At 43.0% G+C, this 221,491-nt stretch overlaps 2 protein-coding genes and 1 pseudogene across 2 annotated transcripts in view; 2 read left to right on the forward strand and 1 right to left on the reverse strand.

Annotated features, from left to right (window-relative positions):
- Positions 1-5,805: 5,805 nt before the first annotated feature.
- On the reverse strand, positions 5,806-150,828 carry IKZF2 (IKAROS family zinc finger 2). The gene is made up of 8 exons (XM_066636778.1): positions 150,802-150,828; positions 149,393-149,441; positions 148,512-148,616; positions 77,057-77,326; positions 60,606-60,773; positions 33,063-33,200; positions 11,631-11,774; positions 5,806-6,530 (listed from the first exon to the last, which is right to left on the reverse strand). The coding sequence occupies exons 1-8, from the start codon at positions 150,802-150,804 to the stop codon at positions 5,806-5,808; spliced, it is 1,602 nt and encodes a 533-aa protein (XP_066492875.1). The 5' UTR covers positions 150,805-150,828.
- LOC136637749 (5S ribosomal RNA) lies at positions 58,810-58,926 on the forward strand (annotated as a pseudogene).
- A 38,229-nt stretch (positions 150,829-189,057) lies between the features above and the next one.
- Positions 189,058-221,491, forward strand: part of SPAG16 (sperm associated antigen 16) — a 521,477-nt gene continuing 489,043 nt past the window's right edge. Inside the window, exon 1 of the mRNA XM_066622076.1 lies at positions 189,058-189,271. Coding sequence (XP_066478173.1) covers positions 189,058-189,271 — 214 coding nt within the window. The remainder of the gene's footprint in view (positions 189,272-221,491) is intronic.

A 221,491-nucleotide genomic window follows, 5' to 3' on the forward strand; every position in this document is an offset into this window, starting at 1 on the left:
GGTGGCTGACAACATACTGAAATTTTTCTATGTAGTGAAGGTGTCAGGGTGCTTCTATTTTACAGGATTGTAATCTGAAAATTTTAAACCCTTCCCACGCACAATGCAAAATAATAATTGGGGTGAGATGGGCTGGCAGAATTGTGGCTACATCAACACTGACATGGAGCCAAGACAAATGGAGCCAAATGAGGAATTATAAGGATGTCTTTAGCCCAGAGGAAGGACTCCTATATCACAGGCCTCTCCAGGTCACAAGAGATTTATCTGCCTGAGTTCTTACATACATTAAGGGTTTTCTTTCACAGGCCACTATCCCAGGAAGACCACAATTAGAAATACTGCATTTTAAGCACATAATTTTGCATACTGAAAACTGAATCTTACAGAAACCTATGCTTCCCTAGAGAAATTATTTTTTCCAGCATAATTTTGTTTTCTTCTCTTGCTATCTGCAGAGCTACTTTAGCAGATATACAAATGGCAAGGTTGCCATTTTTCTGTCTCACAGAAGCCATTTTGAAATCCAAACAATTACATGAGCAGGAATTTCTGCAAACTTATGCCAAAATATGTATCATTCAAGATCCAAGATTCTGCTTTTTGAAACCCTCCTAAATTTGGATCTATGAATTTCCATGGGAAGCTAAAAGAACACAATTGTGTTGGATTTGGGCCTCTCAAGGAATTGTTCCACTCTACAAGCTTGTTGCTTTCGGGACAGCAAAGGATCAGGTATTATGTCGTACAATGCAAAAGCATAGCTTGTCCAGTTTGGCAGATTCTACATTTAACAGAATCTGCAGTGAACATTTTTTGATAACTCCTTTCAGTCATGACAGCAATTCAGCAGTCATCAGTAGGAAGGGGTTAGCCATCTAGAATGTGAATGATACAAAAGAAAGCAAGAAGGAACATAGACAGATGCAGAAAGGCTTGTGTGAACTTTGCTGGTACCATCATTGGAAACTACAAGGACAATGGGAAGTGATGAAAGTCCTTGATGAACAAGATGGGGGCTGGGATCTAGATGGTGCTTGTGCATGTTTCATGCTGACTCAGGTTTTGCTGAACTCAGGTTTTTCTGGCCCTCCCAGGTGGTGCTCTTAGAACCAGCTCCCAACTTGAATTCAAAAAGCAGATAAGTGACAGAGTGTGAATCGTTCAAAAGTGAAACAGGAAGAAGAGTTGCATGCACCGGTGACTTCCTTCCTGTGAAATGCTTTTGTGCCTAATTGCCAAACTGCTTTTTTTAATTTAGTGTATTCAAAGAGCAATTGATATGTGTGTACATGTGTATCTTCTCTAAAGGTAGCTCAGAAAAAGTGGAATATAGGTTCAAAGCTTGTCTACACAAGGGCTTGTTTACACAATTACAATTTCAAAGCCACCACTCCTGAAGTCACTTCACTCTCCCACCTCAAACAGTATGAATGGTTTAATCAGAAGTTGATGTGACTTGCCAGTCAAGAAAAGTGCCCTTAATTCAGGATTCTCGAATGAGTTCTGTTTCATCTTGGAAGAAGTGATCATGTAAACAATAAGTAGCCATTATCTTGGGTGTGCAAATTCAAGCAGAATTTACAACATAAATTTGTTGGAGGGCAGGAGGTCTGGTCTAGAGGGTAGAGCCTCCGTTAGCCCGGAGATAACATTAGAAGGTCGCCAGTTCGAGGACACCAGCAACTCCCTGAACGGCTGAGAATGAGACCTTGAAGCAGCTGACAAGCTGAGCTGAGTGATTCCACCTGCTCTTGGTGTGAGCAAGAAGCACCTTGGCTGCCCTCCATGTGAGAGATGGAGCTGCTTGCCAGCCTGCATGGGAAAACTGGAGGCCAGAAGTGAGACCAAACCAGGAAGATCCATTCTGAAATGTTGTGGTTCTTGAAAGAGAGAACCTCTATGTTTGTAAAAATCCCCTTGAGGGATTTAGAAATGCCTGCCTATGTAAACCGCCTTGAATAAAGTCAGAGGAGTAATCCAATGACCAGAAAGGCGGTATATAAATACCTAGTAGTAGTAGTAGTAGTAGTAGTAGTAGTAGTAGTTATTATTATTATTATTATTATTATTATTATTATTATTATTATTATTATTATTATTATTATTATTATTAACGTAAACCTAAGTTTCCCCATCATGAAATCCATACACTACATCACTATTTCTACCTATACCTAATTTCGGACAAGCTTATTAATTAAGCCTTTTGTAGCTTCTGCTTAAGAGCATCGTAAGCAGTTTCAAATACTGGAAAACAAATGCAGAATAATCCCACTTCAGCATTTTTGGGCACAATCCTAAGCAGGTTTACTCAGAAGTAAGTCCTATTGTGTTCAATGGGACTTACTCCCAGGAAAGTGAGGTTAGGATTGCAGACATTATCTTTCAAACATAGTTTGTACCAGCCAATCTTGTTTCCAGAAAGAAATGCCACTTGGCCACGACCTACTACCAGGGCAGATGTGGAAAGGTTAGAAAACAACATTATGGACAATATGGTCAAGACCTCCTGCATGGACTTATATATGGATTAAATATACGCATTGAATTCAGTCACCCTTTTGATTTTAGTCAGATGGCTCTACAGACACTTGTTCAAACCCATCTTCAAATGGAATCACTCCCGTTCAAACAAGAAATGGCAGGAGATTGTGGTGGATTTGAATGGATGCTTTTGTGGAACAGTAGGGCAAACCTGAGGGATCATTGCCTGGCCTCCCTATTTCACACTGAGAAGAGATCATGACAGCCTGCCTTGTTCTTCTGAGACATTTTTGAGCCCAAAGAAATATTTGCTTTGGGCAACACCCAAAGTGCATCACCTGTGCAACAGGAACCACTGCAAAGTACCTTCCCTACACCCTCCTTTCCACTGAATCTCCTTGAAAAATGGCTACTGAAGTCAAGGGACCTCTAGCAACAGCAGAGGATGCAGAGGGGCCACCAGAAAACGCAAGGACCTGGGGAAGCACTGCTCTGCACACAGTTGCCAGATATTCCCCCTTCCCCTACAGCCAGTTATGTTGCATCACATGTGGCTGCTGAAGGTCCTATGCAATGGCTTTTTCATTGTTTCAGTAGAAAAGGGGTAAGAGAAGTGCCTTGCACTGCTGCACTTTGTGCCTCTAGTTCACTTATGTTCATTCCAGGTGAGATAACAAAAAATGCACGTAGCCAAGGTTTTGTTCAAGATCTCAGGAACAACTTTTTAACTCAGTCTAATTCAATAGGATGCACTTTCTTCAAACTCTTACACAAAGATGTGCAAACATCTCAATCCAAAAGCTGGGAAAAGTACTCAACATAAAGAAAAATGTGAGGTAGCCACCAATATATATAACCAGAAATCAGGTTTCTGATTTCTTCTTTTATTTTTTGCATAATCATATATACACAGGGTGACCCAAAAGTAGGTGCACAGTAAATGATAACATTTATTCCACCTACTGTCCACCTACTTTTGGGTCACCCTGTATATATATGATTATGCAAAAAATAAAAGAAGAAATCAGAAACCAGAACCACAGCTCACTTCAATTTGTACAGTCAACAGTGGGCTTGCTTGCACAATGACAACCTCAAAATAGTAACCTCTTTCTTCACTTTAATCACTCATTTGCTAACATGATCAAGAGATTAACTAGAAGCTGCAGCTAGTTTGTCAGTAAAAAAAAAAAAAGCCCTTGGATAATTGGGGCTCTTAACTTAATTCAGTTTCTTCTGGGAATAAATGATACTGTAAACTATAAGAGGTCATTAATTCTGGTATACAAATGTCAGCAGAATTCAACATTCAGTGTGAACTTCAACCACAAAGCAACAGATACAAGACCCAAGATTGCAAATATGGTATATGTGTGGGGTGTGTGGGTGGATGGAGAAGGTGTGTGTATGACTAGAGGATACTTTGCACATCATAGTTTTCCTGTGTGCTGTAGAGAAACTGTTTAGGTACTGGATCCCAAGTACCACATGCGGAAGGATGTTCTCAAAAGGGAACTTCTCCTTCCCAGAGGAGACCCCCGTGTACCCTGAAAAGCTTCTCCAAGGGGCTAGGGAATGGAGTGGATTGGAACACAGAGGATGCAGAAGAAAGGAAAAACCAACCCAGATCAGCTGAAGACATCTTATGGGAATGGGAGCAGAAGTGGTGTAGAAAAGGTATCATCTGAAGTGGCTGTAAAATTCTCTGGAAATATTCATACGTGTATAAAAGCTCTTGGTTCAGAATAACCCTGGATCAAACAGGTATAAGCAAATCCAAAGAGTGCCCCAACAGAAAACCTCAAACTCTAATGTTCCTAGCTTTAAGCCTCATTTAGAAATCTGCTGCACAGTTAACACTGTAGAAAATTAAATGGGGGAAAAAAAGTATTTTGTAATTTAAAAATGCATTTGAAATTGAGATATCTGAGATACTAAAGCAAATTTTATAGCCGCAGAATCTGTGGCATAAACATTAATATTTGTACTTCTAAAAATTGCATTTCTAAGCATGCTTACAAGGAAGCAAATTCCTGCCGAACTCAAAATGGAGCTTACTTCTAAGTAAATATGCCTAGAACCCAATTGTTAGTCACCTAATAAATTGAACTGGAATACATCTACCTCGAAAACACAGGACCCAACAGCAGTGGACCTCCCCAGCCTCGCTCCCAGGGCAAAGGACTGCAATGGCGCCCCCCGCAGGCTGTCACTGCCCCCCTCGCTCAAAAAGCCACCTCCCCCCACTCACCTGAGGCTCATGGAGCCTCGCACAACCTCCAGGTGCATTGGGAAAACCTCTGTGAGGTTCCCCGACGCTTTAAACTGTGCTTCCGGAAAACTGGAAGCACAGTTTCCGCCCCTGCCAGGAGCCTCAGAGAGGCTTCTACAGAGTCCTAGCAGCCGGCGCCTGGAGCTTTTGCCTCATCTCAGTCTATGGCAGGTCCGCTGCTGGGGCCCAACTAATTAAGGTTCATGGAGTGCCTGTATGAAGAAGCTGGGGTATTAACATTAATGACGTAAGAGCATATCAGCATTTTTTTAAAAGTGCACATTAGGGTAGGCAAAACAACATTATTGATTTTTAAACCTCCTGCAGGATGTCATCCCATAAGTAAAATTGGGCTCATATGGTTATTATAACACAAACATTTCATTTATATTCCAGATAAACAACACAGAGCCCAAGGAAAGTAGCTCAACTCAAGAAGTAACTTCTAAATGAATAGTGATATTGGCTTGTGCTCCTAAATCTCGCTTCATATTAACCTTTTCCTCATGCTGTAAAACTTGGCAGAACAAGAATTTTTTTCCTCCCTACGTATTGTTCCCGACTCCCAAATGTATCTACATATTTGAAAGGGCTTTCCTCTGAAATGTATCTACCTTTTACCTGAAATTATTAATCTACTCAAAGCTGACAATTTAGTAAGATGTTAGAGCACCTAGTGGAGTTCAGCAGTACCCACAGTATTACACAACATGTACAGGAAAAAAAGAAACTATGACAGAAATGGCCTGCCTTTCAAATTCCCACAAAAAAATTAACACCAGTTTTTGGAGCAAAAACAACAGCAAACATAACTGCTTTCTGGTCCCTTCCCTTCCCTTCCCACCTCACCACTGGTGCCAAGTGAGGCTGGGTCCGCAAAATAAGGTTAATAACAAAAAACAATAATAATTAAAAATAGCAACAAAAACAACAACAAAAGGTGTGTCAATGTTTGAGGAAAAGTGGGATTGTAAGTGCAGTATTTCTTCATGTGCAGTGTTTAGTTTTTTCTTTTCTACTTCAGAGTCCCCTTTGGAAGAGAAGGCCTAATGGAACGTGTGCTCCCCTCGAACAATGTGCGATGAAAACTCGTAGCGGTCCTGGCTCCGGTAGCCACAGATGTTGCATTCTAATGGGTCCCGGTAGCCATGACACCCCATGTGGATGGTGTACATGACATGGTCTAGGAAAAGAACTCGACAGTGCTCACATTTAAAGGCCCTTAACTGCTCTCCTTCTCCATTGAAGACCTTGTAGATATCCTTTAAAGAGCCCTTAGCTGCTTTAGCGACATCCAAAGCCTTGGAGTTCTCCTTCATGTAAGCTGGGCTTTGCTTCCGTTTGGGATTTAAGGCAGGGTTTCCTTGGTAGGATTGGTGGTCTTCGTGGCTGCTTTCTGAGTCACTGGAATCCAGGCAGCTGTTGCTGGGAGAAGCCTCTCTTTCCTGGGGCTGACTCTTTGGTCTGATGAGGGAGATTGGGCCATCCATGTTGTTTTCGTTGCTGTCAGCTGTCTCTCTGCTCATAGGCCTTTCTATCCTGCTGGGGTTGTAGACCTGAGCATAAGCTGAACTGATGACAGGTGCCACATCAGCCATGGTGCTTGGTGTGTGCTGTATCAAGGGATGAAGTGCCTCTGCTCCAAGGTAAGAAATTGCATTGTTAATCGCTTGGTCCATCATGTGAGTCTGCATCAGTTCAGCATCTCTCTCGTAGGGTAAGTTCGTTTCAAAATGAATATCTGGGTAGCCGTACCTCATGAGCTTCTCACCTACATTGAGAATGAGAGCAAGGGGGAAAAAAACCATCAGTTACCAGGATAAAAATTATGAAGGTGCTTTGCATACCTATTTTGAATAGAGTGGCTCACATAACACTAGTTTGCCACTTAGGACTGTTTAAACCAGGAGAAAAAGTGCAAGTCTATGCATATCTGCTCAGAAGTAAGTTCCATCATGTTCAATGGGGCTTACTCCCAGGAAAGTGTGTATCAGATTGCAGTTTAAGGGCCCAAAACTTTCCAACTTTCCAGCACTGATGCAGCTGTGCCAAGGAGCTGTGCATGGAATCCTGCTAGGAGCGGGCATCAGGGAGGCCTCCTCAAGACAAGGGAAATTTTTTTCTCTTATCTCTGGGCTGCATTGTGGCTGCCTCTGCACTGAAAAGTTAAATAGGATTGGGCCCCAAGTTTACTAAGAGCCCAATCCTATGCATGTCAACTCAGAAGTAAGTCCCATTATAATTACAGCCTTACAGCCCAATCCTATCCACACTTTCCGGGGAGCAAGCCCCATTGACTCTAATGGGACTTACTTCTGAGGATGGACTCACCCTCAAGCAGGATGCAGTGAATCAGCAGCAGCGAAATTTGATCTTCAAAAACGTATTTCTGTAATGCCACTGCGGGCCCCAGAGGATGGTGAGTTATGCCGGCTGAGCTCAGTCAGTGCAGGGGTCTGGGGGGGCAAGGGGAGCATCCCAGGGTGGGGAGAAGGTAGGCAGCAGGCATTCCCAGGGGGGAGTGGGCGGGAAGTGGGAGGCAGGGCCAGGACCTGGCGGTAATGCTGGATCCTGACCCCTGTTCCCGGGCGGCACAGAGCAGCCTCTGGCTGCTCCATTTTGCATCACCTCCTGAGGTAGTTCAGATATAAATAGACCCATTGGGGTTGCTGCAGCGTGACATGGGGTAAGGGGAAGCAATTCCCTTGCCTCAAACAGCACTGCTTTTGGCCCCAAACGTGCCCTGGACACAAGGCAGGCAGGCCAGCCTGCCTGTTTCCAGTGCAAGTTAGGATTGGGCTGTTAGTGTGCTAATACTTTATATTTACGTATATGTACCTGTATGTACACAAACTAGATATTCCTCCTGTCAAAACTGAAGGGACATGCTGTAAAATTTAGCATCTATTCTTGGCAACTATGCAAAAACAATGACTGAGGAAATGGATCTCTGCTTTCTACTACTACTTTATGTGTGCATACCCATCAGAGGCAACAGACTTTACTGAAATTACTTGGCTCTTTCAGCCAAATCAGAGGACAATGTGCAAGATATATGTGGCTAACTCATCACTCTGTTCCCTGCTAATGTGAATGAGTCACATCCACCACCTCTGAGTGTTTGTTTCTGAAACAAACTCTGGTGTCTGCGATCATGACAGACCACAGCCTTTGCTGTGGATATATATCAAAATGGCTTGAGTATCTGAATGTATTCAAGGCTTAGCAGGTTAGTATGTTTCAGAAGGCCAGACGTGATAAATAATTGTATACCGCACACACCATGCAAATCTGAAAATTCTTGAACGGATTATTTTTTAAAATGGAACTGCTGTGTTACATGTGTATAACAACAATAATGGGTCCCAAACAATCCAGCAGTTTGAACAGCATTATTCTTGGCAGATCTTTAGAAGTGCCAGTGAAGACCTGAGATGCTGTCTAATGAAAAAAAAATTAGTTATAGGGAAAACTGTATGCTTAATAATCTATGGTGCCATTATACCAGGAGTATTCAACCAGATCCTTAGCTAAATGTTGGAATCCAATTTGCAACATCATGTGATGCTGTCTAAGCCATGGTATGCCCTTCTCTCCATTCCCTCTCCTCCAAAGTGTGATGAACCATAATTCAGAGTGGTGCTCCGACACAGCCTCTAGACAAAAGGATATTCATGAATGTATCCTGCTCAGAAAGATGCTGATTTAGGGAAACTGCTGAAATGTTCAGCCAACTGCTGAACTGCTGGCACAGAAGAATTAAGATAATTATTAATCTTTATTTTGTTTTTAATTATCTGCATATACTGTATCTAAAATGAGTGCTCCCTTCTGGAAGGTGTATAAACATGAAACTACTGGAAAGATGTCTATTGATAAGACAGTAGCTAATTTTAATATCGCATCAGAACAAATTTATAAGCGTACACATATACACAACCCATTTACTATACAGGAAGTAACTTTTGTACTATGTACAATGACTTTCGTATGATGAAGATGCTGCTTTGCTTCATTCAGATTTCTGAGAACTGTATACTGAATACCAGGAGGTCTTATTTAGGAGGTTTCAATGTCTCCTTGCTTTGAGAGTATAACACACTTCTTCCTTTCTTCTGAAATTTCAGCCATAACATGGAGATGGCTCAGGTCACCCATACCACCTGGAGCGTCACCTGAGAGTGAAAGGTCAACCTACAGACTAGAAGGACCCAGGCTTCTAGCCGTATCCATGCCAGTGCATGACACTTTTGCTGAAATTCTAAACCAACTGTATACTGTGCTAGACCATTTCGCTCTCATACTGCTAGCAGGCCAATTTGAATTCAGATTTTCACCAACACCATGCACACCCAAGTAGACGCTCCAATGAAGGTTGTAATCTCATTTTCTCATCTGGACAAAAAAGGAATCAGGTAGGATGCTTTGGGGATAGGCTGTTAGTTTACAGATACAGGATAGAATAATGAGTTATGAAAAATATGTATAGATTGCTGTCAACAAAAAGTAGTTCAGAAAGCGGTTACGCAGCAAAACTAAGTTCTCATGGTACCTTGGCAGTGTGGGAGCTGCAATTCTGCTGCTCCTGCAAGCACTACAAAGTACAAAGGACAGCGGGGAAGAGTCTCAAGTTGCTTCTTCCCCACTCTGGCTTTAACATTGGAAAATTAGGTTAATACTAGTATGAGGATTATTCATAATATGGACTTTCACCCATGCGTGAAAAGACTTCTGCGGTTCTGGCCTTTCCATGCTACCCTGGTGGTATACTGGTGGTGTGCCTATGGCTCCACACCACCGACCTTAAGAAACATAGAGATGGGGAGGCAAACACTTTACAAAATAATGTAAGAGACTAATCATAATTTGAATGCTCTCTTAAAGGAAAATTAGATTTTGGAAAACATGGAGGAATGCAAAAGGCAACACACATGACATGGGTATCACTGCCTATATATGTTATCACATGCCACTGACATCAGAATATAACAAACTGCATTATTATCTTTCAAAAATCTGGAATCACACGACATACTACACTTCTTATGGATAAGGTTGAAATAGACATTCTAAAGTTTCAGTCACTGTACAGTGTACTAAATTGCCCTTTCATGAAGGTAGAGTTTTGTTTTTTTTTTTGTCAAAAACATAAGCAATCAATAGGAAGTATTAAAGTTTATTAAATGCTGTTTTGTGTTTTGGCAACTTATTTTCTTTTGTGATCACTGGAGGACTGCAAAGTTCTTTCAGGCAAGACTGGAGAACTATACATGCTTGGTCCTTCTGCTCCAAGCAACTGTGATTAAGAAAATGTGCTTTATGGCTTTTTTAGCAATTGGTTTTAGCCCTTCCATACTGGTAATTGTAACAAGCAAGAAGCGGTGGCATGGCCCAAACCTATATGCAGTAGGCAAGAAGAAGGTAAAGAAGCAGAGAACAGTGCTAGGTGATAAAAATACACATGGCAACCTCAAGCGGAGAGGGGACTTTGCTCTGCAAGCCTAAAGAGGAGATCACGCCCTTTGGATGACTGATTGGGACCTGCTATGTCCTTTACATTACCTAAAGTCTACCCAGGATTCTTGGCAAGGGCCAATGTTTGGCAAGCCCCAATCTTTGGAACATTTAGGGAGAATTTTGCAGCTGCTGAAAGAGCAGACGTCTGATTATCAGAGGCATTCCTCCAACAGCCCACCCTCCAATATTTTCCCTGATTTTCTTTGGTCTTTAATATATATTCAGGCTATTTTACAAATCTGTCTTTGTCTCTCCTGAAACCACACAACTTGAGGATGGTGGTTTTGACTTCTCAAGTGGAAACATTCTCCTGTATCTCTGAATTACTCAAGGCATCATTCAATAATTGTGTACGATTGCTGTAATAGCCACTTGAATAATCCACACACCCCATTAGTATCCTACCACCCCTCCACACTGCAGTTTATTCAGTCCACTCAAATGAGTTTCCCTCTGGTCGCTGTCCATCTTAGTCATCTTAGTCCTTTTTATGTAGTAATAGAAAGACCAGTCAAAGATCTGTAGTCTCATATTTTTGTCCCATCTCTTACAGTCAGACACTTTCTTCTGCCCACACCTCGAATGTACTGCACTGCTCTTTAGGAATCCCAGTGCTTTTAGTAATAGAAACTAAAATTAATGATACAGTGCAATCCTATTGTGTTACAACACAATCCTATGTCTGTCTATGTGGAACTAAGTCTGTCCCACTGACTTCAATGGGACTTACTTCTGGGTAAACACATATAGGCTTGTAGTCTCACAGAATAGAGTGACTAGTCCATTTTTTATACCACTGACAGCTCTGGGAAAATATGAGAAAATGTAATTTGACACTTAGAAAATGCCAATCGTAGTTCAGGTGAAACAAAAGAAACAGTATTCTTTTAATACACTCTTTTGTAGCTAGACAGTCCTAAACAACTGCCACATAATACTAGAGAAATACTCTTAAATATTGTCTAGAGAGAAATACTCTGGAGAAATACTCTTAAATATTGGCTGTGTTAATCTTTTTTTTACTTTAAATCCCCTCTATTACCTATGGAGTTCCAAACCATCAGATATAGTGCTGTCTGCGAATTTGCAAGCTTGTTTGTACTCATGAGGTACAGAATCTTGCTTTTCATTTTTTAAAAATGCACCTCCAGCTTTCAGCATTTACCAGATTCCATACTGCATGGCACATGTGTGACAACCATGCATTGGATCCCTTGGTTTTACCTCAGCTTTTTCCCCTCCCAGGATGCCCCATTCTAAAAGTGCCAGTTCTACATTTGAACATTTTTTTTAGGATTTAACAATAAGCTATCCTTTTTGCTACAAATATCAAAAGTGCTCATCTGAAGCTTACCCACAAACTTCTGTGGGGTGGAGCTTTTACGCTTTCCCATGTTGCTTGTCAGCTTCTCTATAACAGCAGGTCTTTCAAAAGGCACCAGAGTAACATTGTTGTCCATCACAGGTTCTTGTTCCTTACAATCTTCCATAGTAGATACTACACAAAACCAAAAAGCCAAATCAGATAGATCTACCTACACTTCCAAGAGAAATAATAAATAAATAAAATGAGGTTTTGAGTTTTGCAAATAGTAATAAGTCAATGTGTGCCTATGAAAGCACTAGTAAGTTTTGGAAGTTATTCAAGGAGATCTCCACCTGTTGCGGGTAACAGTACTGCCTGTGACACTCCTTGCAGCTGAAATCAGGTCTGAGAAAAATGGTAGGAAATGAGGAAACAATTGTATAGTCTCTCATAGTGGGGAGGGATAAAATCCTAGGCCTGTCTGTCTACTCAGAAGTAAGCCTTAATGAGTTCAATGGGACTTACTAGGAGGTAAGACTGTATAGGGTTGCAGCCTTATAAATGAAAAAACAGAATGAATGATTTCAGCACATGACAAATTAAACCACTATGTAAAGAAAATACTCTACATGGTTTCTAGTTTATGCATTCAGCTCACCAATCAAGCAGAATTGATGCTTGAGGTTAAGGAATGCACATACAAATGATAAGCAGCTCCATCTCCGATAATAAAGTTAGCAGTATTTTGTTAAGAAACTAACAGTGCAACCCTATGCATTGCATTCTGTGTCAACCCTATGACACAGAAGTAAGTCTCATTGCATTCAATGGGGCTTGAATTCCTGAACTTCCAGGAAAGTGTGGATAGGATTGTAGCCTAAACCAGTTTTACTTAATGAACAAATTTGAGTTCTGACTGCTTTCTATCTAGATGCTTTCCAAAGTGATTCCATCACACAACATTGCCCTAAAGGGTTGCGTGTTCCCTTCTTGCAATGAAGAAATAGTGGAGAGAGGACTGACAACCTATGACTGCCAGAGAAGACCTGGAATCCTGAAATATCAAAGGAGCAAGGAAATCTAATCAAAGCACAGCATATCAAGGCATGATGGGAGCAGAGGAAAGGTTAGAGGAAAAGAGGCTGCCCATTTGTAATTTTTTCTTTCTGCAGAAAAAAAGACCAAATATCATGTCTCTGTTAAACAGGAAGCCATTAAGCACAAGTACATATTCATTTCTCCTTGTTAAATTCAACAAGCATATTTATTTGGTAAGGAAAGAGAATTCCCCCTCCCCAACACTTCTTAGTTAAAAACAGGGTACTTGTCATCCTCTGATTGTCAGCCCTGAATTGTCTTTGGAAGCGAGGGGCATTAATAAACTAGGGATAGTGTTTACTTTTTAAAAAGATATTGTTTAACAGAGTGTTTTCTCTCTTACAAAAGATCTGGGTGCACTTATCACAAAATGGCTACAACTCAGATACATTCTGTGTGCACGTGCATTCGCTTACATGTATGTGAACCACTGAACAGATTTAAGAACCCAAGAAAAGACCTGCTGGATCAGGCCCAGGGCCCATTTAGTCCAGTTTCCTGTATCTCACAGTGGCCCACCAGATGCCTCAGAGAGCACACAGCCAAGATATTTACATCTTGCTGCCACTCCCCTGCACCTGGCATTTGAATTTACCTTATACCTCACACACCCCAACGAAGACACCAGACTGCAGCCTAGGTTCAACTTGGGTAATCTTATTAAACACAAACGAGCAATTTTTAAAACATGAAACATACCGAACACACCATCCTTCCCTCACCAGTCTGGGGCAGATGGAAAAACTGCCATCCACAGCCAATTCGTATGACAGAAAAAAAATTCCTATCCAGCCCTCATGATGAGTGACCAGCTGCAAATACACATCATGGCTAGTAACCTGAAGGTGTTACTGTACTTACCTCCAGAAATTTCCTTCAGAAATCTGTTCAATCCCCTTTAAAAGGCATCTAGGCCAGATGCCATACCATATCCTGTGGCAGGGAGTTCCACAGACTAATTACATGCTGCAAAAATAAATATTTTCTTTTGTCTGTTCTAACTCTCCCAGCACTCAATTGTAGTGGATGTCCCCTTGTTCTGGTGTTGTGTGAGTGGAAAAGGGCACCCATATATCCACCCTATCAATCCCCTACATAATTTTGTATGTCTCAATCATGCTCCCCCTTAGGCACCTATTTTCTGAAGAATGAAGAGCCTCAAACGCTGCAGCCTTTCCTCTTAAGGGAAGTGCACCAACCCAGTAATCATTTTGGTCACTCTCTTCTGCACCTTTTTCAAGTTCCACTATGTCATTTTTGAGATGTGGTGACCAGAACTGAACTCAATATTCCAGATCTGGTTTTACCATTGATTTGTACAATGGCATCGTAATATTGGCTGTCTATTCTCAATACCCTTTTTAATAATCCCGAGCATGGAATTGGCGTTGTTCACCGCTACAGCACATTGGGTTGATATTTTCATTGAGCTGTCCACCAGCACCAAGATCTCTCTCCTGATCTGTCACAGACAGCTCAGAACCTGTTAGCCCAGAGTTTCTCAACCAGCAGTATGGGTACAAATAATAGTACTTGAGGTGTCAGGTGGTACTCACAGAACCCCTGGACACCTGCCAGTAAGCCTGTTTTTCTGCGCTCAAGAAAGCCCTGCTGCCATCCTGAGCCTCTTACTGGTGTTTGTTGCAACATATCTGGCCTCCTTCCCCTGGGGGCTGGGGATAAGAATAGGCCCTCCGTTTGGCTGTACTTGTCGTAAGAGGCGACTAAACAGCCACCGGGTAGATGGGACTCGTCAGCTTGGGAAGGCAGCTCATCTGAGAGAAGGAAAACTCTGATCCCAAACCTCCACTGCCTTGTGGCTACATCCAGTTATGGAAAAGGCTTCAGGAGTCAACCTCGAGGCAAAATCCGGAGCCGGAGTCCCTGAGGCAGTTCATGGCTGAACACAGTCACGTTCTGGCAACTCCTGCGATGCCGCTGGAACCAACCGTATTGGCCTTTGCCTTTCCATTGGACCATTTCAGCGACGTGGAGAGGGGGGATTTGCTGCATGGGTAACAACCTATCCTCCATACCTACTTTACCCAGGCTTCGCGCACTGGAGAGGACACTCTGTTCCAGAAACACCATTCAGAGCGTGACACCATAGTCTTCCAAGACTGAAGGATGCCAACAATACATCTGGCCTCCCAACCCAGAAGTCATCACCAGTTATTTCAAGTGGTATTATAAATAGGTGGACCATGTGAAGTTGTATGGTGGAGGAGAAACATTGAGAAACACTGCATTAGCCTGTATGTGAAGTTTTGAATTTTGCCCCATTACTTTTCACTTACATTGAAACACATCTGCCATTTTACTGCCCATTCTCCCAGTTTGGAGAGATATTTCTGGAGCCTGGGGAAGCCTTATAAGGCATTAACAATGTTAGTTCAGGTTTCACAGAGAAACTGGAAGTGGCATTTTTTTACACTGTTGGGTTCAGTTGGAGCCCAGCAGAGACCTTGCCTGTGGAGGGGGCGAGTGTGGGGGGACACGGGGGGGGGCTGCACAGCGGGCGTGCAGACTCAATCTGCAGATAAGTGAACCTGCGGATATATACTATGATCTTTGGATATGGGGGCTCCCTGTACTGGGGAAGCACCGAGGGGGAGCTCTTGCTTGTTGAGGCACCTCCCCACGGGCCACCAGAGAGGATGGAGAATGGACCAGCTGTAGCTGTGGCCGGCTCTTCCAGCATCTTGTCAAGAGCTCCCCCATAGACTATTTAATTTTGTGTGTGCAGGGGTTGGGGGAGTTACATGTGGTCCACAATGATTCCAATTTTTACCTCAGTAGTTATGGGCTCCTAAAAGTTGGAAACGACTGCAAAAGGCAGATCACTCAGGAGTGGGAAGACTCGACCCATCTCAACACCCTAATCTTCCCTGGAATGCCATTTAAGAAACTCAGATGTAAACACAAGATTTGTACCTGGCGCACCAAAAAAAACAAACAAAAAAAAACTCCTGGTAAATTTTTCATACTTTTCTTGATTTGAAAGAATTATGATTTATAATTTTTTTTAAAAAAGAAGTTTGTAGTCACTTCCATTAGGTATCGTCAGAGTCTTTTTCAGACATTCAGTCTTAATACTACTGATGAGATGGCAGGAGCACAAGAGGCAACCCCAACACTGACTGGGGAATTCAGGTCTCTGTATATGGACAAGCCCAAATGAGCAGAGTTTGCCCATGCAGAGGATCTGCTCTGATAGTATGCTGAATGGACACAGATTAGGAGCTGGGGTTTGCTTTTGTGATCATGGTCATCTCATGCATATTCAGTGTGGAATGGAGGGGCTACAGCTCAGCAGGAAAGCACATGTTTTGCATGCAGAATGTGCCCAGTTTCAACCCCTGGCTAGGCCTAGGAAAGACCCCTGTCTGAAGTCCTAAAGTGTCTCTTCCAGTTCACGTAGGCAATACTGACCTAGGTGGTCCCTGGTCTCACTCTGTACAAGGCAGCCCTGCATGATCTGATGCATGCCGCTTGAATATTTGGAAATGGTTTAGGACAGTACTGAGTGCAAATATAGTACTGATTGTTCTATAAGATACATACAGTAATAATTTTGGAAACCAACCTAGAGGCTACAATGAAAAATGCAGATTTCATTCATTTTCTTTTCCCGTATATTTGGTTGTTTATACTCCCCACTGTAGGTTAGAATAAGTGATTCTAATGAGAAATTTTTTTTTATTTTTTTCTACCCAGAAAAGCAATACTGTATGTACAACCCAACTTTTGGGGGGAAACCCAATATCAAATATCTGACAAAATTTAACATAACATAAAACCCAGGAGAAACTGGACATATACATCCAAAATAAGAGTACCACTTCTGACTTCATGTTCTTTTGTTCCTTCAACAGAATGCAAAACAGGCCTGCTCATCTTGTTACTCACCAAACTGAATCTGCCCACCATATTGTGGTCTGTCAGGGGCTGGAATGTTCTCATCCTCCCTTCACCATTTCTTTCTTAAATAGCTCCAAAAGGGAGTTAAAACAGGTGGCTTATCATGTCCCCAGTGGCTTATTATATCCTTGTTTGATATATGGCACCCTTCTTTCATGGCAGCCTCTTCTTCCCAACTCTCCCAGGCACTGCCATCTTGGATTGTGAAAGATCTCACAAAAATTGTGCAAAATCTTGTGTTATCCAAGATTGCTGTGCCTGGGAGAGATCGGAAGAAGAGGCCACTGCGAGCATCCTGTGAGTTTGCCACAGTGCCCTCAGTATCCAGTTTGTGAACCACTGGATAGAAAGAATTTAATAACTCATGGTACTAGCAACTCTTAACTGGTGTTCGTTATACCACAGATTAAGAACCCAATCCTAAAGCCCGTAGCATCAGTGGTACACCCATACTACTGGCACCGGGTGTCACAAACGTGCCATAAAGCACATTTATGGCACCTGGAGAGGAGAGCGTGCCGGAGCTGGCCCTTAGCACCAGAAGAAAGACGACAAGAAGCCACCACTGGTAAGTAGCAGGTGACGGAGCAGCTTTTTTGGGTGCGGGAGATGTTCCAGGGGACAGGGAGGGCGGGCTGGGATGGGCCCAGGAGAGGGGCAGGACTGGTGGATCCTATCCCCTGCGTCAGGCTGCAAAGCCCAACATGGCACTTCTCTTGCCTGCACTGGGAAAATAGCTGGCACAGACAGAAGTAGCCCCATTGCTGGATGCTGCGGTCGCCATTTTGGCACCGCTGCACCTGGCGGCGGCGGGGAGCTTATGATTGGGCTGTAAGAGACACAAAAAGGTAAATGGTTTAGTATAATTTACAACATAGTTCTCTACAATTCTTGATACATTTCATCATCACTTCTGTGAGGTACAGACATTCTCAATTTAAAGATGGAAAAATTAAATTGAGAATGTGTGCATTTACCAGCACCAATCAATGAGTTCACATCTGAGGGGGGTCACTAGAAGTTTGACAGCCCAATTGCCAATGTAGTTGCAACAATGCCCCTAAGGTAAGGGAACAAATGTTCCCTTAGCTTAAGGAGGCCTTTGTGACAGCCCTTCCTCCAGCCCAGAATGAAGTGTGTGACCTGTTGACACAGCTGCATGGCACTGAAAGGTAGATTAGAATTGGCCTATAAGAGAACCTGCATTGACATTACACAGAAGATGAAGCATCTTCCAACAGATTTCTTTTTAATGAGCGGGAGCAGAGTGGAGCTAGAGTGTGTAAACCACTCGTTTTTCCACTTAACACTGCCTGCCCCCACAGTTGAGAGAACAGATATGGGTACCATGTATTATCTTCCCAATGGTAGAAAAGCATCTTGAGGGAGTTGATCTGCAGGGAAAAATGCCAGAGGAGAAAGTGTTAAGTAGCCCACTCACCTCCACTATTTCTCTGCTCAAACCGAAGCCCTTCTCCTGGTAGTTTTTCACTTTAGAACACTGGTCAGGAGTCTGTCCCTGTATGTCTCCTGAGTAACATCTAGTTTGGCCATAATAGACTACCCACTGCAATATTCTTCTCAGCCAATCCACAATCCAAACTAGATTTAAGCCAGTCAAATCCTATTGAACTTAAGGTGAAATACCGAAAATGGTTAGATGCAAGCATCAGAGCTAGATTAGTGTAGTAAATAGGTTCTTTGACATCCAAAGCTGGCTTCCCTGCATACTTTTATATTAAGGTTATGTAGCTGACATAAAGCTAAAATAGTCTAAAGTCCCCATATCTTTTGCATCGCAATCCAATCTTGGAGGCCTGTGCTGTAACTACTGCAAGATTGAGGTCTGATGTGGCTCAGCCAGAGGCAAGGGGAAACTCTTCCTCTTACCCCCAGGTAAGCCACCACAGCCCCAATGGGTCTCCTCAGACTTGCGCCACCTCCGGAGGTCGTATAAGTCAGAGGAGAGCGGAACGGCTTGCAGCCACTCTGCACTGCTCAGGGAATGGGGTTGGGATCTGACCCAGCCTCGCTCCCCACCCCTGGGAGAGAGAGAACAACTCTCTGCCCACCTTCCTCCTGCCCTGGAATGCCTCCCTCCCACCTCCTCCAGACCCCTGCATCGGCCAAGGTCGGCTGATGGAAGCCTCCCTGCCCGAGTTGGCGCAGAGGCTGGATGCAGTCTCCACGGGCTGGCACAAATCTCTGCACCAGCCCAGCCAACTCTCAAAGAGGTGCAAACGTTCTTTACAGCACACTTGCAACACTCCTGGGCCAGCGCAAGGGACTTGCACCAGCCCAAAGCACACTCAGGATTGCGTCCTTATTATTTTATTTATATTTATGACAATAGTTCCATATTTTTGTTATTCTGCAGTATGTACCTGGTTCTGCTCTACTCAGAGAAAGCGGTTTTTACTAAACATGTTCAGCCAAGGATGCTTTAGAACTAATTAGATGGTAGCAGCATGATGATGATGATGATGAAGGAAAGAAACTTGGCACATTAAGAAATGGATTTCTAGGAAGGACCTATAAAATAATCTCTATAATTTGCATGCCCTGCAGCATTTTTCTAATTTATTAGAAAAACCTATTTTGGTTCCCATCTCAGCTGTATCAGGGAGAATTAGGAAGGTATCCCTAATGTCATTGAGGATTAGGAAGATGATGATACCCTCCTAAGACAATACCCTCCTTTCTCTCTTGTTTTCTCTTTCGCCTTCTGACAAATAGGAACAGTCTTTTAAATGTACACATAGGCTTTCAGCCACCAAAAGTTCTCGTGCTCCCTCAAATAACTTGAACTTTTCTTGCTGCTCCTCATGCCTGGAACAGCAGCTGCAAACAGCTTTCTAGAAGCGCGCAGAATGGGACGATCCTGCATGCGGTGGTGACGAGCAAACCTGCTGACTTGGATTGGGGCAGAATTGGGGAGGGCTGGGGAGTGCTGGAGGTGGCACTGGATGCCATCCCCTCTGGAGCCAGCTAATACACGCTCTTCGTCTCCTTGAACTTACACCAGCTAAAGAGCTGGCACAGGTCTGAGGAGACCCACTGGTGATCAAAGAGCTTACAGAGGGGTTAGGCTTGCCTCCCAAACCTCCCAATTGTCCCCCTCTCCCACAGCATGGCCTGTTTTAGTGTGGCTGCATGCTACGGTGGGGAAAAGCATCGGATTTGACTGTTAGTCTTTATCCCTTACTGAAACTAAGCTTAAATACTCATATTCTTTCCCAGTTTATCCTCCAAGCTGCTAGTCTTGCTGCTGCTCTCACTCCCTTGCTGCTCCTGCTCTATAAAGAGCCTATAAAGAGTTGCTTTAAATCTTCCTGGAAAGACAAGTCTGTTCAGGGAGAGTACTTGACTGACAATTCATTCTGTTCATTTTATTTATGATGGGGTTGCCAAGGAAAGCCAAAAGTTTCAAATCTCAGAAGCCAGCATATTCTGCAAACTGATTTCTTTTTTTATTATTATTTGTACAGGATGCTCTTGCTGAGATAGGCAATGATCACTCATTTACCATGGGAATCTAACTGCCAGCAGAGGAAGGAAACGGAAGACAGGAAAGCACAAACACAAAAACAGAATTCATGTTTACTTTCAAAATGACTCTGATAGGCAGGTGTTCAGATTATGAGTAACAAAAGTCTGCACTGGTGTTTCCCCTGATTGTGAGAGATTTAAGTCAAAACCAAGTTAAGGTTGCAGAGCTCCCTTATTAATAAGCTCTTTATCGCCTGATTATACATGCCTGTTTGGCCATTCAGCAGGACTTACTCTCTGTGAAGTTGGTGTAATCAGGATTGCAGTCATAGAATTTTAATTTAAACCAACTATTTGGGCAATGCTCAACAGGCAATTATATTTATTGTGGAAACACACATATGGTAGAAAAAACGAAACAAGGACAATCCTAACAGCATAATCAATCAAAAATCGTAACAGTATCTGTTGAGGATATAATGAATAGGCTGTCACTCTCCTTGCTATCTAACATCTATTCAGCCCACCTTTGAATTCTGAAATAAGATTTCTCTAGATTTTTGACCCTGGGGATGGAGAATATTAACTGGAGTGTACCCGAGCAATGTTCCAGAGCACAAGTGTGTCTGCAAGTGCATGTGCTCACAGGCTTGACCCCTGTTGATCCCTAGAACAAGAAAGAGAACATGCCAAGGAATAGGTTTTTATTGGATCCAGTAGTGTGCAAAATGTTAGAAGCAATTTAAAAATTATTCTTAATAATGTAACACCATCTAGGTACATGGCACTTTACAAAGGTCTCTGCCCCAAAGGGTTCAAAATCTAGATGTTGACACAAGAACAACAAAGGAGGGGAGAACCACTGGAGCAGGAAAGTCTATGCAATTGCTTTGGTTCTTCGTACTTAAACTGAGTTACAGTATGAAACAGGAACTAAGGGCCCAATCCAAACTTTGCACGCCAACTCGCTGCTGGCACGCTCTGTCGCAAACGTGTCATAAGGCATGTCTGCAGGCCCTAGTGCCAGTGCTCCACCAGTGCTAGCCCAGCACAGGCCGCCGCTCGGCAGTCATGTGGAACGCAAAGCGGCGGAGGAAGGCTAGGAGGAGGCATTCTGGGGTGGGGGAGGCGGAGGGAGGATGCGGAGGAGGCATGCCCGGGAAGCGGGAAGAGAGGGAGGTTGGACCAGTGGAGCTTTGCTGGTCGCCTGACAAGAAGGCTCTTCATTCTAGGCTGACCTTTGGGTTACCGTAGAATTGAGTAGCCTCATGGCAGAGCTATTTGCTTTACCTGGGGGAAGGGGACAAAAGTCGCCAGCAGCTGCCTAGAGAGCACAGGATGCAGTGGCAGCCATGCTATCTTGACTAAGCCAATGGTGCTCACTTAGCACACTGAGACGTCTGGAACTTAGTGGCTTTGGGGAAGACGACTTGCATTTAGGATAAAACAGTGGCGTCACTAGAATTTGCGTCACCCAGTGCGGGAGGCCTGCGCATCACCCCATGTAGTGGGCAGGGCAATGCCCCAGGTGGCGTGGTGATGTACCATCGCCCCGCCCCCACCGGTTTTTTGGCTGTACCTTTCGTTAGAACACAGATATTTCAATGTGGTTTGTTTCATTGCATTCTGCATGAAATGACGCATTGATTGATATATGATGGTATTATTCCTCCAAATTCTGATTTTAGTGATTTTGAAAACTTGTAGTCTCTCTCTCTCTCACACACACACACCCGTGTCAACTTACTAACAACTTATTGCAGCAGTTCTCAAACTTTTAGCACTGGGACCCACTTTTTAGATTGACAATCTGTCCAGGACCCACTGGAAATGATGTCATGGCCAGAAGTGACATCATCAAGCAATTAAAATAAATAATTATAAATAATTAAATTAAAAGAAAAGAAATAATTAAATAAGGGGGAGCCAGTCCTGTTCCACCAAGTGAATCTACTCTGAAGTAAGTCCTAGTGTGGTCAATGGGGCTTACTCTCAGAAAAGTGTGGATAGGATTGCAGCCTGTGAGCCCAATCCTATGCATGTCTACTCTGAAGTAAGTCCCATAGTGGTAAATGGGGCTTACTCTCAGGAAAGTGTGGAAAGGATTGCAGCCTGTGAGCCCAATCCTATGCATGTCGACTCTGAAGTAAGTCCCATAGTGGTCAATGGGGCTTACTCGGTAGTCTGCCTGCAATAACAACCCCCAAAAAGAATCAGTGAGTTTTCCAGCCCTCCCCAGTGCCCAGTTTAAAGTTCTTCTATTTCAGGCATATCCAGATAAAGACCCATCTGGCTTTGCAAGTGCAAAAGTGCAAGTGCAAAAGGGTAACTTTCCCCTTACCATTCCAGCCTATTTTTTGTTCTTTTTAGGGGGGGGGGCTGCCTTATGTTGCACTCCAGCTCCATTGGATCAGGACCCTTCTGGTGTCCTCACATTCCCCTTGCCTGGCCTGACCACCACCCAAGGTACATCTGCCTACTCGTGAGTAAACGCGACTGAGAGGCTGCTTTGCTTTCCATAAGGTTCCATAGACTGGGAGGGAGGCAGCTGGGAGGGAGGAACCTCCTTCTCGGGTGTTTTGGGGGGGGCTGCATTCATTAGATTGGGACCGTTCTGGTGTCGTTGGATTCCTCTCAGCCTGCCGTTTCCAATGGACTATGGCAAGTACGCCTAATCATGAGTAAACTTGTGATACAGCCCACTTAAACTTTCCATAGGGCTCCATGCATTTTTTCCTTCCGGCATGGCATGGTGCTGTAGCTCCTAACCCCGTGATGTTAGCACATCCTCCCCCAGGGCGCGTCACCCCCCCGACTCGTCACCTGGTGCAGCTCGCACCCCCTGCACCCTCCTAGCGACGCCAGTGGTATAAAATACTCATTTGTGACAAGTTCAGAATATGCACAAATTGATCTAGCCATAACCAGTGTGGCAGAGAGATAATATTGGTCATAGTGTCTGTTGAAACCCACAAATTTTGGAAAATAACTATGTGATGAATACCCTGTTTTTTCCTCCACTATTTCTCAAACTGTAGGTTACAACCCACTTGGTGGGTTGTGACACAATCTCTGGTGGGTTGTGATAGGCTGGTGGCGCCATCTTGGAAATGAGCAAGCCTGGACGCCATCATTTTGAAAGTTTCCAGTCAGGCCTAAGCTTCAGGACTGAAGAGCTGCTGGGATGAATGCAGGAGTATGTGTAATGGGACGTGTGAAATGGGGGGAGTGAATTAAGCAAGGTGATTTGCAGGTGTATGTGAAATGGGCTCTGATAAGCTGAGATGCTGGCATTCTTCCAAGCTGACCTTTGTATAATATTTGCTCTGGCAACCCAGCAGTCCATGACATTATTTTGTGGTGTCAAGGCAGTAAATAGGCTTTTCTTTCTTACACTTTGCTATTGGAAAAAGGGTGAAAAATAACCCCATAAGAGCTAATAAAATGCCATGAGATACTCTACCTTTAATACAGTTTAAAACACCTGGTGTTGACTGTATTAGAGATGTAACATTCTGCTTGAAGACATCACTCCTGGCTCTGGCATCACAATGAGGATACTTCCTGTTTGATGATGTCACTTCCAGCCATGACATCACTTCCTGGTTGATGACCACTTCTGGTGGGTTAAGGCAGATTGTCATTCTCAAAAGTGGGTCCAGTGCTAAAAAGTTTGAGAACCACTGCTCTACCTTTTGCCTATCCTTTTTGTATTTTTGGACACATTTCACTCTCCAGAAGCCCCTGTGCAAATTCAGCCAAAGCTGCTTGGGCAACTTTTGCAAGCAGACTTTGTCCTTTGTAACTCCATTATCTAGCGCCCACATGCATTTGTAGAAATTCTTACATCTGGAGTCCTGGGATTGGCATTTGCTAAGCAACAGGACAGTCAAGCTTATTCATATAGGCCAAGGGGAGGAGATGGAGTGATCAGGAAGGTTCCACACCTCCGATCAGGTAACTTGATGACACAATCAAATCAAAGTTATATAAGCAGTACTCCACAGGAAGGTTTTGTTGTTCTCTGCCAGTTGCTGAGTAACTCATTTGTTGGGAGCTCTGAGAGGTTCCCCTCAAGTGCAAGGAATAGAGTTCCTTGAGTAATGCATGTAGCTTAACCCATTTTTGCCCAGCCCATAGGTGTACACATTTGGTTCTTGTTGCATATATGCAACATTGGGCAGAAATGGTTTAAGCCAGGAAAAGTCTAGATTGCACTAAGGAATTATTTTATTTTCCTAATTGCTAAATGGCTCCTGCCAGTGCAAACTTATCTAGGTTTAATGTAGTGGTGCACTGGGGGAGGGGCATGTCTGTGGGCTGAGTTCTTTGAATAACATCCCAGCTTCATCAGCAGGGTATTAATGGTTACTGCATCCATTCCATCAAGCCTACCCTTTTTGCATTTGGATTGTCATGTCTCTTCACCCTGCAGACATTACTGTGGGCTTGATTTTTAATAAGAAACCTCTGGGGGTTCATTACTCTCCTAAAACTGTTTCCCCCCCCCCCTTTCTGGTTTCTCTAGCCTGAAATAGTTGCAGTGGATACAAACAATCAAGGCTTTTTCCTCATTCAGCTGCTGGTCCAGTAAAGGGAGAATGGGGAGCAAGAAAGGGTGCAGGTATACTAACCACTAGATACTACTCTCCTTGGTCAGGCTGTCTTCTCTCAGGACTTTCCTTGACAAAAAAGGTTAACATTAGTACAGAAACATACTATAACTTTCCATAATTTCCTTTTGCTTTGAAGGGCTCTGCACAAAATTCTTTTCCTTCTTCTTGTTAACCTTTTAAGGCCTGAACAAGGTTGTTTCATCTGTCTTTTGGAAATCAAGAACAGATTACTGTTTTGCACTTGTCTGATATTATTTCTCCTGATTTCGCTATTGCTTGTCATTTGTTCTATTTTCTTTTTATTGTATTATTCTTATTTTTTGCTGTGAAATGATATGGTTTATTTATTTATTTTAGAATACTGGTATTAATCATAACCAGTTTATTTATTATAATAAACAAACAAATAAATAATGTGCAGAATTTTAAATATTTGTGGTTTGAATAAAAGGAATCTTCTTACACTGCAATTCTATGCAGATTTACTCAGATTTACCCATTGTGTTCAGGGGGGTAATTCGCAGGTAAATTGAGCATCAGCTACAAAGTGTCACTGGCTTTGTATTTATAAGATCAGAGCATCAATCTGGGCTTGCTCCATCTGAGTAAAATATTCATATTTCTGAATTTCCTGAAAGATTGACTTGTTATACAACATTTTTCTAATTTTTAGAACAGCTTCATATTTAAGACTGCCCTTGCACACACCCCTGTCTCATGCAAATAGTGCCAGGATTCTAGCTGGATCTGTATTGAATTGTATTAAAGAAAGCAAGCCAAGAAGTTTGAAACCTGCCATGTGCTATTTGACCATCAATACAAGGATGAAGACAAATTATAAGGTGAAAAATCTCAGGAATTCCAAAGTAAATTATCTGATGAATTCAAGGGTTGAATACAAACCAGAGCTAAAGAGGAGAAACATTTCCAAAGTGGATTGTACACATTCGCCCTGGAAGCCACAGAAAAATGTACAGTACATGGGTTGTCACAGTCAAATTCACCAGATGTTCAGTTGGGAATCTAGGTCTGGTGAAGTTTTTTTTTGTTTTTTTGCAACAAAGTTTATTTATTTATTACAGATACAGGTAAGGAAAATGGGTTAGACATAGGGCTGGTACTGCATAGGTTACACATGAGGATATTGGCCATCGATTACAACATGCATTAATCCAAAAAAGAAATCAATAATGACTAAAAAGAAAATTATTAATCAATACAAAATTATCATTTGTTAATCTGATAATTAATGATTTAACTAAACAATCAATATTATTTAAGTAAAATTATCTGTCCAGTCATAAAAAGGCTTCAAATTTTACTCATACAATATTCGTGCCACTAAACTAATATTTACAATAAAATATTTCTTAACTTGGTTCTTAATTTCTGATGTCATATTTAAGAGGAATATTTCCAGTTTGAATGGTAATACACAATTCAATATATCTTGTAACAGTTTATACATCATTTTCCAATATTTCTTTGCTTTTTTGCATATCCACCACATAAAATAAAAAGTTCCCTCAATCTCTTTACATATTCAACATTTATTTGATGACCCAGGGTACATTTTAGCTATTTTCTCTGAAATTAAATACCATCTATAAAACATTTTATATAATTTCTCTTTAAAAAAAGTACCACTTTAGTTATCTTAATACCACTTTAGTTATCGCAATATTTGTGTTCCAAATTTGTTTTCATTTACATCTGCTTTGATTTGATATAATTAATGGAATACTCTTCGCTTCTAAAGAGAATTCAGCCCATTAATATCTACAAAGAAAATTTCTTCTTGTTCTTCAGCCATTTTCACTTTCTGTCTTAGTACTTTCTTTGTTCTCTGTCTTGTTGGTGTTTTCCTTCTTGCTCCTCCCACTGCTCCTTCCACTTCTTTTTCTTCTTAACTCTCCTGTATTTCTTGATTCCTCTCTTTTCTTCTTTCTTTTTCTCGAGTCTGTTCTTTTTGGATTTAATCCAAAGATGATTCTTCTTCTTGAAACGACATGCTCTCTTTCTCTGAAAGTTCCCTCTTTTTTCTTCCTTAAAATTCTTAATTCTCATAACTGTTGCTTTTTCCATCTCCCGTCTCATTTCAAAAATCTCCACTTCTTTAGTTTCATCCGACATTTGATCCATTCTTTTTTCTTGTCTGTTATTTGTAATCTGTTCCTGCATGTTTGTCAGGGAGGAGTATTTGCTTCATTTGTTCAGATAATTTTCTGACCTCTTGCTTCATTTTGCTTCTAAAATCTCACAAAATATCCATTAATAAAGACTGGCTTTTATTAACATTCATTAAATTTTTGGATGCCATTCTTATCGATATCAAATCAAGACAATATACTCTGGCTATAAAAAACAGAGATAAAATGGTCCAGCAATTAAAAAATCAACCAACTCTCATTATCTTGCTTCACCTTCTTGTAAGGCTAATTTCCAAGTTTTATATCCAAAAGGGGTAAGTCAATATTCCACTTCAAGTCAATAACAATGTCAAATCAGTCCAACCATAAGAGTCATCCAAGTCTTATTATCTTGCATTCCTTCTTGTCCAAGGTAGTCCTTAATTTTTAATATCCAAAAGTTGGATCAGTGGATCAGTAGTGTGAATCCAATTGGATCAGTAATCCAATTCAGGTCAATAACAATGTCAAATTAAGTTAATATGTCTTTAAATGGTCAGGCCTAAATCCAGCTTTATCCTGTCTTCTTGCTAGGAAAGCAAAAGTGAATTCCAGCCGTTAAAAGTTAGTTATTTATTCCTTTTCCATGCATACCATTTCAGCAGGGTGATCTTTTATCTTCCCTTATTTATCTTATCTTGTCTCTTGCCTTTTCTTCCAGTCACTGTTATTACAAAAAAAAAAAACCCTACCCCAGCAGGGGCTTCTTTAAATCCAGGTTTGCTCTTTTCCCCTCTGGGTGGCTACAAGCCAACGTAAATAATCTTAAAGTTATCTTTCCCTCCTTCCAACCTCTTGATTGTTCTTTTAATGAACTGGTTATTCACAGTTTAAAGTTTTTTTCACTGTCATGTTGTTGTATCTAGGCCATGGGGGGGGGTACCCAGCTATCCAAATCGGTCTTCTCCGAATCTTCTCTGAAGATGGCGTCCGGTATATGATGTGATCCAGCATAGAGCAATATCTGGGGGTTTCCTCTGCGATCGCCGTCCCTAGAGACTCCCCTCCCCCCCCTGAGTTCAAGCTCTCAGCCTTCATGTCTTCGACAATGAAGAGTCCCTCATTGCTGAGGTCCTCTGGAAACACATCTATTTAGCAGCGCCCCCCCCCCCCAGAGTCCTCCAAGGTTCTCTGCTACTGCACATAGTGTTCCTGAATTTCACTTAAAGTGACAATTCAGATTTGGAAATTCCTCCATAGGAAAAACATCCAAGACATTTTTGGGGAAGAAAACAGAGTTTCAATACCACCAGAAAATTTTCTGAGAAATGGGTTCCATACTTTCCTATACACAACCAATAAGGAACATTTTCAATACATCCTTGCCTATTCTCAATTTTAAAAAAAACCTGTACAAATTATGTAAATACTGTGCATGTTTTTGTCCTTATGGCTTATTTATAGCGTTCATAACTGTGTGCATGGGGTGCGGGTGATAGACATGCTGATAGTTTGTTTGCAGATATATAAAAGGTTGCCAAAGGAAAGAGCATGATCCACAATGATGTATGCAACTCACTATTGCCAGTCCATGTGTAGTCTCTGTGAATATTTAATGGAATGTCTATAAAATTGAAGTAAGCCCTTTTCTTCTTCTTGTTTTTCTATCCAGCAACTGTATCCCCAAGCCAACTTTCACTTTAAATTTATGTGATCATGTACTATACATGGGTTCCTGTGAAAAACGTCAGTGTGAGATTAAATGCATGCAAAATTGTGTGGCTCTCCCACCTGGGAAAAAGTTCAGGCCAGTATAGAAGAGTGCCAGGAAAAGAAAGCCTGCCCTTGCTTTGCAGGAACAATTCAGTTACTTAAACAATACTCCATGCAAATTTGGTAGTAAAGAGAAAGTCAATATGCTAACAGCAATCCAAGTTAAGAACTACATACACTCTGGGAAACCAAGTCTAAATTGTACGAAGACAGATTTAGGTTAAACACTGGGGCAGGGGGAGCTACCTGACTCAAAATATTCAATAACAGAACCATATGCTTTGGAAGCTTGTAAAATCGTATTTCTTGAAGATGTTCAAGGAAAAGATAGCATATATTGGGATACTCAGATTGAATCTTGCTCACCTGAATCCCTCTTATATAGAAAGCACAATATTCCAGGCACCAGCATGCTGGTCTCAAAAAACCAAAGTAGGGCTTACTTTGTGCCAGGTTTTCTCACAGAACCTGCTTTCTGTTCCAGGACTATGAAGTAACAATCACAAAAATTAATCTCTCTGAATATATGCAGAATGGATTTTTGTTAATTTTAAGAATGTCGACAGACTATTTCTGTAATCTGACCTATAGTGACTCAAGCCCTAAATCATACTTGGATACCATCCGTACATAATGAAGGTAAAGGAAAGCCTGATTTTCAGAGGACTTGCCTTGCCAACACTGAAAATTACATCTGAACGGAGCCACTGTGTGGTGGCATACACTATACAAGCATTTAAAGTAACATCAACATGTTGTTTTTTTAAAAGAGAGACAAAGCAGGACGTGTGTCATGAGGTGCTGGAGATGCACAAACTGTTCAGACAAAAAGACTAAAAACTAAGACAATGTTCTTGAAATAGAGAGACACAGCTGTTGGGAAATAGGTAGCCTTGCACTGTTTCAAAGAGCTGCATGAGTGCTTTCGTATATAAGCACTAATTCTTTCACATACTACAGAAATAATCGCCTTGAAACCAATTCTGAAATTGTTCTGGGAAAGGGCAGGTAAGAAAACATCATGTGCACTATCCACTAGCTGCATACAATAATAATAATAATAATAATAATAATAATAATAATAATAATAATAATAATAATAATAATAATAATTATTATTATTATTATTATTATACCCACCCTTCAGAGCTGACTATGTCTGTTCACAGCCTCTGACTGACTCTTAGAATCATAAAAATGTGGATTTCAGTTTAAAAAGAAGAAGTAGTGATGTTTTTAATGCCGTATAAGGCATTGGGAAGCCTGGCGAAGCCCTCCAGAGGGTTTTGCCCACTGGAGGGTCTTCTAAGCCTAGCAGAGGCCATGTGAATCCATCCCTCTGGGGCTTTCCAAGTCTCCCAGTGCCTTATAAAGCATTAAAAATGGCACTTCTGGGGTTTTTTTTTGGGGGGGGGGGTTTCATAAAAACATTTCTTTTTTACTCTAAGACTCAGTCTGACCCTGGTAAGGCCACGAACAAATGTGCACAGCCCCCGATCTTTGGATAAGTGAATCCGCAGATATGGGTGCCACCCTGTAATAATATTTATATGCTGGTTTTCAATAAAAAATTCACCAAGTAGCTTACAGGCAAAGTAAAAAATTAAATGACTCCGTATTCCAAAAGGGCTCACAATCTAAAAAGATGTAGGCCTCTGAGATGAATTTTATCAAAGGGAAGTTTTATTTGGGCCATTTCCCTTCTAAGGAAGGAATGGGGGAAAGGCAGAACAGAGTGAAATAGGATGGGGGAGGGTGGCAACATGGATAGATTGGGCCACCTCCTTTGGCTTCTGGGTCCTCTTTTTGACCTCAGGCTCAGGGGCTATGATATAGTCCCTGCACTCCCCTCTCAAGGGCCCTGCAAAAGAACACCAGCAAACAGTCACTAGAAAAGACACTGCGCTGCAGTGATGAGGGGCAGTTACTCTCCCCCCTGCTATATATAAGAGGAATACCACCTGAAAAAGTGCCTGTTGCCCAGTTAGCATGGTTAGACCAGAAACTGTAGCCCTCATTTGGCATTATATATCCCTGGACACTATAACCAGGTACAAGCTCCACAGACACATGCATTGAAGCATTGTCTCCACACTAATATGTTGGGTTAAGTCCCATCCATGTCCTCTCCATGACCAGCATCTGTCCGCAGTGACAAATGTTGAACACGGGGAGAGGCCCTCCCCGTGACTGTCACCCCACAGGCAAATGCTGATCAACCAGCATGGGATGTGGCTTCAATGCACACATAAATGAATGCCTCTCTTTTTATGAATTATGTACTGAAGCAAACCCAAACCCAAATGGGCCTCAAGGCCCAGAGAAAGGGAAAAGAGGCAACAATCATGAAATAGGTTTTCTTATTCTGGTAGTCACAGCAGTGCTCAAATTACACAGGAAGGATGAGTGACAAACTGGCCCTTTGGTCTTTTGCGGTAGTCTCCTTAGCTACTGTCATTAGAAATGTAATGAGGGAGCATGATTTTGCTAAATGGCCAAAAGCGTCAGGGGTTAGGGTTGTAGATTTTATTAGAGCCTCCCTACACCTTTCCCCCCATAATTTAAGCACTGAATACAGACTTATTCATCAAAGTGGAAATAATACCATGTGACTCGCTAACTTGACTCACTTGCAGTTTCCAGTTCCTGACCTACATTTGGTTCCTATGCTTTTAATGGTGCTTATGGAAAAATATGTTCCAAACAGGTGGTTTTTTTGTTTTTTCCTATCCAGGTGCTGCAGCTGCCTGACTGTCTCAGCTGTTCACTGTCCACAGAAATCCTGCTCAGTGACATGGGTGAGGAAGAATGAGTGGACTGGCATGGCTGACTCAAAGTAGCTGCTACAGTGACCCAATGAGATATAAAAGCAAACCAATTGGCCTCCAACCCAGAATCTGAAATTGTAGATTGAAGTGGGTTTGTAAAACCATGGTTTAGACTAGAGCCTAGGTATTAACCACAGCCTGCCAATTTGAACAATGATGGCACACTATGATTAGTAGCAATCAGGAAGTGAAGAAGACAACCTGTGAGCAAGATGAAAAGAGATGGTGGGGGAGGAGAGAGTGCATGAGCCAATGAGTGCACTTTGAACATCAAAACATGCTTCTGCAATATGTCTTGACCCAGACTGTGGTGGTTGGAGCTATACAAGAACACTGATATCATGAGATACTGCCCTATGTGGAATATCTCCTTGACCCTCAAAAACCTAAATGTATTATGCCCAGTAGTGAGAAAATTTGCAGCTAGAGGAAATCCATGTATGAAATGGAAGGATCTGAATATAGCAGAGTTTCTTCCAATGTTTCTTTTAAAGATCCTCTCAAATTTCACCAGCATCTCAGATACATTCATTGCTACCCAAATACCAGACAAAGAATATTTCCCAAATGCAGTTACAGTAATTGCCTCCCTTTTCAGCAGTTGCATATTATGCAGTAGCACAGCAGTCTGTACCCACACTTTGCTGTGGCAATATATACTGAGAAAGTGCTACAGAACAACGCTGAATATGATTGGTTGAAATTTGTTAAAAGAAGCAAGATCAACTTTTGAAAAGTTGAACATCTGATATCTCAAGAAATATTGCTACATTCGTTAGGATGCCCCATTGCCTCAAAAATCAGCTATGAGTTTCAGCTATCAATCAAGTCCTATGAGCACCATAGGACCTATCCTACTGCAAATTGACAGCCCATTCATTTCAAATAAATGGTTATAGCAATCCTTTAAGGTGGAAAAAGTCTACGGTGTATCCTTGGAGAGCCCTGCCCATGGCAAATAGCTGGGTAAATACATTTACGTTCTGCTTTTGTCCTAGTTGGTTCTTCTTTTTAATGTTACAGTATTTTTTTTTTCTATACCTATCTATTTCCATAAGCTAAGGCATGGGTCTCTAAACTTTTTGGCCAAAGGGCTGCATGAAATATCTGGCACAGTGTCAAGGGCCGGCTAAAAAATTAAATATAAAATTTAAATAAATACTTTAGAGATAGATCTTAGATGGAAAGAATGAATGAATGGGCTCAAATGTCCAGGATTTCTCCAAGCACCAGCACAGCCCAAGAAATAAAGCACACACTTAAATGGACCCCCTTTCCTCCACCCCACAAGCACAACTCTGGTTGTGTTTGGTCAACTGGGCCAGAAGCTCTCAGGGGATCAGAGGCTGGCCGCGGGCTGGACAGAGGCTCTCCGCGGGTCGCATCTGGCCCCTGGGCCAGGGTTTGGAGACCCCCTTGAGCTAAGGCTAAGTACAAATTGTCTTTGTAATACCAATTTTGTAGGCCTTAGATTTAATGTTTGGATTGCCACAGGCACATGACCCAACATATGCATACGCTTCCATGTCAATAATATTACAATTATCTAAACAGAAATAGAAGAAAAAAGCAGAACAAATAGGTAAAAAATAAGCACTGCAACAAAAGAGAAAGGCTTCCACTCACCATGGTGGCCCATGACTTGCCCAGCAGCCTCAATGCTGACATTCTGAAGGTAGTTGTGGCAGCGTTCCTTGTGCTCCTCCAAAGAACTGCGTTGCTTGTAACTGCGTCCACAGTAGTTACATTTGTGAGGTTTACCCACTGTGGAAAGAACAGAGGCTTTACATTAACTCAGTGTTCCCAGTATGGCTACCAATGGCATCTCGATACTACAAAAATAGAAGAGGAAAACACCCACAGAAGGTTATTCCGTCCTCTAACCTTTGCTCATTTTTCCTTTTGCCACCCTCACTGCAACACTACCTACTACATATTCACCCACACTACGAATATACATTCACCCAATATTACAAAACGTATCACAAGTATACAGACAGGCCCACAATGCTTGAAAACCAAGCGCAGGTGGAACTGCAGGCAAAATTTTCCTTTGCATCAAAAGAGCAATGAGGCAGAGATTCCAAAACCACACAGAGGCAAGTAGGCAAAAAAATCAGAATAGGCAAAAGGGTCTCCAGGAAACTTTTACACCTGTGAATACAAATACTAAAGTATTTATGGGCATGAAACACTTGAGCAGATAGGTTGAGAGTAGAAAGGTTGAGTTCTGATAGTTTTACAAAACCAAACCAAAAGCAGGCAAGGCAGATGCAAGGGCCACTGCAGAAGTGCAATATTACAAGCTATAGTGTTTGAGGACTAGTGAACACCTGATATATCTCATTGGTGCAGAAACGTTGGATGGGGCAAGTGACCCATAAGAACTAGAGGGAAGTAACGGCTGACGGGGCAGTTGAATTGGTGAAACTCCTGCCGGTTCCGTGTAGGAAAGGGAATTCTCAACCTTCAAATTCCAGAGGGTGGTGGCAGAGGGAACTAGTGCTGCAGCCAGTGTCACGCAAGTACCCCATTTCTGACTGCAGAGTTGTCCCTGATGACATTATACCTGCATCCGTGCTGGAAAAACTCTTCCATCAGAATCTATGCACTCATACTATGTTGCCTGCTGCCTCTTAGACATAGAGACTGATGCTAAGGGCAGAAATTCCCTTCCTCTCATGCTTGTCACACATTGGTGTCATCTAGTAAATCACCTGCCCTGGCGGGTGGGCCTCTGTTTCTGTGCTTGGTGGTAGATTATTTCTTTGTGTGTCTCTTTGTTCAGCATGATCTTCACTCCCTATTCTTTCCTATTCCTTTCCCCTTGTGGTGTATACCATAGCATTGCCATTCATATGTACACATCTGTGGTCTATAGAAGGACAACAGGCCTTGGTAGCACTTACTAATGTTTCTTAATTAAGAAGAAAAATGATCCAAATTTCTCAATCATTTCAATTCAGAAATGAAAAGGAAATATTGAGAAGAAAGAATCATTCAGTTCAAGGACACTGTTTAGCATAAAACAGGTAGAACAAAAAGCAAATCACCAAGCCCAAGACAGAGCATAAAACTGACATGGGACAAAAATGCTTTGTATCTAGAATTCCAGTTGGTAAACTTTGAAAGAGGGAGCATCTTACAAAGCACAAGTGAGACCAAGGTCAATGCTAAACAGAGCATGAGCAAAAGAGGAAACATAACTGGAACAATTCTTAATGCCTCTTCTGTCATTCCTTTAAGAAAGATTTAGTGCAAGTCATGCTTCCTCTACTTGCCACTTCTAGGAGTACTGGGAGGAAGTATATGTCTCTCACAGAGTGATGTGCATTCTGAACTTGCATTATTTATTCCATTTAGAGCCTGCCTCTCTCTTATCACAGAACTCAAGATGGCATGTCTGGGGTTCATGCTTGTCCAACCAGAGCGAGAACTGGTCAACTTAACTTTGTGGCCTTTATCAGGTTAACCTGTTCCAGGTGTGATAGCAAGCACGACATCATCTGGTACGTGCTGCGTAGCCAAGAAGTGCCAGAAGAACACATTCAATGGGTGAAGCTCTTGTACAAGGATCCGAAGAGTTGTGTGCAAGCCGTCACTGGAATGTTGAAAGACTTCCGCATTACTGTCAGCATCCACCAGGGCTCAGCGCTCTCTCTGCTGCTGTTCATCACATTGATGGACGTCATCACCTGAGATCTTCAAAAGTCGGTGCCATGGCTTCTCTATGCAGATGACGTTCTTCTCGTATCCAACAACCAGGTGGACCTCGAGCAGGAAGTACAAGCTTGGAGCGACCGTCTCGTGCTGTTTGGCCTTCGCCTCAATGCCAAGAAGACGGAGTACATGACAACAGACCCCAATGAGCTTGAGACAATCCGTGTAAACGGCATCGACCTGCCACATGCTGAGATGTTCTGATACCTCAGCTTGACGATCATGGCTGACAGCAGCCTGCGTTACAAAACTATTGCACAAGTAAATGCAGCTTGGAGAAAGCAGTGCACGATGACCAGTGTCCTTTGCAGTAAGAAGATCAGTGACCATCTTAAACTGAAGATCATCAGGCCTATTGCATTCTACTGAGCTGAATGCTGTCTGGCAACAAGAGAAGCTGAATGTCGCCTCAGCGTCATGGAGACAAAGATGCTGCATTGAATCAGTCGTATCACTTGTTTGGACCACGTCTGCAATGAAGACATCCAATAGTGGTATGGTGTTGCTCCAAATGCCGACAGGTTGAGAGAAGCCCGGCTTCAATTGTACGGCCATGTTCTGCACGCCAATGGCGATACACTGGTGCCGAAGGACCTTCGGTTGGAGGTCAACGGCAAACAACCAAAGGGCTAACCAATGTCTTGACATGCTGCATGGCAACATGAAAATCACCCGCTTAAACCCAGACCAAGCCCATGACCATGAGAAATGGTGACTCTGATCCAAAATAGCAGACCCCGCCACCACATGGGACAAATGCTAAAGAAGGAGGAGGAGGAGGAGTGATAGCAAACAGGCTGGCGATCTGTTCGAGGCAGAAGCTCATCTGGAGGTAGATCCTACATGGTCAGGATCTCAGACAGGTCTAAGGGGAAGCAAAGATATACAGCTGGATATTGTGATCTGAAAGATTCAGATGTTGCTCCTGCAAGGATCTGGAACTCCCTGAAAACCTTGTGTCAGCTACTTAGGGAGTTTGGCTCTGCCCCTTCCTTCTAAGGAAACTTCGATCTTAAAGGCTGACTTTGTAAGCTCCAGTGGCACAGGTGGGATGCTGGCTTGCATGCAGGGTGCTCAAGGGAGGCCTCAGAATCTGGGGAGGGGGTAGATCAGAAGCGGTGGAACTAGCTCCAGGGGTTGGAACAGGCTGGGGGAGATTGGGGTCTGCTTTCTGAGAATTTCCCCCCCCCCAATCTTCTCCCCAGACCCTTCACCTTGTCGTCCGTTTCAGAGCATTCTAGTCCTGTGGTCACAACACAGGTATCCTAGTCTGGACTATGGCCTGGGATGAGGAAAATGCACAACTGGCCACATGGGATGCAGATATCTTCTCCTACAAACAAAATCCATAAGAGGGGACAGAAGATGGACAAATCTCAAATGCACTCAGAGATCATACAAAGCAACCCCAAGACTGCTTTTTAATGTAGAATATATTGCTTCTGTCAATGCAGCATAAGGAAACAGATGGGGCAGTGTTTAAAATTTGGTGTACATTCAAATAACTTTAACTTTTAAATTTGGCTTTTAGACACAGAAAACAGGAAAAACAATTAAGGGTGCAATCCTAACCCCTTATGTCAGTGCTTTCCAGCACTGGCATAGCAGTACCAATGGGACATGTACTGCACCCTGCAGTTGGGTGTCACTCATGGAGGCCTCCTCAAAGTCAGGGAATGTTTGTTCCCTTACCTCAGAGCTGCATTGCCCTTAAGTCAGTGCTGGAAGGTACTGACATAAGGGGTTAGGACTGCGCCCTAACAGTGTTTCTCCTATCTTTGGGAATAGACTATGACCGAATGGACATTTCAATCAGTTGCAGCAGAGATGTTTCTTATACGTTTTCCATATATGACTATATTTTACTTATCTTGATGCGAGTTTGTAATGTTTACTTCTATATGTTATAATAAAAAATTGAATATTCTTTTTAAAAGGCTGGACTGAATTGTCCTCAAAATCTCAAAGCCAATGTTCTCTCCACCATTTCACAGTCAAAAACATGAGAAACCCAGGGGTACATGAGACATTACTCTCACACCATGGACCACTATTACCTCCACTATTACCTACCAGTACTAATAGCCTCCACTATTACCAGTTCACAAAGCGGGAGGGGAAAAAGACTGAGGAGTGGTTTTGTTTTATGTTAGGCTAGATTCAAGTACATTTCCTGAAAAGAAGTGGGAGGGCATCCCACCCCATTTCAAGCACAAACTATTACACATCACCAAAAAGTTCTTCTCTGCCTGCCCCCCCCTACTACTCATGCCATAGCATAGCTCATCCTGCAGTGTCTTCTGAAGGGGGTGTGTAAACTGAATGTAAAGGGTTTATTTCTAAAAACAGAAACACACATTTTTAACTTAACATTTAATGTTGTATTGTATCAGATTGTCTTGCACTCCTGCAATTCAAACACATTCAGCAATGTTTTTACTGTTGAGATAAAGCCGCCCTGGGGACCAGCGGATGGAAGGAAAGTTAGTTCACTCTGACTCAAGCACGTGTGTACATGCACATACTTTTAAAAAGTCTCCCCCCAAACTTCCCAGATCGCCAGCCAGCTTGCTATCACAGCTGGAACAGGTTAACCTGACACTGGGACATCCTCAAAGTCCCCCCAAAATGCAAAAGAACAGAGTCAAAACTGGGCTAGCCATTTACCAGGGACATGCAGCAGAAAGCAGGAACAGTTAGAACATATGCTTTGTTACTACCATTATGTTTGATTATAATTATTCAGCAATAAATAAGAGCAATAAAAACCATTCTGCTAGCTGCCTTCATACTACATGGATGAGGCAGGATATGCACCTCTAAAATGAATGAATAAATGTGAAACTTCTGCTTTTGTGGCAAAAATCAGATGCAATCCAGAGTCAGAGCAAAGGTTGATACGCACATTAGTGTCATTTGTCTACATGAGCTTGTTTGTGTTAAGTGCTGTAGATGGAATATGCCTAGATTTTATATAGAAGTAGGTGAATCTTACTGACTACACTCAGGATGTGTGTTTTTAAACCCTTTCCTCTGCCATATGGATTAAGTTTACTCATACTGTACAGAGCAACGTATAATTAGCAACTTGGAAACACCTTTGAGGGTAAAGGAAAACAGGTGAAGGGACAGAATTCAGGCTGCTCAGTGCCAGGACATCAATAATTTGTTTACATGTTTCACAAGAAATTAAATGTGTCAGTGTGAAGGGAATACGAAAAAATTGGTGAAAGACCTTGAAAGAAGCTGATCGTTTCAGCTTTCAAATGTGCTTTTGAAAAACAACTCACTTCCATCCCAAATCCCCATCTTTCTCCTTTGTTTGCTTCAATATACAGTGTCAGCAGCTTTTTTCATGCAACAAAAGCTTGTAGAGTGAATGAATTTGTGTGCCAGGGTGGGATTGGGCGGGGGGCTCATAGCAGCAAACTCCATCCCTAGATGCATACACTTTTGTGAGGAAGGCTAGAGTTGCACAGCATTTTGGAAGCTTTTGAATGCAATTAGTGCAAAGAAAGCACTCTAACTTCTTTTAATCAGTTGTATATAGAATAAGATTCTCTAATTCTTGGCTGGACTCAAACTTGTCCAGTTCACATTTTTGTGCAGTCGTCCACCAGCACGCTGCTTTGCCTAAGTGCTGTTGAGGCTCCCCCTGTGACTTGTTCCAGTCCCTCCCCTGCATAAGTGTTCCTAGATGTCCCCACACAGAATCAAACCTTTGTAATGGAGAACCTTCGGTGTGTACTGTGAAGGTGTATGGGGTTTTAAGGGGAATTGGAATCACAAGGGATTATTTAATATATAATAGGGGGTGGGACAAGTTAGGATAAATTAACTGAGGGAGAGTACTTGACATAGAGGGTAAACGCGGGAAAGGAAGCTATGCCTTTGAAGTTAGAACTGCATAGTCAGGCAGAGTGATGGAGTGGAAAAGGTGTGAAGGGAGAGGAAGAGTTAACTTTGAAGTGGAAAGCAGAAGAAATTCAGAAGGCCAGATGGCCAGAAGGCCACAAAAAAAGGCAGAACCAGGGCCCAGAGACAACACACAGGTGCAATCGATGAGATCACGCTATGGAAGAGAAGTACATGCAGGGGTTCTGACTGGACTGCTGGCAAAAGCGGACCCAAGTGTATGATTGGTTGAACAGCTTAAGTGGGATAAGCATGACTCAGCAAGATTAGGAAATGATGATTGGTGGGGGGTGACATAAAGCTGCGCTGAGGCTTAGCTCTTGGTCCCTTTTGGGGCTGGCGAATGCCAAGGGGAGTTTCTGCTTCTCTGAACATCCAGAAGGAAAGGCAATGGAAGTAGATATAGGCATATGTGTAGAGTAGAACTAGTGAGGTTTATTATTTTCTCTGTAATTATGTATGTACTGACATTTCCAGCTGCTCTTGAGGAGCCCGCTATATTGGGTGGCAGCTGCTTAAGTTACCAACCTCAGTTACAATAAAGAACTTTTTAGCTGGATTCTGGTGAATGTGTGCTCAAGGGGGGATTGGATGGTTCAGAAGAACCCAGGGGCTTGCGCGGGCAAGCTACAAACGGTGGCCCAAGCTCTTCACATGTAGTTCATGTAGCTGCCCTTTTCCCAAAGAGCTACCTTTCTACTCTTGCTCTGCTCAAAAATATATTCCTTGGATCTGTGTGTTTGTGTGAGCAGGTTGAGGGGGCTTGAATTCTGGCTGTAAGTTGCTCCTAGCAGTTCTTTGCTTTTTCTCCTTTATTGCAGATGCCACTGTAAGAGCCCAATCCTATGCATGTCTACTCAGAAGTAAGCCCCACTGTAGTCAATGGGGCTTACTCCCAGGTAAGTGCAGATAGGATTGCAGCCTAACTCTTTTCGGAGGTGGAGATCATATAGCTTTGTAGTATTGTAGTGCATGCATGTGTGTAGTATCTCTGGGGCATCTCCCCCTGGTTGTGTGTGGTGCCTGTTGCTGTGCTGCTCCTTCCTAGTGGCTGGCAGGGGTGTCCCCCAACATTGGCCACTCAATCACCCTGCACCTGCCCCTTGCTCACATTACTCTGGTGGAGCTTCTCTGGCTGCCAGGGTTGGGGCTGATAGAATGTGTAGGCTTCATGGACATCACACCTACGCCGCACAGATGTCAGATGGATGAAACACTGATTTCATGACAATGTCATATGGGTATCACAGCAATGACAGATGGACTTCGTACCAATATCACAGTGATGGTACAACTCTGTGGATAACAGGCGATGTCGGTGTTTCTATGGACACTGGGGGTGTTACTGGGAAGGCTTGGGGTGCACCAGTGTTGCTTTGCAAGCACAGGCTTGGCATTTGGCCTTCTTCTGCTGACACTGGTGCACCATTGGTATGGCAATGCCAGGATAGGTTTAGGATATGATGAATGTTGCACTGGCATCTGTGTGCCTTTGGCCCTATGTCCAAATATGATTGGGCCTTTAATGTATTTGCAAGACGATCGTTCTAACATAACATATGAACATGTTTTGCACTACTTGAATACGTAGCCATTTAATTCTTCCATTTAATTTATAGTTTGTTTCCAGGTAACAATACTAATTATAAAGGTCAAATACTGATCCTGCAATCAGTATGCAATCTTTACACATAAATGTTATGAACCTAAATATTCCAATTCAAATAACTCTGAGATAAATCCTGAGTTAAAATAATATTAAACTGATCTTTTCTGGATATATGACAAAAGGTTGTACAAGCAATACATAGATTTGAGCAATAGTTCGTTAGGTCTCTTTTTCAGGCGAGAAGCAGCTTCAATACCACATCCTGAATGGCTTGTTCAGGGTGAACTTTAATTTAGACATGAAACTCTTGACACTTCATGTTAGGTTTGCAGGTGCTGTATTTATCACCACCATCAAAGCGTTAAATGAACATTTGCAGAAAAAGATGCTAGTAGCAAAGCTTAAAGTAAAATAGGGCCATATTTGCCTCAAGAAGGATAAAGCTCTGGATTTTATTCTCTTTGTTTTCCTACACTCACAGAGGTATTCAAGGTGAAAAAGCTAGGGAGACTCCTGTAAACTCCCACCTCATATTCATAGATGAAGCCAGCTAAATGGCAAAATCTTTCAAGCCAAGCAGAATTTCAGGACAAATCATGAGACTTAGGAGTCCTAGCCATAGAGATACTCTAGTATGTTGTTTCAGTATGTATCTATTTTTTTTTCAACAGAATAGAGATAAAGGAATTCTACCTAATTATGATTCCCTTTTGTAATCTGGAATCCAGAATATAACAGGGATTTTTGTGTTTTTTTAAAATTCAGCTTTCAATGTTGACGAGGTAAATTTAAAAACTTCTGCAAAAATGAAATACTGGTCTCAAGGCTTGTGCTTTATACACTGCTAGCTGGGAGCTGGCTAGAGGTCTCCTCGGCGTAAGAGGATATTTTAACCTGTACCCTGAGTAACATCCCAGCCAGCCCTATGGAGCTGAGATATCCACCAGCTATTTAGCTGGTGGAAGTTCAAACAACCCGTGTAAGTCTGCCTGGCCTTGGAAGGGAGTTAGGATATGGTGGAGGAGGCTTCCACCACTCCTGTCCCCTCCTAGACTGGATCCACCCCTGGTATGCCCTCCACCGCACACAGACATAACCCCCCTCTCCACCTCTCCACCACCCTTCCTACGTACTTGCATCACTTGGCGCCTTATCTGTCTACGCTGGCAGCCGCGTGCTTTGAAAGCAGTGCAGGCTTCCCTCCCAGCATATTCTTCGGGTGCCATGAATGTGCTTTACGGCACATTCGCAACAACCTTAGCAGGTGCAGCAGCTGCTGTGCTGGCCAAGCGAACACTTAGGATTGCACACTGAGCATATAATAATATAATAATATACAGTATTTATATACCGCCTTTCTTGGTCTTTATTCAAGACTTTATTCAAGGCGGTTTACATAGGCAGGCTTATTAAATCCACGCAGGGATTTTTACAAATTGAAAGAAGGTTCTTTCTTTCAAGAACCACTACATTCAAGGTGTTACACTCCGATCTGGTTTAACATTCTGGCCTCCATCCTCCCACGCTCCGAGCAGATGGAACAGCTCAGCTGCAGCTTGCCAGCTGCTTCAAGGTCGCACAGTGCCAGTGGCCTCGAACTGGCGACCTTGTGGATGTTAATCTTCAGGCAAATGGAGGCTCTACCCTCTAGACCAGACCTCCTGCCCAGAAATATTCTGAATTTTCTTTGTGCATAGCTAATCTTTTTTATTCTGAACAGTTCTGTTAATGACTAATTTAATCCGCTGCCATTGCCAGCTACCTCCAGCATTGAAAGTAAGTCACAAGGGTGGGGAGTGGCGGGGGTAGGTTGAAAGGGATGTGGTGGGGAAGAACAGGGGAGGTTCTAGGCAGGAAGGGGGGAAGGCAGGAGGCAAAACTGTAGGGGGGATGGATCCCAGCGGCACCAGTGTGTGCCAGATCCTAAACCCGTTCCTTGTTTCCTTTCCTTTCCCTTACTTTCCTTTCCCTTACTAAATAAATTAAAAAATGATAAATGAAAAAATAAATACAGGTACAGCCTATTTATCCACGTTAGTTCTGTTCGGTGACTCGGCGTGATTAACAAAAAATGTGTTGTGCTAAATCCCATAGAGTTATGCAAACAGGCTGCAGCCTGACACTTCCGGATGGAAGGAAACTAAGGCAGCTGTTCTCAATCCCCTCCCCTTCCCCCCTCCTTCCCTTTTCACAGGTGGGATCCTAAGCTTGCTTGGGAGTCCTCTGTGTCCCAGGCAGTCTCCCAACAGCACTGCAGGTTCTCCTCCACTGCTGCCTCTCCTGCAGCCCTCCCTGGTTGCAGCCATCATGGAAACTCCTCTGCCCCACAGCATTCTGGGACTTGTAGTCCAGCTCTCTGCTCACCCTCACCTGTCTCTCCAAGGCTCGGCAAACACTCCCGGGGTTTTTAAAAGCAATCCCCTCTGTTGCTACTGCACCTGCCCGTGTGTGTGTGTGTGTGTGTGTGTGTGTGTGTGTGTGTGTGTGTGTGTGTGTGTGTGTGTGTGTGTGAGAGAGAGAGAGAGAGAGAGAGAGAGAGAGAGAGAGAGCGCTCCACCTTGCTGTACGTGTTCTGGCTACAGAGGTTTTTGGTCCCCACTTCCCCTCTTCAGCCTTGGTCGGCTCAGGGGCTCCAGGAATGTTACTGTTCCTTTGAAAGGGGAACCTCTTCCAGGGCTCAAGGGCTGGTCGAGGCAGAGCCTTTTTGCAGTGTTTTGGGCTGCCTGGAAATGGATTGAGAGGCCAGCGCAGGGAAAAGGAGACAAAGGTGTGTGTGACATTCAGTACCCCATCCCATTTGTGTTGAGACAAATCCGCAGATAAAAAATCCGTGGATCAATAGGCTGCACCTGTAAAGTTAACACAAGAACACCAGATGGTGTGGAATAATCAGTTAGCAAAAGCATCAGGAATGCTGAAGTCATTGAGTATAGCTTCCGGCAGAGATGGTTTCAGAGGACATCCAACTGGACACAGGTCAAGAGTCTATGAGCAGCAGAGTGCTCGTAGGACTGGGACAACTCCTGAACTATTGAAGTGCCAGTAGTAGCACCCAATGCACCATCAGGCGGTTGGTCAGGGGGTGCCAAGTTCAGGGCTTTGCCTCAGGGTCTTCAGCAACCTGGTACTGGCAATGCTGACAAGAACATTAGCTGGTGTAATAACAATATTTGCTGCTCCAAACTTGCGCACAGGAGGGATGACCCCACTACTCACCAAAAATTTTAAAATCTATGTATTTTTGAATAATACCAGCATGTTATATATCAACTGAGATACTGAAGCTCAAATGAGAAGAGAGGATTCTTTAGAAAAGACGCTGATGCTAGGAAAAATTGAAGGCAAAAGGAGAAGGGGAAGGCAGAGGATGAGATGGTTAGATAGTGTCACGGAGGTAATGAACATGAATTTGGACAAACTCCAGTAGTTAGTGGAAGACAGGGGGGCCTGGCATGCTATGGTCTATGCAGTCACGAAGAGTCAGACATGACTTAACAACTGAACAAAGAAACACATCGATCGATGTGCAATTTCATGCAGAATGCAAAGAAACAAACCACACTGAAATATCTCTATTCTATTAAAAATTATAGCCAAAAACCCAGTGGGAGCGGGGCAATGGTGCATTACCTCGCCCACCAGCCAGGGTATTGTCCCGCCCACTGCACAGGAGGAGGTATATCATAGGGGTGACACGCTGGCCTCCCGCACTGGGTGACGCAAGCCCAGTGACGCCACTGATGCTGCGCAACTCTTTTTACAACTGATCTAGAAATGGCTGATTCCTCAGAATTCAATTCTCTACTGGTGATTCAGAAAAGTGCTTCCCTCTATGTATCTACTCACAGAACACTCGTATTCTTACTATCATTATATTTGGAATATAAGAAAGCTAGTGAAGCCAGCAAGGGAGACTTCTCCCTCTTCTCTAGGGAGGGCCCCAGAGTGCTATTAAAAGCCATTTCTGCCCAACGTTGCATATACGCAACAGGGACCAAATATGTACACCTGTGTGTCAGTCAAAAATGGGTTAAACAAACAAAAATTGTTCCAAACTGCACAGTTAGCAGATGATCCATCCCATTGTGTATTTCTGTCTCACAGGCATCAAGAAAGAAGCCAGCAAAAAGATAAATAAGTTCTTCTTTTTCAGCGCACACTCTCCCTCTATATTTGGCTATCGCCTTGATTTATGCAATTAAATTCTTTACAGAAAAGATAACTTCCAATTCACATCATAAATTTGAAACTTTAAAAAGTGCATTGAGTAGACTTTGAGTGACTACTGTAGTTGTATCAGAGTCCCAGTGCAAGAAAGTTGGTTAGGATTGCGCCCGAAGCCAATTTAGGTCGACATGAGAGATACTGCACAAGTGTACTTAATCTTTAGAATGACTTGGGGGGGGGGGAGAGAAGGATTTATTGGTATAACGAAGAACTTTTATTTATTCAACAAGAAGCTTTCATTCATCTGTAGGAAATGCAGCAATTCCTGTTGGGCATAATACCCTTCCCAATTCTACTGGAGAATTTCCTGCCATTCCTTAAAAGATCATAGGTTTGTCTGGGTTGTTTCTTTAATTGGGATCAGTTGTGAAATCCAGAGACTGAAGGAATTCAAGCAGTGAAGCTATATAGAGCAAGTGGAAACAGCACACAGGTGTTATGAAACCCAGGTTGAATAGCAAAAACACCTCAAACTGAAGGATCAGACAGAGGAGTTTAAGAAAACAGTTTAAGAAAAAATTCAGCCACATAAGTTGCTGTTATGGTAGGTAAAACAGCCAGTTGCTGTCCTCACTACACCCCAGTGCAACTCAAACCTATATTTTATTAAACCACCATTCAAGTCACACTGGGGAGTTTTGCATTGGTGCAGTAAAGACAGGTTGAACTCCAATCTGGACTGGCATGCAATTGCACAACCATGTGCTATACTCTACACCAGCCATTTTTCAACCACTGTGCCACGGCATACCGGTGTGCCGCGAATGGTCCCCAGGTGTGCTGTGAGAATTTGGGAGAGGGTCATTTATCAATAGGACCATTGGGGGATGTGAGCCCCTATTGACAGCACAGTGTGCCTTGTCAATTGTCAAAAAGCTGATGGTGCGCCTTGACCATTTTAGTGCCTTCCCAGTGTAGTGCAAGATGAAAAAGGTTGAAAATCACTGCTCTACACAGATGAATCCAGAACCCATGTTCTCAAATCCTCTTCCTCCCTACAGGTGGTATGTGTCATCAACTGGAGGTAAATAAGTTATAGATATACTGGTGTGAAGATAAATACTGGTATACTGGTAAAGATACACTGGTAAAGATACAGATAAAGATATACTGGTGTGGAGGGAACATAAATACATTCCATGAAAATGATGGTCATTCTACCTTAAGGAGCTCAAAAACCACCTCAGGGATAGCAGCTGTGTGCATTTGGCTTCTGAAGCGCTAAGCAGCAGTGTGTTGGCAACCTTCAGTCTCGGAAGACTATGGTATCATGCTCTGGATGGTGGTTCTGGCACAGCGTCTAGTGTGGCTGAAAAGGCGAATTCGGGAGTGACAATCCTTTCCACACTGGGAGCAAGTGTAGTGTGTCCCTGGTCTGTCTCCCTGGCTGTGGGCCTTCCTTTTTTGCCTCTTTGCCTCAGACTGTTGGCCAAGTGTCTCTTCAAACAGCAGTAGTAAGCAGCAGTACCAGTTGCATTTCAAACATATTTTTACAACCACTGAGGCTAGAAAGATGCTTAAAGTCTGAGTAGAGCCAGCATCTAAGTTTGCAATTTTGGGCTGGGGACATGTCAAGGCCTCAAGTGCCCTGAAAGGGATCACTGCCGCCTGAATCCCTGCTATACACCACCACCACCACTTGCTAACTCACCAGGAGGGCAGAGGGACAAGTGGTGATGAGGAGCAGAGGCAGGCACCTGTCTTCTCCCTCTCCCAGAGAAGCCAAAGATTTTTCTCTACCGCCCACTGGTTCTCTGGGAGTCTAAGTAGATGGAGGTGACAACAACAAGGAATCTTCCTGCAGGAGTCAAGCACTAAGTCAGCAGCCCTTCAAAAGCTGGAGCTGGCAAAGAACCTTTGGTTGTCAAGGACTCATATATCTATAATTCCATAATATTTCCAAGAAAGGAACTGCAGAAGACAGAGAGGTTTGCTCACTTATGCAGATGCTTATGGTTACATCATTTCACTTCCTTATGTCAATGCGAGGTATTTTTTAACATCAAGGAATACACAGGCAATTTGCCCAGGGCTTGAGGGCCACAATTAATTTAAATATAAATCTTCATTTATCTGAGGCACCCTGCCAAGACATTTGCTTGAACTTGTATTTTCCTTGAGAGTATAAGAGTGCCTTCTTCATTATATCCCTAAACAATGAGATAGGGCACTGAATGTGGAACATGCCGCTGTGAGTAAGGATGTTACTACACAAGACTGGGAAAGCTATTATTAGACAAAGATCCTGAAGCGTTAAAAAATGGCTAGATGTACTAGCTGCATCAAAGGAAATGGGAGAATGTGGCCAAAGCATGTTTTTATGGTTGCTTAATTAAGAACATAGCAATGTTATGCCAGCATAGAGAAGTGATTCTCAAACATTTTGGTCTCTGGAGCCCTGTACACTCCCAAACGGAGTCTAAGAGCCCCACTGGATCAGGCCATAGGCCCATCTAGTTCAGCTAGGAGTACTGCCAGTGCCTGCACTGAGCCTTGTGGAGCCCCAGAGAACCAGCACATGCAAGCAAATAGCAGTCACTTGTGCTGTGCTCAAGGATCTCCTAAAGGGGTCTCAGAGACCTAAGGCTCCTAGGAGCTCACTTTGAAAAATTCTGGCTTAGAGAGTAGCCTGCCTAAGTTCAGCATCACTTTTGTTAAATTAAATAATTAATTAAATTATTTTTATATTGCCCTTCAACAACAGTCAACAATTAAAACCATCAAACAAGACATTACAGTATATGACAACATGAAAACACCAGTCAGAACACATATTAAAAACGAGGAAGTAAAAGCAGTAAAATATATTTAAAAATCATTGGATGTTAAAATTCAGACATTCGAAGTCTGAGAGCATAAAAAGGTCTTTACCTTCTCAAGGCCAGCCAGAAAATAGAGGCCACCCTGATGCTTTCAGGAAGCCCACATAAGGCAAACATCCTTTCTGTTTGCCCTCAGTAACTGCTGTACAGAGGTATATTGCTTCTGACCTCTCCCCCATGAATAATTCCCCTTTAAAGCCATTCAAGTCAATGGTCACGGCCACTTCCTATGGCAGCAAGTCCCTAAATTAACTATGCCTTGGGCAAAAAACTATTATATATGCCTACTCATTGATTTCATTGGTTGACCCTGAGTTCATCTCCCCAAGATTATACAGTAGGTACCCTAGACCTGCAGTCACTTTCAGCCTCTTGGACAGCTCTTTCCACATGGATTTGTAACACTGCAGTTTACACACAGTGGATTTTCACATGAAGCTTACATTACATTTTAGGGTCTAAATCATTTTGGTTAGGGGCAATTTTGAGCTGGAATGTTAGCATACCATCTCTAAAAGCAAGCAAAATGGAATTTAGCATAGAGATACAGGATAACAAGGAATGGAGAATGAAGTAAACTTTGAGGAATTTTGTAGACTAGGTTCTAAGAAAGGAAAAATTAGACATCAGGATTGATTCAAGAGCATAAGACAGAACTTGAGAAGAATAGATATGCTTGGCTTGACAAAATCTGCATCTTAATTGCAATTAATTCTTTGATTAACCATGACAGCTTCACAAAGTCTGAATAATTTTTTCCATATTTGACAGAAGCATCACTTAATACATTTTCTTTAAGATTTGGTATAATTAAGATTAACCTTCTCTTCTACATTTATCAATGGGCTTTAAGATCAATCTCCCTAATTTGACCATAAGACCTACAGAGGAAACAATGAACAAATGTCAGCTTTGTTTACTAAACTCCATGGGACCTTTACTGTGTATTTATGAAATACATACCTTCAGAGTGCACATTGTATATGCCCACAAGCTCCATTTGACATCTTATTTTGATAATCAAGCATCTACAAGAACCAGGAACGATGCTTGGCAAGAAGGAACAGGTTTGTGGAAAAGCAGGTTTTTCTGACTCACCTACACGGATCAATTGGAAAAAATAAAAAAGGTAGAGGGCGGAGATTACAAACAAGTGAGAAATCACAGGATAAAGGGTGACTAATGAAACTGGCACGGAACTTGCTATTCTGCCACTGAGCTCCGAGCATGCCAGTCCCAAAGGCTCGGCTCTTTGGGAGGAAGAGAATAGGAGGAAATACAAGAAAGGCCAAAAGCGTTATATGCAGTTTAGTTAGCTTTGAAAAAAAAGTGGGGATGACATACTGGACTAGAGGTTAAATGAACCTCCTATGATGGGTGAGGCCAGAGGTTCACCTACTAGGGCAGGGGTATCAAACATGGGCCATGTATCCCCATGGGCCAGATGTGGCCCCCTGAAGCTCTTTATGTAGTCCATGTGATAATTGGGTTCTCCCAGCACCACCCCTTCTGCTGAAGGTCTGGGAGGGAGGGAGGAAGCCTCAGAAGGCAAGGAATGCTATGAGGGAAGAGGCAGACCAAGAGAGGTGAGAGAGGGAGGCACTGCAGTGGTGCTGGGACAGCCCAATTAACACATGGGCTGCCCTTTCAGCAGTGCCACTTCTGCCAAGGCATCATTTCACAGACTGCATCTCAGCAGCTGAGTGACACTGTGGTAGAAGTGGCATGACTGAAAAGGCAGCCCATGTGATAACTGGGGTCACTCGTATCTTGAAAATATGATCAAGATTTGCACATTCTGTCATTTGCAACTACTGAGTTTATAGTGAGAAAAAGTGCTTATTCTTAGCCATCATCTGCTTAATGACATCACTTCCTGCTTAATGATGTCACTCCAGTCCTGTATTAGGGTGTCCTGCTTCCTAGAGTGCCCAAACTGGATGCAAAAACGGAGTTTATAACACCAAAGGATACTAGTGGGGTCCTCCACTTTCTCACTGTCTGACCTCTACCTTCTAATAGCTTACAGTTAATCCTAGATATATTCTTATCATGAATTTTCTTTCTGTTTATTGTTGAAGTCTGCTGTGTTGAGAATCAGTTTTAGAAGTTTTAAACCTCCTGCTGCTGCATGCTCAGTTCTTTAACTGGAACAAATTCCATTCCTGTCAGATAATAAGTGGCCTCCACTGAGCCTAAACTTTACAAAGTTGGTGCCATCCTCATTCGGCGGGGTAAGTCTCTGGGAATGAAAGCTAACAGTTCAGATCTCCAATAGCATTATGTTCTAAAATGGTGAACAAGTGAGCAAAAAGAAATGCATTCTAATGTACAAAATAACAAGAGTTCAGAGCAGCTGAAAATGCTTCAAGAGGAGATGATGGGTAAATTCCAAGGACCCAAACTGAGTGGTATGAGGTCGAAAGTAGGGACCAGAATCTCCTGAGTCTGCAAAGTGGCAGGAACTAGTGAGATCTAGCCAATCCCCTCTTTGGGTTCTGCTGACCAAGGTTCTCCCCATGTCCTTCCATGCTGTTCCATGACAACTCAGTAGGTATGTGAGATGCCTACTGTACAAAATGGATATACACACCACAAATGGGAACTAAAGTCAGGTGACTTGAGTACGATTTGCAAAAACACATGTTTTTGCTGACTCATTTAATAATAATAATAATAATAATAATAATAATAAAATTTATTTATATGCCGCCCTTCTCCCCGAAGGGACCCAGGTCGGCTCACAACATATTAAAAACAGATTAAAAACATAATATAACCACAGATAAAAACATATTAAAAACACATTAACGTATACCCATAAAAACCATAGGCAGGTGACTCATTTACACCCTAAGGGGGTTCTTACCATAGAACTGGATGGAGAAGCCCAGGGAGGAAGATGTGGTTTGTAGTGATCACACTTTCCAAACACAAGACTCCTTTTGGCTCCATTGTTACTTGGGAGGAGGAAGCCTTATTGAATAACTGGCACAAATGGGATTATTTCTGAGTAGAGCTGCAAATGATTTGGCTATTCCAGTACTTCTCAAACTTTGAGGGAGCTTTACTCCCTCAGTAAATCTTCATGGGGGAGGGGCAAGGGCAGAGATATGATTCCCAGAATCACATCTCCTAAAGAGGGCAAAAGGGGGTACTTTCACATACTTGTAGTCAGTGAGGGCTGCTGGAGGCTACCAGTGTAGCTCTCCACAGGGCTCCCCGAGCCTTGGAATTTTGAAACGGAGCAATTGCAAGACACCTCCTGCAAACAGGAAGTACTCTGCATTAGCTCTGTTTCAAGATTCCAAGTCCTCACACCTCCTGCAGTCTCCATTAGCTCTCACTAATTACAAGTAAGAGAAAGCACCCCCCCTTTGCCCCCCCTTAGGAAAGTGATCCTGGGGATCACTTCCCTGACTCTCCTCTTTCCCCACCCCTTAAAGGGACAGGGGGAGTGTTACACAAACTGGTGGGTCATGACCCACCAGTTTGAGAACCACTGAGTTATACTGGTAAGCCTCCCAATGGCTGCACATAAATCGTTTCCCTTTTGCCACTTCTGTCCTCACTCTCACAAAGTATGTCCCATCCGCTCCTGCCTTGTTTACAGATGGTATGGGACACAAGAGGAGGGTTTAAAGAGAACTGTGACATACACACACACACCAGCAGCAGCCCTGTTTTTTTTTCTACAGAACCATGTCTGGCTATTTAAAAGGAAAAACTCATGAGTTGAGTCTTTTTGAGACATCAAAACTCCCTGGATGACTTGAAAAGTCCATCCATTAGGACTCTTTTTTGAGTCAATGTGCAGGGACGGAGACTCGTGACTCAAGTCAAGCCCACTGGACTTTGCTGATCCCTGATACACACCAGTGCAAATAAACTATTCCCAGGTATGTTATCTTTAACTCCCTATATCACTAGTTTATAGTGCCTTCTGATAGTCCAGCATACTGTATAATCTCACATCACTTAGGGCACAAGCCTAACCAGGTCTACTCAGAAGTAAGTCCTATTTTGTTCAATGGAGCTTACTCTCAGGAATGTGTGGTTAGTATTATAGCCTTACAGCCCAATCCTATCCACACTTTCCTGGGAGTAAGCCCCATTGACTCTAATGGGACTTACTTCTGAGTAGACATGCACAGGATTGGGCTGTGAGTCCTCAAAGGTGCTAGATTTTTGGAAGTCTACTGCAAACTGGTTTAGAGATTGGGTACAAGAGCCAGAAAGAAAGTGTGCATGTACGACAGACAAAAGACTACAGTTGCACTAATCTGGATGTGATACTCCTACGAGTGTAGTTTTCTTCCATAGTGTGAATGAGTAGCTAAGGACTTAAGAAACTTTAATAGTCCTTAATGACTGAGTGATGTTTCTCCTGATGACCAGGAATGGTGAAACTGAGTAGAACTCAAGAACACTGCTCAACAACAGTTGAAACTGCTCAATAATAATAATAACTCGGTATTTATACACCAACTTACTGGTCATCGGCTTACTCCTCTAACTTTATTCAAGGCAGTTTACTTAGGCAGGCGTTTCTAAATCCCTCAAGGGGATTTTTACAATCATAAACGGTTCTCTCTTTTAAGAACCGCAACATTTCAGATGGATCTTCTGGGTCTGATCTCACTTCTGGCCTCCAGTGCCTCCCACGCAGGCTGACAAGCAGCTCCTTCATCTCTCACATGCAGGGCAGCCAAGACACTTCTTTGCTCACACAATGAAGAGCAGATGGAATAACTCGGCTTGGTGTGCCCCAAGGATCTGTCCTGGGACCGGTGCTTTTCAACCTCTTCATAAATGACCTGGAGACAGGAGTGAGCCGTGAGGTGGCTAAGTTTGCAGACGACACCAAACTTTTCCGAGTGGTGAAGACCAGAAGTGATTGTGAGGAGCTCCAGAAAGATCTCTCCAGACTGGCAGAATGGGCAGCAAAATGGCAGATGCGCTTCAATGTCAGTAAGTGTAAAGTCATGCACATTGGGGCAAAAAATCAAAACTTTAGATATCGGCTGATGGGTTCTGAGCTGTCTGTGACAGATCAGGAGAGAGATCTTGGGGTGGTGGTGGACAGGTCGATGAAAGTGTCGACCCAATGTGCGGCGGCAGTGAAGAAGGCCAATTCTATGCTTGGGATCATTAGGAAGGGTATTGAGAACAAAACGGCTAATATTAGAATGCCGTTGTACAAATCTATGGTAAGGCCACACCTGGAGTATTGCGTCCAGTTCTGGTCGCCGCATCTCAAAAAAGACATAGTGGAAATGGAAAAGGTGCAAAAGATGATTACTGGGCTGGGGCACCTTCCTTATAAGGAAAGCTACGGCGTTTGGGCCTCTTCAGCCTAGAAAAGAGACGCCTGAGGGGGGACATGATTGAGACATACAAAATTATGCAGGGGATGGACAGAGTGGATAGGGAGATGCTCTTTACACTCTCACATAACACCAGAACCAGGGGACATCCACTAAAATTGAGTGTTGGGCGGGTTAGGACAGACAAAAGAAAACATTTCTTTACTCAGCGTGTGGTCGGTCTGTGGAACTCCTTGCCACAGGATGTGGTGCTGGCGTCTAGCCTAGACGCCTTTAAAAGGGGATTGGACAAGTTTCTGGAGGAAAAATCCATTACGGGGTACAAGCCATGATGTGTATGCGCAACCTCCTGATTTTAGAAATGGGTTATGTCAGAATGCCAGATGCAAGGGAGGGCACTAGGATGAGGTCTCTTGTTATCTGGTGTGCTCCCTGGGGCATTTGGTGGGCCGCTGTGAGATACAGGAAGCTGGACTAGATGGGCCTATGGCCTGATCCAGTGGGGCTGTTCTTATGTTCTTGGCTTGTCAGCTGCTTCAAGGTCTCGCCATTCAAGGAGCTGCCAGTGTTCTTGAACCGGCGACCTTCTGATGTTATCTTCAGGCTAACAGAGGCTCTATCCTCTAGACTAGACCTCCTGCCCAACAATAGTGAAACCCTTAGAGGGAGGGGCAGAGGCAAATTTGGAGTCTGAACTTGGCAGAGACAGGAAGAAAATGGAGAGTTATAACTGGAGTTTAGGTCACAGTGGGGAGCAACCATGGGTGGTTGGAATAATTCCTCTCTTTGAAACAGCTGGGTGTGCTACCTCTCTTTGGCAGAGATGAGGCAACCTGCCCACAGCCTCATATGTGAGCTTTTCTAATTCTGCTGCAGGAAACAGATTTGCCATTAATAAGCAAATAAAATGAGTGCTTATTAATAATGAGCACTTTGAGTGCTCAATAAAATGAGTTTTTATTAATAAGAGTGCCTGAAGTTCCATGTTCATATATTTTTAAACCAGCAAAAATAAAAATCCTTTTTCTACAGATACAGGAGCCTGTCCTTCTTTGCATCTGAGTACCCTAGATGTAAATATGACCTCAGATTCTTAAGAAGACACCATGAAGAAACAATGTGAATAGTGCAGACTTCCTGAGGGAGTTTGAATAATGCTCCCTAAATTTGGAAGATGACAATTGTTCACACTGAGAATTCCTTCACACACTGGCCAAGTTCAAACTATAGTCAAAACCAAAATTTAGACCTTTGGGATTGTGTGATCCCACCTCTCCTCCTTTTTTTACATAAAAGAGGAAGAGACAGAAAAGCTCCATGATTGCTTTTCAACTGAAATCACTTCTGAACCATTTCATTCTAAGTTATTAACAAACCTCAGTTTCCTGGTTTGGGGCATACCAAAAGAACTATGGCTAGTCCAGAAGCATAAATGAAAGTTGTGATCTTCTGCTTTCACATTTAAAGGCTGAAGAGAGGTGAGGGAAGAGTGCACAAGCCTGAGGCTCCAGCAGGCTCATTCAGTCATATTAACCATGACTTATATGATCATCTGAACTGAGCCAATGCCTCAAACTTTTTGGCTCCATTCACAATAATATCTATGTGCCTTGAGGAAGAGTGCTTTCTCTTTTCAATTTTATTTTCTATTTGCATTTTTTTCTTGTTTCTTCTTTATTCTGTTTTTATTCATACCACCCTGAAGCAGACCCAGGCAACTGCCCGCTAATGCTTCCCATGCCCTCCTTGCAGTGTAGGAATTGCAGTTTTTCTTTTACATAGAAAGATAAAAAATATCTTCCTTTATTACATCCAAAGCAAAGAGGCTTGTATGCCTACGACTGAAGTCAGCAGTGCACAGTGTAAATGACACTGTGTGTATAAATGTGTGTAAATGACAAGTATGTGTAAATGACAAGTCTTGTGTAATCCACTGTGCACTCTGCCTGTATTAGCCACTACAGGAAGGAATAAGGGGTACAGGTTGGGGAAAGGTCACACTTCGATCAAATAGAGAAATGGGAAAATGGCCAGATAGCTGCAATCAAGTTAAAAGTTGATCCCTAAGATGGGAGCCTATAGAATAAAACTACACTGCCTTGACTTACAAGAAAAGGTAGGAGTGCTGGGAGTGCCAATCAAGGTCCATGACAGGTTCAGGATCAAGACCTGGCTTTCAGCTGGATTTCCCTTAAGAAGCTCAACTTATCAATATCACAGCCTGGGTTATTGCATAAAGCCACAGCAGATCCTCTGTGGCATGACATGACACCAATTAGATAATTTCAGATAAAAGTAGACAGGATGGAAGAAATGCATCTTCATTGGATCAAAGCCAATTTGGCCTTTAAAAACTGTGAATCTGCTTCATTGCAATAGTCAGTTCTACCCTAAAAATAATTACTGACATGCACTGAAGCCAGCGGGACTAATTTCCAAGATGAAGGATCAGGGGTCAAAGGAAGAGAATGAAATTTAAATTTAAACATTTTACTGGTTTACAGATCGATCTGGAAGTTCCCTCCTCTCTTTCTCCCTTATCTCCCTGTCACTGTTCTGCATTTTGTGGTGTTCCGGACCCAATCACTTTACAATCTGCATTTTCTCTGATTATCCTGGTTCTAGGCAATGAAGAAGGAAAATATTACAATTTCAAAGGAGGTTGCAATTCTATCAGCACTTACCTGGTAGTAAGCTCCATTAACTATAATGGAACTTCCTTCTAAGTAAACATGCATAGAATTGGACTCTAAAGTCCTGAACCTTCTTCAGTTACTTTTTCTTTATGCATCCCATTTTTGCAAGTTACTTCATTCCTATTTCCTGAATACAGTACACAAATTCCAATTATTTTACTCAGGTGTTCTAATGCTAGAAGTCACCATGAATCTCTTATAAATTCCCAGTCTAACCACCAGTGGAGTAAGAGCCAATGAAATAGAGACTCCTTTATATGGCTATACAGAAATCGAAAGCAAACTTAGCTTCTCTTAGCAGTCAAGACGCAGCTAATCTGTGTTAAGTGATCCAGGGTATATGTTTCATTTTATCATCATAGGAGTAACTTGTTAGATCAGAACAAAATACACTTTGTCCAGCACTCTTTGCAAGAATACAAAAAACAAGTACATGCTAGGGCCTAGTGCAGTGATTTTCAACCACTGTGTTGTGGCACACTGGTGTGCCACGAATGGTTCACAGGTGTGCCACAGGAGTTTGGGGAGGATCATTTATTAGCATGGTCATTGGGGGATTTGAGCCCCCTACCAGCAGCATGGTGTGCCTTGGCAATTCTAGCACCTTGTCAGTGTGCCATGAGATGAAAAAGGTTGAAAATTGCTGGCCTAGTGACTAGTTAGCCCACAAAACTGGCCAGTGATTCACTGGTTGACTATATACCATCTTCTGCTCAGCTTCTCCTAAGACACAAGATTTGGAATAAGACTCCTTAGCATTCTGTGGCCTGCTTCACACATAGGAAAAGGCCAAAAAGACCAACTCAGAGCATTATGAGGAGGAGTCATTAGCCGTGGTTAGAAAATATTGAACCTACTCTAATGCCTACTCACAACATTAGATGTGAAAAGAAGCAAACTTTTACTGCAAAGGCAGTAAGTGAGCAATGCTCATCCGTTGTTCAACTTTAGACACAAGATAAAGTACATTTTCTTTGTAAGTTTAGGTTGAAAGACCAAAATCAAAAGCCCAGTCAACTGTTTTGTTATGATGATGTTATCCACTATGTACTGGGGTATACACCTGCACACAAGTAGGTCTTTTGCTTAGAAGACATATTTCTTCCTGCACAGCTTGATAGTATTTTTTTCTAAGATGAAAACTCCTTGTTTTCTTATCTTCAAACTGCTCTTTAGCATTTTCTGTGAAGGAGTAATCTGTTAGACCAAAGCAGAGTGCCCAACCTACATTTGCAGAGCCCTTCTTCAATGCATTGTCTATCTTATCACTAGGAAACAGATCTTTGGGGTTTAACAGCTAAGGACTGGTTTATCACTTTACACAGCTAGTGGGAGTGCTTTAAAACGTTGCCTCTTCAAAACATCATGAAAACTCACGAATGTCTACATCTAATTCCTTTTACAATATTTTGAAATATCTAAGCAAGTTCTCCAAATTAGCACATAAAACGTGCTCCCAATAGTGGACCTAGAGGGGTAGGAGGTTCAAATGCCCAGAGTGCAGGAATTTAGGCGCTGGGGGGGAGGCAGTACGGCAACTCACACACACACACACCCGCTGCCAGTGGCTTCTGAAGTGGCTGGGAACCATGCTGACAGTGGCTATGCTCTCAAAGTCACTGTCGGCAGTTTCATGCCAATTTGAGGGCTGCCCTCAGATTGGCATGAAAGTTGCACCAACAGTGGCTGCGAGAGCTCTCCGATCAGTGATAAACCAAGCCTAGAGTGGCTATGCTCCTGCAGCCCCTCCCGACATAATTCCCAACCATGTCTGAGAGCTTGCCCTCCTCTCCTCCCCTTAAAGAAAGGGGAGAGGAGGAGAACAGCCCTCAGAACGGACAAGGAGCACGCCTGGCAGAAAGCAGCAAGTGCCTCTTCCGATTTCAGAGGAGGTGCACACTGCTTCAAGCCCCGAAGGAGCCATTTGTGCCGCTTCTAGGGGCGCAGATGGTTCCTTCAAAGCTTTTTCGTGCCACTTTCAAAGGGGGAACGGAGGAGGTGAAGTGCTGGAGGTAACTGTGGTGGTGATGACTCATCACAATGACGTCCGGGTCAAGGGAAGTGGGTGGGATAGTGGCCCCTGGCGCAAAAACCGCCAGGATCACCACTGCTTGCTCCTTATGAATAGCCAGCATGCCTCATACATACAACAGATCAGAATTAATGCCCAATCCTAACCAAGGTGGACTCTGGTGCAACATGGACTGAGCTGGCACTGACTGCTTTATGGCAATTGCAAAGCATCCTCTGCTGGTTCAGCACTGCTGGGCTGCTGGCAGGGATGCCAGAACAGCCTCCCATGTACCAGTGGTCAGCTGAAGTCCCACCAGAATAGGTAAGGCTGTGCAGGGGGTGGAATGTGGCAGAGGAAGGTGGGGGTGGATGGAACGGGGCAGTAATGAGGAAAGGAAGAGGGCAAATCATGCCTAGGAGGGAGTGGGTTTGGCAGCAATGCCAAATGCTTATCCCCTTCCCAAGCCTGATCTGGCTTCATAGATCAGCTTGGACTTGGGCCAGGTATTAAGCAATTGACAACTGCAGGTCTGAGTTGACCCACCCATGCTGATGCTTCTGCGTCGCCATGCAGGGAGTCAGGGCCTCTGAGAAGAATTTTATCAGGGGGTACAAAGTTTCTTTTGGGCCCCTTCCCAAAGGGGGAGGGGGCAATGGGGGCAGGCAGAACAGGGAGCAAAATAGGGCAGGGGGCGTTCTGACAGCCTGAATAGTCTTTGGAGCCCAGGTCTACCAGGCTTCTTGATGTGGAGCTCAGGTCTACCTGACCATGTGGCAGTGGCAGCTAGATGCATAATATGGAAAACCAAACACGCTTCTAACTCTTTCAAAAATCTTTGAAATATAGAAAATCTATTGCAGAAAATTAGCATCATCGTGTTTAGGCTCACACTAGAATGGACCTGTGTGCACCAAAACATATTTCTGCAGCAACTGTAGCCCTGCAGCTGTGACCCTGAGCTCTATACACTCTTTCACGTTTACTGGATCCACAAGTCAAAGAGCTATGGTAGCAGGCCAGTTTCCTTCCAGATCTGACACTGTGTTAGCAACTGTTACCCTGCACATGCCCAATCTTGTCTGATCTTGGAAGCTAAGCAGAGTCAGGCCTGGTTAGTACTTGGATGGGAGACCGCCTGGGAATACCGGGTGCTGTAGGCTTATACCATAGTCTTTCCAGACTGAAGGTTGCCAACCATTTAGGGAGGGTCATGGCTGCATTTCTGGGCGTATGCAGTTGCCACTGCATGTCTGCGGTTGTGTCACCAGCATCAAGGCAGGCAGTGAGTTTGGGTGAGATAGGAAAATGTAAGATCCCAGGAACTTTCTGGGCCCCCTCTTTGACTCCTGGGTCCACTTTCTGACCCTGGGCCTGGGTACAAATTACCCCCTTTACTCCCCTTTCCTAGGCCCTGCAGGAAGTTACAGTGGATTGGGAAGCCTGTTTGTGTTTTTAAAAGATTTTTAACTTCAACTTAATTTGATGTTATAGCTGTACAGGGTGGAACTTAATTTCCTTGTCTGGTAGCATGGGGTAAAACAGAAACTCTGCCCCAGTATTCACAAAGGTCAATGCTGGCTTAAAGTTATGATTCTACTTTCAAGTACCTACTGTGTTAAAAATATTTTAAAATTATTAAAGGAACAAAAAATAAGAACACACATAAAATATTGTAAAAAAAATTACATTCCATAGATCATTTGTAAATTTTGGAAACTGTGGATTCCGTTCAACACAGAAATTTGATGTGGAACTAGGATAAAGCCAATGAAATTTATAAATAAAAAATAAAAATAAGCATCATTCTGGGTATTATTTCATTAATATGCAAACAGAGAAAAATTAAAGAAAAGAGCAGCTCTTTCAGACATGAGTAAAAAAGTAACATGTAGAATTGCCACAAATTCTTAATCTGAAATTGTTATTCTTCACCCTTTTCCCTAAGATGAGCCACAGTGCTGTTCTAAATGTCATCTCCCCACCCTAACCTTGGTCTTCGAGAAGTCCATTCCTTGAAAATGATGGGATGACGAAAACCTCCTCTGGAATTTTGAATCCATCCCACAATTTGCTGAACCCATTACTGTGACTGCCCATTGCATGTATTGCAGCACAGAAGCTGATTTCCATAGGCTTTGACTAATTGGACATGCTTGCTTGATCAAAATGTCAACAATGACAGAACAAATGATCACAGTGCGGATGAGATTACTAGAGATCATTTGGCATGGAAATATTATTATACTGTGAAAATGCCAATACAAGAACACTTGTTGATGTACAGTATAAAAACAAAAAAAAATTCCTATATGACTATAGGAAATGACTTTAGATTAAATTTGCTGAAAGTGTCCAGAATTTCAGAAAGACTGCTAGAATTGTCTGGGTAATATTCTGAATTTTTCAGAATAATTCTTGAATCCAAGTTCTGCTTTTACCTTTATTTGAGAGGCAGCAGGGGGGGATTTCTGACAGGGAGATTGATTGATTTAAAATTCTTATATCCTGCCTTTCTGTTGCATGCAGTATAGCTGATGCCAAGAAGTTAATGATCTCTCAATGCAACAGATAACTCAGCAGTACAGCACATGTCTTGCATGCAGACAGCAGCATGTTGAATTCTTGACATCTTGGTCTTGAAAGAATCTCATGTTGCAAGGCTGGGAAAGCCAGGACACTGCCAGAGACCCTGGATAACTAACATCAGTGCCCAAATAGACAATACTGGGCTCAAGCACCACTACGTGTAATTTAAAATAAAATAAAACCCACGACCTACAATGGCAGAAGACATTTTAGATGATCAGTAGAATAGAAAGAAGAGACATGGGAGACTCACCGGAGTGCGTCCTGAGGTGTCCTGTGAGGGCATCCCTCCTCCGGCAAGCATAGCTACAGAAGGGACATTTGAAAGGTTTCTCCCCAGAGTGTAGTTTGATGTGTCTCAGTAGATTCCCCTTTTGTGTGAAGGAAGCTCCACATTGGTTACAGTGAAAGGGACGCTCACCTACAGCACAGAAGACAATGGAGATTGTGACTAAGAAACTGTGACAAACAAATACACAAATCCATTAGGCCAATATTTGAAGCAGGGTGCACAGATATACATATCTTGAAAGGGTGCATATCTTTTCCCCCTAAAATACATTATATCACACTTTACAGTTACAGTTTCACTGGTAGCAAACTGTTTTACTAGTAGTAGGGACTTAAGTTTATGTAGCCCTTAGAAGTCCTAGTGTTTAGCACACATCATCTGGAAATCAAAACCCTTGTAGATTTATAATAATAATACTTAACATTTATATAGCAATTCCTGAGTGTGCACAGCACTTCACATGTCTCACCTTGATAAAATCTTTAAAACATCCTTGTAAAGTAAGTATTATAATCCCATATTGCAGCTGGGAAACTGAGGCGGAGAGTGAGCTGCTTGCCTAAGCTCACCAGGTGAGTTCATGGCAGAGGTGAGATCTGAACTAGGCAAGCCCCAATTCACAGCCCAATTCTCCTACTCAGAAACAAATTTTATTGAGTTAAATGGGACTTACTTCCAGTTAAGTCTGCACAGGATTGTAGCCTCACCATTATGCTGTTCTAGCTCTTGGCAATCAGGAGCATCTAAAATTAACCTTTACCCAACGTTATTATACCTGACAGCAATAGTTTTAAGAGGGGGTATTTTCAGTAGCAGAGCATAAACTTTGCAGGCAGGAACTGCCAGCTTCCATCTTGGCCATCATCAGTTTCAAGGGTCTTAGAAAGCAGAACATCTGTTTACAACCTTGATAGCTACCATGAGCCTAGAAGGGCTAGGTGGATGGGTATGAGACAGCATCACACATTCACATGACTTTTGGATTTATGACTTTTGGACTGACAGAAGCATCTTTAAAGGAAGTGTCTCCAATCAGTCACTGCAAATGTTGGGCATTCTACACAAAGGACTGAGTATCGACTAAGAAAAGCACCCTGCATAGAGCCTCACTTGTTGCTTTCTGCTCATACAAGCCATGTACCTTCATTTAGACCAATAGTTCCCTCACTACTAATGCAAAGCTGCTTGGGCTTTCTACCAATGTTCCCTCTAATTTCACTCCCAAGTGTGCAGAGCCCTGCCATGGCTGAGTGGGGGAGAGGGGGGGCACTGTGGAACACTCAGTGACGAAGCTATTGAAATCACTGAGCTTTGGAACATGAGAGGGTCTGTGAAACTTTTAGGGAAGGCTGCCTTGTGGCACTCCAGAGCACTCTCCCTCTTTATACTCTGTTGCTTTCTCTCCCTTTGCTCTTGCAAGAGAAGCTAACAGAGCCCCATGAAGGAGAGCAAAGGAAGAGTAGCTAACAGAGCACTGAAAGGGCGTGTACTCTGGAGCACAGGGAGGGAGAGCAAAGGAGCTGCCACTTCCTACAGCCAAACCAAGCCCAAGTGCGTGGCAGCCTTTTGCAGCTGCATGGGGCTTCTGATGCAGCCATGTGGCTGCAGAGCTTATAGGGAAGGCTGCTTACTATCTCCATATGATCTGTAAGTGGTTTGGGACATATCTGCAGACGTCTGGCAAATAACCACACTTCTAGATACATCCATCAAGCCATAAGAAGGCATCTGCCTGGTCATTCCCCTGACCAAACCACACACTGCTATTTTCCTAATGGAAACCTGCATTTAGGAACCTAAACCGAGGATGTGGTTAGAGTGGATGAGAAGAGACAGGAAGCAGAGGGAGCAGAAGCAAGGCAGAAGAGGAGAAACACTGAGAGGGGGCACAAGTTGCAACCTTTCCATTAACATCTGGAGCAAAGTGCAAGGGAGTTCTCCACTTATCAGATGCTGTGATGGTAGCCCCAGCCTCTCCATCACAGAAGTCAACAGAACAGTAATCCACTGACTGAGAACAGGCCTGCAGTTACCATTTAGGCTCCGTAGCCTCAGCTGCACCACCAGCGAAACGGATAGTGGACAATCAGGGCTTCAGTAGTGCCTAGTTTCTAGATTACACAAAGACTTTGGTACACTCCTGGTTGTAGCTACCCATTCTGAAATTGAATGCACTTCTGATGTATTTCTGATGCCTTTTTAATACAGGTATTTATATTCCGCCTTTCTTGGTCGTCAGATTTCTCCTCAGACTTGAAGACGCAAGCCCAAGCCCAGGCAGGCCATGTGACAGAACTCAGAGAGGTGCGTGGTTTCAATTTCCTCAGTCATCTGTTTAAATGATTCAGCCCTCAGGGATTTGAAGAGAAGGTCCTGAGAGAAGTTATATGTGCTATTGACAATTTTAAGTTTCTCTGCTCTGGGTCATTCCAATGAGTTATTACAGTGTTTCTCAATCTGTGGGTCAGGACCCATTACGTGGGTTGCGAGCCAATTTTAGGTGGTTCGTATAGCACCTAACTCAGACTCCACTGAAAACACAGAGCTGAAAATGCATAAGAACATAAGAACAGTGCCACTGGATCAGGCCATAGGCCCATCTAGTCCAGCCTCCTGTGTCTCACAGCGGCCCACCAAATGCCCCAGGGAGCACACCTGAGACCTGCATCCTGGTGCCCTCCCTTGCACCTGACATAGCCCATTTCTAAAATCAGGAGGTTGCACATACGCATCATGGCTTGTAACCCATAATGGATTTTTTCTCCAGAAACCTGTCCAATTCCCTTTTAAAGGCGTCCAGGCCAGATGCCATCACCACATCCTGCGGCAAGGAGTTCCACAGACCAACCACACGCCGAGTAAAGAAATATTTTCTTTTCTCTGTCTTAACCCTCCCAACACTCAATTTTAGTGGATGTTCCCTGGTTCTGGTGTTACGTGAGAGTGTAAAGAGCATCTCTCTATCCACTTTATCCTTCCCATGCATAATTTTGTATATCTCAACCATGTCCCCCCTCAGGTGTCTCTTTTCTAGGCTGAAGAGGCCCAAACGCCATAGCCCTTCCTCATAAGGAAGGTGCCCCAGCCCAGTAATCATCTTAGTTGCTCTCTTTTGCACCTTTTCCATTTCCACTATATCCTTTATGAGATGCGGTGACCAGAACTGGACAATACTGCAGGTGTGGCCTTACCATCGATTTGTACAATGGCCTTATAATATTAGCCGTTTTGTTTTCAATACCTTTTCTAATGATCCCAAGCATAGAATTGGCCTTCTTCACTGCCGCGGCACATTGGGTCAACACTTGCTGGACAGGGCAGAAAGGGTCCAAGTCTATGTTCTGCTTTGACTTCCAAGCTCGAATATTTGAATTCTGAAGCTATGCAAAACAACAGCATGAACATGCTGCGTAATGGGACATTTGGGTGATCGCAGCTTAGGTTTGAAGCTTAAATTGATGATGTCACTTCCAGCCATGACATCACTTCCAGGCTAATGACTTTACTTCTGGTGGGTCCCAACATTGTCATTGTAAAAAGTGGGTCCCAATGTTTGAGAACTACTGAGTTATTAGAAGAGAGCAGATGTGTGCCACAATTCTTGCATGTTCAAAAGCACCCTTGCTGGAGCCCCTTTCTGAGAACCAGGCTTTTCAGTAAACACAGGTACAACACAATGTCTAAAGTGTAGCATGGGTGGTTTCATCCTTGACTGCTACACACATCCACTGCCTGAGCCACACACTTGCACTACACTTTAGACACTGTGGCTCTCATGCCTTTTCTTATAAAGTACAAAGATTGTGTGAGAAAAATGTCAGGTATAATGCATCATCCTTACAATCCTTTTTAATTAGGAGAATCCCCAAATCAAAAGTGCCAAAACAGAGCTTGTTGACAAACCAGCAGAAGGGTTAAGACTGCTGGGAAAGAAGGTAATTGCTCTTTATTTATTTGCTACACTGAAAGCAGCTGAGTAGCTGAGGCAGGCAGAATATTGCTGATGCAACTCAGAGTCTGAGGAGTGCCTTTAGCAGGTTGGTCTTGGTTAGTGATTGATTAACACCACTAAGACAAAACTAGAATACATGACAGAATTAGTTCGAAAATACTAAAACTAAACTGTAGATTTAGATCTTAGAAACAGAGATTTCTGATCTAGCTGGTTTCTGAGCTGCCTATCTGGCCACTAGTTACCTTTAGTCTAACACTTTTGCTATCCCTGAGGTGTGACTCCTGTAGCAGATTAGTCACTGAACTTGAATGAATAGTCCTTACATTACAAAGCTTCTCCACACCCTTTCTAGAAGCCAGGCTCTTATTAATCTCAATAATCACAAGAGGTGATAAAATGGCTGGAGTGGGAGCCATTCACAGATTCAAATTTAGAGGTTTTTATGAGAACCCCTTGAAACTGAGACCATTCACTGGCCCCACAATGCTAATTTGTGCTGACAAGCTATTGGGGGAATGCTGTGAATGTTTGGCTTTATGGAGAAGGGGCTAGGGGATGGAGCTACAAGTAAAGGGTAGTGGAGGTTGAGTAGGCCAGGGTAGCATCCTACTGCTTCTGGGGGCAGGTGTGGGTGCAGCCAGATCCTTCTCCTCCCTGTACAGAGCCTCAGACAGCAGGAGGATGTAGGCAAACAGTAGATATTAGAGTGATGGGCTAGACTGTCTACCATCCCCATCAGTAAGGAGAGTGGGGCAGAAGCAGAGAGTATGGAGAGAGAAAGAGGAGATGCAAATGCAAATGCATGAAGCTTATTCATACTGCAATGTAATTGACATGACTCTCTTCCTTCTATCATGTATCATTACCTACCATTTTAAAACAGTTAAAAAACAAGAGATGCTTGGGATTTAAGTTGAAATCTTCTGCATGTACTTCATTGACCTTGGGCAAGCTATCAGTCTGCAGGCTATTATGAGACAGATTTCAGGCCATGAATTTTGAGGAAGGGGCACAGGTAAAAGTCCTGTCTCCACATTTACCAGTAAATAACATGCCTTGGGACTATACATGTATCAAATTTCAGCCGTCTGCATCTTGTATGTTACACATATTTCTTCATTTGATGAGGTAGACTCTAAAAGTTTAGGTTGAAATAAATGTGCTACAGTTCAATTGTATCCCCCATTTATTGCAGTGGATCTCACAATCCACTGATGTAAATCCATTTATGATGGCATGAAAGATACATTGCCATCAGGCACTCCACAGCCAGTGATGCAACTGGCCTGAGGCTCCACGCACCCGCCACCATGGAACCCAGCCTGCACCAACTCAGTAAGTCAGTGGCAAAGGCAGGTTGGGGGCATGGCGGAAGAGGTTCCTGGAAGCTTCAGGGTGGGGAGGGGGCCAGAGAGGTGGGTCTTGGCAGCAAAAGTGCACAAATGATCCTATCTCTCATATTCCAGCCTGTCCACTGTCTTCCTTTCCTTGGACATACACAGGCTACCTAGCTGTTGCGGGTCTGAGAAGACACACAGATGGCCAGAATGCCTTCTTGTTACTGCCCGCAATCACAGCACGCATCACATACTCTGTTGATGCTGGGGGCAGGGGGTAGGATTGGGCTCTTAGGGCCCAATCCTATCCAACTCTCCAGCACTGGTGGAGCTGCAATGCAGCCCCGAGGTAAAGGAACAAATGTTCCCATATCCTGAGGAGAACTCTGTGACTACCCCCACCCCCACAGGATGCAGCACATGCCCCATTGGCACAGCTGTACTGGCACTGGAAATTTGGGTAAGATTGGGCCCTCAGTCTTTAAAGGTGCTACAAGACTCTTGTTTTTGCTGCATCAGATCAAGGCTGCAATCCAAACATTCTTACTTGGGAATAAGTCCTACTGTACTCAGTGGGACTTACTTCTGAGTAGATGCGCTTAGCATTTGTACTGTAATGCAGCTATCACTCTGCAGGTCACTGAGAGGCTCAAATGTCTTCATCATATCCCTCTCTGCAGCTTCTATCATGTGTCAAAAACACTTGCACGCAGGAGGATCTTTTTAAAAGAAATGGGAGCTTACCAGTCTAACTCCCAACAATGTACAGCACACAGAGAGTGTTTACACTCTAACAACAGTCTACTAGGACTATTTCAGCAACCATAAAGGCTCTTCAAGTTTCAGAACAAATTCCATATTTTATTTTATTTTATTTCACAGATTTATATCCCACCTCATTTTTATAAGATCCAAGGTAACTCACAGCATAGTTTTTTAATACACACACACACACACACACACACACACACACACACACACACACATTTTGACTATGGTAAGCCACTTTGGACAGTCATTTTGTTGACAAATTGGGATGATTAACTATAATGAGTTAATACATTTCAATACATTGCTTCCGATTTTTTTAAAAAGTTAATTACTCATGATAAACTTGAACTAGTATCATCCTTACAATTGTCATCTGTAGAACAGCTTTCCCAAATGCCCTCACAGGAAGATTAATGAACTAACAGTGTGACGGAGCCTCTCTTATTTGATTAATACTTTCAGATCAAATAAGTGGTCTCATTCAGGTCACAATAATCATATCCTGCTGAGGTGAATCTGTCTGCACAGGGAGATCTTATTCTCCTGAATCCAAAATGAAGAAGCATTTGAGTAGCATCATTCTGTGTTTAGATGGCACATTAAGAAGATCTAAAGAATCAACGGCCATGTGTCTAATAATTATAAAAATAATAATAATTATTATTAATAATTATAATTGACTCTTCACCCTCTAATAAACCTTTTGTTCAGCATGGATGGAAGGGTTCTTGTGGCTAAGTGGTGGTGAAGTAAAGGAATTCTGTACATGCTCAGATTCAGCTCCCTTTACAATTGCTTCATATTGGTCTAGCTCTGCTACTGGTCTAAAGCCCTGGTTCTTGGGCTGAGCCCTGGTTCCTCCTGCTGACCAAGAAGACTCAAATTGACATAGACACTGACATAGACACTGGCTTACAAGTTGCCTGTGTCGGTACTGCATGCTGTTTATACAGCTGTTGTACTACTGACCCTGAGTAGTACCTTCTGACCAGGTGGAGGCCCTACTGAAGGTAGTGGCACTATTTATAAGCTATTACTCAGATAATTACCTCCCCAAAGCAACCCCAAAGTTAGGGTTGAACCCCTAACCCCAAAGTTAGGGTTGAAATTCCACAGATAAATGGGTGTGTATACTCCTATGCTTTGTTACCTCTGTCAAAACTTCCATAGCAAAAAGTTCTTAGAGGTAAACTTGCACCTGGGCTCTGCCATTTCAGACTACATGTATGGGACCTCCCACGATAGGCACTCTTTTTGTATGGAACAACTTTCCATCATAGGAGGTCCCACCTACCTCTGTGATACAGAGAAAACAAAAACTTTCAGGTAAAAGCTAGACTCTAACCCAGCCATTTTCAATCACTGTGCTGTGGCACACTGGTGCGTCATGAATGGTCTGCATGTGTGCCGTGAGAGTTTGGGGGAGGGTCATTTGTTGATAGGGCCAATGGGGTTGTGAGTTCCCCACCAACAGCCTGGTGTGCCTTGTCAATTGTCAAAAAACTGATGGTGTTCCTTGACAATTTTAGTATCTTGTCAGTGCGCCGTGAGACAAAAAAGGTTGAAAATCACTGATCTAACCCTTCATCCTGACATACTAGTCTTCCGTTTGGTGGGATTTGTTTTATACATTTGCATGGAGAAACATTCAGTAAAGTGCACACGCACCTGCAACCTGAAGTGACAGGAGTAAGACATAAGCACGTTCCTAATTGAGTGAGAAGTAGGCCGCGGGATACTTGCATGGTAATGGCACTGTTTCCTGAATATCTGACTAATGTAATAACAACAAACTCTGCAAAAAAGGCTGCCACCAGCACACTGTTTAACAGAAGTCTTCAAGTCAGCAAAAAGTTAGAACAAAAAGAAAGGTGAAAGATCAGTTTTGGTGTTCCTGAGAAAAGAACTGTAGCACCACAGCTTTGCATATTGCCTCCTGTTTCACATACTCCTTCTAAGTAAAATATCTGTAATGAATTGACAGTCCACAGGAAGCTTGTGTGTACAAATCAATTACCATAAGTAAGGGGTACACCAAAGGGATGCTTCAAGATAAATCCAAGCCAGCCCTGCCCACACATGATTAAGGGCATGTACATCCTGCTCCCATTCCATATGTCTCATTCTAGTTTTCACAACTGCATGGAAAGGGGTCATCCAAGCTCCTCCACAATTTAAGTACTTTAATATAATTCACAATTATAAAAATTGGAATGGCACGCAGGGAGGAAAGAGTAGCAAGTGAACACGCACGTCCTTAATTAAGTTTAGGAGTATACCCTTAGACCCAATCCTATTCAATTTTCCAGTGCCGGTGTAGCCATGCCAATGGGGCGCGCAATGCATCCTGTGGTGGGGAGGTAGTCACAGAGGTCTCCTCAAGGTATGGGAATATTTGTTCCTTTACCTTAGGGCTGCATTGAGGCTGCACCGGAGCTGGAAAGTTGGATAGGATTGGGCCCCCAGTTACCTAACAGTGGGTGGGTTGGAGGAAGAATGGAAATGCCAAATTGTGCCCCCTACAGAAGCATAAAATTCACTGAACTGAGTCTCTTGTATTTAATGGCAGCCTAAGACACCTGAGAGGAAAGGGGGTGAAAAAAGTCAAGATCTCATATGGAGACATGTACTTTGCTGATCCCAATGGGTTACAATTAAGCAACCAGATTACAATTTGCAAAACATCCACGAAACAGCTGACATGAGAATAATAAATAAGCAGTTCAGGGACATAATGAGTCCTGACCCTCTTCCTTAAAATATCTGTTGCTACTTGCTAAGTAGGGAGTCTTTTCTTCTACGGAAGAACATTCAAACATGCAATGTCCTCCTGCCCCAGGATGAACTGTTACAGTCCAGGAAAAGTCTTATCTCTCAAATCTGTGGATTGTATAACTGCTTACTTAAAAAAAAAAAAGTGTGTGTGCGCAAGTGCGTGATAGCTTACTTTTGGCAGCTATAGGGCCACACCTGTCCCTGCATATATTCTCAAACATTTTTGTATAAAACAAACACACTCAAGCCAGTTTCCCCGACATTCCCCGTAAGAGTGTGAAGGCCACTGACTGTTCGCAAGACCTTCAATGAACAGCCCTTTGTGCAAGGCCTTTTATAGGCCTTGAACTACTGCAAAACCTTCATTCATTTAAGTTCCATCTCAAATATATTCATTTATGTAAATTTATTCAAATTTTAAATGTAAATTAATTTTTCCCCCCGGCCTCTGACACTGTCAGAGAGATGATGTGGCCCTCCAGTGAAAATGTTTGGACACCCCTGCTCTATAGCAATTCTCAAACTTTTTAGCACTGGGACCCACTTTTTAGAATGACAATCTGTTGGGATTCACCATTAAGTGATGTAATTAATCTGGAAAGTGATGTCATAGCCGGAATTGACATCATCAAGCGGGAAAATTTTTTGACAATCCGAGGCTGCAATCCTATCCAAACTTACGCAGGAGTAAGCCCCAATGACTATCATTGTTAAAAGTATATACACAGTAGCCTGTTAAAAGTACAGATCTGTAAAATTTACCCAAATGCAGTCACATTCCATGGTAGCATCAAGTCTAATATATTAAAAATAAAATGTGAAATGAATGGGGACCCACCTAAATCGGTTTGTGACCCATCTAGTGGGTCCTGACCCACAGTTTGAGAAACACTGCTCTAAAGTCTTGCAATTCCAGGTTCCTCACCTCGGCATAATCTCATTTGCAAGCAAAGGTCTTCCTAATAAATGAAGCTTAACTACCCAGTTGCCAGGCCACCTGGATAGTGTTTTCAAACTCCTTGTCTGAAATGTTTCTCTCCCACCTATGACCTAATCATGGGTGCAGCCTGAACCCTGCCATACTTTTTGTCTCTTCAACTGGGGTGCAGTTAAGCATTTGTGTTCTCCTGGAAGGTCACAACTCAATCAACTCTGGGAAACTCCAAATTGCACACCCAGGAGATGCTCCCAATAGCATTACTTGTCCAGGAATTTCTTTTTATTCTTTGTTCTGATGCCTCTAACTACCCCTGCTCTGGAAGCAGAGTTTTGGTGTTTTCTTCCCCACTGAAAATGTCCACACTGTCCATTTTGGTACTCTGTCCTTCCAATAAACACCCTGTCTGTTTTTAAGAAGTTTTTCCTGCTAGGAAAGCCTACATCCAGAATAGTTGCCCTCATCTCTGGAGCAACTGCCTTCCTTGTCCAGTCAGGGACATCTGTTTGGCTGTGTTTTTCCATTTTTCCCCAGGATCCAGAGCCAAACAGCCTGGCCTTGTTTTGTACAGCCCTAGTCTACCCAGCACATTAAGGATGAAGTAATTTTCCTTCTCTATCTCTTCAGTCTCTCCTAACTTTTCTTCCCTCCTTAAAACCTCCATTCCCCAGTGCCTGTTTTAAACCTCCAGCTAATCTTCTTCCCACCCATTAGGTCATCTCAGCAGAAGAAACTCAGCCCCAGCTGGCATTCTGCCTTGCTCTCCTCAGTGTGTGTGTAGAAAGAAGAATACATCAGGTAAAGAGACAGAGACAGGGGGGCACACTGCATGGCTTGTATAATTCACACACGAGAGAGAGAGAGAGAGAGAGAGAGAGAGAGAGAGAGAGAGAGAGAGAGCCCTCCCAGTAGAGTGCCAGGGACTGCTCACCTCCAACCACCCACTTGTCCTCACTCCTCCTCCCCTCTCTGATTCGACTGGAAAAAGCACTATGGTGCTGCGGTCCACTACTCTCATCTCCTCTACATTCCCCCTCTTCCTTTTCCAATCTTGGGAGGGGGGAGAGTAGAGGCTGGCATACCATCACATAAGAAGTACAGCATTTGGTATGCACCTCAGCTGGCCAAGTGCATGTGTCAACACAATGACCACATAGAGCTGCTTACTGTTGGTCCATCTAGCTCAGTTTTGCTACACTGGCTGGCAGCATCTCCAGAGTCTCAGATAGGATCCCCCCCCCACTCCACCTGGAGATGCCAGGGATTACACCTAGAACCTTCAACATGCCAAGCAGGTGCTCTCTCACTAACCAATAATAGCCCCTCCCTTGAAGTAGCAATCACAGCCAGTCTCTTCCCCAACCCCCTCTTCTCCTCTAGTTTGGCATTATAGTTTCCACCCCCATACTGCAAAGCTTCCACCCATTGTTGGCAACCTTCAGTCTTGAGAGACTATGGTATCGCGCTCTGAATGGTGGTTCTGGAACAGCGTCTAGTGTGGCTGAAAAGGCTGATTTGGGAGTGGCACCCAGATCTTCCACCCAGATCTTCCAGGTACTACCTCTTAATTACTATTCAGTCTCCTGGATCTCCAGATCTTCCGGAGACTTGGTAAGTCCACACAGTTGTGAGGGGTTGACCTAAGAGGGGCAGTCTGTTGGGCAATGCTTCTCCCAAACACTTCTGATTAAATCCAACATTTAGATATGCATCAACAGACATCTGTTTGACAAGGTTTTCATCTATTTTGTAGGTTTTGGAAATGACGATTTGTGCAATTAAGCAATTGCACAAACAGCAAAAAACTAATGCATGGTGCACACTAATATTATCCCAGAGAAGATAGCTAACTAATTATACTTCAGAGCCACAATTACTCTTTCCTTATTTGCTTACTCTGCTCCTGTTACATCACCATGAGTAAGAACTGCCTCCAGGCAACCAGCCAGGGCAGTTTGAACAAAGTGGAAGAGTTAGATTTTTTTTCCTTTGGCTTGGGTTGTTGATCCGCCACAGATGCGTAAAAAGGTATATGCGGGGAGCTGGGCCAGTGAACATTCATGTGGGCTACTAACTCTCGAGAACTTATTTGCAAGGGGATTTCAACACAGCAAAATAACTAAACTTCATCCCAGTGAATAATAATATTCAGCATTTATATAGTGCTATTAAAGTATATACTCAGCCAAGAAGCTTCCTGGGTGACCTTGGGCCATCCACTCTCAGTCTCAACTGCCTCACAGGGTTATTATGACAAGGACAAAAGGAGTGGAGGAACTATGTACACCACCCTCAGCTCCGGGGAGGAAGGGTGGTATAAAAACGTGAAAAAAGAATGAATGAATATTCAAAGCACTTTATGAACAAAGCCCTGGTCCCTACACATTCAAGCTTATATGTGGGCAGTGCCACATAAGAACATAAGAACAGCCCCACTGGATCAAGCCATAGGCCCATCTAGTCCAGCTTCCTGTATCTCACAGTGGCCCACCAAATGCCCCAGGGAACACACCAGATAACAAGAGACCTCATCCTGGTGTCCTCCCTTGCATCTGGCATTCTGACATAGCCCATTTCTAAAATCAGGAGGTTGCACATACGCAACATGACTTGTAACCCGTAATGGATTTTTCCTCCAGAAACTTGTCCAATCCCCTTTTAAAGGCAACCAGGCCAGACGCCATCACCACATCCCGTGGCAAGGAGTTCCACAGACCAACCACACGCTGAGTAAAGAAGTATTTTCTTTTGTCTGTCCTAACTTTCCCAACACTCAATTTTAGTGGATGTCCCCTGGTTCTGGTGTTATGTGAGAGTGTAAAGAGCATCTCTCTATCCACTCTATCCTTCCCGTGCATAATTCTGTATGTCTCAATCATGTCCCCCCTCAGGTGCCTCTTTTCTAGGCTGAAGAGGCCCAAACGCCGTAGCCTTTCCTCATAAGGAAGGTGCCCCAGCCCAGTAATCATCCACAATGATCCTTGGAACATTCCTGAAATAAGTATCGGTACAGGCATGCCACAGGCATACCATCTATGGTGGTTCTGTTACGAACCCCCTGCAGTTAACTGAAACCACAGATAGCCCAGCGACCACCCATGGCCAAAGCAGGCCTCAGAATGGCTTGAAAGGTAAAAAAACAACAAAAAACTGTATTTAAGGTTTCACAATAAAACCAGAAGTGATGTTTTTAATGCCTCATAAGCCATAGGGAGGCCTAGGGAAGCTCTCAGTAGCAGTTTGTTGTTGTTTTTTGCATTTCAGGCCATTCTGAAGCCTGTAGTGGCCATTGGCGGGCTTTTGTGAGCCTCAGAAGACCTTCTGGAGTTGAGGGGAGCCCAGCTCCCCTCACTTCTGGAGGGGGCATGCAAGGGGGGGTGCGGCGTCCCCACAAACCTGATCCACGGTTAAGTGAAACTGCAGACATGGGATCAGCATATATAGGGCCCCCTTGTACTCCTTTGTACACCTTATGAGATGAATTCCACCTTTAATGCAGAACAGCAATCATATGTGAAGATATGAGGCCAACTTGTACCAACAGTCAGACTATGGATTAAGCCAGCTCAGTGTTGTCTATGCTCACTGGCAGCTTCTCAGCTGGAATTAGGCAAGAGCCTCTCCCAGACTTGTTGAAGTTACTGGTGATTGAATGTATGGAAGGCAGATGCATCAGCACTGGGCTACAGCCCCTCCTATAAATCTAAATAAGGGAGCTGAACTTGCACAGGAAAACTGTCTTCTCAAAAAATGTAAAGCTTCCTATAACAAAATAGCGAAGCAAATTCTAGGGTCAGCAAAAGTAGAAAACAAAGCTACCCATCAAAAGAGACATCATTTTTATATGGTTGAGAACATCTGAATAGTCAATGCATCACTGCCTTTTTCGCTGAGGGAACTAGTGCTATTCCTCAATATAGGAACTCTAATGGCTTGAACAAAAGGGTCATATCTTATGTAATCTCTGTTCTGTGGGCACATCACTACCCTAGGAAAAAGGGGCTGAAGTGCCTAAAATGCAACATGTCCAAAATATTGGTATATTGTGCCACCTACAACCTAACATTTGAAAGGGCACCTCTTTTCCTTTTTTATCTCAGAATGAGTTCCTATTATTTTCTTCCATGCTGAGTTCAGGGGCATTTATTGTGTGCCATTCACCCACAATCACGCACACCAAGTATTCAATCAAATGCTTCTCATGAACACATGAAGCTGCCTTCCACGATATCAGCCCATTGGACAATCTAGCCTAGTAGTGTCTGCTCTGAACAGCAACAACCCCCCCTCCCCCCAAGGTCTCAGGAATAAAAGCTGCAACCCTAGACCTTTTTTTTAACCTGGAGATGCCAGGACACTAAACTTCACTCCTATGTTTTTTCTCTCCATATCTAATCCTTCTTTCTATTTTCTTTTAGGTTTTTTTGGTAATACTTTTCTCCCTATCACCTCTTTATTCTGTATTTCTGCATCCTAAATACCAATGCACCAAAGGCCTTGGTAGGCATGACACTAATCATGTTGCTTGTCCATCTTTTGTTTGTTTTTTGGGGAAGTCTGGTTAGCATCAATACTGTGGCAGGGTGCAGCGAGGCTTTCACCTTTACCATTGTCATGGTTCCAATTTGGATCAGGCCCCTTCTCCCCTGGACTGATATTTGTCCTGGGTGGGAAACTCCCAATGGCACTAAGAAAGGAGCTAAAGGCCCCCTAAATCTCTCCGCAGTCTCAATCCTGATACCCCCTGAATGTGGCTGATACTTTACAAGAGAAAATGAAAAGGCAAAGGCAAACCATATCCCATCTGCTTTGGTCCTGACTGCACGTTTATGAACAGATTCTGACAAGTTTTTTGCCAGGTCATGTACAAGCTGCATACAATCCTCTGTAGTGCACTGGTTCCAACTTACATGACCAATATGCCATCAATCTCAAGTGCCATTTTTGTGCATGCTATGGTGCATATGCAACCCTCAGCCAATGGTGGCTTTACTTAGCCTACTGAATGAGGGAAAGGTAGGCAGAAATCCAGATCTAACTCTGTCCTATAGCCAGATTCCCAACTTTGCTCTTGCTCCTGTGTGGGTATGCCATAATCTTCTGCTCTTGCTACTCAGCACAGTTCTTGCTTTTTATTAAACAATTAAACAATTTATTAAACAATTTGCTCCCTGAAAAATACAACTTTCTAATCAACTATCCGAATTCATTCCCCCTTCCCAAGAAATCAGTTCCTTCCAGTTTGGAAGATCTATTGGATAATATTAAATTATGTAACTTCCACTGGATTCTTAGGGGAGCAGAGTGAAAGCAGCACTCTTTCTTTCTGTTGTCTATCTATTTCTACACTTATCTGTAAAGGTCTGAATTGCAGTTGCTATTCTAAACACAAATACCTCTAAGGGAAGTTCATCAATATGAGTAAAATAGGCCTCGATGGAAACGTGTTCTGGATTGAGTCAAAATGCAGCTCTCTCACTCCACAGATACACCCAAAAACAAGTGAAACCAACACTTTAATCAAGTAACCTGAAAGAGTTATAGCAGCTTGCCTTTACTTAAATCAAGATCTCATTGCACGCAAAAAAAATTAAGAGTTCTCCTGAATCAAACCAAAGATAAACCCCTAGGGCTAAGGAGTGAACTGGTGGGATTGCCTTATACCTACTCTATCCTTGTCTCACCACATGACCCTCACTACTGCCACCTCAGCCAACTATGACCACTCACTCTGCCCAACTGGTCAGTCACTCTCTTTTATGTCCAAGGCCAGGCCTTGCCATCTTGGCCTCACATTTCAGACACAATGCTACACCACTCCACCATATTCCACACAGACTTCCTCTTTTGCTCACTCCCCAATGTCTGCCCACCAAATCTTTTTGAAAGGAGAGCAAGTGGGAAGAAGATAGTAGTGTTAGCTCCTGCCTTGTGGACAGAGGGGGAAGTGTACAAGGAAAGTAGGGAACCAGGGTTAGCATTCCTACATGAGAGACAGCAAAGTGACTCACTGCCTCAGGCACAGTGGGGGCATGGAGGGGCTATCCAACATCTCTTTTCCAACAGTGACAGGTCAGGTGCACCCAGGAAGACTTAAAGCACAGGGCAGGAAAACAACATTCCCTCATTTTGCTTGTCTCCCTGCCTTAGGAATTCAGAGATATTTCATCTCCAAAATGTGGAGGCTCCATTTACTGTCATGGTTGACAGTCAATCCGCCAAGATAGGTTTATCGCTGCGGCCATATTTCTAAGGTGCCCTGCATTGTGAGGGATCTTGTGACTTTTGCAAAGTATCCCTCTTTCTCCGGGAAGCTAAGGAACTTGAGAGGCAGCAGAATTTGCGAAGTCAATTTCAAAAGGCAAATCAGTTATAAGGGGGTAGGTTTGGAACATCTCTTCACAGTGAAGAACTCTAGACAGGGAAATTATGATTTCTAAAATGCCTTCAGAACTGTGCCTGGAAAGCCTGGGAAGTCATGCTGATAAACACTTTTGCTGATTAAGAGGCTAATATTTTGAAAGGCAAAGCCATTCCTAACTACACTTGGTTATCACTGGTGAATCAAGACAGGCAAGAGAAGAGATGTCAGGTAATATCAACATCAGATGCCAAAGGCAATCTTTCAGCTGCTTACCAGTGTGACTCCTTTTATGTACCATAAGCACATTGGGCCCAATGCAAACCATGCCACAGACGTCACATTTCAGTTTACCATTCGGAAGCCGGATTCCTCCCTCGCCTGACAGCTCCTGCATTTTTCTGTTCTCCACCATCTCATGGTTCTCAGTGAGAGGTTCTTCCAAGCTGCTCCCTTCATCGTGACCCCTGATCCCATCTTCCCTCCTCAGGGGCTTCCTGTCAGAATCCTCATCATCACTTTGCATTTCTAGCTTTATGGAATTTGCTGTAAATTTAAAAAAAAGTATGTTAAAATTATTTGTTGTTTTACAAGGTATCTATTAGCTGTGAGAATAATGAACAAGAGTACTAGCGTGCAAGTCCAAAAATGGTTCATGAGAGACCTCACAATTTTTGAACCAACTGAAACCTTGCTGATATGCCCGATGTGATGTCCAATCTGAAAGGGAAGAGGAATAAGGGCCTGTTATGTGTAACACACTGCCTATTCAGTTGCAAAAGCATGCCAAGGAAGGATATGGTTGTATGCTGGAACAAGGAAGCAGCGGTGCTCAGCAAGCCAGTGCTGACTATGCAAGGGTGTACCCAAGCTGCAAGTGACACCGCTTTGTAAGGCCTTTGGCTCTACAGTGAGTGATGGCACTCCAGAAACTGGCATAATTCTTTTCTGGTCCTTGCTCCCCTATCCTGCCCACCCAGCTGGTTTCCACCATTGTTGGCATCTCCTGCTAGAGGGCTGTACTATCATGGAGCTCTAGGTTGTTGAGCACAAGCTTCTCCTCCTCTTACATACTATCTTTTGGCTACATTCTTTTAATTTATTTAAAGGATTTTAAGCTGCCCTTCAAAGAAACCTTCCAGGGCAGTATAAGGTCAAAACCCAGCTAATAAATAGTCCCCTAACATCTTGGGACTCTAATGAAACCTTAGGGATCCATTAATCCCCAGGACCAGCCTTTCTTTGTCCCTTAAAGGACCCATATAAGTTCTCATAGGATTTAAGCTTGTTACAAACCTACAGCCCTTTCTTAAGGCTCAGACTAATATTCATAACTCCCATGAGTGAGAGCCAAGGCCTACAACATGGACTATTCCCCTCTCCATCTTACAACCAATAAGATTGATTTGCAGTGCAATCATAGTGAATGTCTACCCAGACATAAGCTCCATTAAGTAAGCTTCACTGACTCCCAAGTAAGTGAGCTTATGATTGCAGCCTTGAGCAGATATAATCATCCAATTACAGAGATGCAAGACTGATAATATGTTATTTCAAAAGAGAACTCCTGTAAATTTGATATAGCCCTTTCAACACACATGAACTCATATGAGGATCATTTTGAACTATAGTAAAAAAAAAAGCCACTTTTTAAAAAAAAAATCACAGTACTGCTTACTAATCCTACCTAGTTGCCTTATATACTGTGTCAGACCACTGGTCCATTCAGCTCAGCATTGTCAGCACAGACTGACAGCGTCTCTCCACCTTTTCAGGGAGATTTCTTTTCCAGCCCTTCCTGTAGATGCCAGGACTCAACTTGGAATTTTCTGAATGAAAAGCAAGTGCTTGAGCCCTGGACTATACCAGAACCCCAAGGCCAGAGTTCCTTAATGGAAAATTAAAGAAGAACAGTCTCCAAGCAGAAGTAGTCAGTGGCAAAAGTGTTAAAATGTAGAACTTAATCCAAATTCTGGCTCAGACCTGGGTGGAACAGCTCACAGGCCGAGCTCCTTTCTCTTTAAAACGGGATGAGCAACCATCTTGCCTTAGAAGATTGTTATTGGGACAAAAGATTTAAGGAAGCATGAAAATTGGCCCGGTTTACCTATGTGAAAAGATTGGTGACAATCAGTATGAATTCAATGAAGCAATTTTCTGAGAACTTCCCTGTGCCATACAGAGACATATAAAGCTGCCTTATCTTGAGTCATACCATTGGTATGTTCACCCTAGTACTGCCTCTGACTGATATCTTTCCCAACCCCACTCATTCAGGTCCCTTTAAATAAAGAGGCCAAGAGATTTGAATCTGGGACCTTCCCCAAACAATGCATGGGTTGAATCACTCAGACTGGGCCCCTGCCACAGGAAAGCTGTAGTGGAATCAAAAGATGAACTTTCTTTCAGTGCTGGTCCCAAACTGCCAAAGCAATGTTTACTCCACAAACTGAAACCCCTGCTAACTGGGTAAGAGGCACTTTTTAAGTGGGTGCTCTTTTTTTATTTAGCGGGGGGGGGGGGTGAATGGCCCTCTTCACCCCAGCACTGTCTTTTCTAATGGCTATCTGCTGGTGTTCTTTTGCATCCTTTTAGATTGTGAGCCCTTTTGAGACAGGGAACCATTAGTTGTTTGTTTGATTTTCTCTGTAAACCGCTTTGTGAACTTTCCTTTGAAAAGTGGTATATAAATACTGTTAATAATAATAATAATAATAATAATAATAATAATAATACAATCAGATGCATGTAGCAGAAGAGGAACAGTAATCAAAAATGTTTTTGCCTCAAGTTTACAAATTTAGTTTTGCCTGAAGTTTATTTCATTTAGTTAAGTATGGACACATGCACCTAGCGAGAAGATATATTTTAATCTGGGTCATATATTTTCTGTTTTGGGGTTTCTACACAACTCCTTTGATTGTTTCTTAAATAAGAAAAAGCAGGATTTTCAAAAGCGCCACACACTTTCAGTCCCCATCCTTTTGTATGGGGAGTCCAAGCCCATGCTGACCAGAAAGGATTATAACAGTACCTTGCTTCATCTGTGATACTAAATGTTTCCTGCTAAACTCTGGCTACAACCCAGGTAGAAATAACCAGCAACAAAAACAAAAGAAAGCAAGTCATCTCTGAAGTACAACCTTCCTGACACACCGATTTGTCCAAACACCGCTGATGACTGGACACTCATGTTTCCCAGAAGAGCTGCCAAGACTTTCCTGCAACTCACCTTGTCCCACAAGCACAGTGGTGCATGCAACCCCCTTTCTCTGTCCTTACCATTGTCAGGAAGCTGCCATTAGAGCTTGTTGCTGAGTGAAGATTTCCTCAGCATCTGGGACTAAGAGGAGAATTGCAGGTCTCCAAGGAAGGGAATGCTGCTACAGTAGGGATCTCCTCAGCTCTTTACAGAGCGTTTGCTTCTTAGGCAATTCCCACAGCCTTTGCATTACTTCATTCACATACATGTCCACAAGTGTTTATATAATTGATGCAATGCAGCCAAAAATTAAGCACTTTGGCAATCCATTGATTGTAATGGGAAGCTACCATTCAAGTAAGTGAGACTTCAAAGTGCTTCATCTTGCCTAGATCTTGCCCACAGGTTTTTAAAAATTTATTTTAACTTGAAAAGTGATTTACAGTCTTGCGGTAACAAACGTATTTGGCTGACCTTTTAAAAACTTTTATTAAACAGTGGGTGCTGTGAGATAGTGACACGCCACACAAAGAGTTTGCAGTAAAGTGGAACTTGAACCACAACTTCCAGTTACATCTAGCTCTGTACTTGGGATTTTTTGAGCTCTAATTTCAGTTTATCTAACTTAAGTAATAAATATTGTTATGTAAAGACATATTTTAATTTAGGTACATACATACACCTAATACTGAAAGGAGATATGTAAAAATATGCTATCAAATTCTGCTCTACTCAGTTCCCAAGATGAGAAGATTTATGGACTCATTTCATTTAAAAAAACAAAAACTAAGATTCCCATTTTAATTTTTGTCCTTTCAGTTTTTGCTAAAACTTTAATTATACCATCATTTTGAATGAGCATATTGTCATAAATATAAAACCGTCATAGGATGTAAATTGCATTCCTCTTAACTTCTATCCCATTTACTCAAGCGAAAGCACTTTAGAATAAATTAATTTCACCTTGTATATAATAGCTAGGGTAATGATTATTCCATTTACATAGATTTTTCACAGCCTGAAACCACTCCTAGTTTACAACTATGTATATTATAAAAAGAAACTATAGTGTAATATTGACTCTACTGAAGAAGAAGAAAAAGACACACTGGCTTTGGTGAATTTTGGAGCATGCTCAAAGTATGTGGGCAAGAGTTAACATCCCCAACCTGATTATGCATGGATTTTTATAGCAACCTCACTATTTATCATGATCTATCTGGAACCAAGATGCATATTTATTTATTCTCTTGGAGCCTGATCTAGAGCACAACACGCTGGCTTACCAAGGGCATGCATTGTTGCAAACATGCCTTAAGGCATGTTTGCAAGCCTTACCTTGGGCCCAGTGCCGGAGCTAGTCGAGTACGAATCTGCGCTGGGCCAGCTCTGGCACTGGTCCCATGTTCTGCTGCCTGGCAGCTCGCCCAAACCACCAGATGGTGGAGAGGTGAGTAGGGGCGAGGGGAGAGACATGGGGCAGGTGTTCTGGGTCGGGGGAGGTGGGTGCGGGGGAGAAGCTGTGGCAGGGGGAGGGGTGGCAGGAGGGGGCAAGACCAGCAGAGCTCAGCTCCACCAAATCCTGAGACCCATGTTAGACTGCAAAATCAAATAGTCCCATTGCAAGGCTACTTCCCTTACCTGGGGGAAGGGGATAAATGTCCCCTTCCCCTGAGAAGCCACTGCAGGCTAACTGTTGCATGTTGGATGCTGCGGCAGCCAGGATTGGGCTGCCTATCAGTATTTCTCAAGCTGCAGGTCAAGACCTAATAGGTGGGTTGCAAGCCAATTTCAGATGCGATCCCATTCATTTCAATTGGTATTTTATTTTTAATATATTAGACTTGATACTACCATGGTATGTGACTGCATTTGGGGAAATGTTACAGATCTATACTTTCAGCAGGCTACTACATACATAAGTTTTTAACAATGATAGTCATTGGGGCTTCTTCCCAGGTAAGTGTGGATAGGAATGCAGCTTTTGGGATGTTTGGGAAAAAATTTTTTTAACAGATCAGCAACTGCTTGGGTTGGTAAGGAGGGTTCTTTACTTAATTAATTAATTTGATTTGGTTGTATGGAAGTGCTAAAAATTTTCCTGCTTGATAATGTCACTTCTGACCACGACATCACTTCAAGGTTAATGACATCATTTCTGGTGGGTTCCAACAGATTGTCATTCTAAGAAGTGGGTTCCGGTGCAAAAAACAGAACCACCACTCTAAGTTATAAAACGTCTTCCAACCATACAATACTCAAGGTATAATATAATCTAAAAATAAAAATCATGGAAAGCAAGAAAAACACAGCTTAAAACACAACAGATTTAACACTGACACAATCATACACTGACAAAAGCCTTTTCAAATAAAAGCACTTTTCCTTGCCAGCAATGCTGCATAGTGGTCAGTCTAACCCTTCAAGGGATACAGTTCCATGAAATGAGAGCCACAACAGAGAAGGCCTTGCTCATAGCTTCTCAAATGTAACTACAATAAAAATGACGGAAACATGGAGCAAAGCCTCTCCAGCAGGTCTTGTGGAAAAGCACAAGGGCACTAACCTCTGCTAAGCAGGCAAAGAGGTGCCTGTCCTATATTTAGCATGGGGAAAGTAACTGTTCCTAGTTATCGCAGCATACCGTCCCTTGCAGCAGCTGTTACTGAGGTCTCCTTTGCAGTGCCATCCTACATATGTGGTGGAACATCAAATGTGCATGGGAGCCTTGCACTCATTAGCCACTTCCATGGTCACTTCGCCTTGCCTCTCTTTGACCCTGTTCTATACGCCCAAGTTCACATTCTTGCAAAATCATAGCCAGCCACTAAACCACTATGGCTGCAATCCTAACCACACTTTCCTGAGAGTAAGCCCCATTGAACAAAATAGGACTTACTTCTGAGTAGACCTGGTTAGGATTGTGCCCTGGTTGGCAACCTTCAGTCTCGAAAGACTATGGTATAAGCCTACAGCACCCGGTATTCCCAAGCAGTCTCCCATCCAAGTACTAACCAGGCCTGACCCTGCTTAGCACATACTTCAACTGTCCCCATTTACCTGGTGCTTATGAGTCTAAGTTTTAATTAAATTGCACACCATGACAGCCAGCGGTATCTCAATAGATTGGACTGTTTGCCACAGGTACCAACACAAAACACAGACATGACCAGCAAAGCACAGCTTTCTACCAGTCATAAGCTAAGCACTGAAGAGTCCATGAGAGTTTCTGGCTGCCTGCTCATCCAACCCTGTATGGGCTCTGTCCCCAACATGCCCAGGCTCCACCCACAGACTTAAACCAGGTGTCAGCATTTCTGAAATGAAAAACTGGCTATCCACCGTCCTAGGGTATGATGACCAAAGGAGGAAGCAAAGTGTTCCTCGAGTGTGTGTACACAGAGTGAAGCAGTTATGTGGGGCACCAGTAGAGAACAGAAACATAGAGCAGCAGCCATGAGATTAGTTGCAGCAAGAGGAATTACTTGATTTAAGGAAAATTTGTCCCATGCTACAGTCTCCCAAGGCATCTTTTTTTTTTTTCCAATAGCAGCAAATACTAGAATTCTCCTCATGGCATTTGAGCTTTTGAGCCTGGACTCCTTAGGCCTCATATTCCAGTAGATACCAAAGTTTGAAAATGTGTACATAGTCATTACAAAGATTTTCTTTTCCTATAAGTTTTAGGCTTGCACTCACATTATTCTGTCTGCAGTGACAGATGGCAATGCAAAAAAAATTTAAAATAACTCAGAATACAGTATTTTCTTTGGTTCCATGTGTGCCATACTGCCTTAGCATAAATAAATGGCATTGTGGTATCTCATTAAATCTATACATCTGTGTGACAACGTGCAGTTTCTGAATATTTTCTGATACAGTGTTCAAAACAACAGCTTTTGCTCACATGTTTTTTTTTTTCTCACAATGCCATCTTTAAGCCACAAGAAAGGCAAACAAAAGCAAAGCCATACAATAAATATGTCTGAATTGCTCATATGGAGTTTTCGCCATTCATCTACTCTGTTTGCCTTTAAAGACCATATTCCTAGCAGCAATTATGTCTTTGCTAATCTGTATGTTGAGCTGAAGAATATCTATATGTATATATGTATGTACATACATATGTATATTTGTGTGTGTGTGTTTATTCACATATATAAAGGATATATATATATCACATATATCACATATATAATGGATATATATAAAGGAACCATTTCTCTTTATGTAGCTATGTAACTTTGTGACTACGTAACTTTGGGCGCAATCCTGACCCAGGGATGTCCCTTGCACCATCCCAGGAGGCTCATGAACACGTTGTAAACATGTTTGCGCCTCCTTGTGCGCTGGCCCATGGAGACTGAATCCAGCCTCCACGACAACTTGGGGAAGGAGGCTCACGTTGGCTGAGCTCGGCCGACACGAGGCTCTGGGTGAGTGGGGAGGAGGTGGGAGGGAGGTGTTCCGGGACAGGAGTAGGGCGGAGGGCAGTCCCAGGGGAAGCAGGTGGGTGGGGAGCAGGAAGTGGATTCCAGTTATGCGGATTCCACCACCACCTGTTCCCAAGCAGGGTGGAGTGGCCTTGGACTTATGCCACCTCTGAAGGTGGCGCAAGTCTGAGGAGACCCATAGGGGCTGCAGTGGCTTACCCAGGGGTAAGGGGAAGAGTTTCCTCTTACCTCTGGTTGAGCCACATTGGTGCCCTATTGTGTGCAAGATAGGATTGCACTGTTTGTGAACTACTTTTTACTGGAAAGCAATATATAAATATTATACAAATATAATGTAAATATAAATATAAAAATATAAATAATATATAAATATTATCATTAGTAGTAATAATAGTAATGACACTAGCCTTGCCAAGTCTAGCAGTAATTCAGAATATTTGAATTTCAGACAGTGTGTGGTTACCTGTGCGGTTGAATATTTTCAACCACACCATGTTGTTGAATATTGGCTGAATGTGTGATTCAATGTTTTCAAATGTTGGCTCCACAAATAAGAAAGCAAAACAATTGGGGCCCAAGCCAACCACTAGTTTTAAGTTCATTTGAATTTGGTAGGAGAGACTAAAGGATGCATCAGAGTTGGCCCTAGACAGCTGCATGGCAGAGAATAGGAAGCCAGTTATCACAGTCAAGAAGGCACAATGTCACTGCTGTGGCTAAAGCAAAATCCCAGCCTGTCCTGGAACTTCCATAATCTTTTCAGGTCTGGGGAGCCAGTAGGTTCCCTAAATGGGTAGAGTCACTTGGAGTCTAAAGGCACATGTTAGCCTTAACCAGGGGTGCCCAAACCCCGGCCCGGGGGCCACTTGTGGCCCTCGGGGCCTTTCATTCAGGCCCTCGGGGAGCCCCCAGTCTCCAATGAGCCTCTGGCCCTCCAAAGACTTGCTGGAGCCCATGCTGGCCTCTCAGCTAGAGAAAGACTGTTCGACCTCTCACTTGAACTGTGGGACAAGGGCTCCCTCCACTACTTGCTGTTTCACGTCTGTGATGCAGCAGTGGCAGCGAAGGAAAGGCTGGCCTTTCGGGGGGTCGGGGGGAGGGTGAAAGGCGGATCCGAGGATCTGTAATCTGCAGGATCCAGGGCACTCATGCAGGGCTGCACGCCCTACACGAGTGCCTTTACTTTAAAGAGAGTATCCCCTTAAAGTACCTTTAAAGAGAGTATCCCCTTAAAGTACCCTTAAAGAGAGTAGCCACATTGCAGGGCTGCTTCCCTTACTCGGGGAAAGGGGACAAATGTCCCCTTCTTCTGAGGAGCCTTCCATGGTAGCGCGGGAAGTGCAGGATTCGGCGGCAGCCCTCCTCGGAGCTGCCGAGCCTGGACGCTGCGGGCAGTTCAGGATTGGGTTGCCCGTTTCCACTGCATAAAATGCTATCATCTGCTTTACTCAACTGTATAAATGTGTGTCACATGGAATATCATCTGCTCTGAACATACAAGGGAGCCATTTCAGCAATAGGCAGCCTTAAGAAGGCCACGTCAAAGTTCCACAAAGAACATTTTATGTTGTGAGTTTTATATATTGTTTTCTCCCATTTTGCTTGGCTTACACTTTAAAAGGTTTAACTCTGTAAGACTGTAAATGGCCTGCTTTCTATTTGTTGTCTCCTCCAGTCTATGGGGAAATTTCTTTCTTTCTTTGGATTTTTATTCCATCCCTATGCCCAAGACTCGGAGCATTCTATAACAACCATTTAGAACCAAAATAATGTTCTCCAAAACTCCAGAAAGAAAAAGCCCATTAAATCAGAGCAGACAAGAGAAGAGTAGCTTGTGAACAGAGCAAGAGAAGAGAGATAACTTTTGCAGGTTGAAGCCAATCCCAGACAAATGACTCACAGAAGACTGATCACACACCAGGGTCTTTGACCAATCAGGCTGGGCACATGCAAGCTGACGGATGCTCAAGCAAAGACCAGGGATGAGACATTCTGCTGCACCTATACTGCCATGGAAATCTCAAGTGGATGTCATTTCCTCTACCTTACCTATACCATGGGCTTTGAATGCCATATAAATACAAGCACAATTGGGTAATTATTTCTTTAATAAAATATAATACTTGTTCTATATACATTTGGCTTAAGGTAACAACTGAAGAGATATCACAATCAAAGGAATATATGGGAGCAGAGGCAATGCCTGAGAAGCACCTGTTCCGGGCACTAAGAAAAGAGGGGAATTATGACTGCCCCTCAGGGTTCCACCCTAGTTGTGGAGGAAGCGCTGGCAGTTTCACCTCCCCAGTTTCTTCTCCTTGAAGGGGAGCCTCCACAAGAGAAGGAATGGGGTGCACAAATCTGCTGCAGTGAGTGCCTCCTTCTCCAGGAAGAACCTGGAAGTGATGTCACGTGACACGATGTTACATGACATCATGGCATCTCTGCCTCAGGCATGGGGCAGTACGTTATGCCTCTGTGTAGGAGAGCTATACGGCACTGAATATTTATACCAGGGAATTAGGTTATAAAAGCATTATAGAAGCATCACATGCAGCAGGAGAGCAAGGGGAGTTCCGTTTCTTGGCATGACTGGGTTAATATGAGAAGAGGATAGAATGCTATAGGGCTTAGGGGGTTTTGCCTGGGATTCAAGCACTATATTGCTGGTCCTCGCATGACCATGGGTAAAACTGAAATAAATGAGAATCGTACAGTTTCATCCAGTCCATTTTGAAGTCCAGTACTGACAATACATTTGAAGGTGCCAGTAATTACAAAAGTAACACTTCTGAAATTTGAAATTTAAACATTGTACTGTATTTCAAAGAGCAGTGCCTCGCCCACTCCTGGAGAAGAGCTACCCCACCATCTCAGACTGGGCTGGAAGAGCAGACACTCCTCCTCAATGGATTAAAGAAAGAGAAAACAGTGCTCACCAATTATGGGTGAAAAATAACATAAGCAGAGAGAACGTGGAGGTAAAGACAAACTGGGAACACTGAAGGAATCCCTAAATAGCTCCCCACAGATTCAACAAAGGCAGAAGCCCATAAAAACAATTTGGTAACATGGAGACAATTCAGTGGTGGATGGAATGCCTTCCAGAAGAGACAGAGAACAAGAACCTTTGAAACGCAGAACAGTAGCGCTATCCCTGGGTGTGTCTCACTAGGACCAGAATTCCCTAGACGTCAACCTTCTGCAAAATCTTCCCATGGAAGGCCACATCTGCAGATGAGAATCTGTCAGTCTTGTAGTATAGAACAAAAGCGTTCACTGATGCTCATGTGCACCTCACCACTGTCCCTTTAGGATGAACTGGTACAGAACACCACTGATTTGGCTGCACCTTGTAGAGACTGTACCATATTTGCTGTAGGTAGAGAAATCCACAGCTTTGAACTCCCGAGACAATGCAATCTCGCAGCCATGGTAAAGAAGTAGACTTGGAAAACCTTTTTGCCTAAGTCAGTGGTTCCCAACCTGTGGTCCAGGGACCACAGGTGGTCCGTGAGACCCTGACAAGTGGTCTGTGTGATCCCGGGAAGAAAAATTGCTTATGATCACTTCCAGCATCTCTCTGAGTGAACAGTCCCCCATGGACCACCAGAGAAAATGGAGAATGGACCACCAGCAGCTGGAAGCAAAAGCAGCAAACTACAAATCTTCTCTATAAAGAATAAATCTCTAATAAATCTTTTCTAATTACAGGCAGCCCACATTATCTGTGGGCTAAAACCTGTGGATTTTTTCATCTGCAGGTCCCTGAACCTGTGGCATGGGCCAAAGTGAAGCCTCCCAAGGTGAGGGGAGCTGTGCTCCTCTTGCTTCCAGAGATTCTTCTGAAGTCCGCAGAGGTCATGCGAGTCAATCCGCAACCTCTGCGGGGTTCAGAAAAGCCTCCAGACTGACTGGGGCTCCGTTCTGGTCAGATTTGTGTGTGTGTGTGTGTGTGTGTGTGTGTGTGTGTGTGTGTGTGTGTAAAAACCACAGGTTTCAAATACCTGTTTTCCTTATCTGTAGGGGTTCTGCGAATGGAACCCCTATGGATAATGAGGACTACCTGCATTACAAATTTAAATGTACTTTTTGTGTGCAGGAGTGGGAGGTTGCATGTGGTCCCCAACAATTCCAATTCTGGCCTCAGTGGTCCGCTATCTCCTAAAGGTTGGGAACCACTGGCCTAAATACTGATAGGAAAAGAAAAAACAGAGCCTCAGATGTTCAAAAAATAGCTGCCCTGTCCAAACAGAAAGAAGAACCCAGCATAGGTATGTGTATAATAGCTTCCCCCCCCCAATCAAGTATGAACCGAGCTAGGGCAAAATTAAGGGCAGGTGATTTCCTGGGATCTGTAGATGTCTGAATTCATTTAGGTATGAAAGATGGGTAGATTTGAGCACCACCAGATCCTTATGAAAAATACATAGCTGCAGATCAGAAGCCAAAGGCCCAAGTTAATAATAATAATAATAATAATAAAACTTTATTTATATCCCGCCCTTCTCCCTAAAGGGACCCAGGGCGGCTAACAACATATAAAAAACACATTTAAAAACATAAATTAAGACAAATAGCAGATAAAATCATTAAAAACACATTAACAGCGACCTTAAAAAACAGTAGTCAGATTAAAAGACAGAATAAAAAGAGTACAAAAGAGCAAGTTACAGAGGAATCAGGCCTGTAAAAACTACCAAATGTGTAAAAAATGTTAAAAAGGCCAAAGAATCAGAAGGCTTGTGTAAACAGCAGTGTCTTCAGGCCTCGCCGGGAACTCTCAAGAGAGGGAGCCATTCTCAAGTCAAGGGGAAGGGAGTTCCATAAAGTTTTGACACTCTCCTATCTGAAGTGAAAGCAAGTGATAGGAGTCAACATTCTCTTTCTGAGAACTATGACCAATGGCTTGAAAGGCGCACTCATGAAATTTTCAAGAACCCAATTCACATTCCAGGTGGAAAAAGTTATGCCCCACCTCTCTGGAAGCCTATATTGTGACAACGAGTAGTAATTGAGCCTGTGACAGGGCAATGCACCACACTATTAAGGACAGCCCCTTGTTTCTTGAAAGTGCTTCGACTCAACCATTTTGGAGGCCTGTTTGCCTCCAAAATTCCACAATATCCTTTCTTCCAGCATATCTACCAATGTTTGCTTCTCACAAGAGATAAGCAAGTGATACTGTCGAACTTATTCATGGAAGCTAATCAAGAAGATAAAGTGGATAGTACCTCTGCCAAAAAAAACCACTCTCTCAAAGCTCCTCAGCCTCCGATCTGTCAATGGAAAGATTAACAGATTGGCCATTGGCCACTGCCTTGCACTAGTAGACTACAAAACATCAGAAAGAGCAGTCCCTATCAATATTTCCCCAAAGGGGACTGTGCCACTGTGCAAGCCCCTTTGCTTGCTGCTTGGCATCTCCTCGGTGCTTCCGGAAACACAATGATGACGTCAAACATCACTCCTGGACATCCAGAAATGCCATGCTCTGAGCAGATCAAGGGGCAGAAGCATCTGTTTCAATCTAGTTAAAGTGATGGAATAATGGCCACTATCAAATACATTGAGATCAGATCAGGTTCTGATCTCTGTGACCTTAACAGAACAGAACTTGGCCTAACAAATGAAAGGGTTATTTTTCAGAAATGTAGCTGTTTAGAAGCTGATACCAGGAAAAAATGTCACTTGGAAACAGAACATCAACTGCCTGAGGTGATGTGCAAAGAGTTTTTAGAATTTGACATTTTCCTGGTTGAAACCAGTTTGCCTGGGGGCAGACCAGTTGAACTGCTGCTTATTCCTGCTTTCCCAGGTTTCCAGATGCTGATATGATTTTCTTTAATGCCATGCTTCAACTGGGATCAACTAGTACAATCCAACTATTACAAGAACCTGTGCTCTTGTTCCCCAAAATCATCATCATCATTAGAGGAAGAAAGAATCTGTTGTTTTCAATTTATGCTTCCATGGATTCTGGTCTGATCTAAGAAAACAGGTTCTATCTAATGTACTAGTCAGTAGCAACTGCAAATTGTATTTTCAAGATGATACTCTACCCAGTTTCTGCTGTAACAATACCAATTCTCCTCTAAATCCAGAGTTTATAACATAAAATGATCCAAGGAAGGCAGTTTTTACATTCTGAACAAAGCAAACAAAACTGAAGCAAATATTGTTCAAAGGTTTATTAAGATTTGTTTTTTAGTAAATTGGCAGAATAGTCAGGCTCTTCTTTTTTTCTGAAAAGGTTAGGAAATTAGTTTTAGAATTCCATATTAGCTATTAAATTTGAGTTAAATTTTGTGGGCATGTCCCTTCCTCTAGTACAGGGGTGTCCAAACTTTTTGGCAGGAGGGCCACATCATCTCTCTGACACTGTAGCAGGGGCGGGGGGAAAAAAGAATTAATTTACATTTCAAATTTGAATAAATTTACATAAATGAATATATTAGAGATGGAACTTATATGAATGAATGAAGGTCTTGCAGTAGCTCAAGGTCTATAAAAGGCCTTGCACAAAGCAAGGCCAGCCTTTCCTTTGCTGCTGCTGCTGCATCACAGACGTGAAACAGCAAGCAGAGAAGGGAGCCCTCGTCCCTCACGTGAGAGGTCGAACAGTTGGCCACCATGCTGAGAGCAGTTGCGTCAGGGCAGCGTGGGTCCCAGCAAGTCTCCAGAGTGCCAGAGGCTCATTGGAGACTGGGGGCTCCCCATGGGCTGGATTGGGAGTCCTCCAGGGCTGCAAGTGGCCCCAGGGCCAGAGTTTGAGCACACCTGCTCTAGTGCAGTGGTTCTCAGACTTTTAGCACCAGGACTCACTTTTTAGAATGAGAATCTGTCAGGACTCACCAGAAGTGATGTCATGACTGGAAGTGACATCATCACAGGTTCATCAAGGGTTACAAGTCATGGTAGGTATGTACAAGGTAGAGGTAAGCTGCCTCTGATTGTCAGATGCAGGGGAGGACACCAGGAGGCAGGTTGTGTCTGTTGTCTAGTGCAGTGTTTCTCAAACTGTGGGCCAGGACCCATTAGGTGGGTCGCGAGCCAATTTCAGGTGGGTCCCCATTCATTTCAATATTTTATTTTTTATATATTAGGCTTGATGCTACCATGATATGTGACTGCATTTGGGGAAATGTTACAGACCTGTACTTTTAACAAGCTACTATGTATATTCTTTTAACAATGATAGTAAATGTGACTTACTCCTGGGTAAGTATGGGTTGAATTGCAGCCTAGGATTGTCAAAAATGTTCCTGTTTGATTATGTCACTTCTGGTCATGACATCACTTCTGGTGGGTCTTGACAGATTATCTTTCTAAAAAGTGGGTCCCGGTGCTAAATATGTGAGAACCACTGGTCTAGTGTGTTCCCTGAAGCATTTGGTGGGCCACTGTGATATACAGGAAGCTGGAGTAGATGGGCCTTTGGCCTGATCCAGTGATCTTCTTATGTTCATCAAGCAGGAAAATTTTTAACAATCCTAGGCTGCAATCCTACTGACACATACCCAGGAGTAAGCCCCACTGACTATCATTGTTAAAAGCATATCTGTTAAAAGTACAGACCTGTAACATTTCCCCAAATGCAGTCATATACCATGCTAGCATGAAGTCTAATACATTAAAAATAAAACATTGAAATAAATGGGTGAAATTGGTTCACGACCCACCTAGTGGGTCCCAACCCACAGTTTGAGAAACACTGCTCTAGTGACTGCAAACTATTCATTTTTATGATCAGTCTCTACATGTTTCAAGAGACTTTTTCTGGAAAGTTTGAAGTGCACATGTGCAGGATCTGACAACAGTCATCTGTTATGAAGGTCCACAACTCGACTTGTATTCAGTCTTCCTATGTCCCTGCCACTAGCAGGAACAATGCTCAGGTATAATGCAGTGGTTCCCAACCTTTAAGAGCCTGAGGACCACTTAGGGAAAAACTGCAATAGTTGTGAACCACAAGCAATACAAACTGTGGGCAGTCCACCCTCTCTGGTGGTCCGTGGGGAAGTATCTCCCAAGTGAGCACTAAGGGAGGGCGCTAGGATGCAGGTCTCTTGTTATCTGGTGTGCTCCCTGGGGCATTTGGTGGGCCGCTGTGAGATACAGGAAGCAGGACTAGATGGGCCTATGGCCTGATCCAGTGGGGCTGTTCTTATGTTCTTATGGTGGAGAATGGACTGCTCACAACCACAGCCTTCAGAGTCTCCACTCTCTCTGGTGGTCCATGGGAAAGCATCTCACAAGTGAGCATTCCCCCATGAACTACCAAAGAGGGTGGAGAATGGAACACGTGCAGCCGGCACTTCAGTTCGTTCTCTGCTTTTTCTGCTTATCTATGAGGGAGCATTTGCTCAGCAAGACACTGGAAGTGTTCAAAGGTGATTTTTTTTTTCCTGAGACCTCACAGACCACTTCTCAGGCTCTTGAGGACCATCTGTGGACAGATGGGTACCATCTATCACAGTCCTAGATAATCTGCTAGTAGTACTAGTACAGCTGGTACCTTCATCCCTCACTACTGTAATGGCAGTGTGGCATTGGCTCTGTTGTCTCCACTCACTCTTTACCTGCTGCAAAGTAAGCTTCTCACCCACCACCACTGCAGTAATGCATCATGCACTGTTGCTTCTGATGTGCTACAAGTGCAGGGCACAAAGTGAGAACACCACCCACAGAATCTCTGGTGAATGATAAAGACCATGAGGGTGGAACTGCATTCAGCAAAGGGCCTACGGATGGACAGATGAAAAACATTAATTTCTTTCTTCCAGCTTCTAATTCGCTCAAGTATCCTGCCACTAGCAAAAACACAGACAAATGTAAAATCTTTCGCCCTTCTCCACTGTTAAAATCCTGAAAACAAGTGTGTCTCCATGGCTCCTCTCCACGCGACTCCAGTAAGGACTGCTCATGGACAATCGTTAACAAGGGGTCGTCGTTATAGTTACTTTCCACATTGTGCCATCATAGGATCATCCATGAGAGAGCTCACTATGTCTGAATTGGCTTAACTGTTTACAGCTACTACAAGCATCACATAAACTGGCACAATTTCGACCCAATACAATGAACAATGATAACCAGCCACAAATGACAGTCCACCAGAAACTTGACATAGCTCCTGCTTTTTGGGGAGTTTCCTTATGACTAGAAACATAAGGGACATTGCCAAGCACCTGGTGGTCTGCGTTTGGCAGACAGCGGTGTGTGTTAAAAAGTGGTGCTGGCCTTTGGATATATGAAGCAAATGGACTTTACGTGATTTTTTTTTTGTAATAAAAGCTTTAATTAATAAATAAGTTGTGTAGCTCTGAGCTATAAGGTACGGAAACAAACTCAAACCCCTTTCAGCACCAAATTAAAGCCTTGGGCAGTACTATAGTTTCAATTATAATTATGGTTCACAGAGGCAGCTTATTTATCTAATTACTTGTAAGTTGATTTTTTATTGCCAAAGTGTTCTCCAAACAACTAACAAAACATATGTAATTCAAATAAAAACAATGAAATAACAATAAAACAAGAGTAACTGTTCCCCTTCACCCAAAGCAACATTTTTTTATAGTGGCTATTGCTGATGTCTCTTCTGTATCTTCTTTTTTCTTTTTTCTTTTTTTTAATTGTAAGCCCTCTGGAGGGCACGGAACCATTTATTGATTTGATTTTCTATATAAACAGCTTTATGAACTTTTTTTGGTTGAAAAGCAATATATAAATATTCTTAATAATAATTCAGCAGCAACAATACCAGATGGAAAATCTGAAACAGCAAAACCATCAAGAACAAAGAGAATCAAATGAGAGAAACAATACTAGGGGGAAGTCCTAAATTATTGGAGCAGCAACTGCACTAAGAGCAGGAGATTACAATCACTATGATAAGCACACAGAAAAAATACACAGTGTGATCACCAAAGCCTAGGATGGGTGCAAGCCTTCAGATTTTACTCTCTGCAGCAACTCTTAGGTCAAGTTTCTTTTTATAGATTAAACATACAATAAACTTTGTTCAGGACTAGCTCTACCAGGATGCAGTGTGAAGCAGGCCACTTCACCTTGCAGTTCCTGGGTCAGTTCTTGGGGGTAGCATGGAAGTCCACCCAGTATTTCCCACCCCGTGGGCTAGCCTGCATAAGAAAGATAACATTTGTATTTAAAAATACTTCTAGGCCATCCTTTATTTCTAATGAAGAGAGAACCAAGGAGGTTTACAATCAATAATATAAAGCAATTTAAAACACAAGCAGTAATCAAAACAAAGGCAAAGCAGGCAAACAGAGACATAAAAACCCAAACAGAAATCCTAAAATCCAGTGGCCTCACAAGAAAGCCAACTAAAACAAAAATATCTTTATTGCCTTTTTGCAAGTGTGCCTCGTAAGGGCCAACTAGGTTTCGTGTGGGAGGAAGTTTCACAATCAAGGAGTCACTACTGAGAAGGCCCTGCCTTGCATCTCCACTAATAGCAACTTGGACAATAATGGGCCTGCAATGATCATCACAGTGTGTGGGTAGGTTGATGTGGGAGGACAGTCCTTCAGGTGCTGAAGACCCAGGCCACATAGGACTTTATAAATAATAAACCTTGAAATGTGCCCAGAAACACATAACAATCCAATACAGTTTACAGAGTATAGCTGTAATGTGCTATAACCAAAGAAGACCTGAACCCACCCTGGTCACCACATTTGATGTCAGCTGGATTTTCCATGTCTTCAACAGCAGACCCCAAGTAGAGTGCATTACAGTAGTCTAAATGTAAAGCAACTAGGGAGTGGATTACTGTAGCCAGATCTGCTTTCTTCAGGAAGGGCTGCAGTTGGTGTACCAGCTGAAGTTGGGCAAAAGTACTCCTGACCATAACCATTAACAGGAGCAAAGCTGGACTGAGAAGAATTCTTAGACAGTGAACCTGGTACGTTCAAGGGAAGTGCAACCCAATCTAGAAGAGGATGGAAAGCAATTGCAGAATCAGCTTTCCTACCAACAGCACTTCTGCCTTGTCTGGATTAAGTTGCAGTTTCTTAGCTTACATCCAGTACTTCATAGCTGACAGGTTCAGAACTTCACAGCCTCCCCCCCATCCAGTGCACACTGGAAATGAGAGGAAACTTTGGTGTCATCGGCATACCGATGACAGAATTCCTCAATCTCAGTTATTTCAAATGGATGTTAAATAGCACAGGAAACAAGATGAAACCCTACAGGACCCCATAGGCTAGTGGTCAAGCAGTCCAGCGACACCTCCAGCACTACCTTATGAAACCTACATGGCAGGTAGGAGTGGGGACCCCTTTAGGCTTCTCAGTGGTTTTTCATCAAATCAACCATGATACCAGGTCATCCACCAAGAACCCGGACTGGAGATGATGGCACTATGATGCTTTTCCACTTTCCTCCCTAATAAAAAATGAAAGAAGGGGGAGAGATGTGAAAGGAGGAAGAATTGGGGCGTGATTTAGTCAAGAGAAAAAAAAGAAAGGAGGGGACAACATTTACTATTCTCCTTCAGGCAGCAAAATGTCATGGGTTGGCACTGACTGCAGTGGTCAACCAAGAGCTCAACAGGCCTGTTTTTGTAACTTGCTTGGGACTGTAAAAACAAGGCAAGTTTCCTAAGTGCCTAGTAGGGAATCAATGTATCGCATTTAGCTTTTTTTTTTTTAGGGTGGGGGTGTCACTAATTGCAATGATTAGCCATTATAGGTGGCACTGAAGTTTAATACAGTACAATGACTCCCAGGAAAGAACGATGAATGGCAAATAAATACGTATAAATACTTTCATCATCTTATAAATATCTTACAGAAAGTAAGAAGAGAGTGGTTGATGGTGAGGAAGGGGCTCCTGTAGGAAGCAAGAGCGTGGGTTTTAAGTGTGCATATTCCACAGTACTGAAACTAGAAAAGTTTGTCTCAGAAGGCCAGGTGCTACTCCTGGCATTCTGTGGTGAAAACAAGGCCTTTTGTTTTCCCTATTTCCATGGGGAGCTCTGTCTACAGGGAAATAACAGAGAGGAGAGAGATACACTTGTTAAAAGCCTTTCTAGGAAAGTCCTAATACTCCTTCATCACTTTGCTAACAAACACCACTACAATGATTTGTAAATGATGGTGGTTAATGGCACCATCACTATAAAGGGATGCTGAACGATGGGAAAATATGTTGAGGAGGGGAACTGCGTAGTAAGGAAGTCCCAAGCATTGAGCATGAGAAATGCTCAATATGAATACTCCATACGGAGTTAGTAAAAACAAAACTTTTGTTAAGATTATCGAAAAACCTCAGTGGTGGTGTGCAAGATTTCACCTTCACCAAAAGACTTCAGTCGGCACATTCAGCTAAACAAAGTGGCGGGAGATGTAAGAAAAAGATTTGGCTAGGTGTGATGGAAGTCCCAGTTCAGTTTGTGAGAGACTTACAGAGTAATCCTCTGCATATTTACACAGAAATAAGTCCCACTGCGTTCAATGGGGCTTACTCACAGAAAAGTGTACAAGGGATTTGCTGCAATCCAACATCATCTAGCTGGGGGTAAACCCATTTGAACACAGTGAGGACTTACTTTTGACTAAACATGCATAGGATTGCACTGAGATAGAGGAGGCATCCTGTCAGATTGTCCCTGGTGCAAAATGAGGCAACAGTAAAGCATGCTGGCACTAGGAAACTAAGGCCTTTCTCCATACAATACAAAAATTTAAAATCCATCTCTGACACTGGTTCCCTTGAAAGGCAGGGAGCAAAAATACTGTACAGAAATGTATAGAAGCTTTTATATTAGACAAGGCTGGAAAATGATTTTAGATTATTGCCTGATGTAGAATGGACCAACACAGCAATTCATTCCTAATATGATATTCCTAATAACACTTAAACAATTTTATGTATGTTATTGTTTGGTGGATAATATCCATTGGGAAAAAAGAAAAGAGAGAGACTTGATTGCCCCTCTCAGACAATTCACAATTACTTAGTTTTTAGAAATAAGAGTTTCAAAAGTTGAAACCTACCAGGAAATCAGTGCAAGGTTTCCTGCTTCAAGATGTCATGGGTGGGTGTATTAAAGACTGGTATGAGAGGCAGTGCTCTGCGCATGCTCAAATGCACTCTGTTCCTTATTGTTTCTGTACATATACCAAAATGATGTGTTGGCACTAAAATCCAGTTCCCAGTCAAAGTCACAGGTCTTTACAGTGGCAATACTGGGGGAAAGAAATATTGGGAGGGAGTACAGCAAAGAAGAAACAAAGAGCATTTTGAGGAGTCTCCCACTCACTGGCGTTCCTGGCTGGGGGGGGGGGCAAAGTGCTAAGTTTCTTCAGCTGCTGGGACGTCTGTGTAAAGTGGGTTTACGAGCCATTTGGAAGATGAGAGCACAGCAGAGCCTTCTCCTCCACATCGCTTTCGCAACTAGTTCGGAAACCGAGGGGAGAGGCCACTTTACACAGGTGTCCCATCACCTGAAGGAACTTAGCATTTTGCCCTCCCTCCAGGATCACCAGTACTCCCACTACAACAATTCTGAAAGAGAAATAAGATTATATTTCTCATTAATGTGCCCATCCTAAACATATTTTTTCTGAAGTCAGAGCTTTTTGTAGTTTGATGGAGCTAACTGGCAAGTCCACTTTCTTAGGACTGAAGCCTTCTTTTCATTTCCAGTCTATGATTCACTGCAAATTTCCAGGTGCTGACACCTAGAAAGCCAGTGTGCTTTTTCTGACTAGTGACCAATAATGGAAAACCTGTTTCATTCAGTCTGCACGGTAACAACCTTGTTACCTCTTTTTTCCCCTGCCTTTAGCGGCTGCGTGACAGGCAGAAATTTAACAGATGCTGTTTTTTTCCCCTGGTATGGAGGTCAAATAATGGGAAAACATCATATGTTCTATTTCTGCTGTCCACGCAGCTGTTTCAGGCACAGAGTAACTGGCCCACCTCACCCCAGCAGTGTCTGTTCTAGTGGCTGTCTGCTGGTATTCATTTGCATCTGTTGCAGAACAGCAGCACCTTTACGTGCTTCAGTTTTGCTTGCACAATCTGATATTGGGATGGAAATATAAGAATAAAGTAGTAATCACAGATCACCCAAGATACTGCAGCAGTAACATTTCTTTAGCACTGACATCATTTTCTGCAAAGGCTTGAATGCTTAACAGCTGTGTGCAGCACACATAAATTCAATAGGTGAAGACTGCATCTCTGTTTCAGGATTTGGATTTCTTCAGTTGAAGTCCTACTTGTCCCATGTCAGTTGATCCATGAACAGAATCCCATCAAATGGGTAAGATCCATTCAGTGCTGATCTGATCACCTAACAACCTCAACCACTAACAACAGGCCAAGAGTATTGCAAGACTAGTAATAGAAACAAGTTTTTTCAGGCATCTTTTTTTCTTTGTGTCAAAAAGTAAAAATTCACCACAAATAATAACTCACATTACAAATTACATCAATACACATAAACACAAAATAAAATTAATTACAGTACTGGTGAGCAGCACCTAGAACATGTTTAGAGGAACTCTTGCACCACATATTTCATGCATTTTCTGACATGTTCGGAAAACTAAAGTTCCCACCTCATAGCATCCACCTTTATGTGTGTCTTTATATTGTTTGTTTTTCCATCAATCTCACCTTTCCAAAAATTGGTCAAGGCAGATAACAAAAATTCCCAACATTTCAAAATACAGCAGATCATTCCTTAATAAAATTCTGAAAGTCAGTGTGAAATCAAGAAGTCCTCCACCCTTTCCCTGAAGTGCCTCTGCCACTATATCCCCTTTGTTTGAGTGCCTTCACAAGTGTCCACCTTCCTTCCTTTGAATCATTTCATCTTCTGTAACCTCCTGTTGGCCAGAAAAGGAGGGGCAGAAGAAGTAAGAATCAGAAACAGGTCTACAGAGCCTCCCCTGCAAGGAAAGAGGTCCAGTATCACAGCTCAGCTGAAAACCACTGGCTTGGGAAGAAATTGTCAGCTTCTATCCAGCTCTAAAGTTTTCTTCCTCACCGCATTTCAGCCCATCAGTGAGCTCGCAAAGAACTGCATTTTAAAAATATATATTTAGTGATATATTTATATATCGATTGATGAAAATAAAGAAGAACACTCTGAGTATGTGAAGAGTGCCTTTCCTTCAAGTATCCATAGAAGCCAAGCCTTCAATAGATGTGCAAGCTACTTTTCTGGGGACACCTGTTCCCCCTTACACCTTGTCTGACACTGCATATGAACATCTAATCCAAACTAACTGTAGTCATAGTGCCCTTCTTTCGCAGTGGCCTCTTCTTCCCAGCTCTCCCAGGTGTCACCATCTTGGATTATGCAAGAGCTCACATGATCCAAGATGACAGCACATGGGAGAGCCAGAAGAAGAGGTCACTGGGGACAACCTGCGGCCCACCTGCGAGTTTGTCACTGTGCCCTTGGGTGTCGTGGCACACAGTTTGGGAACAACTGATGCAATGGTTCAGGAATTCACAAAGAGCTTGTGCCCATTTTCTAATAGTCATTTATGAGGTAGATGTCTGAATGGAATAAGTTCACAATAAAGAAGAGAAAGTATTAAGTAATTTAACATGCTCTCCTCTCCACCAGCCACACATGTATAGAAGTTTTCTTAATTCACTGTTCTGTGCTCCAAATGAATCAAGTGAACTGAGAAAAGGTTAATCTGACAGTTTGTATAACATAAAAGCCAGCCAGCTTCATCCAGCAACTACAATCAATTCCTGTTGTTATGAAGATATTACATTGTATCTGTCTCCCTAATGTTCCTTAAGTGCAGCTCCTTGGCTGAAGGTAGGTGTCATTCACTTTTATTTCACAGCAGATGATAAATTCATATATCATACAGATCTCCCCATGGACCTCCTTGGCTTTCATATGGCAATGACTGTGGACATCAATCAAGTTCTACAGAAATGTATATTAGACTGGGTTTGAAACATTAGCACACAATACTGCACTTGGCTGTTCATCAAGCCTCCTCTTCATTCTAGTGAATAGAGAGGGATCTGGCACTGTTAAAGACAATGGTTAGGAACTACAATAAGTTGTGAGAGAAAACGGTGCCCTTTACATCAACAGTAAGAGTTTGTCCATACAATCAGTTATTCTAAGATACCAAGCATTTGGCTGAATTCACATAAGCCTTATTTATCATTTATCATTGTAAAAGCAAACTCTCTCTATTACATATTACTTCACCATAAACACGATTCCAATAGAGATAGTTCACACATTCAATTGCAAGCCAAAGGGCCATTTCACATGACACAAAATGTGCCTCAACAATCCCCAGAAACCATCCCCAAAACTGTCCTGCATGTGAAGGATGCAACATGTGATTCTCCCTATCCAATACTGATTCCCACAAATGCAGCAGCTTGACAAGGTGCTACCACTGTAGTTCCATCCAGACACTCACTGAGCACACATTACAACCCTCACCAATTATGGGCATACGTGCAACTGAGGATGTCTCGGACTACACCATTCGGAACTACAGTATATGAACCATATAGAACTGTATGAGCCTGGCACTATATGAACCAGCCAACCAAGCAATGAAAGACCAAAGTAAACTTAAGTTAAAAGATGAATCATTCAACTTAACTTTTATAAGAATGTTTTCTTTCTTTCATTTAATACAAGAAATGACTGGCCTGATTCCATAAGAGCTTGTAAAGAACACATTTCCATTGGCACCAGAGTGAACACATTTTATCCTGAAGCAAGCTGTCGTATTAGAAGTAAAACTGATTGGACCAGAAGCTGTTCACAATTTGGTCTGTGAAATTTCAGTGCCCCATTGAGTTGAACGGGAAGAGAAGAAACAGCCCTTCACCTCCATTAAGTTTGTTCAGCAGTCAAACTAACAAAGGGTGGATCAGAGCTCACGCGGTGGCAGCTAAGAGGAAACTTGGGCTCATTGCTCTACAAAAATGATCCTCTGTACACTTGCTTAGAATTCAGTGGGTTGATAACAATTTCTGTACGCTGCTGTTGAATGTGGTGGAAATGATAATTCACCTCTACATTCCATACCACTTCAAGAATGTTTGCTATTTTAGATTCAGTAACGTATTATGGCAGTGTGATAGGAAACTGAAAGAACACTGAACCAAGCTGTACTGCACAAGAGTTTTAAAACAGGCCATGTTGGATACAGTGAATATCTATGTGCTGCAATAAAATATCTGCTGTGTTAAAACACTCAGTTAGATGAAGTTCCATAATCAATATTTTATTTCTGTTTTTATTTCAGTTTAATTCAGGGCATGCAAAGACATGCCTTTAAACATACGTATCTGTTGCTAAGAATCTGCATGGAGGTCAGATCAATAATGTAACTATTTCCAGGACTGACAGCAAGGGGCCACAGAGTCACTAGGCAGGAAGGTGGTTTTTCCTATTTCACATTTGAACCATGTAATAACCCCCACACTCCTTGACTGATCCTTTGGAATTCAGAGCTCCAGATTTTAAAAGAGCTTGTTTACTGCTTAAAGGTTAATGCCGACTTCACATCTCCAAAATGGAAATGAAGCTGTCCAACTTTAAATCCTGCTGAATAGCAAATTTAATCGTTGATTACTCTGTCTACTTCCCTGGACCCCTGAGCTGGGAAAAACACACCTTTTGAAACATAAAGGAAAGTTCTCACCTCCAACAACCCCCAGCAATTTAAGAAATATTGAACGGCCATCCAGACTGCTACCTCACCTTCAGTTGGGGGAGGGGGAGAGGAAGTCACTTGGTAGAATTCCCTTTACATATTTTAAGAGTGTGTTAGTATAGTGAGCCCTAATTAAAAATACTGTTTTGGTTCTTAAGCATTTTCAGTAACTTTAGTGCACCCTAATTCTTGCCTCAGACATCCCTTCACGGCCGATTACATAAACATGACATTAGCTTTGCCACAGGATCCTTGCACAAACTGCTTTTCCTTTGTGTGCACATGTTATGTGTGTTTTAGGAAAGCACTGCTGGTAACAATGGCCACTAGAAAAGGGAGGCCCAGTTCATACATGGTGTGACATGGCTGCCAACACAAGCTGTAACCATGAGACTGACTACCTGAACCAATATACGGAATATTTAACTGGATGGTTAATTTCCATGTCAGCATCCTCCCCTCCATTTATGGGGCATATGAACTGCTGAGGCACCCTGAGAGCTTTGGAACAGCTTTGGCTCATATTTGATACTAACAGATGAAAATTGCAAAGCCTCACTTCTTGGTCCATTTTCTGGTTGCTTCTCACCATACAAACATTTTCCAAACAGAAATAAGGGACCGAGGTGGGAAGCAAGAACAGTGAGTTTGCTGATGAACAGATATGTTTCTCCATTGGGCCATGGAGAAGCATTTCTGTTCAAGAATGTGCTAATCTTTTTAAGCTAAGGATTCCTATTCATCTACTTTATGGATCAATTCAACCTTGTGAATCAGGATGCAAACCTAGAGACATTTACTAAGGAGGGAGTAAGCCCTGCTGAACACTGATGGAACTGCTTCTGAGTAAATGGACATAGGATTGTCTGCTAGTTGCCCTATAGCGCAATCCTATACATGACCACTGAAACTTAAGTCCCATTGTGTTCAATGGAGCTTACTCACAGGAAAGTGTGTACAGGATTCCAGCCTTAATCTCACTGCTGTTCCTTGGGAGTAATGGCAATCATATAGTTAACTTTGTGCATTTGACATGAACTTCGTGGACTGGAGCAAAGCTGCTAGCATCCAACACATTCCAGAATTTATGCTCTTATTAGGTTCCATCTGCACCATCCTGGATCTTTTGAGGTTTCACAGGCCCCGAGCCAAAAGTGTCAGCTTACACTCTTTATATAAAAGGAGAGAAAGCATTTTGCACACCCTCCTCCCTATCTTATATCCATGTCTGTCGTGCAATCATCCTGTTTTTCCACACTTTCGAGCAGTCTAAAGCCATCCCAAGGGCATATCTGCAAGGATCTCACAAAACTGGTGGTTTCTCAGATTACAGTTCATCCCTATAATGATGTACTTATCTTATTAAAGTCTCAGTTAAATGATACACATAGCATTTCATTCAAAGAGGTGCCTTTAAACATAATTTTGACACATTTCATGGTAATGTTGATTCAAGGGAAAAAGTCATTTTGCCCAGAAGATAATATCCTTGGTTTGCAAGAAAAAGACAGTTCATTTTATATTGAAACAAGGAGACATAAGTTGCAAAATTGGAAGTGTGAAGCCAATAAAATTAATGTGACATGGATAAATGGGATTTAATGTATTAAAGGAATACATGATAGTAAAGGGGTATATTTTACTGGCCTAGTCTCCATTAGTGAAAAATTATGTGAACTTTTGAGTTAGAAATCTTGACTAGAAATCCTGATAAATAGAAAATGAACACCGAACATATTTCAAACATACATAAAACAACAAATTGAACAAAGGACTGTGATAAGAAGCCAAAAGCCAAAAGTTCTGACCATTGTTCTTTGTTTTACTCAGTATATTTCTGTCCCCAGGAATACTCTTCAAAGGGCATTATACAGCTTTTAGTTGGTTTTCGATTCAGATGATTCTGTGCAGCCTAAAAGTTTATAAATTCTTACCCTCAGCAGAAAGTGGAAAAGGTGGTTTCTTCATCTATTTTGCACCTCTGGTTCTTTAGAACCAACTTAGCAACAAATGTTCACCTCAAACATGTCATGTTACTTAAAGTTGGTTCAAAAATCATTTTTCTGTATGCATGCCTTTAACATGTGTTTGGAGAAGCAGGAAAAAGAAAGACAAAAAATGCTGTTCTTTGAAGAAGCAGAGCAGAGGGATCAGCTGTAAAGGGCAGGAAGTTTAGCATGGATTCTAGAAAGTGAGCTAACAGTTAGTGGCACAGCACATGCGTTCTTCCTTTATTTTCTATTGTGTAACCGTCATGAAATCAACCAATAAGATCACAGGTCCAATATCTGTCAAATTCGTATATTCTTCGTGTTATATCTGGTTGTTTCTGGTTGAATACGATATTTTAGTTTTCTTGCCAATTTGCTTTTTTCTTTTCTTTTCCTTGGGAAAATACTTCTTTTTTTCCACAGTTGTGAGCCATGGACAAGTTTGTTTTACTCATGTAGGGACACTTTAAGATGGTTCCCTGCAAGAGTCAGAAGAGGAAGCTAAAGAGGAAGAAGAGTTAATTCAGTTCTTGTCTCTGAGCTTTTGGAGCAAGATAAATTAAGCCCCTTCCCAAGCGTCAGTGTAAGGGAGAACATGCGTGGTACAATCGCATGTAAATTTCTTCTGCTTCTGATTCCCAAAGGTGTGTTCTATCTTCATAGCTACACCTACCCTTCCTTACTACAGAGCCCTCAACATACAGTCTGCAGAAAGATCACAATTGGATTGAAAGCCACAGCCTTGCCAACAGGACCAAGTTCAACTTATTTTTTCAACTCTGTCAGTTTCACTCCACCAGTCCAATCGTCACCTTCTCTTTAAATAATCTGAATACTTGCATAGCACAGTGAGTTGCAAATCACTGTTTCACTTGTCTGAATCTCACCTCTGCCCTGAGTTCACAAAACAGCCTCAAGCAAGCCACTCCTTCTCTGCCTCAGCTCCCCTGTTGCATTGTGGAGACAATACGCGCAGCACTATCCTATCTTGCACTGGATTAGGCAGGCTAGGAAGCCTGCGCTGTATCCAGCGCAAGATTGGGGTTAGGCAATTGGGGCCAGAAATTCTTCCCCTTATCCTTGGGGCGACCACGGCCCCAATGGGTCTCCTCGAACTTGTACCACCTCAGGAGGTGGCGCAGGTCCAAGGAGAACAGAGCAGCTTCAAGTCGCTTCGTGCTGCTGGGGAACAGGGTTGGGATCCGGCATAACAGCTGGGTCCCAGCCCCACCTCCCGCTCCCTGCCCACCCCCTGGAACGGCTTCTGCCCACGCTCCCCCCGCACTGGAAAACCTCCCTCCCATCTACCCCCTGCCCTCCTCAGACCCCTGTGCCAACTGAGCTTGGCCGAAGCAACCCTCCTTCCCCAAGTCAGCGCAGAGTCTAGATACAACCTCCATGGGCTGGCACGCATCCCTGCGCCGGCCCAGTCAACTCCCAAGGTGGTCCAAACGTGCTTTATGGCACCTTTGCAGCCCTCCTGGGCCGGCACAAGGGAGTTGTGCTGGCCTAGGGCACTGTTAGGATTGCATCCTTACTGACCTTACAAGGTTGTTGTAAGAGCAATGTCAAGATAATGCACATGAAATGCTTTGCACACTCTGAAAGAGCTAAACAAATTATAAGTACTGTATTACTATGACTACCACTACTTATATTCACAATCCTTGACCCTTTCCTTATAACTCATTTCAGGCTATCACTAAACAAAGAACAATACAGAGACAGAAAAAAGTGGATGGGGGCAAAATAATTTGAACTATCTTTCCCCCACATTTCCCCTTAAAATGCTTCCAGTTCTCCAGAAAGTACTCCAGGACAATGGTGGCAATTTAAGTTTCACTGATGTGCACATATAGTATTCTGAAAGTTTTTGCTATCATCAGTTGCCTAACTGAAAAGACAATGGCTGGCTTGGTGATATGCCACAATAAAAATCACCTCCAGCTGTGTGTGTGCTTCTCCTCTTGCATATGGCTCTCTAAGGTACAGTCCTGAACAAGCATCTAGAGTATTCTGAACAAGTACAGCATGGTAGCATAGCATCCCTCTTTCAGATTAAATAAAAAATGTCCCAAAAGTTTTTGGGGACATTCCTGAAAAGAACTCATGCATGGTGAATCCAGGAACACAGCTATTGTTACCTACTGTGTTGGGCCCTTTTAGACAGAGACTTTATTTCTTTCCCTCATTTTAATCTGCCTTTCTACGTAAAGGATTCTCAAGTGTCTTGTGGTTTAGTAAGTGAAATGCAGGTGTCTTTCACTTTTACTGAGCACCATAATATTCAAAACTGGTTAAAAAGTAGAAGACCTTCCATAGCCAGAAGCCATGTGTTGCAAGCTACAAAAGGATAACAATGCGAAACCTCTGAAGATAAGATTCTACTAACTCCGGCTTTGCTTGAACAAAGGCTTCCTTGAAGGAAAGTTACTTTCTTGGGTAACTTTGGGTCTTCCCTTCCACACTTCTATTCCCCCAATTCTGAAATAAACAGTGATGAGAATTGTTACAATCTCCAAGATATTCACTCTGGAATGAGTGTTTCTGCACACTGTTTACTATGACTACCACGACTTGGATTCACAATCCTTGACCCCTTCCTTATAACTTATCTCAGTACGCCTTTCATCAGTGTTGGGAACTTGAGTCAGGTGACTGAAACTTGAGTCACAAAAATGTGTTATTTGGGGTGACTCTGCAACTCATGAGTCGTGCATGTGGAAGACTTTGAAAAAGACTCGGGTCAGGATCCCCCTAACTCAATGTTCATCCCCACGCCTGCTGACTCCAGTCTCCCTGTGTCTGGGGGTGCTTGCTTGCTGTTTTTACTATGTGGGGCTAGCATTCCAACGGCAAGCAGCAGGGAGTTCCAGCTGGGAGGTAGGAAAGGGTTAATGTGATCAGGAGGGACAGGAGGGACTGGGCTCTCTTGATCATTGGACAAAGGATGGGCATTCTCATATTTCCATTGGCTAAAGGAAGAGCAGGAGGAGGAGCAAAGGAGGGGCAACCCTCACTGAATGACAGGCTACAGTGGGACTGCTTCTGAGTAGGGCTACCAAGAATCGGGTTGTCCTGGTAACCCTCCCAGCTGCTGCTCGCGACTGTCCTCCCTCTCACTGCTTCTGTCCTGGCTCTCTCACTCCCTCCGACCCCTCTTGCCCTCTTAACGGATGGGTGGGGACATCAGGGGAGTGCTCAAAGAGAGCTCCAACACAACACTCCCTGGCAGTAGCCTCTTTTTCCCCGCAGCTGACTTTTTAAAGGAGGGGGGCAACTCGAGTCAATTAGAGTCACTAAAGGGTGACTTGGCGACTCGGAAAGTGTCCTTATTAGGACTCTTTTTCAAGTTGAGTCACATCGTGGGGGGGCAGTAACTCTGCAACTCAACTGGAGCCAAGTTCAGCTAGGTTTTTTCAAGCTAGGTTTTTTCAGCTAGGTTTTTTCAATTGGCTAACTGCCAATTTCCATGTGATGCTTCTGCGAACAGGGTTTAGGCTTAGCCCTGATAAAACTAGCAAACCTTGCCCATGCTCTAGATCAGCTATGTTTCCTGCAATGCCACTGATACTCAGCTAAATTTGATAGCTATGTAAAGTAACTATTGTCATTACATTCACTGAATGATCCACAATTGGCTCATATCATATATAAAAAAGAAATGGTCCTTAGTCAACAGAAAAACTAGCACCAACAGAGAAGATATCAAAAAGTCTTAGGGGAAAAAAGGTGAACTGAACCTCAAGATTAAGGATTTTCAGAAAATATTCCCAAATCCCAACTGCCTGCATACTTTGGTGTACACTTTAAATGACAAGTCAGTCAACACAAACCCCAACTACTAAGTTATAAATGAAAAAGAGTGGTAGCAATCACTTCAGGGCTAGATCTGATTAGCTTATTCTTGCTCGCCTAAAAAAAAAAATCACCTCAAGGTTTTTCTGAGTATTACAGTGTGTTGGGTCATTGAGAGCTGGCTCTGAGCTTATGACAAAGATGACTTGGGAAAAATTTATTCAGAAAGTGACTATAGCAATTAATAATGGCTTCCATTGCTTTTACCTGAATGGACCACACATAATTTCATCACTGTTTGGTCTGCCCAGTGCTCCATCACCACACTGGGCTTCTATTTGTCCTGGATCTCCTACCTACTATCCCCATCAAAGTGCTACTGAGACACTCCATTATGTTCAGTGCCATGCTTAGCATAAATAGCATGAACCCTTCATTAAAAAGGTTGTAATGAGGGCTATACTTCATTTTTCAAGGCTGGGCACAGGAGGTCAAAATCATTCAGTTTTGTTTTTATGTAAAAATCCTACCCCTCTGAATGAAAACCGTCAGGAACTAGAATTCGTTCAATAACCATCCATTCCGCAGAAACAAAGGTCATTGTATTTTGATATTTTACTGTATTACCGTATTATATTTTACTCCCGATTCTCCACTGTGCTGTATCCATGCTTTAGGTATGGGAACAACTCACAAACCATGGCTGCTTTTTTTCTCCCCATTGCATCCCATTTATGCTGACCTAAATTACTTCAAGGTGGAGCAAATAGGACAGATTCTTTCTGGGCTTTCTTTTCTTCTCTCACCCATCCTAAAAACAGACTGTTCTCTGAATTCAAAATAAACAGATTTATGGTAATAGGCAATGTGCTTCTGCATTGTGCCCCTTCAATTTGCCAAGCTATTTTATACGGCAGACCTATTGTAAGGGCAAATGGAAGATATTCTCTGTTTTCTTCATTCCCTGGATTATGTGCACAAAAACTCTTTGGCTTTCACTTGCTTGATTTCCGGCCTTAGGCTTACAACATCCCAGCCTTGCTAATACTACTAATGCAATATTGAAAACAAGTTATATCAAATGGAACAACTCTTTTTTTTTTTTAAACTCATGAACCCCAGCAGCTCTTTCATTCTTTGCTTCATTTGCACAATACAAGACTGGAGAACCTCTGCAAAATCTCAACTCCCAGAGCAGGCTGATTCATTTTGAGTGATTCCACATGTCAACCTCAGCCACCCAGAAATCACAGGATGCACCCCCCCCCCGAATGTGAACTGAATGTAATGAGTAAAGTACAACTTGAGTGTTACTAGTGCAGCAGGTATAGAAATCAGATAACAGTTGCCTTTACTCATTGTCTAATTTGTGTACTTGTCTTAAAAAAAATCCAACAGCCTAATTCAGTGTTTCTCAAACTGTGCATCATGACCCACTAGGTGGGTCACAAGCCAATTTCAGGTGGGTTCCCATTCATTTCAATATTTTATTTTTAATAAAGTAGTTTTGATGCTACCATGGTATGTGACTGCATTTGGGAAAATGTTACAGATCAGTTCTTTTAACAGGCTATTGTGTATATGAGAGTAAATGGGACTTACTCCTGGGTAGGACTGTAGCCTAGGATTATTAAAATTTTCCTACTTGATGATGTCACTTTTGGTCATGACATCACTTCCGGTGGGTCTTGACAGATTCTCATTCTAAAAAATGGGTCCCAGTGCTAAATGTGTGAGAGACACTGGCCTGATTGTTTCACAATTTGCACATATTTGTCATATGCTCAGACCCTTGCTAAGTGGGCAAAAAGGCACTTTTTCAAGTGGTATTCCTCTTATTTTTAGCAGGGGGAGACTAACTGTCCTGCTTCACCCCTTAGCGGCTGTTTCTGATGTTTCTTCTGCATCAGCAATAGTAACTTTTTTAAAAATTGTGTACCCTTTTGGAAAAGAAACCATTTAGTTATTTGATTTTCTCTGTAAACCGCTTAGAGAACTTTTTTGTTGAAAAGTGGTACTGTATATAAATCTTCTTAATAACATTTTCCTATAAACCAATTATTCCACATAAAAAGAGTAACATGTGAAGAGGCAGTCCATGGTATCCATCTCCCCTTCTCTCTTTAAAATTCAAATGCTCTGTACTTAATTTCTGAAATCCCCTTGATTTTTGAAAAGTACAACATGATGGCACAACACAATGGCATCACAGGTTGATTTTCCCAAGGTAAACTCAGATTTATCTTCTCAAACAAAAATACTGCACCATTTTGCAAATGTAATTCATACTGTGTAGGAAAAGACAGTTGACTGAGGAACAAGTTGACTTTCTTTGTATTGATTTAAGCAAGACACCATCAGCCTGCACACTGGGAGCCCAATCCTATGCCTGTTTACGCAGAAGTATGCCCCATTATAGTCAATGGGGCTTACTCTCTGGTAAGTGTGGATAGGATTGCAACCTGGATCTATAGTATGACAATAAGGTTCCAACTCATGGGGTTGTTGTAAAGTCCAACAAGACAAAACAGTGTTGTGAGAACAACTTTTTTCAATATTAAAATTATTCTAAAAAATGGGAGGAGAGAGATTAAAAAAGAGAAATAAGCTACATTTGTCAGTGCACCACTGTGGGAGATCATCCAACACTTACTGGTTCCTGGAATTCTGACAAAGAATGCTGGAAAGGGGTAGACTGTAATCTGATCCTGCAGGACACTTCCAGTGATTTTAAGTAACTGGGCATGTTCCAGATTCCAAAAACATGGATACATTTTGCAATCCTGAGGATGCCCTCCTGGTTAAGAAACTGCAAGACTAAAGCAAGTCCACCCCTGCTATAGATTCCCAGCAATACCAACCATGTAAAGCATCCACATCTTTTCTCACTAGTCCTACTCTCCACAGCAGTCTCTGTGGCATGCGAGGCAAGTAAAACTGCTTCCCTACCTCATATCTGCATAGCATGCTGCTATAAGAAGCACAGGAGTTCTACCAGAATAAAAACGTTGGCCACTCTAATTACAAGAGCAAATACTGGCTGCCTAAGACTGGCACAGTTCAGAACAATATTCCAAACAGAAGCTCAAAAACAGACACACTTGGCTGTCTAAGATCTCTGCTGGAGACATGCCATGTGAGCTGTTGAACTGCAGTGACCAGAGTCCTGGCTCCAATGCAGGCTATCAATGACAGGGTAACTACAAAAAATGTCTAGGATGGAAGTCTGGCTATTACAAATTTAACTCATCCAAAATAAGGCTCATCCAGCTACTGGCAACGTACCTATGAATCAATCTGCCATCAAGCTAAATGATGGAGGCAGTGGAATAATCAGATACTTATGCTTGGGACATCTAGTTGGCCACTGTAGATCAAGTGCTGAACAAGATGGACCCTTTATTGGTTCTTGTGTTGGCAAACCTCAGTGGCCAGAAGACTGTTCTAGGGCACAGAAAAGTGTTTTAGAGTAAGGTCTCTTCCCCTGTTTGTTGCTGGTGATTATTTTCACAACACATGCATACACAGCAAAAAAAAAAAAAAACAATGGTTCCAAATTAGAAATGTGGCCTTCCTGGCCTGCAGATCTGTGGCCTCTTGCCATCAGTCCTATCAAATAGATGCGCTACCAATCTGGCCCTTTGCCCTCCAGCAGGCACACAGCACCAGGTATGCATGTTTAAATACATGCCTCTTGCACACCTTGCATTAAACACAATTAAACAGATATGAAATATTGACCACGTCACCACGTCTACCTAATCACTTGCTGCTTCCAGCAGTAATAACTGCAGGCTGAACCTGAAAGCCACAGATGAGCACACTGTTTGTCATAAGCCGCCTTCGGTCCCTTTGGGGAAAGGGGGGGATGAAATACCATAAATTAGATAAATAAATAAATAAATAAATAAATAAATAAATAAGCAGGAGGAGGAAACCTAGATAATGCAGGCTTTGCCTCTCAGGCCACTAAAAAGAGAGCCCACTTGCCCATCTCTAAACTATACGCTACCTATAATAATTCTGTGCTCTTCCCAAAGGGGTGCAACACAAATGAAATCAGAGATAAATTTGCTCATGGTTGTTGGCTTTTTTTTGTCCACTCCAGATCTACATTTATACTAATATTCATTCAGTCACAGTGATAACTGCTATGACTTTGTAGCACCCATGTCCACTTCCCTTGGCTTCATTTCTACTTGGTGGAAACCAGCATGCTGCAAAATACCAGAGCTGTCCCATTCTGCCCTGTACTACTTGCACTTGGCACAATGTCCTTTCCAGTGCCTAATGTTTTCTGAAGACTAAATGAGAAGCTGTTCAAGCTCTTTCATTAGTGGCATGGGAAAGCTATATGTCTATATATTTATAGCACCAAACTTATACTGGACATTCTTGGCATCTAAAATGATTCTGTATCCTCTGCCATTTCCTTGCAACCTCTACACTTTCCTAGAAATGCATTTTTTTTTTAACAAGAACCCATACACATTAAGTGGTTGCTATGCAACAAAGCCATAAAACAATGAAGTTTCAAGCACTAAACCTAGATATATAAGAAGCAGGAATTTATTTATTCAGGGCTAGAAAAATATTTTAAAATTGTTAAATGTCACCAATACATTTTAAAGGAAACTAGGGTTTTCTCTAGCCTTGCATTTATTTGCAAGGGCAGGAGGTCTGGTCTAGAGGGTAGAGCCTCTGTCAGCATGAAGATAACATCTGAAGGTCACCAGTTCGAGGCCTCCGGCAGCTCCGTGAATGGTGAGACCTTAGTGTGAGTGAAGAAGCGTCTTGGCTGCCCTTCAAGTAAGAGATGAAGGAGCCAGCACGGGAGGCAACTGGGGGCCAGAAGTGATACCAGACCGTGAAAGATCCATTTGAAATATTGTGCGGTTCTTGAAAGATAGCCTGCCTGTGTGAACCGCCTTGAATAAAGTCAGAGGAGTAATCCGATGACCAGAAAGTTGGTATACAAATACCAGTATTATTATTATTAATATTATTATTATTATTAGATGTTAATGCTAAAAACATGTGCCTGACAAATAACCTTACCTAGTTAAAAGCTTGCAAGAAAAAAAAAATTGGCAACTTGTAAAAACATTTACTATAAAAAAAAGTTCCATCAATCAACAGAAATCTTGTTGCACCATTAGATCATTTTTCTTCTTAGTTAGCACTATGCCTTTAAATACAATTTTAAAAATCACCAATCCTTCAAGCTAATGGTAATTGCAAATGACAATACAAATTAAAGTAGTGGGAAAATAAACAAACAAATCAGAGACATGACAGAATCATGTGCAGTTTTAAAAATGGGTCCTGAAACTTTTGACACTTAAGGGCGTAACAAATCCCATTACTTGTAACAGGATTAGTGAGGGGTGCTTTGAAAAAAAAAATCTTCAGAGTTACAGAGTTAACAGACATACTTACGAGTTGTCTAAATCTCTTTGTTACATCACAGTGTTTGGACTGGAATAAAATAACTTGCTTCGTGTAAAATAAACAAATAAATAAAAACATGTAAATCAATTAAGTTCATTGAAAAGTCCTTCAGGCTATATTATACACCTGTAGTTGACTCTCTGGAGCAGTGGTTCTCACCCTTTTTAGCCCGGGACCCACTTCTGAGAATGAAAATCTGTCGGGCCCACCGGAAGTGATGTCAACAACCTGGAAGTGATGTCATAGCCAGAAATGACATCATCAAGCAGGAAGTTCTTGCTTAGAAACTCAAACTGTAAATGACAAGAGACAGTATTCCAGCTCAAAAGCTTCTTCCAATTCTCCCTGCCCTTGCCACCGTTGCTATCAAGCAAAAAATAAAACAACGCCTGGAACAAAATATTTGTGTATTTATTTACTACTGTTTTTATTTCAGTCTTTATTTACAAAATCTCAAGCTACTTCTTGTATTGTGCTTGAAACTGACAAACACTGATGTGGCTATTGATACTGTGCTCAGCGCTAGGCAGAAACAAGTGCACCCTACTCATGCACCTCAAGACAAGAAGTAGCTTGAGCTTTTGTAAATAAAGGAAATAAAAACAGTAGTATCCCCCTCAGAAGGAAGATAAGCTTCTCCTCATCTCCTCCAAGCCTAAGTACGTCTACTCAGAATTGACTCCCACTATTGGCAATGGGGCTTACTCCCAGGTAAGAGTAGAAAGAATTGCAGCCTAAGAGAGAAGTAAGAAGAGGGGAAGGGTGCACATCAGAGAAGCGGCTGGGGGAGCAGCACTCTCCCTGGGTGCTTCCCCCCACCACATGCCAGGCTTGCCCTCCCTCCTCCCCCACCTCCTGGGTGCTCTCTTGCCAGCCAGGCAACCAGGGATCCCTCCTCCCCCAGCAAAGAAATAAAGAGAGGACGTGCTAGCCAGGGCAGGAAAGGATCGTGGCTTCCAGGTGATTTCAGAGAGGGAGAGAGGTCGTGATGCAGAGGACGAGAACAGCAGTGGGGTGGCGGCGGCGATGCTGCTTTCAAAGCAGGCTCACAAGAGGGGAGGTCACGCGGGTCTGCCTCTACTCACCCAAGCCCTGTGTTCAGGTCTCCGCCTACACTCTCCAGCCTAGTCCAGCTGCAGGGGGGAGGGAGCTGCTCTGTCTTGCAACCCTGAGGCAGCCCATCCCATCAAGGCAGCCAAGCTGACAAAGGTTGGTGGGGAGAAGCCTGGCTGGCTCGTCCACGTCTCTCCCGGTCCTTCTTTGCCTGCAATCCAAGTCTGCACTCCCTGAGGGAAGCCTCCAAGTGCAGAGGGAGGTCCAGCCAGAAGGCAGCAGCACGCTTTCTGGGGAAAAGTGGCACGCTGCTTTCTTTGGACATGTGCAAGTTGCTCTGAGTTACATCTCAATGCCGGGAAGTTTAAAATGGCGATGCCCAGGCTTTGCCCACTTCTAAAATGGCATCACCAAGGTCTTCTGCCATCTTCCAAGATGGCTGCCACCAGCTTCTCGCAACCCACCAGAAATTGGATCACAACCCACCAAGTGGGTCCCGACCCGCAGTTTGAGAACCACTGCTCTGGAGAATTTGAAGTGGTCTATTAAGTTTGCCAGAAGTGGTAAGCTAGCAAGGCATGAATAACAATGTGTGCAGTGCAGTGTGGTGTGCTGCGTGGAAAGGTGAGGCACTATGACTGATGCAGGGATGTATGGTGTGGGGGCGGCAGGTGAGGTAGGACTGCCCCACTGAGGTTCTTCAAGAATTGCTGCTGTGGCAGCCGCGGCAGCTGTGATCGCGCAAACACTCACAACCCATGAGCTCTGTGCAATAGCTGTGTGTGTTTGCGTGCTCACAGCTGTGGCAGTGGCAACACTTTTTGAAGAACTCAAGTGGGGTGGTCTTGCTTCACCTGCTGCCCCCGCACCGTACATCGCAAGAAATCATGCACATGCCAAAAACAACTATTTTTCTGCACTGGAACTTTTGGAGACAGTGCCAACAGCTGATATTGTCTACAATTTTTCAAATGCCCTCAATACCATGAGAATTATATATTTTTGGTGTGTGTTAGCTTTCTGCACTGAGATCCATTCATAGAGAAAAAGATAGTGGAAAAATGAGTTATATGAAGCAAATAGCCTTTTAAACTAAGTTTTATGAGACAACTTATGTAGCATAATGCTGGAGTCATGCCCCACATGCAATCTCTCCCCTGTCATAACGTAACATACAAAGCAGATACAGTATACATAAACTAGCTGGCAATAATGAAAAGCTGATGAGTGTATGAGGAGTATTGAGTGCACATCATGCCTATCTCTAAGTATGTAATTAATTGCTGCAATGCACTTTTAAACAGAGGAGGGGGAAGGAAGAATTACACACACCCCCCCCCACACACACACACAAAGCTTCCAATACAACAGTCTTTAAAGCCAGTGGACTAGAATAAGGCGGCCTTTAATATCCATAGCTTTCAGCTGAAACTCCCCCTATTCTTATGCAGTACTTTAATTAGTTGTTTCCATTCTTAGAGCTGCTGCACAGTTTGGTTAGAGGCACACACTAATCAGCAGCTGAAATCTAAACTGACTATTTCAGAAGTCTTAACAGATGCAGAAACCAGGGTGAAGTAGACATATGTGTTGGCTGTGTGTGTGCAGTGAGCCAAAGAAATGTTTAAGAGGGGGGGAAAAATCAAGCCATCATATTGCTGATTTTATTTCTTTCTTCTATTTATAACCTGACTTTCTGCCAACAGACACTCATGCTGTGTTTATATCCTGTACACATTATCCAGTTCAAAGAGGTTTCTTGGTTAATCAGAAATCAGTTGAGACCTGCTCAGACATTCAATTCATGTTGAAATGAACATATGGACTGGAAGATGGGGATTGTGTCTGCCGCCCCTGGCATTCAACAGGCCAGGTTTGCAAGGACTCCTATACATAACCTCTATTACTGCACTCAGAACCCTGTGCAACCAGGAAACTGAATGCATGGAGGGCTGGGGTGGAATGAACAGGTGTGGCTCTGACTGCCCTGGTTCATTTCTACACAAAATAAATACCTGCACAGACTATACTACAATATCAAGTACATCTCAAATTAAAGGCAGTTACAGGGCCGGCTTACAACCTCCTGACACCTAAGATAGCATGCTACATGCTGTCCCCTTTGCCCGATGATGCTCCAGTCTCCGGTCCTCCCACTCTCCAATGTTCTGGCTCAGCACTCTCCTCCCCTCCAAATTTTCTCTTCCTTTCTACCTACTCTTCCTTTTCCAAACCACGGAGTCGAAGAAAAAGCAGTGGAGGCAAGTAGGCAGAGGCAAGTAAGCGCCCGTCACCAATCCATTGTATGAGGCAATTGCTTCAGTGGGCTCCATGGATGGGCCAATATCCATCTATATAACAGCTATATGGTTATTACGAAGTGCCCAGTATCTTGTACAAGCAACAAACACCAGTAGTGTCTGGGAAGTAGCTGCAAGAGAGGAAGTTCTTACTTACAAGTTCATAGAAAGTTGAATTAAGTACTGTGTATTACATCTGCAGCACTACATGTGACCTGAGTCACTTGCAGATAAAAAGGCCTCGCTATTAGAGCTGTGATCTAAAAAAATCCTGGAAAATTTATAGTTGGATTTAAGGAATTCCACTTTCCACCACTAGGCATTCTGCTCTTCAGATTCTTTACTCTTGGTTAATCGGTAGACAACCTGCTGTTGTTCAAAACCTACAATGTTCAAGTATGAACACAGAAAGCAATCCAGGGAAACACAGGTAGCTGTTTCTCTGGGGCCTATTCATGGGAAGTCAATTGTATGCAACGCACAGTTTTGAGTGAGCCCGTGTGTGCCCCGTAAGTTGACGGGGCTGGTGATGATCAGCAAGCACTGAAACCCCTCTCACTCATGGTTTGGGTAGATTCAGAAGGCTTCAGAAAAGTCACTGGCTTAGTTCAGACATTCTGCCATGGTTTAGCATGATCTCTGACTTGAAAAACCATAATTATGGCCGTTGCTCAGCCTCCAGAGACTGCTGTACCATGGAGACAGGAGTGAACTTCTGAAGCTGGGTGCTGTGGGGATGAAAAACGAAAGCATACAAGAAGCTTGATTGTGGGTGCCTCTTGCAGTTTTTTGCAGGTTCTAACTATCGTTTGTGCAAAGTACCATTTGACACCATGTCTGAACCAGGTCAATGTCTCAGCTTAAACTACCTCACAAGATTGTTGTCAGGCTAAAAACCATAAGGCTGGGCTTATGGAGAAGAGGAATAAAAAATGTAATAAACAGCAACAAGAGAAGAAGATCTGGAACAAGTGCCACCCGCTAAAAGAGGGCTGTTGCTAGATGTTTATTCTGTTGCTAGATGTTTTGATGGAGAAAATAAGGTTGGTTCCTAGGGTGATTCAGAACAATAGTCATGCAACTGAGAATAATATATTGAATATATATACTTTATTTAGTTTTTTATGTTACAGTACAAAGGAATAATGGAAGGGAAGAAATGGAGAAGAAGGAAATACAGACATACCCCAGTATCCAACATCTCGGTTTTCTGTGGATACCAGAGACTAACTTTAAAAAAATCAGAAAAATAAAGAAAAAAGCCTAAAATAGCTTTGATTACCACTGCACAGTGTTTTGAGGGCTCCAGGCAGTCTTCTAAGCCTGGAGCCTTTTCCTGGTTGCACAGAGGCTCCTCCCTTCACCCAAGGTCATAATGATCATGGTGAACTGTAAACAGAAAATGCTCCCATCTCTCTCTTCTGCCATAAACTCAGTTGCTATCTTAGACAATCATTCTCTCAGTTTTCTGCTTCATCTGTAATATGGGAATAACATCACTCAACCTTATAGGTCTATTGTAAGGATTGCAACAAGACACTGTACACAGTGCTTAGTGTACAAATTTATGAAGCTGACATGCTGAATTAAATTATCTGCCCATCTAGCTTAGTATGGCAAGAATCCTGGCATGAATTCTCCAGGCTCTGAAGACAGGGGGCTGTCCCAGACCTACCTTGAGACAACTGAGCCTTTAAAGTTGCATCCCCTCTCAATGTCAAAGCAGCGGACCAAGGGATAGGAAGTGAATGATGAATGAAGTTGAGAGAAGTCCTGGTGTTGGACTACTTGCAATTGTAATCTCTCAGATGCTGTGTACAATGCATCCTCCACCCCTGTAACCCAGTTCTTTTCAGTCAGTGATGCCAGTACCAAATACTGGAAATGGTACTTCACAGGTACTTCAGCCTATTGCCATAGTGACTATTTGGCACTTTTCTGCCTTTCTTTATCCCCTTGGAAGTGGAGATGGATGGAACTGTGGTACACTAGTGAGGACAAGGTGGGGGTTGTGCAACTAGCTGCCTGGTCTTTCAAAAGGGGATGAGTGAAGCCCCACTCCTCCGCACAGCTGCCATCTCTAGTGGCAATGATGGTACTTTGGAAAATGGTACCTGCCAAAAGTGGGACTTGAAAAAGGGCAGGTTGCAAAGCCCTGCTCTGAAGGAGCCAGTTCAAAATGCAAGGTTGAGAACAATGCTGTGAAATGCATGGACTGGAATTTAGGGTTTAATATACTTCAGCACCGTTTAAGGCAACATTGACTGTTCTTGTATCTCAGCTGCTGCAGCATATTCTGATTTATTATTTCTCTGACAAAGCCAAAAGACACTGACCTAGGAATTCAGAAAAGGCGTCCACATGCAACTTCAAATACAAACTGCACCTCAAGTTAGGATGATTATTGATTTGTTAATGGATTACTACTGGACAAAATTTACACTCCTCCAAACACATCAATCTTAGAATAATAATTATGAACCTCTCTCCGTGTGTGTTGAGCATCCTGAGTGAAGAAAAAACCCCGTATTAGTATCTGGCAGGAAATGGCCCAGTTCCAACCACATTACAGTATGGCTTCAAAATATACAATACTACAAGGCAGTTAGTAACATAAATTTGCAATAAAGTTACATTGAGATGCTATCTGGCTAAAATAAATTTAGAAAAACAATAATCTGAGTTAATAATGGCACATGAAATAGCGTAAGAGCTGTTTTGCCACATAGCAATTCCCACCCACCAAGATCTGTTCGAGTGTCATTTAAAAAAAAAAAACCTGAAGAACAAAAGTCACAGCAAAACTTTAACACAAACATACAAAAATGTGGTGCATGTTAGATAATAGTTAACACATTTTAATTGCTATCTATACAATCAGGGCATTTAACCATTAAAATTAGGGGTGTCAACCAATTACATATGGAATTAAGGAAATGGAGTGAGAGAGAGAGATTTTTATTCTTGTCTCATGTACAGTATTTAGAATACAGGGCTACCCAATGAATTTATCAAGCAATAGATTCAGGACAGACAAATGTTGAAGGATCAACCATATTGTGGAAGATCACGATGTAAAAGACTCATCAACTAATGATGAATCAAATTATGGGGAAAGGGTGCTTTTGCAAAAAGATTATTGGAATAAAAAAGGAACCCCTCCCCCTTAACTTAAAATGGACTAGTGAACAATTTCATTCTTAGAGTGATATTTGATTGGCTAGGGTTGCCTAATTTCTATCACAGGATTGTTTTAAAGATAAAAGCAGGTGGAAGAGCTATGCACATCATGCAGATCTTCTTGGAGGAAAGACTGTAAAATGTGAAAAATAGATAGATGTCCAACACATGATCCCTTACTGGCTGAAATAATTTGAAGAGGAATGAACATGGAGAACACAATTGTAAGTGTTGTGAGCAGCCCAAGAAAAATGTAAGATTAACAGGGGTATCTCAACCTTCCTGAAATCCAACGGGCAAGGTGCAGATCAAACTTGGCAAACCTTTGGCTCCACAATATTACTGACAAAGAATTCGACGCATGCTGAGCTAGTTTGTATGCTATTTTTCCTTGCCCTCCTGCACATTTAACTGCTCACAGAAGCAATCTGCTCTCTCAACTAATCCAACATGAGAAAATATACTTAGAAAACCACAGGTCAGCCTCTATAGTTCAAGACTTCTGGTTTCAGATCACTTCCTCCATCCAGGGTGACCAGATGCCGTAACTTCAAAAGAGGACAAGGCACCCCAAAATGTAGGACATCCAAGAAAAATGCAGGACAGGACAAAATAAAAGCTAAAAAAACTTGTATATTGATTTCATATGGTTAAACACTATGTTACTTATTATTAAATTTAAAACTATTACAAATAATTTATTACATGAAATTTATTAATTACAAGAAGGTTATGCGCTATCTGCAGGGGCCTGCTCACAGGGAAAGGGAGGACATTTAAGTTCTTTTCCAGTATACAAGGCTAAAAAAAGGCGACATGTTCTGGAAAAAGAGGACATCTCATCACTCCGCCTCCAGATGCTCATCATCATCTGTACCTTTTACTTGTTACTTTTTTATGATAAAGTCTCTTCTAATAAGTACAGAGGTAAGCACTTTCACTCATGCTTTAGAATCACTAGATGCAAAATCCACATTATAGTGATTTGGTCTGGCCATGACTATAAGGCCAAGAAACAACTATGAATGGCCAAGAAAGCACTTTCGTCCATAGCTCTGGGAATCCCACAGGAAGAGATTCTCAAGACCTTCTCTGCAAATGTTCTCAAGACTTTCTTTCACTGTATCAGGACACTCTTGCCACCATGACAACAAAAGTGAAAAAGGGCAAATCAGGTCCTAAATAAAGCAGGTTAAGAGTGAGTGGAAGAGCTGGCTGCCACAGGATGAATAATAAACGTTAAGTGTCTCAGAAACAGGAACCCAATCAAAGAAAGAGGGAAGGCTGAGTAGATGCCACAGGTGTTGAAAGGTCAAGTTAAAGAGAAAGTCAAATTGTGAAAAAACTAAAAGAACTGTTTGCATTTTTTCTCACTGCAAAACATATGCTTTCCATCACTTCCCTGCTTGCCAAAGACTGATGTGCAAACTAACCCAAGTAAGAAGGTGAGTACTGACTTTCAGGTCACTGCAATGCAGCAGGGAAAGAATAGTGAGCAGAATGCTCCTCTCTGAATGATCAGAGGCAGGAATTAGGTCTGGACCAAGTGTCATTTCAGAACACCCGTGAAACCAATAAAGCAGTGCTTAATTTCAAGAGAAAATAGTGACATGGCTCAAGTCCCTTCATCTAATCCCTGGTGTCTGAGGTATCTTTATAGTTACAATGGTGAGAGATATGCTCCTGCTAAATGCCCTTCCCTCTATATGTTCCAGAATTCAGCCCTGAATTGAAATCAGAAGCTGGGACTCAGCCCAGGTAAGCCTTAGCACAAATTAACCTATTTCTGCCCGGCCCACAGGTATACACATTTGATTCCTGTTGCATATATGCAACGTTGGGCAGAAATGGCTTAAACCCTGAGACAGGGTCATACAGTAATACATAACTGAGGATTATCCCATAATCATGGAGCTTTCTTAAGAGACTCACATAGCATCTTTTAAAAGGTTAATATTTTATTTATGTTTATTTCTATCTTATTCAAAGTGTGCAAGACACATGCATCTAAACATGTGTACACAGTACTGGGCACACACCTGGAGAACAAAAGGCTAGACCCATACTATGACTATTAGAAGGGCTGTCGGCAGGAGGCCATGGATTCTCAGCCAGAAAGGCCACACTTTCAATTAAAAGGCCATGGAATAGCCTCCCCCCCTTAATTGGTTTGTGACCCTAGCCCAGCAATTTTCAACATTTCTCATCTCACAACACACTGACAAGGTACTGAAATTTTCAAGGCACACCATCAGATTTTTGACAGGTCATACCACACTTCCAGTGGGAGCTCACATCTCCCAATGGCCCTACTATTAAATAACGCTCCCCAGATTGCTACAGCACACCTACAGACAATTTGTGGCAACCTGGTTGAAAATTGCTGCATTTCTCTGGACTCCTGAGTTGGAAAAAGTAGCTTTTGAAAGACAAAGGACAGGTTCCACATTTCCAGTGGTCCACAGTACAATGACCTCAGGATGAAGCTCAACCCAAAAACCATTCAAACAGCTACCACACCCTCACCCAGGTGGTAGGTCAAGGGTAGAACCCATCAGGGATCCTCGGCTAACCTCCTAATTAAGTCACTCCACTTCAGAATCCCACAGGAATCTATGGGGCAAAAATGTATTAAAAATCCTGGCCCTCAGTGCCTTGTGTTCTTTGGTCTTCATTCCACAACTTGCATTCAGTCTTGTGGAGTGTGGATTTGCCCACTGCTGCTACAACAAGCCATCCTTATTCCAGCCTCCCTTTGAGAATCACTGTGTCAACGAGCACCCAAGACAGTAACATCCTCCCAACCCTCTCCTTTTTTCTGGCTTCGGCTTCATTCCTTCACCAAGTGCTATCCAGCTGCTGAAGCCAGTGTGCCCTCATCAGCCAAACTCCTTGGACTGTCACCTTCACTCTCTAAGTGCCTCTACCTTCTCCCTGGCTCCCTTCAAGCCTATTGCCTTAGCTAGCAGGTTAAGGGCTTACTTGAAAGCCCTCTTTCTCCCTTTGAGACTCCTCTTTATCCAGGGAGATTCATGAGTTCAGCCCTATGAAACCGTGATCCCTGCCATACAATACTCTCAAGCTTTGCAGAACAGTAATGGCAACCTTGATCCATGGTGCAGCCTTGTCAAGAGTCCACCAAATCTCCACTATTCTTCTATATTTTGTCTCGTGCAAAGTCAATTGACTGTGCCCTTAGCAATTGTCTCTCTCTTCTGTGCTTGTGAGAGTTGCAGTGTATGTGAGAGTTTTTTTCTACTTTTTACCTTTACCTTTTAAACCCAAGAGCAGCCTCAGGCCTCCAGAGCCAAACAAATGCCCTTATTTATTTATTTATTTATTTATTTATTTATTTATTTATTTATTTAATTTGTGATCCGCCTTTCTCCCCGAAGGGTACCCAAGGCAGCTGCTGTAGATGCTATAGAGCAGAGGAGTCAAATTGTTTCATACAGTGGGCCACACAGAAATTCATGGCATGTGCTGAAGGCCAGAAGTGATGGCATTAAGCAGGAAGTAATATTAAGCAGGTGATGACTTGTAATAAATACCTTTTTCTAAGCTAGGACGACATCTGCAAATAACAGAAGAGAAACTATGCAAAGTGATGACATGGCAGAATAAGTACTGCTGAAAGGGAGGCCCGCATGATAATTGGGCTCTTTGAAAATATACTTTGAAAATATGGTCAAATGAAAATATATGGAATATATATATATGGAATATATATATGGAATATATGGAATGGAAATGAAAATATGGAAAAATGAAAATATGGTCATATGAAAATATACTTTGAAAATATACTTTGAAAATATGGTCAAGATTTTTCCCATTCCCCTCCCTGGCTGGGCACTGCCATCTAGAACCTCACAAGATCTTGCATGATTCAAGATGGCGGTGCCTGGGAGTGGTGGGCAATGGCGCTGCTGCAAAAGGGCTCCATGACTGCAGGGTGCCATGACCATAAGTTTGGGAACTGTTGGATTAAGGGGACATTTGCTCCCTTGCTGGGGAAAGCCCTGGCCCATGCAGTGGGCCTGTTTGGACGTGTACAAGTCCATGTGCACCTGTGTCAGCGGTTTGGGCCTGTGAGGGGGGATAGGATGTGGTGCATGCCAATCTGCCCACCCTCACCTCTGTTGCCACCAAGTCATGCTACATAAATGGATGAGGCTTTCCATTTCCTTCTATGAAGGGAATCAGCCAATGTGTACAGAGTTCTTCATTGGAGGAAAAGTCTATCACAGATTAGAAGCAATGATGTGTTTGTGCAACCTCCTGATTTTAGAAGTGGGATACCTCAGAATGCCAGATGCAAGGGATGGCACCAGGATGCATGTCTCTTGTCTTGTGTGCTCCCTGAGGCATTTGGTGGGCCACTGTGAGATACAGGAAGCTGGACTAGATGGGCCTATGGCCTGATCCAGCAGGGTTGTTCTTAAATTCTTATGATCCACCAAGCATTCTTGGAAAAAAAACAGTAAGTCAACCTTGTGGGCTGGCAGTTGTTGCTTAAAGATTTTCCTGCACAGTCGCATTTACTTTAAAAAAAATGTGTGTGTAAAGGAGACCTCAGATTCTTAGCACTCTGTAGCAACTTTACCTGAACTTTACTTTCTATATTCTGTGATTCATAGCAACATGGCAGCCAGGAAATTTAGGCCCCCCCCCCCGGACACTATATGAAAAAGAAAGGCATTATTTGAACCATCAGCCAATAAACACCTTGCTACAATAGCTCATTTACAACTGGAAATCTATCACATTATTCCAATTCTACCTACTTGATAACATCGAGCAAGCTGTCAAAGACAGCGTTACGAAATAGTTATTGTAAGAGATCCCCTTAAGCAGTAAAATTAATTTGACCTATTTTATTACTGAGCTATTACTCCCACACAAATTCTGTGGAGTAGATATCTATCAGTGTTGACATTTGTATTCCAGTTAGGTGATCTCCCCAGCAGGCAGTCTCCTCTATCAGAGGTGTACTGGAGAGATGCGATGTAAACACCCTGATGCCAGACTAATCAGAGTCAGGCTTCACATATTCAGCAACTCACATTCCACCTACAATATACAAATCAATACAAAATATCTAAATGTGCTTAATTTGTTTTTGTTTTTTTCAATTGAATTTCAATTCAATTTTTTTCAATTTTGTTTTTTTCAATTTTCAATTTCATGATTAGTTTTCATGTCAAGATTACAACTTTTGCTGAAACAAAGTAGGGATGTGATAGCAGCAGAAAAGAGATGGGAAAACGATGGGCACATAAGGAGAGAACAACATGATTAGATGTCATGAGGAAAAGGAAATATAGTCTCTGGAGTTCAGAAGTTAGTTTTGTGAATTCCAGACCAGTCTGAAAGCACTCCCCGACTGTTCCCAGACATACCTCTATGACCATGAAAAGGTGCTAATCCCACATGAAAGCAGAGAACTGCAAGATTCAGAGTAAAATACAACCTGGGCAGACTAACAGTTGCTTTTTGCTTTTCAGTATAGTTACTAATATGCCTGATTCTTCCATAAGAAAGCTTTTAAATGTTCCAGGTTTCAAACCAAAGAATAATAGGGTCCAATCCTATCCAGCTTTCCAGTGCTGATGCAGCCGTGCCAATGGGGTGTGTGCTGCATACTGCAGTTGGAGTGAAGCAATAGCAGGGGTCTCCTAAATGTTTGTTCCCTTATCTCAAGGCTGCATTGACAATGGAAAGTTGGATAGGACTGGGCCCTCAGCCTCCTCTGCAGCAACCCTAACCTCTTCCCTTATCCATCTCCTTGCCTCCAAGTCACTCATTGATGGTAGCATCTTTTTTCAAAAAGAAAAAGCCTTGAGATCTGAACAAAACTGATGCATCTGATCCCTTCAGTTCTCATATTGGTTACAGAAATCAAACCAGAAGTATTATATCTCAACTGTGTCCTGTCCTGTTGAAAGCCAGGAGGTTTCTGGACTTTGAGCTCACATTAACCACCTTTCAATTCTTGTGCTGAAGCAGGATTTCCAGGGTTGAAGAACAACTGTCTTGACAATGATAGCCCTGAGTAGCCAGCTACAGACCAAACTAGATGTGATGGAGATCTGCTACCAAACCCATGTCTGGCATGACAGGATAGGGTTGGAGACAAGATATTTGATATATCTTTGATTGGATCAACAAGGCAGCTCATATGTTCAAGAAGTACTTATGATGAAATGAAACTGTTAGCAAATGATGGCAACTTCTTTTCAGGTTGACTGCCTCACTTTTCTTTCAAAGTACGAGGGTCGCCCAGAAAGTAATGCACCACATTTTGTTTCTCAGCCTACAGTAATGGTATGAATGCGAAACTTTAGATATACATTATTTGAATTTTCAGGAGTGCGCACACAAATTTTGAATTTGAATTTCCTATACTCTGAATACTTCATACTTTTGAATTTGAATTTCCTATACTCTGAAATCAAAATGGCAACAATTCTTCACCACAAGGACTTGAAAAATTTAATCAAACTTAATCAATTTAATTTAATCAAAATCAAAAGTATCTTAATAGATGATGCACAAATTATCTGATGCAATGTTTCTCAAACTGTGGGTCGGGACCCACTAGGTGGGTCACGAGAGAATTTCAGGTGGGTCCCCATTCATTTCAATATTTTATTTTTAATATATTAGATTTGATGCTACGATGGTATGTGACTGCATTTGGGGAAATGGTACTGATCTGTACTTTTAACAATTACTACTATGTGTATTCTTTTAACAATGACAGTAAATGGGACTTACTCCTGGGTAAGCGTGGGTAGGATTGCAGCCTAGGATTGTTAAAAATTTTCCTGCTTGATGATGTCATTTCCAGTCATGACATCACTTCCCGTGGGTCCTGACAGATTCTCATTCTAAAAAGTAGGTCCTGGTGTTAAATGTGTGAGAACCACTGATCCGATGGCATTATTATTAACAGTATTTATATAAAGTTTTTTCAACGGTATATAAACACCATTAGTTTTTCAGCCATTCGTTGTTTGATTTTCTCTGCAAACCGATTTGTGAACTTTCCGTTGAAAAGCAGTATAATAATAATAATAATAATAATAATAATAATAATGGGTCTCATCTTAACCTCCCTTAGTGCTGGCACTGAGCTTCAGCTCCAGCACTAGGTGCCATCAATGTGCCATAAAGCACGTTTACAGCACAGTGGGAGGAACAGTTGCTGGACCAGCACTAGTAGGCGCTAGACCCAGTGCTGGGTGGAGGATGCCACACAGCTGCCAGAGCAAGGTAAGAGTGTTGGGCAGCAATGCTGGCTTTTGGGTGGAGGGAGGCATTTCTGGGATGGAGGAGGAACTGGCCCGGGGGGTGGGTGGGACCTGCCATATCCTACCTTCTGTATCGGGCTGAAAAGAAACCCCACTGCGCGGCCAGCACCCTTACTCAGGGAAGGGGAAGAACGTCCCCTTCCTCTGAGGAGAACTCTGGTAGGTTCCCATTTTGGCACTGCTGTTCCTCCAGTTCCCACAGCCATTAGAATTGGGCTGCCTGTTTGTTTGATACCAGTCTGAATAAATTAATCTTTGAAAGAAAAGTCAGTTCAAACTGATTGAGAGTCAAAGCCTAGAACAGGGGTGCCAAACTCATTTCATATATGGGGACAAATAGCATTCATGGTGCCTGCTGAGGGCCAGAAGTGACATCATTAAGCAGATGGCCAGCAGTAAGCACTTTGTTCTCACATAGAAACTTATTAGCTGCAAATGACAGAAGAGAAAATGTGCAAATCTTGTTCATATTTTCAAGATATGGGAGAACCCAATTACAATGGGGCCTGAAGAAATTATTTCCAGGGGCCACATCTGGCCCATGGGCCTTATGTTTGACACCCTTGGCCTAGAAAGTATAGAGGTCTCCCATTCTCTGAAAATAGAGATTAGGCATCAAGTATTCCTTTATTTAGCAGCAAAGTGTGACAAAAGGCACCAACAGGCACAGAGCTCCATGAAGACTCATCAGCACTGCCAGATTAGCCATCTGCAACTTAAAAAAAAAATTATCTAAACACAGTGAGATTTTTTTTTTTAACATCTAATCAATCGTCATACCTCAAATAGGTCATGTTCCGAATTTAAATTTAAAATTTAAAACACACACACACACACAAGGTAGCATGCTAGTTGTTCAAGATAGTTATGCAAGAGATGGATAGGGACTGATACAGCTAATTCATGCAGCAATCAGAAAGTTGACTTTCACACAGCATTGTTCTTGTCTTACAAACGCATACACTGGACCTAAAATATATCTCAGGAAGAGCAACAACTCTGCTATTCTTTACATAATAAATATAATTTGAATTCAAGCAATTTTAGGCATCCACAAAAACCAAAGTAGTCCATTATATATCTAGACTTTCAGAAGGCGTTCAACACGGTCCCTCATCAAAGGCTACCAAAAAAACTCCACAGTCAGGGAATTAGAGGACAGGTCCTCTCATGGATTGAGAACTGGTTGGAGGCCAGGAAGCAGAGAGTGGGTGTCAATGGGCAATTTTCACAATGGAGAGAGGTGAAAAGTGGTGTGCCCCAAGGATCTGTCCTGGGACCAGTGCTTTCCAACCTCTTCATAAATGACCTGGAGAGAGGGGTGAGCAGTGAGGTTGCAAAGTTTGCAGACGACACCAAACTTTTCCGAGTGGTGAAGACCAGAAGTGATTGTGAGGAGCTCCAGAAGGATCTCTCCAGACTGGCAGATTGGGCAACAAAATGGCAGATGTGCTTCAATGTCAGTAAGTGTAAGGTCATGCACATTGGGGCAAAAAATCAAAACTTTAGATATTGGCTGATGGGTTCTGAGCTGTCTGTGACAGATCAGGAGAGAGATCTTGGGGTGGTGGTGGACAGGTCGATGAAAGTGTCGACCCAATGTGCGGCGGCAGTGAAGAAGGCCAATTCTATGCTTGGGATCATTAGGAAGGGTATTGAGAACAAAACGGCTAATATTAGAATGCCGTTGTACAAATCGATGGTAAGGCCACACCTGGAGTATTGTGTCCAGTTCTGGTCGCCGCATCTCAAAAAAGACATAGTGGAAATGGAAAAGGTGCAAAAGAGCGACTAAGATGATTACGGGGCTGGGGCACCTTCCTTACGAGGAAAGGCTATGGTGTTTGGGCCTCTTCAGCCTAGAAAAGAGACGCCTGAGGGGGGACATGATTGAGACATACAAAATTATGCAGGGGATGGACAGAGTGGATAGGGAGATGCTCTTTACACTCTCACATAACACCAGAACCAGGGGACATCCACTAAAATTGAGTGTTGGGAGAGTTAGAACAGACAAGAGAAAATATTTCTTTACTCAGCGTGTGGTTGGTCTGTGGAACTCCTTGCCACAGGATGTGGCATCTGGCCTGGACGCCTTTAAAAGGGGATTGGACAAGTTTCTGGAGGAAAAATCCATTACGGGGTACAAGCCATGATGTGTATGCGCAACCTCCTGATTTTAGAAATGGGCTATGTCACAATGCCAATGCAAGGGAGGACATCAGGATGAGGTCTCTTGTTATCTGGTGTGCTCCCTGGGGCATTTGGTGGGCCGCTGTGAGATACAGGAAGCTGGACTAGATGGGCCTATGGCCTGATCCAGTGGGGCTGTTCTTATGTTCTTGTGTAAATGATTAGGGGTCAAATCCTATCCAATTTTTCAGCACTGGTGCAGTTGTGCCAGTGAGGTATGTGTTGCATCCTGCGGTGGAGGTGCAGTCACTGGAGCCTTCTCAAGGTACAGGAACATGTGCTCCCTTACCATGGGGCTGCATTGTGGCTACATCAGAGCTGGAAAGTTGGATAGGATCGGGCCCTAGTTTATTTCAGAACAACAATTGCACAGCTCTGCATGATGAAAGATTTTTTTTTTTTTCCAAATCTTCAGAATTTTACAAAGGGTGCAAGTAACACAAGAATGGTAATTTTTAGTATTTTTTTTAATGTGTAGTCTGTAAGAGTAGCACAATTCCTATCTAAATCATTTTACTATGTAAAATAGAAACTTGCCATCTCCAGGTTAAAAAAACACACACACACGTCTGAGCATATGGTGTCTTAAAAAAAAACAATTATTTTATTGAAATCTTTTTCAAAATGTACAGTATAAACAAACGGGGAAAATATGAAATAATGAAATAAAAACACAAGTATAACATATGCAAGAAAATGCAAAATATCATTTGCAAGACTAAATAAATATAGATAACATTGAACTCCCCAATAAGACACCTTATTCAAGAGTGATCATGGAATAAGCAACTAAAACCACTATTGTGCCGAGCATTGCTGAGGGATTTGAATTTGTTCAAGATAGTCATGGATGATGGGGATAGGGAATGTTACTACTTGCTCATTTACAAAATTCTGACCTTATTAAAGCTGCAATCCTACACATAATTACTAGGGAATAAACCCACTTGACATATGTGCTGAATATGTACAAAAAAAGGGTACTCAAGGTAAGTAACCTGCATTAAGTAAACTCAAGTAGTCACCTGTTCTGGGAGCTGCCATCACCACCCCTAAAAACACACACACACCACAGCAACTACATACCTCTGTCCTGCCTGCAAAAAGTGAGTTTACCCAACTCTGTTGTTGCAACTAGTTTGCCAAACCTCCAGGATGGACCTGGACTCTCCATGAATCAGCATTAATCTCCAAGTGATGACTGAAAGCAATCCAGGAGATTTTAAATTAGGCCTCTAGGAATTTCTGACATTACAGCATGCTGGGAAAAGAAAAACTCCAAATACTGTAGCTTCAGCCAAAGCTACTGACCCTAGTTGGAACTGAAATTTGTGATTAAAACAGTAACATTTGCATGGCAGGATTTAGGGGCAAATCCATGTATTCACACTTGGTAGAGAAGGCTCTCTTTTCATGTGGTTGAATCTTATACTGCACCAGTAACATTTCAGCTGAGAAAGTCTCTTGCAAGACATGGCTACCTCCCTTACCAATTCCACTCACCTATACAAGATGAAATCTCGTAAAAAGAGATTGTTAGTGCTACCCTATGCGTGTTTACTCCAAAGTCCCATTGTGTTTGATGGGACTTACTCCCAAGTAAGTGTGTATAGCAGTGGTTCTCAAACCACTCTCAGCTCAGTTCGTGTAAAGCTGCCCCAGTCCCTTTATGGGGCAGGGGCGGAGGCCAGGGCAGCGAAGCAATCCCAGAATCACTGGGATCGTTGCAAAGAAGAGTTTGCAAAACACTTCCAGGTTGTGAACGCAACCAGGAAGTGCTTTGCGAACTCTTCTTTTCAATGTTCCAAGCCTCCAGGAGCCCTGCAGAAGGCTGCACGGGGCTCCCCGCAACTCCTATGTCCTGCAGAAGCCCATAGTAAGTAAAAGCACCCCACTTTTACCCACATTAGCAATGCAATCCTGGGGATTTCTTCGCTGCCTCCACCTCCACAAAGACTTACCTCGAGAGTAAAACTGAGAAATTTGAGAACCACTGGTGTATAGGATTGTGGCCTGTAATGGTACAGGACCGTCATGGTCTATGTCTTTTCACTGTGTGTTTGTCCAATTCTGACTTCACTAGGAAGGTGTAGAATCTAACCAACTATAGAACAATTATATGAAACAAGCCTAAGATGTTAATGAACAATATAAAAAATCCCAACTGCTCTCTTTCTTAAATCTACTTTCTTTATACCGAAATTAGAAAGTGAATTTCATATTTTATGCCACATGCATCATTTCACAATTTTTTAAATTATGTTATTATGGCAAGAAACCAACATGTTCTACACTTATATGACTTTCTTCATACCCAACTTCATTTTGTCAATTTAGTAATTATCAATTTACTTGGAAAGTGGTGAAGAAAGAATTGACAAATGCCTGCCTGCACAACTGCAGTCAAACAACGAACAATTAGACAAACTTTTGAAACCATCAAACGTTGCAAGCTGGAGTTCTAGAAATGTGTACCAAGAGTGAATTAATGGATTTAATTATTGCCATCAGAATGGTACTATAACCTATACTTTTGTCACGAATCCTTCTCAGAACGTGCATTCTGGACTACAGATATAGCACCTGAGATCGTGAAACTGCTTTGGCCTTTCAGGCAGGTTTTTCCAAAGTTGTCAAGACGGTCTAGATCAGAAGTGCTCAAACTGTGGGTTGTGACACACCAGTGGGTAATGACCCAATTTTTGGTAGGTTATGAAACTGACAAGCTGATAACTGACAAGAAAAATGTATTGAGTCCTATGGAAACTGAAACGGAAGAGCATGTGTGTGTTTACTCATTAGTAGACTAATGTGCTTTGGTCTACTTGAAGGGCAGGTTGAAAGGAAAGCAATACTACCAGAATGATCCTTATCCAATTAACATGGGCCCCAAAAAACTCTCAAGAAAGAAGTCGTCGTCCCCAAGCTGACAAGGAAAACTGAGCCACATATGTGCATTTACTTGTGAATAGGTAATGGTGCCTTAACTGCTATTGAAGGCCAGGCAAAGGGGAATGCAAGAACACCAGAATGGTCCTGATCTGATGAATATGATCAGACCACATTCAAACACTCCAGAAGGTGGTTCTCCTCCCCATAGCAAAAAGGATAAATACAAGAGGCTTAAGCAGCTGGTAAAAAGAAACTTTTTTGTCTCGTAAAGTTAGGTGGGTCCTGATAAAGTGTCATTTTAAAAAGTGGGTCCTGGAGCCTAAAGGTTTGGGAACTAGTCTAGATGATTTCCTCAAAGAAGAACCTCTTGCAGGGACATCACATTTTCCAAGAACTATGAGCACAATATGTTTTTGCTAGGAAAATGTCCTTTTTTTGTTCCCAGGTAGTGCATCCCAATTCCCAAATACTGGTGTGTGCTCCATGGAAGTCATAGACACCACTTAATAGTGCATCACATCCCTTCCCTGCTCACACTATTTAGCTGGCTTTTCTCCCATTGATTTTGAAATTTTTTCTTAATTCATCTGAAGATGCATGCTTCCTTCCTGTTCCATTCAAGCCCAGGAGCACTCATCCATTTTTTTAAAGTGGCAAAATAGTAAGAAGGGTAGCCCATCCCATCAATGCCTTGAGGTTTCATAAACCTTTTGCTTTTTTATTGTTTTTTCTTTTAATGCTACAAGCTGCACTATCATGGTATGTGACTGCATTTGGGGAAATGTGGCGCATCTGTACTTTTAAAAGGCTGCTATGTATATGCTTTTAACGCTACAAGTTGCACTACCGTGGGCAGGAGGTCTGGTCTAGAGGGTAGAGCCTCCATTTGCCTGAAGATAACATCCACAAGGTCGCCAGTTCAAGGCCACCGGCACCGGCTTCAGTTCAAGCTGAAGTCGAGCTATTCCATCTGCTCTGAGCGTGGAAGGATGGAGGCCAGAGTGTGAAGCCAGATTGGAATGAAACACCTGAATGTAGTGGTTCTTGAAAGAAAGAACCTTCTTTCAAATTGTAAAAATCCCTATTTAATAAGGGATTTAATAAGCCTGCCTATGTAAACCGCCTTGAATAAAGTCTTGAATAAAGACCAAGAAAGGCGGTATATAAATACCTGTTGTTGTTGTTGTTGTTACCGTGGTATGTGACTATACCGTGGTACAGTAAATGGAACTTACTCCTAGGTAAGTGTGGGTAAGATTGCAGCCTAGGGTTGTTAAAAATTTTCCTGCTTGTTGATGTCACTTCCGGTTATGATATCACTTCTGGTGGGCCCTGACAGATTCTCATTCTAAAAAGTGGGTCCCGGTGCTAAAAGGTTGAGATCTAGGATCTCAGATATTTAAACCTAGGATATTTAAACCACAGTTCCACCTGGGAGCTGGAAACTAATCCCAGTTTCACATTCTGATTTGTAAATTCTGGTTCTTGTTCTGGTTGGTTGTGTGCACTCCTTGGGGTATTTTCCCATGGTTGGGGGTGGTGGCTGTTGCTGTGTTACTCATTCTGAGTGGCTAGTGGGGTGTGTGCCCCCAACACTGGCCACTCATTGGCTCTGCCCGGGTTGCTTGCCCTTTGCTCAGTTCACTCTGGTGACACTTCTCTGGCTGCCATTGTTGGGGCTGACTGGATGAAGTAATTGTGGGCCTTGCACCAATGGCACATGGATGTCACACGGATGATGCACCGACTACATTGCAATGATGCATGGATGTCACACAGACGATGTGCCAATTTCATGGTGATGACATGCCAGTGTCATGGTAATGACACACTTTCATCAGCATGCCACTCTTTGTTTCCACAGATGCTGAGGATGTTAAAAGGAAGGGTTGTGCACCAGCACTGCTTTGCCAGGACAGGCTTGGTATTTGTCCTTTCTTGTGCTGGCATTGGCATGCCATCCATGAAACACAATGAAGACAGGCTTAGGGTATGGCGGGGATTGCAATGGCATCAATGTGGCATCCAAATAGGATTGGATCATAACTTTAATAGTTCCAAATTTGTTTGGAAAGAATGGAAGTATGGCTATTCTCTGACGTGTGCAGGATGGCTTAAAGCTTTCCCTGCTTTTTGGACACAGGGGCAGGATACAACATTGCTGATGCTGGAATGGGGTTAGTAGAAATATAAGAATTTTTTTTATTATTCTTTTCTGAAAATATTCTGAGACTTCTCTGTGTAACCATTGCTAGGTAGCCTTTAAAAGGGCGCTTCTTAAAGCACATCCAAGTGAGAAAAGGAGCAAGCATATACTATATCTGTCTATATATGTGCATATATGTACACACACTATATAATTTCACATCTATTACTAGCAAGCTATATTTAACAAGCATGACACCCAGCAATGAAATTTGACAAACTTATGGTGTAAGGGAAGAAATAGTCTCAAACAAGTTTTACAGCATTGCTGTACAATTACAGTATGCAAATTAAATGGAATCATGTCATATGCCAATTGGATGAGTCATGTCTGGTGTAATGATCCTCCGAGGAAGGTAGTTGCAGATAACTGTCTGTTAACCAAATATGAAGCCTTGCCCTTTAGAGACCAATTTTACGGGGGTGGGGTGGGGTTAAAAAGAGAGGAATAATGTACTAAATCCATTGTCTGAAAACCACCAACGTAAAGTTATCTTACTGTGTAAGCAGTATATAAAAAGGAAGAGATATTAAATATATCACACATGCACACGCAAATATTCTATAGACAACATCGAGCAATTGTGGGTGTCATGGTATTCTCTGTTCAATACATAACAAAATCTATGTTCCACAATGAACACATTACAATACCTTTAAAAACAGATAGGCAGACAAATGTGAAAAACATACTGGCAAGTCCAGACACTAAAATCTTCCACACAGTGGAGAATTAATGAGAAATAAGCTGTTGCCTCGCTTAAGAGAATTGCTGCTGTGGCACCTTAAAGTGGCACCTTTAAGCTAAGCTGCAGCAGGTAAGATGTTACTCTTGCCATTCAGCTCATCCTTGGAGATGCTGGACTTTGAAGATTTTAGGATGTTTGAACAAGCCCTACAATAGGGCCAGAAAAGTCATAGAAACTTCAGCTTACAACATGACTGCAAGAGTTAATTGGCATGATTGACTGAGTAATCAACAAAAGCTTTAAATTTACTAATTAGCAGAGGTCAATTAATAGACTGCAGGTTTAGGGCACATTGTGGTTCTGGAAGTCTACTACGACGAGGAACAAAAAGAAAATATTAAGTACTGTATAGCTGTTTCAGCAATGGGTGGTAGATAGCTTGTATTTAGTAAAATAATGTACACTTCCTTCAGTAGTCAAAAAACATGTCTATGCTGAAGTTTTAATGATATGTGAAAACATTTACATTTATTAAATGTAAGATGTCAGCCAGGACAGATTAAGAACACTGCTGCATAACTCCAACAGGTTTCAAAAGAAGCCCCAACTTTTCCTTCAAATTACTAAACAGAAACCGTTGGAATGATGATAAATTTATTTATTTTAAAATTATTTTTATACCACTTGTCTAAAAAGCTTATTTGATTCATTTGAGATCCCACCATGTTTATTCTATTTTTAGTTCTATAATTTACCAGTCACATTTCTATATTAAAACGCACTAAGGACATGCCAGAGTCAAACAACAACATGTACAACTGTAGTGAATAGACCATCTTCTACTAAATGATATTCCCATCTGGGTACACTTACTTGGGAGTCAGCCTATTGTGTTCACCATTCTGCCAGTGCTCTGCTGCACATCCCAAAGACAGGCTTTACCCCTATGTGCAGGGAGTAGGCCAGCCTTTCTAGCAGAAGCATCTTACTGAACCCCCCTGGACCCCTGTTGAGTTTAGCTTACACTTGGCCACTGGTCCAAGTCAACCCACAGTGGAAAATTCAAAATGTTGTCTGTTCAGTTTAAACTAGCCAATTAGAGCTTGGGGTGCCATTGTCCTCAAAAAAGCGTTAAAAGGATCAGAAAAGGTTTAGCAGAAAGATACTGCCAGGTTAAAAAGAACGCCAGCACTGTCTAACGAGGACAGAGTTAATTCCAGAGATATCTCACCCCTTCAGTTTCAGGAGAAGGCTACAAGCTGAGGGTCAAATCCTATCCAGTTTTCCAGTGCCAGTGCAGCTGTGCCAAGAAGTACTGGCTGCATCCTGTGGTGGGCAGGCAATCATGGAGGGCTTCTCCAAGTAAGGGAGCATTTGTTCCGTTTCCTCAAGGCTGCATTTCAGCTGCACCGGCCCTCAAAAATTGGATAGGATTGGGCCCCGAAACATTTTAATCATAGGTGAACTTGTAAGCTGAAAAACCTTAGTTAGAAACTAGTTTATTTTTCCTTTGGATCTTTGTTTCTAATCTCAAGTAACAAATTTGGCCGTTTGTCTTCCATTATCCCCTTTTTGTTTCAGCAAACCTTCTCCTTGTTTTGAATAAACTTGCCTAACTCTTTCAACCAGAGAAAGAACACACAAGTGCCTCCCACCTCCTTAAGCCATGCTACCAAAGTGGTGCTTGTGTCTGCACAGTAAAAGAGAAAGCTGTAAGGGGACTTCACATCTTAGATATTTCTCCTCCTGCTCACCTTCTCCCGCAGACAACACAGAAGTCTGACTGACGATATCTGTTAGCAGTCCCTGGGCTGAGAGAAAGGCATGCAGCCTGCCTAAACTTGCATTCCTAGTAGAAGCAATCTACCAGTGTGTTGTCAACTTGTGTGGTTGTGCGTTTTAAAGACAACCCAACAGAATGGAGGAAGGTCACAGTCATCACAGTCCACCTAGCTTCTTCCTAGCACCAATCATCAAATCACCACAACAACATATAAATTAAGCAGGACTAAACAGCCACATACAAGACAGCAGCAGACTAAAAGCACATTTGGAGTGCATGTGTCATAAAGACCCAACATCACACACCAGCTAGGAAGAACTATCTTCAAAGCCTGCCTAAAAACATACTGGGTAGAGATCAGATATACCTTTCCCAGGAGATGATTTGACATTCTGGGTGCCGTAACTGAAAAGGCTCTATCATTAGTGCCCACCTAATGTAGCGGCACAGAGAAAAAGAAATCAAAAGCAGAGTGACGTTTTTGGGCAGTTCGGACGTTTTCATGTGGAAAATGGGGACTCCTGCGATCGCTTGATCCCAGCCAGAAGATGGAACACAACTTGGCAGCAAAACTAAGAACAACAGTCCTTTAAGGCAAACATCCAGCTCACCTTGAGAATAGTTTTCAAAATAAAAGAAAAATGTTCAAACAAACTTCTACAAGATTCGGATGGGGCCAACTTGGCATATGTTCTGATCTGCTTCGATTTCAATTGCTCTGGTGTCAATACTGCTATTTTCCCAAGCATTTAAGAATTCTTCTCCAGACCTCCACGACAGGTGTTTGAAACAAATTCAACAAACAAAAGGGACTAGACTAGATGTGATGGGGCAGCCACATTTTTCTATTCATGTGCCTGTCTTGTTCACATCTTGGAAATGGGGGTAGGGTCTACCACTCCAACAAATTTGTACATAGGTGAGAGGACCTGGATCATGTCTCTTCCTCCCCTTTATTTTTCTCTTGCTTGAGGCACTTTTCTCCTCAGCCTGGCTCAATTCCATCATCAGAGAAGACATTTGAAAAACAAATGTGGCTTCCTCCATCATGGCTAGCTCAACTTAAAACATTGCATATCACATAATTAAAACATCTGAATGAACAGCTAACAAGTACTGCTTTGAGTGATTTAATAGGGGTGTGTACATGTGCGTGTGTGAGAGAGAGAAACTGACAGGATGACTGTTAAGACACATACACAGGAGGGAAGGGTGTGCCAGCCTGAGCTTGATTACAAGCCAATCTCCCTAAAAAGCCATTAATGTGAATATAATAGTACTGCAGAAGATTAACCAATAATTCAACTCCACCCTCACTATAACCTTAAGCAAGGAGGGGCGGGGTTTAACAACCAAGTAACAGGCACTGTAGAATATTCTGAGGGCTATGTATATTGTACATATTCACAGGATCAGTGGCCAAGAATGGAAGGTAATCCCTTTTTTCAGAATTTACAAGGAGGGCCTACAGCTCAGGGCATGTTTTTTTGCTTGCAGGTCCCAGGTTCAATCTCCAGCTGAACGGATCTCAGATCACAGGATTACCCAAGAGCTTGGAGAGCTATTTCCAGTCAGTTGAGGCAAAAATTTGATTGGTATACTACGATTCTGACTCAGAATAAGAAAACTCCATCTGTTCATTACTGCAAGCCATGCATGTGTAGTGGTTGACAATGCAAATAAGATGATTTTCTATATACATTGCAAAGCGCACAAGCCAAAGAGGAGTGTGAAGAAAATCTTTGGCAACAGCCATTGCACGTCTTGCCAGGTGGAGACAATCACTGCACACAACAATTTAAAGCAACCTCCAAATATGACATCTGGCCCTCAGAAATTAGAAAGTGGATGGACAGGGTTGGTGGTGGTCAAGAATGGGGCTTTAATGTGTTAGTCTCCCACACTTCCCCATAGCCTTTATCCTACTCAGTCTTCAGAATCCTGCACTAGGGACTTCTACACTGCTGTTAGGAGTTGCAAGCCTTTTAACTGCACTGTTTGGGTTATTCAAATGATTTTTCATGACATTGCTGCTATGGTTTTACCACAAATGTTAAGAAGCCTGGACTTGATAAAAAGAAATTAATGGTGTCCAAGACTGTGAATGTCCCCCACCCCTGCATGAGAAGTGGAGTCTAGAATCTGTGCTCTGTGGAGTGTTTGTGTATGTGAGGGGGTGTTCAAATTTGGAGAGAAGAAAACGGATAACTAGACAGTCAGCCAAATCCAGAAACAGCCAGGATGAGAGGCTACAACAACCAGCATCTGATTATAATCTGATGTAGGGATCTGTGAACTTGCTGCTTGCTGGAGAAGTGCTGACCTGCTTTCAGTGTTTTTCACTGGGCTGTTTTAACCATAATATAGACACCATGAAGTGTCCAATATTCTCTCATCCAGAACTAAAACAGTAGTGCCACCCTTGGAACTTCTCACTGGCTCAAGAAGAGGGACAAAGCAATAACAGTGAATTGTATCCCAAGAAGGTTAATTATAACTCAGCACCACTGAAAAGAAACCATTACAGTGCAATCCTATACATGTTTATTCAGAAGTCCCCTTGAGTTCAATGGGGTTTCTCCCACTTAAGTGTGCCTGGGATTGCAGCCTAACAGTCCAATCCTAACAGCACATTATGCCACTAGGAGCATGGCATGTTTTGCAGGTGTTGCATATGTGACACTGCCGGAGTGCTTGACATGGCTGCCACTGCAAGTGGCCGGGTTTGGTTTGGTTGGTGCTGGACACTGGATGCCCACCACCTGAGGTAAGGCTGCCCTGGGGGAGGAGGGGGGCAGGGGCAAAACAGAGAGGCAAGGAGGGCAGATCAGGCCTGGGAGGAGGGCATGTTCAGCAGCGGCAGCGCCTGCCACATCCTCACCTCCTTCCCAGGCCTTATGTGCCTTCACAGGTCCATGTGGACTTTTGCCAGTGATATTGCTGGTCCAATATTGCTGCAGGTTCGAGTAGACCCACTGGGCTGGCATATGCCAAATGTTCCCTTACCCCAAGAAGGTGTCATCATGCCAAAACCCACCCGTGGGATATAGCAAAAGCCACACTGGTGCCACTGCGCTGAGAGTTGTGGCGGATAGGGCCATTAAGTCCCATTAATTTTAATGGGACTTAGTCAGGAGCAGCTCAGCATATTTAGACATCAGCTATTGTGTTTATCAAAGTATCATAGAGAGTGGACTGAGTGGCATAACAAGAAAGTTGTTTCAACTTCTGTCAGATACTACAGAAGAAAAGCAATAGTGCTGAAAAACCTTCTCCAGTAGGTAAAAATACAATAGGTTTGCCTATCTATTAATTTCTCCAAATAACCTATGTCTGAGGGGGAAAGTTTACATTATGCTAGATTCTACTGATTTTGTCCAGATTAATCCAGACAAGTTTCTTGTAAATTACTTAGGGCCCAATCCTATCCAATTTTCCAACCCTGGTGTTGCCATGCTAATGGGGCATGCACTGCATCCTGTGGTGGGGCGCCAGTCATGGAGGCCTCCTTAAGGTAACGGAAAGTTTGTTCCCTTACATTGGAGCTGCACTGCACCTACATCGGTGCTGAAAAATTGGATAGGATTGGGCCCTCAGTTCATAATATTTTATGTTAAACACAAAAACTAATAGAGTGCCAATATCTTTAAATCTACATACTTAATACTTTACAAACTTAATCTTAGAATTAATCTAGAATTCATCATATAAACGCAAACAGAATCTTCCAACTAATTAAAGCTGCCAATACCAAATAAGAACAGGAATAAGTAAAATGAATATACAGCAATGAGGAAATAATGACATATCTAATATGGGTTGGGAAAATGACTAGTAGATTGGGAATGTGGATCATAACTATTAAAACCCACAACAGACATAGAACAAAAACTGCTTATATTATTATGTATCTAACCAACAAAAGTTTGAACTCAGTAGGTCCTTATATCATACAAGTCAGTGTTGACCTAACGTCCTTCTACACCAGTGCTTCTCAAAGTGTACTCCTAGAAGCTTTGGGGCTCCTTGAGACCCCTTCAGGGGCTCCACACACACACCATAAGTGGCTGCCATCTGCCCACTGCCTGGTTAGTCCTGGTGCTCACTGAGACATATTTAGGAGCATAAAGTGTCCCAGAGACTGACAAGTTGGAGAAGCACAGTTCTCTAGACCCATCACCTGTCATAAAGAAACAACAAAGACAACAGCAGCCCAGTGCACACAGGTGAGGCCAAAGGGTGGCCTAATTCTCACTGATTCAGTCATTTTTAATCTAGCCTCTACCCCTTCAGCCTGCAATTAGGACTCACATCATCATCATAGGACTCACCTAGCAATACAAAAAAGGTCACTGCATACAGATAGGTTGGTGCTAAGGAGAAGTGTTTTAACTTAGCCTTTCCTTCACATGTTAACTTTTTGCACAAGAAAGTATTTTGCTTTGCAAAAGTGAGTTCACTTATATAAACCCCCATCTGATGTTGCTAGTAGCATATAGCCCAGACCTAGGCACACTCCTTAATGAAACCAATGCCTCAAGCAAAAGAAGCAGCAAATAAAACTGTGGCAGCAAAGAGCATCAACTGACACAGATAACCACCAAGCCTAGCCACACACTAGGCAAACAAAAAAAAAAGTAAGTCACAAACCAATCGGACCTGCAGAGAAAAATGACTCCCCATAGTTTAAAAAAAAAAATTAGTCACACCATAGGAAGAGTGAAAAACAGGAATGAAAAATAACCTTCATGGCCCAGATGGGTCATAACTAAGATATCAAAATAACCTTTACACATTGATTCAACTCTGGGTGCATACAGTGAACCCTGGATTTAAGGGATTAATGGGGAAGGAGTGTTCATTAATGCTGAAAGTCTGTTAAAACTGAATGCACTGAAGTCAATGGAGGCGTGCATGCCCCAAACGTATATGACTAGTTTTTAATGAAGCAGAAAACACCTGTTGCTTCTGAAGTCCATTAAATTGAGGGTTCACAGTATATTAACATTACACTTACCACAATATCCACATGCCCGCTTGATAAATTGATTGTCCATAGCATCCATTTAAGTGGTGTGGGAAAGCATTTCTGTGACCTGTTAAGAAGTGGGGGAGGCAGCAAGATTCTCCTCAGCACTTGGCCAAAATGTAGAACCCAATGGGTTACCTTATTGATAAGCACCATGCAGTGTGGCTACTGAGGGTAAATGGAAACAGATACTGGCAAAGCTACACTTCCATATAGTTCAATTGAAAGTTATCATTATTAAAATTAATATTCCAAGAAAACCTACCAGTTCTTCCAGAGGAAAGTAGAACAAGCCACTGTACGTTTGTGAAGCATCTTTCTAAAAACCTTGTAACCAGGGAACGATGCTACTTTCCAATTGTTACAACAATAAGAACAAGATAGCAAAATACAGACTTTTGTCTGCTTTTATAAAGGTGTTGTTTTGTGGATTCACTGGACTTCTATCTTCAGACCATGCCAACTTCACAGCAGGGTGAAACCTGCTGTGCAAACAGAATTCTATCTCTGGAAGCTAGGAGGGCAAGAAATTGTTCTTATAACGCTTGTCTCTTATCAAAAAAATCTTTTGTACCTTGTCAATCTCTTGACAGTCTCTTGTCCCCCCCAAAAAAATCTTCTTGGTAGTACTACTGGGAGGTGGAGTGGGAAAGAAAGACCAGGATCAATCCACTGCCTCCCATTCAATTAGCATTGCACAGGAATTTTCCAGCCAGCTCAAAGCAAGTCAATAAAGTGAATCTTTCCCATAATCTATCATCTGTGAAGACATATGAGCAGCAGAGGGCTGATGGGCCACTACAGCTCTGTGTTCCAAAAGTCCTTCTTGAGTTCCTTGGAGAATGTTAACCCCTGCTAACTGGGCAAAGAGACACTTTTAAGTGCCACTTCTCATAATTTGCAGGGCAAGAGGTATAGTCTTAACTCACCCAACCAGAGCATCTTTTTCAGTGGCTGTTTGCTGGAATTTCTTTCTATCTTTTTAGATTCTGAGCCCTCTGGAGCCATGTATTTATTTCATTGTGTAAATTGCCCTGTGAACAACTTTTTGTTGAAAAGTGGTATATAAATATTCTTACTACAAATAATAATGCAACTACTTCTTAAAGCTAGAAGTCTGAGCAAAAAGTCTCATGCTCCTTTTGATTAGAATTAGACACAAGAGAAAATACATGGTAGTCTTTCCCCTACTGGGAGAGCACTGCTGTTCCGTAGTCAGACCACCTTAATCATACTGGTGGACTAGGCAGTTGCCTAGGGCAGCAACTGTTTCAAAGACCAGCAGGCTGCTGATGAAGACAATGGCCATGCTGGAAGCAGCTTGCAATCAACTCCCCTTGGAAATAGAGAATGTGCCCTAGAATCCTGGACATCCATCCTACCTAGGATAGCAAAAAGGTAATGAGCCAATTCTGGGCAGAGTTCTGCCAGTTTGTAAGGCAGGCTAAGACGATTCCATTTAATTCACTGTGATCATTTCAGTACACACACAGGGCAAATGTTTTGTTCCACTGAAACCAATGGAAAGTTACTCCTTCAGTATTCAAATGAAGCTGAATTAAAATGCATACATATATAGTTGTTTTTAAATGTATAGAATATTGTACAAAAGTTGTGCAAAGATCTATCAATGCACACTAGTAATGTTCCTTAAAAGACAGGCATATTTCAAAGTTAGTTGAGACAAACAATTTAGTCTCATGTAGTAGAGAGCACTCCTCATTTTTATTTTTTTTTAAAGAGGAGATCTTGGCATCATCTATAATCTATGTATGTTATATGTAATTACAGATGTGGTAATGGATAGACATAACTGACATCTATGAAGCATGTGCCAAAAATATTTGACCTGCAACCTTTTGGAAGCAAACCTGAAAACAGTCGTCATTTAGCCAAGTCTTACTCACTTGGAATTGCCACAGGCTAATAAATATGAAAAAACCCTCTCTCTCCCAAGCATGTAATTTTACTATCGCTGGGTGAGAAGGGTTGTTTCGAAAGCAGTTGTTTCCCTCTCCTGTCTGGTATACACACTGTTTACAGGACATAAAAAAGCCAAGAAAATTGCCTGTTACAAGTTCCTTCCTTGTTTCAACTGGACACAACACAGCCAAAGTAAGGCAAGGGATATCTTTCTACAGTGGTCTCTTAAAACAGCCTCAATGCAAATTCTTCTGTTACTCTTTGTAGAACTGAAATCCTAAAACAGCACCAGAATCGGTACTGTCAAACTTTGGGAGTCATAAGAAAAAGCAATTCCACATCCAATTTCAGTTTCTGTTAAAATCACAGTATTAGCTATGATTACCATATACATAAGTACAAAAACACCAGTAAAATCAAATGTTAGCATCCTATACCAGCTCTTAGTACAGGAGTAACCGATTACAGAAGTCAAAAAAATTGGACAAGCACCAAGCAATTTCTGTTGCCTTCAAGGAAAGTGTACACACTGCTAAGCTTTTCACAGGTCCAAATTCCTAAGCCTAACCATAGTGGTAGTACAATCCTATGCATGCCTAGTCAGAAGTAATCCCCTTTGAATTCGGTGGGACTTACTCCCACGCAAGTGTGTACAGAACTGCAGTCTCAGTCAGTTTAATGTTCTTGATAGGAATGCTTCAGAAAGTTTCAATGCCATTGCTTACCACACTTCAATGCCTGCTGTTCAGACTCAGATTCCAGCCATTTAAAGTATATGCATGCCTTAAGTATTATAATACATTTATGCTATCTTAGGACTCAGTATTTTTATATATTATCTTTAAAAGTTTAAACTCTAACCCTAACCTTGGGGAAAAAGTGGGATTCAATTCCAAATAAATAATTCTTGTACTTCATGAAATGTAACCAGAAAGGAATGGCAACAGCCTTTTAATCCTATTAAAGCACAACGAAAGACTGCTGCCATTTTCAGTGGACCACTTGAATTCAGAAAGTATAGATTTTTAGAGAGTAGAACAGGCACACACATATTGTGTCACCTAATTGCTCTCCATCGAAATTAATTTTTTGTTCATCATATGAAGCTCTACTTTATATTCGCCCAACTCCGGAAGTCAACTAGGACAGGACACATGACAGGACCATTTTGGATGCAGTGCCAGACCACAGAATTCCCTGCCTCTTGAAGCCCACCTGATACTCCCCTTTGTTGTCTTTTCTGATGGCTGATTAAGATGCTTCTGCTATCTCAATGATTTTTTAGACTCTGCTTAGTTTTTGTTGTTTATCGGTTTAAATTTTGGAGTTAATCATGTATAATTATTAATTGTTGGGTTTTTTTGGGTGGGGGGGAGGTTATTGGGTATTGCTATACTAGTTGTGGTGACCAAAAGGCAGGATACAAATCTCTAAGTGAACAAATAGTTGTAAGACCCATTTAGTTCATCAATGAGATATACACAGAAGGGCCACTAAAGCATCAAGGTAAAAGGGAAAGTACAGGTTGGGCATCCCTTATCCAAAGTGCTTGGGACCAGAAGTGTTTTAAATTTTGCATTCTGTATTTCAGAATACTTGCATGTACATAATGAGAGATCTTGAGGATGGGACCCAAGTCTAAACACAAAATTCATTTATGTTTCATCTACCCCTTATACACATAGCCTGACGGTAATCTTATACAATATTTTAAACATTTTTTGTGCACGAAACAAGGTTTGGGCATGAAACACAGTTTGTAATTTTATTTCAATAGGCAAAAAAATAGAAAAAAGTCACGTTGGTGCTCAAAAAGTTTCCGTATTTTAGATTATTCTGTATTTCAGATTACCGGATAAGGGGTAGTCAACCTGTACCATCACTAGAGTCTGGTAGAAAATACAGCCATAGCATGATTACAAAAGCTATGTAATCTGTGAGTTTAGAATGAGTTTCTGTGGGGAATGATCACAGCTCATGTTTTGAACTGAGTTCAACTCAAGTGTCTCCAGGTCAAAGGATCTCAACTAGCAAGGCTGAGAAAGACCTCTGCTAGGGAGCTGCAGCTACTCAGAATATACTATAGTGGGCTACATGGACTAGTAAAAGCAACAGTGTTATGAATTATATATCACTTTCAACAAAAAGCTCATTACGTGTTCATATCTTTAATCAACTAATACCCACTTTCCTGGGAGTAAACCCCATTGAACACAATGAGACCTATTTCTTCATAGATATGCACAGGGCTGTGCTGCCAGGATGTCATCCTAGAGACATTTACACTGAAATAAGTGGGCTTTACTTGTGAATAGACATGTTTAGGATTGCACTGCAGACAGCCATATGCCGGTACTGTGCTGTCAATTGATTAGCAACTTCACTCAAAATGTGTTCTAATACACCAAGTTCCCTTTCCAAGCCTTTTCATAAAGAGAACAACAGATTAAGAATAAAAAGTCCTAGCTTCCCATTTTTAGGCCACTTGGCCCTCATAGAAAAGGGATATCATGCATGCTCTCACAAACAGATACGCAGGTGCATCTCCATCCCTTGGGAAGAAATATCCAAGAACACAAATTACTGTAGAAAACTATAGAAGGAGTCCTATGGCTTAGGACTTTGGCAACCCCCTAAGCAACTGGAAGCCCCTTGCTAAAAAGCTCCTCTTAAAAGAGAAAATAGACTCAGGGATCATCAACCCTACTCGATCCCTCTGTGCTCTGTCTGCAGCCTGCTCCTGTTCCTTTCTCTCATCTCACAGAAGGAGACCATTGTAGTAAAAATGGGAAGAGTCAAACTTTAAAGGATTCATACTTCTGTGCTTGTGTGGATCAGTTTATGGATCTGCAACAACGGCACTGGAATCACTGGTACAATTACTTGAAATCAGTGGAAGCCTAAATATAAAAACTGCCACGGAGGCCCATTGCTGAGTTCCCCATATACAGGCACAACCCCTATGATTTGCAAGTAAGAGTTCTGTCTGTATTCACAATACAGGACAGAGGTACAAAGATATCCTCAGACCACAGAAACAGAAACTGACAAGTTAGTAGAACCCATAAAACTTAGTTTGTACGTGTGTGTGTTTTAATGACTGCACTAATATAGCCATCTATTTTAAATCCTGGCTATGAACATATGTGTTACACTTGCTAATTAGGGTTAACAGGGTGGCATTCCAACGTTTAAATAATGAGAAAATATTCGTCTGATTTCCGTAAGCACATTTTAACAATAATTAAATGGGGGAGGTGTCTTTGTCTATACATTAAAACAGATTTAAGCCAACAGCAGCAATCTTACCCTCATTAACAAAAAAGAAATTTTTTAAAAATGAAGGAAGTTACGAGTAAAAATTTATAATGGTATATTTAAAAGTATATTTGAGTAAAGGTATATTTGAGAACTGCAAATCCACTATCTGGAATTGTCTAACAGTTCAAGTCTGCATATCTACTCTGAAGCAAGTCTCACTAAGTTCAATGGGACCTACTTCAAAGTAAGCAGGTATAGGCTTACCAAAGAGTAAGTCCTGTTGAACTAAATAGGACTTACTTCTGAGCAGTTGTACATAGGATTGTGCTGTAAGTATGTTAAACTGTGAAATGCTGCTGGAAGTTCAGTCTAGAATACTAGCAATCATATTCTTTACCATTATGTATGTATTAATTGGATATTTCACAATAACTCTCCGTTTTAAAAGGCTCATAAAAATGTCTTACTCATAATTTGCTGGAGGACAGGGGAAATGGCTGAGTGTAACACCTTCCCTCTCAGTCAGGAATGATATGAAAATCATACTTTCTTTATTAAAACCGGCTCATTCTTAAAGCTTCATTTTTCTTGTAAAGTATAATTTCCAGAAATAAAAATCCACTTGGCAAGAACACACACATAAAGGCATACTCAGAGAAGAGTAGTTGCATGGGCAAAAAAGTTGTAAATTCAATATTGTCAGGTCAGATAATATTAGATATTCCAATCAATAGCAAAAAAAAAGGGGGAATAAAAAGAAAAAAATATCTAAATTCCTTAAATTTAATTAGTCAGTGGACTTTTATATTCTCTGACTACAAGTTAAAAGTTTAAAGTGGTCTTGCGTTTAAGAACAGAAACATAATCACAGAGAAGTACGTTTCAGAAGAGAAGGAAGAAAAGCTGAGCTGCCCATTAAGAATATATATATATATATATACATACATACATACACACACACACACAGGCATACACCCCACCAAGTAGTTTAAGAAAATCCAGTACCAAATGCCTCTCTGTCTTCACTTTGGAATCATGCCTAAAAACTGTTTTGATTGCAAAACCTGAGAAACCACAACAATTACTAGCACAGCCTAGGTTTTTCCTACCTGGTTCAGGTAAGGGCCAGCCTCCATAGACCACTTTGGGATAACCCAGATTAGCAATCAAACTCATGTTTAGATACGACAATGTCATGAACAAGAACAGATCTATTCTGTCCCTCTCGTCTTTTACAGTATTAGCAAATCACATAGGTCAGACAAGACCAATCAACCTGCTAGGCAGAAGGCTTTAAAGGATGACTTACTGCTTGTCATGTGACTTGGTGAGGTATGCTGCCCATTGGGTGTGCTTGAGGTGAGGTCAATTGCCATATTGGAGTGCTCCCTTTCGGGCGAAAGTTCATTGTCACCTATTCCGTAAGAGAAAAGTTGCTATTATTTCTATACTGAAAAATGATCATACATACTCAAATATGAACATGTGCTTGCAAGGGGGAAATCAGTTATATCTATGTGTGTGCACACCCCAACAGTACAATCCTATGCAGGTTTACTCAGTAGTAGATCTCATTACATTCAGTGGGGCTTGTAATTCTGTGCAGGATTGCAGCCTGATTATCTCAGTTCCCACCATTATTAGATTCTTTAACATCTAACTTTCTAGATAGGGTCCCAGTTTCAACAAAACATATATTCTAAAAATGTAAAATCAAATCAATTGACAGTGACCTCACAAGAAATGGCAGAAAGTGCGTGCTCTCTCTCACTCTCATTACTCACCATGAATAAAAAGGATTTCATCTTGCTCTTTTGGAACAAGGTAAGAATGATGCACACACACCCTGTATATTTTATACTTGGTCCTTTAGTTCTGCACACACTGTATAGTTTAAAAAGTAGAATATTTCAATCTACACGGGGGCATGAAAATGTAAATAGCCCAAGTTCGAGTACGTTAACTCTGTCCTGCTTCCAATTTCCAATTGAGGCTGTCCCTTTCTATTACTTCCAGTCATCTATGTTGCTTCAATAAACTGTCCAGCACTAAATATTGGCAGCAAACAAGCCCAAGCCAACTTAAAATCATAAATTCAATCAACAGTAAATTGTTTGTTACATTTTAGCACTTCAGAGGTTAAAAAAAAAACCTGGAAAAGACACACAGGGAAATAAAGGCAATACTTACATGGCATGTATCCATCAGTAGCCTCCGCTTCCATAGTCAAAGTGCAGTGCTGCAAGGCAAACAGTACACAGTTAGAGATGCCCTGTCTGTATCAGCCATTAAACAGCTGGACTTCCTAAGCCATTTCTCCTTTTTGGTTACTGCGTCTGAGCAGCACAGAACTCCCTATCTGCACTCACTTAAGTTACTGGAATCTTTCTGCAGGCATCCAAGTGCTGAGCCAGGTAGAAAAAGTAACTTCACATTCCAGAAACAAGCTGAAGGGGGGGGGGAGGAAATCACACCTGAATCACAGTTTCCCTGTTTCCAAAGAACTCCTATTTGAATCTGTTTCTGCTTTGTCTGAGATGTTGATGCTTTATCAATACACAATTCTAGCCCAGCACAGTAAGTCCAGCTGAACTCAGTGGGACCTACTGCCAAGCAGGCATGTTTAGGACTGAGCTGTAAGTGTTGTGGGATGTCAGTGCCACAAGGTCTCCTGCCATCAGCAGTCTGGTTAGGTTTTTCACTTCAAAGCAAAAAGGTGAATTCATATCCCTTAACAGAATTGTTTTAACTCTTATTCACAGGCACCAGTTCATTCTAACTTGAACTTCTCCCCCCCCCCCAAATTGCAAGCTTTACAGCAATCTCAAAGTTTCTTGAGGCAGTTTGCTGACACTGAGCAAGCTATTACTTTCCAGAAACCCAAGTCACTGTATTAGATGACGCCCACTAGCTTACCACCTGATTAAATACAAAATAAAATCTAAAAAGGTCAGTAATTGCAACCATATTCTTTTAAATGGAAACTTGGTAATAAAATTTGAAGAAGAAAAAATCATGGCAAAAGGAAGAATTCCAAGTTTTGCCCCCAATGCCTGGCTCCCTTTTGCCTGTAGTTTCAAAACTCTCACTACACCAAGCAGTTAAATTATTCACAATGAGCCATTTCTGTATTGATCGCCAAGTATATTTAGCCCCAGCTCCTGGAATTTCTCCATTACTTACTGGAAAACAGGCAGCTTCATTTCTTGTCTCCTAAACCACTTCCCTTCACCTCATCCCCCTCCTTCAAAAAAAAATTAAATACTTTTCTCTGTGTTCCTCTCCCTGGCATAGTGCAGATCAAATTCCCAAGACACTCGGTATATAACCGAGTTAGATTTCAACAGGCAAAGCTGCCTTCCAACTAAATGTTTACTTGGAGATATATATATATAAAAGTCTGATTAAATGTTTCAGCAGAGGATCAGATCCCTCTTGCCTTTTCAAGATTACCTTGTGCAGGAAATACAAGCAAGCAAAACACTGAAGACAAGGAGGGGGAGGCTGTCCCAGTCCATGAGATGGGGAGAAAGGAAAGCAAATCGGGGTGGGGGAGGGTGGGAGAGGAAAGTTCTACTCTTAAGAAAAAGTTTGTTCACCATTTCCAGCTTCTGATGGCAGCTTCTAACCCCTCCTCCCAGTGCAGAAGGAAGAGGCAGAGGGAGTTCTGGTGCACTGGAGCAAGATGGGGAAGCCTTTTGAAATAAGCCAGTCCCCTCTTTTTTTTTTTTTTTTCCTTCCTCCCCTCCCCGCCTCCAGAGTTCAAGGGAAGAGGAAGAAAACTTACAGGTAGGTCATTCAGAGCAAGTGGGAAGGTGGGGAGCCGAGGCAGGAATGAGAGCAAAGGGAGTTCTTTCTCCCCCTTCCTCCCCTCCCCTCCCAGGATGGTCTTGTTGGGAATGGCACGTCCTTTCAGGAAAGATGAAGAACAAAAAGAGAGAGAGGGAGGGAGAGGGAGGTCAGCCAGCCAAAGCTACAGCAATGCGATTAGCCAGACGAGAGAAAACTTGATCCACCGGTTCCTTAGGAATCAGGCAGAAAGAAATCTTGGAGGAAGGGAAAAAAGGGGACTTGGAAGGGGTGGTTCATAAAAAAAAAAAAACACACACACAACCAAGGCCAACTCCACAAGAATTGCTTTTGGCCCTGGGCAAAATCAAGAGATCTTAATTACACAGAGAGAGAGAGAGAGTGTCTCCCGCCCCTATGGCACAACCTGTCAAAGTAACTGGAGCCCTGCATTTTTGCAGCTCGCGTGTGTCACAGGCAGAGACCTCTGCGCGTGGACGTGCGCCTGCTGCAGCGGCCAAGCCCGTGTCGGTGGAGAGGGAACCGATTGTCCCTTCGGGAGCTTTGCAACCAACAGGTCCGCCTCTGGGCCGGACGCGGAGCTGCCGCGCGACCAGGTGTCTCCCCCGGTGCGGAACGGCAACAAGTCGCGGGCGGCAACAACCCCGAGAGGCTCCCCGGTGGACGCGGGCTGCAGCCCCGGCAGGCTTTACCTCTCAGCATCGCACGCAGCGGCTCGGCGGCATCCCGGCCGGCCGGCCGGCTGTTTGTTTTGCTAATGAGCGCGCCGAGGGCCGGCGAGCGCGCGCGCCGCAGAGCAGAGCGAGGCAGGGCGGCCGCGGCTCAGGGCGATCCTGCCCGCGACTTCCTCCATCTTCGCCGCGCGGGGCCGGCCTGGGACAGCTGGTCAAACCCCGAGAAACCGATCCGCAAACTCTCCCCCCCCCCCCGGCGCACGGGCGCGCGCTTGCTCGCCCGGGCGGCGCCCCGAGCCTGCAGGGAGCCGGGAAGGCGGCCCGCCGCTCGCTCGCTCGCTGGCTGGCACGGCCGCTCGGCACGATCGGCAATCGATTGCAGGACAAGTGCTCGGCTCGGCTGCGCTGCTCCCGCTCCCCGCACAGGCTCTCAAGGCGCCTCCGCCACCCGGAGGTGCCGCGCGGGCGCTGGATTAGGAGCAGGCTCGGCGGGGGGCGGGAGGGCACCGCGCAGCAGCACCGGGCAGGGAGGGAAGAAGGAGACAGACAGACAGACACAGGGACGGACAGAAAGAAAGAGACACAGGCAGAACCAAAGACAGACAGATGGATGGACAGACAGACAGACAGACAGACGCACACGGACAAAGAGAAAGAAAGAAAGACCAGCAACTTGAACAGACAGACAGACAGAAAGAAAGAAAGAGACACAGACGGACAGACAGAAAGGGACACACAGACAGAGACAGAAAGTAATAAAGAGACACAGGCAGACAGACAGGCCAGCACTTTGGAGTTTCTGGTTTGTTTTCCTGTATGCCCCAGACACCCCTTTCCCTGCAGGATTTCCAAGACAGGCAGTGGCATTTCTTATTTGTAACCCTGTTCCTCTAAAATAAATTCTGGCAGGAAAAATGAACCATTAACTAATACCCATCTATTGCACGGAAAATCATGTTGGTCTTCAACTGAGTTGAAATCCCCTTGCTCTTGAATTACTGGCAAGGCCTAACTCCATATTTAACCCATTTTTGCCCCGCCCACAGGTGCACACCTTTGGTCCCTGTTTCATATATGCAGCATTAGGCAGAAATGGTCTGGGGAAAAACAAAGGTGGCCACCTTCTCTGACCACAAAGCCTGCATCCCAATCATAGGTGTGAGGGAGTCCTAAGGAAAGGCACTCTGCACATGTTCCGACACAACCTTTGTTATTCACGCATCCTCCTGCTGAGAATTGGCAGTCGAAACAGACTCCAGAATGGAGCCACATCCACCTTCAGGCTCAGTTCTTCCATCTAAAAACCAGAAAGCCAGTTGACTTGGGAAATAGGTCTTCATCTTCCTCAGTCATGACTTCACTATGTGGCCATGAGCACAGTTTTTATTTTATTGATCCAGTAGTTATGCTTTTTAGTCCTAACAAGGACCCCCCCAGGAGGCTTCTCCTGCCATTGTTCCCCTGCAACTGGTCCCCAGAGGCATACTGCAGCTTATAGGCATATCACAAATAGTAACCATTTATAGACCTACATGAATTTGTCCAGTCCCCTTTTTAAGGCACCTAAGCAAATGTCCCATCCAAATATTCCAACCCTTCTTTTTGGCTAACACCCTGTTTATCACTAGGATCAACAGCTGTGGTGTGCAAAAAAAATGAACAGAACTCCTTATCAGTTGAGCAATTAACAAGAATTTATTGCTACAAACACACTCCCAACAATTTCTCTTGTCCAGAGGCTTTCCCCTCCCCAGAACTCCACAACTTAGTAGGTAAAGGTCCAAAGCCTCCAGTCCAAGTCCAGTCCAATCCAGTCTCCAAAGCACTGTCCAGTCTTCCCAGCCCAGTCTTCTGCAGCAGAGTCCCTCCTGGCCAGCAGAGTGTTTCCTCCAGCAGGGTCCTGGCAGTCCTCTCTTCTGTGTCCTCCAGCAGAATCCTAGCAGTCCCCTTCTCCTGTAGGTCTGGGTCAGGTAGCATCTCCCTCTGGGTCAGGGTAGCCTTTGGCCTAGTTCCCTCTGGATCAGGTAGCTCTATCTCCTTCTGAAGCTTTTATCCTTGGATGTCCTATTATCCAAAATGCAGCTCAACTGCGAGCTACCTTGTTAAGTCCAAATTAGGCTCAGGTGAGCCATCTCTTCAGTCCATGTCCATTCAAAGTCCCATCAAGGTCAAATGAAGCTCAGGTGTCCATCAGAGTTTCCATTGGCCTTGATTGATTACAGCTGTGAAGCCAGCCCTGCCCTTCCCAGAGCTGTCAAACAGCTGTCAAAACATGGAATCGCTGTCAACACCACATCATCCACCTGATGATCTTCTGATCTTCTATTACAGCAAATGACCATCACCATATTTTGTGGTATAGAGTTCCATATGTGGCACAAATTCCAGCAGCGCAAAGCCCAGACAGGATTGGGTAGGAAGCGTGCAATCCTAGGCATATCTACTCATAAGTAAGTTCCACTGTGTTCAGTGGGGCTTACTCCCAGAGTAAGGGAAGCTTAAAGGAAACCAGCAGGCATTTGAATTCAAATGTTGTTAAATTTAAAACATTCAAAATGTACATTTGAGTTGGGCATTTAAAATGTTCCATTTAAAATTTGGAAAGCAAAATTTGAAAAAACAAAAACAAAAAACTGGCACATTTAAAACATTCAGAGATATTCAGAAATGGGATGGTAATTTTGAGGAGAAAATCTGTGGTCACTGTGGAATACTATGAGACCAATCCTAAGCATGTCTACTCAGAAATAAGTCCCATTGCAGTCAATGGGCTTATTCTCAGGAAAGTGTGGATAGGATTGGGCTATATGCTGGAAAGTCTTAACCACAAAAATTATAATATCGATGTGTTTAAGTCTATGGGAAATCTAAGAGAGAAGAGGTAACTGGTTCTAAAATGCAATCCAGTAAAAGTAATTATTTGCCATACATACAAAATCCTGCAGTTCTAATTGCATGGAGGTGATCCCTGGAGGGCTTCCCTGGGCCTCCCAATGCTTTATATCCATTAAAAACCTCATTTCTGGTTTCCTCTGTGACACTGGAAGTCATGTGATTTGAGCTATACAGTTCAGTCTGACCCCAGCAGGGGACAGATGTCCCCAGCCTCTGCTCTGCTCAGACAGTCCTCACCTCCAGAAGGTGGGGGCAGCCCCCAGACTGCAGGGATGGGCGTTCACCCATATCCACAGTTTCAGGTATGGAACGGAACTCCCAGTTCCAGAATGGAACACTCCACAGATAAGAGGGCATGCCTGTATAACAGCTGACAGCTCATTGACAGTTGTTTAAAATTATTTGGGGTTAATAGGCCATGATCAAATAAAACGATTTTTTAGTTTGGAAGGCTATCTGGTGTATGCTTTAGCCTCTGAAAATGCCTACCATAGTAGTAGGCGAAACATCACGTAAAAATAGTTTTTTTCAACCACAGCCTGTTAGCTCAAATAATTTTAGGAATAATTTTATGAATGTTGGCCATGAAAGTCTTAGTCTTTATCACAGTTGCTTGACAGGGCTCTAAAGCCTGCCCCTTAGCTCCCTCCAAAACTTTTATTTGAGGGGACATGCTCTGGATTGGCATGTGATCATACTGAAAATAGGGATACCAGACCTGTGGCAGTAATTTATGATTACAAGGGCATTTTTGATCTTTAGCAAACTGTCTTATTTTTCTTCAGTCTCCAAACCAAAATGAAAAGATGGCGGGTTCCTAAGCCATGATATTTGCAACAGTGCAGCACATTATGTAACTAACTGTGGCTGCACTCCAACAAACCTTGTCAAAAGCCGCTGGGATTGCTACATAGTGAGTAGGTTGTATATTGTGCACAATGTATTTCTTTGTTTTATTTATTCCAGGGGTGGGCATAGTTTCAACTTTAGGGTTCCTGGACCTTTAACAATTGTGTAGGAGAGAGAATTTCAGCAGGTGCAGAATGTGAGATGACAAGCTGCCCCTGCTGAAATTCCCGCTTCTATGCAATTGTTAAAGGTCCAGGATCCCTAAAGTTGAAAGTTTGCCCACCCCTAATTTATTCCAATGATAAAGTATTTATATCCCATTTTTCCCATGGGAAAAGTTAAAGTTAAACTTCCAAGGTGGCCAACAATCAGTAAAATTAGAAAACAGTGCCAGTAACATGAAGGCTGCAATACTATGCACATTTACCTAGAAGTAAGTCCTACTAAAGACAGTGGGACACTTCTGAGTAAATATGCAGAGTAGTGTACTTAATAATAATAATAATAATAATAATAATAATAATAATAATAATAATAATAATAATAATAATAATACAGGTATTTATGTACTGCCTTTCTTGGTCTTTATTCAAGACTTTATTCAAGGCAGTTTACATAGGCAGGCTATTTAAATCCCCGTAGGGATTTTTACAATTGAAAGAAGGTTCTATCTTTCAAGAGCCACAACATTCAGATGTTTCTTTCTTGATCTGGTTTCACATTCTGGCCTCCATCCTCCCACGCTCTGAGCAGATGGAATAACTCGGCTCAGCTTGTCAGCTGCTCCAAGGTCACACAGTGCCAGTGGCCTCAAACTGGTGACCTTGTGGATGTTATCTTCAGGCAAATGGAGGCTCTACCCTCTAGACCAGACCTCCTGCCCTGAACAATAGTTCAGAATTCTAACAATAAAATTACAGTAAGCAGCAGTGATAGGAGTCCGATGTGGCCCATCCATGAGGTGAGTTGATACAGGTGGCATCAGTGGCAGACCACAGGGAGGTGAGAGGCCAGCAGATTTGAAGTGTCCTGCACTCAAGTCTCCTGCTTTCTCCCTTCAGCCTATGGTGGGTACGAGCCACATAATCCACTTTTTACTGCTGCAGGGGTTCCTTCAGTCATGCAGTACTTCAAATAAAACTGCAAGGCCCACGCTTCTGCATTTGAGGAAAACACAAAAGGCACACTTAAAAAAAGCTTTAAAAAAAGGCTTAAAAATAGGCTTAAAAAAAATAAAGCAGAGGCAGCAGTCATGGATCTGAGGCAGCATTGGGCAGCAGTTTGGATTGCACCACCACTGGCAGGAGTTTAAAAAAATAGCCATATATTAAAAGCTTCAGAAAATAATATTATCCTGACCTATCAGTAAGCAGAATAGGTGCTAGAAGATTTTATATTCCATGACCAAGTCACCAGCACCAAAGGTCCAATTTTTAGTTACCACATGCCTAATCTCTGCATATAGGGGTACTTCACAGGCCAGATTCTATGGGGAGCAGGTGGTCCTTCAGAAAGAAGAAAGTTCCACTTTGTCCTTGACCTGCATGATCAGAGTTGCTGTAGTTGTTTCTCTGCACTGGACATTGTAAAGCGACATCAGTCTTAATTTGTGCATTATGCCCTCTTTTCCTCTACATTACACATTTCTTATAACGTATTCTCTTTTATGTTTATATGCAGCAGTATCAATAAAAAACCCTATAAAGAAAATAATGAGCCTCTTGAATATTTGCAGCCGGACCTGTCCTATTAATTTTTAAGAGGATGCTAGACATGGCAGTAATTGTTTTCCATTACTATAAACCACTATTTTCATTAAAAACTTAGATAGTTTGGAAGCATATGTGCTTAATTTATAGAAAGAGACAGAAAGATAGAATCACTGTCAAAAAGTGTACACCTTTTTATCTTTCCAGACTAGCACAAAGGGCAACAATTTATGCATCTAATGAAGTGGACTGAGGTCCATGAAAGCTGAAGCTGAAATAAATTGGTTGGTCTTTCAAGTGCTACAGGACACTTGGTTGCTTGTTTCTTCAATCACAGCATGGACTTTTTCCTTTTTGAGGAATTTCTCAAAGCACACAGTATGCTTCCCTTTTATAGAATGGAGAAGCCCCTGCAGATATGGAGCATCACTAGGGCTACAGACCATGGTTTCACAGCCAACAACAGCAGAGCTATTTGAAAAGTTGGTTATCAATATTATTCACTTATTACATGTATCCCATGGAGAGTTTCTATGGCTGTGATCTAGAGACATTTTACTCCAGTTTAGAACTATTCACCCCAGTATGAACAGGGATACCATTTCAGATTTTAATGGGGGGAGGGAGAGCACAAGATACATAGTGACGTTCAAAGGCATTTTGGGGGGATACATTCAAGGTTAAAAAAAAATGTTAGTTTTTATACCTTATTTTGACGCTTTGGTGAAAGTTAGGTTTTCTCCCTAACTCTCCACCCAAGGGAGAAAAAAAAAAGTTTGGTGCACTCCTTTCCTTCTCTTAGGAAAAGCACTTGTTAAGCAAATGGGAGGGATGCTACTGGGTTCCTCATTGTTTTGTGGTTTGCTTCATTAAGGGAAGCAACTCCTGGCAATATAAGAAGCCTGAGCAACAGGTGGCTCTTGGCAAGTGATCTCCAAGGATCACTGCAGTTTGCCTCCTTTCTGCTGCAGAGCTACATCTTACCCTCTTACTGTCTGGTTCAGAGGAGAGGTTGATTTTGTTTGCAGAGGAGGAGAACAGTTTTACCTCTCTTTGGATGTTACCCCAAGTAAGTTCCAAAATGGAGGATCACAGCTGATCAACTGGCTCATTAAAAGGTTCCCTCATTTTGGTGCAGTCCTAAGAATATCGCAAGGTCTGAAATGTGGGATTAGGACAATGCCCTGCCCTCCCTAAATGGTATCTCTCTAGACCACGGCAAAGTATGGATAACATTCCCATGCTCTTTGTAGTAGACCTCCTCTGCTTTTAATAATGGCATAACAGGCAATCATTCAGCAGGTAAAAATTTTCCCATCAATGCATCACTATATGAAAATATTCAGTTGGAACCCATCCTAGTATAGGACTCCAGCAGAAAAAAAAGATGGCGAACCTGCTGGTGTTTCTGACAATTTTAAGGATAAATACCTTAATGTGATATCCTATACACACTTGCTTGGAAGTAAGCTCCCCTTTACTCAGTGGGACTCCTCATAGGACTGCAATATCTTCAGTATCTTGAAATTATTTGCCCATATTGAAGTTCACATCAGAGGTACATGTTTCCTAACAGGTTTCTCAGGAAATGATGATATCTGCTTTCATCTTGAGATTTTAGTGAGCAATGTCTTTAAATAGTAAGAGCAGAAGTGGCATGTACTTCAGGATTTCAGGATTTCAGCATATGGTTCCATATAACTGTGCAGTCAAGAGATCCTGATATTTTACATGAAATATAAAATATTTGTCAGATGGGTGGATTGTCAGATAGATTGTCAGATGGACAATCTGATGGTATGATTGTCCTCTACTCCTAACAGGAAAGAAAATAAATAGATGCTTGACCATAACACACAGTTTTAATTTATGAAGATCTGGTGCTGAGTCAACCTAGGCTGCGATTCTGTAACACATACCTGGAAGAAAATCGTATTGAACTCAGGGTTTACTTCTGCATAGACATGCATAAAATTATGCTATTAAGTACATAAGAAGAGCCCTGTTGCATCAGGCCAAGCACCCATCTAGTCCAGCATCCTGTTATCTGCAATGGCCCACTTGTTGAATTAACTCATGTTATATTTTAAGATCCAAACAGGAGAAAAAGGCAAACTTCTTTCCTGCCATTGCTTTTCTGCAACTCAAGGCATATTGTCACTGAATCTGGAAGGAGCACATCATAACTAGTAGCTATTGCTAGACCTGTCCTCCATCATGTTGTCCAATCCCCTTTAAAGCCATCCAAGCTTGTGGCCATCATCACCTCTTGTAGAATTCCACAGATAAATTGTGCATAGTGTGAAAAATTACCTCCTTTTGTCCTTCCTGAATCTCCTCCCATTCATTCATTGCATTGACTATTGCCAAAGGAGAAAAACTTATGTCTATCCACCCTCCCCACATCTGTAATAATTATATAAATCTCAATCATGCACCCTTGATTGTCTTTTTCTCAAGCTGGAAATGCCCAAATCAAATGGAAATGAGGGAATCTCTAGCAGAGCCTGAATGTCAACACAGTACTTTAACCAGTAGACAACACTGATGAACAACACTTTTAGCTTAGCGAAATGCTGTGCTGCTAATGCCAAAGTCATTAGAGATATGCTCCCCTACCCCAGAAAGCTAAATAGTATGTAAAGGAACTCATACATAAAGTAAAATGTTGTGCATTTTTGCAATGCATTTCAAATGCCAGCAACAAAAAAACACCTCCTGATTTTGACTTCAAATAATATAGTCACCTTAAAAGAGGGGCATCTATAATGTATTCATTAAGTGATAGGATATTAACTCTGATTAGGCGTAAGTAAAAGGTAGTTCATAAAAACAAAACATTTATTGGCAGGAAGAGATTATTCAAGTCTTATAGCTATGAAAGACATTAGACCACATCCTTTTAAATCTGCATGTTAATTTTCATTGTGAACCACTGGGTCCATTTACTGTGGCGCTGCAGATGAAGAAGTGGTTCGTATCTTTTGTTATGACTCTGCGTCAGATAGTGAAACTTGTTCTTAGTACTTCTGAAAAGTTTTTATTTTTTATCACTAGGCATTAATGAATTTTTTTTTTAAATTGTTTTCCTTGGGTAAAAAGGAAGGTTGGTCCAAACTCCAAATTACTGCAGTGTTTTAGGCTGCACAACAATAAGATAACCTGATAGAGTTTATTTCAGTTTGTCAGACTTTGTGTCTTGTACTAGCTAAGAAAATGAACGACAACGTTTACAACATTATGTGTAGAAAACTTTAGTTCAGTGGATGAGTCATCTTGTCACTAGGCATAGTTAATGGAAGAGTAATCATTTTAACATCCAGGCATTTTAACATCATTTTAACAATACCAAATCCAATTCATTTTCATTTTTCCTCTGGAAACTTATACATGCTGAGATCCCTGAGTTTTTGCTATTTCCTCCCAGTTTTTCACATGTTTTGGACCTTGGAGGTTTGGTTTCTTTGACATCTCAGCATCCCAAAGAGACTGCTCACAGCTCACAGGCATTCCTGGAGAGAGGCAAAGCAGTAAGTTTCTTCAGGTGCCTTGATGCCTGTGTAAAGCGGTGTCTCCCCCTCAGCTTCCAAGCTGCTTGGGAAGGTGAGAGCAAAGAAGAAGAGATGCCTCAGCTTTGCTTTCACAGCTGCAACTGACTTGGAAGCTGAGGAGGAGGGGCTGCTTTACAAGGGTGTCAAGGCGCCTGAAGAAACTTACTGCTTTGCCCCCCCAGGACCAGCCTCTGAGACTGCTGAGTCTTCCAGATCAGGACCCTTTGTTGCGATTGGCCTGACCAGTAAACAAAGAACCTGGCTTTGAGGCAGCACTTTGGACTGTGAGGCCCACCTGAATTCTAGGAGTGGGAAAGCAGTTTGGGAGATAACCAGGATCCAATCCCAGAGATGAAGCAGGATTAATGCCCACAAGTTATAAAAAGCAGGATCATGCTCCCGCTTTGGTTCATTTGTCCAGGTCTGACATTAGGAGTATCTGATGCTCCACTGCTCACTGGACCACTGCCAATCCACTGCCAAATCCAAATCCACAGGACCACTGCTCACTGGTCTTGGTAAGAGTGGGGACAAGGAACAGGAACCTCAAACAGCATGAGTAGCTAGGAAAAGGAAGGTATCCAGCAAAGCTGTATCAGCTTTTGTTTTATATGATGCTTGCCTTTTAACATTTTTGCCAGCTTTACCTTTCCCCACTTTTTTTTTTTTTTTTGGATTACCAGTACCTTGTTTTTTATCCTTACATCTTTTCTGCATTGCTTTAATATTCTGCAGTCTTTTAATAAACTTCTTGTTTTACCTGCTGAGTCTCAGTTCACTCAGGAGGGTACAGGCTGCCACAATTCCCAGACTGGCCATGTTTCACTACCATTTAATTTTACATACTCTCCAATTTTGGGCTCCCTGCTAACCTGCGAGGGAGGTTTTCCCAGTGCAGCCTCCTTCTTTCAAGGCTCTCTGGCTTTAAATGATGGCATGAGAACTACTCCCCCCCCTTAAATGGGTGAAGTGAGGAGCTAGGTAATGTTCCCTCTTTTAAAAAAAAAAAAAAAAAGGAGTGCTACAGTGACAGTGTGGATATGGCCATCAGTTACTCAAGCACTGGGCAATGATGTCATTGTCAAGCTCTGCAGTCATGGAGTTGTGTGCTGTATGGGGCTTTTATTCCGGCTGCACAGCCTTAGAGAGAAGGCTGGAGCTGGGAGGCGGGTATAGGTTGCAGACTCCTAGGTGCTGAGCCTGTTTTGCCTTCTGTCTAACTTACATGATGCCTGTTGAAAAAACTGCCTGGCTCAAACATTAAACAAGAGCCATTTCAACAAAAGGTACCATAATTGCCAATTTGTCTTACTCAGTGGGAACAACACATTGACCCCACGATCTAGGAAAGATGATGATACCCTGTGGTCAATGATTCCAAATATTTGTCTAATTGTTGCTGATATATACAAGCAGCATTTCATGGTTTATGTAGACTCCCCCGGTACATCATCTGTGAGATCATGTCTTTTGCCTCTTTGCCAATCATTACAACTTACCAAAATCAGCTGCTTGATGGTCTCCAAGCACCACATATAAATAGCAAAGGTGTGTGGCAAGATGCAATCGATGGCATTTTCCTCAGTTCGGAAGGAACACTCTTTGAAACAATGTAAGACCTTCTACATAATTTGGCAGGTGTTTTTATGGCTAGCAGTGAGCATGAAATTCTTTTAGTGGGTAATATTTTTAAACATTGTAAGGTCATTCAAGTAGCTACTGCTGACAAGTTTATAAATTGAGTTAAGAACTGCCCACCTCCCAGTTGACTTTCCAGCAGGGACTGAAAATCTTTTTGTTTTGCTTGGCTTTCCCTCTTTAATCATTCTAGTCCAACAAAGAATCAACTTTGTGCTGCCATTGCTATTTATCATAATTTATTTAGTTTTCTTAATTGTATTGTTTTTAATTGTTGTGTTGTTAGCTGCCTTGGACATCTTAAATGTATGGGGAAAGGCAGAATAAATATCGCCTCCTAAATTTTTGGCAGTTAGGAAAAACATAATATTAATTAATTCAAAGTCAGAGAACACCCCTCCCCCAGCAACTACCCTCTTGAGGCAATCCCCCTCTGCCAGTTTCCTCTGTGGTGCTGACATCTTCACTATCAAGAGTCTCATGCTCTCCAGAACTTGACAATGCATCTCAAATGAAATAATGGAGATGTTTGAATAAGATTTAACACATGTTGTATGAGAGACAGAACAAAGTGTACTACCCTATGTGAAATGCTGTCTCAAAAACTACAAGTCCCAGAGTTCCCTGGTTTCTGCAGGAATTCCTTGCATACCTGCAGGAGTAAGGTGTGACAGTGGACTTGGAAGCAAGAGCACAGGACAAGTACATTAATAATCAGGGACATTAAATTACCCTGGACTGGGAGCCAGTACTGCTGATAGGATTTACAGGATCAAAACAGATGTGAATCAGGGAGTGGACTTTGGTTCCAAGTGCCCAGAGCTGATAGAACAACCCAGGTGTAATGGAAATGTGTAAGATTCCTTGAGGAGATAGGGTGTGGTGTCAACAGTGGCCCCTTCCTCTGACAGGTCTGGGAAGCATGGGGTTAAAACCAGGGCCTTAGATCATAGTGCATGGTGCCACACAGCTACAGCCACTTAAGAGGCAACAAGGCCCTCAGGGATAAAAGCAGCACCTGGAGGAGGGAAAGTTTGTGGTTGTAGGTTGGAGAGACTGAGAGAGCAGAAGGAAAGAGCTTTTAGGAAAGAGGGCAGCCTGAATGAATGGAGACTATTGGTGACTAGAGTGTGGCTGTCATGCCCAGGAGCTGCTGGGAACCAGGATGTTGCTGCAGTGGCTGCAGAAGCTGCTGGCAGGAGAGTGGTGGAAGGAGGAACTCTGCAGTTTGAACAGATGAGCCTCTTGGGGGTGAGGCAGTACCCAATGGTGCTTTCTGCAAAATTAGGGCTATTTTGAGTGGAGAGAGGAACTAATTAGCTTGAAGTGGACACAATTCTTTTGGCCAAGTTTGGAAAAGGAAGTTTAGCAAAACATCAGGGACTAAAGTGTATTAGAGCCCAATCCTGAGCTCTTCAGTGTTGGCAGTATGAGCGTACCACTGGTGCTGAATTCTATGTTGGGCGGGAAGAGTCTCTCAAGGCTGCACTGGCAAAATAACTGGTGCAGACTTGAGAAGCCCCATTATGGGGCTTGGGGCTTTCTTCGGGGGAAGGGACACAAGTCCCATTCTGCTGAGGATACTTCCTGTGGCTGTTGTGGAGCCACAGGCTGCAGCGGTAGTCTCTTTGGTGCTGCTGAACCTGGCGGCACTGCCACCTTTAGGATTAGGCTGCCCATCACGTGTGCATGTGCATATAAGCATGTGCCAGGGAACTAAGAAAAAGCTAAACAAGACCAATTATCCAATATTTCAAAACAGACACAGGATTTTTATTAAACTTTTCTGCCCTGCCTTCCTTGCCTCCCTGTAGGCAACTCAAGATGGCTTTTGATAAGATAAGAAATAATTGATTTCACTAACCCCTGCTAATTGGGTAAGAGGCACTTTTTCAAGTGGGTGCTCCTCTTTTTAGCAGGGGGAGAGTAACTGGCCCACCTCACCCCAGCAGTGTCTTTTACTAGTGGCTGTCTGCTGGTGTTCTTTTTGCATCTTTTTAGATTGTGAGCCCTTTTGGGAGAGGGAGCCATTTAATTATTTTATTTTTCTCTGTAAACCGCTTTGTGAACTTTTAGTTGAAAAGTGGTATATAAATACTGTTAATAGTTTGCACCCAGACAAAAATATGCTTGGGAACTTGGTGGAACCAGAAACTTACCATAACAAGATGTCTACTTACAGTACTTAACTACCAGCCTCTAATTAGTCTTGTTCCCCACTTCATGGCTCCAAATCCTGAATGGGACATGAAGAGCCTGCCTGTGTATTTTTCTGTCATTGCCAAAGCTCAAGATTGCATGTCTGGCTCCCTTCTGCTCAATTCTGCCATGGGCTCATCCTTGCCAGACCTGGGTACTTAGTATGGAATGATGAAGATCTGATTGATCGTATCTGAGCTGAAGAAGCATCTCTGTTCAGAATGCATAAGTTCCCTTGGAGAGAACACAGCTTCTCAGGACCCAACTCCTTGTGACATGCAAATGTCCCATTGGCTTTTGTTTCTTTTGAACTGGTGCAGGAGTGCACAATTTTGAGTGGAGAACCAGGAGGAAAAGGAGTAATATATCACTGGCCATCAGTATTTATTGTATCTATGTAATCACACTTATTGTGATAGGGCAGGAGGTCTGGTCTAGAGGGTAGAGCCTCCATTTGCCTGAAGATTAACATCCACAAGGTCGCCAGTTCGAGGCCACCGGCACCATGCGACCTTGAAGCAGCTGGCAAGCTGCAGCTGAGCTGTTCCATCTGCTCGGAGCGTGGGAGGATGGAGGCCAGAATGTTAAACCAGATCGGAGTGTAACAGCTTGAATGTGGTGGTTTTTGAAAGAGAGAACCTTCTTTCAATTTGTAAAAATCCCTGCGTGGATTTAATAAGCCTGCCTGTGTAAACCGCCTTGAATAAAGTCTTGAATAAAGACCAAGAAAGGCGGTATATAAATACTGTATATTATTATATTATTATTATTGGCCACTAAACAGCTAAACCAAATGTGAGACTTAAAGAATCAAAATTTGTAAAAGTGTGTGTGCATCTGTGTGCATGTACAGTGTTATTTAGCCATTACGATCTTTTTGAAATCAATTTCATTTAGTGAAGTTATTTTGGAATTACACTCTAGCTAGCTAATTTCATTCTTCCATCATGATGACACTCAAATGTTCTCAATTTGCAAAAATATTGTTTGACTGCAGTTCCTGGCATCTTCTGAATGTAAGAGGCCACCATGCTTGACCCAGACACACAATCTTCTACCATATATAATATCACTGAAATAACATTAGGCCACATGGCATGCAGTGCCGATGGCTATGCGCCATATACTGTATTGATTTTGGCATTTTAAAGCTTAGCTATGATTCCAAACATATAAAAAATCTGTTATGGTAGAATGTTCCTGCTATAAATTGCTTTAATGTTAAAAATAAAATTCATTCTATAAGGCTGACCTGGGATTCCACATCTTATCTTACACAATCAGGAGACGTGATAGAATACAAATAAGTTCTAATAATTAAATCCATTGCTTTTCCTGTTAGTTTGATTACAGAAGAGAATTAAAAGAAAAAGGAAAGCTCTCCAGTCCTCATTGTGTCATTGAGATATATGTATATATGTATATAACTATAACGATATATAACAATGATTGATATCTATATCTATATCATTACTTCTTCCAGCTCTTCTTCCCCAACTCCCTGTTGAGTTGCTTACCTATTGTATTTGGAGTTAAAACTGGCATCCCCCTGTATCAGGGTCCCTGGGTTGCAATCTGGGAAACATATGTATCACTGCAAGAACTGTACTTTAAAAAGAGGATTTGAAAGATCAAAATTGGGACCTCAACCACTTTGTCTATTACCCTTTCACAGAGTTTTTGCTGGCTGCTGAATATGTGGGAGTGGTTGGACTGGTGCTTTGACAGTCTTTGATCACCAATATCATGATTCAATCACAATTCAACAGTTGGATATACTGTGACACTAGACCTCAAAACTACCTTCATAGGTCACTGCTAAAACAACTTTCTATAGCTGCCAAAATGTGTACTGCTAGACTGTGGAAATAGTCACCCAACAGCCACCCAAAATCAACACATGGAGAAGGCTTGGGAATGTATGATTATGTGCAAGCAGGACTAGCCTACCCATGACTCCAGCTGCAAGGCTTGCCTTGAGTTGGAAAGGATCAAGCTGAGCATCTGATACCCCACCCTCTGCATCTGTCCCCACACCTTTTGGTCCACTACTCACTGAACCACTTCAGTCACTGAAAGAGAACAGGAAGAGGATCAGGGCAGCCCACTTCTTCCTCCAGCACAGGAAGAAAGGCGAGGAATTGTTATCACTACTGTCTCCTTGTTTAGGAAAGCAGCAGGGTAAGCAAGGAAAGTCAGAGTATGGAGATCTGGAGTCTGTCTCCATCAATCCCTTACTTTGGGCTTTGACTCCCAGCATTTTCTACATATTTTGTTTATTTCAATTTTTACCTTTTTGGGGAAAAAGAAAGAGGTGGTGGGCTCCAGGTTGCTTCACCTTCCTTGCACACCCACCTTCTTTCCTAAGCAGCTGGATGGACAAGGAGGTGGTGGCACAGAAGAGGCAGCTTTTTGTGTCCCTCTCTTTCTTCAGCAGTGGAGAAACCTTTCTTCAAAAGGGAGAAACCTGCCACTCTCTGTCTGCAAGGTGCTGGTGGCATGACTGCAGAAGGAAAGCAAAATTTGGTACTGCTTCAGACAGTGGTCAAGCTTGAGTGCAAGCCAGCTCAACAAGTTACATAGGCTAGGAACCAACTATGAATAGCAGTACAAAAGCAGTATGGTACTCTTTTATATTTTATACGGAAGCTGTTCCTTCAAGTGAGCACACTTCTAAATACAAATGTGTGTGTTTCTAATATGTTACAATTAATACAATCCTCCTACTCTTGCCCCCCCCCCATGTTTTCCAACATGCAGGTCTTGCTGTTTGATCATTCTTTAAAACAAAAATAAAAATAAAATAAAAGCCTTGTTCTTATTACACATAAGAATATTAGACATCTTTCAATTGCATTTCTCTTAGCTAGACCCTTGTATCTTGGTTTTTTTGTTTTGAAAAAGAAAACTTGTTTAATAAAGTTTATGCAGAAAGAAAGAAAGAAAGAAAGAAAGACAGACAGACAGACAGACAGACTAACCACTAACAGCGCAATCCTGACCTGGGACTCTGCTGATACAGCAGCTGCTGTGCTGACCTACAGTGTTGCAAACTACTTTAGAGCAAGCAGAACTAGCAGAAAGGATCTTCAGTTGCTGATGGAGGTGAGTTCTCTGCTAAGCAGTGCAGGGGCTTAGGCAGAGTGGAACAGAGGAAGAAAGGGACCATAATGGGGCAGTGAGAGGATGGAACAGGGGTGGGTCAGGTTTGGGAGGGGTAGTGTGCTCGGCAGAGGAGGCCTCTGCCATATCCTACCCCTTCCCAGGCCTGGCAGTTTTACACAGAGCTTCTCAGATTTGTGGCAGTGATTTAGCTGGCTCTGATCCAAGTAGCTCCATTGGGCAGGCTGAACCTTTCCATTTGCGTAAGGGGAAAAATATCCCCTTATTCTGAGGAGACCTCTAGCCTCCTCCTAACTGGTGCTGGATACAGTGCAAGCCATGAGGCACCACTGCAGCAGCACAGTTTTAGATTGGGCTTCCCATTAATGAAACATGGATGCCATGGAATGAATCACAGAACATCCCTGTCACTTAAAAGTACCGTATACGTTGATATATACTGGAGTGAGAAAGGCTAGATTAGTATTACAAGAGTTCAATTCTACTTTAAAAAAAAAAAAAAAGTAAACCGATGAGCTGCTTGTCTATCCTAAAATTTCATTTTTAAAATTCAGTACAGCACTAAGTTTCATTAAATGTTTACGATCCTATTACATGATACATTTTTAGATAGTAGTAATAAAAGGGAGTTGATAAAACTTCATTATCTATGGTGTCAGAGGAAGAATAAAATCTAATATCTACAAAGTTTGTCCATGATATTTGTTGCAATAGTGCTTCGTGGGGAAAGCTTTACTCTAACTGCATTTAATGTCACAAGACACATCTTGACTCTGAAGCTAACAAGAAAAAGAATGCAAGGAAACTTTACTGAAAAGTTTGAAATATCACTGTTGCATTAGTTGATGTTTGCACATTGGACTTGACTTGCTTTGAACATTAGAAGTGCTCATTTTGCAAATATGATCTCTCTCAATGGTTCCAAGTTATGCTCTAAGGACATATGATGCCGCTATCTTGCTGCATCTTGTTGAAAATGGAGAAAGGTATACAAGCATCCTATACTTAAAGAGGGTAATATGGAGGTGGTGGTAATTACATTGTTCCAATTTAAAACCTGAAATGTGGCTCCTGACCTGTTAATCTGTGGCCTCTTGTCCACAGTCTTTTTATTTTCATAGTACTAGTTAAGAACATAAGAAGAGCCCCACTGGATCAGGCCAAAGGCCTAAGCTAGTCCAGCTTCCTGTATCTCACAGTGGCCCACCAAATGCCCCAGGGAGCACACAACACAAGAGACCTGCATCCTTGAATCTGGCATCTGGTTTGGCCCTTCGCTTTCCAGACAGGCATCCAATACCAAGCACCACGTACGTGTCTCCTGCACTCCTTGAATTTAAATAAAATATTTAAATTTAAAATAAAATATTGATCATGTAACAGAAGTCTTCCAAAACCTGCTGTGCTATGCTAACAAATCTAAGCAGATCTGGGTCCAGACAGTGACTGAATGGGTGACCAGCTAGGAAGGTACATCATCTTGAGATCCAGCATGGAAGAAAGGGAGGCTATAAATAGTATAAATTTAAAAAAAAAAACTACAAATGCTCTGGGCTGAACCTACAGTAGCCTTCTGCGTGTCTGTACAGGAGAAAGTGACTTTTGAGGAGCAAATATAGATTAAATAAAGGCAATCTCATCCCCTTCTGTTTGTGTGTGTAAATATTCCTTTGTGTTAAGCATCATAGGGCGCAATCCTAACTTGCAGTTATGCTGGCCCAAGTCCCTTGGGCTGGTCTAGGAGGGTCGCAAACGTGCCGTAAAGCACATTTGTGCCTCTTCGAGGGGAAGCCAGGCTGGCGCTTCAAGAAGCGCAGGCCTGCAGAGGCTGACTTAAGCCTTTGTGCCGGCTTCCCCTGAGCCCCTTGTGTTGGCCTGCCTGCCCCGACACAAGTGGAAAAAGTAGGTGTGGGGGAGGCAGGGAGGAGGCATTCCTGGGCGGGGGGAGGGTGGGCGATGGGCGGCCCTGGGGGCAGGTGGGCAAGGAGCTGGAGGCAGGGCTGGGATCCAGCAGTTATGCTGGATTCCAACCCCCGTTCCCAGGGAGAATGGAGCAGCTTCAAGCCGCTCTGCTCTCCTTGGACATGCGCCATGTCCAGAGGTGGCACTAGTTCGAGGAGACCCATTGTGGCCAGCAGGCCTTACCTCTGGCTGAGCCACTTCTGGCCACAATCCTGTGCTGGATACAGTTCAAGCCTCCTGGCTTGCCTGTTCCTGCGCAGATTAGGACTGCGCCTGTATTCAGTGAACTGAGCATGGGAGTGGCAACACAAATAAAATCTTACCTGAAATCCTCTTCTATTTTTGTCTTCAAATAAGTGGGATTTTTAAAAATCCCTTGTTATGTTATCTTGATTTGTACATTTGATATAATTCAACAAATTTTAAAAATAAGGGAAGGGATTGCAACACTGTTTTCCAATCTACGGTGTGCTTACTTTTGACATAACATATTGCAGCCAAAATGACAGGGAATACATGAAGAAGGTCTTATATGTATTTGAGGACAGCACTTTCTGAAGTCACACTCCTAACCCCTTAGGTCAGTGCTTTCTAGCACTGGCACAGCAGTGCCAATGGGGCGTGTGCTGCATCCTGCAGTTGGGTGTCACTCATGGAGGCCTCCTCAAAGTAAGGGAATGTTTGTTCCCCTACCTCAGAGCTGCATTGCCCCCATGTCAGTGCTAGAAAGCACTGACATAAGGGGTTAGAATTGCGCCCTGAGTCTGACAAAGTGAGCTGTAGTACACAAAAGCTCATGCTTCAGTAAATTGGTTACTCTTTAACGTGCCACAGGACGTTTCATTCCTACAGTCTAAAAGCACTACATTGCTTGAATTTGCCAAATAAAGAGATGTAAAAAAAAAAATGGGGAAATAAGTGCCAGACATATATGGGATATGCTACTCTTTAAGCAGCATAACAGTCAGCTTGCAATTTTCATCCAATTTGTGGGTTTTTAAGGAGCATTTACTGCATGTGGTTAATTACCATTGACTCTAATTACCTTCATTTTATTATACAAACTTCCTTAACTTACCTGTAGTGAGGCGCCATTCTTTCTGTTGATGCCTCTGAGCATCTGGTTACTTTCACTGCGGCAGTGAAGCCTGATTTGGTAACTTGCCAGGCCTCCTTTGCGATCCTGCACAATAGCCTGAACTGGGAGCCTTTCCATTCCTTTGAATAGTTTTCAGATTTCCATCGTGATGTTCTGGGCTCTGCAGGGCACAGCTTCTTGGGTTTGAATCCTTACAGTGCTGGATTGCTTCATGGAATCACAATGCAGTGGCACAGCTAGGGCTTCTGGCACCCAGAGGCACATACATTTTTGGCACCCCACATACACTCCCCTGGGCCTCTGAAAGGCACTAAGAAAAGAGGCCTTCGGAGGCTCGGCTTCCACTTCAGTACACCTCCTGGATGTGACCAGAAGGCACCTCTGGTTGCGTCTGGGAGGTCTCTTGACACCCTCTTAGGCATGGTATCCATTAGGGAGTCCCTTAGGAGTATCCCTTAGGGGTCCCTTTAGGGAGAAGGGCGGGATAGGAATAAAGTTTATTATTATTATTTATTATCCAGGGACCTGTACCCCCCCACCCCCGTTAGCTATGCTAGTGTCACATCAGGATGTAAACTTCAGGTGCAAGAGGAAGTACCCAGCATGAAAGAAAAAGGAACAAATTTTGCATGTTTCTGAGGAATGTATTAGGATAAGCTAGTATAACAACCATGCACAGGGGTCTCCAAACTTTATGGCCAAAGGGCCACATCAAATATCTGGCACGGTGTCAAGGGCTGGAAAAAATTTTTTTAAATATAAAATTTACATAAATACATTAGAGGTGAAACTTAGATGAATGAATGAATGAATGAATGAGCTCAAATTTTGAGGATTCCTCCAAGCACCAACAGGCTGCAGGAGGTGTGGGGAGCCCTGTGCAGCCCTGCAGAGCGCTCCCCAAGGCTTGGAATGTTCACTAAAAGGGGGCGCAAAGCTCCTCCTGCAAAACAAATGCTTTGCGCCCACTTTTAGCAAACATTTCAACTCCCCGTACCTCCTGCAGCCTGCTGCAGCCCTGCCTTCTTGAAGTAAGTGCAAAGCACCCCCCCTTGCCCTTCTTAGCGACGCGATCTTTGGGATCGCGTTGCTGCCTCCCTCCCCCCTGCCCCTTAAAGGGACAAGTGAAGCGTTACACAAACTGGTGGGTCGCAACCCACTAGTTTGAGATCCACTGGTCTAAGGCCTTCAGAGGGCACAAAAATTACTTACAATTTTTCAGGAAAACCAGGAAGTGATATTTTTAGGCCCTCAGAACCCTCTCCGGACATGACCAAACCAGAGTTCTGGTTGTGTTTGGTCAAGTGGGCCAGAGGCTTGCAGGGGATCAGAGGCTGGCCATGGACTGGATAGCGGCTCATTAGGGTCGCATCTGGCTCCCAGGCTGGGGTTTGGAGACCCCTGCCCATGCAAGCACAAAGAAAGTCCCTTTAATTCTCAACACTTAAAATGTTAAGGCACAAGCCAACTATGTTACATTTTTAAGTCCTTTTCATTTCAAAGGGAGAGTTAAGCATTTGCATTTTTAAGTCAATGGGAGAAAAAGGCTGGTTGGATCATGGCCACAGTTTGTATTTAAACAAAACACTTTCATGAACTAGGTTTGCTACAGAAAGGAATAATTGCAAATGTTTGCTGAAGTTTAAAAAAAGAAGGCAATAACAAAAATAGTTAACAGAGGATATATTGTGCCCAGGCCATAGAAACCTTAGCATGCTTACTACCTTACACAGGTAGTAAGGCAACGGAGATCTCTAAAGGATCTGGTACTCTTAACAGTGGAGACGGGCTGCCTAATCCTATCCCTGACGGCACCGCCAGGTGCAGTGGCATCAAAATGGCGGCTGCTGCTGCTGCTGCTGCAACCAGTGGCTCCAATGGGGCTGCTGGAGGTCTTCTCAGGGAAAGCCCCAAGACCTGCAATGGGGCTTCTCAGGTCTGTGCTGGCAATTTTATTGGCACAGACTTCAGCGCCTCTGTGTTGGGGTTTGCAGCCCAATACGTAGGATAGGATACCCCCCGCCCATCCGAGTTCCTCCCCCCACCATCCTTCCCTTCAACTCTATCTTTTATCTAAAACCTTCCTTTGAAAATCACTTCAACATAGACCAGGGTTGCTCTCCATAACATTTTAGCCAAGGTGTGTCCAGATTTTCAAGCATCACAAATAGTTTCTATTCAAACTATACTGGACCTGTAGAAGGAAAAAAAAACAGTCCATGAGTCAAGCCATCCCTGCTTTTCAAACCCAGCTCTCCAGTCTGCCAGCTTTGGGGCAGGGAGCTTTTAAGATTTCCTGACAGTTGCAGAGAAGCTTTCTGACCGACGAGACAGAAGCTACCTGACCGAGGAGTTAAGTCAGATAGAGGTTAAAAGAGAAGATGTTTCAGACCTCATTGATAAATTAAAGATCAGTAAGTCACCAGGCCCTGATGGCATCCACCCAAGAGTTATTAAGGAATTGAAGAATGAAGTTGCAGACCTCTTGACTAAGGTATGCAACTTGTCCCTCAAAAAGGCCATGGTGCCAGAAGATTGGAGGATAGCAAATGTCACGCCTATTTTTAAAAAGGGAAAGAGGGGGGACCCGGGAAACTATAGGCCAGTCAGCCTAACATCCATACCAGGTAAGATGGTGGAATGCCTCATCAAAGATAGGATCTCAAAACACACAGACGAACAGGCCTTGCTGAGGGAGAGTCAGCATGGCTTCTGTAAGGGTAAGTCTTGCCTCACAAACCTTATAGAATTCTTTGAAAAGGTCAACAGGCATGTGGATGCGGGAGAACCCGTGGACATTATATATCTGGACTTTCAGAAGGCGTTTGACACGGTCCCTCACCAAAGGCTACTGAAAAAACTCCACAATTCTAATCCAATTAGAAACTCCACAACTCTAATCCAATTAGAGGACAGGTCCTCTCGTGGATTGAGAACTGGTTGGAGGCCCGGAAGCAGAGAGTGGGTGTCAATGGGCAATTTTCACAATGGAGAGAGGTGAAAAGCGGTGTGCCCCAAGGATCTGTCCTGGGACTGGTGCTTTTCAACCTCTTCATAAATGACCTGGAGACAGGGTTGAGCAGTGAAGTGGCTAAGTTTGCAGACGACACCAAACTTTTCCGAGTGGTGAAGACCAGAAGTGATTGTGAGGAGCTCCAGAAGGATCTCTCCAGACTGGCAGAATGGGCAGCAAAATGGCAGATGCGCTTCAATGTCAGTAAGTGTAAAGTCATGCACATTGGGGCAAAAAATCAAAACTTTAGATATAGGCTGATGGGTTCTGAGCTGTCTGTGACAGATCAGGAAAGAGATCTTGGGGTGGTGGTGGACAGGTCGATGAAAGTGTCGACCCAATGTGCAGCGGCAGTGAAGAAGGCCAATTCTATGCTTGGGATCATTAGGAAGGGTACTGAGAACAAAACGGCTAGTATTATAATGCCGTTGTACAAATCTATGGTAAGGCCACACCTGGAGTATTGTGTCTAGTTCTGGTCGCCGCATCTCAAAAAAGACATAGTGGAAATGGAAAAGGTGCAAAAGAGAGCGACTAAGTTGATTACGGGGCTGAGGCACCTTCCTTATGAGGAAAGGCTACGGCGTTTGGGCCTCTTCAGCCTAGAAAAGAGACGCCTGAGGGGGGACATGATTGAGACATACAAAATTATGCAGGGGATGGACAGAGTGGATAGGGAGATGCTCTTTACACTCTCACATAATACCACAACCAGGGGACATCCACTAAAATGAGTGTTGGGCGCGTTAGGACAGACAAAAGAAAATATTTCTTTACTTAGCGTGTGGTCGGTCTGTGGAACTCCTTGCCACAGGATGTGGTGATGGCGTCTAGCCTAGATGCCTTTAAAAGGGGATTGGACAAATTTCTGGAGGAAAAATCCATTAGGGGTTACAAGCCATGATGTGTATGCGCAACCTCCTGATTTTAGAAATGGGTTATGTCAGAATGCCAGATGCAAGGGAGGGCACCAGTATGAGGTCTCTTGTTATCTGGTGTGCTCCCTGGGGCATTTGGTAGGCCGCTGTGAGATACAGGAAGCTGGACTAGATGGGCCTATGGCCTGATCCAGTGGGGCTGTTCTTATGTTCTATTTACGCAATGACTACAAGACTGAGCTATGAATGAAGAAACTCCTGGATCGATCCTCTACTATGAATTTCCAAAGTGCAGTGGGGACCTGTGGGGCGGTTTGCAAGTGGGAATTATCTGCTACTGCTGTGGGGTGATTGAAGGGGTGGAGAAAGCACATCTTTACCAGCTATCATCCAGTGGTGACCATGGGAACAGGTAGGGGTTCTGTCAGAACTACACAAGCACAAATTTGCTGACTAATAGCAATGCCTAGGCTGACCACAGAGTTGGCAGGTTACAGTAAGGGAGAGAGAATAGAGATCAGGAGAATGGAGAAATAGGGATGGGAGACAGGGTAAGTACTAGCTCCACAGTGGACATGGATGGAGCCATGCTGTAATGAAGTGGGATCAAGGAGAACTACCACACATCAGGCAGCTCAAGAGAGTCCAACTAATCAGACCATCCTTGACCAACAACTTAGCATGCAGGGGAAAAGATCTTGCATGTAGGATCAACTCTATGTAATCTTCTCTGTGTTTCAGTGGTAGATTATCCTTGAAATGAATCCATACAAAGGTTGACTATAATAGGCATTGACATAGAGCTTTCTTGTTGATGGCAGTGCTTTTTTAAAAACACATGTAGCATGTGCACATAGGAGGAAACATCCATGTGAAGGGATCCAATGTATTGGCCAACAGCACGTCTATGTAATTTAGCAGTGAACAGAAAACAGAGTCAAGGGTGAAGGTGCACAACAGTTTACCAGAAGTGCTCAAAGAACCAAAAATGGGACTAATCGAATTAGCTCATTTACTTGTAAACTATACAGGGAGAATCTGCCATTAACAATCACACACAATGGAGCCTTAAGGAGTTAGTTAGTTAGTTGGCAACCTTCAGTCTCGAAAGACTATGGTATCGCGCTCTGAAAGGTGGTTCTGGAACAGCGTCTAGTGTGGCTGAAAAGGCCGATTCGGGAGTGACAATCCCTTCCACACTGGGAGCAAGTGCAGTCTGTCCCTGGCCTGTCTCCCTGGCTATGGGCCTTCCTTCTTTGCCTCTTAGCCTCAGACTGTTGGCCAAGTGTCTCTTCAAACTGGGAAAGGCCATGTTGCACAGCCTGCCTCCAAGCGGGCCGCTCAGAGGCCAGGGTTTCCCACTTGTTGAGGTCCACTCCTAAGGCCTTCAGATCCCTCTTGCAGATGTCCTTGTATCGCAGCTGTGGTCTACCTGTAGGGTGCTTTCCTTGCACGAGTTCTCCATAGAGGAGATCCTTTGGGATCCAGCCATCATCCATTCTCACGACATGACCGAGCCAACGCAGGCGTCTCTGTTTCAGTAGTGCATACATGCTAGGGATTCCAGCACGTTCCAGGACTGTGTTGTTTGAAACTTTGTCCTGCCAGGTGATGCCGAGAATACGTCGGAGGCAGCGCATGTGGAAAGCATTCAGTTTCCTCTCCTGTTGTGAGTGAAGAGTTCATGACTTGCTGCAGTACAGAAGTGTACTCAGGACGCAAGCTCTGTAGACCTGGATCTTGGTATGTTCCGTCAGCTTCTTGTTGGACCAGACTCTCTTTGTGAGTCTGGAAAACGTGGTAGCTGCTTTACCGATGCATTTGTTTAGCTCGGTATCGAGAGAAAGAGTGTCGGAGATCGTTGAGCCAAGGTACACAAAGTCATGGACAACCTCCAGTTCATGCGCAGAGATTGTAATGCAGGGAGGTAAGTCCACATCCTGAACCATGACCTGTGTTTTCTTCAGGCTGATTGTCAGTCCAAAATCTTGGCAGGCCTTGCTAAAACGATCCATGAGCTGCTGGAGATCTTTGGCAGAGTGGGTAGTGACAGCTGCATCGTCGGCAAAGAGGAAGTCACGCAGACATTTAAGCTGGACTTTGCTCTCAGTCTGGAGAGGTTGAAGAGCTTTCCATCTGATCTGGTCCGGAGATAGATGCCTTCTGTTGTAGTTCCAAAGGCCTGCTTCAGCAGGACAGCGAAGAAGATCCCAAACAAGGTTGGTGCAAGAACACAGCCCTGCTTCACGCCGCTTCGGATGTCAAAGGGGTGTGATGTGGAGCCATCAAAGACAACAGTGCCCTTCATGTCCTTGTGGAAGGATCTGATGATGCTGAGGAGCCTGGGTGGACATCCAATCTTAGGGAGAATCTTGAAGAGGCCATCCCTGCTGACCAGGTCGAAAGCCTTCGTGAGATCTATGAAGGCTATAAAGAGTGGCTGTCGTTGTTCCCTGCATTTCTCCTGCAGTTGTCTAAGGGAGAATACCATATCAGTGGTGGACCTGTTGGCTCGGAATCCACACTGTGATTCTGGATAAACGCTCTCTGCAAGTACCTGGAGCCTCTTTAGTGCAACTCGGGCAAACAACTTTCCTACAACGCTAAGGAGAGAGATGCCACGGTAGTTGTTGCAGTCACCCCTGTCGCCTTTGTTCTTGTACAGCGTGATGATGTTTGCATCCCTCATGTCTTGAGGTACTCCACCTTCTCTCCAGCAGAGACAAAGGATTTCATGCAGCTCAGTGATGATGATCTCTTTGCAGCACTTTAGGACTTCAGCAGGGATGCTGTCTTTTCCAGGTGCCTTGCCAAAGGCAAGGGAGTCCAGGGCCACATGAAGTTCTTCTAGGGTTCGTTCACTGTCAAGCTCCTCCAGCACAGGCAGGCACTCAAGGAGCCTTAAGGAAAGCTGTTAGAAAGGGGTAAACAGGAGAAGTTATGTAGGCAGATGAGTTGGACTTCCCCCAGGAACCCAGGGAAGGAAGAGAAGATGTTAGGAAGACAGAGGGGAAGAAGGAAAATGGGGAGAGGTAATGGGAAACAACAGAGGAGGGTTTGGGTGGTCCAGGCAGCAGCAACAAGAGGTCGAGAATGGCTCTTTGTAGCCTGAACTGAGGGCTACAGGCATGAGCCTAGATCAGGCCATGTAAGCAATTCACCCACTTGCAGCGAGGGGTGGCAGTCTCTCCCACCAGACAAACTTGTTCCAATCTTCCTAGGCCTCAGATCCCATTTTGGACCAATGGGATCTGAGGCTGATTTTGAGCCTCCAACAGTATAAAAGTTTTTTAAAATGTTCCACTCTCTCACTTACCACACAGAACTCACAGAAAGGAAAGACAATCACTAAGTGTGCAACCAATTTGATTTTACATGAGATAAAGACAAGGCAAACAACATGAATTTTGTTGGCCTTTGGTGATGGATGCACTGTGAACCAAGGTTACAGTTTCTGTGACGCTTGAGAGCCTTGTGTTGCTGGGGTCTCAGTAGCAAAGGAATGATCACACAAATCTCCTTGGACAAAGAGGGTCTCAAAGACAAAAAGAGGGCTATGAAGTAATCCTTTAACATGCACGGAGGCACTAAAGGAGCTCAGTTGCTTTTCTTTGAAGGAAGTATGGAGGATTGGCTGCTCGGAGACAGAGAGAGAAGTGGCCAACAAGTTTGGTTCACCAGTCCATGTTGGCTTCAGCACTTTCCTTTGTCTTACAGAAGTTGTTTTTTCCCCCAAACTCAGGTGTCTAGGGAAGCAGCTAGAGTCACAGGGCGCAATCCAAACCTGTGCTGGAGCAGGCAAGCCAGGAGGCTTACGCTGCATCCAACGCAGGTTCGTTGGGTGCAGCAGCTCAGCCAGGGGCAAGGGGCAAGTGGCTCAGCCAGGGGCAAGCCAGGGGCAAGTGGCTCAGCCAGGGGCAAGCCAGGGGTAAGGGCTGAGTGCCCCAATGGTTCTCCTTGAACCTGCGCCACCTTTAGAGGTGGTGCAAGTCCAAGGAGAGCGGAGCAGCTCCAAGCTCCGGGTCTGGGAGCTCTGGGTCCACAACCGTCAGGTCCCAGCCCTGCCCCCAGCTACCCCGGGGCCACTCATTGCCTGCCCTCTGCCCACCCAGAAATGCCCCTTCCCGCCTCCTCCCCGCCCCCCCACGCCTACCTTCGCCGCTTGTGTCGGCACGGGTGCACTGGCACAAGCGGTGGGGAGGAAGCCACTGCGGAGGCCTCCGCCAGCCTCTGTGTGTTGGTGCATCTGGATGCTCTGATGCAGCTTCCTCCCACAGAGGCACAAACGTGCTTTACGGGGCTCCTATGCCAGCATAACTGCTGGTTAGGATTGCGCCCACAATCCATCAAATATGTAGCTGTAGCTGGATTTAGGCCTGGAAAGCTGTTAGAAATAATGGGCAAAACAGAGAGATAGCAGAAGCGCAAACCAGCAGCTGCAGCGTGTGGTGCTCAGAGCACAGGGAAGAATGCCAAAAAAGGAGGCAAGATCCAGGGAAGTACCAGCACCAGAGTCTATTTACAAGTAGAAGGCAGTTCCAGAAATCGGCAAGCAGAAGCAGTCCAGCGAACAGTCCAAGTAGTCAGCAAATCAGGTATCTATCCAGCAGAGATTCGTGCAGCAACTCACTCCTACAACCCACACAGTGGAGTGTGCTGGTTGGACATTTATACTCTTGCCAGCCAATGGGAAATACTATGACCTAATCACTGAGGAATGTCATTGCATCATCCTGGGCAGGGATTGCATCATCTTTTCCCATCTCTCCTTGTTCTGTGCAGTGACTCAGCACTTTGCCCTGATTGGCCCTTGCCCATTGTCTGACAGGTATGCTTACATTTGCTTACATACAACAGCAGTCTGGTAAGCCTGCCTTACCCAGCCACCAAATTGCCTTACTGTATGGGGCACATACTGTAACAAAAGCTTCATCTGAATTTTGGACACGTGGAAACACCAAAAACATTAAAAAAAAAATAAACAGGTCACTACTCAGATTTGGAGTGTAGAGCTCAATAGATCAATTAAGTAAAGGGAGGGGTGATTACAGGGCTTTGTATCAAATTTTGCCCTTCTTGACCAGTGGATCTGTGGTCTCTTATCATGAGTCCTAAAAATGATCACATTACTGGTCTGGCCCTTCCTCCTAGCATCAAGTACTTGCCAAGTACATTGTTTAAACGTGTGTCACCTACATGCTTTGAATTAAAGGAAATAAACAGAAATAATAAATTAACGATGTAACATTCTAGATTTTGATACATCACACATATACACACCAAATGGATTATTTTATTTTCATGTAGATGGTTGTAACATGCTTTCAGACCTGTGTAATTTGTATTTCTCTAGTCCCACCATAAAAGGGTTTACAAATATTTTTTCTTCTGCAAAGACAGAGATTGGCTCACCTGTCACTTTTTTAAAAAAGGAGTCCTAACAAACCAAATCAATAAAGTCCGTCAATATATTACTGTTGACATAAAACCAAGAGGTACACCTGATTCAGTCACAAGTAGCCTGTAACACATTCATCTTTGTTATTACCTTTTGAAACAAATGGATTTTTGCAAAAGCTAATTACATGGTTCAACTTCTAATGGACCAATAATATAATACCACTCTGTTCTTCACTACTAAGCTTTATTTTTGGACTCTTGGACATTGCCATAGTTCAGAATGAATGTTGACTAGGTGTCACAGGGGAGCTACAAAGATGACAGGAGCTACAAAGATGACAGGAGACAGTTCACATCTAGAAAAGTTGAAGGAGTGGAGTGTGTTTTAGAAGATTAATTGGAGACATGCTGATGGTTTCCAATATTGAAACAGCTCTCTGAAACAGAATGAGCAACAACTGACCCTTTGAAGGGAGGAGGCAAAGAAACAGGATCAAATTAAGAAAGGGAGACCAGTTAAAACTGGTTAAAAAGTCCAAACAACATCCACCAGTGAACGCCCTTTAGAAGTCATGTCAAAGAACATTTTCCACCAACTTTTAAATTATTTTAATCGTAGCTTTTAACTGTAAATGTTTAGCAGAAGATTTTAGGGATATTTTTGGTTCTAATTGTGATTGCTGTGGGATTATTTTATTTTTGGGTGGAACTTTTGGGTGGTAGTACTTTCTCCAATTAGTGCATAACACTGAGACAATCTAAGTAGCTAGCAACAGGGACTGTATTTCAAGCTAGATGTGTCTAGGGAATTGATTATGCTTTATTTGCTCTTTTCACTCCAAGCCAACCTGAGAACTTCACTGGTTAGCCTCAGGTTGAGTATTGCACTTAGCTCTTGTGTTGCTCCTTAGCTCCCTCTGCTGGATACTATTAGTTACTTGCTTGGTGAATTTGTTATCCTCTTACTTTCTCATTTTGTTTAATTTCTTTTTCTTCTGGGTGTTTAAAAAACTGATTATATTTTGACTCCTTGCCTGTTTAGTCCACATTCACAGGTAATTCAGTGGGTTGTCACTCAAGGGTGCTATTGTGATTTGATCTTAAATAAAACCCATGGGATTCTGTGCTATCCTGGGAGGGGTGGTTTTTCCCAGTTGGTCCCTTTCTGCCTGGTTTCCTTAGTTGGGATGATAGCAGTGGACAGATTTACAAGTTTTCTCCCCTTCAGCAACCAGGAAGCAGGAACCAGGAAGGAGTGCACTGGTTGCTAACCACTAGATATTACTCAACTTGGTCATTCTCCGGTTCTTCCTTAACAAGGAGCAGACCTTTTTTCAATGCTTATGGCTATAGGGACCTTGTCTGTCCTCCAGTGGTGGACCTCCCATTCACTCTATGGGGCAAATGCCCCGGGTGTGGAGCCTCATGTGTCTTTAGGACCCCGAGGAAGCCTCTCTGAGGCTCCTGATGGGTCGGAAACTGTACATCTGGTTTTAGGGAAGCACAGTTTAAAGTGTCAGGGAAACTTTGGGAGGCGTCCCTGACATGTCCCGGAGTTGCATGAGACACTGCGCACTCCAGGTAAGTGGGAGAGTGGATTTGCGTGAGGGGGGACCATTGTGGACCTTTGTCTTGGGATGGGAGCTGGGGACGTTTGCCACTGCTATCCTCTGATTTTGGAATTATCTATATACGAGATATCAGCTTTCCTAAGAGGGGGTGGGTGGGAATCCTATCGAACTTTTCAATGCTGATGCAGCCACAATGCAGGCTCATGGTAAGGAAACAAAGTTTACTTTACCTTAAGGAGGCTTCTGTGACTCCACCCACCTCCCACTACAGGATGCAGCGTATGCCCTGTTGGCATGGCTGTATCAATGCTGGAAAGTTGATCGGATTGGGCCCAGAATGATTTAATGGGATACCAAAACCTTATTGCAAAAGAAAGACCTTTTAATTCTTACAATGATTGCTAATGACAAGTGCTTCTGTTATCCCTGTAACTCAGTGGTTTTCAAACTGGGGTGTCGTGATGCCCCAGCCAGTGAGCCCTGGCCACTTTCCCCTTAAGGGGTGGGGGCAGGGGGGAGGCAGCAACACAATCCCCAGAATGGCATCGCTAAGGGGACTGCAGGGACTGGCATTTACTGACCAGTCCCTGCAGCAGCCTTCGGGGGTTGCGGGGAAAACTCTGCAACCTTCTGTGGGGCTCCCTGGGGCTTAAAAAGTGAAAATGAAGCAATCATGCTCCACTTCTGGTTTTGTGGAGGTGGGGCATGATCGATCCGCTTTCACTTTTTAAGACCAGGGGAGCCCTGTGGACAGTTGCGCAGGGCTTCCCACACCTCCAGGAGGCTGCTGCAAGGACTGGTAAGTAAATGCCAGTCCCTGCACCCCCCCCTTAGCGATGCGATCCTGGGGATCACATTGCTGCCTCCCCCCTGCAAGGACTTACTGCAGCTCAAACTCTCCTAGAGAGTTTGAGAACCACTGCCATAATTGAATGGTTCAAAACAGTCATTGACTAGACAACTAACTTTTGATCTATTCAATTTTACTCCTTCGGGACACTTTTCAAACAGCAATAAGAAACCAGAGAACTAGACCAGCCATTTTCAACCACTGCGCTGTGGCACATTAGTGTGCTGCAGGAGTTTGGGGAGGGTCATTTATTAGTAGGGCCATTGGGGGATGTGAGCCCCCTGCCAGCAGCATGGTGTGCCTTGTCAATGGTTAAAAAGCTGATGGTGTGTCCTGACCATTTTGGCATTTTGTTAGCATTCCGTGAGATGAAAAAGGTTGAAAACCACTGTGCTAGACATACACCTAGGTCCAAGTCTGTGGATGAGATTGCTCCAACATCAAAGGCTCAGAATTATTTAAAATTACCTCATCGAAATAATAATTGACCTTTCCACATTCTCATCTGAGCCACTGATAGCGTCTATGATACTCAGCTAGATGACCAGTGAGCTGACCCAGTATGGCAGCCTCTACATCCTCAAAGTTTCTTTTGAATATTTTCTAGAGACATTTGTGGCCTTTTTCTGCTAATTCTGTAAGAGTTCCATGAAATATAGCTCTATCTTCATTGACTGAAATACTTAGTCTAGTGGCATCTGTCAATACTGTAAAGCAGGGTTTGCCAAACCCTGGCCCATGGGCCAGATTGCCAAAATCCCTCCCCTCCGTGAGCGGTGCTTACCATTCTGCTGCTCTACTGCTTGTTTGTTATCCAGTCTAGGCAGTTGTGTCTATGGCCTGACATTCTAGCAGGCTTTGTACCAGGATGCCCAGGCCATAGACATGACTGCCCAGAGTGACCCTATGCCCAGATCATGTGATGAGCAAGTGGCACAGCAGTGGAACAGTAGGCACTGCTCGTGATGGGGAGGGAATTTCCATTGTGCAGTGGTTGTCAGTTTGGAGACTGCTGTTGTAAAGCATTCTTCACCCACTGTTAACCTTCTGTTGACTCTGTGATTTGTTTCTGTTTATTTCTGCTTTAAACATTACTGGCATGATCTATACAAAGGGTGTCCAACCTTTCAACTTTAGGGCTCTTAGACCTTTAACAATTGAGTAGAAGAGGGAATTTCAGCAAGTGCAGCTTGTCATCTGACAAGCTGTACCTGCTAAAATTCCCTACTCTATGGAATTGTTAAAGGTCAGGGTGCCCTAAAGTTGAAAGGTTGGCCACCCCTGATTGGTACATCAATATATCCTGGTTTAGCTCCTGAGATGTTGATTATTTTGTAATTGCTATTGAAAATATTAATGAATGAATATATTTTTTAAATGAGAGAGAAATATTTTTTGTAAACATACTGGGAAGGGCATTATTCAAACAAATATAAGCAACATAGAAATTTTTATTTTAATCAAGCAAATCACTTTTAACTGCTCTAGGCATTTTGGTATGTGACAAGTGTGTTACAAGTCAGCACTGATGTCATGAGCAACATTCATAGCCGCCCTGGGTCCCTTTTTGGGAGAAGGGCGGGATAAAAATAAAGTTTTATTATTATTATTATTATTATTATTAGTCAACAGGTGGCCATGACAGCCTATTGGAACCACAACGGTTGCACCATGAGCTTGTCCTAGTTCTCAGTGAGGCGGTTTATACTACCTGTACCTGGACAATACCACATAAACTGTACAGAAAACTACCTTGCCAGGGAGAAGGGTTCTAGCCTAACGTCTCCTGTTACATTCCTATTTTCAATTTTTAGGATTTTCAAATCATTATAGAAGGTGAACTCCATATCTGCAATCTGAAGGGGTAGAGTCCAGGCACAGATTTGCCAGCTTGGTCAGAATCAGTTCATAACTTCAACTCTTCCAGATACTGAAGTACTGTACTATAATAATGCCAACTTGACTTGATCAGGTCTGATAAAATCAAACATACTATTACTTACACATCTCTGAAAGAACATAAGAACAGCCCCACTGGATCAGGCCATAGACCCATCTAGTGCAGCTTCCTGTATCTCACAGCGGCCCCACCAAATGCCCCAGGGAGCACACCAGATAACAAGAGAACTTCATCCTGGTGCCCTCCCTTGCATCTGGCATTCTGACATAGCCCATTTCTAAAATCAGGAGGTTGCACATACACATCATGGCTTGTAACCCATAATGGATTTTTTTCATCCAGAAACTTGTCCAATCCCCTTTTAAAGGCATCCAGGCCAGATGCTGTCACCACATCCTGTGACAAGGAGTTCCACAGACCAACCACACACTGAGTAAAGAAATATTTTCTTTTGTCTGTCTTAACCCTCCCAACACTCAATTTTAGTGGATGTCCCCTGGTTCTGATGTTATGTGAGAGTCCAAAGAGCATCTCTCTATCCAGTTTATCCTTCCCATGCATAATTTTGTATGTCTCAATCATGTCCCCCCTCAGGCGTCTCTTTTCTAGGCTGAAGAGGCCCAAACGCTGTTATTGTCTGTTTAATAAAGTTATAATTATTATAAGGTTTATAATTTATAATAATTATAATAATTATAAGGTTATTGTCTGCACACAGCTTACTTCTGGGATGACTTACTTCTCATCACTAAAACTCAGCACAAATTCATAAATAGGTTTTAGATGTTTGCAGTGGATTTTAGAAGTGCAATGTACATCAAGGCTTCAGATAAGTAAGTGTGGTGTAATTGCTGCGTTTAGACAGGGAAATCCTGGTTAAAACAGCTATTGAGTGACTTTGGCAAGAAAGGCTGCAATTCTATATATACACTTGCCTGGGGGTAAGCTCCATTGAATGTCATGGGACTTGCTTCTAAGTAGACCATGCATAGGCTTGTGCCATAAGTATTTCAGATATGTTCAATAAAGTACAAATAAAATGTTGTAAACATTTTGCACACTGAAAAGTATTTAGAAACAGTTATAGATACAGATATCCATAATGCCTGATGCAATCCATCAACCTTGAATGCTGACAATAACAGTGCAATCCTATACCTGTTTACTCAGAAGTAAGCACACTATGTTCAATGGGGCTTACTCCGAGCTAGGTGTATACAGATTGGTGCCTAGGAAGAATTATTCCCAGGACCGTATTCAGAACGTTGTCTATTGCCTGGGACTGAGTTACATAAAGATTCTCGTTCCTTGAAGTAAGTAAGAATCTTGTTTCAGCGACTGAACTCTTTTTTTTGGTACAAGCTACACATTTGACAAACAGTATTTCACTGTATATCAGAAATTTTGAAGAGCATGTGATTTCTAACAGCAGTCTCTGCCATCTGTGCTTCTCCAATTAGAAATGCAAACAAATATGTATTTTACAGCAACATCAATTAAGTCTAACACAGATATGATGTATCTTTTTCTCCTTTAAGAAATCAAATCAGGCAAGCAGTTTGGGGGGGGAAGGGGGGAGATGGATTTAAAGAGATATTTTCTACACTGTTCCAAAGAACCTGCTGCAAAGATCTTACTTGATTTATGCTATTTCTCAAAACACACAGAAAATGCATTAGCTATAGTATAATAGTTCATTCCTTTCATTTTATTTCCAATAAATGCCCTGATCAAATATCACTTACTCTTTTAATGTTTCAGAAAAGCCTAGTTGTTAAGTGTTGAGGTCAATAATGACCAAATTTTTTAACAGACAGGCTTCTGTATCTTGAACAGTTGTAGACAAGAACAGTATTCAAATACCCATACACTCAGGTCTGAGAATCTAGGGAACTTTAGACTCCCCTCTACCACATGCTAAACCACTCTTGAAACTGCAGGAGTTTCCAATATGGCAATGGGGCCTGCTTTTCAAAGTGGAAAAAGAGTATAAAACTACAGTTAGCTCACCCAAGCTCCTGGTATGCTTAAACTAGCTTTGTATATCTTGGCCAGAGAACTGAAACAAGTCCAGCCTGCCATGTCACAGCTGAAATAGTCTGAGAAGCAGCATCTTATAAAATTCAATTACTAAACAGTGTTGAGAAAAGGGTGTACTTTAAGCAGTCATATGGCAGAAGATCCCTTTTGCTGATTGCTCCACACCAGTTCCTGATAGTTTGCTTCTAACATTAAAACAGGAGCAAAGGCAGTAAAGAGAAATAAAAAAATTACTTACAGTTTAAAAGCATGCACATCTCTATTGGTAACACAGGTGCTAAACTTTGGAACAGGGAGTCCTAGAACACTCGTACACTTTGCCTGGGTATGTGTAGCTTAGGGCACGGCAAAGTGGAGCTCATGGTGTGTGTCCTAGTCCTGTGTGTTGGAAGACTAGGAGAGAGGAAGACAGAGGAAGGAAACAAAGTCAGGATATAGCCCCACAAGTTATAGAGGACAAGAGTAAAATTCTGAGACAGGTTGCCCCTGAGTCATCTGCCTCTGGGTCAATACATTATTCTAAGTGTCCTGAGATGGTGCTGCACCTATTTTCTAACTGAAACAACTGTTAAAGGACTATCTAACTCTTTTCCCACCACTACAGCAAGAAATAACCTTCACAACTCTTAATAAACCCCTAGTTTTATTAAGAAAAAAATACAAACTGCCTTAATTCTAGTTATGAATTCTAGTTTGTATAAAAATACAAACTGCCTTAATTCTAGGTATGAAGCTCAAAAGCCATACAGGGCTGTTCACTGTATTGTAATATATAGGATTGTCTACCTGCTTGGCAAACATTGTGGGTATGGGTGTGTGTGCTGCAATTAGCTCCTGGAAACAAGTTCATTCCCTTGAGGCCAAGAAAGCTGACCTGGAGAAACTAAGGGTGCAATCCTAACCCCTTATGCCAGTGCTTTCCAGCTTTCCAGCACTGACATAAGGGCAATGCAGCTCTCAGGTAAGGGAACAAGCATTCCCTTACTTTGAGGAGGCCTCCGTGAGTGACACCCAACTGCAGGAGGCAGCACATGTCCCATTGGCACCGCTATGCCAGTGTACTGACTTAAGGGGTTAGGATTGCACCCTAAGAGAAACAAAGAGATGAGTAGAGACTATACTTCAAATGCCACACCTGACCATATTGTAGTATATGGAAATGATCCAGGTGAAGTTAAAAACATTTTTTGTCCCAGTGTCCCAATGATTTCAGTTGGTGCTCAGCTCTTCCAATGAGATTGTTTTAAAATGTTAAAACTATGATTGGATCGTGCCTGACATTTGCAATTGTGTCCCATGCTCGAGTATGTTCAAAAGTCATTGCTTTGTCGGCAGCAGTGGTTCTCATTTGTGCAGAAGCACCAGGACCCACTTTTAGAATGAGATTGTCAGGACCCACCGGAAGTGATGTCATGACTGAAAGTGGTATCATCAAGTAGGAAAGTTTTTAACAATCCTAAACTGCAATGCAGTCCTGCCCACACTTACCCAGGAGTAAGTCCCATTTACTATCATTGTTAAAAGTATACACAAAATAGCCTGTTAAATGTATAGATCTGTAACATTTCCCCAAATGCAGTCATATACCTTGGTAGCACCAAGATTACTATATTAAAAATAAAATATTGAAATGAATGGGAACCCACCTGAAATTGACTCACTACCCACCTAGTGGGTCTCCACTTTCGATTGTGATCACTCGACTTTCACTTTTGCAGCTTCGAGGAGCCCTGCAGACACTCACACGGGTCTCCCCACACCCCCAGGAGGCTGCAGGAGGCTCTGGTAAGCCCCCTGAGCAGCACGATCCCCAGGATCGCGCTGCTGCCTTCCTCCCCACCCCCACTGCCTCCCCTCCTGCCTCCGCAAGGACTTACAATGGTTTTCAAACTCCTGGAGAGTATGAAAACCGCTGCCCTACAGAAACAATAATTATACTATAATGGGGGTGGGAGGCAAATAAATGAAATGAGAACTACTTTGAAAATGTACAGATAAAATCTCCCTAATGACTACACTAGGCATCTATTTTTTCCCCAGACTTTTAGTTTTTGGTTTCAAACTGTTTTATGAAGTATTTTTTTACGATACAACCAGCCTAGCAATTGTTGCCCTTTAGAACATAAAGTCTGCTTTCATTTACAAAAGCCAGTGCCCCAAGCCATAGAAAGTTAGTCCCATTACAATTAATCAGCTTACATTAGTTATGAGAAACTTGTTTCATTGATTTCAGTGGGTCTGAAGCACGGCTAACTTTCTTGTTTGGATTGGAGTCAATGAAGTTTCTCAGTGAATTTAGAAGAATTTTCTTCTCCGGAAGACAACGTCACAAAATGTATTGATTCACTTTATTTTAAAACAGTTCTATTCTACTTTTCTTGCTTGTCAAGCCAAACTAAGGCAGCTTAGAAGAAAAACAAGACAAGAAAAACGTTCTTATTTTTTTAAAAACTGAATCAAACAATCAAATGAAACAATGAATTAAAAAGTCACCATAAAATGGAAAAAGGCACCACAACAGCTAATTAACCCCACCATCACTATTAAACATCAACCACCTTTGGGTCGGCATTGGGTCGGCATTCCACAAGATGGGAACCACCACTGAGAAGCCCCTGCTCCTAGTGGATTCTTTCCATGCCTCTGAAGGCGAGAGAACCTACAGCAAAATCTGAGATGATGACCAGAGTAAACATGAGGCATATATGGGACAAGACAGTCTTTAAGGTACCTAAAGACCCAGTCCTATGGAGTGTGTGCTGGTTCACCGCCAGCGCACACTGTTGCAAACGTAAGGCATGTTTGCGAGCATTACCACCGGCCCAGCAAGCCTGCGCTGGAACAGCGCCGGTTGAAGGCCAGCAATCTGTCACCAGGCAATCTGTGCGAAGTGCCTGGCAGCAGAAAGGTAAGTCAGGGCGTGGGTGGAGGCAGGAAGAAAGTGTTCCAGGCTGGGGGAAGGTGTAGTGGGCGGAGAGAGCGGGGGAAAGGGGACAGGACTGGTGGAGCTCAGCTCCACTGGATACAGAACCCCACGTCGGACCTTGTGGCCTGACACAAGGCTTCTTGATTCTGCACTGGCTAAAGAGCCACTAGAGTTGAGTACTTGGGGGAAGTACTTCCCTTACTTGGGGGAAGAGCATGAATGTTCCCTTCTCCTGAGGAGCTGCCACTAGTTGCCCAGTGCATGCAGGATATCATGGCAGCCATTTTTGGCACAGAGCGTCCTGCAGCCTCTTGGAGGTGTGGGGAGCCTTGCACGAATGCCTGCAGGGTTCCCCGATGCTTTAGAAGTGAAAGTGGAGCGATCACGCCCCACCTCTGTTAAATTGGAAGTGGACTGTCATCACTCCACTTTCACTTTTGAAGCATCGGGGAGCCCTGCAGACACTTGCACAGGGCTCCCTGCACCCCTGGAAGGCTGCAGGAGGCTCTGCTAAGTGCAGCCAAGCCCCTGAAGCCCCTTGAGCGACATGATCCTGTGGATCGCGCTGCTGCCTCCTCCCTGCCTCCCCACTGCCCCCCCTTAAAGGGGCAGACACCAGAGGCCACAGGTTTGGGTGTTGCGACATCCCAGTTTGAAAAGCCCTGACCTAATCCTATCTGGGGGCAGTGTGCTGGGGACAAATGCAGGACTGCAGGTCCTGGGTGAGAGGGGTGGGGAGAAATTTACCTTGGTGCTGTCCACCAAAAGTTCCTGATGGAACTCAGAACTATGCCATCTGTGCTTGCTGGGATAACTCTGAGGAGCCTTCTGGTGTGTCCAGCCTGGGACAGGGTTTCGGGATCTAGTGGACAACAGTTCTGCTTCATCCCACCACCGTCCCCTCTTTTTCCCCGCTTCTCCACCAGTAGGGTTTTGCCAATGGCTTGTCTGCGCTACCTGCTATTAATCTGCTGGTGGTGAATAGCTTTATGGCTGTAATATGGCTTTATGGCGAGATAAGATGGTGGAATGCCTCATCAAAGATAGAATCTCAAAACACATAGATGAATAGGCCTTGCTGAGGGAGAATCAGCATGACTTCTGTAAGGGTAAGTCTTGTCTCAAGAACCTTATAGAATTCTTTGGAAAGGTCAACAGGCATGTGGATGCGGGAGAACCCGTAGACATTATATATCTGGACTTTCAGAAGGCGTTTGACATAGTCCCTCACCAAAGGCTACTGAAAAAACTCCACAGGCAGGGATTTAGAGGACAGGTCCTCTCATGGATTGAGAACTGGTTGAAGGCCAGGAAACAGAGAGTGGGTGTCAATGGGCAATTTTCACAATGGAGAGAAATGAAAAGCGGTGTGCCCCAAGGATGTGTCCCGGGACCGGTGCTTTTCAACCTCTTCATAAATGACCTGGAGACAGGGGTGAGCAGTGAGGTGGCAAAGTTTGCAGACGACAACAAACTTTTCAAGTGGTGAAGACCAGAAGTGATTGTGAGGAGCTCCAGAAGGATCTCTCCAGACTGGCAGAATGGGCAGCAAAATGGCAGATGCGCTTCAATGTCAGTAAGTGTAAAGTCATGCACATTGGGGCACAAAATCAAAACTTTAGATATAGGCTGATGGGTTCTGAGCTGTCTGTGACAGATCAGGAGAGAGATCTTGGGGTGGTGGTGGACAGGTCGATGAAAGTGTCGACTCAATGTGTGGTGGCAGTAAAGAAGGCCAATTCTATGCTTGGGATCATTAGGAAAGGTATTGAGAACAAAATGGCTAATATTATAATGCTGTTGTAGAAATCGATGGTAAGGCCACACCTGGAGTATTGTGTCCAGTTCTGGTCGCCGCATCTCAAAAAAGACATAGTGGAAATGGAAAAGGTGCAAAAGAGAGCGACTAAGATTATTACTGGGCTGGGGCACCTTCCTTATAAGGAAAGGCTATGGCATTTGGGCCTCTTCAGCCTAGAAAAGAGGCACCTGAGGGGGGACATGATTGAGACATACAAATTCATGCAGGGGATGGACAGAGTGGATAGAGAGATGCTCTTTACACTCTCACATAACACCAGAACCAGGGGACATCCACTAAAATTGAGTGTTGAGAGAGTTAGAACAGACAAAAGAAAATATTTCTTTACTCAGCATGTGGTTGGTCTGTGGAATTCCTCGCCACAAGATGTGGCGCCACAGGATGGTGATGGCGTCTGGCCTGGATACCTTTAAAAGGGGATTGGACAAGTTTCTGGAGGAAAAATCCATTACAGGTTACAAGTCATGATGTGTATGTGCAACCTCCTGATCTTAGAAATGGGCTATGTCAGAATGCCAGGTCAAAAGGGCATAACTGAAACAAATTGGTAGGTAATGTTACCCATTAGGAGTATAAGGAATTTGAGCCACCCACTTGTAACAACATTATAAGATTCATAAACATAAGACGATAATGAGCATCTCCTCCACAAACATCAGGTATGGACAAACCTCAGCTGAATTCACTGTAGAATAAGGTGGAAGAAATCACTTCTGGGATTGGAGATTATTTCCATGGGTTTGTTTTTCAGTGAGATCTGTTGGTAGCAAAGAAAGATCGCTTTGTGGATTCTTGTTTGCAGCATATTGTATAAATATTATTCAAATCACTACTGTTTGGTTGTTTATACTTTTTCCTATATTAATATCTTCCCTTGTGAAATACATTATTCCTATGATATGGAACACTCACATACAATTAAAATTCATTACACAACCGTGGAGATTGTCCCTGTGTTTTGCTAATGAAGAAATAATTCAATTTGATAGTCATCTTCATTTCAGCTTTACCTGCAGTGGCGAGATTAGTAAAGTACGTGCCTTATTTCAGTTAATTACCCTGAGCATATACATGAGCTCCACTTCAATTAATTACTTTGAATTTTGTAGACATGGGGGAAGGATGTGTACATGATGAGTCTATGTTTAAATAGAAATGCATCTGTCTACAATTTGTGCACTGCATTTTAAGTTCTGCAATATGGCATGATAACTTCACGCCCTCTGGCTTATTCAGTGTTCCTCTATGAAGGTCCAGCTGCAGAATGATATAATGCATCTTCCAAAACACACATTTGCAGACCAGAAATACAGAGGGCCACATAAATTGTTCAAGGAATCCAAGGCTTTCTATAACAAGCTTCTCAATAGTTTTGTGTTGAATACAGAGTCCCTAGCAGATATGAATCCCTGGCACTCCATCCCTCAGTCTCTACTGACACAACATGAATAATTTCTTCATGGATCATTAATCCTTTTTCTTCATGCAAGAAGCATTACCAGACTGGGATGGGAACCCACAATGAGAGATCAGTATATCAGAAGATCCTCAGCTGAACCTACACCACAGGTTGTAGGATGACTACAAGGGACAAGTGCATGGAGGAAGGCTATCTCAGGCAATCTGGAACAGTGACTTTTAGAACATGGACAGCTGTGGTGCCGGAGGGGGGGCAACAATCCACCCATGAAAGCACCAGGATAGACAAGCTAGCAAATGCTGTAGGTATTCTAGATGTTGCCACAAGTGTAAATGCTGAACCATGGAGGCAAGACATGCTTCAAAAACAACATTATATATCTGGACTTTCAGAAGGCTTTTGACACGGTCCCTCACCAAAGCCTACTGAAAAAACTCCACAGTCAGGGAATTAGAGGACAGGTCCTCTCATGGATTGAGAACTGGTTGGAGGCCAGGAAGCAGAGAGTGGGTGTCAATGGGCAATTTTCACAATGGAGAGAGGTGAAAAGCGGTGTGCCCCAAGGATCTGTCCTGGGACCGGTGCTTTTCAACCTCTTCATAAATGACCTGGAGACAGGGGTGAGCAGTGAGGTTGCAAAGTTTGCGGACGACACCAAACTTTTCCGAGTGGTGAAGACCAGAAGTGATTGTGAGGAGCTCCAGAAGGATCTCTCCAGACTGGCAGAATGGGCAGCAAAATGGCAGATGCGCTTCAATGTCAGTAAGTGTAAAGTCATGCACATTGGGGCAAAAAATCAAAACTTTAGATATAGGCTGATGGGTTCTGAGCTGTCTGTGACAGATCAGGAGAGAGATCTTGGGATGGTGGTGGACAGGTTGATGAAAGTGTCGACCCAATATGCGGTGGCAGTGAAGAAGGCCAATTCTATGCTTGGGATCATTAGGAAGGGTATTGAGAACAAAACGGCTAATATTATAATGCTGTTGTAGAAATCGATGGTAAGGCCACACCTGGAGTATTGTGTCCAGTTCTGGTCGCCGCATCTCAAAAAAGACATAGTGGAAATGGAAAAGGTGCAAAAGAGAGCGACTAAGATGATTACGGGGCTGGGGCACCTTCCTTATGAGGAAAGGCTATGGTGTTTGGGCCTCTTCAGCCTAGAAAAGAGACGCCTCGGGGGGACATGATTGAGACATACAAAATTATGCAGGGGATGGACAGAGTAGATAGGGAGATGCTCTTTACACTCTCACATAACACCAGAACCAGGGGACATCCACTAAAATTGAGTGTTGAGAGAGTTAGAACAGACAAAAGAAAATATTTCTTTACTCAGCATGTGGTTGGTCTGTGGAATTCCTCGCCACAAGATGTGGCGCCACAGGATGGTGATGGTGTCTGGCCTGGATACCTTTAAAAGGGGATTGGACAAGTTTCTGGAGGAAAAATCCATTATGGGGTACAAGCCATGATGTGTATGCGCAACCTCCTGATTTTAGAAATGGGTTATGTCAGAATGCCAGATGCAAGGGAGGGCACCAGGATGAGGTCTCTTGTTATCTGGTGTGCTCCCTGGGGCATTTGGTGGGCCGCTGTGAGATACAGGAAGCTGGACTAGATGGGCCTATGGCCTGATCCAGTGGGGCTGTTCTTATGTTCTTATGTAACAGATTCAGAGCCCAATCCTGTGGTTGGCAGCATGGCTCTGTGCCGCTGGCCACAGTTGCAAATGTGCTGTAAGGCATGTTTGCGGGGCTCACCACCAAGCTGCCACCGGTGCTAGCCCAGCGCCGGGCAGTGGTCCAAGTTCCGCGGCTCGGTGGTCTCCCAGACCATTGGGCTGCAGAATGGGAGGCGGGGGTGTGGACGGGGGTGTGGGGGAGGCGTTCCAGGGAGGGGGGAGGCGTGCCGGGGGGTGGGCGGGAGGAGGATCCGCAGAGCTGAGCTCCACAGGATCCAGGATGCTCTGGCAGGGCTGCGTGCCCTACACGAGCAACTTTACTCTACCGCCAACGGTAAAGTGAGTAGCCCCATTGTGGGGCTGCTTAGCTTACTCGGGGGAAGGGAACAAAGGTCCCCTTCATCCGAGGAGCCTCCCACAGTAGTGCGGGAGGTGCAGGATTTGGCAGCAGCCCTTTTCAGTGCCGCCAAGCCTGGGCGCTCCAGGCAGCTCAGGACTGGGTTGTTACCTCTCTTTTTGGCAAAGGCTTTGCAAAAGGAAGCTTGTTTTTGTTTTTGCTTTGCCACAGACTGCTTCCTGTTCCTCAGCAGACAATGAGATCACTAGACTCATAACCTTTGTTTCCCAAACAGTAGATTGGGACTCACAAGCTACTTTTTGGTGGGTCACAAAAAGTTTTTGAAATATTTAAAAAAAACAAAACAAAAAACTTTGCATGCATCCTTGCCCAGTTTGCATAAGAAAATTGTTAGCTTTTCTCTAGTAATTAGCATGCCATAGATCACATATGAACCCAGTTTCAGCCTTTTGCCTAGCCTGGAAGTCGCTAACTGCACATCTTGTTCTCTAGTTCAGTCTTCTGAGCACCCTGGAATGACTGTAAATGTTTGAGGAAACAGTCCTTGAACTTCATTTCTAGAGTCAAGCAGTTGTCCACACACCTATGTAGGGTCTCTAGCAGCCTCGGGAGCATAGGAGCCCAATTATTATAAATAATTATTAATAATTTATTAATTATTAATAATGAATAAAATATCTATTGCTGAGTGGGCTACGATAGATTGTCATTTTTAAAGTGCGTCTCAGTGCTAAAAAGTTTGGGAAGCACTGTGCTAGACTAATGCTACAGGAGGTGACAGACAGAACACTAATAGGAAGTGGACAGCAGAGGAAGCAGGCGAACAGAGAACAGACTCCACTTAGAGCCCAATCCTATGGGCTTGAGCTCTGCCAGTACAAGTGTACCACTGGTGCTGAGCATCGCAAACGTGCCATAAATCATGTTTGCAGCACTTGGTGAGGAGGAAGCACTAGCGCTGGGCCAGCACCAATTGGCACTGGGCCTCAGCACCATGAAGATGCCGCACAGGAGACAGCAAGAGTAAGTAGCATCACTGGGCAACAGTGCAGTTTATCAGGGTGGGTGGGACGCATTCTGGGCTGGGGGAGGGAGAAACAAGGAAGGACCAGCCCAGGAGGGAGGTGGGACTGGTAGAAGCCTCTTCTGCAGGATCCTATGCCTAGCGTCAGGCTGCAAAACTCAACACAGGGTTTCTAAAGTCTGTGCCAGCAAAATAGCTGGCACAGGTTGAGTAGCCCCATTGTGGAGGCCGGGGCATTACTCAGGGTAAAGGGATGAAAGTCTCCTTCCCCCAAGGAAACATCTGGTAGCCTCCCTGGCCCCTTTGCATTGATAGCCATTTCGGTGTCACTGCACCTGGCACTGCTGGGGTGGATAGGATTGAGCTGCCTGGTCTTTCTGTCACCTCCTGCAGCATTACTCTAGCAGTTCTAAGTCTAGCATTCTCAGGTCTGCTTTCATTTTCAGAATGTCCTGTAGCAAAGCAAAAAACTGTGTTTTACAAAGCGTTGGCAAATGAAGAGAGGCAAGTCATGAGCACAACGGGGATTTTTGAACTGTGGATAAGTAAAACCACTGATACGTGTTCTGTGGTTGGGAGATGGCTGTATTGCTAATGCCTAAGCTGAAGATACACAAAGAAAAAATGATGATGCATTTTTTTGGAACACTATGCCCGATTCGGCATGGCTGTTTCAAGAAAATGTTTCTGTTATGTATTTCAGAGGGTGCTGTTTTGCTTGTCATTTTGGACACATTGAGTTATATCCTAAGAAAATTAATCATGACAAAGCACCACTGAAATCAATGAGACTATTTAGCTGCTGTGACTTAACTTATTCATGTCTAACTTTCTTCCGACAAAATGAAACAGTTGGCCCTTCATTTGAAATATCATGGATAACTCACGGGCCAATCCTATCCATTGACAGCAGGAGTCCCCTTCTGCTGTCATAAATACAGCAGAGTCATTGAAAATGGTGCTCCACTGCCAGGTGATTTGGAGTCACCAACACAAAGGGTAGGTGGTTCCACATGCCTGCAGCTGCAGAGCCCAGGCCGTGCCGACCCTGGTAAGTTGGTGATGGGGGCACAATGTGGGTGAATGGTGGGTGGCTCAGGGGAGGATTGAGGAGGAGGAGGAGGAGGACAGGGGTGGGGAACAGGCCGGAGGGGGTAGATCTCAAGTGGCAAAGGCACACACCCAATCTTATTCTAGCCTGCCCTGCCCCTTTCCTCTCTTTGTTTCTATCCCAGCAAAATAGCTGGCATGGTTGTGGAGAGACCCCACAGGTGGCCAGAAGGTCTACTAAGAGACAAGTAAAAAAGTGTTTTGCTTACTTCTGTTTAGCCTTCTGATCACCCCCCCCCAATCATAGCATACACCATAGCATATTTGTGCTGTAGGTAACGCTTGCCTTTTTTAGCTTTGTGTCATTTATCAAAACTGATACTATAGCCTAAAAAATTCCAGTTCTCTTGTTTCACCCAACCTGTTCCACTTGTCAGGATACTTTCGCTCTCATGCATTCCATTCCATGCCCAACCCATTTTTATTTTATTTTATTTTCTAAAAATCATGCTTCAAAGGTTTTCTGTCCACTCCCAAAAATGCCTTTAAGCTTTGAAGTTTATGGTCACAATCTTTATCTTTATCATTCATAAAAAATTAGGTTTTTGTGGTTCGATCAAGCTCTATCCAAAATGTATTCATATTAAAAATCAAGTTATGGGGACGGTTGGAAACTCCCTGTTTTACAGTCCCACTGACACGCCTTGTCCAAATACTTGTTAAAAACGTAGTAGGTTTCTGTTTTGGAAGCTTTTTTGTCTGTAGCCTGTGTTTTATTTCCATTAGCTGCTGTATGTTTTTTATACCTTTGGATTTGAATGAACAGTAGTTATATTTCAGTTTCTTTTGTGTTGGTTTTCTGACACACTTTTCCCTTGTCCCATTCAAATGTCAAGGACAATGGTATAAAGGAGTGTGTGAACCTGCCTTCCAATGAAGTTTGGCTCTCTTTGGATGCTGTGTTTTGTGGAAGGAGCATTTACAACTCAAGTGTGTGGTTCTTTTTACACAGGTCTGTGAGTCAGACTTATTTTTTCTTAGAGATGCTGTGATCCCACTTCGCTCTAGTTTGATTTACATTTAGTTTACACATTAAAATTGGGTAAAAAGGGAGATAACCAAAGCTGATAAAACATGAGATTTAAAAAAATGAAAGGAACCAGGTCCAAAGTTTCACCCAACTTCACCCAAAGTAGTCTAAAGTATGAGAAAAGTAAAGCAAAAAGTCTGAAGATTGGAGAGAAGAGATTAAAATATACTGAAGAAACAGAAAGCCAATAACTAACTGGAGTCTCTGGACAGAAAGTTAAGCAGGGTTGTCTCCAAATGCTCTCCCCCCCTCCGTTTTTGCAGCATATTTTACAGCAACTGTTAAATAGTGGGTCCATGAGAATAAATGAAGGCCAAAAGATAACAGCTGAACACATTTATTCCATCTTCAGAACAGAACCTAGCAATGAATACACAAGGCAAACACCCCTAGCTTTATACCCCTTAGCTCTGCCCAGATTTCCCACGATTGGTGCTGTTGAATCAGTCTCAGTAGACCTCATTGGCAGGCTAAACTAGAGGGCCAATCGGATGGGTAGGATCTTGATCCATATTCAGAAGGCCAGCCAAAGGACTGGGCCAACTGGTTATGCAGGATTTTGATCCTGCATAACTTATACATTGAACTTGCATACATAACAGCAGCAGGAGACTCTTCCAGGTTCTATGGCTCTGCTTGTAGGGTAACTGTAGTAATGAATTGTCTCTACCTCTTCCTCTGCCTGCTGACAGAGGAAGAGGGACAGACAATTTGTTATTACAGATAGTTGCCCTACAAACAGAGCCACAGAACCTAGAAGAGTTCTTCAGCAATTTTCAACCACTGTGTTCCAAACTCCAGTGGCACACCTGCAGATCTTTTGCGGCACACCAATGTGCCACAGCACACTAGTTGAAAATCACTCTTTTACAGGCTGCATATGCAAAGGGTTATTGTTGTGGTGAGTATATGATTCATCAGCAATGCTGAATGCTAAAGCAATTGGCAGAAATATTGGAGATGTGGAACTGGAATGGTTAAAGCCAAAGGAATCTAGGAGATAGAAAGATAAATGATTGAATAAAAGATGCAGAATGTGAGTTAATATGTATGTTAAAATTACTAAGAATAAGAGGAAGAAGTGAAGAAAAAAGTGTGCTAGTACTTAAAGTCAGAAAGAAACAATGAGTAATTACCAGGAAGACAACAGATCACAGTGACTGCAAATTAACTGAGAAGCAAAGAATCCAACAGCAGGATTACATAGTGTATCACATATTAAAAGAATAGAAGAAGAGCCCCACTGGATCAGGCCTAAGGACTATCTAGTCCAGCTTCCTATATCCCACAGTCGCCCACTAGATGCCTCAGGGAGCACACAAGATAACGAGAGAACTGTATCCTGGTGCCCTCCCTTGCATCTGGCATACTGAGGTATTCTGCTTCTAAAATCAGGAGGTTGCACATACCCATCATAGCTTGTAACCTGCAATGGACCTTTCCTCCAGAAATTTGTCCAGTTTCCTTTCAAAGGCATGTAGGCTAGATGCCATCACCACATCCTGTGGCCATTTTTCCTGAAGCTCTGGAAGGAGGCCTCAGAAGGCAAGGAACTCTATGAGGGAAGGGGCAGACCAAGAGAGGTGAGAGAGGAAGATGCTACCATTGCTCAGAGAAAGCCCAATTAATCCCAGGCTTCCCTTTCAGCAGTGCCTTTGCAGATCACCTTTCAGCTGCGGAGCTGTGAAGTGAAGCCTTAGCAGATGTGGTGCTGCCGAAAGGGCTGCCCCGTATCTTGAAAATATGATCAAGATTTGTTTATTTTCTTTTCTGTCATTTGCAGCTAATGAGTTCCTAAGTGAGAAAAGAGAGCTTATTTCTGGCCATCATCTGCCTAATAGCATCATTTCTTGCTTAATGATGTCACTTCCATTCCTCAGCAGACACCATGAATGCTATTCAGCCCACTGTATGAAATGAATTTGACATCTATGGTCTAACCATTATAATATACAAGCCCCCATTGACATACAGATTTAGTCGAATTTGAATTCAGTCATGATGATGGAAAAGGCCATTCACAGTTTATTATTTTCATTGTAGACTCACAGACCCCCTGAAAATACAGTGTGGCTCTGTTGTGGTCAAAAAGTCCACAGTTTAAGAATGTCCACCAAGTGAAAATCCTTTTGGCAGCAAGTTTCTTTTATTTTCTAGCTAACACATCAACTATTAGGACTTTTCAAATACAAAAATATGACCTATCAATAATGCACAAGTCGAAATTGTTTTGTTTTTTTAATTACTTGGGGTCAGGCTTAATAATCCAAATCAGTCAATATAGTATCTGTGCTCATTTTTTATTTTGGTATCCCCCCTTGTGACCTTTTAAAAAATGTTTCCGTGGCAATTCATGCTATCTAAAATACTGGTGATGGGAAAATGCTGTGGCAAAATGTCATCAAATATGATAGAAAGTTCCAAGTCATGTAAATATTGAAGATAAAGCTACTATCATCTGCTAGTTATTGGAACTGAGAGCCAAGTGTTTTTATTATGCACTAGGTGAGGAGTACTTTATAAATCACAATAATTCTTGACATGCAATAAGATCCAGTCTTATTAATATAAACTGTAGGGATTTTTTTAAAAAGTATGTTGGCAGTAAAATCAGCCTTTGTAGAAAACCTTGGCATTCACTCATACCCTGAAGGTTTGCACATCACCTTTAAGTGCTAAAGATGTTTATTACCTCATTCAGTGGGGAAAAGAAATACAATGGGCGTTAGAACATTTCCTTGAAATAGTCAGCCTTTCTCTGTTTGCCACAAGAAACAAAACCTCAGTTGAATATCTCAGCCAACACTTGCCCACGTCTGGGCAACATTGGAGATGCCAGGAGCTTATCTGCCCTAGGGTAAGACAGTGCAATAGCCCTGGGTGCCAACAGGTGCTCTACAATTACTTCCACAGTGAGGAAGCAATTGGAGTGCACATGCCCTGGGGTAAAATCACCTGACTGGCTGCTGAGAGTGTGTGTGCACTCCAATGGCTGCCAACTGGGGAAGTGACAGGTGTACATGCACCCTCTCAGCAGCTGTTTGGGCAATTTTGCTGTGGCTGTGAGTGCAGGTGCTCGATTCCGTTGCTTCCCAACTCAGGAAGTGATGGGAGAGCCTGCCACCTGGGCGCTCACAACCACATCATCATATTATCATGTCATGTGATGTCACTCCATTCCTGCCCAGGGTGCCACAGCACCTGGTATGCCTCTTGGAGATGCTCAGCCATTAAGCTCACTGTATCACCTTGGATAGGTCACAATTCCTCAGCTTGATCAAGATATTTGTGATGCATTGAAAATAATGAGTTCTCTCCCTCCCCCCAGTACACTGGGTAAAGAAGAAAAAGAAATATTTACCATATAAATAAATTGACCGACAGTATTGGTTTCCCCACGATCAGGGGTCATATCCAAACTAATGGTTGTGGAAGAAGCACACTTCATGAAGACCAAAAGGAGTACAGTATTCTGCTCATACAAAGGGTCTTAGCACACGCAGAAGGGTCCCTTTCTGCAAGTGGAATGCTTCTTCCATTCTCAGAGCAAGCTTATGCTGGACTGCATGAAGTACACTTCTGTTCACAGAGGTGTTACCTGGATGTGACAAATTGTCTTCATGTTATTTCATGATCTCACAGGGGCCTCCCCCTTGCCAAAGTACACATGTAATACTGGGTGAATTCACCTTCTTCAGAAACTCAGCTTACATTAAAACAAAACCAATCAAGTTTCTAGCCCTTGTGGTTGGAAATATACACTTGAAAGCGCATGGAAAATGCCTGCTAAAATCTTAGAAGTCAGAGAGATGGCAGATTATTTCCGATGAAATACAGGTGTGTTTTGCACCTGCAAATTTGATCAGCATGGGTGCCAGACCTGTGCTAGAAGCACTCACCTGACTACCTGGACACGACTGGAAGCACCTTCCAAATATGATCCAGAGGTCCTCTGATGGACCTCACCTGCAGATTCCATTATGCATGGGTTTTGGAATCCACTGAGGGTCCAGGAACAGACCCTCATAGATACTGAGGTCTAACCGGAAAAAGAGGTCTACCTGTGAAATGTAGTTGGAGGATCTGGATTTCAGTAACCACCCTGGCTACTGCATAGCTCCTTGCCCCTCTCCATGACTAGGCAAACTAGATTAATTTGTCTAAAATCTCAAAAGTGGTATCCCTGTTGCTGGGGTATCCACAGCCTGATGAGAGCTCCTCTGAAGAAAAATACTATTCTTACAGCTCATGAACATTTGAAAGATTGGTCATTACAGCTCTACACAGCAGCTCAGTAATAAATCATTTGTTGAAAAAATATAGATAGGAAAAATGAACAGGAAGTCATGGTTTAAAAGATCTCATGGAAACAAAGTTCGCACACTAATGTTGCAACACACAGTCCTGGGAGTAAGCTCCACTGAATATTGTTTACTTCTGAGTAAACATGTATAGGATTGAGCTGTAAAACAATTTTCAGGTTCAGCCATGAAAATTGCAGTAGAAAATGGTCTGTTGTAATTTCTGCTCTTTAGCACGTAAGAGCCCAGAAGTCCGTTCAACTCTGGAAGGCCATGATTTCATATTCTAATTGCCTTGCTCATAGTGGATGACACTTAACAAAATCACCACCCCTCATTCATGGCTAGACACTTAGACATGGCTAGACATGGATGACAAAAATTCCATATACATGTGTCTTTTTGTGAAGATTAAAGAAATAAAGAAAAGAGTGCCAATCAACAAACTATATTTTTAAGCCACTTTTTTGACAAAAGTTGACTCCTGCAATGACTCATATCAATCAACTGGATATAATTAGTATAATGGAATGATAATTTCACATACAATGCCACTAACACAATACGATAAAAATACGATACAGGCCACGGGTTCTCAAAGATGGGCAATCCAACCCTGTATTTCTGAAATGTTGTTCCAAGCTGTTTTGACCACTGTGCCATGGCACACTGGTGCTCCACAAGTGGTCCACAGGTGTGCCACAGGAATTTGGGAGAAGGTCATTTATTAGTAGTTCCAATGGGGGAGCCCTCCACTTGTAGCATGGTGTGCCTTTCCAATTGTCAAAAACCTGATGGTGTGCCTTGACCATTTTAGTGCCTTGTCCGTGTGCCATGAGATAAAAAAAAAGTTGAATGGCTGGTACAGGATATGGTATATGCCCCCGAACATTGGCATAAATATAGCTCCACTGGTGGCAACAAAGTTCTACTGTGTAGCTCCAGTTCTGCCAGCTGCCACACCACAAATACTGCCTCAGTGCTATGACAATGTACCGGGGGGGGGGGATATTCATGGATCCCGTATCAGTGGAGTCACTTATTCACAGATTGATCTCCTCCACCACAGCACCCCCCTGTGTGCATCGCCTCTGGATGGTCCTCTGGTCAGTTAAAAAACACAACTTCTGGTTTCTCTGTGAAACAGGAAGTGACATATCTAATGCCTTATAAGGCATTAGGAGGCCCAAGGAAGCTCCTGAAGTCTCCCCTCAGCTCTGGAGGGAAGGGGAGGAGACGTTCACTTGTATCCATGGTTTCACATAACCACTGAGGGTCTGGAATGGAACTCCCATGGTTAGGGTTCCAGAATGGAATCCCCACCTGTATCTCCAGCACCAGTGCAACTGCAGCTAGTATAAACTCCAAAATGAGATGGAAGTGTTGACAGGACATTGGTAGGAGTTGACTTACACCATACCATCCCTCCAGATGGTAGACATGCCATAAACGCTTCTGCAACGCTGTGCCAACATTGGTACAAATGTAGGTACAAAAAACCCTACAGAAAATGGAGAAGAGAAAAAACATCAGGAAAATCTCAACTTCTGCAATCCCCTCCACTTTCTTACAGTAGGGCATAGAATGTAGACTACCCTCAGCAGCCAACCGCAGCACATCAACCCCAGTACGAAAGTCCCTGCTAGGGAGACCAGAAGTCAGATGGCATGCAACATGGGCTATATCTCTCTGGCCACATGTTATACATATTTACAACATGTGCACAAGAATGTTGGTGATGGGAACCATTGGGAAACAAAGGGAAACCTATTGCACACAACAAAGGGAAACCCATTGCACACAAAGGGAGCACTGTGTATAAAATCCTGCTGCCCTCACAACATGTAAAGCAAGATTATTTTTCAGCACTTGTCTTCTCAGAATTTGTATTGCAGGTATTCTGTCTCATGACAACCCAAGGGGACCTCCACTCCACCATCCCAATAGGGGAAGCAAAGAGAATGCACCAAAAATAGGTAAGCAATGGGAGGAGGGAATCTCTTGCTACGTATAACATCTTGATGCTGCATTTAGGTCTCGCATCTCTACCCCCCCACACACACATCTGTTTTGTCAAATGTGTTTTTGGTACCAACTGTGTTGTCTAACTACCCCTCCTTTTGTAACAGCTAATAGCAGTTGTATTTGTGACTATGCCATTCATTAGTTCGCACTGATATTTTGAGTGCTCTGGGTTGATCACAGAATAGCAGTCCACTCCAGGAATTATACTGGGCCAAGGGGGGCAGGGAAAATTCAAAAAAGCAATGGCAGCAGTCTGTTTGTGGTCATCTGCAGAGAACGAATATCAGCAATTAAACTCTGCATTTAGTTACATTCATAGGGTTTATCTTGTCTCATTTTTAAGATTTCCTGGCATTCTGCTACACTGGCTAAGTCATAAAAAAACCTGGACAGCAGAAGAACGCAAAGCAAAAACAAGCAAGACAGAAGAAATGAGAGAATTAGAGCTCAGTTCTATGTGTGTACACTCAGAAGTAAGTTCCATTGTGTTTAGTGGGGCTTACTTTCAAGAAAATGTGTATAGCAGCGGTTCTCAAACGTTTAGCACTGGGACACACTTTTTAGAATGAGAATATGTTGGAACACAGAGGAAGTGATCAGAAGTGACATCATCAAGCAGGAACATATTTAACAATCCTAGGCTGCAATCCTACCCACACTTACCCAGGAGTAAGTCCCATTAACTATCTTTGTTAAAAGCATATACATAGTAGTCTGTTAAAAGTGCAGAGCTGTCACATTTTCCCAAATGCAGTCACATACCATGGTAGCATCAAGTCTAAGATATTAAAAATAAAATATTGAAATGAATGGGGAACCACCTGAAATGGGTTCATGGCCTGCCTAGTGGTTCCTGACCCACAGTTTGAGAAACACTGCTGTATAGGATTGTAGCTAAAGGACACAGTCAGTCTTTTGTTGTTGTTGTTGTTGTTGTTGCTGTTGCTGCATCTAACAGAATTCAACAAGGATCCCCCCAAAAGGTCACAACTGTGTGAAAGCAACAAGAGAATTAAATTCATTTTCTTTGCCCCAGTGGCAAGAGGATCACAATAGGTGCTGAATAAAAGGGGCTTGGGCTGTAATTCTATATACGCTTACCTGGGAGCAAGCCCCACTAAACACAATAGAACTTATTTCTGAGTAGGCATGCCTAGGACTGCACAGCTGGTTTCTACACATGACCCCAAACCCAAGCAAATGCAAGTTCAAAATAACCTGCCTTGGAATTCTTCAGATACATCTGTTCCAAAGATGATGGCCTTAGGAAAATCCAGGTTAGTCACTGGTTCAGGTTCCAGGCCCATCAAAGTGCCCACCTGGCTTGGCTGAAGTGAGGCATACAGAACTGGCTGTTGGTGGAGAGAGTGTCCTTTGTTCCTCTGGTCAGTGGCAGAGGTCAGTGTCCTTCCTCTCGCCATTGCAGCCATAAGGCACCTGGCAGTTGAAACACTTTCTAGAGCAGCGGTTTTCAACTGCTGTGCTGCGGCACACTGATGTGCCGTGAGGCTGCCTCAGGTGTGCCGCGTTGCCAAGGAGTCAGGCGTGGCGGCGGCGGCAGCTGCGCACGTGGGAGAAGCAGCGGCTTGAAGCCTTGCATGGCAGCAGGAGAAAAAGGGGCAGCTGCGCAGGGGCTTGGACGCTCCTGCTGTTGCTGGTGCCTGCCCCGAGTGCTGATTGGGGAGCCTGGAAGAGCTCCTGGAGGTTGGAAATGTGGAGGGAGTGAGGGGGAGTCAGTGAGAGCGAGCCTGAAGGTGGAAGCAGGTAGGAGCCAGAAGCAGCTGGCTGGATAGGATCCTGGAGAGACCCTTTTCCATGCCAGCAATGCCCCAAAGTGACCCTCCCTGTGTTGCCTCCCCTGGCAAGGCTTTGGCAGGAAGGGCGCTGGGCCACAATCCTATCCACACTTACCTAGGAGCAGTGCTTTTTTTTGTAAACTCACGACTTGTTAATCTTTTATTTATTTATTTATTTATTTTTAAATTTATTTAAAATAAAATATTTTATTATATATATATATATATATATAATATGTATATATATATATATATATAAAATATTTTTTTTATTTAAAATAAAATAAATCTTTCATTCATTCATTCATTCATTCATTCATTCATTGATTCATCTCATTCCTCTCTCTTTAAATCCCCATTCCCCAACTACTTAAGAACTAGAAAATGAGGGGAGATCTTCAAGAGAGAAGAACAAAAAGAGACAGACCACCTCTGGAGCACACACCAAGGATTATATCACGGCTTGTTGCATGTATTTGCAAATATGTAACAACCAAAAAAATTAATTAAAACTTTTAAAACATTTAATAAATATTGGTTAAAACAATTGATGAAGGCAAAATATAAAAAATGATTACATTGCATCACTCTACAGATTTGTTTGAACCCAAATCAATTGGCACACAGGGGAGAGGGGGCACAAAAGATTGGTTAAGTAATTGATTAATAAACAAGTTATGGATCAAAAATCATGTGGTCACATACCCTCTATTGGCTCAAGACATTGAAACATGATTGGTGCAAAAAAAACCCAGAAATATGTGATCAGATAACAATGAATGCGCAATATAAGCACACAAGGGGGAAGCAGAAGAATAAACACAAAAGATGAATTGTAAAATAGATAAATTATATAATACCGGAATATAATCTATTTTACAACTCATCTTGAACCAATAGAGGGTGTGTGACCACATGATTTTTGATTCATAACTTAATCAATTCATTAACCCATCTTTTGTGGTTCCCCCCTTTCCCCTGTGTACTATGTCCCCATTCCCCATTATAATAGTGATTATTAAATATAGTCTAAAAAAACCAAAAATTAATAGACAACAATGATCTGACCTACTGCACAGAGGAATACATATTTCCTAAGTGTTGTTATAATGCAGCAAGGACACTTAAGCTTCCCCATTTATAGTTAAAAACCTAAATCTCCTGTTGATGACATTACAAAGCTACTAAATTATTAGTAATAATTTTTGCTTAATTAATTTAGATCAGCCAAGCCTTATATTAATAACTATAAAAATGAATGAATTACTTGCTTCTGAGTAGACCTGCATAGGCTTGGGCTGCAATCCCATCCACATTTTCCTGGGAGTAAGCCCCACTGAACACAAGGGGACTTGCTTCTGAGTAGACCTGCATAGGCTTGGGCTGCAATCCCATCCACATTTTCCTGGGAGTAAGCCCCACTGAACACAAGGGGACTTGCTTCTGAGTAGACCTGCATAGGCCATTTTCCTGGGAGTAAGCCCCACTGAACACAAGGGGACTTGCTTCTCAGTACACCTGCATAGGCTTGGGCTGCAATCCCATCCACATTTTCCTGGGAGTAAGCCCCACTGAACACAAGGGGACTTGCTTCTGAGTAGACCTGCATAGGCCATTTTCCTGGGAGTAAGCCCCACTGAACACAAGGGGACTTGCTTCTGAGTAGACCTGCATAGGCCATTTTCCTGGGAGTAAGCCCCACTGAACACAAGGGGACTTGCTTCTCAGTACACCTGCATAGGCTTGGGCTGCAATCCCATCCACATTTTCCTGGGAGTAAGCCCCACTGAACACAAGGGGACTTGCTTCTGAGTAGACCTGCATAGGCCATTTTCCTGGGAGTAAGCCCCACTGAACACAAGGGGACTTGCTTCTCAGTACACCTGCATAGGCTTGGGCTGCAATCCCATCCACATTTTCCTGGGAGTAAGCCCCACTGAACACAAGGGGACTTACTTCTCAGTAGACATGCCTAGGCTGTCTCAGGTGCAGGGGCTGCACCAGCCAGCTTCCTTCCCCCCCTCCTCTTGCCAAGCCAGTACCTGGGTGCTGTAACCCGTCTCCCTGGCTTGCTGTCCCTCGTCATCCTCCTCCTCCTCAGCACATGTCCCCACACCCTCACCGGCTTGGTAGCTGAGCGTGGGGAAGCAGAGCGTGGAGAGAGGAAAGGCGGGCTGGGCTCAGGCGAGAGCTAAGTGCGGTGAGGCAGGGGCAGTGCTTTTTTTGTAAAAAAAAAAAAAAATTAAAAGGTGCAGGAACCCACTTACAAGAACAAGTTTAAGATTAACAAGTGTAATCTTTTTTTACCTCCCCACCTAAAAAAAAAAAGAAAAAAATTATTCCTTATGGGGATTTGAACCCCCAACTTCTGGCTCCACAGACCAGCACTTTAGTAACTGAGCCATTGAACATCTTAGGCTCAAAGTGTTTGGAACTAATACTTGAGGCGCTGATGGCCACCAGCTGGGCTCAGGACCTTATATATTAGTTCTGAACACTGTAACTCTAGGCCTTCCTATAGCCCAATGGAGAGAGTGCTGGGCTGTGGAGCACAAAGTTGGAGGTTCAAATCCCTCCTTAGCCAGCAGTGCTGGGCGGTGCAGGGAGGGGAAAAAAGGTGGGGGCCAGGAGGAGGGGGAAAAAGGTTCCGGTGCGTTCCATTACAAAAAAAGCCCTGCCTAGGAGTAAGCCCCATTGACTATAATGGGGTGTACTTCTGAGTAGATGTACAGAGGCTTGGCTGCACTCTTTCTTGAATACATGAGCAGGCAAGTGATGCTTTTCTTCCCCATCTCCTCTCCTCCTGCACACATATATATCCCCCCCATCATAAGTCAGTTGCCTCCCATTCTCTCTCTCTGCCCCCCCCCAGTAAATCCTGCACTTGTTTCAGCCACATCTCCTCACTGCCCCTCACCCCACATTTCTCCAGTATGCTCAGTCTCATCTCTCTTTGCCAGCACCTCCTGGCATATCAGAGTATATCAATTGATAACCTTTTGAACAGACCTGCTTCAAAACATTGTTCTTCCTTTCCAGAAACCACATACACCTCCCTCTCCAAGCTTCTTGGGAATTTCTTTCATTGTCATGTAATGATCTAAGGCTGCAATCCTAACTACACTTTCCTGAGAGTAAGCCCCATTGAACAAAACAGGACTTACTTCTGAGTAGACCTGGTTAGGCTTGTGCCCTTAGTTATATTAATTAAAGTAATTGTAACATCATAATGTAATTAAAAACTAGTAGTGTGCCTTGACAACTTTAGGGCCTTGTCAGTGTGCCGTGAGCTGAAAAAGGTTGAAAATGGCTGTTCTAGAGCAGAGGTGTCCAAAGTTTTTGGCAGGAGAGCCACATCGTCTCTCTGACACTATGTCGGGGGCCGGGGGGGGGGGGGAAGAAATAATTTACATTTAAAATTTGAATAAATTTACATAATTTTACATAAATAAATATATTAAAGATGAACATGTATGAATAAATGAAGGTCTTGCAATAGCTCAAGGCCTATAAAAGGCACAAAGTAAGGCTGGCCTTTCCCTTCCTGCTGCTACTGCATCACAGACATGAAACAACAAGCAGTGGAGGGAGCCCTCATCCCACAGCTCAAGCGAGAGGTCAAACAGTCACCCTCACACTGAGAGCAGTTGCGTCGGGCCAGTGCTGGCTCCAACAGTTCTCCAGAGGGCCAGAGGCTCATTGGAGACTGGGGATCCCTGAGGGCCGCATTGAGAGGCCTCAAGGGCCGCAAGTGGCCCCAGGGTCAGGGTTTGGGCACCCCTGTTCTAGAGGAAGTAGGGAGGGATGCAAGCTCTCTGTAACCGATTGTTCCTATCCATCCTGATTTTGAGGAGAGGAGATTTATAAATCCAAATAGAAGTATGTAATTAAAAGAGAGGGCCTTATTAAAACAACAGTTAGTGTAGGTTCAATCAGAATACAGAATATTAAGCTTGGAATAGTTTTACAGTTGTATATTCATAGATCTGGGTCTCATCAGCTTGCAGTCTCCCAAATTCCAGAATCCCAGATGAAATATTGATTCCACTTGACTCACAGTGCCAGGATCAGGCCAAGGCTATTGCAGTCATGCACAGATCGGCAGCTTAAGAGCTCAAGCCGAAAGCTGGAGGAACTGGGACCTGAAATGCAGCAAGCAAGTGACAAGGCAGAGAAAGAAGGCCAGCACATAAACTGGTGGAGTAGGCAGTCTCATGAGGAAGCAAACTGAGGTGGACCCCTCAGGGGCAGATTATCAGTGGGTGCAGGCCAGTAGTGCCTGCCAATTCCCCCCAAGAATCTAGCAGAAGAGACCATACTGCTGTAAGTCACCTGCAGCACTGCTGCTGTCTCCCAAATGCCTCACCTGTTAAAATACATGGGAACATTTGAGAGAAGGTTGCTGCCTTCTGAGAATCACAGGGCCCTCCCCTCATATCACCTCCCATCCACATGGCCTCCTGAAGTCCCACTAAGATAAGTAAGGGAACTCTGGGGAGTAGTAACATTTACTGAAGGGGAGCTCTGCCAATTATGTTCCTGCATCAAAAGCCCAAAGGAAATGGGCTCTTGATGCACATAACCTCATCTGCCTTGTCGGTTTCATGAACTACCAAAAATTGGGTCACAACCCACTGGTGGGTCCCCTGCCATTGTCACATGAATGGCTAAGGGGAATTGCATTGATTTTTATTTTTGATTCCCCCTCTCTGCTTTAGTATTATTCCCACAATAAGGGTTTTGTTGTTGCATCTTCATCCTTACCTCTCTGTGTTTCCTTCCTTCCTTGAGCTGTGCTGTTGGCCAGTGCACAGGGGCTTACCAAACATGATAAATTTTCCCTATGTGTTCATGTTATATGTGTTCTGAAAAGCGCATCTTTATAGCCCAGTCCTATGCATACCTACTCAGAAGTAAGTCCCATTATAGACAATGGACTTACTCCCAGATAAGTGTGGATAGCCTTAATTCAAGGAAGGAAAGGGGTGATTTTTCTCCTACAAAAAGTTTCAAGAAAATAGTTTTCAAGGTGTTAGATAGTGAGTCTTTCTTAAAAGTTCTTTAACCGCCTGGGGATAAATCTCAGAACTTGTGTGTGCAGCTTTTTAATTAGGGATTATCCAAACAGGCACTTCCATTTTCTCTGCCCTTGCCACAGGCACTGAGAATGGGAAGGCAGGGTTATGAAATTATTTGGAATTATTATTTGGAAATTATGTTCTGAACCAGATAAAACAGATATGATGTCCCATATAATAATTCAGTACACAATTCCTCTAAGAATGTCACTTAAGCATATTGCTGAACATGTGAACTGAGTACATTAATGTTGGCCTTCACCAGTAGGGGGAGTTCGTTGCTAGTTTAAAATGCGTTGCTTGCTTTTCTCCTTATATCTGATGGACCACTGGTTTGGCTTCTTTCTTTTCCTTTCTTGTCTTAAAAAAATTTTTTTTTGCCTAACAATGTTGCAGTTCTCTCCTTTTGTTCAAGTAAGAGCCCAATTCTACAAATGTCTACTCAGAAATAAGTCTCATTATAGGATTGCAGCCTAAAGCTCTCAAATAAAGTAGTTTTGCTGCATGTGGGACTGCTTAATTCCTTCTGCTCTGCTAACACATATTGCCCAAATAAATATATACCTATGGTAATATTACCATACTTTACCATGTAAGTTCATACATGAACTTACTCTAAGCAATGTGTTAATATTGTAACTGTCATAGGCATAGTCATTTGAAATTACGTTGTTATTTATATAATAATTTTGTTTCCCTCTCTATCCTTTGAAATCATAGTAGAAATACTTGGACTTTCTTTCAGCTAAATGGACTTAAGTAGTATCTTTAATAAATTTCTAATAAAAATGCTTAATTATTAGAACATACTGCATTTTCCTTTTGGTAACTGGAATACTATATAGTATTGACAAAATGTTATACATCCATTGTATTGCTTAGTATTTACACTACCAGGCATACTTATTTATTCACAGAATTCTTTACCCCTAGCAATAAGCTAAAGATATGTGAAGCACTTTTAAGACAGTTTTCTGATTTTTCTTTTTTTAGATTGACCTTCAGTGGCTGGCGTTAAGCTGATATATCTGATTATTTATATTCTTAGTTTCTTTTTGTATTTTGTACTTGTTCTGCTGGAGTTCTATTGGTTGCTCCAGGCTTTCTGAATAAATATTATTCTGGCTTTTTCACTATCCTGTTTAGGTTCACAGAAAATGTGTAACTTCAAAGATTTATAAATGCAGCAGCAATTCCCTCCTTCAACAGTAGATGTCACCATTGCCATTCTAACAAGGTAGAAAAAATTAAAGGCTGGACATTCTGCTCTGTGAAATCTTTAACTCTGAAAGTCACCATAAAATCTAGTAAGATGGAAGATTTTTTTTAAGATCTGGAACACATAATAGTTTAAAAAGAATACATGGTGTGCCAACAATAATTTTTTTAAACATCACCTGAATATGTTGTTTAGTACAATAAGATCTATGAAGGTATCAGTCCAAAATTCCTTAGTCATTACTAATTTGCAACCAAAATAAATGTCCTGTTCACAATTAAAAACAAAACATCAGTATGAAAAAGAGAATGTAACTGATGCTTGATCATTTCTTCCCAGTCTTCTCAAATCACTTGTGAATTTTAGTTATGAGAGGGTGGGACAGATGCAACAAGGATGATATAGTCAAAGTGTTAGGTGTTATGCATGGCATAAGATTTGCAAATTAAATTCAGAATCCAGGTGATAAGTAATGAAGGAACATGGTAATATAAACCAATTATGAACTCAGATGGTTGAGTGTCCATCAGTTGTATAACATTCATAAACAATGTTATAGTGTCTACCAGGGATGGGCGAATCCAGTGCAGCTTGACTCGAGTCACAAATCTCCACCCCTGCAACTCAATTTGGGAACAATTCCTAATTGGGGGGGGGCTTTCTAAGTTGCCCAGAGCATTTTCATGACTCAGAAAGACTTGAGTCATGAGTCTTTCCCTTTAAAAAGCCAGTTGTGGCTCCATGGGGGGGGGGGGGAAATAGGGCTGCTCGTGTGTGTGTGTGTGTGTGTGTGTGTGTGTGTGTGTGTGTGTGTGTGTGTGTGAGAGAGAGAGAGAGAGAGAGAGAGAGAGAGAGAGAGAGAGTTCTCTTTAAAACTCCCCTGCTGCTCCCATCCCATTTGTAAATAAAGCAGGAGGGGGTGGGATGGACTGCATGAGAGCAGGGACAGAAGCTGCAAGAGGGAGTAGGGTCATGTGCAGCAGCTGGGAGGCTTACCAGTATGACCCGATCCTTTTCAGCTCTGCCCAGAAGTAGTATCATTTGTGCAGGTCATTCAATGAGACTTCCTTCTCCCAACAACAACAGAGCATGAGGAGCCATGCGCTGGAAAACATGATCACTATGAACCACCTCCCCAGTTTTCCCCCTCCCTGGTTGTCCAGCCAATTCTAAGGCAGGAATCCCCTCGGGCACCTACTTCTGCCCTAACTCATCCAAGGAAACAAATCAGACCACACAACCTTCATCCAATGAGCACTGGTTTCTTCAGAGACAGAAAAGAGAACCCACTCACTGGCATAGCTAGAGGGGGGGAGTTGAGCACCAAGTTTTGCAAGGAGCCTCCCCGCAGCATACAAATGGCCCGTCCCCCTCCCCTTGGGAGCCATTTGCCTCCATTTTGCCACACACCCCCCCAATGGCTCCAAAGGGGCAGGAAGGAGCCACTTGCACACTGCGGGAGGCACCTTGCAAAACGTCGTTTTTGTAACTCCTCGAGTCACCTGACTCAAATTCCCATCCCTGGTGTCTACAAAGTTGGGGATTCTCTAGATACCCAGTAATAGATAGGTAAATTACCATCCAGTAATAGGTATGTCAATAATAGGTATGTCAACAGACTTGTAAATTAGGGGACAGGGACAGGACTCAAATAGCCTGAAAAGAACTGCATATGCTCAGTGATCCCAAAGAGTTATAGAATGTATAGGGGAGGATGAGGAAGAAGGAATTAGCCTGCTTGAGTCAATTGGACATTTAGGTTGGAGAAGCGCAATACTGTGCTACAGGTCTATCTTTGTGCTTGCCTCATTTATAGTCCCGTGAAAGCTGCTTAATAACAGATTCTCTGCATTTTATCAGAATGCTTAAGATATGCATTGTACATTTGTGCATTGCCATTCAGGGTCCAGTTACTGATACAGCATACCCTTGTGCCATAAGGAGCAGCTAGCATCATCCTCACCGCCAGAGCAGTACAGTTGTTATACCAACTTGCACAGTCCCTCTGCATCCTGCCCTTCACATTCTAAGCTACTAACACAACGTAGTGTGAAGCAGGAAGAACACTAGATGGGTGGATGTAGATGTGGGGAAGGAGATAGTTTCTCTGCTATGCAAAGGGTTGTACAAATGTACTCACCCACGGGAGCCAATATGACTTCTTTCTATTGTGGGGTGAGCTCTTCTTCCTCACACTTTCTTTTCTCTAATTAATCACATGCCTGGCTCAAAATGCACCGCTGAATTTTGCTATTCCCTGAGTTAAGAAATGTAGCCTCAAATGCTTTTCAGGCACTTGGCATGGGCACGTTCTTGTCACAGACAGTATTTAAATTAGGCGCAATCCTAACCCACTTTCCAGCACTGACATAAGGGCAATGCAACTTCTGGGTAAGGGAACAAACATTGCCATACCTTGAGGAGGCCTCTGTTACTGTCCCCCAACTCCAGGATGCAGCACATGCCCCACTGGCACAGCTATGCCAGTGCTGGAAAGTGGGTTAGGATTGTGCCCTTAAGGAAGCACTGATTTGCTGCTCCATGTCTTTGGCACAACATCTGTTTTTAAACAGAACACTAGGAAGTGGTTTCATGATGGTCACCAAGGCCAGTCGATCAGCATTCAAATAGACAGAGTGGAGGAAAGTGTCTTGATTTTGTCTCATGAGTATTAACCAATCAGGACCTTGCACAATCAGCTTCTACTGGAAATGTGAAGAACCTGAAGCTCTTAGTTACCCATAGGTTTCTAATGAATAAAATCCTTTATTGTCAGAACACATACCCCCCTTTAGATCATTGGAATACAGCAGTGATTTCCAACTATGAGCCCTGGCCCCCCAGGCTCCCCCTATGGAAACCAGCCAGGGGAGCCACAGAATCCTCACAAAAACCCTTGCCCTATACAAGGTAAAGGATTGTAGCCCTAATGGGGAGCAGCTGACAGAAAAGGTTTGGGAACCACTGGGAATACAGGCATGTGTCACTTAGCAATGGGGATATGTTGTTTTGCCAGATTCCCTCTCTGAGCTTGTGCTAAAGAACTTATGCCCACTTTATGCTAATTAGTTCCCTCACTCTTCTTTCCTTCAAGCTTTTCTCCTTCTGCTACCCACAGTCTCTCTAACTTCCAAGTGTTACTTTTATCTATCCCTAAAGACCTTGTTGCCTCTAGTGCAGTGGTTCTCACACATTTAGCGCCAGAACCCACTTTTTGGAATGAGAATCTGTTGGGACCCACCAGAAGTGATGTCATGACCGGAAGTGGCATCATCAAGCAGGAAAATTTTTAAACAATCCTAGGCTGCAATCCTGCCCACATTTACCCAGGAGTAAGTCCCATTTACTATCACTGTTAAAAGAATATACATAATAGCTGTTAAAAGTACAGGTCTGTAACATTTCCCCAAATGCAGTCACATACCATAGAAGCATCAAGTCTAATATATTAAAAATAAAATACTGAAATGAATGGGGACCCACCTGAAATTGGCTTGCAACCCACCTAGTGCGTCCCAACCCACAGTTTGAGAAACACTGCTCTAGTGGCTGCAGCTGTTCAGCACACTCACTGCTGAAAGCCCAGGCTTTAACCCCAAGTTTCCCAGATTCATCAGAGCAAAGGGCCACTGCAGTCACCACATCCTATCTCCTAGCAATATCTTCTGAGCTTCCAATACATATGTTATGATAAATGCATGCTTTGATGATTTTCTCTTTGTGTGAATGGCTGGAATGTTATATGGCACACACCTGTATAATATTTACAAAATGTTGTACAGTACATCCACTGTTTTGCCTGATATTTTACATTAACAGGTATGTTAATTTATTAAGGGCCCAATTCTATACTTAGCCAACCCAGAGCAAGCAGCATCGCTGATACAGCTGCATGCTATGGGAGAATCATCTGGAGAAGTAAGTAAAGGCATTTTTTTCTTGCCTCCCTGTAAGGCACCTGGTCCTGAGTGGGTCTTCTCAGACCTGTACCAGCTCTTTGGCTGGTGTCAGTCTGAAGAACCTCTGGGTGGATCCAGGATGGAAAAGGGGGAATAAGATCTGGTATGCAGATCTTCCTTCAACCTTTGATGCTTTGTGAATAGTTTCTAATCCTTTCACAAAGGGCTATGAAAATGGCCCCAATGAGGGTGTGCTTTGTAGGAGGACAAGTTTGCTTAATATACCATCCCCCACTGCAGTTCAGTACCAAACATTTTTCTGAAACAAATATGATCTCTGGTGTCAAAGGCACTTTCATGGCATCAGACCAGGTTAATTTGTCCCACCTAATCCTAATCCTCCCTGTTACCATGTGTGAAACAATTTCTGATTATCCATATATGCTGTTTTACCCACTCAACCTCTCCTGCCCTTTTGCTGGTGTTGATTACAAAAGATGAAAATGACAAGGAAATGTATTTGGTTGCTGATGTTATCCTATTAAGCTGAAGGGGTTTAAAAACTGCTTAGGGATGATTCATCATCACACCCAATTTCCTGGCACATGCTTCTTTTTAATCAGTCCTCAAGTCAAAATGGAACATACATTTAGCAGACAAATAATTGTTCTTCCTTTAAATTGTTTTGGTTGCTGCGAGTTTGTCTCAGGTATGTGCGCTGGAAAGCAGTGTCTAGTCATAAGACTTGCTTTTTGCTCAGGACATCCAATAAGATGCTATTGATTCTTTAATGATAACATTGTCAATTTTTATTAGGGCTATAATAAAGAATTGGGGAAAATAAAAGAGGAGGGAAAATGCCTGGATTGCAGCTATAAAGTATCTTGCAGAAACATGGACAGGCTGGACAGAATCTGCAGGCTGGTTATGTTTTTAAAAAGCTTTTGTTGCAACCTGTTACTTTAATGCCCTGGGATCTTTAACTGGGACTGACAGAGTCTGGGCTCCGGCATCTGACCTCCAGTATCACAGAGACAGCATCAGAAGGCTGAAGGAGTACATAGGAAGTTGCTTTGTACTGAATCAGACCAGCTAGCTCAGCATTGTCAATAGTGCCTGGTTGGCAGCAACTCTCTGCCCTACCTGGAGACACAAGGGATCTGTATGCAAAGCAGATGCACCGCTTGACAAGTCCCACCAGCCGACAGCAGCAGTATATATGACCTAGGCAACCAGAATAGCCTCACCTGCTTCTGCAATGCTCCAGTCCAGGGGCCTGCTCATCAGTCAGAAGAACTTGCTTCCTCTATTCCACACCTGGCTGTCATTTGGCTTCCTTCCCCTTCCCAGCTTTGGTCTCAAAGTGATGATTGCCAGCAAATCCTTGTAATGCATACACTATGAAAATGTCCTTCACAGCAGAATGAAATACATTCATGTCACACACCAAAAGTCTTAAAGCTGACTAAAGGGCTAGACAGGTTCTGTTGTACTCATAACAGACTTGCTGACTAGCATGCAGGCATTGTAAATAGAGATTGTCTTGCTCATGAAACTGGCAGATCAAGGGCAGGATGCGAAGGCTCTGTGCAACAGCAAGCTGCCAGTGTCACCAACATGATAAGCATCTATGGCTGCAATCCTATCCACATTTACCTGGGAGTAAGCCCCATTGACTAGTTAGGGACTTACTGCTGAGTAAGTCCCTAGGATCCCTGAGTAACACATAGGATTGGGCTCTATATCTCTCAGGCCCAGACCAAAAGTGCAAAAGCCCATGTGAAAATGGGTATTTTCCACAGACTGAGTGCACCTTTGGATACAAAACCCACATGGATCTCCTTATGTGTGAGACATCAGTGACTTCTTTATCCATAGGAAGTTCAGATACAATTTTTACCTTCTTCAACATGCTTGACTAGTTCCTCTGTGTGGTCCGTTGGATGGTCATATCCTGCATGAGTGGCTCAGGGTCAGTGTTGCAGAAGAAGTGCTTTTTTGTAACCAAGGGACACAGGGTGCAATCCTAACCCCTTATGTCAGTGCTTTCTAGCACTGACATAAGGGCAACACAGCTCCGAGTTAAGGGAACAAACATTCCCTTACTTTGATGAGGACTCCATGAGTGACACCCAACTGCAGGATGCAGCACACGTCCCATTGGCACCACTATGCCAATGCTGGAAAACACTGGCATAAGGGGTTACGATTGTGCCCACAGAGAAAGAAGCAGACAGTGAGGGAGAAGTAGTCTTGAATCTGGTTCCCATTGAACTGTGGAGTTTACCTCCGGACAAACAGGGCTTTTTGCATTGACAACATTTCTCTCTCTCTCTCTCTCTCTCTCTCTCTCTCTCTCTCTCTCTCTGTGTGTGTGTGTGTGTCAGAAGACTTTGGGGCATCTCCCCATGTAAGAGATTGTACCTTTTGCTGTGTTGCTCATTCCTGAAGTGGACTGCAGTGGAGGGGGGGGGGTGTTCCCTCTCATTGGCCTTGCACCTGCTGCCATCTTCTGGTCAGTTCACCCTGGCAAGCTTCTCTGGCTGCCAGTGTTGGCATTGATTAGATGCAGTAACTGGCTCCTTGGAGATCACACCAATAAAAAGGGGTCTCAAAGGCAGAAAGAGGACTTTAAAGCAAGCCCTTAACATGCAAGGAAGGCAGTAGCCTTGATAGGAGCAGGGCGAGGGAGCCAAGTTGCCTCTTTTCTTGGGAGAGAGAGAATAGGTATGGGTACATAGAGAGGGAGGGAAGAGGTCCAAGAAGTTTGGCTCACCAGGCCATGCTTGCTTCAGCAGTAGATGCTTGGTGAAAAAGGGAAAGAATAAAACCAGAAAAGAAAGGGGTTTGGGGGTTGTATAACCATCTTGGGTGCTGGCTGGCACAGTGGTTCACAAATGGAAGCTAAAACAAAGTGACTTGTTACAGCACCAGTGGTTTACTGATCTACACTACAAGGCAGAATATGTATGGTGGAATGAAGAACAAACAACATAAGGCCCTGAAGCCCTAGTTTTCATTTTTGCACCACACAGTCCTGTGGGATTCTGAAGTGGGGTGACTTAACCAGGAGGTTCTGTACTGTTAGGCCCAAATCCTAACCTACTTTCCAGCACTGGCATAGCTGTGCCAATAGGACAAGTGTTGCATCCTGCAGTTGGGGGGCACTCATGGAGGCCTCCTTAAAGTAAGGGAATGCTTGTTTCCTTACCTAGGAGCTGCATTGCCCTTATGTCAGTGCTGGAAAGTGGGTTAGGATTGTGCCCTAAGTCATGTTAGCCAAAGGTTCTACATTTGTCCTGTTGTCCAGTACAGGGTGTTGTAGCTCAGGGCGTAGGAGAGGGGGGTAAAGGGGGTAATTTGTACCCAGGCCCAGGGTCAGAAAGGGGGCCCAAGAGCCAAAGGAGGAGGCCCAGAAATTTCCTGGGCTCTTCCATTTTCAAATCTCAACCATGTGGGATGCTGGGGGGGGGGATTACCATGGACACATGGTGACAACTATTGCCACAAGCCAAACACACCAGGCCCAGGAATGCATACATTCCTTAACAGTGTTGCATCTGGGAGGAAACTGACCTGTTGCAGTATCTCTTTGGCTTGTGGATCTGCTTACCATGAAGGAGTGTATAGGAGCTCAGCAACACAGCTATGGGACTGCAGCTGCTGCAGAAGTACATTGGTCCATACAGGACTTTCCATTCTAGTGTGAGCCTAAATGCAATGATACTGGTCTCCTGCAATGATTTTCTATATTTGAAATATTTTAGAGAGACTTAGGAGTATGTTTGGTTTTCTGTATTATTGTATCTAGCTGCCAGTGCTGGGCAGGCAGGTAGACCTGAGCTCTGCATTGGGAAGACTGGTAGACCTGGGCTCCAAAGACTATTCTGGTTGTTACCACTTTCCCCCTGCCTGTTTTGCCCCCATTCTGCCCACCCCATCACTCTGTTTCACCCCCTCCCTCTTTGGAAGGGGCCCAAAAGAAACTTTTTGCCCCCTGGTAAAATTTCTCTCAGAGGTCCGGTATGTAGCTCTTTGGATGGCCACTGGATCTTTTCCAGGATTAAGCTTCATCATGAAGTTCATGAGGACCCTTGGAGGTGTGAAACTTTTCCTTTGTCTTTCAAAAGATGTTTTTCCCAACTTAGGGCCCAATCCTATCCAACTTTCCAGCACCAGTGCTGCCGCAATGGAGCCCTGAGATAAGTGAACAAATGTTCCCATACCTTGAGGAGGACTCTATGACTGCCTCCCCACCACAGGATGCAGCGTATGCCCTATTGGCCCATGCACTGGCACTGGAAAATTGGATAGGATTGGGCCCTCAGGGGTCCAGGGAAGTGGCTAAGTTCATACATAAACTATAAAAGCTGCTGTCCCAGCAGGATTTTGAGCGGGAAAACTCTGTTTCCATTTTGGAAGTGTGAAATCTGCATTAAGATTTAAGCAACAAACAAGCTATATTTAAATCTGGAACACTGAATTCCTGAGAACAGTTATAAAATTCATGTGTTGGGGGGGAGGGGAGGTGTTATTACATTGTTCCAGTGCAAGATCAGAAATGTGGTCTTCCCGCTTGAGGTTCTGTAGTCTTTTGCCATCAATACTATCAAATAGGCAAGTTACTGGTCTCGGCCTTTGCTCTCCAGGCAAGAATCCAGCAAAAAGTACATATGTTTAAATGCATGTCTCCTGCATGGCTTTGAATTAAGCAGAAATAAACAGAAATAAAATATTGACAATGTAACACTACTAAGTAGATATGAATTGGATTGTGCTGCAGGTTGCAGGTAATTCCTACTCTAGGAACTTATAGGTTGGACTATTGTACTTAACTTTACATCCTTGAAGGCAGTCTCAAATGCTGAACTGGTCCAGAACACAGCTGCTATGTTTTTAACTTGGGTCAGCAAATTGGATCATTCTATACTAATCCTGTACCAGTTCAATTGGCTGCTATTTTGTTTCTGGGCTCAATGCAAGGTGCTGATTTTAACCTTTAAAGTTCTAAATTCCCTGGAATCAGGGCATTTAAGGAACTGCCACCTCCTGTATGAACCTGCCCCATGAGCTTCATTCCTTTGTGAAGATCCCTCCTTTGTGTTCTCCTGCCTTCCAAGAGGCAGTAGGTACCCACAAGGGACAGTACCTTCTTACCTGTGGCCTCTGAGTTATGAATAATCATCTCTCTAAAATGTATGCCCGATTGCTCACCTTCAGAAGAGCAGTGAAGACTATATTGTTGGTACAAGTTTTTAGACATTTTTAACATGGGTTTGCTGGAATTCCTGTTCTTTTGTAGTTATTTGTGCCTGTGTTTTTATTGCTGGTTTTCAATTAATGTATATATCATTTTATTTTTCAATACAAGCTGCCATCAGTCATTTTTTTGTGCAAAAAAATGGTTGGCAACCTTCAGTCTCGAAAGACTATGGT

This window comes from Tiliqua scincoides, chromosome 1 (assembly GCF_035046505.1).
Source record: "Tiliqua scincoides isolate rTilSci1 chromosome 1, rTilSci1.hap2, whole genome shotgun sequence".
NCBI lineage: Eukaryota > Metazoa > Chordata > Lepidosauria > Squamata > Scincidae > Tiliqua > Tiliqua scincoides.

Coding starts and splice junctions, on each gene's coding strand:
- IKZF2 (XM_066636778.1), bottom strand. Junction 77,327..148,511: donor ACCAAGTCACATGACAAGCA/GTAAGTCATCCT, acceptor TTAAATTTACAG/CAAATTCCATAAAGCTAGAA. Junction 6,531..11,630: donor CACCCCACAGAAGTTTGTGG/GTAAGCTTCAGA, acceptor TTCTCAATGTAG/GTGAGAAGCTCATGAGGTAC.